The sequence below is a fragment of the Pinus tabuliformis genome, chromosome 2_2 (assembly GCF_031772625.1).
Source record: "Pinus tabuliformis cultivar Carrire ecotype Pingquan chromosome 2_2, CPIR1, whole genome shotgun sequence".
Classification (NCBI taxonomy): domain Eukaryota; kingdom Viridiplantae; phylum Streptophyta; class Pinopsida; order Pinales; family Pinaceae; genus Pinus; species Pinus tabuliformis.
The window spans coordinates 1,014,539,628-1,014,827,985 of record NC_142300.1 but is presented as its reverse complement, the minus strand read 5'-3'; the positions used below and the strand labels follow the sequence as shown (position 1 = coordinate 1,014,827,985).

General features: G+C 38.9%; 1 protein-coding gene across 2 annotated transcripts; it reads left to right on the top strand.

The window, feature by feature from the left end:
- Window positions 1-63,449: 63,449 nt before the first annotated feature.
- LOC149196814 (uncharacterized) lies at window positions 63,450-275,267 on the top strand. Of its 2 annotated transcripts, XM_089405657.1 has the most exons (17): window positions 63,476-63,604; window positions 63,984-64,132; window positions 68,368-68,747; window positions 68,876-69,004; window positions 69,120-69,327; window positions 71,110-71,256; window positions 77,522-77,596; window positions 97,063-97,134; window positions 112,084-112,155; window positions 141,427-141,498; window positions 148,610-148,681; window positions 151,593-151,664; window positions 173,030-173,101; window positions 211,227-211,370; window positions 245,693-245,764; window positions 274,079-274,225; window positions 274,633-275,267. In XM_089405657.1, exons 3-17 carry the CDS (start codon window positions 68,556-68,558, stop codon window positions 274,812-274,814), a joined length of 1,728 nt encoding a protein of 575 aa, XP_089261783.1. In that variant the 5' UTR covers window positions 63,476-63,604; window positions 63,984-64,132; window positions 68,368-68,555; the 3' UTR covers window positions 274,815-275,267. The 2 variants fall into 2 exon arrangements, with proteins under 2 accessions (XP_089261782.1, XP_089261783.1); XM_089405656.1 differs by lacking the exon at window positions 63,984-64,132 and having other exon boundaries at window positions 63,450-63,604.
- The last annotated feature ends 13,091 nt before the right edge of the window (window positions 275,268-288,358 follow it).

Genomic DNA, 288,358 nt, shown 5'->3' with positions numbered 1-288,358 from the left:
CCCTGTTTTTGGCTTCCTGCGTAGTTCCCTACTCAATTTATGCGCATACGCTAAGGAGTCCATTAGGAGCTGCGCATAAGTATGCACTATCTTACACTGTGACCTGCGTACATGACTTAACGCATGTAAAAATAAAAAATAAAGTCTAGAAGCATTTTTGGTAGCATTTATCCCAACCATCAAGCTTTGAATAGTTTCTTATTCAGTCTTGATCCCTCCTATCATGGAGCAACTCCCTCTCTTTGTGGAATCCCTATTCCACCATTAGTGGATTTCATCCCTTAGGTAATGGATCCCAAACTTCCCACGCTTTGCCTATAAAGCTAACACAGGCCTGAGGGTTAACGAAGATTGTTGGAAGTAGGCTTATGCTACAGGAATAAGGTTGGAAGGCTATTCATTCAAAGAGAGGGTTAGATATTGTGGGATGAGACTTGCAACATCAAGGCTACATGGTTGTAAGGGTATTCTCCATTTTATTAATATAAGGGAAATTGTCCTTTCTCAATTACATCTTTGTTGATACAATTTGTAGGACTCCTTGATCACCTACATAGATTGTGATTACATATTGACCAGTTTATGATACATAATTGGTAAATTAGCCCAGTTATCTCTTATGTTATATATTAGATGCTTTGATCTCGTGTTTGTTTATGTCAATGAAGATCTCCTTCAGGACATCATGGAGAAGCTATGGGGAGTGACGGAAGGACCTCTAAAGCATCAACAAGCAGATGGTCAAAAGCTTTGAAGTGGACTTCATTTATCATTTCATTTAAACGGTAAGTGGTCTCTATCGCAGTATATGTTTCAGTCAATCATAGCCTAGAGAAAGGTAGTAGTTCCTGGTTGTTTGTTACTATGTTTCTTCGAAGTCTAGTGAGATCGCTCTTGTCTGCAAGAGGGATAAGTCCACATAACACCAACTCTCTTCTGAGCTCCCTTAACCAAGTCCTACACCCACTTGGCTCAAATTCTCCTTATACTAGAAGTCTCTGACTGGTCCTCATCATCATCATCATCTTGTTGTTCAGCCCAACTGCCACCTAGCTTAGTCTAAAACTGATATATTGCATGAGGGTCCATCTTGAGAGCTCTATCCTACTCTCACTCAACCAACACATCTATACTCTGAGGAATCTCTGAAGGAGAAGATCTATTGACTAGTTTCTAGTGTGATTTATGCTCTAATACCATGTAGAAACTAATAGAAATTTGCTACTACTGATGAAATCGAACTGGAATCAAGAAATTACAAATTTCCTCTACTATTCTGCAGAATGGAAATCAAAATTTAGAAACACATGCAATGGCATGCAACCATCAAAAAGACAAGAACACAATGATTTATAGGGGAACCCAACTGGGAAAAGCCCCTTCATTGTTTTGCATTATTTCAGATGAAAAGAGCAACATTTACAATGTCTTGCTTCAATCTTGAAGCACACCCTGCACTGCAATCCTATTCTCCTGCTTCCTGACCTGCTCTGGCCAACACTTAGCCAATTCAAGCCTCAACCAACCTCCTATTTCCTTGCACAATCTGGAGGAATTAGCCCCTAAAAAATAGGAGAAATTCCCTATTTCCTTGTGCAATAGCTTGAGGAATTGATCACCTTCTCAATGAAAAAGCATTGTACACTCAACAATATACAAATATAAATACAAACATGCCTTTTCCTCCACCTCAACTAGGCAATTCGAATTCCATGCATGACTGTGTCTATTTTTAGTTGATTGACTAGTTAACTGAGAGATCAGTGAGTTAACAACAGTCTTAACTACTCAACTAACCTTCAACTGACTCAACTAATGACTAGAGCTCAATTAACTGAGTTCAACTAACAATAACTCAACTAGATTGCTAAATCTTAGAAATCAATACATGCACAACTCTACTCTTAGCCTACAAACTCGAATTTACTCATCTAACTAGGAGACAAGACCATGTCACTCTAGCTAACTAAAATCCAAGTCATCTTGTTGATGTGGAAAATCAAATTACTCAATTTGACTAAGGCACAAGTCAAAATTAAGCCTTTTCTTGCTACATTTCTAACATTTTGGGCCAAAATACTATGTGTTATTATTGATCTCAATGTTGTTATATTTTGTTGTGAAAATTTGTTTAAAGTTGAGCATATTTGATGTGTTTATGTTCTTAGCTAAGGCATAGACCAGACTTAGGGTGCATGCAAATTCCAACAGAATGTGGATACTCTATTTTCCCTAAGCTTGGGGGTTTTATTATTATGGGACTTGGCATCTCCACCTAGGTCAAAAGATGTTCAACAAAGCAGATTATTTACTGAAAAATTTCAGTACAAGTCTTTGCATTTATGTCCCTCTTTGCCTCTATATCATTTGGTTGTTGGTGTAGTTTGGGGTATTATGGATTTCTAGTTTGGGGAAAGTGTTGTGGGAGTATAATTTTACAGTCTTCTGCATCCCATGTATGCTTTCAAGGCATTATTCTTTGTTTGGTATCCGTGGGATTAATATTGTTGTCTCTTATGAGGTTGTGTGGTGTTACTATTGGATGGGCTTAGTATGTCGTTTCAGAGCGAGCGTAGTAGTCATGGGGTTGGGGGACGTGGCTAGCATAACAATCATGTACTAAGATGCAATCCCAGGAGGTAGTGACTCCATATCATTCAACAAACTTTCCAAGTACACAAGCGAATATTCAGTGGTTAGAGAGGCATATTTGTCAAGACAGGTAGGCCTTTTCAAATGCAGAACTTTTGGATGAGGTTGCTCACTAGCTTCCTGACCCTGGCCATACCAGGAGAAGGAGAAACCAATAAATGCATGGTATTACTCTCCACTAGTAGCTCAAGACTCTACAAGGGAGAGTCTTAAAAGAGAAGCATGAGGAAATGAATGATACCATTTCATTTCTAAACGACATTCAATGGAACCAATGGAAAATGCATGATTGTCTTGACAGACTGGAAGCTTGCTTAATTCATATGGAGAAACACATTTGATGTGAATTCAAACTTCTAGTGCCTCTCGGTATGAGCTCAAAAGACCCAACTCCTATGACATCTTCAAACTCTTGAGATGGTTATTTTCTTTAACTTGCTTTTGACTCTCTTTTTCGAATCTCTAATTGTATAGTGTCTTATGCATGGTTTCTACTCTCAGTTTTTAGTTTTTTTTAAGAACTTAATGTTATCATATACCAACTAACAAATTTGAGCATAGTAAGGCTAGTATATTTTTATGAAAAGGTTATAATGATGTAATCTATTCCTCGAAAAAAAAAATACCCCACCTACATATATATATATATTAAAAATGGATGATATAGGGTTTAAATTTGTGAATGGAGAAGCAAAGTTATTCTCTTTTAGTGTTTTGAAAATTTAAAGGGTCTCACGTTTAAATGCTATGGAATTACCTAGGTTAATTAGAATCATTTCAGGAAAGTAACCGAGCCCCAATACAAGATATAGCGTTTATGGGGTCTAAATTTGTTGATACCGAAAAACATGTTGACCTTTTTTTAATACAAAGCATAACTTATCAAATCCAAACATGTGTGAGAAGATATCATTAAAGAAAACAAAGCTTAATTTTAATTTGTGCCTTCCTTCTCATGTTGGGATGGTTCTTTTATCTCGCTTTGCTTTTGGTTTTTGAAGCTGGAAGAACATACTAAGCTTTGTATTGTTGTTATTCTTATAGATATATTTTTTTAAAATGTGAATTGTTTTTAAATTTAAAATACATAGTTTTAAAATTAATTAAAATAATAATAAACACGATAAGCTGATAATTGGAATTAAGTTATTGAAATAAAGAAATTGGAATTAAGTTATTTAAATAGAGAAAAAGTGTTTGTAGGGATGTATTTTAAAGATATAGATAAATGATATTAACAAATTAATATTAGAAAATATTTATATTTAATTTTTAATTAAAAAATAATCTTATAAAGTAAGCTAATTTTCTGGTAAATGAATTTTAAGTCATAAAACTTAATGTTGATGAAATTTGTCTAACAAATTTCAGTGTAAACCTAGTAAGATCTCATATTTGTACATGGTAGAATAATGTTTTTATAGGTTTTGTTTAAATTTAAATAAATGTTAAAAATTTAATCAAAATCGTAGATAGATGAGAATTTTAACTTTCTTATAATAATATTTTAACATATAGAAAAATGTTTGTTAGGGGATTAATAATTCCAAATCTTATAAATATAATGATGATGATAGTTAATATTCACTAAAATTGATATGGTTTATCAGATCTTAATAAGGTGTGTGATTACTAAGAATTTTTTAGCATTTTATTTTTATGCTTGAAAAGCATTAAGAGAAGCATTTCAAGATCACCATAGTTTTGTTGACTTAAAAGGTCAAGAAGGTTGGTAATGTGAAAAATGTTTTGAAAATTAGATCAAATGTGAATATAAGTTGGACAATTTGAGAGAACATGATTTTCATTTTCAACTTTCTTGATGTTGCAAAGGTGATATACACTTTCATCCCAAGGTATTTTGAGAATTGACCAATGCCCAATTTCACTATGAAGCTCAAGAGAATTTGTTCTTATTTTAGCAATGTTCATTTTCTTCTTAACATTAGTCACGACGAAAAAATAAATAAATAAATGTTTTTGAAATTGGGGTTAATCACCTCCTTATAATATCTTAGTTTCATATTTCCCTCTAACTCTTTATCACCCTACAATTTCTCCTTACATATTGAAGTAATAATATTTTTAATATTGTCCTTATTCTACAAAAAGATCTCTTCATTTATCTCCCAGTGGTCTATTGAAGACTGACATCCTTATGCCAACCCCAGTTGAGCTGAAGGTAAGAGTTGTGACTATAGTTGGAAACAATTTTAGGAAATTTCCTAGCTTCCATGTTGTTTAACTTCTTCTTATACATAAGATACCAAGTCATATCCATACTTTCAATGGGGGGAAGGATTGCTTCAATAAGGACGATAGGATAGGGAGTATTTCCTTTAATCTTGAGAATGTAGCATATAAAATGCTTTTGGACCTATTCTACCTTCCTCCATGACTCTCTAGAGATACTACAACCCCAAACCTCACATCCATATAAAATAACAGGAGTGATGAGAGTCTCAAAGTGGATTTTTTTAAATCGCATATCTAAAGATTTATTGACTTACAATTGTTTTGAATCCCATATTAAGCTTTCCATCTTCCATTTGCCCCTTTCTCAATGTTATAATTCCAAGTGAGCTTGTGATGGATATCAATTTCAAGATATTCTGTATGAAGAAACCTCCTCCAAATAGTTATTGTCATATATGAAGCTATCATATGTGATCTTTCTAGATTTAATTATCATGACTTCAGTTTTTCAGTGTCAACAAACTATACCCATCTCAGAGCATAAATCTTGGAGTATATTTAGTTGTTTGTCAATATCATAACTACTCCTTACTAAAAGAAAAATATTTTTAGCATAAAGGAGAAGAGTTATGACTACAATAGTAAGCGTGGGGTTAACACACCTCGCTTCTTCCAAACACTCTTCTAGCATGCCAAAAAGGGTAGGGGATAAGGGACACCCTTGCTTGACTTCGATATTGCATTTAATTCTTCTTACCAACCCTTAGTGGTCTTAAAATCGGCAATAATGTTCCCATGCAACCTTGTCACAACAACCCTCAACTTGAGAGTGTTATGAACATAATATGAGTAATAACTAATAAATAATTAACATATTGAAGAGACATGTCCTAAAGGGCATGACTATTCATGAAGGGGCACCTTACCTAGTATATAAGCAGGGCACTCATTTGTAACATATCATATCACTTGTACATTCAACATTCTTATCTAAATATATTACTTGTCCTGATATGGATACATACATATTCTATATCTTCTAAATATCTCACTGAGTATAAACCTTGTTTGTTACATTGGTATTAGAGTCATGTTGTTTGATCACCAGGCCTTTGGTTAGGCTTTAGCCACACTTTCAATATATTTTAAGAGTTTCTCCAGTATCGATGCCCGTGACAAAGCAAAGAAAAAAAAGCCTTTGTACATTAAAAAAAAAAAGGAAGGGTCACACACAGACACACACACACTGTTGCCAATTTTTATATATTAGAAAAAAATTAAAAGTTAAATTTTTTAATATATATATATATATATATATATATATATATATATAATTGATATAAAAACATATAAATAATTGATATAAAAACATTGTTCACCACCACTATCCATACAAATGTCATATGGATCTGTCGAGTCTGCAAAACCAACATAACCACCATTTTTGCCAACCTCGTAGCAATGATTGCTATCGACGACACTATAGACAATGTCTCCAATCTATCTACCACACATTCACACATGCATCAATTTTGTTGTACAATCCTCGAATTCTACCATATCAACAATCATCATTGTACAACGTTGTAACATAGTCATTGTATTGTGCACTAAATTCATGTTGTCAATACATTTACATATCCATATAGGGTTACAGTTATTGTACCACCATACCTACTATTTTGTATAGTTGTGCAGTGTCGTCCATATAGATTCTGACTACATGACATGTCTATACAATGAATTCTTTTTTTTTGTAAGTTTTTCCCTCTTCCTGCTATTCCCAAGAACCAAGGAAGAGGCACAAAGTCAACATAATAATTACAAAGAAACTCCCAATGGAGTAGGACAAAAGAAGCCCACAAATGAGCATCATGTTAATGAGACTTGAGCCTAGGTGGGGAGGTTATCGTTAAACCCTCCTAACCACCTGGGCTACATTCAATCGACAATATATATATATACAGTGAATTCAAACCCATACAGTTTGAAATTTAATATTTTTTGCTTTCAATTTCAAAAGTCGTCAACTAATAACCTTGAGCATAAGTTACCATTTTCATATTTGTACGCATAAAGGTCGAGAACCATACCCAAGAATTGTACATGTTCAATTTGCTCTAAGATTAACCCACACTTTAGTTATTATAAGTTAACCAAGGTAGAAAATATCAATAGGATTGGATAATTAAACCGACATCTAATTAAGTTGATATCAAGCCCAACAACAAAAAAATGCGGAGAATTATTTATACTAAGTTCCTTTTATTATTAAGAAGTAATTCAAAAAAATATTGGAAAAAAATGGGTCAAATAATTTTTATAAAACCTTTATATAGCCAAGAGGGTAATGTTTATTAAGTGATTATATATATATATATATATATATATATATATATATATATAGAGAGAGAGAGAGAGAGAGAGAGTAAAATATTAGTATTGTCATTAAAGTATTAATTAACGAAAGAGAAATGAACTTAAAAGTTTCATCTATATATATATATATATATATATATATATGTGTGTGTATGGAAAAGGAAAGAGAGAGCGAAAGGTTATAATGTACACAAGGGGTTTTAAAAGTGATACTTTCGTTTTCCGTGCAACACTGATATTAAAAGAGATGAGTTAAAGAATAAGCAAAACTTTGAATAATTAATTTCATAAATAAGTCCAAAATTTTGGACTAAGTGTCCATTTCGTGAAACATAATTTGAGTATCGAATGATCTTTAAAATTTGCAAAACATGTTGTCCAACATGTAGAAAATTATTTACTATGGAAGACTAGCAAGGTAACGCACAGAACCAAATAAAAATATTAAAGGAAGAACTCACATAATCTCAACATAAAAACTGGACAGTGGAAAAGAAATATAAAGATCTCGATGAACTCTTTTACCAAAAGTAAACATAAAAGGATGAGGAAAATTTTCATTTAAGGGACCATAGTCAAAAATTACTTGGAAAGGTTAAGAAGTCTAGGGATACAAAGAAAAAATAGGAACAAGAAAAGGTATGTCTCAAGAAGAAATTCAACAAGAATCTATTAGAGAAGAAAGAAGAAAATTTGCATTAAAAACCTTAATCAAAGGTTATTAGAACAAGTAAGAGGTTTAAAAAATGAGAAGCTTGAACGTTAAAATAAAATTAAATAAGAAGATGAAGAACTCTTATGTCTTAAAAATCATAATCAAAATATACTCATGCAAATAAAAAATCTTGAAGGTGATAATAAATCATTGAAGAACAAATTCAAAGAACTTATCACAAAACAAGCACTGAAGTCTTCATATGTAACAATCCAAGTTGAAGAAAAGGAACAAAAATTGATCCATATAATATCACAATTCAGAACGATCGTAATCCAATTGAAGTGAAGACGTACTTAGAAGTTGTAGTTCAAATGACAAAAATTTCAAGTAGAGATCCAATTGTTAACCAAGTGACTTTCGTACCTGAAGGAAATCAGCTACCTCGAGTAAATCAAGAAATACCATAAATAGGTGAAGGGGAGATCAAATCATAAGAACTCCTTATCGACATCCAAATCACAAAAGAAAAAAATCTCAACCAGCCTGTATATCCTTATCATTGAGACAAGAAACAAGTGACTTATTTTCCCAAGAAAATCAATGTCACCATAATCTAGTCTTATGATAACAATTCATCCCAAGTTTCCACTAATTGGAAGATTTCATCGAAGATTAATTTGGGATGGTTAGATCATTTTACAATATGATAATTTTGCACCACATTTAGAAGTTCATATCATCTTATATCAGTGAAGATGTTAGTTTCAAGAACTAAGAAATACTATAAGGCATTATGAGACATAAAAAGATATCAAGCATGGTTATCAATAAGCTTTGAAGACAAATCTTTTCTAAAGGGGAAGGCAATGTTATGAACATAATATAATTAATAACTAATTAGCAATATTGACGAGACATGTCCTAAAGCACATGACTATTCATGAAGGAGCACCTTGCGTAGTATATAAGTAGGGACCTCATTTGTAACATATCATATCACTCTTGCTTTCAACATTATTATATAAATATATTACTTGTCCTATTATGGATAAATACATATTCCAAATATTTTGAATATTCCTCTAGTATGACCCTTGTTCGTTACAAAGGAACCATTGATCACAACAAGAATGTTGAGACTCCTAAGGCTACCAACTTTAATTATCAATATGGGGTTCATACAAACTTAAGAATGATTGTGCTATATGCACAATAGGTCAAGTTATACTCATGCCACCTTCAAGAAATGGACCAGATCAAGGCATGCAAATACCACTCTTTCGCTCAAGGAAGGAAATTGCATGAAAATGGAGAGTTCTATTCTAATTGTAGGAATGGAAACATTACTCTACTTGTAGAAATGATTGTGTTATTGATCCCAATGTAAAGGCTAAGCCTAGTTGCGGGAATGTAAAGGCTGTGTTATTTGCATAAATGAAAAATAATAATATACTTGGAGAATGTAAACTCTATGTTATTTGCAAGAATGTGAACATTAGTCTAATTATAGAATGTATATATTTTCTTTGAACATGAAATTAACTTATGAAATAGTAGTGCTTCTAATTGAAACCCTAAAGGAGCATAAATTCAAGAAAACAAGCCTAATCTATTTGGCATTGATAAATCACCATTTTAATCACCGTGTTCAAAGAAACTTAGCTTTAGTGATAGAATCCATGTGCATTTCATAAGAGAATCATCATACTATTCAATCTGGAAATCCATCCTCAAACCCCATTTTCAAAATTTTGTTGTAGTGAAGAAAAGGCATGTCTAAAGTGGTCTTTGGTCCTCACCAATCATAGTTTTAGAGCTTAGGGGTCATTATTAAAGATTAAGAGACAAAAATCATGCTTTTTGAGTAAATCTGGTCAAATTTACATAGTGCTACATGATGCTACAAGATTGTTACATGATTGCCACAGGATGCTACAAGATTGCCATGTTTTACTACATGATTGGATCCATGACCATCCTAAGGGTGTAAAATTTGCTCTAAAGGTAGGAAAGCGTAGATGAAGGTATATGAAGATTGTATGAGACTTTTGTCAAGACTGGCACCTCATAGAGGCCCATCTTGAAAAAAAGCAAATACACACGGTGTCCTTCAATGACCCAGAAATATAGTTTTGGTGGCAAAGTTTTGAGGACAATGATATGAAGAGGAAGAGGTTAATGATGACAAATTAAATGTAGGATGAGTGTGCCAACCCTGCAAGCCTATGGTAGAACCTTCAAACTAAAAAAAAAATTCCCTTTTTTCACTTGAAAAGAATGCCAAACTAATGATCAAATTGCAGCAAAATGAACTAAACAAGAAAGGATGAGTTGAATTTTATGAAACCCGATAACAAGAAATAATGAGTTGAATTTTATTACATCAAAATCCAATCTATCTTGTAGTGTGCATCTAGCCTACATCCATGAAAGCTTAAATAAGAATGTGATTTAACTCCTAAATATGCAAAAATAGAGTATGTAAAAGAGCATTGATCTAAGGTCTAAGAATCTGCAAAGGAAAATAACCACATATTTTTGGCTTGCTATTGCATACTCTTCAACTACACTTCCCACAAGAGAGGCGGTAACCAGACTTGCAACAACATTTTTCGTGAATAAACTTATGTTAAGAGAGAAAGAAATGTTGCTACAAAAATTAATGCATAGATAAGATATACAAAGAGAGAGTAGAGCCTCTAGATTGGGCCCTAACCCAAGGAGTCTCGACCCACTAAAACGAACTCAAATGTGAGAGAATGGTAAAATTTTCATTGACATAACACAAAGTTTAAGTACATCATGCAAAGGAATTGAAAATAACAATCTCAATATCCTAGATCTTAGTAGCTCTTCCCTGTTCCAAAAATTCCAATCCTATTAAGCCCTTAGGCTTGTCTATTTATACAAATATGACTGAGGGGAAACCTCCTTGGAAAGAGGATTGATTCCCTCCAAAATATCAAAAAAAGTGGATCCAACTCCCTTATATCCTTGCAATTACTTGAGTGCATCAGTTGCTAGTAGACTTTGAGTTGTAGGTGAGTGATTTTAGGGATCAATTTGAGTTGGAGTAAATTAAGGGGACAAGCCTCTTGCATCTCCTCTAGTTGCCTCCAACGTGCCTCTGCATAGTAAATTCTCTCACAAATGCTCCTTTTCCTGCACATTAAACACATATTGCCACAAAGTATGACAAACATCCTTTAGTCTCCCTATTAATCACATTATAGCCGGAAAGATGTTAATTAATGTGAGAAAAGAGGTAATTGTAGGTTGGGGGATATAAAAATGGGCCTTATAATATACCTATTGATGGGGCCCATCATCACCCCCCTGTTGAAGGTGTTTCTCACCCTTTGGGCAACCGACTCACTGATTTGTAGCTCATGCATGGCCCCGGTGGCCTCTCTGACATCCCAAGGGACCTCAGATGGTGTGCCCTCTTGTGGACAGAATCCTACATTTTCCTCTATGGCCACCCACTCCCTTTGTTCCTCTGTCAGGTCTCTTCTCTCCTGTAAGCCTAATATCAAGGGAGGATTGATTTTTAGCCTTATCCAATTGATCTTCAACCTTTGAACAATTATTTTGTAGGATAGGGTTCTCTTTAGAGCATTCCTCAACCTTTCAGGGGAGTGATATTCCCTGATTCATAAACTATGGAGAAAATCATGCCATCTCCTTTGGCAAGCCTACAAAATATCGGTCCCCAACAACCTAAAATTATCTTCAAAATGGAGGACAACGTGTTCTTGTTTCTCCAGGTAACAAGCGGCTAATTTTGGATCTATAGAGATAATGTTATGGTTTCTTATGACAACCTTGGGACTTATTAACTCTGCTCTGATGTATAGGGGTTCACTTGCTTCCTTGGCCATAACTCTCTTCACTTCCATAGCCCTTGTTTATTCATGGACAAGCCAATAAGCGAGGCATATTAGTTGTGCATTTCCCAACCATGAATTGGGGTCCCAAAGATTCATGTCTTTAAGGATCATGTTATGCATATAGAATTCATACAATTTGGCCCTACCTTCAATGCTTACCTGTTGGTAGAAGTCAATGAACTTCCTATCATCCTGAAATGGGAGAGAGCCATATTATGTGAATGCCTTGATTTTAAATTGCAGCCATTGTTCTCTAAGGAAGATGGCATATGATTTGGATGATTGATTGCACTGGATGGCCTCCATGGAAAAGCTTGTCATAGTGGCAAGTTGTGCCTCCCTTTCTTGTAGTTTCTCTCTTAACCTCTGATTTTATGATTACAATTGCTCCCTCATGATTGATTCTTTTAATCTCAAGTCAATCATTTATTTACCCATTTGTTTCATTTTTTCCTCCATGAAGCCTACATCCTCCACTTTCTTCGTGTAACACCCTCCCCCCACATCTACCTAAGCAACCGACCAGTTGGGGTAAACAAGCGACGAGAGGCCACTATGATATGATTCGACCTTGTAAGTCACGTTAAGGAAGTGGAATCGACAGAAACACACCATACAAACATTCAACATCAAACTTAGGACCCTCAGGAACCAATTCAACCTTTTTTCCAACCGGTCCTTGGGTCCCACTGAGCTTTTGGACCACTTGAAAAATAGACACTCTCATGCTATGGGCATGCCAGCATCCAAGGACCTTTAGACGCTCTCACAGGCCTGCAAGCCAGCGTCCATGGACTCTTTTGCATATTGTTGTGGCGGCGCCCTTGAGATTTGAGCCACTTTTTTAGGCTCAAAGCGTAGGTCACTGCCCAAATTGAATGACATCTTCATAACAGTAAAATAACAAGGAAATGACAGTAAAAATGCAATCTCTTGAATGAGACCTTGACTAGAACCCTACTATCCATGACAAGAATTTCATCAAACATATCACAAACATGTAATCTACAGGTGTAAATAACATATTTGAGCATAAGGGTCTCATACTTAGTTGAGAATCACTAAGTAGCATTGATGCCTCAACACATCAACTGCCATTTTATCCATTAGGTCATAGATACATTTTCCCTTCATTTACAAGTAAAAACATGATGAGAGCCATAGATAGCGATTTTTATAAAACACATACATAACCAGCATAATAGCAGCAGAAATACCAATGAAATCACAGCCATATAAACCACATATAATCCAGTATAATACTCATAGAAATACAAGGAGAAATAACCTCATATTGATAAAGCAAAATCCAAACCCGGGATGGGACTTCCAGGTTCCACCTGACCATAGAATGGTTGAGCCAAATCTCTCTTCAGCCATTCGTGCCATATTCGAAGCATGAATGTGGGATCTCATAAAACACAACAATCCAAACTATCTAGGGCTTCCAGAGGCCAACCACCTCAACCCATCAAACAATGGTTCCACCTCACGGTCAGACATCACAACACCATCATCATATTGGTCTCTATACAAGCCTTCTAGGGCTCCAGAGCATTTATCCAACTAAGTCTCCAGGACTAGTAACTCAACCCACAACTTTTACCAGGCTCCAGAGCGTTTGTCCAACCAAGGCTCCAGGACTAGTAACTCAACCCACCAAGGGCTCCAGAGCGTTTTTCCAACCAAGGCTACGAGACTAGTAACTCAACCCAAGTTGTTACATGGCTCCATAGCGTTTGTCCAACCAAGGCTACCGGACTAATAATTCAACCCAAGCTAAGGAAACATAAGAACCAACCAAAAAAAACAATGAAAATAACCCACAATCTCCATGGCTATCCCAAAAATGGCAACGCTAGGAAATTCACTGTCAATCTTGGCCATCCTCCATGCCAATGACAGATCACAACCAACAAACCACATGCACACGCCATGCATGCTAAAACTGGTGAGGAAAACATACATTCAACTTGATACCTGCAAAAAAATCCCATTGTAGTTGATGATCCCGATGTCATCTTGCACTTTCCTGCTCTTCCTTTGCCTTCTTAATCCAAAATCAAAGTATGCCACACCCTCCAAGAGTGCTCCAAGAAAACTCTAAGTATCGAAGAGTATGAGGAAGAGAGAATAATGAGAGAGATCCAACACTGAACTAACAAAAGGTTACCAACTGATCCTCATAATCATTTTTATGAATGAGGCCTTTATTTTCTTCATTTTCCATTATTTTTCTTCATTTTCCTCCTCACATGAAACATGTGTCCTTTCACCTCAATTTTCTCCTAATTTCCATTATTTTCATAAATAAATGTGAAAAAATGCCATTTTTCCTTTCCAGAGCCTTAGCCATTGCCTTTGCCAATTTCCTTAGTCATTAATAACCAAATGACAACCCACACTAGGATGTATTACCCAACATTCACCTTGTAATAAGCGTCCCATCAACCATGGTTATTATTTTTGCCTTTATCACCAGGGTTATTACAGAACCCTCCCCCTTGGGGGAACACCATCCTCAGTGTTTGACAACACCTATAACCACAAAATTGATGTAAGAAAAACATATTGTCGATGGAGCTTTATAACATAGCTCGTTGAACTATTTATAATGGTCAACTTGTTGAGAATAAAACCAATATGAAAACATAATAGTATAACATCATAATGACATGACACCCATACTGCTTATTAGATATTTATAACATAACTCATGGCGGTATTTACATCCATATACACATGTACATATAGCAACATCATCAAAACATATACCAAGACATATACCGAAACACCACACCAAGACTGCTTTGCCTCAACTGGCAAACAAGGAAGGATACATAACCAGCACCTGATCTGCCATCTCCCATGTAGCTTCATCGGGCCCAAAGTGCTTCCATTGCAGTTTAACTTGATTGATTGCTCAGTTCCAGAGCATGAGCACCTTTTTCTGCAATATACACTAAGGCTCTAGCTGGAATTCTCCATCTGGTTCCACCTACAATACAAACCATTCAATCACATGATCAACATCTCCAACACACTTCTTAAGCAATGACACATGGAAAACATCATGGAATTTCATTGTCGGAGACAGTGAAGTTCGATAGGCTATTGGTCCAATCCTCTCAATGACACTATAAGGTCCACAAAACCGTGGTGCCAGCTTGGCACATGATCCAATCCATAAGGAGCTCTTCTTCGGTTTGATGCACAAGTACACTTGTTCCCAACCTGGAACTCCTTGAACAACCAGTTTCGATCTGCATATCTATTATGCCTATCTTGTGTTGCCTTTACATTCTTCTTGATTACCTGCATTTCCTGTTCCATGCCTGCCAACATGCCTAGTCCAATCAACACCATGTTAACTCGATCACTCAAATTGATAAGAGTATTGCAACTCCACCCATACAGTGCCTCAAATAGACTCATCCTCAAAGATTCCTGATATCCATTAATATAAGTGAACTCTACCAGTGGAAGATACTCCTCCCACTTTTCTTGATGATGGATCACATACATCCTCAACATGTCCTCCAAAATCCTGTTGACCCTCCCTATCTGTCCATCTGTCTACGAATGATAAGTTGTACTGCAGGCCAATGTTGTCCCCAAACCTATAAATAACTCCTTCCAAAACTTGTTTGTGAACTTTGCATCCTTTTCTGACATGATCTTCTTCAGAACACCATGCAGTATAACCACATCTCTGATGAATATTTGTGCTACATCGCTAGCTGATAATGTAGACTTCACTAGAATGAAGTGTGCAACCTTTGTCAACGTGTCAACAACAACCATGATGGAATCATGTTGTTAAGCATAGTAGAAGTGGTTATATGGCTTGAATATGCATCATTCCTTCCATTCATTCACCTTTTTCCAACATTTTATGTTGAGTTTGTATGTTCTCAAGCATCTCTGAGATACAACCTAGGAGAGTTTCTTGGGGTGATAACATTAATTGGCGTTGTTGTCGGGGAGAGGAGATTGAAGCTCAGCTTCCCTGGGAGAACGACACAGTTCTAGATTTTGATGATAGACAAGGTCTAGGCACATTTCTAGTTGTAATCATCTATCTGGCGACTCCATTGGAGGAAGACCATCCTTTGGCAACTCCACATTGAAGTTCTGGCTCAGTTTGTGAGGCATACTCAAAGAAATCCTTAGAAATCACCAGCTGAACCAGTGCCTGACCCTAAGAAGATCGTTAAGCAGAAGAAAATTTTGCAGAAAGGAGCATCAGGATCAGGTAAGCCTTAAAAGTCCCATGTATCTTTTCTAGTGAAAAATCACCTTCAGAGATTCATAAAGCTCCTGTTCATTCTTTTCCCTTTCGGATTTCAGTCCAAAGAAAGAAGCATCCATGTTGTCCATCATATTCCTCTGTCTTTGTCATTCTTTTCATTGATTCATACCACTCAGTCTACCAGTATCCTTTCATATAGCCCAGTCATGGCAGGTCATCAAGATCTTACAAAGATAGAAAGAATCATTGCCGCTAGGTATGGACCCTTGGTCTTTCCTGTCCCTTTGAATGCCATGCCTGCAGGAGATTATCAAGAATTTATGCCAAAGTTTACTGGTACGGAAGGAGTAACAGCTGAAGAGCACCTTGAGGCCTTTTATAGCTATGCTGATAATCTGGATATCAGTGAAGAGGATGTGTGGATGAGGGTTTTTTTCCAAAGCCTATATGGGGAAGCTAGAAAATGGTTCAGAGAATTACCCCCTAGGTCTATAGTAGATATTGAGGCCTTATATGATGTATTTTTAAAGCACCGGGGACATAATAAAGATCTGATCTATTATCATACTAAATTTGGGAACTTACAGAGAGAAGATGGTGAGCTGTTGTTTGATTTTAACAAGAGATTCAACCATATGTACAGCAGAATACCATGTGAAATAGAGCCTACCCCTACTTCTGTTATGATCACTTATGCTAATGCCTTCGATTCTTAGTTCTGCCTGCTGTTAAGAGAAAGAGGATGTGCTTCTTTGGCTGATATGCAAAATGCAGCCTTTGAAGTAGAAGCAAACATCGTTGTTGCAGAAAGACTCGAAGGTGATGCTGAAAGGAGAAGACATGGAGGTGAGTCCTCATCATCCTCTGATCCTAAGATAAATGAATTAGCCATGATGATAGAGTTATTAGCCTCTGAAGTTTCCAAACTAAAAGCTGAGCAGTATTTTGAGGAAGCAGGAGCTCCTTGTTCCTTTACTCTTTCAAAGCCAAATCCATATAGAGGAACACAGGAGCAGTTGCAGATTTTGCAGAGAAACAAAAATGCAAACGAAGATCAAAGGGTGAAGACCCTTTGTCAGAATATAGTCATGGAAGAAGAGCAGCCTGAAGAAGAGGAGGAGGTCCATGGTTTGGAAGATAAGGGCAGTGCCCCTTTCCTAACCAGAGCTGCATATGAAGAAGCATTATCCAAAGGCACTGCTCACTAGTTTGTTGTACCTGCAGAACAACAAGTTGATCAGCAGAAGCAGCTAGCAGCAGGTCCTACCATCCTCCAAGAATCTGAGCCCGAAACCAGCACATCTTCTAATGGCTATGCAGATCTGCAAATTATCCAACCTGTTTTTATCCCCAGTCCAGTGATCAATAAGGGAGAAGAAAGCTCCCCATCATCTTGTGTTTCTCTGTCTGCTCAAAAGGGGATCCCTCACAGTTGCCCACTAGGCACTGAGGCAGGCCATAACTCAATGCACAAGGCTAATACTGATCATCTCAGTCTTAATGTTCTTATGCCTGCCCAGGAGGCCTCCACACAACTTCAAGGGGCAGCTTGCCAGATGACAGAGGAAGAGGATGCACAGTTTTGGGATGACTCCTTGGATGTGGAATGTTCTAAAAAAGATGCAGGAGCAGATGATATCTGTGTATCCTCCACACAAGAATACATTGGTTTGTCATTCATATTAATTGTGCAGGCCACAGATGACAAAGACAAGTACACAGTAATCATGGTTATTCAGCAGGTGAACAAAGGCTCCCATGAAGAACATCCAAGGATGAGAATATACAGAAAGGGGATGAAATCTTATCCATATCTACCAAATAAGGTCAAATGCCCTAAACTCTTTGAGGTAGAGGATTAAATCAACCCAGTTTTGCTGATCTATGATGAACCGGTCCAGAGGAGGGGAAACAGTTTTGATGGCCCATCAGATGGCCAGTTTTTGAATATTTATGTTGTTTAAGGTTCTCAGGCCTTAATGATTGTAAGCATTTTCTTTACAAGTTTTAGCATAGACTTAATTAGACTCCATGCCCAATGGATACTAGGCAATGTTTTTAAGTTGGTTTTGTATGAAGGCATTGGTCTGCAGTTCTTGAGACCTCACAGGGAGGATCTCATCCCCAGAAGGAGCTAGTGTTAGCTCTGCTATATACATTGATCCTCGGAGGCTGAAGGCAAGCTAAATCCTCGGTTATGCTCAGGGAAAGACCTGTAATGGTTGTCCTCCTCTCCTATTCTTTCCCCTTGCCCTCCTATGATCTCTATTTCTCCTGCTTCTTGGTTTAAAAAACCCATAGTAGAGGGCCCTCGCTCTTAAGCCCGAACCCTCATATCACCGTAACCATGTGATCCTGCGCCTTCATCGCCATAGCCGCCGTTTAATCGCAGTCGTTGATCACACCCATCGCGTGATCTAACGGTCCCCGCCGCATTCAAAGAACCACCCACACGTTTATTTCCTCCACCGTCGATCGCATCCACCGTCAGATCCAATGGTGATCGCTCGTCCCTTACCACGTAACTTGCCCGCCTGTTTCCGCCGTCCGATCATTCACCAAAGCGATCAGACGGTAGTCGCTCCTCATTATCCTATGAATCGCCCGCACGTTAACCAACGGGGAAAGTGGTTTCCCGCCGGTCCCATCCACCACGCGTTGCAGTTCTACTGGATCGCAAGCCCATGTACGTTTACCACCTACCCTCCCGAAGCGATGCAGGGAATACCGCTTACCGCCATCGTACCATTCCCCCGCTCATTAACGTTAGCGCATCTCTTCCGTCCGATAGCCATCGAATCTGCCTGCCCGCGATCCGACGGCTCACGATTGTCTCTGCCCGTTTCCTCCCGATAGCTCCCGCCGAGAGATTTTTGCCGCCCATTCACACGATCCAACGGCTGATGTATAATCCCCAGCCTGCTCATGCATCCACCATGTTGTACTTGTGTCTTAGACCTGTATCATTTACCCGAAGGACGAAGCGATCAGCTACCTGTACCCGGCACAGTCACTCTTCAACCACCGCATTCAAGGGACAGTATGGCCGAGGAAGGAAAGTACAAACCTCGGGCAGATTTTAGCATTAGAGGGGCTGTCATCCCACCTCTGTGTTAGAATCTAGTATGTATCATTGAATGTGATATGCAGGTTTTTATTTTTAGTGCCAGAGAGCTGTCATCCTGTCTGTGCATTAGGAAATAGATTTGCAGACCTCTTTACTGGTTGCAACCGGCCATCACATGGTCTTATGCATCTGCTGGTGTGGTCAGTATTCTCCACATTCACTTAGTCCTCAAACTGTGAGTAATTGGTGGTCTAAAGCCTTGTAGTCTGGGGGTGTTCACCCATGTCTGGGGTTAAGCATAGTAAAAGTGGTTATCTGGCTTGAATATGCATCATTCCTTCCATTCATCCACCTTTTTCCAACATTTTATGTTGAGTTTGTAATGTTCCCGAGCATCTATGAGATACAACCTAGGAGAGTTTCTTGGGGTGATAACAGGTAGAACTCTTAAGCCGACATTACATTACAAAAAGTAAGGGCGGACAACCCTATGACTCAATTACAACTTCGCACTCCGCACCCACACTTCATGGAGTCTTTACATCGGACGTAGTCAAAACTTGGGCTTTAAGCCCCAAAACTTGCCTTGGGGGATCTCGCACCCAACAAGCCCCCAACACAAACATCGTGACTCGCCCTCAAGTCACTCTATCAGTGTGAATATCTTCGCGTGGAGACCTCCCAACTCTGCTTGGATTGCTGCGAGGTTGGAAACACATTGAGCGGCTGCCTGTTATATCTCCTAGACGCATTGTTCAGAGATCGCGGTATCTGAACTGCTTCCCTGTATCTACTCTTGCATCCCCTACATCTGCACGAGCTTGCCTTCAATTGATGCTATAATAATGAAGGCTTCATCAATCCATGGTTGGACGCATGCCTTCAACACCGCTTCTTTATGTCGCGTCGCGTCTACCTGCTCCTTAAGTGCCTTGGCATGTTGCTTCCGTGCAAGCCTCTGTGTAAGGGCCACCATCTGCGCAGTCTCTTTTATGTCGTCATATTGTTGACGCAGCTCATGTGCCTCTGTCTCGAAGCGCTGTATGTCAGGGTCCTCCTGTAGAGCGGTGAGAACCTCAAATGATTCTTCCACCATTTTGGTGCAGTCCCTCACTGCACTGCTGATCTCCTCTATGTCCATTGTGATGGCGTTGGTGCACTGTTTCCTTACCTCTGGAGGAGTTGAAGGCTATGCCTTCAACCGCAGCTCTGTTATCTGAAGGTTAAGCTCCAACTGAACCTTGGCCATCTCTTCTTGTGCCTCGCGCACTCTTGCTGCTAACCTCTGGATGCGCGCCTCTGTTGGTGCCTTCGCTGGGATGGCCAACTCAGGGACCATCTGACAGGCTTCTTCAAGTACCTGCACTATCTACCTGTTCTAGGACACGACCTCGTCACACTGTAAGCTCAACTGCTCCATGTTGATTCTTTGTTTGCTCAATACTTGCAGCGAACGACCCTCCTTGGCCCGTAGTTCTCCAGTCACTCCATTTTGCAGGACATAGAGTGTCTCCCAAGGGAGTGCAACCATGTTGATCCCTACTCCCTTCAATGCACTAACCGTAGGCATGTTAGCCTCGTTTTTTGTAACCAGTGCCCCCTCTGGCAGCACTATTGTGTTGGTCGTGCAAGCGCGCAACATTTCTTCAGCCGTAGTCGTTCCTACTGCGAGGCTGGTCGAGAGAGTACTAGCCTGAGGAGTGTGCATCTGCAACTCCTGAATCTGTCCCTGGGGGGCCCCCAACACAATCTGATTCTCCTCCGCCAACTGTTGGAGGGCCTCCATGGTGATGTCGTGCACCGTCTCCCCTATATCGTGTAGATCTCCCTCAGTGAGGGTGATTGGGTCAAAAGAAGTCTTAGACACTTTCGACTTCTTTCGTGGCCCCACCTCCTCTCTCAGGCACTGGCGCTTTAATTGTGTCGACATTATTTGTAGGTTTGCGCAACCCTCCTCTGTCTCTGTCTCCATTTCTTGTCCTTCCTTAGGCGAAGGTGATTTCTAGCCCTCACGCTCCTTCTTTGCTACCTTCTACGCTTCTGTTGTGACCATCTGTTGTTTTGCTGCTGCCTTCATAGTGTCCCGCGCCTCCTGCACCTTTGCTGTTGCAACCTCTTTTCGTCTCTTCTCTGCTAATTGCGCTACCCGCAGTTTTTCCTCCTCCTTCTTTTTCTATACAGCTGACTTGTCTACTTCCACCGTGGAGATGGATGGACGCCACTCCGGCGGCCACGCCTCAAGTACATCGAAGATAACATCATCCGTGTCCATGTATGGTAGTTCATTCCACTTCTTTGCGGAGTCCTTGCGCGCCCTGATGTAGACATGATGGAAGTCTGCCTTAAACTTCCCGAATCTTTGTAAGCTGTTATAGACAATGGGTGATAATCGTGGCTTACGGTTAATCCCCATTCTGATGTTCATATCCATGAACACCCAGAATATTTTATTGTCTCAGATCCTATGCGCGTCCTTAGTGGCCCACAACGAAGCGTACTTCGCGGCCTCCGAGAGATCCCTCGCAATTGTGGGGAACTGGTTGTCCTCAGGAAATTCCTCAGGCACCAGCACTATGGACAACAGAAGCCATGCATAGTGGAAGGTTTTCCCCTGTTCCTGTGCCTCGCGAAAATTCTCCAAGAACTCCTTGCACAAGTATTCAGACCAGTTAAATTGGACCCCCTCTGCGCACTGCTCGGCAAGTGCAACCACCGGCGCGGGCACCTCATCCGCATGACACTTCTGCATGACCTTACCCGCCAGTATCTGAGTCACAACTTTGACTGCCTTGTCATTGATACTGGAGATTGCGTAGCCCCTCTTTTTCTTCTCTAGCTTATATTTCATTTTCATGGCCTTCGCGATGGCCAAATCACTGCTTTTACCCTTCGAAATTTCTGTTGGGTCATCCCGTCAGGTAATTCGATGGATCTGGTGGTCTGTGATGGGGATGGGCTCCTCCAGCCACAAACACCCATCATGCACTAGGTAGAGCAGCTACCTGATGATGAAGATAGTCACTAGGGTGCGATGATAATGTGGCACCCAGAGCAGGTTCAACAACCCTGCCTTTTCGACGCCGCGCAACCACTTGCGTGGCTTCAACTCTACGACTCCCGCCACGGTGTTTTTCTTCAACTTCATGAGCTACGCGGTTGCCAAGTGAGGGAACTTCTCATGGTTGGTGAGATCCAAATCTTCAAACTCAGCACCCGTCCCAGGCAAGCCCCTTCAAAAATGATATCTTCGGGTAGTAGCAGAGTCTGCAAAGGGCTTTTACTGTCATCCAAGTCCTTGGGCACCTTTGCCTTCCCCTTCTGTGGAGGAACATATGCAGGCAGCCTGGTTGGAGGGTCTGCACCCTCGATTTCTTCCTCCATGTCTTCGTCCTCGTCCTCTTCTATCAGGATGTCCTCAAGGTCTTCCTCCTCCTCATCGGTTTCCAAATTAACTGCTTTCCCCTTTTCTTCCATTGTTAACTTAGTTTGCAGCGGGTTTGGAAGGGACACACTCACCGGAATCATGGGTAGCTTATCTTTCTTAGGTCTCGGCGTGCGCGGTGATTTAGGGATTTCTGCAACTATCTCAGTGCTTCCAGGGGCATCTTCTATTGTCATGGCCTACACGGCCTCTTCGGCAGTCATTTCTCTGATTTCCTTGGCTTCTTCAGATGATGCCATCTTGTTTTTCCTGAAATCGCTCAACTGCTCAGGAGGGCGCTCAAACAACACTCTCAACAGGTCTGGGTTTAGAAGTCTTTGGGTGCATGACAACTCAATTCTCAAATGACCAAGTATTGTTTGTGAGGCAACCCTTTGTAATTTATAACGCCTTTTGAATTCGAATTCGATCATTCCCCCCAAATCTGGTTCATTAATGCTCCCTTGGCGGTAGATTTTCCTAAATCTACACGATAAAGCTCACCTTAAATGCATGTTGCCCGCTCCATTTGGTCTCAAATCAAGTATAACATCATGAATAGTGATTATAATGGTTACTTTCCAACCAACCCATGCGACAATGCAGTTATCCTTGCGTTGTCGCAGTCCCTGTGACACTTTGCTCCTATGCGCAACCCTAACATCACGCAGCTCTCGGGCAGAGTAATTTATAGTCCCGCACCTCCTCTCAACTGCCTATAGCGCTAAGATTATGCTTCCCATGGCTAGTCAGGTGGTCACGCCACCTATATACGGCTTTACCCAATCATCATTTACTTCTTCTTAGAAAAGTTCGCCTTTTAACCTTACTACTTGCATTGCGCATTTTACCATTTGCATCGCACCACCATTTGTGATCCTTTTAGTAATACGCGGTCCAATCTGTTAGCGCTTGAAATTTCACCTAGGCTGAGATAAACAAATCTCAAGGCTACAACAAACCATTCAGCCTCGTAGCTAGCCCTACGAGGCAGGAGAAGGCTCTCTCCGGTCAAACTCGGTAGATCTTTCAATAGGATGAGCTGACCCAATTAGGAACACTAATATTAGGCTAGTAAACTGATAAGGAGGGTTGATTTAAAGTTTTTTGGGGTTTTTGGTGGCAATTGGAGGGAGTGCAATTCAGGGTGCGGGGATTGAGCTCAGTTTTTGCAGGTGGGTCTTTGGGGCAAGGTAGGAGTTTGTGCTGATGCCTTTAGCTGAGATGGATGATCAAGGAGGAAAGAAGAGAAGCTAAAGAGGGCAAGCAATGACTTTTAATCCTCTTTAGACAGTGGAAAACATAAACATTAAACAAATTTGAAAGTTGAGCATGACATGCATGAATTCACACTTTATCACTTCATTTGTTTAATTAGCAGCAGTAAAGAAAGGGATGGAACACATAAACACACTTACAATTACAATAAGAGAACACACCATCAACACAAGAGTCCACAAGAATCCCAATGATGTCTGCAAAACCCTGGTCTTCCTTTTCCTCAAATTGCAGAGATACAAGTAAAATATACAATAGGAGCTTCTCCCTCAAGAGTCCAACCATGAAAATGAGCAAGAGAAGGCATAATATAGATGATCTAACTCCTTTCCCCACCTCTAGGGGTCGAGCTCAGCTTCCTAGCAGCTGTTTCAACTAATTCTAAACTGAGCACTAGATAATAGGCAGTCAAAACAACTTGCCTCTAAAACTTAGGAAACCTATCCATGCATTAAATATTTACCATTTACATCAAAGAATCTTCTAGGAGTGATGAAGGAGAGTAAAAGTATCTAAGTGCCATGAAAATTACACAAAAATCCATCATTTACATGCCTCAAAAGTCAACCAAGATGAAAACAGTGTTTTGCTGGCCGAACTGGTCAAAACAGGCAAATTTCCCTGACAGGTCGCGCACATCACTCTGATAGGTCGCGCACATTCACAGCTCTGTTTGAGGGCCTTCCCGGTGTCCAAATCAGGTGCAAGTTAGCTCGTTGGAAAGGACTGCGAGTCTACTTTCCAACCCCACCGGAATTTTTGAATTTGGAGTTGATATGACCCCTCAAAAGTCATTTCTCCCAAGACAGCTTTCTGCAACTCAAAATAGGGGCAGAAAGTCAAAATTTGCATGTATTTTGAGCTTTTGGAAGCCCAAATCTCCATAAAATCTGAAACCCATCCATAGGCAAGTGTATTTTTGCATGAAAATTCCAAAAATGCAAAGTTTTCCCCGTTCTGAGTTGCCCCCATGTAGGGTCGCGCGCGGGGTGAGACCCGTCAAATGGCCAAAACCTGTAAAATTCCCAAAAATGCTTCAAAACTCTCAAAATTTCTTGGGTTTGCTACTAGGAGGATGCTAATGAGTATCATGGTGAATGAGAGAGGCCTCAGCCAAGATACGGAGCGGGTTGGTCTTCTTCTTCCTCTTGCGGGCCTTGGACAACCTCCTCTGGAATATCTTCATCTTTGCTTTGCAAACATGCATCCTTGCCCAGTAATGATTCTTCATGTTCCGTAGCAGTCTCTTGTCTTGGTTGGCCTTCTCCAACAGCCTCTCTAAGTGTGCATTCACACGGATAAGCATGGATTCCCTCTCCTTGGGCAGCAAGTCACCGGGCCTCCTACGGTTGATGACTCGGTCACTTCGAATCCTCCACAGCTCATCCAACTCTTTCTCATCCTCAAGTTGTTTGTTGCGCTGCTCAAGATAGTTTATTGTCCATTGGGCCATGTCGAGCTTCTGCTGTAACAAGCGGTTTTCCGCCTCTCTCTGTCGAATGATCTCATGCAAATCTGAAGTGGGGGAGCCAGCATCAAGATCAATGATGTCAACCTGTGTGTCACCGGCTCTCTCCTCCTCTGTCATGGGTTGTTTGCCCTCCCGTACTGCTGATGGAGAACGCGAGGCCCCTTCCACCTGGTGTGGAGATAACACTCGCTGACCTGTAGATGATGATGGCGAGACCCCTTCCACCTGATGTGGAGATAGTACTCGCCGAGCTGCTGCAAACAAGGCCCTTGGGCCTTTCTGATAAGTGAGCTGAGGTGAGGAAGCAACATGTCTCGGAACAGTGATCTCAGGCTGGTGTGACGGACCTCCCTCCTCATAAATGGAATCTGGCTCTGGCTCTGGCTGTGGTGGCACTGTAAAGAACTCATGAGAAATGAGGTCTGCCCATGGAATGCCCTGCTGACTCAACTGATGGGAAACAATGAGCTGGATGAGACCATGATGGCAAAAACTCCTATACTGCTGAGCTGGGGACCGCCTCTGAAACACGTACACCATCCTCTGAATGTCCTGGAAGAAGAAAATCGGGATGTTCATCATCTTCACTCGGGTAAAGTGCATCAACAGGCGAATGTGATAAGAGAAGACCTGTGAAAATCTCCCCTCACATGTGAAGTAATGCATGATAAGCCGCATGATCGGAGCATACTCCGCCCAGAGGAATCTGAAAGGAAAGGCCCCCGACAAGTGGCTCATGAATGTTGGCCTGACATATGGCTCAAAATAAACATAATCCAGCATTTTGCGCTTGGGCCACACCTCACCCACATTTGGTATCCCGGTAGCCTTTGAAATCACCTCCGGAGATAGCACAAAATTCACCCCTGCAAGAGTGACTTGCCCATCATGAAGGTGCAAAACAAATAAGCGGGCCAACTCCCTGTGGTGCTGAATCTGGGCAAGCCTCTCACAGAACTGAAAACATGACATATAACGGAAACAATTCACTGCCATAGGACAGGCCTGCAACTCTGCCAAAGAGGTGGGCTCCTCTCTTTTATGATGACCACCTTTGCCACCCCTACGAGGCCTCCGCTGTACCTCAACCTCTGTGGAAGAAGACCGGTCATCACCTTATTCATAGGTTTCAGTGGTTGACATGGTGCTTTTGAGCAAAGTGGAGAAAATAGATAAAGTAGACTGCTGCCCTTGCCTGCAAAAATGTTGAGTTGTATGTTGTTTTCAAGGGGCACAAAATCATGAAGGAAATGTTAGGGGAGGGGATTTTTCATAAGGAAAGGGAAACATATAAAAATAGGGAATTTCTAAGGGACAATTCACAAACTGTCAAACATACAATCTCATCTTAATCACCGGGAAATCATTTGCAAAGAAATGTTTTTATTAGGGAAACATGGATGATAATAACCAAGGGAAAGGATATACATGCTCAACAGGGGGTAAGGGACAGCATGTATAACAGGGGTATGGGGCAGCATAGATCACTAGCATCAACAACTTTCTCTTTGATTTTGTCTTTTGACTGTACATTATAAGGCATACTCTGTTTTTCAAGGGATTCATGTACATTTGATGCTAAGGGAAACAAGGGATTCTTTTACATTTGTCATAGGGGAAGGAGGGCTTTATTTACATTTTTGTCAAAAGGGGAAGAGGGATTTCATTGATAACTTCAAAAGGGAAAAGAGTTGTATTGAAACAAGGATATTAGGGGATAGAAGGGAAAAGGGAAAACAGGGTTTGGTTTTGGGAGACACAGCAACATTATTTTTGTAATGAATACTCAAAGCAATATGTCTTTTTGATAAATATACACAGCTGCATTGTCTTTGTTTTTGCTTTGAATATACACAGCAATATGTTCTCTGTTTTGTAATGACTATGCACAACCATATTGCCTTTCTCTTAGTTTTGTCATTTTGCCATCATATTGCCTTTTTCTTTTTGCACATCATTTTGTTTTTCTTGCATAGAAATTTGTTCTTTTGTTGTGTGTGTTTTTATATCACAATGGAGGGTATTAGGGCTTTGGGAATATGTTTAGGGAGGGATAGGGTTTGACATTTGGAGATGGGAAAATTTTAATTTCTTTGCAAATGACATATGGTAGAGATGTATAATGACAATTGTGAAATCAATGGGAAAAAATGGAGGGAATATAAATGGGAATAAAAACCTTGAAAAAACACCAACCCTAGCACTATGCCTACATGAACAAGCAATAACTAAAATCCATTTCTCTTTACATTCTTGGTAGCAAAAATATATATAAGCACAAGCCCAACATCCTTGATTCAAGCATCCAACACGTTAAAAGCCCTACCTCGATTGATTTGGCAAGCACGAGGGCGATTGAGCAAATTTTGAAGCGGTTTTGTGAGTGACAGGTTGACGGGTCGCGCACAGGCTTTGACAGGTCGCGCACGGGCTGACAGGTCGTGCCCGTTATGTTTTTGCACTGCAGAGAGGCGCCTGACAGGTCGCGCACCGCCCAACAGGCCGCGCACCTGAAAAACGACCAATTTCTCTGCACTTCGCCTTCGTTCGCCTCTTCGCCCTATCTCTTTGCCTTGCAAGCTCTTAGATGCACAATGAGGGTGTTTTAGATGGAATTTGACTCTTTATAGGCCCAATTTGAAAAAATTTACTTACCAAACCCACTTTCTAATGTTTTGTTTTAGCATTCACTTTTAACACTGATTTGAGTTTTCTTTGTCCTGAATTTGGCTCTTTGAGTGCTTTAACTCCGTTCTTTTTGCAGGTAGACCATCTGATGGACTTTGGCGAGAAGACCAGGGCTATTGCCGACATTTTGAAGAATTTTTGAAATTTCCTTATTTTTTTTGCAAAATTGACATGACCTTGGCTTTAAAAACAGGGTTTTTAAATCCAAGGTATAAATGAGCTGTACCTGATGAAAATATCAATGAAACATATTTACATACCTCCTTCTGGCTTGCTGGGGACTCATGGACTTTTGACTCATGACATTGCAAAGACTTTTGACCGAAACCCTAGACCTAAGACTTTGGACTTCAAGACAAAGCAAAACAAATGTGACACAAGCTCATTAACTGATATGACCTGATCCAGCAAAGCCGAGAAGGGAACAAGGACCAGCTCCTCCATCAGTTTTATGGCATGCCTAACGGAATGCAAAACTGACATTGATGAGACACCTACCTATGCATAATGCAAAGAGCTTTTGATCACCGATGGAGGGCATCATGACCGACACTAACATTGGCTCCAATGGGGATGGTAGCTCCTTGGAGGTGCCAAGAACCTTAGACATCTGGGAGAGCAGACCAGTGCTTTCAACCATTGGGCGATGGAGTCATTATTTCGGCAAACGACACAAGACTTTGACTCATTTATTGAATGAAAACTTGACTGAAAACTGACCGAAACTTAACTGAAGCTTGACTCAAACCGACTCGATGGCAAACTGAAATAACTTGAAAAAACTCACTCAACAGACCAAACACAAATGACTCATGACCGACTTAAAACATAACTTTACAAAGCTTATTGAAGGGCAGCAATCCATCAAGATTTGGAATCATGATGACAACCACCTGCATACTAATGAAATATGTACAATCATGTATAATGAGCTTTCCAATGTAACCAATCCAGTAGATGGCTACATACCAAATTTTTGCTCTCGCTTATCTCGAGCAGGCGAAACAATGAACCTGTAGGCAACTCAAAATAACCACTGAAACCAAAGCTTATGATAATGAACCAGGCAACATTGATCTTTTTTAATGCTTGCAGAAGAATTCCAAATGGATCTTGATAATCCTGAAGCACTACCTTGTTTGGAGATCCAGCTGCAAAAATATAAGTACTCGCTTCATTCTGATCTGAAAGAACAGTGGGTTGCTGATTGATAGGAAGGCATAGAGAAGTATAAGCTTCTGCCATATGAGTGTTGGCTGTAAATTCCTTGACCGTGAGAAATTTTGACATATTGTCTCTCTCAAGCTTATATTCCTCAATTTCATGGTCTAAGTCATTCTTAAACAGAAAACAATCCTCAAGATCATCAAACATGAAAGCCTCATCATCTTCATGAAAGAAAATATTATCCGTTTGCTGATCTATAAAACTAATTACAACACTGTCATCATTTTCAAAAGAGGAATAAGTTTCACCAACACTTTCGTGACCATGTGCACACTGCCGATTTGCTTTAGCTTGGGTTGTAGCATGACCTTTCAAAAGCTGATCTATCTCCTCTTCCGACAAAGGAGATAAGACTTTTTGTTTCCCTTTGCTCAAACAAGTCTTGTCTTCTTGAAATAACATTTCAAAACATGAAAAATCTGAATGACAGTCCTGATCTTCTGAAACTTGGAAACATTGTTGATCATCTTCATATGACATGGCAATCAAACTATCCAAATTATGATTGAAAGAAGAGTTTTCACTTACTTGAACAAAGATCTCATCTTGCTGTTCATGAGCTGGCTGAATTACCTCCTCATGCAGGCTCTGTTCTGATGGCATAAGGACATTTGGATCAAGAACTTTATCCATGATCTCAACAACAAAACTCTCCTTTTCAGGATTCGGCACAAGGTATGCTTGGTCATCACAATCTGAATTTTGATCTGAAATAGCTGAGTTGACTGCATTACATTCTAAAATTGAATCTTGGCTATCTTGCACGTTGTCTTCTTCTGTAGGCAGATCTGAAACAAGCTCTTCTCTTTCATCAATTACAGCCATATGGCCATCTTCAACCTGCTGATCTTGACAAGTATCCTCTAAGATTTCTATGTGCTGCTGAAATGGATTCTCATACAAAGCCTCCATGATCTCAACGTCCATAAAATTATCATCTTCATAAAACTTCTCAAGGCTTTCAATAAAACTATAGGCATGCTGGCAACAGTCTTGAACTAAATTTAATGATGGATAAGAGTCCTTATATCTTTCAATGAACATAGCATGAAAATCCTTTAAACAATAAATACAAGCAGGCGGCAAACCTTCATACCATGATTGGGCTTCACCTTCTAGAGTGGCCAAGAATATCTTCATCAAGCAATCTTCAGGAAAATCGACCTTGAATTTGCGAATATGCATGTGAAATCTAACCAGATGTAAAGCAGCATTCTTCTTACCATCAGCGTTAAATATAGGCAGATTCCTTGACCAATCTACCTTCGGAATTTTATTCGGAAAACCTGGAATGTGATCTCGGCTCAAGGGAGCATATCTTCTTGCAATCTGATCCATCTTGAGAAATCTCAAAGCTACTGATCTCTCTGCAGTGAAGTCACCATGAAGCACTGATTGCTGGATTCTTCAGTGAAAGGAGTCGCCAGTGAATGATTTCAGCCTTTCAAGTGTCTGATCATTGTTCACCATCAACAATCAGATCTGAACTTGATACATGTACTGGGGTAGAATGCAAATGAAGTGTTGTATTCACAAGCTCACGGAGATTGACTGAAGCAGCGTTTATCTACTAACGCTGATGTAAAACAAGAGCGTTTTCGAAGGCTACCTGGCATAACTTCAGGCTCCGTCTAAGACTTATGAAACAAACACATCAACCCACAAACAAGTTTGTTCTCCCCAGTATGGTCGCCAATATGTTAGCGCTTGAAATTTCACCTAGGCTGAGATAGACAAATCTCAAGGCTACATCAAACCATTCAGCCTCATAGCTAGCCCTACGAGGCAGGAGAAGGCTCTCTCCGGTCAAACTCGGTAGATCTTTCAATAGGATGAGCTGACCCAATTAGGAACACTAATATTAGGCTAGTAAACTGATAAGGAGGGCTGATTTAAAGTTTTTTGGGGTTTTTGGTGGCAATTGGAGGGAGTGCAATTCAGGGTGCGGGGATTGAGCTCAGTTTTTGCAGGTGGGTCTTTGGGGCAAGGTAGGAGTTTGTGCTGATGCCTTTAGCTGAGATGGATGATCAAGGAGGAAAGAAGAGAAGCTAAAGAGGGCAAACAATGACTTTGAATCCTCTTTAGACAGTGGAAAACATAAACATTAAACAAATTTGAAAGTTGAGCATGACATGCATGAATTCAAACTTTATCACTTCATTTGTTTAATTAGCAGCAGTAAAGAAAGGGATGGAACACATAAACACACTTACAATTACAATAAGAGAACACACCATCAACACAAGAGTCCACAAGAATCCCAATGATGTCTGCAAAACCCTGGTCTTCCTTTTCCTCAAATTGCAGCGATACAAGTAAAATATACAATAGGAGCTTCTCCCTCAAGAGTCCAACCATGAAAATGAGCAAGAGAAGGCATAATATAGATGATCTAACTCCTTTCCCCACCTCTAGGGGTCGAGCTCAGCTTCCTAGCAGCTGTTTCAACTAATTCTAAATTGAGCACTAGATAATAGGCAGTCAAAACAACTTGCCTCTAAAACTTAGGAAACCTATCCATGCATTAAATATTTACCATTTACATCAAAGAATCTTCTAGGAGTGATGAAGGAGAGTAAAAGTATCTAAGTGCCATGAAAATTACACAAAAATCCATCATTTACATGCCTCAAAAGTCAACCAAGATGAAAACAGTGTTTTGCTGGCCGAACTAGTCAAAACAGGCAAATTTCCCTGACAGGTCGCGCACATCACTCTGATAGGTCGCGCACATTCACAGCTCTGTTTGAGGGACTTCCTGGTGTCCAAATCAGGTGCAAGATATCTCGTTGGAAAGGACTGCGAGTCTACTTTCCAACCCCACCGGAAATTTTGAATTTGGAGTTGATTTGACCCCTCAAAAGTCATTTCTCCCAAGACAACTTTCTGCAACTCAAAATAGGGGCACAAAGTCAAAATTTGCATGTATTTTGAGCTTTTGGAAGCCCAAATCTCCATAAAATCTGAAACCCATCCATAGGCAAGTGTATTTTTGCATGAAAATTCCAAAAATGCAAAGTTTTCCCCGTTCTGAGTTGCCCCCATGTAGGGTCGCGCGCGGGGTGAGACCCGTCAAATGGCCAAAACCTGTAAAATTCCCAAAAATGCTTCAAAACTCTCAAAATTTCTTGGGTTTGCTGCTAGGAGGATGCTAATGAGTATCATGGTGAGTGAGAGAGGCCTCAGCCAAGATACGGAGTGGGTTGGTCTTCTTCTTCCTCTTGCGGGCCTCGGACAACCTCCTCTGGAATATCTTCATCTTTGCTTTGCAAACATGCATCCTCGCCCAGTAATGATTCTTCATGTTCCGTAGCAGTCCCTTGTCCTGGTTGGCCTTCTCCAACAGCCTCTCCAAGTGTGCATTCACACGGATAAGCATGGATTCCCTTTCCTTGGGCAGCAAGTCACCGGGCCTCCTACGGTTGATGACTCGGTCACTTCGAATCCTCCACAGCTCATCCAACTCTTTCTCATCCTAAAGTTGCTTGTTGCGCTGCTCAAGATAGTTTATTGTCCATTGGGCCATGTCGAGCTTCTGCTGTAACAAGCGGTTTTCCGCCTCTCTCTGTCGGATGATCTCATGCAAATCTGAAGTGGGGGAGCGAGCATCAAGATCAATGATGTCAACCTGTGTGTCACCGGCTCACTCCTCCTCTGCCATGGGCTGTTTGCCCTCCCGTACTGCTGATGGAGAACGCGAGGCCCCTTCCACCTGGTGTGGAGATAACACTCGCTGACCTGTAGATGATGATGGCGAGACCCCTTCCACCTGTTGTGGAGATAGTACTCGCCGAGCTGCTGCAAACAAGGCCCTCGGGCCTTTTTGATAAGTGAGCTGAGGTGAGGAAGCAACATGTCTCGGAACAGTGATCTCAGGCTGGTGTGACGGACCTCCCTCCTCATAAATGGCCTCTGGCTCTGGCTCTGGCTGTGGTGGCACTGTAAAGAACTCATGAGAAATGAAGTCTGCCCATAGAATGCCCTGCTGACTCAACTGATGGGAAACAATGAGCTGGATGAGACCATGATGGCACAAACTCCTATACTGCTGAGCTGGGGACCACCTCTGAAACACGGACACCATCCTCTGAATGTCCTGGAAGAAGAAAATCGGGATGTTCATCATCTTCACTCGGGTAAAGTGCATCAACAGGCGAATGTGATAAGAGAAGACCTGTGAAAATCTCCCCTCACATGTGAAGTAATGCATGATAAGCCGCATGATCGGAGCATAACCCCCCCGGAGGAATCTGAAAGGAAAGACCCCCGACAAGTGGCTCATGAATGCTGGCCTGACATATGGCTCAAAATAAACATAATCCAGCATTTTGCGCTTGGGCCACACCTCACCCACATTTGGTATCCCGGTAGCCTCTGAAATCACCTCCGGAGATAGCACAAAATTCACCCCTGCAAGAGTGACCTGCCCATCATGAAGGTGCAAAACAAATAAGCGGGCCAACTCCCTATGGTGTTGAATCTGGGCAAGCCTCTCACAGAACTGAAAACATGACATATAACGGAAACAATTCACTACCATAGGACAGGCCTGCAACTCTGCAAAAGAGGTGGGCTCCTCTCTTTTATGATGACCACCTTTGCCACCCCTACGAGGCCTCCGCTGTACCTCAACCTCTGTGGAAGAAGACCGGTCATCACCTTGCTCATAGGTTTCAGTGGTTGACATGGTGCTTTTGAGTAAAGTGGAGAAAATAGATAAAGTAGACTACTGCCCTTGCCTGCAAAAATGCTGAGTTGTATGCTGTTTTCAAGGGGAACAAAATCATGAAAGAAATGTTAGGGGAGGGGATTTTTCATAAGGAAAGGGAAACATATAAAAATAGGGAATTTCTAAGGGACAATTCACAAACTGTCAAACATACAATCTCATCTTAATCACCGGGAAATCATTTGCAAAGAAATGTTTTTATTAGGGAAACATGGATGATAATAATTAAGGGAAACGATATACATGCTCAACAGGGGGTAAGGGACAGCATGTATAACAGGGGTATGGGGCAGCATAGATCACTAGCATCAACAACTTGCTCTTTGATTTTGTCTTTTGACTGTACATTATAAGGCATACTCTGTTTTTCAAGGGATTCATGTACATTTGATGCTAAGGGAAACAAGGGATTCTTTTACATTTGTCATAGGGGAAGGAGGGCTTTATTTACATTTTTGTCAAAAGGGGAAAAGGGATTTCATTGACAACTTCAAAAGGGAAAAGAGTTGTATTGAAACAAGGATAGAAGGGGATAGAAGGGAAAAGGGAAAACAGGGTTTGGTTTTGGGAGACACAGTAACATTATTTTTGTAATGAATACTCAAAGCAATATGTCTTTTTGATAAATATACACAGCTGCATTGTCTTTGTTTTTGCTTTGAATATACACAGCAATATGTTCTCTGTTTTGTAATGACTATGCACAACCATATTGCCTTTCTCTTAGTTTTGTCATTTTGCCATCATATTGCCTTTTTCTTTTTGCACATCATTTTGTTTTTCTTGCATGGAAATTTGTTCTTTTGTTGTGTGTGTTTTTATATCACAATGGAGGGTATTAGGGTTTTGGGAATATGTTTAGGGAGGGATAGGGTTTGACATTTGGAGATGGGAAAATTTTAATTTCTTTGCAAATGACATATGATAGAGATGTATAATGACAATTGTGAAATCAATGGGAAAAAATGGAGGGAATATAAATGGGAATAAAAACCTTGAAAAAACACCAACCCTAGCACTATGCCTACATGAACAAGCAATAACTAAAATCCATTTCTCTTTACATTCTTGGTAGCAAAAATATATATAAGCACAAGCCCAACATCCTTGATTCAAGCATCCAACACGTTAAAAGACCCTACCTCGATTGATTTGGCAAGCACGAGGGCGATTGAGCAAATTTTGAAGCGGTTTTGTGAGTGACAGGTTGACGGGTCGCGCACAGGCTTTGACAGGTCGCGCACGGGCTGACAGGTCGCGCCCGTTATGTTTTTGCACTGCGGAGAGGCGCCTGACAGGTCGCGCACCGCCCAACAGGTCGCGCACAGTCCCTGACAGGTCGCGCACCTGAAAAACGACCAATTTCTCTGCACTTCGCCTTCGTTCGCCTCTTCGCCCTATCTCTTTGCCTTGCAAGCTCTTAGATGCACAATGAGGGTGTTTTAGAGGGAATTTGACTCTTTATAGGCCCAATTTGAAAAAATTTACTTACCAAACCCACTTTCTAATGTTTTGTTTTGGCATTCACTTTTAACACTGATTTGAGTTTTCTTTGTCCTGAATTTGGCTCTTTGAGTGCTTTAACTCCGTTCTTTTTGCAGGTAGACCATCTGATGGACTCTGGCGAGAAGACCAGGGCTATTGCCGACATTTTGAAGAATTTTTGAAATTTCCTTTTTTTTTTTGCAAAATTGACATGACCTTGGCTTTAAAAACAGGGTTTTTAAATCCAAGGTATAAATGAGCTGTACCTGATGAAAATATCAATGAAACATATTTACATACCTCCTTCTGGCTTGCTGGGGACTCATGGACTTTTGACTCATGACATTGCAAAGTCTTTTGACCGAAACCCTAGACCTAAGACTTTGGACTTCAAGACAAAGCAAAACAAATGTGACACAAGCTCATTAACTGATATGACCTGATCCAGCAAAGCCAAGAAGGGAACAAGGACCAGCTCCTCCATCAGTTTTATGGCATGCCTAACGGAATGCAAAACTGACATTGATGAGACACCTACCTATGCATAATGCAAAGAGCTTTTGATCACCGCTGGAGGGCATCATGACCGACACTAACATTGGCTCCAATGGGGATGGTAGCTCCTTGGAGGTGCCAAGAACCTAAGACATCTGGGAGAGCAGACCAGTGCTTTCAACCATTGGGCGATGGAGTCATTATTTCGGCAAACGACACAAGACTTTGACTCATTTATTGAATGAAAACTTGACTGAAAACTGACCGAAACTTAACTGAAGCTTGACTCAAACCGACTCGATGGCAAACGGAAATAACTTGAAAAAACTCACTCAACAGACCAAACACAAATGACTCCTGACCGACTTAAAACATAACTTTACAAAGCTTATTGAAGGGCAGCAATCCATCAAGATTTGGAATCATGATGACAACCACCTGCATACTAATGAAATATGTACAATCATGTATAATGAGCTTTCCAATGTAACCAATCCAGCAGATGGCTACATACCAAATTTCTGCTCTCGCTTATCTCGAGCAGGCGAAACAATGAACCTGTAGGCAACTCAAAATAACCACTGAAACCAAAGCTTATGATAATGAACCAGGCAACATTGATCTTTTTTAATGCTTGCAGAAGAATGCCAAATGGATCTTGATAATCCTAAAGCACTACCTTGTTTGGAGATCCAGCTGCAAAAATATAAGTACTCGCTTCATTCTGATCTGAAAGAACAGTGGGTTGTTGATTGATAGGAAGGCACAGAGAAGTATAAGCTTCTGCCACATGAGTGTTGGCTGTAAATTCCTTGACCGTGAGAAATTTTGACATATTGTCTCTCTCAAGCTTATATTCCTCAATTTCATGGTCTAAGTCATTCTTAAACAGAAAACAATCCTCAAGATCATCAAACATGACAGCCTCATCATCTTCATGAAAGAAAATATTATCTGTTTGCTGATCTATAAAACTAATTACAACACTGTCATCATTTTCAAAAGAGGAATAAGTTTCACCAACACTTTCGTGACCATGTGCACACTGCCGATTTGCTTTAGCTTGGGTTGTAGCATGACCTTTCAAAAGCTGATCTATCTCCTCTTCCGACAAAGGAGATAAGACTTTTTGTTTCCCTTTGCTCAAACAAGTCTTGTCTTCTTGAAATAACATTTCAAAACATGAAAAATCTGAATGACAGTCCTGATCTTCTGAAACTTGGAAACATTGTTGATCATCTTCATATGACATGGCAATCAAACTATCCAAATTATGATTGAAAGAAGAGTTTTCACTTACTTGAACAAAGATCTCATCTTGCTGTTCATGAGCTGGCTGAATTACCTCCTCATGCAGGCTCTGTTCTGATGGCATAAGGACATTTGGATCAAGAACTTTATCCATGATCTCAACAACAAAACTCTCCTTTTCAGGATTCGGCACAAGGTATGCTTGGTCATCTGAATTTTGATCTGAAATAGCTGAGTTGACTGCATTACATTCTAAAATTGAATCTTGGCTATCTTGCACGTTGTCTTCTTCTGTAGGCAGATCTGAAACAAGCTCTTCTCTTTCATTAATTACAGCCATATGGCCATCTTTAACCTGCTGATCTTGACAAGTATCCTCTAAGATTTCTATGTGCTGCTGAAATGGATTCTCATACAAAGCCTCCATGATCTCAACGTCCATAAAATTATCATCTTCATAAAACTTCTCAAGGCTTTCAATAAAACTATAGGCATGCTGGCAACAGTCTTGAACTAAATTTAATGATGGATAAGAGTCCTTATATCTTTCAATGAACATAGCATGAAAATCCTTTAAACAATAAATACAAGCAGGCGGCAAACCTTCATACCCTGATTGGGCTTCACCTTCTAGAGTGGCCAAGAATATCTTCATCAAGCAATCTTCAGGAAAATCGACTTTGAATTTGCGAATATGCATGTGAAATCTAACCAGATGTAAAGCAGCATCCTTCTTACCATCAGCGTTAAATATAGGCAGATTCCTTGACCAATCTACCTTCGGAATTTTATTCGGAAAACCTGGAATGTGATCTCGGCTCAAGGGAGCATATCTTCTTGCAATCTGATCCATCTTGAGAAATCTCAAAGCTACTGATCTCTCTGCAGTGAAGTCACCATGAAGCACTGATTGCTGGATTCTTCAGTGAAAGGAGTCGCCAGTGAATGATTTCAGCCTTTCAAGTGTCTGATCATTGTTCACCATCAACAATCAGATCTGAACTTGATACATGTACTGGGGTAGAATGCAAATGAAGTGTTGTATTCACAAGCTCACGGAGATTGACTGAAGCAGCGTTTATCTACTAACGCTGATGTAAAACAATAGCGTTTTCGAAGGCTACCTGGCATAACTTCAGGCTCCGTCTAAGACTTATGAAACAAACACATCAACCCACAAACAAGTTTGTTCTCCCCAGTATGGTCGCCAATATGTTAGCGCTTGAAATTTCACCTAGGCTTAGATAGACAAATCTCAAGGCTACATCAAACCATTCAGCCTCGTAGCTAGCCCTACGAGGCAGGAGAAGGCTCTCTCCGGTCAAACTCGGTAGATCTTTCAATAGGATGAGATGACCTAATTAGGAACACTGATATTAGGCTAGTAAACTGATAAGGAGGGTTGATTTAAAGTTTTTTGGGGTTTTTGGTGGCAATTGGAGGGAGTGCAATTCAGGGTGCGGGGATTGAGCTCAGTTTTTGCAGGTGGGTCTTTGGGGCAAGGTAGGAGTTTGTGCTGATGCCTTTAGCTGATATGGATGATCAAGGAGGAAATAAGAGAAGCTAAAGAGGGCAAACAATGACTTTGAATCCTCTTTAGACAGTGGAAAACATAAACATTAAACAAATTTGAAAGTTGAGCATGACATGCATGAATTCAAACTTTATCACTTCATTTGTTTAATTAGCAGCAGTAAAGAAAGGGATGGAACACATAAACACACTTACAATTACAATAAGAGAACACACCATCAACACAAGAGTCCACAAGAATCCCGATGATGTCTGCAAAACCCTGGTCTTCCTTTTCCTCAAATTGCAGAGATACAAGTAAAATATACAATAGGAGCTTCTCCCTTAAGAGTCCAACCATGAAAATGAGCAAGAGAAGGCATAATATAGATGATCTAACTCCTTTTCCCACCTCTAGGGGTCGAGCTCAGCTTCCTAGGAGCTGTTTCAACTAATTCTAAACTGAGCACTGGATAATAGGCAGTCAAAACAACTTGCCTCTAAAACTTAGGAAACCTATCCATGCATTAAATATTTACCATTTACATCAAAGAATCTTCTAGGAGTGATGAAGGAGAGTAAAAGTATCTAAGTGCCATGAAAATTACACAAAAATCCATCATTTACATGCCTCAAAAGTCAACCAAGATGAAAACAGTGTTTTGCTGGCCGAACTGGTCAAAACAGGCAAATTTCCCTGACAGGTCGCGCACATCACTCTGATAGGTCGCGCACATTCACAGCTCTGTTTGAGGGCCTTCCCAGTGTCCAAATCAGGTTCAAGATAGCTCGTTGGAAAGGTCTGCGAGTCTACTTTCCAACCTCACCGGAATTTTTGAATTTGGAGTTGATTTGACCCCTCAAAGGTCATTTCTCCCAAGACAGCTTTCTGCAACTCAAAATAGGTGCAGAAAGTCAAAATTTGCATGTATTTTGAGCTTTTGGAAGCCCAAATCTCCATAAAATCTGAAACCTATCCATAGGCAAGTGTATTTTTGCATGACAATTCCAAAAATGCAAAGTTTTCCCCGTTCTGAGTTGCCCCCATTTGGGGTGAGACCCGTCAAATGGCCAAAACCTGTAAAATTCCCAAAAATGCCAAAAATGCTTCAAAACTCTCAAAATTTCTTGGGTTTGCTGCTAGGAGGATGCTAATGAGTATCATGGTGAGTGAGAGAGGCCTCAGCCAAGATACGGAGCGGGTTGGTCTTCTTCTTCCTCTTGCGGGCCTCAGACAACCTCCTCTGGAATATCTTCATCTTTGCTTTGCAAACATGCATCCTCGCCCAGTAATGATTCTTCATGTTCTGTAGCAGTCTCTTGTCCTGGTTGGCCTTCTCCAATAGCCTCTCCAAGTGTGCATTCACACGGATAAGCATGGATTCCCTCTCCTTGGGCAGCAAGTCACCGGGCCTCCTACGGTTGATGACTCGGTCACTTCGAATCCTCCACAGCTCATCCAACTCTTTCTCATCCTCAAGTTGCTTGTTGCGCTGCTCAAGATAGTTTATTGTCCATTGGGCCATGTCGAGCTTCTGCTGTAACAAGCGGTTTTCCGCCTCTCTCTGTCGGATGATCTCATGTAAATCTGAAGTGGGGGAGCGAGCATCAAGATCAATGATGTCAACCTGTGTGTCACCGGCTCTCTCCTCCTCTGTCATGGGCTGTTTGCCCTCCCGTACTGCTGATGGAGAACGCGAGGCCCCTTCCACCTGGTGTGGAGATAACACTCGCTGACCTGTAGATGATGATGGCGAGACCCCTTCCACCTGCTGTGGAGATAGTACTCGCCGAGCTGCTGCAAACAAGGCCCTCGGGCCTTTCTGATAAGTGAGCTGAGGTGAGGAAGCAACATGTCTCGGAACAGTGATCTCAGGCTGGTGTGACGGACCTCCCTCCTCATAAATGGCCTCTGGCTCTGGCTCTGGCGGTGGTGGCACTGTAAAGAACTCATGAGAAATGAAGTCTGCCCATGGAATGCCCTGCTGACTCAACTGATGGGAAACAATGAGCTGGATGAGACCGTGATGTCACAAACTCCTATACTTCTGAGCTGGGGACTGCCTCTGAAACACGGACACCATCCTCTGAATGTCCTGGAAGAAGAAAATCGGGATGTTCATCATCTTCACTCGGGTAAAGTGCATCAACAGGCGAATGTGATAAGAGAAGAACTGTGAAAATCTCCCCTCACATGTGAAGTAATGCATGATAAGCCGCATGATCGGAGCATACTCCCCCCGGAGGAATCTGAAAGGAAAGACCCCCGACAAGTGGCTCATGAATGCTGGCCTGACATATGGCTCAAAATAAACATAATCCAGCATTTTGCGCTTGGGCCACACCTCACCCACATTTGGTATCCCGGTAGCCTCTGAAATCACCTCCGGAGATAGCACAAAATTCACCCCTGCAAGAGTGACCTGCCCATCATGAAGGTGCAAAACAAATAAGCGGGCCAACTCCCTGTGGTGCTGAATCTGGGCAAGCCTCTCACAGAACTGAAAACATGACATATAACGGAAACAATTCACTACCATAGGACAGGCCTGCAACTCTGCCAAAGAGGTGGGCTCCTCTCTTTTATGATGACCACCTTTGCCACCCCTACGAGGCCTCCACTGTACCTCAACCTCTGTGGAAGAAGACCGGTCATCACCTTGCTCATAGGTTTCAGTGGTTGACATGGTGCTTTTGAGCAAAGTGGAGAAAATAGATAAAGTAGACTGCTGCCCTTGCCTGCAAAAATGCTGAGTTGTATGCTGTTTTCAAGGGGAACAAAATCATGAAGGAAATGTTAGGGGAGGGGATTTTTCATAAGGAAAGGGAAACATATAAAAATAGGGAATTTCTAAGGGACAATTCACAAACTGTCAAACATACAATCTCATCTTAATCACCGGGAAATCATTTGCAAAGAAATGTTTTTATTAGGGAAACATGGATGATAATAACCAAGGGAAAGGATATACATGCTCAACAGGGGGTAAGGGACAGCATGTATAACAGGGGTATGGGGCAGCATAGATCACTAGCATCAACAACTTTCTCTTTGATTTTGTCTTTTGACTGTACATTATAAGGCATACTCTGTTTTTCAAGGGATTCATGTACATTTGATGCTAAGGGAAACAAGGGATTCTTTTACATTTGTCATAGGGGAAGGAGGGCTTTATTTACATTTTTGTCAAAAGGGGAAAAGGGATTTCATTGACAACTTCAAAAGGGAAAAGAGTTGTATTGAAACAAGGATATTAGGGGATAGAAGGGAAAAGGGAAAACAGGGTTTGGTTTTGGGAGACACAGCAACATTATTTTTGTAATGAATACTCAAAGCAATATGTCTTTTTGATAAATATACACAGCTGCATTGTCTTTGTTTTTGCTTTGAATATACACAGCAATATGTTCTCTGTTTTGTAATGACTATGCACAACCATATTGCCTTTCTCTTAGTTTTGTCATTTTGCCATCATATTGCCTTTTTCTTTTTGCACATCATTTTGTTTTTCTTGCATAGAAATTTGTTCTTTTGCTGTGTGTGTTTTTATATCACAATGGAGGGTATTAGGGTTTTGGGAATATGTTTAGGGAGGGATAGGGTTTGACATTTGGAGATGGGAAAATTTTAATTTCTTTGCAAATGACATATGATAGAGATGTATAATGACAATTGCGAAATCAATGGGAAAAAATGGAGGGAATATAAATGGGAATAAAAACCTTGAAAAAACACCAACCCTAGCACTATGCCTACATGAACAAGCAATAACTAAAATCCATTTCTCTTTACATTCTTGGTAGCAAAAATATATATAAGCACAAGCCCAACATCCTTGATTCAAGCATCCAACACGTTAAAAGACCCTACCTCGATTGATTTGGCAAGCACGAGGGCGATTGAGCAAATTTTGAAGTGGTTTTGTGAGTGACAGGTTGACGGGTCGCGCACAGGCTTTGACAGGTCGCGCACGGGCTGACAGGTCGCGCCCGTTATGTTTTTGCACTGCGGAGAGGCACCTGACAGGTCGCGCACCGCCCAACAGGTCGCGCACAGTCCCTGACAGGTCGCGCACCTGAAAAACAACCAATTTCTCTGCACTTCGCCTTCGTTCGCCTCTTCGCCCTATCTCTTTGCCTTGCAAGCTCTTAGATGCACAATGAGGGTGTTTTAGAGGGAATTTGACTCTTTATAGGCCCAATTTGAAAAAATTTACTTACCAAACCCACTTTCTAATGTTTTGTTTTGGCATTCACTTTTAACACTGATTTGAGTTTTCTTTGTCCTGAATTTGGCTCTTTGAGTGCTTTAACTCCGTTCTTTTTGCAGGTAGACCATCTGATGGACTCTGGTGAGAAGACCAGGGCTATTGCCGACATTTTGAAGAATTTTTGAAATTTCCTTATTTTTTTTGCAAAATTGACATGACCTTGGCTTTAAAAACAGGGTTTTTAAATCCAAGGTATAAATGAGTTGTACCTGATGAAAATATCAATGAAACATATTTACATACCTCCTTCTGGCTTGCTGGGGACTCATGGACTTTTGACTCATGACATTGCAAAGACTTTTGACCGAAACCCTAGACCTAAGACTTTGGACTTCAAGACAAAGCAAAACAAATGTGACACAAGCTCATTAACTGATATGACCTGATCCAGCAAAGCCAAGAAGGGAACAAGGACCAGCTCCTCCATCAGTTTTATGGCATGCCTAACGGAATGCAAAACTGACATTGATGAGACACCTACTTATGCATAATGCAAAGAGCTTTTGATCACCGATGGAGGGCATCATGACCGACACTAACACAATCCAAGGCATCAAACTGATCAACTCTCGATGGTAGTCTTCAAATTTATCAATGCAATCATGCGCATCCCATTTTATCACCACAGTGATTTTATCAAGAAAATCCCTTTTCATTCCTCCCTCCAGCTTCTTGACTTCTTCTTCCGCCATGGTACTTTTTTCCCTCAAACGAAATTTGCATTCAAGAGTTCTTGGAGCCTAAGATTACCCCATTGGATCTCTTCATCAAGTCCCAAGCGTTCTTCTTCTTCTAGTTGCGCGATCCCTTCTTTCAAGGCTCTGCAATCTGTTGTATCCGCGGGCGCTACTATGCGCGGGCTAGGCATGATATACTTCATCGGTATTCCAATGCTTGCTGCATAAACCAACCTAGAAGGCATCTGTCATGTCAATTTCTTGCACTTCGCCCGATAAGCCCATAAGACTGCTAGTATGCGCAGGTCCCAATCGCTTCATTGCACATTACATACCTTGTTTAGTGCTCCGCACACTTCGTGAAAGGATTCCGCATGGGAAACCGTCTGCAAATTCGTTCTTTCCACACTCTGTCATTCCATCTTGAGGAGCCGTTCACACATTTCCCCCCCAACACATGCTTATTTTCCATATTTCCCATCGCGAAGTTCATGTGCATCCACGCAGGTGGTTTACCATAGGTTTGTACCCATCTGGACAAATGCACATGCAGACCATCCTGGCCATTGTATCTAGCTGTCGGCCGCCCCATATGCTTCCCAAACCGTGTGTGTATCATCCTCCTACATGCGCGCTAGTCATCAATGTTTCCTTTGTGCGTACCCCACCACCTCGTGGGTGTAGCACGCAGTACCCAATTCAAGGCTTCGAATCATTGCTTCTCCAACACCTCCCTTTCAAATCTGTTCAGGAAAGCATCTACCTCTCCTAATCCATCGTAAGTAGGTAAATCTCTCGTTTCCGTTGATACACAGTGTAGCAATCTTGTCATCATATTACAATTTAACGTGGTTACCTCGTGTAACCTGTTCTGCCACCGCTCTATCTCCTCATCCAAATCTAAAGTACAGGAGCTTTCGCACTCCCATGAAATTCGTCCATTTACAGTGGGATTTACCCAATCTTGCTCTCGCATGGTTATCTTGTAGATGCAGTCCAAATCATCGTCACTTTCATAGTCATGCACTGGTTCAGTGTAGCATGATCCCTCAGCAGGGTCCAACGATATTACTATGTGCATAGATTTCTTTTCGAAAATCATCTTGCGCTTTTTCAAATTAATCACCCCATTCATGTCAGTGGCCCAATCAATTCCTAAGAGCGTGGGGTGAACCAAAAATGGATCCTGGATAAACCTCTAAGTCTAAAAGACTTCACATAAGAGGTAAAATGTGTCTAATGACACAAATCCTTTGTAAATCAAAGAAAAATGAAAGTCACATGCCGCTTTCAGAAATAGTTTCATTGCAAAGATCTCTTCATTCTGCATCCAATGCAACTTAAATGGGAAAAAAACGGACTTTAGATGGGAAGGCTATCATAAAATGAAGCTGCCCTTTTCAAAGGAAAAAGAGGCAAAAATCCCTTGACAATGGGTCCTAAAAACCCTCTAAGTCTTCCAAATCTCCCAAAAGGGAAAAACCACCGAAAAAGGGGAAGTCTTAAGGATATTAGATTACACTATCAGGCCTTAAAAACATGAAGAAAACCATGAAAACAAGGAGATAAGAGGCTTGAACAGTCGTTGCATAGGAGCCGTCGAATCTGGCCGATCAACGGTCCAGATTCGATCGGTAATCGCAATCGGCAGTGGCTATCAGAGGATATCAGAGCACAATCTATGGTTATTGCAATCGCGATCGACGATTGCAACGGAGCGATGTCGCAATCGGCGACCATAATGGAACGCTACACAGGCCCGGGGCATGAGCGATTTGCGATTGCGACAAGTCACATCGCAATATCGCATCGGCGCATTACAATGGAGCAGGGCCACATATATATGTATATATGCGATGCGATGGTCGGACCCGACGGCGATATGAACCGGGTTTTATATATTTTAAAATCCGCTGAAAGGCATTTTTAATGCATTTTCGTATATCTCGCTTATTAAGCGAAATACAAAGGGGAAACGTATGGAGCAGGCATTGCGACATGCGATAGCGACTCACAGGTGGACCTGATAGGAAAATAAAGCACATTTATGAAAATTTGAAGTCTGGGAACAGTGTTTCCTACGGATTTTTCCGTGTATTGCAGCGTTTTCTTGTGTTAACACAGAATGACTGTTTCTAGGGAATTTTAAGCGCCAGTGGTTCCTTCCGTTGTGGAATAGGTGGCATTCATCCCTGAGGGCGTTTATCAATGATTGCTTATGCTTAAAGAAGGGATTTGAGCAAACTGTGGCAGGAAGACAGAGCCCGAAAGGGAAAACCAACAGACAATGTTGATTTGGCTTTTCAGCCATGAATGTCAAAGACAGAAGGCGGTTGAGTTGTTGACGGTGGCCGATTTGTTGTTTGTTTTTGAATGATGAAAGTAGTAGTAACAGAGAATAGAGAGAGTAGAGAGAGAGAGAGTCGAAGTGCTACTACGTAGAGTAGCTGAGGGAGCCTTTAGGGTCACTTGAAGTTCAAGTGAAAAGCCAGAGAGTTGAAGGTTGCAGAAGGCAAAAAGGAGCTAGAGCGAAGAGCCAGAGAGCCAAAGAGCCAGAGTCAGAGCCAAGAGCCAGAACCAGAGCCAAAGAGCCAGAGTCAGAGCTAAGAGCCATAACCAAGAGTGAAAGAGGCAAAGCCAAAAGCCAGAGCCAAGAGCCAGAGCTTCAAGAGCCAGGGGATTAAATGGTGTCTGAACCCACTGTTTTTTTGTAAAACAGCAGGAGTTGGGCCAAGAGCTTGTAAAAAAGACTAATACCATAATCCCAGAGAGTCTGGTTGAATTAACTAGAGCTCACGAAGACGTAGCCCAAGAGTTGTGGGTGAACTCCAAATTAATATTGTTGTTCATGTGTTTGCTTTATTGCTGCATTGTCTCTGATGCTTTATTTACTGTTATGTATATTTGTATATCAGTTTGAGCACATCAACTCATAGCACAACAACAAAATTTAAGGCATAATCAGTCAAAAACAAATACAAGCATACACCCATATTTTCAAGCACATATTTAATTCTGCATTGGTTAATCATTAAGACTTGGGAATATTCAAGCTTTGGAAGTGGGAGAGGTTCTTGTAAGCTAGACAAGAAGCCTAAGAGCCCCATTTTCAGATCAGGTGGTATCAGAGCTTAAGATTGATTAACCACACCTTTAAGAAGGTTATATCAAAATGCTTGATTGACAGAGCAAAGATTGCTTGTCTAAAAGGTGTTTGGACATTCAAGGATTGATTGTCTAATTGATTGTATGCTTGTTTTGCAGATTGACTATTTTCTGAGTTTGCAAAGGTGAAGGGAAAGCTATTAATAGCTCAGTCCAAGAAGGACAAGAAGGAGAAGGGCTGAAGGCATTCTTCTATCCCAAAGGACCTCAAAGCAGTCCTTGAAGCACAAGAGGTTTGTTGCAAAAGGTTGCTTGAATAAAGCTCTTTGTTGTTCTTGTTTGAAGTTCTTTGTTCATTGGCATAATGACAACTTCTACAAGTGGGTCCTCAAATTCTACGTTCTTCACAAGATTCTTTGATGAAGACATGAAGCAAGAATTGTCCACCATGATGGATATGGTGAGAGAAATGCATGAGGATGGAAGGAAGAGCATCATGCTTAAAGAGCAATTGAATTCCATGAAGGAAGAGAAGCAGTTGCTTGCTGACAAATTGCAAGAAATGGAGAGGCAACTTCATATTGAAAATATGAACCTGAAAAGGATGCATGAGTTGGAAACACAACCCTTTGTTGCCCAAGAAGCCTTAGTCAAGTACCGACTTGAAGGAGAGGTAAGCCATTGTATTGGTTCTTTTGAAAAACATACTAAAGGCATAGGTTCCAAGCTAATGTCCAAGATGGGCTATGAAGGAAAAGGCTTGGGTAAGCATGCATGAGGTATTGTTGAACCAATAATGGTTGAGGAAAGGCCTAAGTATTTAGGTCTTGGTTATGGATAGTCTTATGGAGAGAATTCCAAAACTGCCATGAATGCCATTGAAACAATCCCAAGAAGGAGTTTCATCTCATGTCCTCTACCTCAGAAGTGTGAGGGTTGTATCCAAGAGGAATACAATAGCTTGAAACATCAATTGTAGGATGCAGGTGTTCAGAAGCACACACTTGAACCAGAGAGTTAGGGAGACTCTAACAGCCTTGAAGAGTTTGATGATGTTCCAAAGGGAGCCACTTTTTCATTTGCTTCACCCCCTCATGAAGGCAATAAAGGTGAAAGAGGCAGGTATAAATCTGGTTCTAAACATATTCCTTGATTTTGCAAAGCATGATAAATTTCCACATAAGTAGGGGGGAAGAGTTGCATGTTCCTTTTGTGGTTTGGATAACCATAATGTTTCTAGATGTTGGAAGAAAATGGCCACATATAGGAGCAGAAGAAGGAAAAGAAGCAAGAAGCCAAAAGTCCATTGGACAAGGCAAATCATGCTGCCAAGAGGATGCACATGCAGTGCACTTACAGCCATAAGCAAGGACATCTTGTTGCAGAATGTTGGACACTGAATTGAACAATGCTTCCACCAAAGTTGAAGAAAGTGGAAAGAGAAGATGGCATAAATGGAAGTGAAGATTCCATGAACGATGTGTCTCAAAATGATTCACATGATGATGTTGATGTGTAGACAAAGGTAGTACCTTTGAAAGGGATTGGTAAGAAACAATTAGAGTTCTTATCCAATTAAGATTGCATGTCTATTGATGCATCTACATTATATTTCATTACAGCTTCGAAAGTACAGTGTTCTTAAGTGAAAGTTGAAGGATGAAATGCATGCATGAGCATGAGATGCATGAACACAGGGATGTTGATGATTTCCTTGTTTTTGAACATGTATATGTAATTAACTTGCAGAGTTGATTTCTTTGACATGCATGTGATGCCATGTTGACTTGGGAGAAGTTAACTTGGTCTCCAAATGGAGATAATGGTGAAGTGTTTCATCTTTTGAAAAATAGTCCAAATGGTCTTTTCTACATGCTTGACTTAAGGGTCATTTGTTTTAAAGGCATGTTTTGTGGGCTTGTATCTAGTCCATCATTTGTATGCAGATGTAAGATAAGGAGGTGTTCACAAGATGTGAAATATGCTTCTTTTGTTGAAGCAGGAGTTTAGGCCATCCAGTTGTTGTCTGTATGCCTGTTGTTGTTAACAGTTGTTGTTGGCAGCTTGTTAAACAGGTACAAATGAAAGTTTTGTGGAGCAGATGTACTTCAAATTTTTTTGAGCCACCTTGGATCAATGATCAAGGCAAAGAAGCTCAAACCACCTTCTATGACCATTTTAGCAGAAGTTTTGCAGGGAGGCAAGGAGGAAGACAGTTCTTCTCAAGAAAACCAACCCATCCAAGAAGGGAAAGGGTCAGAAACTCTGGTTCAAGGGCACTATGCAAAGGCAAGTGTAGGGAGGCTGAAAGAAGAGAGTCAGTCACTCTCATTTACTGTTCAAATTAGTATATTAGTCTTTTGGAGACCAAAAGTTCTTTAGTGGGAAGGTGTGATCCAAAAATGGATCCTGGATAAACCTCTAAGTCTAAAAGACTTCACATAAGAGGTAAAAGGTGCCCAATGGCACAAATCCTTTGTAAATCAGAGGAAAATGAAAGTCGCAGGCTGCTTTCAGAAATAGTCTCATTGCAGAGATCCCTTCATTCTGAATCTAACACAACTTAAATGGGTGAAAACAGACTTCAGATGGGAAAGCTATCATAAAATGAAGCTGCCCTTTTTCAAAGGAAAAAGAGGCAAAAATCCCTTAACAATGGGTCCTAAAAAACCCTCTAAGTCTTCCAAATCTCACAAAAGGGAAAAGCCATCGAAAAAGGGGAAGTCTTAAGGATATTGGATTACACTATCGGGCCTTAAAAACAGGAAGAAAACCATGAAAACAAGGCTATTGGAGGCTTGAACAGTGGTTGCACAGGGGCCGTCGGATCTGGCCGATCAACGGTCCAGATCCAATTGGCAATCGCAATCGGCAGTGGCTATCATAGGATATCAGAGCACAATCTATGGTTATTTCGATCGCGATTGGCGATTGCAACGGAGCAATATCGCAATCAGCGACCATAATGAAGACCTACATAGGCCCAGGGCATGAGCGATTTTTGATTGCAACAAGTCGCATCGCAATATCGCATCGATGCATTACAATGGAGCGGGGCCACATATATATGTATATATGCGATGCGATGGCCGGACTCGATGGCGATATGAACAGGGTTTAATATATTTTAAAATCCACCGAAGGGCATTTTAATGCATTTTTGTATATCTCGCTTATTAAGCGAAATACAAAGGGTAAACCTATGGAGCGGATATTGCAACATGCGATAGCGACTCACAGGCGGACCCAATAGGAAAATAAATCACATTTATGAAAATTTGAAGTCTCGGAACAATGTTTCCTATGGATTTTTTCGTGTATTGCAGCGTTTTCCTGTGTTAACACAGAACGACTGTTTCTGGGGAATTTTAAGCGTCAGTGGTTCCTTCCGTTGTGGAATAGGTGGCATTCATCCCCAAGGGCATTTAGCAATGATTGATAACGCTCAAAGAAGGGATTCAAGCAAACTGTGGCAGGAAGACAGAGAGCCCGAAAGGGAAAACCAACAGACAGCGCCGATTTGGCTTTTAAGCCATGAATGTCAAAGACAGAGGGCTGCTGAGTTGTTGACAGTGGCCGAGTTGTTGTTTGTTGCTGGATGCTGAAAGTAGTAGTAGCAGAGAGCCGGGAGAGCAGAGAGAGAGAGCCGAAGAGCTACTGTGTAGAGCAGCTGAGGGAGCCTTTGGGGTCACTTGAAGTTCAAGTGAAAAGCTAGAGAGCTAAAGGTTGTAGAAGGCAAAAAGGAGCCAGAGCGAAGAGCTAGAGAACCAGAGTCAGAGTCAAAGAGCCAGAGTCAGAGCCAAGAGCCAAAACCAGAGCCAAAGAGCCAGAGTCAGAGCCAAGAGCCAGAACCAAGAGCCAAAGAACCAGAGCCAAAAGCCAGAGCCAAGAGCTAGAGCTTCAAGAGCTAGGGGATTAAATGGTGTCTGAACCCATTGTTTTTGTGTAAAATAGTAGGGGTTGGGGCCAAGAGCTTGTAAAAAAGACTAATACCATAATCCCAGAGAGCCTGGTTGAATTAACTAGAGCTCATAGAGACATAGTCCAAGAGTTGTGGGTGAACTCCAAATTAATATTGTTGTTCATGGGTCTGCTTTATTGATGCATTGTCTCTGCTGCTTTATTTACTGCTATGTATATTTGTATATCAGTTTAAGCACATCAACTCAAACATAACAACATAATTTAAGGCATACTCAGTCCAACAACAAATACAAGCATACACCCATATTTTCAAGCACATATTTAATTCCGCATTGGTTAATCATTAAGACTTGGGAATATTTAAGCTTTGGAAGTGGGAGAGGTTCTTGTAAGCTAGACAAGAAGCCTAAGAGCCCCGTTTTCAGATCACGGGGTAGGGATTGTTGTCATCAACAATCTCTATCACTTCGAAGTCTGCTAGCGCGCTCACTCCCTCAATATCCACAGTGATTCCCCGCAATCGCCCCAGGGGTATTATCTTCTGTTGGTTCGCCATGCACAGCTGAATATGAGACCACTGCAGTGTATGCCTCCCAATGTGCTTCCATGTCTGCTTCGGAAAAACGTTCGCGTCCGACCCTAAATCCAAAATTACTTGGTCCATCTCATATTCTCCAACATGCGCGGTTTACCTCATTTCTCTTCCAGTTATGTCTTGTGTTTTCCAATCTTTCGGACTACGCGCGGTTCTCCTTGTGCGGTCCCCGCACATCTGTTAATGAGTTCCTGTAATCCCTTTACAACCTTACTATCACGCAGTAGCTTCATGCACGTTTCCAGGAACATTATGAGCATCGATGGGTCCATTTCTGGCTCCAGTCTATCTTTGCTTCCTGAAGTGGAGGCATCAGCGAAGCTCTTCTTAGCTTCCACAAAGGTTTTTTCGAGTGCGCTCCAAATCAAACTCCGCTTCTTTCACCGGAGCTTTGTGAACCCAAGTACTTTCTTCGAGTTTTTTGCCTTTATCATCTCTCATCGTAATTCCACTTATGAGCACAATATTCACATTTGGATTGTCCTCGCGTGACTCAGAACTCATCATTTGCAGGTTCTGAGTCAGGGGAGGTTGTAGCGCGCCCTTGTCGTGTAGTCTAGCTATCAGCGTAGGACAATCCTCCATCTCATGATCAAACAAGGTAGAATACAGACATGATGGACGCGTTGGATTTGTACAATCGTGGGCATAATGTCCTGGCCCTCCGCAATCGTAGCATATTAGTTGTCCGCGACCTCTCCCAGGTCCTCCTCCACCTCGGCCTTGTCCGTGCCCCTCGAATCTGGTTCGCACCATTCCTGTGCCTTGGTCTAGGGGCCGCATTTTGGCCTGAACCCTGTAGGTGGGAGTTCTATCCATCAGTAGCTCATAACTTCTACATGTGCGCTCATCGTGTCCCACCGATCTACAGAAATTACAGAACAACTGTTGCGAGTTTTGCGTGTACTTTTGCAACAAATGGCAGTTGTTTGTAGCATGCTTTCCTCCTATTTGACAAATCGTGCACCATAGAGCAGGCGTCGTGCTCGGTCCTGCTTGTGCTTCCGGTCTTAATGGCATCGGTCCCCCTCTTGCAAGGTAATTCGCGAACACTGGGCAGTGGTCTTTATCATGACCCTGACCTTTGCATTTCACACACCACACCTCTTTGCATGCTTCTAGTCGGATTGTTCTATCCTGTTTAGACTTTGCATCTTGAGGCATAAGTTTTTCAACTACATGTGGATCTACTGAACTCCCAAGTTAGGATCCTGTATTAGGGTCTCATGCAGCCTCATGGCGATCTCTAAAGCCTCTACTTGAGTTGTTAACCTTTGTTGTGACAACACGTTTCTCAAATGCGGCGATAGTGATGCTACAAACCATTCGCGGTGTTGTCCATCCGTCAGAGTCATGTTAGCTTTGCGAATTGTGCACTTCAATCTCTGATCCATCTCTCAAGGAGTCTCGCCTGGTAGCATCGTGATCACTTTGAACCCAATGATCGACTACGCTTCTGACTTCGGCCTGCTAAACTCCTTAGTTAGTGCAACTTGGATAACCGCGATTCCCGCATTCAGATTATCATTTGAATGCTTGATGTACTAGGTCAGCGCGTGATCCTGCAGAGCGCTAACCAATGTCGCTTTCTTGATATTATCATCTGTAACTCCCTGTGCTTCCCATACGGCTTTTACAACAAACCAAAACTGGTTCGGATCTTCATTTGCTACTCCCTTGAACACAAGAAACTTTATCGAGCTTGCCATATTAAAACGCGGTGGTGGTGGAGGTGGTACAGGCGAAGATGGAGGTGATGATGGTGAAATTGGCAGTGGTGTGGGTGGATGTGGTATGTGTGGAATCCTCTGCCTTATCAAATGGATCGCACTTCATGTAGATACCTTCGCGACCTCTTCCTCGTCCCTTCGTGGAGGTGAAATCAAGCGGCTAGTCTCTAGTCCCGCACTTCCTTCGTTTCTGTAAATTCTCCCACTTCGCGTAGCCCTCAACATCAATATAGCTGCATAATCCTCTTTTCGCACAATAACATTTTAATCCAAGTGTTCAAAGACTTTACGTACTTACCGCAGTCCCTTGAGAAAGCATCGCTCTGCCTCGCTATATTTGACAGAAGTATCTACCGCGAACTCAGTAATGAATCCTCCTATAATCCAATCGATCTAGTGATCAATAGCGCACGTAATCTTATCCTTCGATGCTTCCAATCTGCGCACCAACTCTGGGGTCCACACAATAGGTCCGTCGAGCTTCCACCTTCCTTGGCTATCTGTTAGCTTCGCGATCCACTCGTATAGCTTAGTAGGGAAAGATGCAAAGAAAATTTTGTGGATCTTTGTGTACAGGTAGTAGTCTAACCACTCTTCCTTCGATAGTCACAGATTCCTGTTCTCCTGCGCTGCGAATTCGTGAATTTTCCTGTCCAACCACCCTTCAATCTCCTTCTTAGTTGGATTCCAGTGATGCGACATCAGACATCTCTATGCAGATTCTGGTCCCGGCAACGGAACCATTTGTTGGCTTGATGGGGCCTGACCCAGGTTCGGAGTTAATTAGCCAAACAAATCCCTGTACTACTAGCCCTTTCAGCAACAACCCGTGAAGCGCGGACTGAGGTCTCACCCAAAGCAGTATGGGGGGATGCTAGAACCAAGTTTCCGCACCCTTGAGATGTCTGAGGGGTCGGTTTAGTCCAACTGTGAATACCTTCGCGTAGGTCACTTCGCGCACTTTCCTGACCTGCGAGGCCTTCACGCTCTGTTATACTTGCCTTCGCACAACCCTAATCAAGGGCTGAGGTGATTTCACACTGCTAAGGCAATGATCTGCTCTCTTTCCCTAAGTTACACTGTGGATCTTACTTATCTTCTTATAACTGTTAGTTAACTTCACGTCAACAAATACTTATCTTATATTCGCTTATTCAACATATTCATATAAGTTCGCGCAACAAATAAACAGTAAACTTGTAATTCATACCCAATATACTTCAATGCATAAAACAAGGAAAAGACACATAGAATGATAAGAAACTTCTCTTTATTATTTTCTCCAATGGTTACAGACTTGACTCACCCTGCACACTCAGCTGCAGGGTTCTGCGCACTCAGTTGCACAGCCTTCTCCTACTCTACGACCCAAAGACACGACTTTACACTTCCACTCCGACTCAATGCTTCATCTTCTCTTAGATTCTTAAGTCTCATTAGTTGTCTCTACAACTTAGAGCCTCGCTCTATTTATACGATCCCATGGTCCGCGGACCATGGGTAGAACTCTCAAGCCGACATTACATTACAAAGGTAAGGGCGGGCAACCCCGTGAATCAATTACAACTTCGCGCTCCATGCCACACTTCGCGGAGTCTTTACATCGGATGCAGTCAATACTTGGGCTTTAAGCCCCAAAAATTGCCTTGGGGGATCCCGCACCCAACATGTATCGTAAATAAATAAAAATATAAATAAATTAGAGGTATGGTAAATAAATAAAACCTCTTTCTTTATTTACTCCACAAACCCCTTTATATTTATGAAAACTCAAAAAATAGGTTTTATTTAGGTGAAGCCTATGGGCCAAATACCATGGGTCAAATAATTATTAATACCATGCACCAAAAACCATATTTATAAAAGAGGTATGGTAAATAAATAAATATAAAAGATGTATAAAGAGGTATGGTAAATAAATATATAAGATTAGAAATCAACACCTAACTATATACCAAGCCTATAGGCCAAATACCATGGTAAATAAAAATTCAAATAAACCAGAGGTATGGTAAATAAATAAAACCTCTTTTTATATTTACTCCATAAACCTTTTATACTTACTAACACTCAATTTTTTATTTTTTATTTTATTTTTATTTAGGTGAAGCCTATGGGCCAAATACCATGGGCCAAATTATTATTAATACCATGCAAAAAAATATTATTAACCCTAATATTAATATTAAAAGATTATTTTTTCTGTATTCAAGCTTGTGTGATCCATAATGAATTAAGCAAAGTTGGAAACACGGGCCAAAAATTTCTCTTATGTGATTCCTACCGAAAGACTTTGCTTAAGATTATTATTATTATTATTATTAAATCTAATATTCATATTAATATATTATAATATTAATAACTTTGGATTAATACATATTACATTTATTATATATAATATATATTAATATACCATGATATATATTAACTTTAGATATATATGGGAGGGAAGAACAAAGACATAGAGTGATAGAGGTGGAGAGATAGGGGGGATGACAAGGGAGAGATGGAGATAAACTGAAGGAGAGGGGAGAGGAAGAATGAAGAGAGAGAGAGGGAGAGGAGTGAGAGAGGTAGAGAAGGGTAAGAGAGGGAGAGAGAGACACAAAGATGGAGGGGGGAGAGAGAGAGAAGGAGAGAGGGAGGGAGATTGAGAGGATTGGAGGGCAGAGAGAGAGAGAGAGATGGATGGGGGGGAGAGAGGAGGGTAGAAGAGAAAGGGACAGAGAACAAGGATGAGAGAGAGGACTTGCGAGAGAGGAGGAGAGAGCGAGGGATAAAGGGATGGAGTTGGAGGGGGAGAGAGGGAAGGAAGAAGAAAGACATAGAGAGTGAGAAGTGGAGAGAGGGAGTGACAAGGGAGAGATTGAGAGAGAGAGTCTATGTTTACGGGTGATATAAAGAGAAAAAGAAGAGATAGAGAGAAGGGGGAGAGAAGGAGAGAGGGAGGGATATAGTAACATAATTGGAGAGAGAGAGAGAGAGAGAAAGTGATTGATCCCAAATATCTTTTCCTTGTGATGCATTAAAGAATTACATAATAAGCTTGCATTTAACCATGAAATTACAAGTGCATAAAAGAAGAGGAAGAGAAGAATAGCAAGCCACACATAGGAGACACAGGATTGATATTGGAGTTCGTCCAGGAGGGACTACGTCTCCGGGCCCGACTTGAATTAGTGGGGAGGCCTTGTTTTCATTAGATGGAAAAATAATGAAAGTACATCAAAATCAACATGACGATCTTATACCTACAAAATTGAAGAAGCCCGAAAATTGCAGACCTCTGATGGAGAAATGAACAACGTCGTTGAATTCGTGGCATCGAGAATTGCTGAAACTATATAAATTTTGTCGAAAACTGACAAAATGAAAATCTGGCCCCCTGGAGAAATTGCTCAGATCATGGTTATGACGCTCTCTCTGCACTGCTCATGGTTCCACCACCTGCAAATCAACTTGCTTCGAACTGCGTGTCTTCTCCTTCTCCCTTGACGCACTGAGCAAATAGGTTTAATTATTACATTGTGGGCAGATTAACCAAGGGGTTAGTTTGGCGCAGTGGTAATAATAGTAAAGTTGTTAAGGAGGGGTCGGGGGATCAAATCCCGCCCCTCCCCATTTTACTACATAATAATTAATGCATATTTTATTTGGGGTCGGGTCCGCCGGTCTCGGTGGCCCGCTCCCCTCACTCCCCGCTTAGCGCCGTTATGTTTGGGTCGTGGCATGGTAATGTGGAGGGGCAGCAATGTTGACTGCCTGCCCCCCAACATTATTTAACATAGGTTGTTGTGGTGGGTACCGAGGGTGGGGTCATGGCCGCCCACCCATTAATGCAATTTCAGTGGGAAGGGGCCATCGGGGGTCATGGCCCATCGGCCCAATTTTTTTTGTTTATATATATAAATAGGCCGAGTTCGATGGAGGTGGCGGTGGTCATGGCCCGCCACCTATATATATATATATTTTGTTATGTATATAAACAAATAGCCATTTTTGAAAATTCGCAAAATGACCGAAGGAGACAATTTAACCAGGCCACAAATTCCCCGGAATCTGACCTAGGTTGGCCGAAATCTAGTGGCCGGGTTCTATCCAAAATGCTGCTTCCTTAAGCTTGCCTAGTCACCCAAGTCAACCTGAACTTTGACTTTTCCTAACTTTCGCATACGGACTCGGTTTGACAAACCATTCGCACCAACGCAAACACAACGATGAGATCTTCAATGTGAACCCAGTTCGAGCACAATCTAAACACTTTGATTTTTGACCCTTCCTGAGTCCTCTTAGACTTCTTCATGTGTCTAAAGCCACCTAGATCAATCCTCTCCACTGAGGAGCTTTTGGACTCCAAAATCATTTACACTTAGTACATTGTTTGTGTCCTTTTCTATCCACACTTTCAATCACCTGCACGCGAAACATGTACATTATTTGCAATCATGCACACCACACATGACTTAACAACCCTTCCTTGCCAAGAGTTTACAGTACACACTCCTTGGCCAAGGATTACATAAAAAATAATCAATACCTCAACTACTAATAAGGAAAGGCCAAAATATCATCGTTGCATTTTGATGCACGATGGTGACGACCTTCTGCTTCCCCTTTCTGTAATTTCTTTTAGGTCTCCGCTCAGGGTGCAACTTCCAACAATTTTCTTTGTCATGCCCCTCTTTCTCACAATGTATACAAGAGGGCTTTGCTCCCCTTCTCTTGGCTACTGCAGTTCTCTTTGGGTGGTCATCTCATCCATGTATTCCCCTGTTTTCCAGATGGCCTTTACACTAGCCGAGTCAATGGTAGTAGGTTCAAACAATAATAATGAATGTCTACTATAACTATGTCATGATCCAATATACTTAGTTACTACTTCAGGTGAGTCAAGTGCAATGCCCAAATTAAGTGCTTGTTTCCTAAACTCCTCGGTAAAGCTCTGAACATCCTGACCTCTACCTTGCCTTAAGTATTTCCAATCCATTAAGGCTTGTTGCTTATAACCCAAGGGATAAAATTGTTCTTTTAATGCAACAATGAAACTAGGCCATGAGGAAAGAAGATTACCCACACTCTTACTGCTTTACAATTTGCTCTCCCACCAGACGAGAGCGGTGCCACTCAACCGAAGAGAGGCCAACTAAATCTTTGCCTCGTCCTCTTCGATTTGTTGAATCCTGCAATAGATCTCAATTTGCCTAATCCATTTATTAAGCTTTTCTGCATTACTTTCACCGTTATACATGGGCAGATCAAATTTGACATCTAATTTAAAGAAAGGTTTCTTAGATGCACCCCTTGAATTTCTATGATGATGGTGATGAGAGGAAGAAGAGCTTTTAGTCGTGGAAGGAGAAGGAGGGGGGTCTTCTCCACCATTTCCATGCACTGAACATTGTTCTTCTGCTTTTTTTCCCTTCTGCTTTCTCCAGCCTTGAAAGCAACTGACTGACATTTTCTGCCATTGTATAGAAGGTTTTGCGGAAATTGAGCTCCTCTTCATAACGAGCCTCTTCATCTGCCATGCTCCTCCTTCGATGTGCACGCCCCGCTTCGGGATCAAAAGACTTTAGTTTCCCTTCGCCTCTTCGGAGCCTGTTTCTTGTTAGCATACAAACATGCAATTCACATCTACAAGGACCAGCTCTGATACCACTTGATCCCAAAAATCTTTTCCTTGTGATGCATTAAAGAATTACATATTAAGCTTGCATTTAACCATGAAATTACAAGTGCATAAAAGAAGAAGAAGAGAAGAATAGCAAGCCACCCATAGGAGACACAGGATTGATATCGGAGTTCGTCCAGGAGGGACTACGTCTCTGGGCCCTGCTCGAATTAGTGGGGAGGCCCTGTTTTCATTAGATGCAAAAATAATGAAAGCACATCAAAATAACCATGATGATCTTATACCTCCAAAATTGAAGAAGCCCGAAAATTGCAGACCTCTGATGGAGAAATAGACAACACTATTGAATTCGTGGCATCGAGAAATGTTGAAACCATATAAAATTTGTTGAAAACTGACAAAATGAAAATTTGCTTCCCGGGAGAAATTGCTCGGATCATGGTTTCGCCCCTCTTTCTACATTGCTCATGGTTCTGCCACTTGCAAATCAACTTGCCTCGAACTGCATGTCCGCTCATTCTCCCCCGACACACTGAGAAAATAGGTTTAATTATTACATTGTGGGCGGATTAACCAAGGGGTTAGTTTGGCGCAATGGTAATAATAGTAAAGTTGTTGAGGAGTGGTCGGGGGATCAAATCCCTCCCCTCCCCATTTTACTACATAATAATTAATGCATATTTTATTTGGGGGCGGGTCCGCCGTCTCGGTGGCCTGCTCCCCTCACTCCTTGCTCAACGTCGTTATGTTTGGGTCATGGCATGGTAATGTGGAGGGGGGGGGGGTTGACTGCCTGCCCCCTAACACTATTTAACATAGGTTGTTGCGGTGGGTACCGAGGGTGGCGGGGTCATGGCTGCCCACCCATTAATGCGATTTCAGTGGGAAGGGGCCGATGGGGGTCATGGCCTGTCGGTCCAATCTTTTTTTATTTATATATATAAATAGGTCGGGTTCGATGGAGGTGGCGGGGGTCATGGCTCGCCACCTAAATATATATATATATATAGATATATATATATATATTATGTATATAAAAAAATAGTCATTTTTGAAAATTCGCAAAATAACCAAAGGAGACAATTTAACCGGACACAAATTTGCTCGGAATTTGGCCCAGGTTGGCTGGAATCCGGTGGTCGGGTTCTGTCCAAAATGCTACTTCCTTAAGCCTGCCCAGTCACCCAAGTCAACCCTGAACTTTGACTTCTCCTAACTTTCGCATACAGACTTGGTTTGACGAACCGTTTACACCACCTCAATCACGATGACGAGATATTCAACATGAACCTGGTTTGAGCACAATCCAAACACTTTGATTTTTGACCCTTCTTGAGTCCTCTTGGACTTCTACATGTGTTTGGAGCCACCTGGATCAGTGATGGGGGAAGAGAGAGGGAGGTTGGAGAAAAAGGTAGAGAGAGGAAGAACGGGAGACAAATACTTGAGAGAGAGGAGTAGAGTGATGGGGGAAGAGAGAGGAGTAGAGGGCAGAGAGAGAGAGAGAGAGAGAGAGAGAGAGAGAGAGAGAGAGAGAGATGGGGGAAGAAAGAGGGAGGTAGGAGAGAAAGGGGGAGAGAGGAAGCACGAGAGAGCGGACATGAGAGAGAGGAGGCAAGAGGGAGGGATAGGGAGATGGAGTTGGAGGGGGAGAGAGGGAGGGAAGAAGAAATACATAGAGAGTGAGAAGTGGAGAGAGAGATCGAGTGACAAGGGAGAGTTGGAGAGAGAGTGTGTATGTTTGGGGGTGAGATAAAGAGACAAAGAAGGAGAGAGGATAGAGGGAGGGATATAGTAACAGAGTTGGAGGGTGTGGAGAGAGAGAGAGAAAGAGAGAGGGAGGGAGAGAGAGAGAGGGAGGTTAGATGAAAGAAATAGAGAGAGGTGGAGACAGAGAGAGGGAGTGATAAGGAAGATGGAGAGAGAGGGAGAGAGAACAATAGGAGGGAAGAGAGATAGAAGCAGGGAAGAGGGAGAGAAGAGGAAGAGAGAGAAAGAGGGGGAGAGGAGGGATAAATAGATAGATTGAAGAATGAGAGTGTATGTTTTGGGCGTGACATAGAGAGAAAAAGGGGGATAGAGATATAGATGGAAAGTGAAGAGAGGGAAGAAGAGAGAGATGGAGCGAGGGAGGGACGGACAGAGAGATTGATAGATATGGAGTGAGAGAGCATGCATGTTTAGAGGGTTGAGATAGAGAGACAAAGAAGGAGAGATGGAGGGAGATATAGATATAGATGGAGGGGGCAGAGAGGGAAGAATATTTGTTGCACTAGATGCATTGGTTTCAGTGTAGATGGTGATTTCTAATCCTATTTGATTGCTTTTGCTAGATGCATTGATTTTAATGTAGATGTTGATTTCTAATGATATTTGATTGCTTGCACTAGATGCATTGATTTCGAAGTAGATGATTTCTAATCCTATTTGATTGCTTGCATTAAAAGCATTGATTTCATTATAGATGGTGATTTCTAATCCTATTTGATTGTTTGCACTAGACGCATTGATTTCAGTGTGGATGTTGGTTTATAATCCTATTTGCTTACTTGCACTAGATGCATTGATTTCAGTGTTAAAGTTAATTTTTGATTTGAGGTAATTGGATGTATGATGGTACATTAATTTTAAAGTGATTGGATTAACATTGTGCATTGTTTTCAGTGTAAGTACATAAAAAATTGACAATGTACATTGATTTTTGTGTTATAGTAATTCAACTTATTAATATTGAATAGAAAGAGAGATAATGTATGATGTTTTTAAATGTTTTACGATTTAACGCATCCTTTCCATATAATCGATATGAAAAGATGACAATTGATATGAAAAGATGACAAAAGTAACATGGGTGACAATAAGAATAGTAGAAGAAAATAGTTTGAGATTAATCACAATGAAGACTATTTGTACTTTACTATATTCTTATTATTCACATTTTCTATCATTTAACACTAGTACATTGTCACTTTACATTCAAATTTTTTATTTCATCATTAAAGTTATTAACAATATTTATCATCTCAACACTAAGCAAATTTAAAATTAAAATTACCAAATTAATCTTAAACATATTTAGCATATTTAAAATGATTACGTTAATATTAGATGAATTTACATATTATTGATAAAATTAATCATATGTTCATTAGATTTTCTTTGGGCACAAGATTGAAACTAGCCTAGATCCATCTTAAATCTGGATCTATAAAGCGCCCAGAGGGATTAAATCTCTCGAAGTGCTCAAGTTTTGCACTAAAAAAAGAGGTTTGTACCTTGAGAGATTTGATCCCTCTCAGCCCTTGATAGCTCCATAGTTAAGATGGATCTAGGCTAGTTTTAATACAATTTGAATTAAATAACTTTAAAGAAATTAGTTTGGAAAATCAAATTATTAATTGATTATCCTATTTTTTAACTTAAAAAAATGCTAAGTTGTTAATTAATTTCTTATTTGACCAAATTATTGATTTATTATCTTGCTTCTTAATTTAGAAAAATATACCAAATTATTATTAACTCATTATCCTATTTCCTAAATAAACTGTTCAAATTCATAAGAAATTAATTACTAATAAATAATAATAATAACAAAAATGATTACATAAATGGCCGTATTTTTCAGGAGTCAAATGCTCCAATTGATTCTGTGCTGGTCTCCATATCGGCTCAGACTGCTTCAGATTGATATGTTCTTTTCTCTCTATATGGTTCTGCTTATTCCTATGTGTTTCTCTACACTCTGTTTTATTTTTGGATGGCCATTGTGATTATGGTTATGATGGTTTTGTTTTCTGGTATGGTCTGAGACCTCTTTTCATCAGTATCTGTCTTATTATAGGCGCAGAGGCAGTCCCTCTTTTGTCATCAGGAATGTTTTTTGGCTGGCTTAATACGCCTTTATATGTTTCAGCTCATTATATTTCCTTAATATAATATACATGTTGATTTTTCTCTCTGAAAAAAAAATAACAAAAATGATTACATAAAAATAACTTAAGTATTAGATAATATTAAATGATTACATAATATTAAATGCTTTATATTTACAATTTTAAAATGACTCATTTTAGATTTATAATGAACAATATAATTTATCTAATAAATAACTAAACCTTAAAATATTTAAAACATAATTAGCTTTATCATCCAATATATTATAATGATATCGCTATATAAATAAATGTATAAAACATTCTCTCTCACTAAATTTATAAAACATTCTTTCTCTTTTTATATTTAAATTTTTTCGATTGCTTCTTATCATTTATGGATGGTTTTGCTTACCAACTTTAATATCTAGGGAATCAAGAGCATCAAACCTTTACTTCTCGAAAAATCAATGAAACCCTTGACTACGCAAAGATCAAAAGAGTCAAACCATTAATTATCCAGTTTCAAGAAAATAAAAAATAAAAACCATTTACTATCCCAGTTTCAAGAAAAATAAAAGCTTTCCCCTTTACCTCATAAACATTTAAACTAACCCTAAAACTAAAATGCAGAGAAAATAAAAACTCAAGTCATAACTAAGCAACTAACGTAATTAAGGAAATATTCGTGAGATATGTATTACTTTTACGGTAGGGAGACGGCCTTTAAACTTGACATTGCCTTTGTCACTTAAGTTGAAACCAAAGAGACGAGGACAACTGGTTACTGACCGAAAGTAAACCTGGGAAAACAGAGGGTTGTCACTATGAGGTGCCTTATCCGTTTGTACTAACCCATTGCCCACGCAACCTCAATCGTGTACCGGGGCCCACAGGCGGGGCCTGGGTTATTGGCCGCGTCCGATGTGGCAACCATGCTGACTGTGCAAGGCAGTGTAGTTGCGAGTCGGTGCGAAGCGACTTGGCACCGTATCTCCCGCTGAGGCTCAGGTGCGGTAACCGAACTTCCCCGTCCGGTTCGGCTGGGAGAATGAATACCTTTAGCTCTGCCATTCAGCTATTTTGGCTTACGGCTAAACAGAGGAGCAGAAGGAGAGGAGAGCGAGCAAACGACGAGCCTGCACAGGTCGTTCTTTTCACTTTCCGATCATAAGATTACTCTGTGTTCGTGTTTGTCAGCGTATCCCTTTAAACCCTCGCCTTTCAATTCATGTCATATCAGTTTATTGAGGGTTATAACTATGACCATTTTGCCTGGCGAGTCCTCGGCCATTCTTTATAGGAGCATTTATTGAAATCCCGAGCATTAAAGGCTTGATTATTGAGTCTTCAATTTTTGATCAGCTCTGTTAAAGTAGTTTTAACTGCCTCCTTAAAGTCAAGGCATTTCGAGGAATCTTTCGAATGATCATCGATTTCTTGCCTTCTTTTCGTTTGCAAATGTCGAGATATTTGTTTATGCGACCTAATTACACGAAATTTATGGATATATTTGTGTTTTTCAGGCCGAGAAATGTATATTTCAGGTGTTTGTGTAAACACTGTTAAAGTCTTGCGGTTGTTCTTTGGAATTGGATGGATACTGAGTTATAGCTCATAATATTATGGAGAACGGGTGGAAACAGTCGTTATTAGATGGCAAATGTTAATTAAGGTGTTTTTGTAAATACTGTTGAATTCTTGCAGTTTTTATTTCTTTTCTTTCTGGAATTGGATTGATGCTAATTTATGGCCTATAATTTTACGAAAACTGGCGGAAAAAGTCATTCCGTAGACGGACAAATATAAATTTAAGCTTTCCTTCAAGTCGTCATTGAGTTCTTGCGTGCTTAAGCTTTAGAATTGGTTGCATACTTCTTTATACATTGCAGTAACCTGAGAAACGCGCATAAAATGAACTATAAGTAGTTATCTTTAGATCGATAGATATATAGCGGAACTGGGCGAAACTATTTTTAATTTTTGCCTTTTTTTATGTTATAAAGGGCCGATTCTTAATAATCTTTTCCGGTCGGAGTAATTTACGGCGTCACGCTCTGCAAATATTCTCTCTTTTAAGGAATCCGTCTTCTTGTTCACGCATACCTTTTGAATCCTCTTGATTCTAACAGCAGCATCAATTTCATGCAATTTCCTTTCAAAGTTGTTGTATGCAACGCAACATTATTTTATATTTTTAGACGCGTGAATGTACATTAGAAGTGGACAAAGCTTAGACTGTTGCTAAACCTTTCGTTGTTTTATGTCACGATTGATTTTAGTTTTGGTTTCGGTTAAGAGGAGAAATTTTTTGGCGCACGCTTGGCAAATTCCTGTGAATTTAGGTGAAATCTGTCTTTTCTCTGTAGGTAGTATGCTCTATCCTTTTTCCTCTAATTTGATGAAAATTTACGTCATATGTACGCTTGTTAATCGGATAGGTCAGTTCAGTTGACCTCGTAGACGTTTTTATAATATCTGTCAATCTTTCTCTCTCTCATACACACAGACAACATATAAGCATGTTTGCTATGAGTTATTTCCTGTCTGAGGTTAATGATCAGTGTCTTCAATAAGTTTTTTCAATAGAAGAAAGTTTAGGTGATGTGCTTCTCAAATTCTCTAGAACTAAAGTTCTTCAGTTTTCTCTGTAATTTGATTAAATTCTATCATTGTTGCGATATTTATTGGTTGTATATCCTTTTTTACCAATGCTGAGGTTTTAATGCAACATAGATATTCAGAGTGCTAAATAGATAGCAGAAGTGGGCAAAGATAGGTTTTTGTTTTCGATAATTTATCTGTTTGTTGTTTTAGGTTGTGCTTGGAATTCTTTATCAAGTTTTGTTTGATAATTCAATAAAATTGTGATTATATGATTGGGAATATTCTGTAATTTGGATGAAGTTCAGTTTATCTCTTAAGGATTTTTTATCCTTCCTCTGTCTTATTTTTTAAGTTGTTTTGAGGAGCAAACTCCTAGGAGGAATGGCAATAAGCTTGCTGTTACCCTCAGGATTGAAAGTTTTTGCATTCAAGAACATTGGAGTTAGAATACAAAGTTCAAACTTTGGTGGAAATAAAACCCTACCCAGAGACAATGTTTCAGGTGTGGCTCAAAGGTGTTAAGACAGTTTGCATACTAACAGGAAGCCTTAGAGTTTGACAGGACAATACTAAGAAAAGTCTTGCACTGTAAGCCAAAAAGCAAGGGTAACATATATTTTATAAGCACATGAACTTCCCTTGGGTGAGGTCTTCCTGGAAAATACCTCCATTGCCAGGTTCCTTGGTATACGTACTTCCATTATTTCCATCAGAATTCGCCTTTAATGCTTTATTGAATGAATGACTCATTCTATCAGAATTCGCCTTTAATGCTTTATTGAATGAATGACTCATTCTAGCTCATCTTGCCTACTTACGATAACATTTTGGTGCTCAACCTGCCTCCTTATGATGATGTCTTGACTCTTTTTGCGCATCCTGCCTCCTTCTGATGATGTCTCGACTCTTATTGCACATCCCGCCTCTTCAAAATAGTCTCCAGAAGGATGTTTATTCGTCCAGCGGCTCCAATTTAATGACAAGAATGTCTCTGGGTTGGGGACTTCCCATCCTCAAACTTCAATAGTTCCGGCACACCTGAGCTGCAGTCTGCATATTTCTGTGCAAATTCTGTACCCACGAATTAAACTTTAATGAATTGGGCTTGTGGGATTTCAACAGAGTTCATAAAGGATTTATAGCTACGTTGATTTGGAAGAATTGATGTAATCTTCAGATTCCAGAATACCTTTTAATTCTAACACAGTCACGCTGGGCCATTTTTTATGTCTCTGTTCATTTGGGCAGAATGCTTCACTTTTTAAAGGTTCCGTGATTTCATGTAGGCATACCTGTACATCATGGATACTTGAAATCTTAAAATATGAGTTATTAATACCTATTAAACAGTATCTAGTTGTACCAGATCAGCCTAATTTGCTGTGGTACAACATGAACTACAGGGACCCTAATGCCAATCACCAATTCTTTCACAAGCTGGTGTAAGTGTAACAATAACATCACAGATAAATGGCAACATAATTTGCTGTTTTTTTACATACATGATTCATTGCGCCAAGAGGTGCTCTACAACTCAGTATGGGGAGATGTTGTAGTGTCTGTAAATGAGTGTAAACATTTAAATGTCAGCCCTCCCAGCATGGGGGAGATGTTGTAGTGTCCATAAATGAGTGAAAACATTTAAATGTCGACCTTCACAGTATGAGAGAAATGTTTTAGTGTCTGTAAATGAGTGTAAACATTAAATGTTGGCTCCATATGGGAGAGATGTTGTAGTGTCAGTAAAATGAAGCATTAGATAAAAAAATAACAATAATAAAACATAATGTCAGATAAACTAAAAGAAAATAATAATAAAAAGTAAAAAGTGAAAGAAATAATAAGTGGGTTCAATGCAATTTGTTATATTGCAATTTTCAAATTTTGTTTCTATTAATAAAATTACAAACAATCTTTTCAAGGAACAAATCATAATATAAATATCACATTAAAATAAATTTAAATAATAATGATTCATATTCGTAACCCTTATATTTCGTAATATATCATTAATAAACATATGAAAATTTAATAATTTTAATTGATAAACACATTTAAAAATATAATATTTCAAATATGAAATATATCTAATAAATAGTAGATATAAATTATTGACCGTATAAATTAAAATAATGATTCATATTCGTAATGTATATTTCAGAACTTTATATTTAAATTTAATTAATAAACATATAAAAATTCAATATTTACAATTAACTTTTTTTCTAAGTTATATATCTTTCTTTCAATATATATCATCAATGGCATATCACATTACCAAATTAAATTAAAAATACTATAAACATTCAAAGAAAAACACAACATATATATGTAACTATATGTATTATCAAGGTTTTAATAAAATTTAACCTAAGAATATTTCTATATATAGAGATGTGAAATTTATATAAATATAAATAGTATTATTGAAAACCAAGATAGGGATCTACCAAGTGTAAAGACAAATCAAACCTTTTGAAGTGCAAACCTTTCCTCAAGTTTTGCACTGAAAAGGTTTGCATCTTTGAGAGAATTGATCCCTCAGGGAGCTTGGTAGATCCAGAGTTAAGATAGATCTATGCTGGTATAAATTACAAGGAAGCTCAAGTTCCATGGCCCATGTAAATGATGATTCATTTTGTACATGATGATAGATAGAGTTTTGACTATTGTCCACTTAGTGATACCAAAATATGGATAGTATAACCCAAGTAGATCTATCAACACTGTGAATTGCAGACTTAAGAAAAGAAAAGTCTGAGTTCAATTACTTCAGTAGACTTCAGACTTCATCTGTCATTCTGTTAAGAGAACACATGCCCCTGGGAACGTTGGCGAGGGGAATAAGAACATTGCTGCATTACCAACTGACATAGTGTGCCTTTTTCTTGTTGTAAAGCAACTGGAAATTAGGGAGATGTATATTTCCTTAAGTGATTGTACTGTGTCTAATAATACATAGTACATTAGCCTAAAGCACAGGTCATAAGGATGAAGTGTAAATTTCAAGTAGACATTACAATTAATATTAACCAAAGTCTGTTCAAACTTCAAACAAAATCTGTCTAGAGAATCATGCGTTGTAACCAAACAGTACCAGTTCATTGAGGTTAATTGCTGTTCCATCAACGAGGCAACTGCTACACAACTGGGGCAAATTTCATGTGGCTTTTGGTTGATGGCATCATTGTCATTTTGTGTTTTACTATGCATACTAAATTCGTAGAGCCAATTAAATATTTTCTGAATATTTATAGCATTAAATGAATGAAAAATAATATTGTGGTTTAAAGTTTGGCTCAGGTATGTGAGCAGCAATGTTACATCTTGGTGGACAATGGCTGCAGCCAACCTAAAATACCAATGTTATTGCAAGGTTAGCTTGATAACACACCCTTGCATGAAAGGCAGAGACTTGGATATATGGTAGCATTTCTAGGGGGTCTATAAAAGGAAAAAAACACTTTCGAGAGAATATTCACTTAGACTTGATGGGTGGAGCTTGTTCAAGAAAAAGAGATCAACAAGACAGTGCAGAAGACCTCCAGCGAGGTGGTTCAGGGAGGTCTAGTAGAAGTATCAGCCTTAGATGGCCAATAAGTCCGCGTATAGCAGTGGACATTGGCAAAGGAGATGGGAAAGCTCCTTCTCTTCTAGAGCTGTCCATTCGAAAAATCTGTGAGGTACTATTCTTCTCTATTAAACTGGTCAATTTCATTTATTGAAAGGAGACTTGCTAAGCTCTAAGTTAAGATTTGTGCCTAAGATGATGGTTTGGAGTCTTTGACTAGTGTATTGTATGTCAATGCAGAATATTGGCAGATATGACTCTCTTAATATGCTTCCTAGAGATCTGAGTCAGCAGATTTTTAATGAGTTGGTTCGTACTCAAGTTCTCACAAGAACTTCACTCCACGCATTTCAAGACTGTAATCTTCAGGTAATCCCTTGATTTAAGAGTTACCTAACTGAGAATGACTACTTAAAATTTCTGCACAAGGAATGTACACTGTGAAAGAAAATAAACATTTGTGTTTGTTCTGATTTTTGGGTAGGATGTTTTTCTGGGAGAATACCCTGGTGTGGAAGATAGTTGGCTTGAAATTCTTGCAACGCAGGGACCGTCCCTCCTGGCAGTTGATATTTCTAGTTCAGACGTGACAGATTCAGGGCTTTCACTATTGCAAAATTGTCTAAATTTGCAGCATCTGAATTTTAACTATTGTCAACGTATTTCTGATGCTGGACTAGAATATCTCACAGGTAATTCTCACATTTTTCATTTCTTTTTGACATGACTCTATGATCCAAAGTAGCTCTGTCTGTAAGCTCAATATCTTGAAAATTTTATATTTTGTCAGAGGAAACAGTTTCTACATGATTATAATATTCATGATGGACCTTGTTATCAAAACTTTATTGATTATAGTTCCATGGTTTCATGTTGCATGTTTACTCCATTTTATTTTCATTTTCCAACTTCTTCAATGATTGTACTGGTGATGTTGGGTTATTAACAGCTGTGGTACATTTGGTGCTTTCCTTTTGTTTCCTTTTTTAATAAAATTTAACAGTTAACTGGTGTCTTGTAAATTTGAATGTTTCTGCTTATGGTAGACAGGGGTATTTAACTTGCAGTGGCCAAATTGGAAAGCATTTTCTGAAGCACCTATATTGTAATGGTGAATTTGCATTGCCCTCTAAACCGGTCCTCTATTTAGCATATTTGACTGGTTGACTCAATTGTATTAGAGACAATATTAAAAGATTGTCCATATGTGTTGCTGGAACATCTTTTACTCTGATTATTCAGAGTACAAGCTCATTGTTTATTAACATCACTGCTATGTTTTGATGGTTCTCTATTGTTTAAAAAATTAATTTAATGCATGCCTTTTAGAACCTAGATTCCAATCTTGCCAAGGTTTCCTTTGGAGTTAAGGTCTCTAGAACATATGCTTTTTGATGTTTCATGTCATCTTTAAGGCCACCCAGTCAGAGCCTCATTTTCAGGACATCAATCGTTAATTATTGAGCCTAAGTCTTCCTTTGTACCATTGTATTGACGTGATGTAAACGTTCTGTAACTGTAAACCTTTTCCTTTGTAATATGTTAATATTCATTATGGTTTCATATGACTCCCAGACAAAGGTTCATGCCTCCCTAACTAAGAATCCTGTAGGCCTCATTATTTGAATTCTAGAGCAGGCAATATCAGGGAGCACATTTTTCATCTTTACACAAGGAAGATTGCAATCACTGGCAACATTTGCCCCTGTATTTAACTTGCAGTGGCCAAATTGGAAAGCATTTTCTGAAGCACCTATATTGTAATGGTGAATTTGCATTGCCCTCTAAACCGACCCTCTATTTAGCATATTTGACTGGTTGACTCAATTGTATTGGAGACAATATTAAAAGATTGTCCATATGTGTTGCTGGAACATCTTTTACTCTGATTATTCAGAGTACAAGCTTATTGTTTTTTAACATCACTGCTATGTTTTGATGGTTCTCTATTGTTTAAAAAATTAATTTAATGCATGCCTTTTAGAACCTAAATTCCAATCTTGCCAAGGTTTCCTTTGGAGTTAAGGTCTCTAGAACATATGCTTTTTGATGTTTCATGTCATCTTTAAGGCCACCCAGTCAGAGCCCCATTTTCAGGACATCAATTGTTAATTATTGAGCCTAAGCCTTCCTTTGTACCATTATATTGACGTGATGTAAACATTTTGTAACTGTAAACCTTTTCCTTTGTCATATGTTAATATTCATTATGATTTCATATGACTCCCAGACAAAGGTTCATGCCTCCCTAACTAAGAATCCTGTAGGCCTCATTATTTGAATTCTAGAGCAGGCAATATCAGGGAGCACATGTTTCATCTTTACACAAGGAAGATTGCAATCACTGGCAACATTTGGTAGTTTCATTTTAAACCTTCTTTCGTTTGAGTAGGCTGTTTCGTTAATTGTTAAGTGCCAATATATATATATATATATCTCTTTTTTTCTCTAATATATTATCTTCTGCTTCTCAGGACTTACAAACTTGACTTCACTTAGTTTTAAAAAGAGCAATGCAATAACTGCATCAGGCTTGCGTGCCTTAGCTGGTCTTGTGAACTTGACAAGTCTGGATCTGGAGATGTGCTCAGGGATTCATGGTGGATTGGTGCATCTAAAAGGTGAGTTGAATTGTGGGAAATAGGTGGCCTTGTGGATGGGGTTGTACAGTGATAAGGTTGGATTTGGTGGTTTAAATGCATTTATCTGATCTTGTCTTGCTTGTACATTTGTGTTGTTAATTTCCAACTTTTCTGAACTGGTTGGGCTATTGATTCAAAAGACTTGAGAATCTCTGAACCTTAAAGTCACTTTCCCGTTTCCTGACAATATCATCTAACTTGTTATCGATTTCTGCCTCATTGCCTGTCACTTCTCATTATTTAGAGCCTTGCTGTTAAGGTCTTCAAATTGTTTATTATGTTGCTATATATAAATGCAAGTCAATTGACTCTGTTTTATGGTAATCTATTACTTTCAGTGAATGGATCCCTTTGTTTCACAAATAGATGCCTGCAAAGGGTGACATAAGAATTAAATGGTTCATAAGTGTTTTATCAACATTTCTGTTACATTGTCAGATTGATTGTCTTCTATCTTTTGTAAGCTACACATAAATGCTGCAGAGCTAAGTCAAATGACACAGGGAAACATGGGTATGGACCGACATGGGACACATAGAACACTAAGAAAATTTTAAATATGTCTGCATTATTCACACACGAGGATGCATTTGACATATTGGGAGTCGGGACTTATCTGCACACAGTTTTTGATATTTTTTGGAACTTGTAAAACATTTTTTGGTGACCCATATATCAGTCATGCCAGGACACATGTTTTTTGTTTGTTGATGTGACACATGCCCCATTAGTGTCTGACATGTGAACAGCAATTTTCAAAGTGTCAGACATACAGGGCTGGGAGGGTGTGTCCTGTTTCATGGCTTCTGAGGATTCTATCACATGTCTCCATGGTATTGCATTCAATGCATGGTAAAGTTCAGACATATGTCTAGTTGCTAACACAAAGGTTGTGAGTTTTGAACAGTTAGTCCAAAGGCATCATTCATAGACAACAGGGAAGAGGGATTTAAGCTACATAAACAAAACAATCATTGTGTTATCTTATAAATTTTAAGGAGCTTGGCCATCTAAAAAGGCTTTAAGAATTTGGATTACCTGGAACTGGGATGCTATGGGAGATTATCTAAATTTCTATGTATGTGGTTATTTCATTGCACTTTTCTCAACACAGCAGACAGTTAAAATCTTCCTGAGGAGGCCCCTAGTTCTTTGATAGGTCCATCCTGTGTATTATTTAACAGAAAAATGTATTCAATCCAGCAGAGGAATCCCCTTAAAATGCCATATTTGCCATAGATATAGATATCTAATGAGTTCCCAAAAGCAAAATGCTTGTGGCAGAGAATGCAATCCCTGACGCTTCCTCCATATCCTCAATGAGGAAAGAGCACAAAAGCTGCCCTCATCATAAGAAACATAGTTTTTGGACCATGAGGAGATGTAGGCTATTTTGGCCCTCAGTGATTCCCTTAAAGTGTTTTGGCACACTCTTCATTCTAAGAAACCCAATCCTCTCTCTGATATTGATCTATAAGCAGTTTTCATAATATCGCTTCATGTTACGATCTAAGTTGCACGATACGGGGAAATGTGATATATATATATATATATATATATAATATGCGCAATCATAAAATGTACATGATATATTATTACATTATGATTAAATTGTTTTGTTTCAGCCATGTTTGGATCCAAGTCCTTGACGGGGGGGGGTGGTGTGGGGAGGCTTGACCCCCCCACTAGTGCCATTGGGGGGGTCAAGGGGAAGCGCCCCTGAAGCGAAAATTAGATGAAAAATTGCCTTGTAAAATATTGTAATTTCGTAGTCAATCTAGGTCGTTCATTACCCCAAAATGAGGCGAGAGTCTTTTTATAACTTGTGAGAGACATCTAGAAACATCCACACAATATTTTAATAGCCTAATAAAATATTAAAAATGAAAAAAGAAAAAAAAAAACAGAAAAATGCTTCTTTTGGCAGAAATGCGGCCATATGACCTTGAACGTGTTTCAGGCCGTAGTGGGTCACGTTTCAGCCTCAAGAAACGTGCCAGTACAGCCTCAAACATGTTTCAAGGCCGTACCACACGTGTTTCAGCGTTTCCGTATCGTTTCTTTGAGGAAACGACCCCCTGCCCAGCGTTTCCTGCTACACAGGTTACGATGCTCTGGGCTAACCCTCCACTTACATCCGCTCTCTCCCACCGTCTTTTCTTGTGTACTGATATCAATAGAGTGGTGAGGACCCTCAGCTCCAGCAAAGCAAGTGACGAGGAAGGTTTCCAAGATGAATTCTGGAAACATGATATTCATTCCCGTTTTATATATTGCTGATACTTTTAACCATGTTGTTTACTCGGGTTTTCCTTTTTTTGTGTTATCAAAGTATTACCCACCCTATTCTGAAGTTAATGGGATCATGATAAGAAACGTGACACCATTGAATAGTGGGGAAGAAGGAAATTAGTTGTAACGTGTTATAGATGTGGTAAGAATTGGATTCGAGGTCATAGATGTAGATTCAATGACTTGTATTATTGCAAAATTATAGATAGGAGTAGGTAGAGGTTTCCATTGAAAAAGACATTAGAATTTGACAAGAATGAAAACTGACCAAAGATTTCACCAACAACAATCATCTGCACTAGGGAGACTTGTAAGGAAGAAGAGTCAGGGGTCTATAATGAATTTTATGTCATAAAGAAGAAGTGCAACCATCTATAGTAAGATATATTCCATCTGATCTAAGGAACAAAGGTAATAGCTTGAACATCAGGGACCAAAAACCTACAATATCACTTGTAGCAATTATGGGATGAATGATCCAAGGACCCTAAAATTCAAGGGAAGCATAAAGAATAAGAATATCACAATCTTAGCAGATGTTGGGAGTACACAATTTCATGGCTATCAATCTTGCAAACAACTAAACCTTTTCGTATGCCTTGTAGGATTTCATTATTACAGTTGCTGATGGTCAAAATGTCAAGGTATTAGGAAGGTGCCATAAAGTTTTAACTTTTTGTATATATACAAAATTTGGAACTATAATCTACAGGTTGGATGCGGTGTTAGTAAATGGTCGCTGCAAGTGGGCACGTATGCCCCAAATGTCCAGGAACAATTTATAGAATTCCTGGCAAGAGTAGAGCTACAAGTTATATGGGTCACAAAGCCTACATCTTAAGGTACGGGCAATACAGTCAATGGAAAGGGAAGGATCAAAGAAAACCCACCTTTGAATCAAGGTAATTGGAGCTGATGTTGTAATTATAATCATGACTCATGAGGACTTAGTGTTAAGAGATGAGTTAAAACAACTCACAACTTTCCCACTTCCACGATAGACAACTCTCACAAGTATTCAAATCAAATCCACTAGGGAAACATAGAATCCTCCGAGATTGCTTTTAGAACAAAGCACTTCTAAAGGGGAAGGCTTGTTATAAACATAGAGGAATAGATAATATTATAATATACAAATAATGTGAAAATAAAAACAGATAAAAGATAAGAAATAATATAATAAATAAATACTAAAAGGCACACCTTTTCATTTAAAAGGCACAAAAGTCCCTTCTAGTTGTATTTATTCGTGAGCTACACAGATGTAAAAGTCACCATTCATTATTTATATTTCTTGGTGTATCCAAGTGAAAACTTCAAGTCAAATTGAGTTTCCGCTACATGGTTACATCCATTACCACACCCACTAGGCAAAGTTTGCTATTCATCTCCTCTCAAGGTCCATAGAATTTGTCAAGATGAGCTTGAACTCTATTCTATCCCTGCTTGTATAGGTCGAGATGAACCAACCTCAATAGTCGAGACCTCTCTATCTCCGATTAGAATAAAAATTCTGTAAAACTGCCTTGCACTGGCACTAGGCCTATTTCTCTGACCACTGATACCAAGTATATTTCTCCAAACTATTGATCACTGATCCTCAAACACAATTCCGATCCTTGTCCCACTCCAGCATATTAATTTCCTTGCTGATAATCCAATTTGTAGCCTGAAGAGAGGAGGCCATACAATCCCTTTAAACATTGAGATTGGGGGCATAAATTGCACAAAAACCGAGGATCTCATCTTGGATTAGCAGTGACCAATGCACATCTATTCTCAAGATCTGACCCAGAAGCAATCACAGAACTCTGCAAGGAAGAAGAAAGGGTGATTACTAATCCTCGATTCTTTTAACAATGATTGAAGCCTGAAAGGACCATTCCAATAGTAGTTCATCTGATTCCATAGTTCAAATCTGGTTGACTTCGCCTCTTGTAGGAAAGACCACATATGACTGGAACTGTTGCAACACATTCCTGAAAAATTGTTTGTGACTGGGAATCGTCATCCCTTGTACATTCCAAGATAGTAGGGAGAGCTTCATTCCAAAAGAAGATGAATTCCTAAATTACTATAGCGGCTGACCATCTCAAAACCTTTAGGCATCTGACTATCTGATGACTGAATCATCACATCCTTATAGGATTTCGTTTGGTGCCATGGACTCAGAGCACTAGCTGGTTTGTTCATATGAGTTGGAGAGGAAAATATTTTATGCTTGTGAATTAACTTGCTAACATTGTTCAATCTCCATACTACTGGGCCCTTGATGTACAACAATACCCAAACTGTTAGGACCACAACCTCGGGGCATACCCTTGCATTGTCACCAAGGAACTACTAGGAACCAATGGGTGAACCACCTGACCAAAAAGGTTGGGAAACAATAACACTAGCAAAGGATGAAGTTTGAACCACCTACACTTGCACTTGACCCACCATGGCTTCCACTTGGGCCACATAGTCATGGTGGATCAAATATTAATAAGTCCCGATATTTATTACCTTTTGTTATCAGACCATAATAGAATAAACTATAAATATGTATATATACTTACATTTTGATTTCCAACCACCATGCCACCCACCCCTGAACTTGTGCCACCATCCAAGGAACCGCTTCCTTAAGTGCCCAATGTTATGAGAATTGGACCAGTTTTGGGAACTGGAAAACCACAGATTTGTTCTAGGGCTGAAACTGTCTGGTTGAAGGATTCAAATTTGAAATGGTCAGTTTTGTATTGAATCGGCCATAAATGCCAAATCAATTGGTTTTGTATAGAACTGTACACAGCTGGCGGTGGGAGATCACGTAAAACTCAAAGTAAAAAAATAATAAAAATAAAAAGACGAAACACACGATCTAACCCTAGGCACCCCCTAATGTTATTTAAAGAGGTTCCCACTCTCCATTTCACTCACACATTTTAGTTTAGTACAACCTTAGATTGAGGTGCAACCAATTGTTGGACAAGACCTTGAATGATGCAGCATAGTTTTGGATGATATTGATCCCTCGTCATTGTGGGTTGTGAAGACTCAACCAGCAGCATTTGACAATAAAGATCTATCTTTGATGGACTTGGACCCACTTCCATAGCCAGAGGATCTAAAAATTGTTGTTGAATGTTAAGCAATGCATTTTGATGTTGTTATACCATTCGTTTGATGCTACAGATTTGTTTGATATAAATCAATTGTTCCCTTCCTTAATGTTTGATATCAATTCTAGTTCTATTATTGTCACAAGTGCCTTAAGGTTAAAAAAACTTCTGTGATACCATTTGATATTACATGCTTTGATTGTTTTAACTATTACTGTATTTTTATGTATTATTCCATTCAAACTTTTGATAGGTTGGCATGTGTGTCCAGTTGCCCTCAAAGATCTAATATTATTTAAAGAGGTTGGCATGTTTATTTAAAGAGGTTCCCACTCTCCATTTCACTCACACATTTTAGTTTAGTACAACCTTAGATTGAGGTGCAACCAATTGTTGGACAAGACCTTGAATGATGCAGCATAGTTTTGGATGATATTGATCCCTCCTCAGAGTGGGTTGTGAAGAATCAACCAGCAGCATTTGACAATAAAGATCTATCTTGGATGGACTTAGACCCACTTCCATAGCCAGAGGATCTAAAAATTGTTGTTGAATGTTAAATAATGCATTTTGATGTCGTTATACCATTCATTTGATGCTACAGATTTGTTTGATATAAATCAATTGTTCCCATCCTTAATGTTTGATATCAATTCTAGTTCTATTATTGTCACAAAGTGCCTTAAGGTTAAAAAAACTTCTATGATACCATTTGATATTACATGCTTTGATTGTTTTAACTATTACTGTATTTTTATGTATTATTCCATTCAAACTTTTGATAGGTTGGCATGTGTATCCAGTTGCCTTCAAAGATCTAATATTGCTTATTATGTTTTTCACAGGGCTTACAAAATTAGAAGCATTGAACATTGGATGGTGCAATTGTATAAAGAACTCAGATATCAAGCCTCTGGCTGGTATGTTTGAGTACCATGTTGGGGAAGTATCATGTTAAACTAGAATCTATTTGCCTGCAATTTGATTGTATGGTACTTGCTTATACATAGTGTAATATTATAAGTTGACACTTGCGTTAATGAATAAACAAGATATGTTTTATAGAAGTTAAATAAGTTGTCGCAGCAAGGAGATGGAAGGGTTAGTCCCATCCAATTCCACTATGTTTAGAAGTGTATTTATAGGTTGAAGATATTGCTGTTTTCAATTATTCTTGGACATATGAATTCTAATGCATCAATTGTGGCCTCTAGTTACAATCTAGGCAGGGATTTTTTTCCCCTACCTCTTTGCTTATGATGTTTGAGAATTCAAGGGCAATTTTTATACTATTATTTCGGTCCTGAACAATGTTAGAAGAGATTAACTAGACTTATAGTTGGGGAGTCTTGCAAAATTATCTTGAGTGTGTTTTAGAGGGTTACCTACTCGAGTATATTCACCTTAAAGACAGTTGCTTCTAAACTAATACCCTTTTGGCACAATTGGTATGTTGGGAGTAATTAGGTACTATAAAACAGTTTGTTCTTTCATGATAATGTTATCATATTTATGTGTGGTTTATCTCAGAAAAATTCACAACTTATGCTATTACAAATCACATGTGCTTTTTGTCTGTTGAATTATTTAAATTTTCATTTGGACTATGTTTGGTGTTAAATTTAAGTGGTCCATTATGTAGGCAACTATGCTCATATGTGCCAAATAACTTTCCTACAATGGTGCTTCATATTGGATGCCATCCAATGTGGAAATTGATATACTTGTTCCTAGCTTCATATGTTATTGCTATTCCCTTTGGTTGTTGCAAAATAATATGAGGAAAAGATCCTCCTCTTGTGTATGAACCTTTGTTCTTGACATTCTCTTAGGCATGGCAATTCAGAAAAGCATCAACTATGCTTCAGATGACAATCGATAGGGTGCCAATATGGCTGAAATGTGGATGGCGAAGAATCTGGTTCTGACTGAACAGGTGTACATGTAGTCTTTGTGACTGAATTAGACTTAGTAGTCAAAGAATCAATAGAAGATGAAGTCTCTGTTGAGAAAAAAGGTACCAAGGATGTGTTTCCTAGTGCTTTTGTCTTTTGGCCGAGGAAAACATATGAGAACACCTTTTAGTAAGTGACTTTATGAGTTATTAAAGTCATGTGACTTAAAGTCACTTTATGAGGTACTTTAGTACTATGTACTTTATATTATCAAGTCACTTTATGTTTTTAAGTTGACTTTATGAGAAAAAGGTACAAGGTACAAAAACAACATTTAGTAAGTGACTTTGAGTTATTAAAGTCATGTGACTTAAAGTCACTTTATGAGGTACTTTAGTACTATGTACTTTATATTATTAAGTCACTTTATGTTTTTAAGTTGATTTTATGAGAAAAAGGTACAAGGTACAAAAACAACATTAAAATGACTAGGGAGTTCATTAATGAAGGGGGAGACATAAAAAGGGGGTCAATGGGAGGTTAGATCTCCACCCTTGATCAAGGAGAGCTGAGATTTAATCCGAGTCTTTGATCATAGGGTTAGGGCTTCTCTCAACATAATGAGACTAAAAAGGGAAAATGGCATAGAGAGTTCTCATTCTTAATGAGCATTTGTTGGAGAAGAGAGGAGAAGAGGAGGAGAGTTTGCTGAAAGAAGAGACCATTTTGCAGCAGGAGAAGAGACCCTACAGTAAGCTGATTTCCTACGCTGGGAGTGGTGCGCAGATCAAGGAGAGACTGCAATTATCCCAGCTCGAATTCCAAGGTAGTATAGGCTCAATTTTTTGAGAAGATCAGCAACACATAAAGTCGAGGAGGAGGCTGCATTAATAGTAGGTCAATTGTTTTTCAAGGCTGAGAGGGCTGTCTGACAGGTATGAGTTTCTAGCTAAGTTACCAGGTTCAGATTCGGATTCGGATTTGGATACGGATCAAGATCAGTGAGATTATTCAAAATCCAAGATCAAAGCCTTAGGGAACCACTTGTGCTCTGGTACCCAAATTTTAACACTTTCTCTTACCGAGGAAAGTGTTCCTCAACACTCCCATCTTGTTTTTGAAGTAGACATGCATGCCCCGCGGTAAGGCTTTGGTGAAAATGTCTGCTACTTGCTCATTTGTGGAAATGTACTCAAGCTTGACAGCTCCCTTTTGGACATAGTCTCTAATGAAGTGAAACTTGATCTCAATATGCTTTGACCTGTCATGAAAAACTGGATTATCCATGAGTTTTATGCAACTCTGATTATCACAGTAAATTACTGAAGGTCTCAATGCTTGACCAAATAGACCAAACAACATCTTGCAAAGCCATATGGCCTCACAACTAGCCAAACTAGTAGCCATATACTCTGCCTCAGCTGAGCTCAATGCAACTGACTGTTGTTTTCCGCTGATCCATGACACAATTGCCGAACCCAACCCAAAACAACACTCGAAAGCCCTCTTCCTATTTGAAGCACAACCTGCCCAATCTGAATCTGTGTACCTTGCCAGTCTCTCTCCATCACCCTGTCTATAATCCAGACCAAAATCCACAGTCCCCTGCAAGTAATGAAAAATGTGTTTTGCAGCCACCCAATGCACTCTCCTGGGCCATCACCCTGTCTATAATCCAGACCAAAATCCACAGTCCCCTACAAGTAATGAAGAATGTGTTTTGCAGCCACCCAATGCACTCTCCTGGGCTCACAACTCATTCATAGTGTTATCTACAAAACATATATCTGGTCGAGTGTTGACCAAATACATCAAACAACCAATCAACTGTCTATATAGAGTAGGATCCACCAACTCGGAATCAGAAGCGTGAAGCTTCTTCTAGTTAGTGATCATAGGTGTAGACATGGGTTTGCAGTCCTCCATGTGAAATTTGCTAAGAATATCCACAATGTACTTCCCTTGTCCCAGGAAGAAATGCCTGTCCTTCTGCCACACCTCCAATCCCAGAAAATAATGCATCAATCCGATATCCGTCATCTCAAACTCTGAAGCAAGATCTCTCTTGCAACCCTCAATGAGTCTCTCTACACCAGTGATGATCAAGTCATCAACATACAACACCAAAATGAGAGGCTGCTCACCCACCACAATGAAGTATAGGTTCGGATCAGCCTCACTCTTTGTGAAACCCAACTGCTGCAAGTATGTATCAATCCTAGAGTACCAAGCTCTAGGAGCTTGCTTCAAGCCATAGAGTGCCTTTTTCAATCTGCATACATGGGACTCCTTCCCATGCACCTCAAAGCCTTGCGGTTGCTCAGTATAAACTTCCTCCTGAATGAAGCCATTGAGAAATGCGGTCTTCACATCCATTTGGTGGATCTTCCAACCCATCTCTGCTGCAATCGACACAATGGAGGAATAGATGTATACCGAGCTATGGGAGCGGAGGTCTCCTCATAGTCAACTCCCTCTATCTGTGAGAACCCTCTCGCCACAAATTGAGCCTTGAACTTCTCGATGCCACCATTTGTAGCATGCTTTATCTTGTAGAGCCATCTAGAAGTAACAACTGATTTACCTTCAGGCCTTGGCACTACCTCCCAAACATTGTTCTTCATAATAGAAGAATACTCCTCCGTCATGGCCTCTCCAGACCTGCTCGCTCGTTGCCTCCTCATAACTAGAAGGCTTGGAGTCAACAATGCTTGTTACCAATGCCATGTAACTATAGAACCGCTCAGGTGGTTTACTCTCTCTAACCTGTCTCTTTGGCCCAGCAACTGATGTGGCCTTGCGCAAGGTATCTTGAAGCCACTTGGGCTTCCTCTTCCCTGAGCATACTTCTCCCAATGGAGTGAAAGAATCCTTATCATCATCAGAAGCTTGAATTCCTGAAGGCCTACCAATTGACCTCATGCTTGAATCTGTGCCTGTAGAAGCTGAAGTACCGTGCGAACTGTCCATTAGTGGACTATGCTGTGAATTGCTCTGCGGACTGCCTTGAGAACCACCCACCTGACTCTGAGAGCCACTGCTCACTAATGGACTTGACACTGTAATCAATGTACCCCCTGATCCCTGACCACTGGATCCCTGTGACTGACTCATCTACTCTCGAGGGTTTGGTGACTTTGGATACTCTAACTCCCATGACCTCCTGAAAGCTCTCTCCTCCTCGAACTTCACATCTTGCCTGACAACCACTTTCCTCTGCGCAGGAATATAAATCCAATAAGCTTTCGAGGTCTCGCTATAACCCACAAAGATGCCCTTGTCTGCAGTGGGCTCTAGCTTGGTCCTGTTCTCTTTGGGGACAGGAACATTTTAGGCACCCAAAGATACGAAAGTGCCCAACATCAAGCTTCTTCCCAGAAAAAGCCTCCTCTGGAGTCACATTCCCCAAGGCACGATGTGGACTCCCGTTCTGCAAGTACACAGCAGTGTCGCAGGCCTCTGCCCACAAAAATAAAGGTAACCCTTGATCATGAAGCATTGCTTTGGCAGCCCCTACAATGGATCTGTTCTTCCTCTTTGCAACCCCATTTTGCTGGGGCTTATAAGGAACTGTGACCTCCCTTCTAATGCCTGCCTCAACACAAAAATCAACAAAGTCATCAAGGGTATACTCCCCTCCATTGTCCGACTTGAGGACCTTGATCTTCCTACCTATCTGGGTCTCCACAAGAGCTTTGAAATCCTGAAACCGCTTGAATACCTCACTCTTGGTCTTCAAGAAATAAAGCCAGGTCTTCTTGGAGTGCTCATCAATGAATAAAACATAGTACTCATAGCCGCTCAAGGATACATGAGACATCCGACCACTCACATTGGTATGAATCAAGTCAAGGATCCCGGTTGCTCTGCTGTCACTGCTGGGAAAAGGGGATCTGGCAAACTTCCCCATAGCGCATCCTTTGCATACATCAAGGTGATCAAAACTGAAATCTAGCACACTAGTGGTGATCTCCCGCAATGTACTCAAGGCCCCATGATACATGTGCCCCCATCCTGTGGTGCTAAATCTCACACAACTTTGAACTTTTAGAACTGCTGTCGGTCCTGTCTCGGGTGCTGCTACTCAATGCCATCAGGGTCTGGAATGAGAACTTGTACACCTTGGCATGGCGCACACCAATAGCTGAAGAAGCTGAAGTTCCCCTAGGATATATAAGCACTTGCCCTCTGCTGAACAACACATCATACCCTCTATCCTCATGTGCTGAGACGGATATCAGGGTCTTTTCATTCCAGGCACATATAAAACATCTGACACTTTCAAGGGAGGTTTGGGTCCCCTATCAAATGTTATTGTCCCCACACATCGATTGCTCTAACAATGCTGTCATCACCAATTACTACCTCCATATCAATGTCACCCTCTGAAAGCTCTGAGAAGTACTCTTTGACTCCTGTCATGTGGCAGGAAGCGCCACCGTCAACATACCACATGCTAGAAGATGCTCTGCTAGTAGGGGGGAATGCACACTCCCTCTAAACCTGTATGGCAGGTGATCCTGCACTAATGGCCTCACAAGCTATGAATCCAAAGTCCCGATCAAAGCTCTCTGAGAAGCTCTCTATCTCTGCAGAAGCTGCCATGGGTTTGTCTTTCCCTTTCTTATTCTTCTTCTCCGGACACACAACAACATAGTGTCCCAACTTTTGACAATTCCAACATTTGACTTTGGAATAGTCCTTTTCCTTGTTCTGCTGCTTGCCTTTACCTTTCCCTTTGCCTCCACTGTTGGAGGCTTGCTTCTTTGCTCTGCCCTTATTGCCTCTTGCTAATAATGCCAAATTGTCATCCTCCTCCACCCGTTTGGCTGCCCCAAGATGGTTCTTTTTGATCTCATTCTGAATGCAATCATCACACAACCTCTCCCAATCGGGAAGGTTTTCCCGTGCAACAGTGCCATCCACAACACAAATTTAGAGATTTCACAACTGCTGAAATTGCAGAAATAAAACACAGCAAAATTATGACAGCCACACACAGAAAATAACACAGTGATTTTTGGTCAATGTGACCCTAGAAAAACCCCCTACAACTCTTAGGGAAAACCAGTTTGAGTGCTCTTCTTTATTTTTGTAAATGCTTTTACAGAGAAACTGAAATACATAGTAAAAATTCTAGCAACCACAAATTACAACTTATCTCGAAAATCGTGCTTGAACTCCGCCTTGAAAATTGTGCCAATCAGCAAATAGCCAAAACAGAAAATTTTCCAGCAATAAAACAACATTAAATGCTGTGCGGCTTGCCTCAAAAAATATGCCCAGAACTTGCTGTACGGATTGCCTCGAAAAATATGCCCAGAACTTGCTGTACGGATTGCCTCGAAAAATATGCCCAGAACTTGCTATACGGATTGTACGGATTTCAACAATACGATTGCCTTGAAATTTGTGCGCAAATATGCTTTCGAAATTCTTGCCCTTGCTGCTGCCCCTCTTCTTTGATTTCTGTGCTGTCCTTCCTCTATATTTGTGCCTTTCTACTGCAGTACGATTTTGCCTTGGGATGCGTGCCCTGTTGCCCAGATTTACTGAAATGTCTTCTTGCTGCTCTCCTTCATTTCTTCACTGCACAGATATTTTCTCGTTGCTCTCTCTTCTCTTTCTCTCAAATGCTTATGAAAGAATGAATTGATATTTTCTTCCTCTCTTCTTCTTTTATTCTCTAAATGACCTTTTGGGTTACCTTAAGATCTAATGGCTGAGATTCATTTAGATCTAGGGATTAGAATAAATGTGCATTTAATTCTCACTTTCTATTTTTAACTCACCCACTTAAGTAAAGACCCACTTAGCCTTTTATTTCCATAGTCACTTTTTCACTTTCTAATTCTTCATTGACTTTAATAAAGTCACCTTTAAATTAGAATGTAACTTTACCACTTATAAAGTCACTTTTAAATTAGAATGTGACTTTACCACTTGTAAAGTCACTTTTAAATTAAATTGACTTTACCACTTATAAAATCACTTTAGGAGAAAAGTAAAAAATAAATTTGGACACTTTTCCCTAGGCCAAAGATCAAAGCCTTAGGGAACCACTTGTCCTCTGGTACCCAAATTTTAACACCAACTTTGCAAAACCTCAATATATGGCCCGGAACATTGAATGATTGGTTATGAACATTTGGATTTTTTTTGCTGCTACATATATTTTATTAATCCATTCAATTTCACCAATCTTGGCAAGCATAAGGTTCAATGAATGTACTGCACATGGAGTCCAAAAGATGTGATCATATTGACCCTCCACAATTAAACTTGCAACGCTACAAACTTGTGCGTTGTCTGTAATGACTTGGACGACATTATTTGGCCAAACACTTTCTATTGCATCAATAAGAATTGTGGATATGTGTCAGGCCAAGCAGTAACTCCTCAAGGCAAAAATGATTTGTATGTATTATTCCATTAGGTAGGTCTTCATTATATACATGAGGGAGAGACTATTTAGTTCATCTCCTGATGACTGTTCATATTACTTATTTATCTATTTACATATATTCACCCAATCACAAGGATTAGGTGTCAACATTCCCCCCCTTAATCTGAAGGGATGTTGGTGAGTCCAAGCATCATTCTGAATCGTTCAAGCTTTCCTCTTCCAAGCGCTTTAGTGAAGATGTCTGCAATTTGCTCATTTGTGGAACAATGATGGAGATGGATTGTTTTGGCCTCAACATGATGTCGAATCAGATGATATTTAGTATTGATGTGCTTTATTCGATCATGGAACTTTGGGTTCTTGGCCAACTTTATTGCAGAGGTATTGTCAATCATGAGTGGAGTTGATTGTACTTGTTTTACTTGCAAATCTTCAAGAATTTTCCTGAGCCACACAATTTCTTTTGTTGCTTCAGCTGTTGCCACGTATTTTGTTTCTATTGTGGAATCTGCTGGAACTGATTGTTTGCATGATCCCCAGGAGACAGCGCTTGATCCAAGACTCATAGCATATCTTGAAGTAGATACCCCAGTTTCTTTGTCTCCATCGAAGTCTGAATCCGAGTATCCAATCAAGTTGAAGTCGTCCACCTGTGTATACTTGATTCCAAAGTCTTGAGTTCCCTTCAAGTACCTTAGAACTCTTTTTGCAGCAGACCAATGTCCCTCACAAGGCTTTTGCATAACCCTGGAGAGGATTCCAACAACAAACGAAATGTCTAGTCTGGTAGTAGTTAGGTAGTTGAGACTTTCTACAAGATGTCTATACTTTGTTGCATCCTCAAATTCTTTTCCTTCAATAGATGTGAGCTTTAAGTTTTGTTCCATTGGAGTAGTAAGAGGATTGCACTCTGTCATGTCAAACCTGTTCAACAGATCTCCAATGTATTTCTTTTGAAAAAGAAATATGGACTTCGGATGTTGGGTTACTTCAATGCCAAGATAGTAATGAACATAGCCCAAATCAGTCATTTCAAAACTTTTCCCCAATTCCTTCTTGATGGATGCAATGTAGCTTTCATTGTTCCCTGTCATCAAAAGATCATCTACATATACCACAAGATATACAACTGTTTTGCCAACTTTCTTGACAAATAAAGTTGCATCATCAAGATCATAATGTTTGAAATTGAGTTTCAGAAGATGCTCAGTTAGTTTTTCATATCAGGCTCACGGTGCTTGTTTGAGGCCATACAAGGACTTCACCAGTTTGCATACTTTATGTTCATGTCCTTTCACAGCAAATCCTTCAGGCTGGGACATAAAAACATTCTCTTTTAGATCTCCATTTAAGAAAGCAGTTTTTAGATCCATTTGATAGACTTTCCCACTGTTCTGAGCTGCTAGGGCAAAGAGTGTCCAAATGGTAGCCCATTTTGCTGTGGGGGCATAAGTCTCCTCATAATCGACCCCTTCCTTTTGTGCAAAACCTTTTGCCACAAGCCTAACTTTGTGCTTGTCAAGTGAGCCATCAGCTTTATACTTGTTCTTGTAGACCCACTCGCAGCCAATTGGTTTGGTTCCTAATGGAGGATCAACTAGCTTCCAAGTGCCGTTCTTTATGAGGGCATCATACTCCTTTTGCATTGCTTCTTTCCATTCGTCATGAGAAGCAACTTCTTTGAAGGAAGTTGGTTCAAAATCTGTAGACAAGTTCAATTCACAATCATAAGAAACATCCATATCAACAGGTGAATTAGAGTCATACATAACCTCCATTTTGCCGGTTTGAATTTCTAGTTCCTGTCTTTCCAACCTCATCAGGATGAACACTTTCAAGTGTCTTTGTCAGCCACTTTGGGGGACCTTTCTCAGATGGTCTAGGCCGTTCCGTTGATTGAGTTGGTACTGAATCAAGATTGAGTCTCCTAATTCTATCAATCACGTCACTTAAAGCATCATCCGTTGTTGGAGTTTCATGCGGGGGAGTGTTCTTCAAAAGAAGATTCCACATGTTGATCTAGTATAGGAATCCCCCCTTCAAGGTATGGAATCTGATTATCAAATTCTTGAAATGATTTTGCTTTTGCGAATCTATCGAAGCGATCAAGTGCTCAACAACATTGTCAATTTTGGATGATTCAAGAAAAATTACATCTCTAGATACAACAAACTTTTTATTTACTTCATCATAGAGACGGTATGCTTTGGAGGTGTTTGAATACCCCAGAAAGATACACTTACGACTTTTAGCACCAAGTTTGTTTCTATGTACCTTTGGTATCAAGGCATAACAGGTGGAACCAAAGACCCTGAGATGCTTTACCGAAGGAACATGTCCATACCACATTTCATATGGAGTCTTGTTTCTTATAGCATTAGATGGACATCTATTCTTTATATATGTAGCACATAGAACAACATTAGCCCAAAACATTATCTTTACATTTTTGAAGAAGAGCATGGATCGTACCATATTTAAGATTGTCCTATTTATTCTTTCAGCTACACCATTCTGTTGGGGATTATAAGGCACAATTGTTTGATTTTTGATCCCATGTTGGCAAAGATAGTTTTCAAATTCATTTGATGTGTATTCTTTTCCATTATCAGTGCGCATAGACCCAATATGAGATTGTGCATCATTTTCAGTCCATTTATGAAAATTCTTGAATGTTTGAAAAGCATCAGATTTGTTCTTCAATAAATAAACCCAACACATTCTGGTGTAGTCATCAACAAATGTCATGATATATTTATTTCCATTTGTAGAAGGAACAGGCATTGGACCACATAAATCTGAATGAATGAGTTCAAGTTTTCTATGTGCTCTTGAATGTGAATCATGAAAACACGGTTTGCTATGCTTTCCTAGAATGCAAGCATCACATCGCTTAAGTTTTCTAGAAATTGTAGGCAAACCAGCAACACCATTTTTCTTCAACAAGCGGAGACTGTCATAGTTCAAATGTCCAAATCTAGCGTGCCACAATAAACTTGATGGAAGTGTACCTTCTTCATGATGAGAATTGTATGAGAAATGTTGTGCATGAGCAGAGGTTCCTTGTAGCTTGAGAAGCCTTTCTTCTTCTATTCCCCTCATGACAAGTGAGTGGTCAGATGCTTTTCTTACCTCAAGCTTGCCATCAAACATATGAATGGAGTGACCTTGCTGGCGGATGTGGACCAAGGACATCAAGTTTCTCTTGAGTTGTGGGAGATATAGAACATGATGCAGAAGAAAGTCTGGAAGACCAGGCAGTTTAAGCTTGATTGTCCCAAGCCCTGATGGCTTGATTTTTGATTGGTCTGCAAAGTATACTGCTCCATCAACATTGTCCGTGAAATCTTCAAAAAAATCCTTTCTGAGTCATGTGGCAGGTTGCTCCTGAATCAAGAACCAATCATTTTTCCAAGAAGCAAGTGAAGCATTAAATAAATCTTCATTTACTCCAATGTTACATTGTGCCACAAGTTACAACATAATGAGCGGATTCAGGTGCTTTACCTTTGTCTGTATCATCAGTTTTACCTTTCTGTTGGTTTCTTTTTTGCTCAATTTTGTCCCATGGTAGCTTGCATGTAGAGGCATCATGTGATCCATTTCTTTTGTAGCGAATGCAGTGCAAATCTGCCTTTTCTCCTTGAGAATGTCGTCGCCCCTGCCTTTGAAATATCTCTCTTCCTCTTCGACCACCTCTTCCTCTTGAAGAATCTTGAGTAGGATGCTTTTCTTTGTGAGCAAGGCACACAACCTCTTCAGAAGATTCAGGGGCTGTCTTCTTTCCAAAAGCTTTTTCTCTTTCAGCAAACTTTTTCACAAGAGAGTCAAAGGTGATATCTTTGAGATTTCCATTTGCTTGCAATGACTCAAGATAATTGGAGTAAGTAGGATAAAGTGCCTTGAGAAAAGCGATAAGAGGAATATCCAATTCAAGCTTTAGTGGATTTGATATCATGCATTATAGACTTTACTTCAGATGCAAGAGCAAGAGGATCATTATTTTGTAGTTCAAGAGTGAAGAGTTTAATCATGAGTTGAACAACTTCAAGTGCAGAATGTGAGTCATAGAGTTCTCTCAGTTTTTGTAAGGCTTCAAAGGCAGTTGAATATGACGAAATATGGCGACTCACCTCTTCATTTATAGATGCTGCGATTAATGCATAAGCTTTGTTGTTCTTGTTTTCCCAAATGATGAGCTCTTTTTCTGAGGTAGGCTGTACTGGTTCATTGTCTCCGTCTCCGACACACACTCCTTTCCACAACTCATTGAAAATGAGGGTGTGTTTTATCATCGGGACCATTCAGGATAGTTTTCCTTGCCAGTGAGAACTATTCCCACCATGGATATGATTGAATGCATTCTGTAAAAAAAAACTTCTGCTGATAGAAAAATACTTCTGCCAACATATAGTAAAATTGTACTTCTGGTGGTATTTTTTTTTTTAACATTTCAAGAGGGCATTCTCTCCATGTACTGTCTTTGTCTTTAATGAAAATATAAAACATAGATCAGCTATGCATTCTGCAACGTTCTTGAGTTGTTTTACACGAAAGGAAAACAAAACTATCTGAATTTGGTCTTCACCAATCTAATCTCAACGTGTATATTATAAAACTTCAATATAATTCCATATAGCATTTCCCATTAGCAAGCAAATGGGTTCTAATCTAATGTTGGCATATACTTTGAAAGCTTTTGGAATTATCAAACCTCACAATTCTTCATAACTTTATGTTGGAGACCGCAATTTCACTCTGCCCACAATTTCACTCTGCGATATCTTTGACAATCTGAGCAGAATCAATCGTTTTCCGATGGAATACTTGCTCCCTCGGTGACATGGAGATGGGAACCCACATGGGTTCCTTGCTGCATTATAATCTCAACTCTGCCAATTCTTTTATTGGCAACGCTATACACGACCTCAACACTGTCGTTCTGTTGATTCTCTGGGCACCAACATTGCGGTAACGAGGAGAAATCAGCTTCGGTTTCTTCTTCTGCAATCTCCTACTCCTCTTTCAACAGTGGTAGAAACACGATTCTCTGAGTTAACCTCGTAACATTGGCAACAAATTTATTCTTTTCCATGGGGGCTGAGGGGATTTGGGCGGTGGAAGAAGCACACAGCCAAGGAAATAGCAGCAAAAGTTGATGCAGCAACTACAAGCAGAGGGGGAGGAAAGGCGGGTTTAGTTGATCATCTCGGTGTTGAGAAAGGTGGCTATGCCAAGTATGAATGCCCTCATTGTAAAACGACTGCCCCTGATATCAAAACAATGGAAATTCACCATGAGGCAAAGCACCCGAAAATTCCCTACAAGGAAAGTAAAATAATTAACAAACATGCCACATTTGCTTCCGACCCAAACAAGCCTCGTCCTGGTGTTCGTGGTAGTTTAAAGACGTGAATGTATTCAATAAAATATAATGAGGAGAGCAGAGGACTGTAGTCGGACATAAAATCCTGAAGATATGAGCAGAGATATGGAGCAAACAGCGTATGGAAAAACAGTGCATAGGGATTGAGCAGCATATGGAAAAACAAGATGCAAAGGAATGCTTCCGATGTTGTAGCAGAGGAATGTTGCAGCAGAGGAACATGGCAGCAACGTTCAAGCCACTATGCAACGTTTATGGACAGTGGTTTTGAATGGAGAGACAATGCTTTGAATGGACAACTCTTTTGAATGGAGAGCAGAGGAGCAGAATAGGGAGTTACAAAGGGCATAAAAGCTAAAAAAAGGAGTTGACTCTGATACCATGTCAGGCCAGGCAGTAACTCCTCAAGGCAAAAATGATTCGTACATATTATTCCATTAGGTAGGTCTTCATTATATACATGAGGGAGAGACTGTTCATATTACTTATTTATCTATTTACATATATTCACCCATTCACAAGGATTAGGTATCAACAATATGAAAGATTCATCTTTCTCTATTCCACTGCGATCAACAACCTTAAAAAACATTGCCTCTTGGGGGCATATTGCAATAACATTAACTAATGGGTGGTTTCTTTGGTCTCACCATCCATTAGAAATGATGGACACCTTTGTTTCTGCCCATGTATTCCAGATTGACTGTGCTGTCTATCCACGGATTGCCTCCCTGATGCCAACAAAGTAGTGCAGACCTTTTCATATCAAGGGCTCTTGTACCGTTTTGGAACTTCATTAACCACCTTAATCATTTGTTGCCAATAAGTGGAACACATCAAATTGAATGCTAGCCCATTTGCAAAGATGCAACGAGCTACATGTGCATCCGCTATGTCTCTGCCCTGATTATTGAAAGATGCTTTAAGAGGGCCTAGAGTGGGCCTTTTATTAGTTGTGGCAACAAGCCTAGATGGCAATGGAGGCCTAGTTATAGAGCTTTGTGCAGGGTGTTTTCCCTTAGCAAGCTTCCTATCAGCAGTATCATGCAAATATGCATAGAATTTAATTTTTGTAAGACTCAAACCTTGGCCAAGTTTGCCATTTGCATCTTTTGGCCCGGTGCATACTTGCACCCCTGTGTTAGTTTGTCCAGTGAGTTGGGCCTTCACTCTGGTATATGCATTGTTTTTGATATCTTGACATTCATTGCACTTCCATTTATATGAACCACCTCTAGGATTCTTTTCAATAATATTGAATAATAATGGAGATTTTGCGTCCTGTTTTAATGTTTTCCCTTTCACTCTGTTGTGATGGTTCCATTTCCATAGTGTGTGACTGCATATATGAGAAAATCCAAAATTCAAACTATTATGAATAGACAAAATTAAAAATTAAAATACATAAAAATTAAAAATTTAAGTACATAAAATTAAAAAATTTAAAATATTAAGAAACATTTAATTAATTAAGTTATAAAAATTTAAACATATTATAATATAAATGATTTCTCAGGAGGCTTATATTATAATAAGTTATAACTTGTTGTATTTCTCGGGAGGCTCTAGAGTCTACTGTGAATACATTCAACGCTGAATATTATAATACTGTATTATAAATAATTATAATTTACATTATTCATCATTCTTATTATTTCTGATTACTGAGAAATAATTTTAAATAATTATAATTTATTATATTTAAACATATAATTATAATACAAGAAATAATGTGTAATTTAAACATTTTTTTTTTTTTTTTTTTCTTGTTAAGACTAACCTAAGTACCCACGGGGGATTTGAACCAGTGACCTATCGCAAGGAGTGCCTTAACAAGGCACCCATTCACCGTCAATCCAAAGTCCCGTGGGCATAATTTAAACATTAAACATTGTTATTATAGTTTAAATTTTAAACATATAATATACGAAACAATTATAATACTACATTATATTTTATAATATGCTATGCCCTGTAATTACAATACTCTGTCTTTGCTTTGTTGGTCAACACAGCATGCAACACAAAACAATGACAAACCATAAGGGTAGTACATGACACAACAGTGACACACCGTAAGGGTAAGGTAAGGGAGGCAGGACAGAGAGGTAAGGTAGGCAGGCAGGTGGGTGGATAAGCAAGGTTCGAGCTCGACATTTTCTTAACACACCCATTCACGGAGCTCTCTGCTCCGTCCAACGGATAAAGGCATGACGCACAACACAATGACACACCGTAAGCCTTAAGGGTAAGGTAAGGTTAGCAGGCAATACAGGTAAGGTAGGCAGGCGGGATATGTAAGGTAGATAGGCAGGCAGATAGGCAAGGTAGGTAGGTAGGCAGGCGGGATATGTAAGGTAGATAGGCAGGCAGACAGGCAAGGTAGGTAGGTAGGCAGGCGGGTGTAGACCTCCATGGGCAACAATGTCGTTCCTACAGATGCGATTTAAAAAAGCCCAGATTTCCTAAAGTGTCGTTCCAGTTTACTTATTATGTAAGAATAGCCATCCTGCGTTTACTTATCAAGTAAACTTTTCTCCAGGATGCAGGATAAGTTTTTCTTTTCCTTTTGATATCTCTTCCTACTGTGTCGTTCCTAAAGCCCATATTTAAAAAAAATTGCTATAAAAACTGTCGAGGAATTCCAAACGAGAGTAAGGTCGGTCTGTTGTTGTTTGCAATTGAGCAGGTTCGACTGACAAACTCATAGAATAAGACAAACAAGGACCACTTCATCGAATTAACCACCAAAAAACCTAAACCTGAAATCTGCATTGAAATTAAATTGAAATCCGGTGTTTGTCAACACAAGATCTGTTTCCTAAATACAAAATCTGTTTCCTCAACATGGGATCCGTTTCCAACAATTACTGATCCGCCACGTCGCCGTTTCAAGGACGAATCAAGGTGGATCCGGATCCGGATTCAGATCGAATTTGTGGATCCTGGACCCCCAGGTGCCGGATTTGGTAATTTAGGTTTTTAGGCAGATATTGCTGAAGTGGCAGTAGTTCAATTAGAATACTGTCGGACTGATAGCACAAATTTCTAGGCTGTTCCATCATGATTTTTTAGGAGGGACAACAACTTGAAATTTAAGGAACAACAACTTGAATTTTGAGGAGGAAATTTAAGGAACAACAACTTGAATTTTCCACCCTCAAAGTGGGTCTAAAAAATATTTAGTCGATGATGTCTAATTATGAGTAATCATTCACCTAAAAGATTCCTAGACAACGCTTTTTACATCTAAAATATTACATAGACATCCCATATAGAAGGGGATAATTTCAATTATAACATGACCTCTAGACTCAACCAAGTTCTGCGATACAAGACAAATGATCTAATATGACAATATACATACATTGGATAACACGAGGACTCACCCAAGACCTTACCATCGAACCCCACTTGAGCTTTGGGGTGTGTGTGGGAGAAAAACTCTGCCAATTATAAGGGTTCAGAAACACTAACAATTGGCAGAGGGTAACAAACTCCTTAGATTGAAACTCTTTGCTAATAATCAGAGGCTTACTTAGATGTTTTTACATGGCTTCATAGTCATACTAGAACCATTTTTACAATAAAGGTCCAAAGGGCAGCAAAATTCAGAATTACAATGATAGATTGGAAGCTGCATGATGATGATGACTTTGATTTTTTTTCGTCTGCTGATATGTACTCTGAATCTTGGGGTAGTTGACACACATGTGGTCAACATGAAAAACTCTTGTAGTCTTGAAATTCCTGTAACTAATTCCAATAATCAAAGCTACCTGCTCCGTCTTAAGAAACTCTCCAAGTTGATTTCATCATTTCGGATAGATATTCATGTCATTTTAAACTTAACAGACCTTCTAGGAGCCAAGGTCTTGGGTCGGCTTTTAGGTCGGACCTCTTTAGTGAATTTCGTCCTACTTTATGTACATCGGATTGACTTCGAGCAACCTTCCTTGACTCCTTAACTCATCTTATGCTTTAGAACAATAATCTTGCCTTCAAATGATTAATAAGTTATGCTAGACAAGACATTCAATCTAAGGTGTCTTAATTCAATTCCATAGAGAGGAGGAGAAAGCTCGGACCTATTGAGCAACATCTCACACTTACATAACAATACAAATATAGAGAGATCAAATACATACCTTAGAAAGTTTAGATGAGGAGAGATAGGATGCCTTTTCTAACTCCTCATATATTACGTGACACACAGTATAAGGTCCTTGAAGATCCATACTCCTTCCACAAGGATAGGAAAGCCCCAAATCCGCATAGTTTCCTCAGTGCACCTTAGAGAAGTTCACACAACAAAGTATAGTGCCACATACAAGCCCGAACCAATTATTAGAGGACTTGACTTAGGTTCGGATCACAATAGGTATCATATTGATCACAGAGCTTGGATAACAGTCTCAGACTTCAGGCAAGGGATGGACCCGAGGTGACCTCGGTACTTGGCCTAATCAGATATCTGAAATAGCTTAAGTCGGACCAATATATATACCTCGGATGGAAGGCTCAAACTTCCTCTAGGATTCGGCCTAGATCAATGGTTCTTGGACCTTGTACAATACCCAAGAGACTCAACAAAGGGGCAGACTTCTCAGAACTTCAGACTTCGGATATACTAAAGAAGCACAAAACTTTCACTACGAAGATCTCTTCACTTGATTAGACTTTGACTTCTTTATACACCTTCACATGAGGGGAGCCACAGATCTTGCAAAAAATGCTACAGATCTTGGCTAATACAATTTGGATGCCATAAAAACTTGCTCTGACCTCTATCCCAGATATGATTATAAGCTCACATTGCTTTCATAGTGGATTGTGAGCCAATGAATGCATCAACCTTGGAGATAGTGCGAATCGCAGAGATGAATAGATAGAGACTTGATCCACAAACTTTAGCCCAGAGACATTCGGCCTTTCTAAGAAATGGATTTCAACTGCTCTTTGATCATCCTGTGCTCTGATTCCATGTTGATTTTTCTAGGGCACAAGTTAGAATAAATTTTCATCATCAGGATAACTACTTTCAATTATCAATTAGCATTATTTCCACAATAGCATTCATTTATCATTAAGCACTTATATAGAAGAAAATATCAACCATTAAACATGAAAAAGTAGTTGAAAATAACCTTGAAACCACCATGAGACCAGAGACAGAAATTAGGCTTGATGCCAGCACAAGACCCACAAGGGGAAAATCTTGAAATTTTTCCTTATGAACAAGAGAGAATTCAATTCATCAATACATGCAGAAATAGGATGAAGATAATAGCCAAACCAATATCCAAGAACCAGATGAAATCCCAGACCAACCTCCTGAAATTTCAGCCCTACTTTTCTCCTGTAATTTGCTGGATCAGAGATAGACAAGACAAATTCGATATACCAAATGGAGGAAAGCTCTCCTTTATATATACTTTGAGGGGGGTCGAATGGGTGCCTCTTAGGGGCCCAGCTGACCTTAACAAATAGGAGGCTGACTTGAATTTTTAGGAGGCAAAAATTTAATTTTGAATTTTTCTTTTTCCTTCACATGAAAATACTGTCCATGGCTACTATATTTCCAACATTCCTGACAGACAAAATGTGAGGTGGATGGGTATATCAAGATGCAATTTGTCATTTCATATCTCCCCCTCCTATATATCCCAGGCAATCAAGTCCCCTTGTCTTTTTATATACATCATATTACAACCTTGGTTTTATGCTGTTTATTTTAGGAAAGCGAAAAATAAAGGTATACATACTTTTGCATCTCGAATCGGTATTTGAGATATGGACACTGTTCTTTCTGGAATCTGATACCTCTTCTTGTGTGCTTCTGTGCAACTACACAAACTAGTGTTAGTTATGCTCTCGAGACTGTTATCTTTGGCTCTGAACTAATCACACTCCTAGAATTGTCGATATTGGCTCTGAATTACCAGTTATGCTCTCAATATTGTTACAATAGGCTCTTCAATCTGCCAGAGTGATAACTGTAGGTTCTGAATGCTAATTATGCTGATATGCTCCCAAGATTGTTACCAAGGGCTCTAAATTTTAACTTTTCAGAATGATTACCACGGACTTTAAATTTTAACTTCCCAGAATGATTACTATGCAATATGAGCTTCAAGTTACCAAAAGCATTACCGTGTGCTGTAATTTATGTTGAAAATCTAAGTAGCAGAATTTCATGATCTCTGGGCATTCATGTTTCTGTATACTCAGGAGAGGTAGTTTGAACTTTGCATGGTATATTTAAAAAAAAACATATATGAAGCTTTTATTTATCAAGAAAAGGAATCTTGGAAGGGAGATGCTAGCAAATGTTGTCGCAATAACAGTATCTGTGGGATGATTAGTGGGCCAAAGCTTAGTGGTGGAATGAGTTTACAGTTCCATTTCTTGATCTGTTATTCATTTAGAAGAACAATAACAACATCAATGGGATGATCACTGGGAAAAGCAAAGTTGTGGAATAAGTTTAAAGTTCCATTGCTGATCTGTTGAAAAAGAGTTTCTTATGATCTGTTTAAATGATTTTGTGCAAATGATTGACATGTATTGGAAGTTTTGTGTGGAGTTAGTACAATACCATCAAATTTGTAGTTGTCTTTTGGATCGAGTCTTGTTTGTTCTCTTTTGTGCTTCATACATATTTGCTGTATGTGATTCTTTGTTTATCTTGTGGTCCAGGGCTTACAAACTTGAAGGAGCTGCAAATTTCTCGAAGTAAAGTCACTGATTCAGGCATTGCTTTTTTGAAAGGTGAGGTCACACGTATGCACATTTTGATTTTTTGACCCTTTTTAAATTCCATTTGAGCAGGGTATCAGTTTTAGTCTAACTTTCCTAAATGAAATGGTTTAAAATTTATGTGCTCTTTCATTCTTATATTCGTGGATACTGTTTGAATATTCTATTAGATGATTTCTGTTCATTTCTTATATTTGCATGAGTTTTTTAAAATGAGATAGTTGAATTTGTAAATGTTAAATTTTGAATGATTTATTTTTTGGAGAAATAATATCCCCGATTCTCCCTTGAGTGAAGGATGAGGATGCACATTTCGCAGATTTCTCTCCTCTTTGCTGGGGTTTAGAATGGAGGGCAGTATTCACCACCATCTGCAATAGCTTGCTAGTAACCCTGCAAGGCTTGGTGGGAATGGATCTTGTGACATCCCTAGGCATTATACCTCAGTGGAAGTGGCTGGACCTGATGTTTTAAAAATGGACCGAATTGGAACCAGAACAGGCTTGGTTGACTCTAATTTAAGACAAACTGGCCCTTGAACCAGTTTGGTAATTGAACCTGTCGGTTTGTTATGGAACCAGTCAAATTGGGCAGTTCAGCTGGTTACAATCTGGAATTTGAAACAACTGTCCAGTTCAGTATGGAATCAATCAGATCAGCCAGTTCAACTGGTTCCATTCTAAACCAAATTGGGTCCACCCATGGCAAAAAATGGATAAAAACAAAAAAAAGCCAGAAAAAAACATAATCCCTTCCCCAAACCCTTGAACAGTTTTACGTAAGGACACCCTTACATTTAGCTATAGGCATAGTACATGATATATACGAGTGAGCTTCATGTAGTGGGTGTCTTAATAGTTTGGATTTACATTGATTATATAACTTTGTATATTTTTTTATCAAAATTTTCATATTATATGTAGGTTTTGGTAAACCAGTTCCGAAACCAGTTAGGACCTGTTTCCAATACTGGTCCCCAGTTGGACCTTCGGCCGGTTTTGGTTTTTAAACATGGGTTGAACCAACTAAGCTAAACCTTGGGACTATACCGAATACTCTATGTTGTCGCACAGAATGTCTAGGCACCGCGACAACGGCTTAGATCGGGGGCTGTCACCCTGATCCCCAATCTCTCCGTTTAAGCTGTCTCCCTACATCAGGCTAAGGGGGGTAGACCCTATGGAAAAATGGAATGAAGAAGAACTAGTTCGAGAGACACAGTGAAGCGATTAAGTACTTGATTAAGATTTAGCAAGACTTATAGGATTTGATTAGATTTTAAACGATTGATACCAGTGCCTTAAGGAGTCAACGATCTTGCTAGGGAAATGAAGACCAAGTAATCGATTAGCAATTGCTGCTTAGATGAATGACTATCTTATATGAAATGCAGACCCTAAAACTAATGTGAGATACAAGAATCTTGGTTAATTTTAGTTAAATGCCTATTTAAGTTTTAACCCTTCGATCTTTTCTATATTGAGCCTGATTTCGTAGTATTTGGTAGAAAGAAGATAAGGTGAAGCACAATAAGGTGTGATTAACGATACCTCTCCTGAAAACCTAACATACCCATTGCCTCCGACGCTGTAGAAAGCTGTGGTTTTGACGACTGCAAGGTCACTGTTTTAAGTACCATTAAAAGTAGGCTACTCAAGCAAAGATGGATGGATATCTATCTCTCTATCGACCAAGTTTATGCTTGGAAGTAAATTTCATTTATGCAAAACTAACTTATATGCAAATGCACCAGATGATGAGAAGATAAGATGAATTTAGATTCAAAGATAAAAAGATTCTTATGTCGCAGAAACTTCCAATACTCAAATGAAATGTTCGCTTTATTAAATGAAGACTCAAAATTAAACCCTTGAAGATATTACAATTAGAACACAAGCTTATTTCAAATCTTTTTGGTACAATTATAGCTCAAAGATAACAAAAACGTCTTTGCAATTAATATCAAGCAAATACTGCTTAGATGAATGACTATCTTATATGAAATGCAGACCCTAAAACTAATGCGAGATACAAGAATCTTGGTTAATTTTAGTTAAATGCCTAAGTTTTAACCCTTCGATCTTTTCTATATTGAGCCTGATTTCGTAGTAATTGGCAGAAAGAAGATAAGGTGAAGCACAATAAGGTGTGATTAACGATACCTCTCCTGAAAATCTAACATACCCGGTGCCTCCGGTGCTGCAGAGAGCTGTGGTTCTGACGACTGCAAGGTCACTGTTTTAAGTACCATTAAAAGCAGACTACTCAAGCAAAGATGGATGGATATCTATCTCTCTATCGACCAAGCTTATGCCTGGAAGTAAATTTTATTTATGCAAAACTAACTTATATGCAAATGCACCAGATGATGAGAAGATAAGATAAAGTTAGATTCAAGGATGAAAAGATGCTTATGTCGCAGAAACTTCCAATACCCAAATGAAATGTTCGCTTTATTAAATGAAGACTCAAAAGTAAACCCTTGAAGATATTACAATTAGAACACAAGCTTATTTCAAATCTTTTTGGTACAATTATAGCTCAAAGAGAACAAAAACTTCTTTGCAATTAATATCAATAAATGCTCAAAAAATACTCAGTTTATGAAACAAAGGATATGCATTTTATCACATTTCCATGACAGAGTACTAAATTATCAGAAATTAATTTTTAGGACAGCAGTAAAAAACTTTATGACAACAACAATATGACAATGAAAACAATAAGCTATCAATGATATCTTTATGCAAAAAATTTACTGAAATTTTTCCAAAACTTGCCCACATGAATTATAAAATTTTTTCAGCCTGTTATGATGTGATTTCCGGAATTATATCATATTTGATATACTTATTACAGCCAGCAATTAAAACATGAAATAAGCCTAATGATGAATGCCCAACTCAAGAAATTAATTCCTTAATGTATTAGACAACTTAGGAACTGATTTTAGGCTAACCCACATGAAATTTTGCCACTGTTATATTTCAGACTTTAGAAACAAAATTATTTAGAGATAACAGTCACCCAAAATGTAGATCTAGGCCAAATTTTTGATACACATCAAACATAAATGACTTATTAATGTATTTAACAAGTTTTTTAGTTAATTTCAAACCACTTAGATGTGCTTTTCACCATTATTAGAAAGGTATATGATTGTTTTAGAAAACAGTGAGGAAAAATATGGTTTAGAGATCAAACCCTTAGGCCTTAGGGCTTGAAGATCACCTGCCCAATTTGCCAAAAAAAAATTCAATACCTGAAACACAAATTTTTGCAAAAACCCACCAATGATTAGCTCTAGAAAATAAAATATTCAAATCAGAAATGGAGCAAGGGAATCTAGGGTCAATGAGAGCTAGCACTAGGCCCAATAGAACTAGTGTTGGGCTAGGAGAAGGCAAATCTCGGCTTAGGAGCCCCAAAACTTAAAACCCTTGTTCTGAAAAAAATATTTTGCTTCAAATCTTCAGATTTATTGTAAAATCTTTAATGACTGGCCTTGTAAAAAGATTTGGGATAAGATATTGCCCTCTAGGGCCTAAATCTGTCTCAAAACTCCCAGATCTGCTTGAAAAATATCAGTTCTGAAGATTTACTTCGTTGATTTCTCAAATTTATTCTTGCAAATAATCTTTGAGCCCAGATCTTGCCTTCTAGGGTCTAGATCTAGCTCAGATTTTAAGATTTTCTTGGCTGATTTCTCAAATCTATTTCTGCATAAGTGAAAAGAGAAAAACCCAATACCTAATATGTACAAAAATAGAGAAAATCTCAAAATACCCAAGTGTTAAAATTCAAAATTATGTTACAAAATTTCAAATCTACACAAGTAAATAACAGATCTATACAAATAATTTACAGATCTATCAGATCTAAGGAGTATGAGTCTAACTCCAGTCCCAGATCTGATAATTTGAAGCTCTTAATAGCCAGATTTACCAAAATTTCCACAAAATATTTAAAAGATTTTGAAATTTTAGAGAGGTACTAGCTCAAAAACACCCTGCAGAAAAAAGATTATCGTTAGATAAATCCTGAGGCTTATATGAAGTAGGCTCTTCAGAAAATATGTGTTGAGAGTTGCCTGGTCCAACCGAGAACTATCCTCAAACACTCAATGAGAACATGAGAGATCTTCTGCAAACACTATATCAATTGTCAAATCAAGTAGAGAAATAGAATAACAATAAAATTCTGAAGAAATAGAGATATCTGCTACTTCAATCAAAATTAAAAATGTTACCCTAGATCCAACAAACTGAATAAGATATCTGTATTCAAATTATTCTAAGAGAGCTATTGGTTGATAGTTTTCACATAATATTAAGCAAAAATTAAAACAATGTTACCATAAATTCATAAAGAGAAACACTACAACACATTGAAACCCCAAAGACTTTTGCATTAATTCAAAAAAGTATACAAGAGAGTTTGAAGCTTAGTACACGATCCAGAGATCGGATGATTTGACTGACAAACAACCTCCTATTTAAAGATAAATCCTCCAACGGCTAGTTCGAGTGATCCTCGTCATAGCGATCTCGATCGTTGATGATGATCAAAATTTCTTTTATTCTCATCCGTCGAAATTTTAAATTATTGAGGAAATTCGAATTTTTCAATTTAATGTATTTTAATTAATTCAAAAATTTTCCTCAAAACTTTGACTTTGACTTAACCCTAGGGACCAAAAGCTTAAAATTTAGCAAAATAATTAATTTACCTTAGTTCCTGGACCTCTCTTAAAATTTAATTTTTAAGGACCAAAGAATTTTGTCTTCGGAGAATTTAAATTTACCTAAGACTTAGAATTAATTAAATTTCTAGCTTAGGATTTTAATTAATTTTGGCCAGAAAATTTAATTAATTAAACTATGAGGGGATAAATTATTTTTTTAACTCTCAAGACATTTTACATCATAATTTTTACATTTTTTATATCTCAAGGGAGAAAACCCATTTGCAAAAGACCCTCACTGACTACTCAGTTCTGCGACACAAATATAATCTAGCAGATCAAACAATCTGTAATAAAATAACCTAACCAAATAGTTAGGATTATTTCCAAATCACTTTTACATAGACTCGATCTTCACACTGGGACTCCCCGAAGATCCCAGTGACAAAATCCATTCCGGCTTTGGGGTAAGGCTGAAGGAAAACTCTGCCGAACATTCGAGAATGGATCGGTGAGACAAAAGACTTCCCGAAATGTAGATCGTCACCAGAAAAGTAGGTTTACCTAGGTGATTACATACATGACACGGATCTGTTGAGATTATTTACATTATACACATATAGACTGGGTTTACATTATAAGATGATGATCAAGTTGATGATGATCGCTGGACGACACGAACACATTGATCAGGCACTATCCTTTTTGCGAAAAAAAGGGGGTGCACTGCTATGGGTCGTTGACACGTAGTGGTCAACACTCCGTATGCCGTGTCACCAGTTATATTATATCTTCTGCTTTGTTGACTATATCTAACCCCCTTTATATTTTATCCCATTTTCAAGAAGAATATAATGGGTACATTTGATATTTATATGTATTGATATTTTGTTTAATCTTTACAAATTACAATTGATGTGTTTGGTGGAGCATTGTTTCATTAGAGTGATTTGGAAAAATGTCGATTCCATGATATATTGTGTTTTGTCCTGTTTCATGTGTTTAGATTGTTATAGAAACAAGACTTGATGACAACTGATACTTGCATATATCTGCAGGTTCTAGTGTTCTTGTGAGTAGGACCAAATAAGGGTGGGGTTGTGGTAGTGTTAGCACTATTTTTTACATCCTGTGAATTGATATAAACTTTAAATTTCAGCAGTAACGATTAGTGAACATATAGGAAAATCTGCCCCGAGTGTTACCAACAAATCTTCCTCTATGTTTGGGTTGGTTCGTGTCAACCTCAGATGGGTGTAATACTCCAATCTAGCTTTTGCAGTAATCCTCAAAATTAAAATATTGAACAAACACTTTACAAATAGGATATGGAAAAATGTCGATTCCATGATATATTGTGTTTTGTCCTGTTTCCTGTGTTTAGATTGTTATAGAAACAAGACTTGATGACAAATGATACTTGCATATATCTGCAGGTTTTAGTGTTCTTGTGAGTAGGACCAAATAAGGGTGGGGTTGTGGTAGTGTTAGCACTATTTTTTACATCCTGTGAATTGATATAAACTTTAAATTTCAGCAGTAACGATTAGTGAACATATAGGAAAATCTGCCCCGAGTGTTACCAACAAATCTTCCTCTATGTTTGGGTTGGTTCGTGTCAACCTCAGATGGGTGTAATACTCCAATCTAGATTTTGCAGTAATCCTCAAAATTAAAATATTGAACAAACACTTTACAAATAGGATATGGCTAGTGAATTTTTGCTAATTATTAAGGCAAGGACATTTTTTCAAACATATTGCATATAATTTAATGAAAAAATCTCGTTGGACAACAAGCACAAGATACAGATAGATATGGATTGCTTGAGGGCAAGTAATCTTGGGCAGGGAAGATTTGTAATGTCCCCATTTTTATTTTCCTTTATAATACAGCGACGATGGATTTCCAGGGCACGGGATGGCGAGGTCACAGGAGCAAAGACTACGTCATGAGGAGTTTTGGAGGAGTTTTGAAGAATTATTATGGGAATCCGATGGCATTCGCTTGGCATTTTCCATCATCCTTACACCTTTCCTTCTGTTCCGTTGCATTCTGACAACTTTCGAAAAACAGGGCTATATGGACTCCGATGGCATTTTCCATCATCCAAACGAATTTCCTTTTGTTCTGTTGCATTCAGACAACTTTTGAAAAACAGGGTTATTATTGGGCTTGACTTCATTAATTACGCTTGAGGTGGCATTCCGGGAGGAATATTGATGAAACCACCTTTGTGTAACAACTTGTTGGAACCAGAACGAGAAGATCTACTTGATGGGATGATGAGAAGAGACTTCTAGTCGCTAGATAAAGCATGGTGAGCGATTTACCATTTTCCCAAATTAAAATTGACTTTAATTAGTTAATTAAATAAAAGGAGGGGAAAATAATTAATTGAGGGAAAAAGGCCAAAAGTGACTTATATAAAATAAAATAAAATTAAAGTCACTTAGATGGAGTCAAAAAAGGGAGCTTCTAGAATAATATTAAAATAATCAAAATAAGATACCTCTATAGGCTTGGAGATCTCTCTATGGAGTTTTTAAAAGGAGGAGGAGATCATTTGAGGACATCTTGTGGTTGAACTTCTTTCTTGTGGATAGATTTGGAGAACCAGGAGTTGCCAGATTTAGTAGTAGCCCTAGGACAAAAACCCTTGGGTGATTCAATGAGAGTGGGCGAGTACCCATCTCTCCCCTTGGTGAATTCATGCAACATTGAAGCAGATTTTTGAGGCCAACTTTTTGATCTCAGCTATATTAGTTGTATCAACATGTAAACCCTAGTTTATCTATTATAATAAAAGCTGAGATTATTTCTGTTCATCGTGTTATTGAATTGCAGTACTCTATTTTGTTATATTTTACATGGCAATGTTCTGTTAAATGAATGGAAATTGATATGTGGAGAATTAACCGAATATTTCATTTTGGGATATTACAAAAATTGCTATTAAAAGCCCAAGTATTGCTGTTTGCAAGCTTTAGAAATTAAAATTTACAAGAGAAAATTATTTTTTGGTAAAAGAAATTCTTTTGGGTATAAAATAATTACATGAGATAGTAAATCTGATTGACACTTAGAAAATTTAGATATCCGAGTAAGGACCATACACATTCAGAACATAAATCTCTTTTCCCATATCTAAGGAGAAAAGAGAGACCCGTAGGCTCGTGGGCGAGGCCTAGGAGTTAGTAATGGTATAGGAGCTCATCTGCTAATGAGTTCTGCTCCCGTCAGAGCTCCCGATAGCATCAAGATAATTGAAATGCCATCCATTCATTGATTTAGAGAGTTCCTAAGTTACTTTCTTTCTATTAGTCATAATTTCTTGAAGTGGGATGATAGAGGGTTTTAAGGTCGTTATTAGCCTCTTAATGGCCAATTTCTTTCAGGGATTGTTCGACCCTTGGCATTTAAGGGCTAGAAATATCATTTTAAACTTTCACAGGGGGCATTTGCTCTTGTTGAGAAATCTAGGGGCAACTAGAATAGGTGATTTCTCTTACTTTGATAACTGCTTGTGATGTATTCTTACTTAACTTAATTAACTTCTTCTTTCTCTTGATTATATTTAGTGTTCTTTTCTTCAAACAACTACCAAACCATAAAGAACAATAAGACAAGAGGACACAAGATGTAGGCGATCGACCAGGGCCAAAACTTCTCCACTTGAGAGAAAAAACCACAAGAATTCTTCTCTTCTTATAGAACTTCAATTGACGAATTCCAAGACCTATGACCCTTGACCAAGACCCTCCAAGACCAAGTCAAACCTTTCTTTGATGTGCTTCCAACAACTTTTGCAAATTCAAACTCCAACAACTTCTTTTGCAATTTCGACCCTCCAACAAAAACTTCTGCAACTTTGACCCTCCGGCAGATTCTTCTACAACTTCGACCTCCCAACAGATTCTTCTGTAACTTCGACCTCCAATAGTTTCTTCTGCAGAAACCCTAGTTCACACGAGTGCCTAGAGGATGGATGAGTTTGTTTCCTCTCGTTTTTGGTTGACTTGACTTCTCTTCCTTGATACTTCGGCTTGCAAAGGATGTTAGTTTTTGGTAGCATCGGATGTGCTCTAGCCATGAAAATTGGTGGAGAGGCCAAGGCACATGAGTTCTAAAGAATCCAGAAATTGTTTGGTGAAATTCCACTTGGATTGTATTTTATTAAAATAATTAATATTTTTAATGAGGTTCCTAAGTCTAAACTTAGGAAAATTAAAATATTAATGGGTATTAATCAAAATATGGGTGAGAATGTTCTAGAAAGGGGATCAAGTCAAGTTTTAATCTTAGCCTTTTATTAGAGACTTAATCTTGACCATTGAAGTCTCAACGAGAAAAATATAAGAACGAGGCTTGGGGTTCATTCAAACACACACGGAGAGAACGAATTGATCTAGAGTTCGATTTCTGGGGCTAAGAAGATGAGGAATTCGAACTGAGTGATCATTCTGCAGTAGAGGGGCAGGGATAGTTCAGGAATACTGGACAGAGAGGTGAAGAGACACTAGTGGAGGCAGCACAACATCTAGAGGGACTGATGCTGGGCCAGTCTGGGCCCACACAGTCTTGACGTGGAGCCAAAAGGGCCAGCGCAGAGATAACTGGGCTTAACTAATTCTGTTGCCGGATCAGCTGGAATTTGCCGGGGGAAGTGAGGTAATGTCACTCAGTTTTCCGCCATTATATTTTTCTTTGTCACTGGATTGCTCGGAGGGCAACCAACTTTGTATTCAGAACTATTGCTTAATAATATAAAACCCTCAGAGCTGCTGCACCAGTTTTTTCGCATTGGGTTTTTCTGGGGACTATTTTGTCCAAAAATAACGGTGTCCTATGTATCTGCAGAAGTAATTTACTTCAGTATTTTTCAGAAAATAACTTGATAATGCATATTAAAATCAAGTAGGAGAAGTAAATTCAGTTTTGCTACAATAGGGGTTCCTTGAGTGTAGGAATTTTCCTATGGTATCAGAGCATTGATTTTGAAACAGGAAGAGCAGATCCATCGTTGAGCAGAGAGGCCAATAATTGCATTTGGTAGCAATTTGAATCCCCTTGAAGGGATTGCGCAGTCCTTGCCGGGAAAGCAGAGATTTCGAGGAAATCTCTATCTAAGAGAGTTGACAGAGAGGTACGATTTTCGATTCGTGAGCTTGCAGAGGTAGAGGGAGTGACGTAGAGCCTCAGTGCAGTGCTTGAAGGGCGCAGTTCTGCCAGGGCAGAAATTCGTCGGAAAAGAGCGAAATCACATAGAAGGGCAATTTTCTCCTCAAAGGACTTTTCTCGCCAAAAAGTTCGAATTTTTCACTTGCCGGGCAACAGAGCAGTGCTGAGCAGTGATTAGAGGTGTCAGTTTGACAGTTTGGGTGAGATGGCATCACATGGGCTCAGAGATCAGGATAGGTTGGAAGGAGCTTCCAACTATGTCATATGGAAGACCAAAATCTTAGCTATTCTGGAGGAGTACGATCTCGAAGCTTACGTCAAGAGTGTTGTGGTTGTTCCCGCGGACAATGATAAGAAGAAGAAGTACAAGGTCGAGCAGGGAAAGGCGAAGAGGTTCATACTCGATGGAGTTCGAGATCATGTGGTCTCACATTTGTGGGGCAAAGATATAACCCGATAAATGTGGGAAGCTTTGTCTTCACTATATGAAGGTTCTTTCAAACAATGAAAGATGTACTTAGAACAAAAGTTGCAGCGGACATTGATGCAGAAGGGAGAAGGGGTTAACTCCTATCTTCAACGTCTTCAGGACACTAGAGACCAACTTGCTGCAGTGGGGTCTACTCCTTAGTCTACTGCGATGGTAAGGACGACCCTGAATGGAGTCTCGGATGAATGGCAAGTCTTCGTCCAAAGTATATTGGGCAGAGAAAGACTATCTTCATGGGAGGAGATGTGGGCAGCCCTTCAACATGAAGAATTAAAGAGAGATCTAGTTAAGGTCAACCTTAATGGCAGCGGTGGGAGTGGCACGAAGACCAAGGAGGAGGAGGAGAACGCAACTCTAGCATCAAAGGGATAGCAGAAGCATAAGCGGAAGAATGACATTTCGAAGGTGAAATGTTTTAGATGTAGCGAGATGGGTCACTTTGCATCCCAGTGTCCTTTGAAGCAAAAGGATAAGGATGAGAAACATGATCCTAAGGCTACTCCAGCAAAAATTGACGAAGATGAATTTGCCGTGAGTGCTCGTGCATCTCCAAGAGGGAAATGTGGTGATATAGAAATGTAGTCGGGAGGACTACATGTGGGCAGGATGCTTGAGGGACCCACCTCTTGGATCAATTCCTTGCTACAGGAGCCCGAGATTTAGCAGTAGCGAGGTGGGCTTAGTGTCAGATGATGCAGTGGGTTGGTTGGAGAGGCAGATGCAGTAGCTTGATACCAGGGACTGATCAACGCAGTGCAGAAGTCAGCAACAATGCCGAAGATTCAAAGGGTCAGAGACTAGTAGCATTGAGATTCCAACATTCACATGGTATTATGCTGAACACAATTAGTTCAGAAATTTGGGATGCTTTTCCATTGCTGAGCAACATGAATTGGAAAATGACGTAGTGCAGAGCTAGCAATGGCAGTGTTAGCAACAAATGCAAAGGTAGCTGTAGTACAGATGCAACAGTGGCAGTGGTAGTGTCATGGGCAGCGGTACAATAGTAGCAACAACATAGTGTTGGTCGCAGCAATATTGCGGAAAGGAGATGCTTTAGAGACAGAGCAACATGCAATTGGAATTGTTGCTAGAGCACTTTCCTCACAAAGAGGGAGTGCTAGTTTTTGGTAGCATCGAATGTGCTCTAGCCATGAAAATTGGTGGAGAGGCTAAGCCACATGAGTTCTAAAGAACCTAGAAATCGTTTGGTGAAATTCCACCCAGATTGTTATTTATTAAAATAATTAATATTTTTAATGAGGTTCCTAAGTCTAAACTTAGGAAAATTAAAATATTAATGGGTATTAATCAAAATATGGGTGAGAATGTTCTAGAAAGGGGATCAAGTCAAGTTTTAATCTTAGCCTTTGATTAGAGACTTAATCTCGATCGTTGAAGTCTCAACGAGCAAAGTATAAGAAGGAGGCTTGGGGTTCATTCAAACACACACGACAAGAATGAATTGATCTAGAGTTCGATTTTTGGGGCTACGAAGATGAGGAATTCGAACTAAGTGATCATTCTGCAGTAGAGGGGCAAGGATAGTTCGGGAATATTGGTCAAAGAGGTGGAGAGACACTAGTGGAGGCAGTGCAACATCTAGAGGGACTGATGCTGGGCCAGTCTGGGCCCACGTAGTCTTGACGTAGAGCCAGCAGGGCCAGCGCAGAAGTGAGGTTGCCCTCATGTAGAAATCCAGAATTGCCAGAACAACCAAGAGAGGTTGACGCAGAAGCTCTAGGAGGCAGAAGAGACAGCACAGGGCTGACGCAGAGCCTGTAAGGCTAACGAAGGGCCTCTGTAGGGTCATTGTAGAGATAGCCGGGGTTAGCCAGTTCTGCTGTTGGATCAGCTAGAATCTGCTGGGTGAAGTGAGGTAATCTCACTCAGTTTTCTGACATTATATTTTTCTCTGTCACTGGATTGCCGGGAGGGCAACCAACTTTGTATTCAGAACCACTGCTTAATAATATAAAACCCTCAGTGCTGCTGCACCAGTTTTCCCGCATTGGGTTTTTCTGGGGACTGGTTTGTCCAAAAATAACGGTGTCCTATGTATCTTGTTCTTTGCTCAGTTTCTTGTTTCATGTAATCAAATTAAATTGGTGTAGGTTGCAAAAGTAATTTACTTCAGTATTTTTCAGAAAATAACTTGATAACGTATAGTAAAATCAAGTAGGAGAAGTAAATTTAGTTTTGTTGCAGTAGGGGCTCCTTGAGTGCAGAAATTTTCACAAGGAGACCTTTCTTGACCCAAAACTCGGCCCTTGATGATGATTGTAATTCGGTACTTGTTGCTGTAGAAAGATGCCCTAATCCACTTTGCACATGTGAGAAATGTAGTTCAAAAACAATCCCCAAAACTCGACTTTCTTTTCTCCTTCTTGCCTTTCTCTTCTTCGCACTCTTTTCTCTTTCTTGATCGAACTTGAGTGAAGTGAGTGAGTGATACAAGTGAGGTCAAAGTCTCCCTTATATATAGGTCTTCCACTAGGTTGAATTACTCCTTTTAGGCTGACTTGTCCATTTGAGCAGGGCGATTTGATCTTTGCATCATGATGAGGTCTTTTGACTCAACTTTAACTCAAATAAATTTTCTTTACAATATGTAACATGCCCCAATGGGTCTTCAATACATGACAATAACTCAATTGACCTGTAGACTAAATAACAAGCCCTAAAAGCACTCAATGGGTGCTTAACCTACAAATAAGTTTCCCTTGAGCATGAAACCCATACCTAAAGAACATCAATAATGATTTTATTTTTCTCTTTGCATTAAATACATAAAATCATGATTACATGTCATTATAAGACCGAAACTAGTTACATATTTCAACAGCTCTAAGGGTCCCTATCAAAGAGAACTGTTTCCCATTTTGGATCTCAGAGGATGCTTGTTTTTGTGACATGGACATGTAGGAATTCCTACTTATAAAACTTTCTTTCCCTTTTGTTGCCCATTTACAGTGTTATTCCCCAAGTAACTCCGGCCCTTCTATGTTTTTTTTGCATAAGTAACTAAGCCATTTGCAATGGGTTTAATTGAACTATGGTCAATAACTTCGAGTTACAAATTAAGTAATGACATTAATGAAATAGAAAGAGAAGAAATAAGATAAGATACTTGTACAAGTCTAACTATTTATATATATAGACAATCTTAAATGATGACAGGAGAGTATGTAATCTGCTTGACTCTAGAAAGGGGTCCACATACTCATGATAGGGCTCCTGCATGTGTCTTTTTAACTTTTGCATGTCACTTTTTACTTATCAACAGCAATCAGAAAATTAGGCATATGGCTGTTTGAGGAAACCATCAGTACAAACTCGCTATATGTCAATGACTTAATTAAACAAGTGCATAGTGTCTCAACATAACCAACATAACCATAACTTTTTTTTTCCTTAATTGAATTTTACAATAAACAAGTACAAATTTTGTGCCCTGTATCTATTCCTTGCAGTTTATATATTTGAGCATCCTGTTCAATTACAAATTCCAAGCTACGTCCACAACAAATTAAGAAGGCCAAATGTAGAGGCATGATATGGAGTTGTAGACACATTAGACATGCAATCCATAGGAAGCTCAAGAACAATAAAATGTGACACCGATGGTGGTATTCAGTGGTTCTGAGTCTTGCAATTTCTATTGTCTTCTCCATACTTTTGTCTTCTGTTGCTTTGTTGGCATTGTATTTTTATCTTTTGCTATGTTTATATGAAAGCTGTTTCTATTGTAACTTGCAAGTTTCAAAATAGGCACACATTCTTGAAAAAACAGTGGGACTTATAGAGAAGGAATTCTATTTCCTTGTTCACTTATTTGACCTCTAAACCTCAAATGCTTATTCTATACTTTAAAATATGCCATTCATATGATCTTCAAATTATTTGTTTGTGCTCAGCACATGGAATATGATCAGTGTCGGGCAAACTACTCTTTGGCTATTGTCTTGGACAGGGCTTTTCTAAAGGATTTAAATTTTTTTCTACATATAGTATTGTAGTCAACTATTTTGGTTTTTAGAATTCATACTTATAGAATGTAGACAAATATTCAATAAAAAACATGTAATTTACTATTAAAATTGGTAAATTTTTGGCGAATATCATCCATTTTATCATATATATGTAAAAAATATGCGAATTTTTAACCAAATTGGCAAATATTTTTTTTCGGAAAATGTCTGAAAAATAGCCCATTTGCGAAATTTCTCCCCTAAAATTTTCCATAGTCTTGAATCCCCAAACCCCAAAACTGTAATGTTGTGCCTTTTTGTGCATCCCAGCTTAGTTCATGACATTGCCAGGCATAATAAGCTTCCTTTATTCAAGCAACACATATTTTAGTCCTTCAATATATGTAGTTTACCTGTATTAACCTTTAGAATCCTTTAAACTGGATAATTGAAATGTTTGGGCATCTTGGTTCCTTTATCGGGTTAAGTGGACCTCTATAGAACTATATTTCGTCTTTATCCAATTTCCACATTGTAGATCTATTTTTTGAGAAACTTCAACATTTGAATTGACGTTTTCCTGATTAGTCTTTTTGTTGTGAACAAGGAAAATGATTGTTTCTTTTATAAAGCAGGCCTGAAAAAACTTTCTTTACTCAACATGGATGGCTGTCCGGTGACTGTGGCATGCATGGATACAATTTCAGGTACCTTTCTTGTTTGATTATCACATTTTATAATTTTTAATATTGTTGTAAGCTAGATGATACTTCATATCTTTTCCTCAGCACATTAGAGGTTGTTAGATTCAGTATGCTGTGTTATGAAGTAAAATGAATTACTGGAAGTTAAAGGCCTGTATTCCTGACTTTGAAATGAAGCTAGATTATTTGAATTCCTATCCTTAATATTAGGCTACAACTTGATCCTTGTTGCCCAAAATGAGTGTTGACTCACAATGTTGCTGACATTGGCAAGGGGCTGGAAAAACAAAAAATTATAAAAATAAAAAATGTCGGTATAAATCGATAAAATTAAAAAAATACAAAAATATTCATTTTTTTGAACATCTAAAGCAACAACAACATCAAATAAATGCATTGCCACATAAATACGAAAACAGAACTAAGATATAAGATGTCTAGTTTTACATCACACATCAACATCAAATTATGTCTTGAATCCTGAGTCCTGACTCAACCTCAAAACATTAACAAAAAAATTAAAAATATAATAAATGCATTTCATCATCATGAGTCATCTACAATGAAATTAGATCCGTAAACTGGTGACTTCGTCTGCCCCTTTTACGAGCAAAAGTAATGTCTTTTCCTCTAGAGGAAGAAGGCCTTGGGGATCGTGTTGGACTCTGATGTCCCTTAGAAGAAGTAGGAGGTAGGCTTTGGCATCCTCTTAGGAGGTAGACTTTGGCATCCTCTCCTGGTGGCCATGCTATTTCTAAGAGCAATGTTGGAAATATTGAGAGGGATAGAATCAGTTTTTCACTTCAATCAGTGAATTATTAAATTTTCAGAGCATTAACATCAAATCAAAACATAGATCAACAACACATCACAAGAACAGTACACAATAAATTTTAGGTGGAACCCTTCCAGGGAAAAAACCACCGAATGTTTTTTTAATAATTTATGAGTACAATATTCCTCAGCTCCAACTAAAAGGGATGCTCCAACTTCCAGTACTCTAGAAAAGCATTCTATTTATCAGGAAGCTCCAACTCCTGAGAGTATGCTTCAACACCCTGATTTACGAGCTCCAACTGGAAGGACACTCCAACCCTCTGGTTCTATCAACTCCAACTGAACGGATGCTTCGACACCCTGCAAGCTCCAACTTTTCCTAACACGACACTGCCACCTTATATATGAAAATTGAGAAATAATTTTGGGCACCCGTACCAGGGATAAGGACCCACTTACAATAATTTTCAGTCAAATAACCCTTACTGCTGCTTCTGTTGATGTATGTCAGAATCAGGTTCAGAACTTCTTCTTGAAGATCTTCCTACTAATCGTTTACACAATTCTTGCCTCAACACAAAAACTGAACAATCTACAAAATTTTCATAACTCAGTTAAGTTAGCTGATGTGAAGTGTGCCCTTTTCGCTGAAGGCTTTTGTTAAGTGTCCTTCCTTTGGAGATGCCCTTTATCAGCCCTTCTGTCAAGATTGTTCCTCCAATTTGCCTTCCAAACAAAGATCTGAAGCTGCCTTTGACTTGAATAGTACTGTAAGAATACCTTCTCTTTGAGTAGCCCTTCAACTGTGATCTGTTGGTAGCCTTGTCTCTTTTGATATGCGATTTCCACAGTCAACTCAGTGGGAGGTCAGAATTCACTTCAGATTATGCTCAAAAAAACATCAGCCCAGAACTTGAAATGTCCTCCAAAATACCAAAATGAACCTCAGATAGAAGTCTGCTAAAGTTAGCAAGTGTATGCTTCAGAAAGCCACAAAGAACTGTATTGGAGGAAGCCTATTTAGGCCATAGGTCAAGTGCCACAGAGGTTTGCTTTGGAGGGCCAAGAAAGGAAGCCCTAGATTGGTGCAAATTATCCTTCACAAATATTCAAGAATGCCACAGAAGTAGACCTTAGAATACCTTGGATTTGCCTTAATTTGATGCAAAGAATTTCAGAATTTGTGTCCTTAATCTGCCTCAGAAACGGATGGGCATCTCAAAGGAGGACTGACTAGGGCATATCAAAGGCAATAAAAAATATCAAAAACATTTTTTAATTTTAATGTCATCTTTAATCCCAAATCTGACCAATCATTATGCTCCCATTAGTATTTCAATCGGGGTCCATAACCACACATCCGGGTCTTCAAACTTTGACAAGACATATTTCCTCAACTGTGAGGAGTCATGTGGTGTGCCACCTATCATTGGAATCAGCGCGACGCCCTGTGTTATGAATAAATATATAGGAAATAATGTAAATGATAATAATTAATAATGATTAGTTAATTACTAATTAGGTTGAAGAGTTTTGTCTGAATGAGACACGACTCTCCATGAAGAGGTAGTATATAAGTAGACCTCTCACTCTTATTTGTATTATCATTCTCATTCATACATTTAATAATATTTGTATCCTCATGGATATCTTTATTTTCCAAGTCTTCTAGAATATTTAACTTGAAGAACGAACTTTGTTCGCTTCATTTGGTATTAGAGCAGTCGATCCTTTGGCCGCTCCACTGCTGCACGGAGCCGTGTTCTCCGATCCAGGTCTATGACCATCAAATTCGTCAACCTTGTTGCCGTTGTGACTGAAGCATTCACTACACAAATTGGAGTTTCTCCATCATCGCCAATAGACCCTTGGCCATACAAGAAAAGAAAAGAAAAGAAAAATATTAAATTCAAAAAAAAATTATAAAAAAAGGAACTAAAAAAAAATACAGGAAAAGATTACATAAAAAAACTATATATATATATATATATATATATATATATAACTGCAAAAAAGAAGTAGAAATGAGTCAAAATATATATATAAAATAAAATAAAAACAACTGCGGCTCACCTTCATATCTACGGCTGCTCCGAACTGCACAACACAACTAAACGACCACTGCCACCAAAGTCTCGCTCGAGCAACCACAACCTTGCCACATGTAAACCCATGTATGCAACCTATAGCCGGTTGGACCACCGCCGAAGGTCACCTGCTAGCCGGTTGGACCACCGCCGAAGGTCACCTGCTAGCCGCAGCCACACCCTGCCATTTTCTCCATCATCCGCTGCACAACAACCACACTGCCGTCGTTGTTGCTGTTTGAATACACACGCACACAAGTGATAGCCGTCGCCACCGCCTGGGTTTGCTGCTCGGGTTAGTCGCCCCTTCGTCTGCAACATTTTACTGGCCATTGATCCACATCATTGGAAACCCTTTGCCCTGCAGTGATCTCTTACACCCATCACATTAATCCTCTGCTTACAGTCTGCTGCCTAAGCCATCGTCTACCACACACAATCCCTCCCCTTCGTCCCCTCTGCCGTCATCGAAGCCTCTGCAGACGCCGCCAAGCAGCACTGTTGCCACCGACGACCCCCACGAACAACGCCATAGTCGCTGTTGAGAATCCACACTGTTGCATATAGCCACAACCTCTCTGAAAGACAGTCATTGCCGCAAGTTTTGTGTGTCGTTGTCCTTACCCATCGTTACAACTGTGTACCAGTCCTCCTGTTCCCAATTCACAATCATCATTGTTCCAACAAATCGTCGCTCTCGTTGACTACCATTGTGGCGTCCTAGCCGCATTCGCTGCTGCTACTGACATTCCGCACCATAGTCATCTGTCGACAAAGCCCTGCCACATCCTCCACCGCCAAGCCATTACCCACTGATTATGCCACGACCATCTCCTATTGTCCAATTCGACCAATGGTAGACATTTCCACCGTTAGTTGCGATCCATCGGTCCACCATAGTGTAATCCATATAAGTTATTTTAGTTTGGACTCTGCACATAATTTAATTTTCCTTAGGGAAACAAGTCGCTGTGAGAAAAAGGGCATGACCCTACATATTATGAGGTGTGACTTAAAAAAAGTATATTAATAATAAAAAAATCAAAATAGAAATAAAAAAATAAAAATAAAATCAAAATAAAAGGGTGATTTATAAAAAGAAGAAAAAAAATAGAAAAAAAATTATAATTGAAGTTCCCTTTAAAAAGGTAAAGGATTCTCAAGGATTCATTACCGAGGTTTGAAGGAGTAATAGAATTTTAAAGGTTATAGCCATAAAAAAATAAAATAAAAAATGGCATCTAATTCAGAACTCAAGGAAGGGAGATTTTTAGGTGCCTCACATTGCGCTGCGCCAGTGCTATTCAGAGTTAAAGGTATTCTTGCAGGAAATGATGTTATTATTTGTATCTCTCCCACTAAAGGGAAAAATTATATAAACTCTAACCTTGCTAACCAATTGGTGATTCCGGAGTCAAATATAATTGAGAGTTTAGATTGCTTTGGTAGAAAATAGTATGATGTAACCGAATTACAATTAAACATTGGCAATTATACTTTTATATCACAATTCTCTGTTCAATCTCTATGGAATGATCTAGGTGACGTTGTTTTGGGCTCACCCTGGATGGAAACTCTATGGTCCTTTATTCTAAATACAAAAAAGAATTTTTTGGCATTTTCCCACAAAAAGAAAAAAAAATAATGCTACAAGATGTTACTTTGAAGCCAGTTTCAGTGACGTTAGAAGACATTCAAGAAATCTCAAAAGTAATTCTTCAAGAAAGTAAAAAAACGATACAAAATATGCAAAAGGAAGTTGACAAAATCACTACTGACAAGAATGAGGAAGTTTCTTGACTTAGAGACCATAGTGAAAAATTACTAACGCAAATTAAGAAGCTTAAGAAGGAACTCAAGAAGCACCTATCCGAACAAGAGGAGAATTTAATTTTAAAGAAACTTAATAAAAAATTATTAGAACAAATCAGAAATTTAAAGGATGATGAAGGCTACTAAGAATAAAATCAATAATCCAGCAAGCGAAGAAGTTTTATGTCTAAGGAATCATAACCAAAACCTCCTTACACAAATAAAGAAGCTTAAATGTGATAAAGCGTCACTTAAAGACAAGTTAGAGCAACTTACTCGAGAAGTATCGAAGTCTCCAGACGTAACAGTCCAGGTTGAAGATAAAGGAATTAATACCGAACCAGTCAATAGCAAAACTCAAGAAGAGGATCAATTAGTGGAAGGAAAAACACATTCACATTTTACAATCCAGATGATGAAAATTTCAAACGAAGATTATGTACCTAACTCAAAAATTATAGTACCAGTAGGAAATCAAAAAATTTCCACACTTAATAAGGGAAAGTCAAACCAAAAAGGTTCCCTATCGACATCTGAATCATGAGAGTAGATAACCATGCTACGTATCGGGACCATTCAAAAAATAAACAACAAACTGATGTTCCAGAGAATAGTGATGTAACCTCAATCCAGTCCTAGGATGACAATTCGTTGCAAAATACTAGTGATTAGAATATTCCACAGAAGATTAATCTAGGATGGTCTGACCCCTTCTCAGTGCGACAGTTTTTTTTGTCACTTAGAAGATCATATCAACTTGTATCGATGAAGATGACTGTTCCGAGATGAGAAGACATTCGAAACCAAAAAAGAGATCAAGCCTTTTTCATCGACAAGCTTTGAGGACAAAGCTTTTTGAGGAGGAAGGCAATGTTATGAATAAATATATAGGAAATAATGTAAATGATAATAATTAATAATGATTAGTTAATTAGTAATTAGGTTGAAGAGTGTTAATTTTAGGTATGTTCTATGCTTAGAGCAATTTATTTCAATTTTCATAGTTAGCTTAATATCTTTTCCAGATTAGCAATCACATCAGAATTAAAGTAGACCACAGATAGAACATAAACATAAATCGCAGAAGACAAGCCAAGACAAGAGGACACATGATGTGGTGCTAGCCAGGGACAAACCCCAATGTGGGGAAACCCTTGATCAATTCTTCTTTTATGTTCTTCAATAGTTCAGCAAAGAGAGAGAGATAATACATTTACAACAGAAGTCAACACTTTTACTTTTCTAGATAAGGGCAGAGATCATCTCTAGAAAGATGATACATGAGATTAGTTGAAGACATGCTGCTTCAACTGATTCTCCAAGGTGACTCCTTCACTTCTCATTGTGCTGCATTCCGTCATCATGCTGCACCCATCATCACAATGCTGGACCTCATGACTGCTGCACTTTATGCTGCACTGCTATCCCATGTGCCATGGTTGAACCATGTTGTCATGCTGCATGTCTCATGTGCTTGCAGCACCATGCTTGCCACTGTTATCCATGCTTTCCATGCTTGTTGTTGTACCATGCTTGCTGCTGTACCATGTGCCTTCTGCCATGTCACAGCTGCTGTCTCACTTTGCCTTGCCATACCTTGCAGTTGTCCCATATGTCTTGGCATACCTGGCTGTTGTCCATGTGTCTTAGCAGCACCATGTCACCTTGCTGTCCTATGCATGTTAGCATCACTATGTCCTTGTTTTCCCATGCATGTTAGCAGCAATATGTCACCTTGCTGTCCCACGCATGTTAGCAGCACTATGTCTTTTGCTGTCCTATTAGTACTGCTGTCTCAACATAGTTGCTATCCCAACATAGTTACTATACCTTGCTGCTGTCCTCTGTGACTTTGCAGCACTATGTAGCCTGCTGTCCATGCATCTTGCCAGCACCATGTAGCCCAGCTGTGTATTTATTTTGCTGCACTAGCTTGCAGCACCATGTAACCTTGTTGCCATGTGTTGTTTCACCACGCTGCACTACTACACTGCGTCACTGGATAGGGCATCACCCTACAACTCTTATCTTCCATACAAATCAACAAGGCAACGCTGTAAAGACTGCGGTTCTCCAAGGGGATAACCCTCCATACATACACTATTTCTTTAGGCCTTGTTTGACTACGGTTAAGGCCATGCTGTCCCTTCAGCTCCTTCATATTGCGGCTAAGGTCATGCTGTCCCTTCAGCCCCTTTACATTGCTTAGGGCAGCCTCCACACTGTTCCTTTGACCCCTTATATTGCGGCCATGACTCCGCTGTCCACATAGCTGTTCCTCGGCCTAATCTGCCCAGCATTATGCACTTGGAACAACCCTTACTTACCACGCTGTCACCTACAACAAACCCTCACTACGGCCCATAAACTTGACTATGTTAGGGCTGAATTAGATTAGCGTTTAGAGTTGGATTAGACCAACATTTAGGGTTGGATTAGACCAGCATTTAGGGCACCCTTTAGTCTGCGTCTAGGGCTGCCTTCCATCTGCGTCTAAGGCAACCTCTTTTCCTCCAACGTTTAGGACTTCCACTCCTAGATTTTTCTTCCACTAAAACCCAAGACAAGTGGAGAGAGAAATCAAGATAGAAGTGTGTGTGAGAAATGACTCTCAAGTCATCTCCTTTTATACTAAAACGTTGAGCACATGTGGGGTTTATTTGGTTGCTGGCCGACCTTGACGAATTGTCCCATAACACAAATAAATTCATATATCCATAAATACATATTGGAATCGGATTATCTTTAGATCAATCCTACACCTCTCGATGAGAGGGATCCAAAAAAAATATCAGCTACCATAAATAAGATGATCCACATGGAGTTTGGCCCTTACCAATTTTAACAAAGAGTCATGTCTAAATGAGACATGACTCTCCATGAATAGGGACTTTGATATCCGATAGTATATAAGCAGACTTGTCACTCTCATTTGTATAATCATTCTCATTCATACATTTAAGATATTATATTTGTATCCTCATGGATATCTTTATATTTCAAGTCTTCTGGAGTATTAATTTGAAGAACGAACTTTGTTCACTTCAGCCTGTTGAAAATTTGAAATCAAAAAGATCGATTTTTTGTTTATCAATTGATGCTTCTTATGGAGAGATCTGAGCTCAATATATACTAGAGGGAGGGGGCTTCTAGAGGGGCTGAATAGCCCATAAAATCTTGAGGCCGACTTGATAATTTCAAATTTGAATTTTCAAAATGGAGCCAATACTTAACCACCATTTGAGGCTGACTTAAAAAGCATTTTCTTTGCTTAAAGGAGGACTGACTAGGGCAGCTCAAAGGCAATAAAAAATATCAAAAACATTTCTTAATTTTAATGTTTTTTCTAATCCCAAATCTGACCAATCATTATGCTGCCATTAGTATTTCAATCGGGGACCATAACCACACATCCGGGTCTTCAAACTTTGACAAGACATATCTCCTCAACTGTGAGGGATCATGTGGCGTGCCACCTATCATTGGAATCAGCCCGACGAGGACAATCAAATGCTGATGGTCTTGCTTGCAAAAACACTGATCTTCCTTGTCATTTTCTTCATCAAGAGTGGGGCTTCGTCTGGCTGTTGCTTGGGTTGACATCAATGACAACGAGTTCCAACAAACAACTTGTTCTATTTGACATATCCCTCTCCTCTACCTCTCTCTCCCCTGTTAAGCCAACGGTGAAGTGAACTGTGAAAATATGCATGCTGGCTCGAAAACAGACATCTAACTATCCCACAACTTGTTGCATATCTCTGTGTGCACGAGCCCATAAACCAATCTAGAGATGTGCCTTTACTTGCATGAGAGAGTCTCAACTATGTCCAAGTGATGCTCTACCCTAGTTTAGCAAATCCACATTAATAATAGATAAGGCAATTGAAAGTAACAAGAAGGATATGCTTCCCCATTGCCTTGATTAGGATCCTGACTGGAGATGTATTTATGTCTAAGTCAGACTCAGGCATGAAGAGAACTAATCTCCATTCCACACTGTCGATGACTCAACTAATTGAAAAGTTGGGTAAGGCTGTCCTTGGATATTTGCTATCCTCGCATGCCAGTCAACTGTCAACAAAAATTAGAAAAGCAATTCCTTCAATATTCATGCACTCATAAATGCTGTACACTCTATGCATGATCTTATTGGAAGATGACTTAGCAGTGATTCCAAATATTCCCCAAAGGCATGTTCCTTAAATTGCTGATGGGTTAGGTGCAGAAAAATGCCTAAAATAGAACGTTAACTGCTGCCAAAGATAAACATAAACTCTGCTCCAAGCCAGGTCATAACCCCTCCATAAATGTGCTATGTGTGTGAACCTGCAATAAAATCGGCCTCTCTAAATTTAACACTTCAATGACATTTCTATCATTTTCTAGCTTCCAAGTTAAAGGATGCATAGGTTCATGGTTCCAGTGTTTAACTGTCTTCTGCCATTTGTATATTATCATATATGAATACCCACCAAATTCAAGTGAGAGTGGGTTTATGAATACTTGGTATGATTGATATAAAGAAGAGTGGGTTTATGAATCACCCACTGTAGTGTCCTAGGGTGATTTTTTTCCATAGGGTTCCACAGTAAGCATTTTCATTGTATGCATGAATAACAGATTTCCACAGCAAGCTGATTATTTAATCAAAACCACAATAGAACTAGGACTGACTGCCCAAAAACAGTAAATGTATTTAATCCCAAATTCCACCAGGTTGTTCAATACTTAACAGCATCTACGGTACTAACTAATTGGTACACTCAGTCTTACAATTTTCTCTCAGCTACTGTGGTTTGGCTACCTGTTGCCTCTGCTGCATTCTGCTTGAATATGTCTCTGCTAGGATCCAACAGCTATGTGGATGTGGCTTGCAAACTCTAAATAATTTCCTGCTACAATCCCATGCCCAATTCGGTCCTTGTGCTCTATGAACAAGAGCAGAGTGCTGCTGTTACAGCTCAGTTCCCCCAGAGAGCTGCTGACAAGTCCATCCTTTGCGATCTTGCTGATTGTCGCTGCATCAGCCTGTGTCCCCTGTAGCCAGACTCTGGCCCACCTGTGATCTGCGGCCCTGCGGTCTGCAGTCTGCGGGCTGTAGTCTCAAAACCACTATAAAACCGAACTGGATAATTTGCTCTTTGTGCCTGGAACTGCCCTCAACAAGCCTCAATTTGTGCCTTCGTTGTCCTCAGATTTGTCCTCCAAGCAAGCCGCAGGTCTTACTGTTCTCAACAAGCCTCAGACCCAATCTTCCAACTGAACAGAGAATGTCTCAATGTGCCAAAATCAGACCAGAACTGCTCTGGGAATTATGCTGTGCCAGAACAAGGAAAATAGGTGTCTAGGTAGGGTGGGATCAGCTCCAATGAAACTAGACAAAATAAATAGATAGGGTGGGATCACCTCCACCGAAGCTAATCAAGAAGGGGTCTAAAACCCTTAGAGCCTCGGCTCAAGAAAACAGAGATATATGATCCAAATCGATGATTCAAATGATTCCAACTTCCCTTTATATATAGATTTTTTCTTGGGGTTTACTATCATGTGAGTCCTCGGTTGCAAGTGCAACCCTCATGTTATGAATAAAATATAAATATAATAATAATAAGGAATAGTTAATTAAATAGTAATTAGTTAATCAAGAGGCATGTCCCTAAGCACATGACCATTCATTAAAGGGTACCTGCCTAGATATATAATGCAGACCTTCATTTGTAACTCAATCATTTCACTTGTATTCAAATATTTTTCTATAATATATATTGTCCTATCATGGATGTTTATATATTTCAGATCTTCTGAAGTAGTTTGCTGCGTATACAAACTTTGTTCGTTACATTGGTATCAGAGCTATTCGATCCTCTAGCCACTCATCCGTTGCACAAAGCTAGTTTGATTCGACCTTTGAACATCAAACTTTCGTCAACATTGTTGTCGTTGAGATTGAAGCGTTTCGCTACACAAGTTTTGGAGTTTCTCCACTCTATCGTTAAGACCTTGGCCAATTAAAAAAAAGAACTAAAAAATTATTATATTAAAAAAAAGGAAAAATAAAAGAGAATTAAAAAAATATAGAAAAAGGGTCTATATATATATATAAAGGAAAAAAATATTATTTAAATTAAAAAAGATTTAAAAAATTAGAAAAAAATATAAAAAAATTATTATAAAAAAGTCAAATATATATATATATATATATATATATAATTGTGAGATAAAAAAAAGGGAACAGTCAGTCAAAACATAAAAATAAAAAGGGTTTATATAAAAAAACAAAAGATAAAATTAAAAAGACTTGGAATATGTAGATCTCCATTGAGATACCAGAATATATATTAAATGTATGAATGAGAACGATGATACAATTGAGAGTGAGGGTCCTGTATATATAGCCAAGTAAATACCCTTTCACGAACGGTCATGTCTGTAGAGACATGCCTCTTCTCTATTAATTATTAGTTAATTAATCATTGTTTATGTCTATTATTATTTATATTATTTTTACTATATATATAGTTTATACCATAGTTTTAAAAACCGTTCCGGTCTGACCGGTTACCGGCCTAACCGGCCGGTTGGGAGGCTCACCGGTCAGAACCGGTGAAAAAACCCGGTTAGAAGCCTCATTTGCCCAGAAAATAGACCTAACCGGTAAAAACCGGCCGGTTTAGGTCAAAACCGGCCGGTTTATTGCTAACCGGCCGGTTCTGTCCTAAACCGGCCGGTTTATGGACAAGTCAATCAAGATAGTCAATGCTGGTCAGAAATGTGGGGCCAACTTGTCTTCTACGAGGCTGACTTGGCCAAAGTCATAAATATTAAGTTTCTCCATTAATTTGCTAACGAAATTCTGACCGAAGCTGCCAATCTTCAACAAGATTGACAGTTCTATGATCTGACTGATCATATTCTTGTGAAATCAACCTCTTGATACATGTCTTTTATTCCAAGCCTTGAAATTTTTTAAGAATGATGCCAAAGCAAAATCTTTGATATTGATTAAGGTCACTGTGGGTAAATCAAGCCATGATGCATACCTTTCATTTGCAGACTTATAATTTTGTTAGACTCATTTATGGCTGTGAGTTATGAGATGCTGAGCTACCCATCATTGTAATGTCTTTTGCATGGAGATCTTAGAGTCCTTCAAACTATGAAATGATTTGTATTTCAAAAAAGCACAAAATAAATCTCAAAGAGAAATGAGGTACTTGACAGTGCAATTCAAAATCTGTTTGTAAACTTCACGACGGGCCTTCTTTAATATGTTTTGGACTTTGATTTCTGGCTTTGTTTCAATGATCTTTTTGTAGGTCTGCATTCTCATGACTAATTCATTACTTCTTTCCTGTATAATAAATTCTTGTCATGCATCTTCGCTTTGTGATTGAACCTTTTATTCCACAGGTTGCTGGCGTCAGTCCATCAACAAGGTGTCATCAATATGTTTTAAATATCTTGATCAAGTTCTGATAGAAAATATCTGCAACAAGGCCTAGATTAGGCCCTTTTAGGAGAGTTCAGATTACACAACAATATTACAGAGATCTGGCTTTGAACTTCTTTCACGACTCAGTCTCAAACACATAGGTAACTCAGACCTTACTCTGACTTGTGCTGAGGCATCCTCAGACTCTGAACCAGATGATGTCTATGTAGCTCCTGATGATGATCCTGTGTCTAGTAGTGGTGATGGACTTGATGATTGATCATGTGTACACTGTAGACTTGTAGTAGGCCAATGGCCTCATAGCTTGCAGCATTGTTTTTGGACTTTATAGGCCATTTAGAGCCTCATTTCTTATGTATTTTGCTATTTTGTCGATGATATGTATTGCACTCGGTGCCATTTTGATATATTCACCTTTGCATGGTATATAAATGAGCAAACTTTGCATATTTTGTCTCTATTGGCTTGGAATCATGGTTTTACATCTTAAAAATAGTTTTGTTTCATTAAAAATTAATTATTTAATGTATTTTTTAAAAACCGGTTCGTTTAGACCAAACCAGTCCCGGTTAGACCGGTTCCGGTCGGTAAACCGGTTAGCTAGGTGGACCGGTTCGGTCACCGGTTCCGGTTTTAAAAACACTGGTTTATACATAACATTGCCTTCCTCTTCAAAAAGCTTTGTCTTCAAAGTTTGCTGATGAAAAGGCTTGATCTCTTTTTATGTTTTGAATGTTTTCTCGTCTCAACACTGTTATCTTCGTTGATACAAGTTGATATGATCCTTGGAGTAATATATAAAATTGTTGCATAGAGAAAGGATCTGACCATCCTAAATTAATATTTTGTGGAATCTTTCGATTATTAGAAACTTGTGATGAATCGTTATCATTGCACTGTTTGTGCACACTTTAATATCCTTTTGAACATAAGTTTGTTGTCTTTGTTTTGAGAGATACAATTATGAAAACTGATTAGAATGTCTGCTTTTGTGATTCATATGTAGATAAAGAGTTTGTCTTTCCCTTATCATATGTGTGGCAAGATTGAGACTTTCTTCAAGTTCTGATGTTGTCGAGTTGGTTACAAAATCCTCACTTGGGTTTTTCATTGTTTGAATCACAACTTTTGAGCACGTACTTACTGCAGTTGGGTTTGGATTTGTTTGAATTGTGAGATTAATGGGATCTGTGTTTGTTTCCTTTTCTTCGACTCGGATTGTTACATCTAAAGACTTTGATATTCCTTTTGTGAGTAATTCTTCTAACTTGTTTTTTAATGATTGCTTATCAGGCTTAAGTTTCTTAATTTGAGTGAGTAGACTTTGATTATGGTTTCTCAAACATAAGAGTTCTTTGGTTTCTGATTTATCGACCTTATTTTCAATTTCTTGACTTTTAAGCTTCTCATCTTTTAGATCTCTGATATGTTCCAATAACCTTTGGTTCAGGTCTTTTAAGCGCAAATTTTCTTCTTCCTTCTTTGATAGGATCTCGAGAAGCTTATTGCTCTGATACCAATGTAACGACCAAAAGTCGTATACGCAGCGGAAATCTTTAAAATACTTCAAAGACTTAAATGTTCATTATAAGACATGTAACTGTATATTGAATTGATATAAGATATGAGATGATTGAGTTGCAAATGAGGGTCTACTTTATATACCTACGCAGGTACCCTTTCATGAATGGTCATGTCCTTAGAGATATGCCTCTTGATTAACTAATTACTTTTCAATTAACTATTCCTTATTATTATTATATTTATATTTTATTCATAACATTGTCTTCCTCTTCATAAAACTTTGTCCTTAAAGCTTATTGTTGACAAGATGTATCATCTGTTTCTTTTTATTTTAATCTTTTCACATCTTTCAGAACACTTCGAAATCTTGGAGTTGTCATCTTCGTTGATACAAGATGATAGTATCTTTTAAGAGAGAAACAAAATTGTGGCACTAAGAAGGGATCTGACCATCCTATATCAATATTTTGTGGAATCTTGCGGTCATTGAAAACTTGAGATGGATTTTTTTCACAAGATTGAATTATGGTGACATCGACGTTCTTAGGAACATAAGTCACTTGTTTCTGGTTGAGATTTCTACTTTTATAATTTGGATGGTGATAAGGAGTTCTTGTGATTTGATCTCTCAATTTGTTTGTGGTAATTTCGTGGTTTATTGAAGGAATCTATTTTTTTTCAGGTATAAAAGTCGCTTGATTAATTGTGAAATCTTCACTTGAAATTTCCATTGCTTGAACTGCAACTTCTAAGTACATCTTCGCTTCAACTGGTTTATCCTCTTCTTGAATTGTGATATTGACTAGATCAGTATTCGTCCCCTTATCTTCAACTTGGACTATTATGACTAGAGACTTGGATACTTCTTTCATGATTAATTCTAATTTGTTTTTCAATGATTTCTGATCATCCTTAAGTTTCTTAATTTGAGTGAGTAGGCTTTGATTATGGTTTTTTAGACGTAAGAGTTCTTTGGTTTCTGATTCATCAACCTTATTTTCAATGTTTTGATTTTTAAACATTCATCTCTTAGATCTCCGATTTGTTCTAATAACCTTTGATTCAGGGCTTTTAAGCACAAATTTTCTTCTTCGTTCTCTGACGGAATTTCTTCATGACACATTCTTTTTATTCTTCCAATTTTTTCTTTCTTTCCTTAGACTTTTTGACCTTCGCAAGTAATTTTTGGCAATGGTCACTTAGACGCAAAATTTTCTCGTCCTTTTTTATTAATTTTTGTTCTAGTTTTGCTAGTTTTTCCTCTCGTTCTGTCATTTGCATTAGTACATCATCTTGACATTCTTATGCATTAAATAATTTTCCACATGTTGAACAACATAATTCGCAATTTTTATGAATCCAAAAATATTCAATGTATGTTAGACAAAACAGATGTTTAGTCCAAAATAATGATTGTTGTGTGGAACTCATCTTGACTTCCTTCATCATTTTCGAATTGGACTCCATTTGTTCATCGAATATTAATTATTTTGTGTTCGTTAAAGAACTTAAGGTTTGTAAATAACCCCCTTTTTTTCTTAATTTGTATTATTGCATTTTTTTTAACTAAATATATTCTTTTTAACTAATTTTTATTTATAATTTTTTTTCCAATTTTTTTTGAATCTTTTTTCCCTTTATATATATTATTTTCTTTTTTTTTGTTTTTTTCTTTCTTCTATTTTTAAAAAATAGATATAATCTCTTTTTTTTAACCTTTAATATGTTTTTTTTTGACTTTTTTATTTTATTTTTATTTTATTTTTTATTTTCTTTAAATGGCCAAAGGCCCGGCGATAAATGGAGAATCTCCCACTATATAGCGAAATGCTTCGATTACGACCACAATCAAGTTGATTGCCAAAGGTCAGGATCAACCAACGTGATTCTGATACCAAATGGAACGAACAAAGTTCGTTCTTCACGTTAAATAGTCCGAAAGACTTGGAATATATAGATCTCCATTGAGATACAAGAATATATATTAAATGTATGAATGAGAATGATGATACAATTGAGAGTGAGGGTCCGGTATATATAGCCAGGTAAATACCCTTTCACGAATGGTCATGTTTGTAGAGACATGCCTCTTCCCTACTAATTATTAGTTAATTAATCATTGTTTATGTCTATTATTATTTATATTATTTTTACTATATATATATATATTATATGCATAACACCCCACCGTGGTTGAGACCTCACTACCACCACTCACGCAGATTCTTCTGCTAACAACAGCTAGAAAACGTTTGAGCAGTCCCCTGCAACGCTAGCTCTATGTGCTGACCGTACTAACTGTCCCGTCACCGCCACTATGCAACATGCATCCGATAAAACCATTCAACCATTCACGGAAACAATCGCGTGTTCCACAAGACCCTGTTCAACCGCCCTTCAAGCCGCCGTTGCCTCTGATATGAACTTCCATTACCACCGCAGGGAACCCAAACTGCTACCGTGTATCTGCCATTGTTGTACATTGCTCTTGTTCCTCCTGTTGTATCCACCACACACTACAACCATTGTAGGAGCCTACCCTACTGCACGCAACAACTGTCGAAGCCAACGTTGCATACTCGCCACTCTCCAATTTACCGTCATCCTCTTTCGCGCAGGTACCTCCCAAATTACCGCAACCCATCTGTCTGTAACCCAACGATTCACCTGCTCCGCTAATATGACATCCCTGCTACTACGTCACCCAGTTGAAAGCCGCTCGAGTTACTGTTAGAATAGCTATCACGCCTTCTGTTGCAGACCACCCTCATTGTTGAACCACTATTGTTGAAACCGTGCCCTTGCAAATCTGTTCCATTGGCCACAGTATTTGTACAGTCACAGGTCGCATTTAAAAAAACAAAAGAAAAACACGTGGACAAGAAAATAGAAGGCAAACATTGGTATTTCCAAAGTTGTGACCCATAATAAAAAAATTGTGACTTTCCATCATTAGTGAATTCAATTAATTCAAGGTTGGGTGCATTGTTTTGGAGGGTTAATCTGTTCAAAAGATTATATTATCAAAGCATATTAATTAGAAAAGGTTAATAAAGGGCAATTTTTTTTAAAGAGAGGAATATTATATAAAGGTGATACATATTTATTAGTACTAAAGGAATATTAAAGAGGAGTACTTAATTTTTTTTAAAATTCGGGAGCTTAATATTAAATACCAAAGTTTGGAAGTTTATTATTAAAAAAGGGGGGTTATATTAAAACAAATTATTAGAACTGTTATAAAAGTGATTTGAGAAAGGAATTCAAGAAAAGAATAGAAGATGAGTTCCGCACAACAATCATTATTTCGGACTAAATGTCTGTTTTGTATAACATATATTGAATATCCACGGATTCATACAAATTGCAAATTATGTTGTCCAACATGTGGAAAATTATTTATTGCGGAAGAATGTCAAGATGATGTATTGATGCAAATGACAGAACGAGAGGAAAAACTTGCAAAACTAGAACAAAATAAATAGAAAAGGACGAGGAAAATTTGCCTCTAAGGGACCACAACCAAAAATTATTTGCGAAGGTCAAGAAGTCTAAGGAAAGAAAGAAAAAATTAGAAAAAGAAAAAGAATGTGTTGAGAAGAAATTCAATGAAATTCTATTAGAAAAGGAAAAAGAAAATTTACATTTAAAGAATTTTAATAAAAATTTATTAGACCAAATCAAAAGTTTAAAAGATGAAGAGAATGATATTAGGGCTAAAGTCAACAATTCAGAAAACGAAGAACTTTCACGTCGAAAGAATCATAATCAAAATCTTTTTACGCAAATAAAGAAGCTTCAAAGTGACAAAAAGTCGCTAAAGACAAGTTAGAACTACTTACTCAAGAAGAAGTATCAAAATTACCAGTCACAACAGTCCAAGTTGAAGATACGGGAATGAAAAATAATCTAGTCAATATCACAATTCAAGAAGAGGATAAACCAGTTGAAGCGAAGATGTACTTAGAAGTTGCAGTTCAAGCAATGGAAATTTCAAGTGAAGATTTCACAATTAATCAAGCGACTTTTGTACCTGAAAGAACTCATCGCCATCCAAATTATAAAAGCAGATATCTCAACCAGAAACAAGTGACTTATGTTCCCAAGAACGTGGATGTTGTTTATTTGGGGTAACATTAGATGTGCTTTAGGCCTCAACTTTTGCAGGGAGGCTTGGGCACATGTATTCCAAAGAACCCATAAAGCGTTTTGGGAAATTCCACCCAGAAACAATTTTATTAAAATAATTAATATTTTTTAATGGGACCCTAAGTCTAAACTTAGGAAATTAAAAATATTAATGGGTATTAATCTAAATGTTGGTGTAACTTCTAGAAGGAGACAAAGATCAAGCCAAAATGATCTGAGCCTTTGATTAGGAGTTAATATAGGTCGTTGGTTGTCCAACAAAAAGATATAAGAGGGGGCTTGAGGGTCATCTGGAAAACACACCGAGAGATCAAGAGATCGAATTTTTGAAGTGAAAAGTTCTCAGGAGGAAATTTTGATCGAGGAGATTTCTTGCAGTTGAGGGGCAGGGATAGCATCTAGAGAGGAGAGATTTTCTCAGCTGGAGAATCATCAACAGAGAGGTAGAGAGTGATCTAGTAGCCTAGATGCAGGTCCACGAAGGGCCACATAGAGGCAGCGCAAAGGGTGAGAGAGAGTCCGAGATTTTACTAAGGAGAGCCAGTTTCAGAAGCCGGGGGCCGTGGTGTGAGATCGAGAGTCTAAGAGCAAAGACTCTAGGTAGCAAATCGATCAACAGACTAGGTGACGCAGAGCCTAGAGAGGTTGACGCAGAGACTGCACGAGGACTGCGCAGAGCATCATAGGGCGTGCTAGAGGCATTTCGTTCAGTATCCGGATCAGCTATGATTTTCTCAGTGACTGTGTGAGGTAATCTCACAAATCTCTCTGCCAATATTTATCTCTGTAATTGAATAACCCGAAAGGTATTCAGAGATGTATTCAGATTTTGCTACTGCTTAATAATAATAAACCCTCAAAGTTGCTGCACTTGTTTTACTGCATTGAGTTTTTCCGAGGACATTTGTCCAAAAATAACGATGTCTATTGTGTTGTATTTTCTTTCTTGCTCAGTCTCTTGTTTTCGCATAATATTTAATTAAGTGAAGGCTGCAATGTATGTATTACGATATTTGCTGTAGGAAACTGCAAGTAATTTGTTTAAAGGAATTTAACAAATAGGAGTAATATCATTAGTTGCTGCAGTAGGGGTTCCTGTTGAGGAATTTTCACATGGTATCAGAGGTGCAGGTGAAGAAAGAAGAGTAGAGCTGGTAGATCCAGCGCTGAGCAAAAGGGCGAGTTCGAAAAAGCTGCATGAGGTAGCAGTTAGAAATCCCAGAGGGTTGACGTAGTTCTTAGCTGGAGGGCAGATTTTCGAGGCAGTCTCTCTCCGAGTAAGTTGACAAAGAGGAGAATTCCCGGTTCGAATTTTTGCCGGGGCAGAGGGAGCAACGCTGAAGCCTCAATGTGAGAGAGTTGGTGACGCAGATTTTTCAACAGGCAGATTGCAGTGCTGAAAAACATCAGAAGAGAGAACAGAAGCACCTTGAGGGAACTTTTCCTCAGCAGAATTCCCACCGAGAAGTTTGTTTTCTCATTGGCTGAGCAACAACAGTGAGAAGCAAAGGGGAGTTTCGACATTTTTTGGTAGAAATGGCAACTAGTGGCTTGAGGGATCAGGATAGGTTGGACGGAGCATCCAACTATATGTCATCTGGAAGGCTAGGATGTCATTCCTTCTAGATGAGCATGCCCTCAAGACATACGTTGACAATGTGGTGGCTGAACTAGTAGATGGAGATCCATTGAAGAAGTACAAATCTGAGATGGCGAAGGCCAAGAGGATGATCCTGGATGGAGTCAAGGATCACGTGGTATGTCACGTTGCTAGCAGAGGGACTGCTAAAGAGATGTGGGATGCCTTGGCCACGTTATATCAGGTATCTTCTGAGCAATGAAAGATGTACTTAGAGCAGAAGATGAGATCTGCTCAAATGAGAAGGAAGAGCGTGTGGTTCCTCACAAAGCTGAAGAAAATCCATGATAAGTTGTTTGCTATGGGGCATACACCTTAGGATTCAGAGTTGGTTAGACTGGCCCTCAATTCTATCTCAGATGAGTGGCAAGTCTTTGTTTAGAGTATCCTGGGCAGAGCAACATTGCCTAATTGGGATGAGATGTGGGCAACTCTCAAGCAAGAGGAGATAAGGAGAGACTTAGTCAAGGTCAAACTTGATGGAAGCAGTAATAGCAATGGGTCAAAGCCCATGGAGGAGGAGGATAATGCAACCCTTGCATCGAAGGGACAACAGCGGCAACGAAGACGTAAGAAGGACGTTTCGAAGATCAAGTGTTTCAGGTGTGGTGTGATGGGTCACTACGCTACTCAGTGTCCTCTCAAGAAAAAGGACAAGGATGAGAAACACGATTCGAAGAGGAGGAGGTCGCCATGACGGCCAAGATAACTCCAGGAGGGAGGTGGGATGACTTGGAACTGTAGTTCGAAAGAGCTACAGATGGGTAGGATCTTTGAGGAGTCCACCTCTTGGATCAATACCTTGCTACGGGAGCCCAGATCCGAAGTAGCAGGATGGACTAGTGTCGGATGGTGCCAAGGAGTGTCGGGGAGACAGTTGCAGTGGTTAGGAGCGCCAAAGTTTGAGCAACTTAGAGCAGAGTTGGCAACAGTGCAGAGGTCAGCAACAACGTAGTAGATTCAGAGGGTAAATGTAGAGACTAGCAGCAATCAGGCTCCAACATTCACGTGGTATCATAATAAGCACAATTAGTTCAATAATTTTCGATGTTTTTCTATTGCTGTTGACAAGAGTTTGCAGTGCACTAGCAGTTGGCAGTGGCAGTGCTAGCAATAGCACAGATGCAACAATTGAGAGGGAGCTATAGTATGGATGCAGTGTTGGCAGTGGCAATGTCAGCAATAGTACAGTTACAACAAAATCGCAGTGGTTGGTGGACAACATGCTAGACATTAGCAACGCAGTAGTTGGTGGACAACATGTTAGACATCAACAACGCAGAGGTGATGCTTCAAAGTCAGAGCAGTATGCAATAACAATATATTGCTAGAGCACATTTCTCGCGAAGAGTGAGTGTTGATTTGCTGTAGCATCAAATGTGCTCTAGGCCTCAAATTTTCCAAGGAGGCTTGAGCACATGTATTGCAAAGAACCCAGAAAGCGATTTGGGAAATTCCACCCAGAAATGATTTTGTTAAAATAATTAATATATTTTAATGGGACCGTAAGTCTAAACTTAGGAAATTAAAAATATTAGTGGGTATTAATATAATTGTGGGTGTAACTTATAGAAGAAGAGGAAGATCAGGCCAAAATGATCTGAGCCAAGATTAGGAGTTAATATAGGTCGTTGGTTGCGCAACAGAAAGATATAAGAAGGGGCTTGAGGGTCATTTGGAAAACACAGCGAGAGATCAAGAGATCGGATTTTTGAATTGAGAAGTTCTCGGGAGGAAATTTCGATTGAGGAGATTTCTTGCAGTTGAGGGGCAGGGATAACATCCGGAGAGAGAGATTTTCTCAGCCGGAGAATCATCAACAGAGAGAGGCAGAGAGTGCTCCAGTAGCCCAGACGCAGAGGCTGACGCGGGGCCACGCAGAGGCAACACAAAGGGTGAGAGAGAGTTTGAGGTTTTGTGGAGGAAAGTCAGTTTCAGAAGCCGGGAGTTGGGGTGTGAGATCGGGAGGTTGAGAGCAGAGACTTTGGGCAGCAACTCGATCAACAGACTGGGTGACGCAGAGCCTAGAGAGGTTGACGCAGAGATTGCATGAGGACTGCACAGAGCAGCGTAGGGTCTGCCAGAGGCATTTCATTCAGTATCCGGATCAGTCGAGATTTTCTCAGTGATTGTGTGAGGTAATCTCACAAATCTTTCTGCCAATATTTCTCTCTATAATTGAATAACCAAAGAGGTATTCAGATTTTGCTATTCTTAATAATAATAAACCCTTAGAGTTGCTGCACCGATTTTCCTGCATTGGGTTTTTTCGTGGACATTTGTCCAAAAATAACGGTGTCTATTGTGTTGTATTTTCTTTCTTGTTCAGTTTCTTGTTTCTGCATAATATTTAATTAAGTGAAAGCTGCAATGTATGTATTACGATATTTGCCATAGGAAACTGCAAGTAATTTGTTTAAAGGAATTTAACAAATAGGAGTAATATCATTAGTTGCTACAGTAGGGATTCTTGTTGAGGAATTTTCACAAATGTCACCATAATTCAATCTTCTGATAAAAATCCATCTCAAGTTTTCAGTAACCACAAGATTCCATTGAAGATTGATTTAGGATGGTCAGATCGCTTCTCCAAGAATTCGAAGAGTTCTGAATGATTCAAAAAGATTAAAAGAAACAAATGATGCGCCTTGTCAACAATAAGCTTTGAGGATAAAGTTTTTGGAAGGGGAAGGGAATGTTATGAATTAAATATAAATATAATAATAATAAAGAGTAGTTAATTAAATAGTAATTAGTTAATTAAGAGACATGTCCCTAAGGACATGACCATTCATGAAAGGGTACCTGCGTAGGTATATAAAGCAAACCCTCATTTGTAATTCAGTCTCACTTGTGTTCAAATATTCTTCTATAATATATTATTGTTCTATCATGGATTTTTATATATTTCAGATCTTTTGATGTAGTTTGCTACGTATACGAACTTTGTTCATTACACCCCAATTTGGGCTTTTTGCTCTAGCCGACCCAAAATTTTCCCAATGTTGCCCCAAACATTGGATAATTGGGTTTTCTCCCTTTATCAAGACTATAGCCTATGGGGTTGGATAGGCTACTTCGTCCTTCCATAGGCAATTAATCCATAGGGGACATTACAGTCCCCCCTTCCCGACATTGCTTGTCCTCAAGCAATGGCATCTGGGTGCTGCATAATTTCCCTTCTTCTCTTGGAAACAAAATGACAGTATTGCTGGTGGGCGATATCATCGTACTATAGTTGCTGCTTCCTCTCACTAGATCACAGGGAAAAAAATTACAGCTGTGTGCTGCTACTGAAGTTTCAGACAAAGTTCTTCCTCCTGGCACAGAAACAACCTTCAATGGATTGAGTAATAAGTTGTAGGGAGTCGATCCTCTTTTTGGTGGCAATAAGCTCACACTAGTTTCCATCGGCTGCCTATGCTTTGCTACTGTCTCCACATTATTTGTAGGTGACTTGTTTTTATTTTTTAAGACAGTCTTCTAGGCATGGCTAGTTATTGAATAGCTTCATCCTTGTGTAAGTGAAAGACCCTTCAACCTGGGAGGGATCAAAGAAAATACAACTCCATTCAACCTTGCAATCACCTGACCAATGTAATAGTGATTGGGCGGCTTGCAATGCAATCATGACACCTTTACAACTTTGAAATAGATTGAAAAACACTTCTAGCACTTCCCTTGTTATGAATTCTGTTATCCCAAGATGTTTTGCAGCACAAAGGACTGCAACAATATTGTAGGTATTAAGTGAGACAAAGATTTCATAACAAAATTGGGTACTTAGCTTAATTGCATGAGGTCCTTGTGGAAATTTAAGAGGTTCAACTTGATAATCCTGTGCTATAGCAGCCTGTGTACCAAGCTTTCTAGGCAATGACTTTTACACAGAATAGGAATTTTGTGCTGATAAAACTTTACATTAATGACAATTTTTGTTTCCATATGCCTTTTTTCATGCTTCTGACAGTGCTTCTTACTGCCGATATGTCTTCTGCCCCTTCTTTTATAAGATTGCCACTAAATTTCAGAGAATTTGTTGCTGCGATCAGATTTTATTTTGGGTCTTTACCATCAGTCTTTGACATGTTTTTGCAAACTGTCTGCTCCATATTTGTGCAATCCCTGATTTGAGGGTGAGGCTCCAACGTGCCGTCTGTTGTTCTGTCATGTGTAAGCCTAATGAACTTTTCCTTTAGTGTAGATTTGGGAACAAATAATATTTGATCTCCATAGAGGATGATCTCATCTTCTACCTTGTACCTATCATCATGGATGAGTCTGTCCAACAATTTGCAGGCAAACTTATTTTTGGAGTACTCCAATAAGAGATGGGCTCTCCAATCTCTCAAGAATGTGCATATGTCATGTTCAACATTCTCTTTGCATCTCGACTCATAAGGTGGTAAGCTGCCACTTGATGATTTGGGCCTTATGCTCCTACAGGCTGCCATGCAAACTATTTCACCCTGCTTGGATATGACCTTCATTTGCTTGGCTGTTACAATTCGGGGGGCCACCATTGGTCATGCCTCTAAGTACTACTTTGTTTCCATTTGGATCTCGGAATTCCATTTCCATTGCTTGGTAGTTCATTACAAATCTTCCTAGCGAGTACAACCATTGTACTCCCAACACCATATTAGTATCCACCAATTCTATCACACAAAAATCATCAATAAGTGTATACTTACCTAATGTTACACTCAAATGTGGAACTACCTATGTGCATGTCATATTAAACCCATCAACTACCTTTACTTCAAAACCTTAAATTCCTAGGCAGGGATGCCTCTCCTTACCACCACGACTGCATGAATGAAGTTGTATGTTGCTCCACCATAAATCAGTGCTATGATTTGTTGTCCTTGTATGACACCCATGATTTTGAAGGTGTGATACTTAGGGACTCCTTAGAGAGTGGAGATATTTCAACTCCTGGATGAGGCTTCTTGTATTCCTTAGCTTCGTCTAGGGATGGTACTTCTTTGGAGATGCTAGGTCACCTACTCGGTGCCAATATTATATCATTTTCACTGTCATTATCAGGCAATACTTCGATGTAGTGAATTTTTCCCTTTCCCAAACATCGATGATGAAACAAAGCTTCTTTCTTCTAAGCTCACTTTGAGTTTTTTCATCCAACCGTTCCTTCTTAGTTTTGTCCTTCAAAGATGTCTTCTTGCCCCTATCTTTTGGAGAGATTTGCGGTGTGGGTGGATGTTATGAATACAAATATATATAAAATAATACAAATAATGTAAAACAATATTGATAATAGATAATGATTAATCATTAACTAGTTAATGAAAAGGTATGTCCTTAAGGACATAACCATTGTAGGTGCCTAGGGTATATAAGCAGACCCTCACCCTCATTGTAATCATCTTGCCTTTTATATAATATTCAATATACAATTATTCTTCCTACAATGGATGTCTTTGTCTTCGAAGTATTCGGAAGATTATTGCATACATGAACCTTGTTCGTTACATTGGTATCAGAGCCATGTTGGCAGATCATGGCCTTTGGCCATCAACTCTTCATCAACTTTGTTGTCGTGCTATTGAAGTGTTTTGCTACACATTGTTGGAGGTTCTCCAATTTACCCATTAGGCCTTTGGCCATTTAAAAAAAATAAAAAATACAAAAAAGAAGTTATTAAAAAAAGAAAGAGAATATTAAAAGCAAATATTAAAAAAAGAAAGAAATATTTATACAAAAAAATATTAAAAAAAATAAATAATAAAAAAGATAAATAAATTAAAAACAAAAATAAATTGAAAGTCGTTATAAATAAAAATAAATTGAAAGTCATTATAACAAAAAAACAATACATATATCGGAAAGAAAAAAAGAAATGACCAGCGACCACTGTTCGACTCACTCATGGCCATTGCTTGACTGCACCGGCAATCGTTTTGATTGCACCCCTAGCACGACATCATTGCTAGACTGCACCCCCCTCTGGCACGTTGCTCATACAGTGGCTCATACCCCTGCACAGTCACAATTGCATCTATCGCCGCTCACACTGACCAACCGATTGCTCTTTCACTCTCCAGTCGCCATTCCACCCATGTCCCCTAGTTCGAGCCAATATACTAGTTTTAACACCCATGTTCTGGAATTATTTCCGCTACCCCCTCATTTGATTTTGCTGCCGCCGGCTTTGAATCCCTATGCATACCCATTGTGGCTAGCTTTCCTCCCCTTGAACCACTTCTCACAACCAAATTTGTTCTGCATGCTTCGTTCCATTGTATGCAGCCACTGCACGCGCTGCCGACTTCCATTATTGTCCGACCGTATCTAAACTTGCATCGTATTCCACAACCACAACTGTATTCTATTTCCGCCGCCACACATCTCCACTCAAACACTGTATCCACACCCGACCTATCCATTGCGTCCGTACGCCCCTCCATATTAATCTTCCACCTTTAATGGACAAATTAATATATCTTATTTTCAATTGTATAATACAAACGAAGGAAGGATTTTTGTTAAAGGAAAATTATTAAAAGCATATAAATAGAGATAAAAGTATAATTATTAACTATTGATATTTATATGTAAATCAAAGTTTTATATATATATATATATATATATAGAAAAGGGTTAAATAAATTATAACAAAGTTATTCGAAAAAGTCAAAAAATTAAATTATTATATTTTTAAGTGGGTCTCTCACACAGAACGAAATTATTGATGAAGCAAATGGAATCCAATTCAGAAATGCAGGAAGGACGATTTTCCTATAAGGGTATTTTAATCACACATCACGAATTAATTACATTAAGAGGGACTATCCAAGGGGAAAAAATAATATCGCTATTAGTACAAGCAATGACGAAAATTACATAAATATTAATCTGGGGAATCGACTATTAATTTCAGATGCCAATGTAGGTGAAACAACAGATTTTTTTGGAAAAAAATATGAAATTAATGATTTACAAATAACAATAGATCATTATGAGTACATATCCCAATTTTGTGTTGTAAAAATGTATGACATAGAGGTTGACATAATTCTTGGTCAACCTTGGTTTAGAGAATTGGGTGCATTCATCATGTTAAACATAGATTTTTTTTTTTTTTGATGTTTTCTTATAAGGGAAAGATGATCACATTTCGAGACATGACAACGAAGTCAAAATAGATAATGTCATCATCAAAAGACTTTAAAGATATTACGAAATTAATACCTCAAAAGAATCAAAACACAATACAAGAGAAGCAAAAAGAGCTTGAGGAGGTGATATCCAATAAAAACAAAGATAATTCTTGTTTAAAAGATCATATCCAGAAACTACTTAAACAAGTCAAAAAGTGTAAAACTAAGAAGCACAAGTTAGAACAAGAATTTTTTTTTGACAAGAAATTCAACGAAAGTCTATCAGAGAAAGAAGAAAATTTATGCTTGAAGGACCTTGGCAAAAACTTATTAGAACAAATCAAGTGTTTAAAAGACGAGAAGCTTGAATGCCAAAATAAAGTTGACTCGGAATATGAAAAACTCTTACATTTCAAAAATCATTATCAAAGTCTACTCACTCAAATTAAGAAACTTAAAAAAGATAAGAAATCATTGAACAACAAATTAGAAGAATTTAACACAAAGGAAGTGTCGAAATCTTCAATCCAAGTTCAAGAAAAAGATACGAATTCCGACCCAGTCAATATCACAATTCAAGAAGAAGAGAAACCTATAGAAGTTAAAGCCAATTTAGATATTGCAGTTCAAACAATGGAAATTCCAAGTGATGATTCAGTAACCAACTCAACAACAACATGACCTAAAGTAAATGATGAAATTACTACACACATGATAAGAGGAAATCCAACGAACATAAGTAGACAACTAAGTCAGCCTATATATTTGAATCATTCAGAGTGAAAACAACAGATTTATGTTCCAAGGAATACTAAAGTTTACAAAATCCAGTTCTATGATAACAATTCATTACAAAATTCCGCAGAAGGTTAATCTAAGATGGTCCGATCCATTCTCAGTGCGACAATTTTATCTATCACTCAGAGCATCATATCGTTTTGTATCAATGGAGATGAAAGTTCAGAGATGAGAAGATATTTGAAATGGGAAAAGAGATCAAGCCTTTTATCAGTAAGCTTTGAGGACAAAGCTTTTTGAAGAGGAAGGCAATGTTATGAATAAAAATATATATAAAATAATACAAATAATGTAAAACAATAATGATAATAGATAATGATTAATTAATAATTAGTTAATGAAAACGTTGGTAAAGAGGTGCCTGCCTCTAGGGTATATAAGCAGGCCCTCATCCTCATTGTAATCTTCTCATATATATGCAGGCCCTGCCAATGCCTTTTAGGAATCTACAAAATGCTACCCACTGCAGAGAAAATGAAGAAAGAGTGCTGGATTTGGGGTTTCAGACCCTAGGGAGACCTCAGGAAAACCTAGAAAAGAGGCACTGATCTCGAAGGAGGATATATACCACATGAGAACCCTTAAAAGAAGGCACTGTCCCAAAACTTTGGCCCAGCTGCAAGAAATGTGAAATCCTTTCTCTGCAGTCACCAAACAGCAGTGATGCCACAACAGAGAGGCCTTAATGCAGCTGTTGAAAAATGATTGGAATAAAACAGGTGGTAAGCCCTCAAAGTGGGTGCTGTAGACTGGTATACAAGATGTCCAAAAGATGCATAAAACAGGGTCAAACAAAGAACCTTTCTCTAGCCAATAACATCACCATAAAAAGCAGTGCAGACACTCCTTTAAGTTAGGCAATCTTCCACTGCAATAACTTATCACCCATGTAAACAGCTGAGGAAAATACCCCAACCATCAGTGAAATGAGTGATGGACGTTCACATCTGCTTTGATAACACGTTGAGATTCATTGAGACTCTATGTATCAAATTGAACCAACTGGCAAACTCTAATTCCTGCAATAAACAAGAAGAAATATAGCACTAGAATTGTCCATCATGAAACCCTAAGAACAGTGCCCTAGAGCTGATCCAACTGCTAGAGAAGAAAATGCAACTCAAGAACAATAGAGCAAACACTTGGTATGGCGCACACAGTCTAAAGAATAAATCAGTTGTATATTAGAGTGATTTTGCAAATATTTTGAGTTTGTGTTTAATTTTATACATCACCCAAGAAGTAGGGTGCCTTCCCCAAGAGGGGTGATGGGTCCACATAATGACTAGGTTGGTCCTAACCACCTAGGTATTTATTAAATGTGTGTTGACTTAGGACTGCATCTACTTAAAGCTGAACTTTCTAAACACAGTTAAACACAAAAACAAAGTGATCTTGGCCATGGCTGTATGTGAAGATTTCATCATTTCAACACTCCCTGGATTGGGTAATTTCCTATATTGGGTAGTTGGAAAGAAAAATAAATAAATTATATTAATGTCCATCAATGACCATGTCTGCCTTTCACAATGCAGTGTTTTTTTTAATTTTTGAACTAGGAGGACTTGAGGTGCCCATGTCAAAGTAATATTGGTTTACTTAGGTAGTCAGTTTAGAAGATATTAGGTATACATCTTGCATTGCTAATATCATCTGCAATGCTGCAAAATCTTTGAGAAAACATTTAGAAGAATGTAACAACATTATTATGTTTTTGCTATTCTCCTGGATATAATTTTGAGTGTCATTGACCTACCTTTGTCATTCATGCACATTAATATAATTCACTTGTTTCAAAAGTTTTCTTGTAAATTCTCATTGTGTCAGAAAATGTATTCTTTTTTCCTCCAAAAAGTAATGCGTACCTTAGCATAAAGGTGATTGATTCGTTATTTTGGCTGCTGCAAGCAGGTCTTGTTGCTTTGACATATCTCAACATAAAGTCATGCTGTATAACTGATGCTGGATGCCAAAAGCTTGAAGGTAAATGTTAAAAGAGGTTTAATTCAGTTGGCAGATGCATTTTCATATATTTAAGAGTTATTTGTACAGTTTACCTTTGTATTCCAATTTCTTATCGAAGGCAGTCTATATTTTTGCATAGCTGCAGTTCTGAGAGATAGTGCATACCTTTCATTGTGTCAGTAAAATATTGCAGAATTCTAAACTGACCTTTTGTTATATAAAAAATAAGTATTTTTTAAACGATTTAGTTAATTAGGGCACAGGGCATGATCAAAGATCATGCCCATTCACCAAGAGGCACGTAGGGCTGTATTTAAGCCCGGGCCTCTCATCATGTAAATCATCCATTCAAATTCATTATTAATAAAATATATATTTTTATGACTATTGCTGGTTTGTCTGCTGCATGTGGTATCAGAGCCAATCGCTCTTTGGCTAACCTGCTACATGGTTCAGGATCTTCCACCACCGCTTATTTCTCTGTAACCCATGCCATCTGTGATCTTCTTGTCACTGGCCGTTCTCCCCACCGTTCATCTGTCGTGCTCCAACCCCGGTGTTGTCCTGTGTTACCCAACCGTCCTCTGCGTCGTGCCACTCCGTTCTTTGGCGCTGTTCCGACCTGCTGGGTGTTTCTGCTGTCTACCTCTGCTGTTTACCCGCGACTTACGGTGACACCAACCATTGACCACCGCCGTTTCATGTCAACCGTACATTATTCCGGCTGTCCCTGCATCCACGACCGCTTGTATCCCCCATGCACTTCACCCTTCCCTCCACATATGACTGCCTGCCTTATCCATTTTCTGCATCCCTCTTCTTCCAAATTTCCGCCGGTTCCAATTACATTTATATATTGAGACCAATATATAAACATTAGATTATATAGTCAACCATATAGCAAGGATTAGTTAATTATATAATTTCTTATTGTATAATTAATTAATATTGAACTATTATTTAATTTTTTTTTATTTAAATATATATATATATATATATATATATATATATATATATATTTTTATTATTTAAAAAAATAATTAGTTCAAATTAAGGAAGAAAGCTTAAACTGGTGGACAAATGTACACCCCTACAAACCCGTTCAATGTTGTCAATGACAATAACAAAAAATTAGCCGATCTCGAGAGTAAGGTTACCGAACATTCCGACGATATCAAGAAGCTTCATGATACGACAAATCAGATAGAAAAATAGCTCGGGCAGAACCATATTGAATCCAAAATGAATCATATTCAGATAATGACAATATTGACAGTTATTTGTGACCGGGTGAAGATTACACCCAAACAAATATTCCAGAATGATGAAGGTAATCAAGAACACAATTCAACAGATTCAACAAATTCAACAGATTCTCATGTAAAAATCGAGTCTCGAAAAAAATCATCGACACGCCATCAAGAAAATAGTAACGTGAATTTTCAAAATAAGCACCTTTGGAATCCATTCACCAATCAATACCCTTTTTTCACACCGCCGGTAGCGACGTATCAACGAAGAGCAAAAATCAAGCTACCCAAGCTCGACGATAACGAAAAATGTAGCGTGGCTTAATAAAGCAGAAGAATATTTCGAGATTTACGATATTGACAATGATGACGAAAAGATTAGGCACGCTTCCATGAAAATGGAAGACGAAGCATATAATTGGTATATGTGGTGGAAGAAGACGACACTCGTTATCAGTTGGAGAAAATTTAAGGATGTGTTCTTTAAAAGATTCCAAGGTGTCAAGGAAGAAGAGTTCTTTTCAACACTCATCAGATTGCGACAAAAAGGAGATGTGGATGAATACACTCGAGAATGGGAGACCTTAGCAACACGAGTACCTGGGTTATTAGAATCTCGTATAATCCAATCGTACATCTCTGGACTTAAAACCCATCTATGAGTAGAACTTGAGCTTCATGACATTACGTCGATAGAAGTAGCAAGACAAAAAGAAAAAGCCATTGAAAAGGAATTTGAAAAGATACCGTGGTCAAAACCGGAAAAAGTATATTCAAGACGAAGATTTCCCCAATCTGCGAATATGGATAATACAAATATGTTCCACCACATCTTCGTGAAGGAGAAAAATCTAACGTGGAAATGCAAAGGATGAAAGAGGGCAAGTGCAAACGCTGTGGTGAAAAGTGGGACCCTAAACATAGGTGTGCTAAATGAAAAGAGACAAAGAACCTATATAACTATGAAGCAACTAATGATTCAAACAGTGATGAATCAGACATAGAAGGAATAGAAGATGCCCCAGAATTCTCTCCAGAACTAGATGACGAAAGCATTCCACAAGTGTCATTATCAGCTATGACATGAATATCACAACCCTAGACGTTAAAACTAAAAGGACATATCAAGAAGAACAATGTAATGGTTCTCATCGACACTGGTAGCACCGAATTTTTTAGACTCAACCATGGCAAAGAGACTCAACATTTTCACATTTCCCATGCCCAACAGGAAGGTGATGCTAGCCGACGGCAAGAAGAATGAAAAGGTAGGGAAATGCCATAAGGTCAAATTGCAGATTCAAGACTTTAATTTAGAATCTTTGTTCTATATTGTACCATTAGGATGAGTAGATGTGGTCTTAGGTATCCAATGGATACAAACCCTAGGCACTTACTCTGCCAACCATCAAAAGCAGTTTATAAGCTTTAAATGGGAAGGGCAGAGGTACAAGTTATACGGATTCCAAGCACCAAAAAATCAAATCATGTCGTCATCCCAAATGATGAAAATGATTCGAAAAGGAGCACCAGCCTATGTAGTACAATGTCACCAATTAGAAATGTTATCTGCAAAAGTGATCAACGAAGAGTCACCAGAAGTATAAGAGCTAATTCAGAAGCACAAAAAGGTATTCCAAGACTTGCCCATGAAAATGCCGCCTAACAAGGAAATCAAGCATACAATAGAAGTCAAAGCAGGATCAGACCTCGTCAACATCAAACTGTATCGATATCCGCATCACCAAAAGACTGAAATTGAGAGATTAATCCAAGACCTTTTAAAATGTGGGATCATCTCAAAAAGTAAGAGTCCTTATGCTTCTCCAGTTGTATTGGTAAGGAGGAAGGATGGATCATTCAGGCAATGCATTGATTATAGAGGATTAAACAAAATAACGATTAAAAACAAATTCCCAATTCCCTTCATCGATGAAATGTTGGATGAACTACATGGCGCAAAATACTTCTCAAAATTGGATTTAATGTCAGGCTATTACCAAATCAGAATCAGGTTGGAAGACATACCAAAAACTGCATTCCAAACACACGAAGGTCACTACGAATTTAAAGTAATGCCCTTTGCATTAACCAATGCACCAACAACGTTCCAAGCCACTATGAACGAATTATTTCATCCATATCTTAGGAAGTTTGTATTTGTATTCTTTGATGATATTTTAAATTACAGTAAAACTTGGAAGGAGCACCTGCAACATCTGGATAAATTTCTCACACTATTGGAAGAGCTTCAGTTCTACACCAAGAAATCCAAATGCACCTTTGGGAAGGAAGAAGTAGAATATCTCAGGCACATGATATCCCATGAAGGAGTAAAAGTGGACCCTAATAAAATCAAGGCTATAAAGGAATGAACCAAACCAATTAATATATCCAAACTAAGAGGGCTCTTAGGATTGACGGGATATTACCGAAGATTTATTAAAAACTATGCACATATAACTGCACCTCTAACAAACCTTTTAAAGAAGAATTCATTTCAATGGAATGAGGAAGCAAGAAGGTGTTTTGAAGAATTGAAGGAAGCTATGTCTAATGCCTCGGTATTGGCAACTTCAGATTTCTCTAAACCATTTATCATTGAGTGTGATGCTTCCGGGTTCGGTATAGGTGCAGTGTTAATGCAAGAGGGGCATCCAATAGCTTTTGAAAGCAGGAAGCTCAATAAATGGGAACGTCTTCAATCCACATACAACAAGGAAATGCTCGCTATTATACACGCACTAGCCAAGTGGAGACAATATCTTTTGGGAAGTAAGCTCTCCATTCAAACAAACCATAACAGTGTCTAGTACCTCCTCCAACAAAAAACACTTTCCGAAGAACAACAAAAATGGATTGAAAAAATTGCCGCCTTTGACATGGAGATATTACATAAAAAGGGAAAAGACAATGTAGTAGCAGATGCCCTGTCTAGGAAGGACGAAAAACCAACATTACTTGCAGTCTCGGTTGTTGTTCCTAAATGGCTTAATGAGATTCGAAGTGAGTATGCCAAGGATTCAGAAATAACCACGATAATCAATAACCTTCTAGACAACTCAAAATTTGAATGGAAGAACGATATTCTATGGTACAAAGGAAGAATCTATCTGAATTCAAACTCCAAGTTTAAATCCAAGATACTCAAGGAGTCACACGATTTACTGTCATCTGAACATGTAGGATTCTTTAAAATTTACTACAATGCACGTCAATCATTCTCTTTTGGAAAGGGATGAGTCGCGATATTCAGAAATATGTAGTAGAATGTGATAAATGTCAAAGAAATAAAAGTGAAAATATTATGACACCTGGATTACTTCACCCCTTAAACATTTTGAATAAAAAATGGGAAGAAATATCAATGGACTTTATTGAGGGGTTACCTGTATCCGATGGCAAGGATAAGAATTTCGTAGTAGTCGACAGACTCACCAAATATGCTCACTTTATTGCAATGAAGAAATTAGACTCAGCTAAACAAACCGCTGAGATATTTTGCAAGAATATTTATAAATTACATGGTTTTCCGAAAGTCATTGTGAGTGATAGAGATGCCAAATTTAAGGGTTGTTTCTGGAAGGAATTGTTCAACCATATAGGGACCTACCTAAATATGAGTTCCGCTTACCACCCTTAAACAGATGGACAAATGGAGGTTGTCATTAAATGTTTTGAAGCCTACCTATGTTGTTACGCCATAGAAAAACAAAATAAGTGGGTTCAATGGTTTCATCTCACTGAATGGTGGTATAATTCTCCTTACCATACGTCAGCAAAAATGGCTCCATTCCAAGCTTTGTATGGGTACGAACCTCTGAAATGGAAGGATCTAGCTACCGTCTAGACAAATCTACCAACTGTTAAAAACCAACTAGAAGAAACCCAGAAAATCATCCAAACCCTAAAAGAAAATTTAAATAATGCAAGAAACCGTATGAAGCAACAAGCTGACCGAAATAGAACCGAGAGAGAATTTGAAGTTGGAGAATGGGTATTTGTCAAGCTCCAACAATACAAACAATTGTCTTTGAAATGAAAAGGAAAAAATAAATTGGCACCAAAGTTCTATGGACTATACTAGATCAACAAAAAGATCAACCAAGTTGCATATAGTTTAAGCCTTCCGGATAAAAGTCGTGTTCACAACGTCTTCCATGTATCATGCCTTAAAAGGGCACTTGGTGACCATCAATCAACACAAACAATGCTTCCATCTTTAGATGATGAAGGGAGGGTCATTTTAGAGCTAGAAGGTATCATATCCACCAGGGAAAAGAAGCTCCGATCATGAGTAATCAAAGAGTACTTGATCAAGTGGAAGGGCTTACCAGAAGAAGAAGCTTCTTGGGAAACTGAAGCGTTTCGTCAACAACATCCTGTTGTTACGTATGCTTTGAGGACAAAACATCTTTTTGGGAGGAAGGCAGTGTTATATAAAAATTAAGTATTTTGTAAACGATTTAGTTAATTGGGGCACAAGGCATGATCAAAGATCATGCCCATTCACCAAGAGGCACGTAGGGCTGTATTTAAGCCCAGGCCTCTTGTCCTATAAATCATCCATTCAAATTCATTATTAATAAAATATATATTTTTATGACTACTGCTGGTTTGTCTACCGCACCTTTTCATTAACATTATGAATCAAGACTAGTGGTTCATAATCACATTCTATTTTCTGATTTTAATAGACTCATTTTTTAATAATATCCCTTTGCATTGGTTTTACTGCCATGTGTTCACTGTTATCTTTATTGAGCACTTATAAGGAGTTCACCATAACCATGCACGTGGCTGTTTCTTATGTTATTTTTGATTGCTATCCTAGAAGTTCTATTCATTTCATATCAGTGTTGCAAACATCGTGAAAAACTCACGATAACATCACCAGTTTGTGATTTTTTCCATTCGCCGATTTTATTGGTTGAAAACATCACCAATTTTTAAGTACGAAAAAATTGAGATATAAAATCATAAACCTTGTTATTAAATCAGGGTAAAGTCGCAATAAAATCGTATCAATTCAAAGAATTGCCTGAAGTCAAATTTTATTTTATTTTATTTTTATTATATATATATATATATATATATATATATCCATTTTTTTTAAATTTTGCCAATGTTTGCCGATTTTTACTAATATATTCCCAAATTTGATGCTTTTTATAATTAATTAATTAATTTATTTGAAGGGCCCTCGCCGATTTTATCCTGATGCTGATTTCAGCAGCATTGTTTCATAATGTTCAAATGGTCAGAATTTATAAGCTTCAAGTATATGATTAATTGTTAGCAGGTTTCTTTGATGGGATAATGGAGGTCCTCTTCAAGTACAGGCTTCTGTCCAGAGTTTATATGTATTCTTTGCTTTTCATATCTCAAGTCCCTTTAAAATATTTGTAAAACCTGATAGTTTCCTTATATATATATATATATTATTATATATATATAGATACTATATAGTGCAAGTCCGGGAAAAAGATAAAAAGGCTGAAAGGGCTAAATTCAATTGTAATTGCATTACCTGTTTGCCATTATTAATGGTGACATTTAAATATTAGAATGATGTTAATGAATATCATAATGAATATCCTTTCTTTTGTAAAGGTTATAAAACTGATGTGTAAAGTCTATCTTGATTCTTATAAGGGTTAAATTAGAAATCTACATAAATGATAAATCTGTCACTGAAAGCAAGGATGATGAACTTTTCATAATGACATGATATTTCATTTAGTCCCGTTCTTCCAGTTCTTCATTGCATTTTTTTTCTATCTATATTATCACTATTGTGTTCAATTTAGTGGTTTCTGTTATCTCTTCACTCTTTAGGCATGAAGCAGAATTTAACGCCAGTGTTGATGTTTTTGCAGGACTTTGGAATTTAAAGACTCTGAACATGGCCTATAACAATATTACACATGCTGGCCTAGTACATCTTAAAGGTTCTTTTATATCTCTCACATTCATTCACATGGGATGCAAATTTGCACAAGTATTCCACAAAACGTTGCATTTTCATAGTCAATATTTGTGTCACATAGGACAGGACTGATGTCGTAGTTGACTTAATAGAGTTTTTCAGTCATCTGTGTTTCTGATCCACTCACATCATTGTAAACGAACAATGGTATTGGATTTTATGGCCGTGTGGATGCCAGATGTATTCTGTTTGATTAAACCAGTGTGGTAGACTCTGCTTCATATTGTAAGTTTAAAGGAGGACCTGGTGCTGAACACCTGATCAGTGATGCCTTGCGCAGCTGTGGTGCTGTTCCAGTTACAACTGTTCTAGTTACAACACTCTCTCTTGTGTTGCCTGTCAGATAGGATGAGACATGCTCCTCAATGGCATTGGTTTGAATTTTTTTTTTTTTTTGTTATATATATTTTTTCGGTGCTCTGAGGTGAGCAGAGGTGCTCAATGGAACATAAAGATAAGCAACATGTAAGGTACAACGAGTTATAAATTGTTTGATGCATCTCCAGAGAAACATGTATCTAAAGCTATGTAAAACTATAAGCAACATTCGAAAGTAGAATGGAAAACAGCAAAGATGACTAAACTATAGGACCACAATAAGAGGAGTGAAAATACGAGGTGTATTAATTTTGAGATTTACCTTGTCAGTATGATGAACGTACTTGTGCTCGTGGATTATGTTTTCTCAATTTTTCTCATCTAGTGTTGGTAGGTATATGCTAAAAGACCAAAAGTGATGAGGGTATATCTTTGAACATTTATGGTATCTATTTGCTATGGTGCATGAAACAATGAAATGGGTAACTTTTCTGAAACTAGGTTTTGGAAGCAGCTCCGGGAATTTTCAGGAAACAGTGAAACATGATAATTAAAAATATGTAAATGGTTGTATAATTAAAAATTATAAATTTCTCAGGAAAAACTAATTAAAAATTATAAAAGCATTTGAAAACACAGGGTGAAAGTACTGAACAGTACAGATTTCAATATTCATGTATTCCATCTTTCAAACACAAGGGAAGTTGGAACAATATGAGTATGAAATTCAAAATTCGAATTAATATATTAGATGAGTCATTATTGGAATATAGCATAGATGTTAAAACGGGTCCTATTCCATATAATAGAAGAAGACTATATCGATCAAGGTCATCAGGTTCACATCATCAGATATTTGGTACCCAGTATTCTAATAGCTTTGACATTGAGATGTTCCTTGAAATGATGCAGAACCTGAGGATGATGCTACAACAATACTAGTGCCTTCCACAACCTGGTGAGTTGTGGAAGTTCTTTGATTTTGGTAGTATTCAATAGGCTGTTTATAGACCTTAAGATCATTATTTGGTAGATTTTGACAGCAATATTAACAACCATCATGATGGATGGTAGTTATACACTATTACCTTTAACCTATAGTCAGATAAGTTTAGGCATACGTCAGACATGTTGCACTGCATGACATGATGTGAGAAGATATGTAATTGGGAGGGCTTTCAATCAGTGATAGAATAGACTATGTGAAAGGTTAAAGCAAAATAGTCTTTTATTTTGTATTGTATATATACCAATTGAAGAAATGGAGTTGTGAAGATGGATAATCCTTAGTGTGTCTTCTCATTTACACAGTAGTCAATAATTTAATTTATATAATTGATTTCAATAGTTTTATAATTTATTACATGATAACACATGACCTTACTTTTATGGAGTAAAGGCTGTAATGAGGTGAGGTGAACTATGAAAGGAAGCCAAGTTGGGTTAGATTTCCTTTTCTGTATTTGGAGTGAAATCCATAAGATCAAAGTGCCAAGCTAGATCTTTGTGGGTCACACCAGGAGAGAGAAAACAAGATGAAATAAAAATAACAGGTGGAGTGATGGTACCCACGTATCGTCAGTCCAAATTAGATGGGTTCATATAACCAGTTGGGACTAAAGATTTTGTCTTATTTGTGGGATAAATCACATGTACATTATACCTGGAGGATGGTTTATACTGCGAGTTAATTGATAAGGGTGGAAAGCTTGTTGACCGATAAATATTTGTGTTTCCAAATTTATCTGTATTTTTCCCTTTCTATTTTCCAATCTTCACTTTATTTTCCCAAGTTAGAGTCCAGATTGGTCTTCATTCCTGGCTTGTGGTAGGTGCTGTAAATGTCTTGGAAGTCCTTAAGTTTTAGCGAAGCCAATTTAAGCTTCTGTCAAGTTAATTACATTCTGTGGATGGACTATTTAATGCTGACAAAATACTAAGGCATACCATCAAACATTCCTTTTGTGAAGTGCTTAATGGGTTTCAGAACCTTATGTATTCAGTCTACCTGTAATATGCATGTCATGAATGCGAAATTAACTGCTGCCAACATTTTACTTTCTATTTAATTTTAATCTCTTTCCCATCTTTTATTTCTTTATAAACATTCATGCCACCTTGACTATCGTGCATTCATTGTAATGCCATTTATGAATAGTATGTCAGCATCTTTTTGTTTTCACTACTTCTAAAGGTTGGAGTGACTTGATTGCTGCCCATTTCTAGTCTTTGTGAAGGGCTCCTTTCAATGCATGTAGTATAAAACAGAAGTAATTGGAACTCTATGGACTAATTGGAGTTTGTAGTTATGCCTGTCACAGATTTGTTTAGAGGTCCTTTGCAACAATAGATTGTACAAGTACTGCCATTGATTAATGGTGGGAGTGTAGACATATATTAAGGATCAAAATCATATATTTTGAGGCCAAATACTGTTATGAATTGTAATTATGATTGTTTGATGCCTGATTCTCGGAAATATAAATGCTTCTTGAAATAATAAGTTATTGGAAATATGAATGCTTCTTGAAATAATAAGTTATTGCTACTTTCAGGCTTGACAAACTTGGAGAACTTAAATTTGGATTCCTGTAGAGTTGGAGACGAGGGAATGGAATGTTTGAGAGGTGTTTTTCTCAATCCCAATGCTAATTTTTTCATTCAAATTCATTTGTTTTGTTCAGATCCTCAGTTTTTATAGTTTGACATTCTTTTCATGTTAATTTACCTAGTTTGCTAAACTGGGTTTTTTCTTTTCCTTTTAAGTGCAGAAAGTATTCATCTTTAAGTTAATTATATTGTTGACATATTTGGAAGTCGGTACCAAGAAATTTTTTCTTGAAATTTCATTTAGTATCCATGGGTTTGTGTTTGCTGGTTTTCTTGTTTGCATACTGTTCTTGCATTCAAGAGAGAATCATTTTACAGTTCTTGAAAAAATTTAAAAACTAGCAAGTAGAAAAATGTGCACATAAGGTGTTGCTACTTTATGTCCATGCATAAATGATTTTTGTTGGTAATTTTTAACATCTGATTCACGAGAATTGCAATTCTTATTTGCAGGCTGAAAATTATATGTAAGAACATGCAGAATTATTGATAATTAAAACTCACATGGTGTTTGACAGATATTTTGCCACTGTTACTGCATAATGTAGCACCTTAGTGCAAAGCCTCATTAAGTAATCTAGATTGAGAGCAACAATGGGATTAGCCACCACTGTCACCTTAGTAACTATTCCTTTGCTATTATGTGGCCAGATACAATCCCCACAAGGGAGGCTTCCACAGTGATATTAGGAAATAAATAACCCAAGTAGATTACGCTAAATCAGTGTTGATAAAATCGTCGATTTGTTGGCGATGTGCCAAAAAATCGTGATTTTTTTTCTTTTTCGGCCAGCTGTTTTTTTGGCCCAATTCTTTTATCTTGATTTTTTCTGGTTTTCGCTGATTGTTTTTCCGATTTTGAAAAAATGAATATATTTAAATATTTTGTATTTTTGAATGTTTGCCACGGTTTTCCAATTTTTTCGCCAATGTTTTCTAGAAGATGTTTTCTGGATCCTAGCCAATTTTTTGCCAATGCTGTTTTTTCAACACCAGGCTAAATGCACCCTAATGGTTCTACTACAAGATTATCCTAAGCATAGATATTCAAAAATTAGGGTTTTGGGTGATTTAAAGTATAATTTTTAGATAACAAGTTCAAAGGACCCTATGACTAAATATAGAAGACTTGGTAAGTCCTAAGAAGGCTCAAGTACACTCCCAAACCAATGCAATCTAAAAATTACACTTTGCTGTTTCAAACTATGGTTTTATTCATAAGGGCTATTTATAATGCAACATTGTGACAATATACAAATGTTTATAACAACGATAACAAAACAGACCAAAATATATAACATACAAGTGAAAAATAAGGGCTATTCGATGAGTGAACCATGAAATAAATTACAAAAATTTTCAACTGCTGAAAATACATAAAACAACAAATAAAACCATAGATGTTAGCCCTAATTAATGGATGAAAAATATATGTAAAATAATATTTCCACTTTTCCAAGTTATTGCATGCAAAAAGTCTAGCCCTAGGACAATTAGGTCAAAGGTAAATAAAGTTGAAAATGCATATTTTGTTATAACCTAACCCTAATTTACCCTAGATAACATAAGAAAATTTTATGGTTTTATTTTATAGATTGCCGTGAGAATAGACTAGTGCCTTCCTCAATCAAAGGCTAATGGGGTCTAAGGCTCAATTCTATGGAAGAAGATTGATCAAAGCAATTTCAAGGAGAGAGAGGAAGCACACTTAGGTTCCTCAAGAGAAACTAAATGAAAAATCTTGTCAAGAAGATGTTAGAGCCACAAAATATTCAGCGATACTTTGGTGAAAATTTCATTAAAACCCTGATTTTACAACAAGTACAAAATCGAGGAAGATACAATAAAATAATACAAAATCATCATAGAATCACCATTCATCATCCAAGAGAGAGCCCCTTTCAATCAAAATAACATCCCTACGACAAATTACTCCTTTGATGCTCCATAGTGCACAAGGGAGACTAAGCTAGCTAGTGCACACTACTCTCCAAGTGCTTGTGACAATGATCCTTGTTGAAGAAAGTGTAACTAGGTTTGGTATTTACAAATGTAATTTTGAACTTTGTACTTGTCAAGAAAAATAAATATTCTTTTTTTAAATTATAAGAATTGAGTTTCTTGCTCATTCCATAGGTCTAGGAAAGTCAAAGAGTCAAAGACGTGTAAAGAGCTCTATTTGAGCATATATGCAATGTATACAAATCTATAAAATGGTGTCTAACAACCTTCTAGTAATGACAAGCACGATCCTCTTCACGTCGGTTAGCAAATGAATTAAATAGAAGTCATGTCGGCTTGGAAAAGGAGACAAAACGGTTCACTTGGTCAAGTCGGCTTAATATGGAGACATAACCACTATATATACCCAGCTAGGGTCACCGCAAAAGAGCAGAACAAAAACTCGCATTTCTCTGAGATAATTCGGTTGGGTACAGGTCTGCAATCCGCATTACAGGAGGGCACAAATTCAGACTTCTTTGCAACTTCGGGTGAGGACAGAGACTCGCATTATTTGTGACTTTTGGATGGTTACAGGATGGGTACAGGTTTGAGATCCTTGCAGTTCGGATGGCAAAACAGTGAGACAATTTCGGATAGATGCCACAAAGATATAGTCTCAGGTGCAATAAAGAAGGTCTCGGGTCTCTGTCTCGGCATATAGTCATGATCTCGGTATACCTTATGAATAGTCCTCATAGTGACACACACTGTCTCAACATACATACTGTCTTGACATAATACTCTATCAACATACTTAACATAGTCATGTTGTTCGCATAATAGTCTTGATCATAATCCTATCAAAGACTAGATCATGATGAAGATCTCAAAGCATTACATGAACCAAGGTCATGATGAAGAACGGTATGATGACCTTGTTGATATGGTGAAGATCTCTATGAAGATGCAGCAGTAATGAAGATCTCAGCAGTGTAGTGATGATGATCTTAGCAATGACAAAGAAGAGGATTGGTGTCTTGGTCTTGGAGTGGCTTAGTAAGTCAAGGGTCATGGTCTTGGTATTTGTTAATTGGAATCTCTATAAGAAGAATTTTGTGCGGGTTTTCCTCTCCAAGAGGGAGAGGTTTTGGCCTTGGCAGAAACCCAACATTTTGTGTTCTTGTCTCTTTGTTATGGTAGCTATTTAATGAATTAAAGAAGACACACTAACATTAAAGAATATGCTAATAAGCTAAATGTTAAATATCTCACAAATAGTTATCATGCTAAAAAGAATCTCATTAACTCCATGTCCTAGATTCTTCAACATGGCATCAGAGCTATGGTTACAGTCAAAGGAAGGGAAAAAAGGAGACATTTCAAGGATCAAGTTTCTAGCAGGGCATCGAAGCAAGCTGAAGGACATCAAGATCTGCATTAAAGAAACAAACCTTGATCTTGATCAAACCTAGCAATCTACATGAACAATCTACATCAGCAAGGGATTTTGTTTATGTAATCAAGGAGACAGTATACAACAACAAGAACTTGTGTCTCCACAATCATCATCAAAAGGCCACCAAGACCCTCATTAAGATGTTTACAAAACAAGATAGCTCGAAGGATTTCAAAATGAAGATCGCATCACTTGGAGAAAGCTGAAACCCTAGCAGCAATCCTGATCTACAAAAGAAGGCAAATCATATTGAAGAAGAAAAAGCATTGTCATCATCTTCAAGGTTATAAAAGCAAGGATCATTTCCTTGTCCTAGAAGACAATCATCGAAGGAAAGCAGCAAAGCATCCTCATCAAAAGGAGCAACCTTTCCCATTCTTTCCATCAAAGAGAAGATCATCCAAGAGGAAAACTCCAATACATCTTCTCCAACAAGCATCAAAGTGATCAAGTAGAAGAGTTCATCTTCACTTGTCAAGTAAGTATCTTTCATTTTTATAATCAAGTTTGGTTAATTGACTTCATGATTGCAAGGAGATCTATGGGTTGGATAGGTCATCAAAAGTCCTTGCATGAAATTAGGAGGATTGTCATAATCCTCATAGATAAAAGAAGTAAGTGAACATATCAAGAAAGAAGTCTCCTTTGAATTCATGGGAAGAAACTCTTAAGGTCCTCTCACCCCTACGTAGCAAAAAAGGAGACATAAGAGAGATATATGAAATGCAGTGAAGAAGGTCATATCAGTTAGACCTGGTTGAACGTGTCAAAGAATGAAGGAATATCTTCATGAGATCTCAATTGAGAGATCTGGGAAATATGATAAGAAGACAATCATCATTGTTCTAATTGATAAGCAAGACAACAAATGTTCATAAATAAGAAGGTTGCCTCATTCAACAATCTGTGATCTCTATGCTAAATAGAGAAAGACAATTTGAAGGCAAAAATGTTGAAGGTTAAAGGACTCAAACATTTGCAGAAAGGAAAGGAAAGTTTCGTCCTCAAGCAAGACAAAACAGTGCGATGGAAAGATTGTGAAAAGAAAGCTCATATTGCCGGAAAGATGGAGGAAGTTGAAGAAAAGGGCCAAGGAAAGAGGGAGCAATAGATCTCCACTATGATTAGATGGCCTCCCCCACAAAAGGGTCATATAATAAGCTCCTAAATTTCTAGTTATGACCATGATATTAAGATGCATCGTGGCATCATGGAAACATTAAAAACAAGAGCCCATGACAACACCTTGGGAATCATGAAGGACTAAATCCATGGCAGTTAAACATGAAGGATATAACTCTTGGGAACCTCATTGGACATTGAAGGAAAGGAAGGAGTCATCCAGGACAGGTCTCATCATACATCAAGTCAAAAAGGAAACATCTGCTAGATGGGGATATGCAAGATCCTCAAGATTCTCTGATGGAATCCTTATCGGAGGATTCACTAATCTAGAGAGGAAGCAAGTGTTTCATCAAGAACTCCAACTCATGGAATTCATGGATGATGTTATGACGACATAAGAAAAGAAGCAGATCAAGGGGTTGAAGACACTTCAATCAAGGAAGTTGCTAGAAGAAGCCTAGATGACTTAATGGTAAAATGAGGTATGTATGCTTATGTTTAAATTTTATAATATCGGTGAAAATATCGGCAAATATCAGCAAGCATAAAAAATAATTTTTTCAAAATTTTAAACATAGCCGATATTTTCAAAATGTCACGATATTTTGCCAATATTTTGAAAATATTGCGATATTTTCGAATATCGCCGATATATCGTTGATATTATCAACAATGTTTTATAATGTCATGTTGTATGGTTGCAGGTAATATTGATCATTACATCTATCTTAAGAAGCATGATCAAGGGAAAATGTTCTCCTCCTCTGAAAGGATGCAGAAAGGCATAAGTCACACTAATCAACATAATATGTTCTCATATGAAGTATGAGGTGGTTGACTATGATTACAAAACTTTGATTAGAAACCCTTGAGAATGTAATGTGTGAGGAAGGGAGAAATCGTGAAATATGCAACCATGATGAAGGCAATCAACTTCCAAAAAACCAAGAAGACTTGAGTAAGAAATCTATCAGAAAGATATGAAGACTCTGATGAAAGTCTAGAAAAGATAGAGACCCTTGACAATGCATATCTTTGGGAAATGTGTCAACAAGTATGCAGGATATTGATACCTACTAAAAAGGTGTCATGTTAAAAAGCCATCTCGAAAGGTACGATTTGATTTAATGCTATGTTTTGATTTCTTAAATAATCTGGGTGAAGTTCATGCAGGGTTACTAGAACAAGATTTGTAAGTGCAAGTACAACCAACATTCATGCGATGGATGGAAACTCCTGAAAGAAGCATGAAGAGAAAGAAGTAGCCATATGAAGAAGGTTCCAGATATGTACCAAGAAGGCCACTTTCCATGAAGAGAGGAATGACATGATAGAATAAGAAAGAAACTGATCGATGGCCGTTGCCCTACAAGGAAGAAGCTTCACTGAATTTCATGACATCATGGAAAGAAGTTGATCAAGTAACTGAAGGACCCACGAAAAAAGAAGTTGTTGATGAAAGGAGAATCCCTAATTAAGAGGGAGCTTGTATTGAGTCACCCCTGATTAAAAAGGAGTGATAGATGTGTTTTTCCATTTCATGTGTTATGCACTAGACTAGGACTAACAACCGTAAGTCTTGTTGAAGAATCTGGGGCAGTTGGCATTAGATAGATTCTTCTATACTTGATAATAATTTGTGAAATGCTTTTACAATTTATCTTATCTTGATCTTCTTCTTATTACGAATGTGTGTGTTTACTTCATCAAACTGATACCATAACAAAGAGACAAGAACGTAAGAAGTTGGCATTCTGCCAGGGCCAAAACCTCTCCCTCTTGGAGAGGAAAACCTGCACATAATTCTTCTTATAGAGATTCTATTTGACAAATACCAAGACCATGATCCTTGACCTACTAGGCCACTCCAAGACCAAGACACCAATCCTCTTCTTTGTCATTGTTGAGATCATCTTTATTGCTGCACCATCGAGGCAATCACTACTGCATCATGTCATTACTGCTGCAACATCTTTGCTGTCCCTTCACCGAAGTCTTCATCAACTAGATCTTCCATGTTGAGATATGTATTGGAGAGCTGCCTTTTGATCCACCGAGATCATGACTGTCTTATCGTAGCCTTTACCGAGATCATGACCATGTTAGGATCATGACTGCACCTTGACTGAGAATGTAACTATGTTCATCATGATTGCACTGCAATCTTTACCGAGATCTTACTTGTCATGGCTATGCCGAGAATATATATCATTGTGGTATTACTGAGTTTCTTATCCGAAATTGTGAGAGTATGTGAGTGTGTACAACAATCATCCTTATCTGAAAAACCAGAGGGATCCTTCTCCTAACCGAAACACTGTCTTGCACCTTTATCCGAGATTTTTGTAACCCTGAACTTGACCGAGATTTCAGAGAGGAGTGCAATCATCACCGAGACTGTACCTTCCTGCACCTTCGAAGTTTCAGAAGAATTCAAAATTCTGTCTTCTCCTTTTCTGCGCAGACCTTGATTGGGTATACATAGTGGTTTGCCCATGTATTTGAGCCAATTTGTCCACCGAAGATATGTGTCTTGATATGTGAGTCGACTTGCTGTTAATATTCATTTTGAGGCCGACTTAGCTATTCTCTTCATCATTTTGCTTGCAGTCTTCTTCGGTGGAGGATGGTGCTTGTCTTTAAGGGCTACTTGACACTAGGTTGACTGTTCATTACATAAATGCTCAAGCAAAGCTCCTCAATATAATTTTGACTCTTTGACTTTCCTACACCTATAGAATGAGCAAGAAACTCATTCATATAATTTATAAAAATAATAATTCTTTTTCTTGATAAGTACAAAGATCAAAATTAAATTGTCAAATACCGAACTTAGTTACCCTTTTCTTCAAAAAGTCCTAGTGAAGGCCATGAATGGAAATGTAGACACATGAGAGACACAACATTCTTGTCTTCACCTAGGAAGACAGAATGGAGAATTGGGTAATCATCTGGCATCCGATGCTCTTTGAGGATATGGGGGGCATCCAAGACAAGAGTAGGCAAGATGATCGATATTCTTTGAGGGCTGGGAACCCAAGATAAGGATATTGTTAAAATTGGCAACTAGGGCCAAACTCCACATGGGTCATCTTATTTATGACAATTGATATTTTTCTTGGATTCCTCTCTTCGAGAGGTGTAGGGTTGATCTAAAGATCATCCCATTTTGATGTGTACAAATGAAGTTATGAATTTATTTTGATTATGGACAAATTGTCAAGGTCGGCTAGCAAACTCATGTAGGCTCAAAAGCCCAATAGTTACGTCTATTCATCCTCAACGTTACCCTATAAATACATGATACTTCATCCTCATTTAGTCATCACTCATTTTCACACATCTCCCTCTCCTCATCTGATTGGGAATGGATTTCTGGGCAGCTTCTCTCTCCACACGTGCGAAGGAAAGGACAATCATTTTTTGTTTCAGTGTTGACCAGGTTTGACCGAATTTCCAAAAGGCTGATTTGGGCTGCGTTGCCCCATTTTAGTGCGATTTTGTGTGGAGGAATTCTGTCATAGCAGGCTGTTGATATGGGCACAAGAACTGAGGCAATATGACTTCTGTTTTGACCAGCGTTGATTGTACTAGGGCTGGTCGTAGGGTTGACTGTTGTTGACTAGTTTTGACTGGACGTTTTCACACTGTTTTGGGTTGATTAGATTGCTGTTGGAGGCCGAAGTTGACTGGGTTTGACTGAGTTGAATTGAGGAAGAAATTTGTCATGTTGACCAACATTGACTTTTCTGGTTAGGGCTCTTTTGTTGATGTCATAAATTATCAGAATTTGTAAATTGTACTCTCTCTCTGTTGAACTATTAAAGACTAAAAGAAGATTTGATCAATGGTTTCCCCACATTGGGGTTTGTCCTTGGTTGGTGCCACATCTTTTGTCTTCTTGCCTTGACTTGTCTTCTGCTGTTTATGTTTACGTTCTATCAACATTTTACTTACATGTTTATGTGATTGTTAAACTGAAATTGATATTGGGATCATAAAGAAATTGAAGTAAAATTGTTCTAAAGCATAGAACATACCATTATTGTCTAAAATTAACATGGTATCAGAGCCGAGGTGAAAACAAAGCCTAAGCAAGAGTGAAAGAGCAATCACCAAAGACAGTTGGGCATGGACAAAAGACTCAATGGGTTCCTCATCCTACTTCCTGGTTGAAGACAAGCTCCATGATAAATCTGACTATCATGGATGGAAGATGTCTCTTGATTTGACCTTGGAAGAGAAGGAAGTGATGGATTATGTGCAGGGTAAAACCCCGGAGCCTCCTTCAAATGCACTGGTTGCTGCAAAGACCAAATATAATAAGGCTGAAGTCAAAGCGAAGAAGATTATCAGGGATTATATTGACAAGCATCTGGTGGCCTATACCTTCGAATTGAAGACCTCCAAGGAGATGTACGACAGGTTGGTCGGCATGTTCATGGTTAGTAATGCTAATCAAATTCTCTTTCTCAAGAATAAGTTGAAGGATATTAAGAAGGGAAAGGACGAGGACATTCAATCCTATTTCTTAAGGATTACAGAGATCAAGAATGATCTACTCTCGATTGGAGAAGTCATTCCTGACAGGGAACTTACTCTCACCACCCTTGTTGGACTCCCACCTGGGTGGTATGTATTTAGAATCACTATACTCAATAATGATTGAATTCAAGGGTTTGAAGAATTGATGTCGAGATGCATTCAAGAAGAAACAAGAATGGTGGAGCAAGAAATGCCTTCTAATAGAAGCAACCCCATTGTGTTCTCCGCTCATGCCGAGAGGAAGAACAATGCAGGTTCAAAGAAGCAAAGTCAAGGAAGACTAGGATTCAAAAAATGGAAGGAAGGGAAGATGCTTTGTTTGTAACAAGTTTGGCCACTATGCAAGGGAGTGTCCTAATAGAAGGGATACACCTTGAGATGATGCCTATCATAACAACTCCAGGGGCAACTTCAACAACAACGATCAAAGGATGGCATGTCCAATGGCAAAGGAAAAAGGAATGCAGGACATCAAGGAAATGGTCGACCCTCCAAGAAATCAAGGAACTCCAGGTATGATGAATCCAATGTTGTTAACAATAAGCAAAATGAGTACTATCTTATATCGTCCCTCTCCACTGCCTCTCCTCTAGACACTTTGGGAAATTGGCTGATTGATAGTGGTGCCTCAAGGCACCATCGGATACAAGGAAGCCCTCTCTAATCTGATAGAAAAGGAGACAAACATGGAGATCATTATTGGAGACGATGCCACCTATCTCGTGAAGGGAGTAGGGAGTGTTGCCCTTAAATTGAATCAAGGTAACACTATTCATTTGCAAGAAGTACTATATGTACCCGATCTCAAGAAGAACCTGGTGTCCATTTCAGCAATGGAAGATAAAGGATTCAAGGTGGCTTTTATCAATGGAAAGGTACGTGTTTGGAAAAGAAATTTCAAGGATGCTTTTACTATTGGGTTCAAGGTTGACACTTTGTATCAAGTTGGAGGAAGTCCATTGGGAGCCATGTCTTGCGACCTCTCGACAATTTGAACTATGGCACCGGAGGTTCCCCCATCTTCATTATAAGGCCCTACTTGATGTGGGACAGATGGTGACAGGTATGCCCGAGTTCAAAGTAGAGCATGAAGGTGTATGTCCGGGATGTGCTGAAGGAAAACTTACAAGGGGACCATTCCCCTCAAGTAATAGCAAGACCACAGACATATTGCAATCGATCCACTCCAACATATCTGGTATGATGCCCGTAAACTCCTTGGGAGGATACTTATATTACCTCACCTTTGTGGATGATTATTTTTGCAAGACCTGGATCTACTTCTTAAAGAAGAAGGATGAAGTGTTCACCTGGTTTCGACATTTCAAAGCCTTGATCGAAAACCAAGTCGAGAAGAAAATCAAGATATTGAGGACTGATAATGGGATCAAGTATGAATCTAATGAATTCCAATATAAGTCATGATGTCACCTTCGACGAAGGTATGGCCCTTAGGAAGATCAACAACCTTCCTATCCTAAGGAAGGACAAAGAAGCTAACACAGGAAATTAGGGTGAAAAAGAGGATGAAATGCTGCTTGATGTTAATGAACCTATGGATCCTATTGATCCACTACCTCCTTACCCTTCTTCTTCCAAAAGGAGACCCTCATGGCTTAGGGAGACTCTCGAAGATGCTGAGAGGCACATTGCACCAAGGGGGACTTTCTGTGAAAGCAAGAAGCTGAACAAATATCAAGGATTTTTGACCGCCATGAGCACTATCATTTAAAATGAGCCTTCATCATTCGAAGAAGCCGTGAAGCAACACGTATGGAAGGATGCTATGAATGAAGAATACGAGTCAAGTATGAAGAATGATGTCTGGGATGTGGTCCCTAGACCCCAGGACAAATCGGTTGTCACTTCTAAGTGGCTCTTCAAAATCAAGCATGGAGCTGATGGAAGTGCAAAAAAGTTCAAGGCTCGCTTTGTTGCTTGAGGCTTCTCTCAAAAGGAAGGTGTAGATTATGATGGGATATTTGCACCTGTTGCCCGATACACCACCATCCGCTCGATCATAGCCCTTGCTGCCTCGCCAGGTTGGAACCTACATCAAGTGGATGTCAAGACTGCCTTCTTGCATGGTTCAATCAAAGAGGAAGTCTATGTGGAACAACCCGAGGGCTTTGAAGTTCATGATCGAGAATCTCATGTATGCAAGTTGAAGAAATCTCTCTATGGATTGAAGCAAGTACGCTGGGCTTGGTATGAGAGGATCGATAGCTATCTGATGAAGCAGCTGGGATTCACTAGAAGTGAAGCCAATTCGAACCTTTACTTTAAGGTTGATAATGATAAACCTCTCATTCTGGTACTTAATGTGGATGGCCTCTCTCTGACAGGTGCAGACCCTCTCATTCACAAATGTAAGAGGGAGTTCGCTTCTGAATTTGAGATGAAGGACCTAGAACCGATGCACTACTTCCTAGGGTTGGAGGTTTGGCAAAAGCTAGGTGAAATTTTCCTCTCTCAAGGAAAATATGTTGCGAAGATATTGGAAAGATTTGGGATGGTAGACTGCAATCTTGTGACTACTCTGATGGAACTTAATTTTAAGAAGTTATGTGGTAGTGCTGCTGGACCTGAATTGTGAAATGCTTCTGAGTATCGTCAACTCATAGGAGTAGTGATGTTCTTGGTGAACTCCCATCCTGACATTTGTTTTACAGTTAACACACTGAGCCAATACATGGTTCAGCCTCATCATATATATTTGATTGCCACCAAGAATCTTTTGAGATATCTTCGGTGCACAATCACTCATGGACTGAGATACACTGCTGGAAATGTGAGGCTGCATGGTTATTTTGATGCTGATTGGGCTGGCAGTGTGGTGGATTGCAAGAGCACTTATGGATGTTGTTTTTCTTTGGGTTCTGCTTCGATATCCTGGATGAGCAGGAAGCAGAAATCGGTTTCCTTGAGCACTGCCGAGGCTGAATACATAATTGCTAGTATGGCCTCCTGTGAAGCTGTCTGGTTGAGGAAGCTCTTCAGTGAACTGTTTGGACATGTGTTGGATACCACCGTGATCCTTTGTGACAACCAGAGTGGGATCCGATTATCAGAGAATCCCGTGTTTCATGATCGCTCCAAGCATATAGATATCAGGTACCACTTTATTCGGTATATGGTACAACGAGGAACAATAAGGCTCCATCACATTGGGATTGATGAGCAAATCACCGATATTTTGACAAAGCCCCCGGTGAAGGTCAAATTCTTGGCCTTCTAAGAACAACTTAGAGTCGTGGAGAGACCCTCTTATGAGGGTCCTGTATGAGATGGACATTGAGCTCTGGGAGCTCCAGGGGGGCTTGGGGTACTTCTTGGAGCAGTGAGCAACCATAGGGTGAGTGGTTCAGCCTTCCCCTAGTGGTTTGCTATGTACAGGGTGAGTTGTTCATTATTCCCCTGTGATATCCCTTGGCGACATGTGAGCAGGATGAGTGGTTCATCCTTCTCCTGCCGAGACATCCTACCCATGCAGTCTGGGACTCATGGGAAGTACCTCTCCTCTGGCCAATGAGTAGGGAAATGAGGATAGGGACCATAGTACTACCGATGGACGCATTGTGTACTACCGTAGTCCCTATGCTAGGATGTCTCATATTGATCTAGGATCAATGGGAACTGACTTCGGGTCAGTAAGAGTGCTTTGAGACACTCTCTTTTGTTTGGAACTGACTTCGGCTCAGTAAGAGCGGTGTGAGACACTCTCTTTTGATTAGAACTGACTTCGGGTCAGTAAGAGTGGTATTAGACACTCTCTTTTGATTGGGACTGACTTCGGGTCAGTAGAGAATAATATGATACATTCTCGATCACTTCTTCTTCTTCATAGTTCAGCAAAGCAGTGCATGGATGGCAGAGATAGTACAAATTGACAGATGGAGCTCTCCCTAGTTGAGAGGGAGTGTTAAAATTGGCAACTAGGGCCAAACTCCACATGGGTCATCTTATTTATGACAACTGATATTTTTCTTGGATTCCTCTCTCCGAGAGGTGTAGGATTGATCTAAATATCATCCCATTTTGACATGTACAATTGAAGTTATAAATTTATTTTCATTATGGACAAATTGCAGTGTTCCACGGGGACTCGCCCCCACCCCTACGGGTCTAGTTTCCTCGCTCCCCCGCGCTCCGGGGACTTGGGGACGAGTAGGGGACGTTTCCCCACGCTCCCAAAATGGAGGAAACTCGGGGGGACGTGCCAGGGAAACGTTTCCCTTCCCTGAGGGGACGTTTCCCCACGCTCCCAAAAAATGGCCTTGCTTATAGTTTATGATTTAATAGACCAAAAGTGGTACAAAGCTACTCATGTTCTGTATGGGGATAACGTCTTGTGCTGTCTTTTGGTTTCAACAAGCGTTATTTTAGAGGGTCAGTATCATGGAAATTTGCTGGACCATATAGCACGTACATGAATTTTCCCTTTTAAAACTTCTCCTTTTTTTCTCAAGTGATGGCTGGATTACAGTGGGGAGATAACTGGAGTGACAAGCAAAGAATATGAGACATTCAGTTTGTGTTTTTAATTTGCATGACATTTGACATACAAAATATGGAAGCAGCACCTATGTCATGTGGGAAATAATTGGGTGGACTATAGACTAACATGCGTTTACTGCAAGCATGACAAAATACTATGGGCAACAAGAAATCTCAGGAACTGTCGTTATATATGAATTTATACAGTTACAAAATTTACACAGAGCACAGTGGCTTAGTTTGAATTCTCAGGGCTGAAAATTATTTTCACCCCTCAAATACACTGCTAGTTTGAAGTTTGAAACTTTGAACTGCATGGCATTGCTCTAATAAGGTAGACAAATTATCCATGCCATCGTTGGTCACCCAAGTTGGTTCGTAGATGGTCATCCTGCAGTCAATGTCATTTGATAGTAAACTGTCAGAAACTCTTTCATGTGATCTTCTCATCTCTCCTGGAACTAAAACTCTTCTTTCAGCATATGGTGTACTGTCTATATTATATATAATATAACAAACTTTCTAGCTGTTGGATCCAATACAGCTGGACAACCCATTGTAGTTGCCCCTTCTACTGCCAATGCAGTGTTCCTGATCTGTTCATTTACCTTTTCACAGAATTCAGTGGCTACCTTATCAATCTGAAGCTCTCCCTCTGTCTGACCAAAATCTAAATTAGAATTTGACCAAGCTGAATTAGAATTTTAAATTTATTATTTTATATGATATTATAAATTTGGATAATGTCAAATGATATTCATATCAATGATCATGCTTTGCAGCTTTTCAATTCAAACCAAATTGTCATAGTGGACTCAATTAATAAATTATATTTTATATTTATAAATTTTTAAGACCCTGATGCTCCCCCACGTTTCCTAAAAAATGGTAGGGAGCTTTTGCATAGGCCGCTCCCGCGCCCCCTCGCTCCCTCGCCCCCTCGCTCCCTCGCCCCCTCGTCCCGGAACCTTGGTGGAACATTGACAAATTGTCAAGGTTGGCCAACAAACTCATGTAGGCTCAAAAGCCCAACAGTCATGTCTATTCATCCTCAATGTTAGCCTATAAATACATGATGCCTCATCCTCATTTGGACATCACTCATCTTCACACATCTCTCTCTCCTCATCTGATTGGGTACAGATTTCTGGGCAGCTTCTCTCTCCACACGTGCGAAGGAAAGGACAATCATTTTCTATTTCAGCGTTGACCAGGTTTGACCGAATTTCTAGAAGGCTGTTTTGGGTTGCGTTGACCAAGCGTTGACCTGTTTTAGTGTGATTTTGGGTGGAGGAATTATGTCCTGGTAGGCTGCAGATCTAGGCATAAGAACCGAGGCAATCTGACCTCTTTTTTGACTAGTGTTGACTGTACTAGGGCTGGCCGTAGGGTTGACTTTTGTTGACCAATTTTGACTGGACTTTTTTGGACTGTTTTGGGCTGATTAGACTCGCTGTTGGAGGCTGAAGTTGACTGGGTTTGATCGAGCTGAATTGAGGAAGAAAATCGGCCTTGTTGACCAGCGTTGACTTTTCTGGTTAGGGCTCTTTTGCTGTTGTCATAAATTATCAGAATTTGTAAATTGTACTATCTCTCTCTGCTGAACTATTGAAGACTAAAAGAAGATTTGATTAAGGGTTTCCCCACATTGGGGTTTGTCCCTGGCTGGTGCCACATCTTGTGTCCTCTTGTCTTGGCTTGTCTTCTACTATTTATCTTTATGTTCTATCAACATTTTACTTACATGTTTATGTGATTGCTAAACTAAAATTGATATTGGGCTCATAAAGAAATTGAAGTAAAATTGCTCTAAAGCATAGAACATACCATTGTTGTCTAAAATTAATAGATAGTCCTAGAAGGTCATACTTAGTGAACACCCGGGTGGGTATGTACCTTGAGAGACAATGTTGAATGTGTCTATCGTCATTGGTCTTACCAACATTGTGCTCTGATCTAATGAGAGATAGAGCTGTCAGTCAAGGCCTTGCTGTGGAAACAATGTTGGTTACTATGATGCTATATAGATGGGTTACCAATCCGATTCTTCTTATGAGAAATTCTTTAGATTGAGAATGACCAAGTACCATTATAAATACCTCCCTAGTTAAGAGGGAGTGTTGAAGAAAGTGTAACTAGGTTCGGTATTTACAAATGTAATTTTGATCTTTGTACTTGTCAAGAAAAATAAATATTATTTTTGTAAATTATAAGAATGAGTTTCTTGCTCATTCCATAGGTCTAAGAAAGTCAAAGAGTCAAAGACATGTGTAAAGAGATCTTCTTGAGCATATATGTAATGTATACAAGTCTATAAAATGGTGTCTAACAACCCTCCAGTAATGACAAGGACAATCCTCTTCACGTCGGCCATCAAATGAATTAAATAGAAGTCATGTCGGCTTGCAAAAGGAGACACAACAGTTCACTTGGTCAAGTCGGCTTAATATGGAGACATAACCACTATATATACCTAGCTAGGGTCATCGCAAAAGAGAAGAACATAAACTCGCATTTCTCTGAGATAATTCAGTGGGGTACAGGTCTGCAATCCGCGTTACAGGAGAGCACAAATTCGGACTTCTCTGCAACTTCAGGTGAGGATAGAGACTCCCATTCTCTGTGACTTTTGGATGGTTACAGGATGGGTACAGGTTTGAGATCCTTGCAGTTTGGATGGAAAAACAATGAGACAATTTCAAATAGATGTCACAGAGATACAGTCTCAGGTGCAATAAAGAAAGTTGGTCTCTGTCTCGACATATAGTCATGATCTCAATATGCCTTATGAATAGTCCTCACAGTGACACACACTGTCTCATCATACATACTGTCTCGACATAATACTCTATCAACATACTTAACATAGTCGTGTTCTTGGCATAATAGTCTTGATCTAAATCCTACTGAAGACTAGATCATGATGAAGATCTCAGAGCATTACATGAACCAAGGTCATGATGAAGATCTCAGAGCATTACATGAACCAAGGTCATGATGAAGAATGGTATGATGACCTCGTTGATATGGTGAAGATCTCTATGAAGATGCAACAGGATGTTCTCAGTGATGGCAACAGTAATGAAGATCTTAGCAGTGTAGTGATGATGATCTCAACAATGACATAGAAGAGGATTGGTGTCTTGGTCTTGGAGTGGCTTAGTAAGTCAAGGGTCATGGTATTGGTATTCGTCAATTGGAATCTCTATAAGAAGAATTTTGTGCTGGTTTTCCTCCTCAAGAGGGAGAGGTTTTGGCCCTGGCAGAAAGCCAACATTTTGTGTTCTTGTCTCTTTGTTATGGTAGCTATTTGATGAATTAAAGAAGACACACTAACATTCATGCATATGCTAATAAGCTAAATGTTAAATATCTCACAAATAGTTATCATGCTAAGAAGAATCTCATTAACTCCATGCCCTAGATTCTTCAACAATCCTAAGGTAAATCAACCTTCCTTTATTTATACAAGGGAAACCAAGTCAATTTTACCTTAAATTAGGCTAAAAGCCGTAAAGATAATATAAAATGTGATTACGAGGTGGATAGGTTGCAAGCTTAACGCAATGATAAAGCATAAAAGCAAGCCTCTTTTAACCCACATGTGTGAGCTAAAATGCCTCCAATGGTGATGCCATTCTCCAAAAGGTGGCTCTTTCGTTAGAGAAATCAGAGTGTTCCGGGGTTTCAGTGTGTGGTCAGGTAGTTCCAGGTGAGTTTTCACACAACGATAGTTCCAGGGACAACGAGCGGTATCGGACAACGAACGGTAGGGACAACGAGGGAGACTACAAGTTCCATGCAAATTTTCAGACAACGATAGTTTAAGGGAGGCAATGACAATTCCAAGTAGCGTTCTGGGGTTTCAAGGAACGGTCAGGAAGTATTTTAGGCAATGTTCCCAGAGTTCCAGACAATGGTCAAGCACAACATTCAACTCGAGGTTTGTAAAGAACAGGTCTGACCCACATCTTTCTCTTTCTCAGATTATTTGCTCTGTACATTGCTTTTGTTTCAAAGCAGCAAACAAAAACCTGAACCTTCCAAAATTGGGTCCCTTAAACCTTTTGTAAACGAAAAATAACTTGTTAAGATAACCTCGCATGGAGATAGGGGGCCCAATGCAGAGAAAATGCATGGTTTGGTGGAAACCAAGTTCTCGGGAAACATAGAGTTAGGGAAAAGTACTTCAAACAAGTGGGAAGTAGCGGATGGTTTCCAAATGCAATTACTAGGTTCAGTATTAAGGAGACTTTTGGAGGAAGGCTGGTACACACATTGGAATCACACTCTCCAAGTCTTGGGAGGAGTTAGGCAGTCCTACTCCAGCATTGCTGCAGAGAATATAAGTGGGACTTGGAATCCCTTTCTACCGGGGTTTTCTCAAGCTAATGCATTTGGCATAAATGAGAGGTTGATTTTTGTGAATGCAAAGCAATACAAGGGGATTTTATGGCACAGACAGGCCAAAAAGTTGAGTGTCACAGAGATCTTACCAAAAACAACTAAAAACAATACAATTGTCACTTGCAAAATGCATTTGTTAGTAGAAGCACAGGCAGATCAAGGTGTGGTTAGTGGCAAAAATAAAGAGGTTTTATCGAAAGTAGAGGACCCAATAATGTCATAATAAAGCACATGCAAATGGAAGAATCCCCAGGTCAAATGAGGTTGACCTGGGGACTTACCAACGTGCAAAGGAGGTCGAATTCTAGATTTCAGGCCAAAGAGAATTGTTATGATCATTCAACTTAGGGCTTTGAATATCTAATTTATTTAAGGCATATTGCTCGGTAAAATCAGTAAAAGCACTAAGTGTGGAAGAGCAAGCAAATTGGCCTTTTTGGCTTTGGAAAAATTAGCAAAATTTCTATTTAGACAAGGAAATCAAAATAACTTATCTTTTTTGATGAAATTAGCAAGAACACTCCAATTTAGGATTTTCTTTGATTGGCAATGATAGTAAGGTGGATTGTGTTTTTTGGAAAGCCAAAAAATGGAAAAAATGGCAAGTACACCTAGCAAGGGAGTTAGGGTTTAGGCAATTCAATTTAAGGTTTTAGCCCAAAACAAGTTAAGAACCTCATACCAATTGGAATCCTCCAACCAACCACCACGTGTCATACTGAGAAAACACATCCTCCTGCTCAATATTATACTTGACTCATTGTTCTTCACTCACCAAAATCCTAGGACCATTGCACACTTGAACTGTGACATCACACTGTTCACCTGCTTTAAATATAACTGCTAATTATAGACATGCCCAAAATAGCAGTCTAACTCCTAAAATGTAGGAATAGCACTAAAGGCTGAAAATGAAGATGAGAATTGTGATGCTGCCAAATATCACACTTCTGAAAAAAGATTTTTCTAAAATAGCAATGTTTCATATGCCAATGAAAGCAGTCTCATTCAGTATTGCAAACATCGGCATTGGGATAAAATCGGCAAGTGTCAGGAAAACCAAAAGATCATAAAAATTGGGAAAATATCAGTAAAAATTGGCAAACATTGGCAAACTTAAAAAAATACAAAAGTTAAAAAAGTAAAAAAAAAGTCTAAAAAAAAAAAATCACTTGAATGATGATTTTTTCATTCAAATCATGATTTTTCTCCCTTGAAAAAATCACTGATTTTTTGGCCAATAAAATCGACCACGCCCAAAAAAATTCGGCCAGGCCCAAAAATCGGAATTCTGCGATAAATTGGGATGTTTGCAATACTGGTCTCATTAGACATGCTTTTCTACGAGGAACCCAAATATATACTCAGAAACAATATGCAAGCTAAAAGTATTAGTGTCACAAAACTGCTTTCATGTCGCTTGAAACAGGCTCATTGGCATCATTAGCCTGTGAGGACCAAGAATATGAAAAAAATTCTGACACAAGGGCCTGGGAACTCGGGATCCACTAAAAAAACAAACTGCTAGAAATAATAGTTTCTTCGAGTCTGGTGAAACTTTAAAGTTCCTATGGGATTTTTGCCCCTCCGGGTTCTAATCTTAACTATGTTTTTCAACAAAACATAAAGGGCTATATGTCATAAAAGCAGTGTACATTCATTCATTCATTCATGTAACATTTGGTATTCTTTCATATAATGTACTAATGATATAAAGGATATTCGGCTGCCATGTGTACTTCAGCAAACTATTATAAATTAGGATTGGTTGTCCAATGAACAGCAGGCCTATGCAACAACCAATTCACCAATACAATTCCAACTGTGATATCAATATTCAATATTCCGACTGTAGCCCACCAAAAACAATTACCACTAGCACTATCTAATCCGCAGCTTACTCTAACCTTATTTTGGACCAAATCTGTTCAGATATTGTCCAGGCTGCTTCTGGACCTTGTAGCCCTTTGTTGACTTAGTATGCCCGCAGTCCGGGTTGCTATTCTGATTTCTGTCATGGGTGACTTAACACTGGCTCTGTGTTGACTCCTGCTGCCCTGCAGGGTGATCAACAGCCGACCTTGTCAACTGTTATCTGGCCCGTTCTCCCCTTCATCCCACTTTAGTTGCCAACAGAAATTATACTTCGGCCCTACGGCCCTGTCCTGCGGCACTGCGGACCCTGTCCCTGCGATCCTCAGCCCTGTGGTCTGCAGCCTCCTGACAGAAACCTCAAATGCCTCGCTGCTACTGAATCCACTCACTGTGCCTCAGAACCCTTGACGTCTGCTTCAGGCAAATTCAGTAGGTTTTCCCAGCAGGGTTTTCCCACTAATCTGTCCGCAGAAGATTATCCCCTGTGCCTGACAGATAAACCAGATGAGCGATTTCCCTTTGAAAGATTATGCCGGACGAATGAGAAGAAGAAAAAGGCTGACTGGGGTAGAAAGTTTCACCACCGAAATCATAGAGATTAGCTAGGGGGGGATCACCTCCACCGAAACTAGACAAAGGAAAAAGGGGTTGTAAAACCCTCAGAGCCTCAGATCAAAGAAAAAAATAATTCAATTCAAGTCGATGAAGATAAAATGATTCCATCTCTCCTTTATTTATAGATTCCTCGTGGGGTTTTTCTTCCTTAATCTAATGCAAGGGGTTGCAAGTGTGGCCCCCAATTTGGGCTTTTTGCACCAGCCACCCCAAATTTACTCAATGTTGCCTCAAAACATTTGGATAATGGGTTCCCCCTTTATGAAAGACTATAGCCCACGGGGTTGGGTAGGCTATTTCGTCCTCCCTTGGGCAACTAATCCATCAGGGACATTAGATACACTGACTCTGTAGCTAGCTCTGATCACTGTGAAGAAACGGATGGATCTGTAATGGGACCAGCATAATCTAGCTAGATCTTAACCCTACAGTTGTGCAGGCAATTTGGGGTTAGCAGGTGTGTTATTGACAAAATATGAGTTTCGAAAATCATAAATGTATAGAAACCTCTTATAATAGATATAGAAAGTTAAAAGAGCCAACAGGATATGGAATGCACACTAGGACAGTATTATTATTTAAGTGAAAAAATGATTGTCCTTCTTGTCATTATTAGCTATAACTTTATAACAGATGATGAGACACAATACATTTGTTTTCAATGAAAAAGTTAATGTGTTTACTGGCCTGTTTAATGTAATCTTTCTGTAAATGTCGGTGAATAGTGTATTATCTAAATATTTACTGCAGTTTCATAACATCTACTTAGGATAAGATCTTTGTGTACATTGCTTTTCATTGTTAAAAGTGATGAATTATCTAATAAAAACATACTTGCCCTTTCAGTCTTTTCTTTTTGCACTGACACAGACTAGAGGGTATCCAAATTGTCATCTAAAAGACCGTACTTGAATTCAGGGCTTACTTCTCTGAAGAACTTGGATTTGTCAGACTCTGAAGTAGGCAGCAATGGACTCCAGCATTTGGCAGGTCTCTCTTCTTGTATATGTTTCTTTCTCCTTTGTTCTATGGTCACTAGGATTCTCTTTTTTAGCATGTATTTCCAAATGCCTCCTGGTGAGTTACAACAACTAAAAGTGTACACTCATTTGGATCGATGTGTTAGTCTGTGATATTGCTGTGATATTGCATGTGTTAAATTTGTCATCCAGTTCATGTATTTTGAAGCTCCTGGTGATTCCAATGCGTTTGGTATAACCTTATATATAAGATTCACTCAGATGTGTACACACCTCTTTTTAAGGCTTCTGTAAAAAGTTCAATTGCTGTTGCAGGATCTTGTGTCTTTGATTGTCAAAAAAATTTGTTGTCTCAGAAACGGCAAGGAAGTTATTCTAATGAATTTTCTGGGTGTGAGATCTTGAGTCCTGTTAATGTATTCATTTTACAATACAGGAATGCAGATTTTGTTCTTTCTGTGTCTCATAATTCACAGTATTAGTTTTTAGGATGGAATTTTTTTGTCAAGTTATTGATGAACTCGCATTGGAAGTTATATGCTTCAACGTCTCATTGGAGTTTTTATCTTTTGAGGGAAGATTCTCAGTCTTGTTGATTAACTAATGCAAATTGAAAGCATGGAAGCATAATTGCCTTTGGATACAATAATTCGCTGGTTGATGATTTTGAAATTGAAATTTTCTTGTACAACTGCTTCCTTGGACTTGTGACAACATGAGTGAAACATTCTGCTCCATATGGGGACACATTGCTTCATTGAAGTGACGTGAGAATCCAGAATCCTGTATCCAAGAAAACAAAAGTCCATCAAATAGATATCCACTCATAATCAAAATCATCATGCATATATAGAATATCTGTTGGAATAGAAAAATCTACTCTTAACATATAACTAAATGATACTATACAAAGATGCCCAATGATATCAGACATCATCCCTCTGTATACTGAGCATCTGCCAACTTTCTGGCAAGTCCATGGTTTGCTTCTCTGACGTGCCATGCCGAATCTTGAGGATTCTAGGACGAATCTTGAGGATTCTAGGATTTTGCCTTATCCGTATATCAAACTGCTCTCAACCATCAGATGCATCAAACCTCTTCTTTCTTCTTTTCCATCTTTTACTTTTGTTTCTGGCAGGCTGTGATGCTAATAATAGGACCAATATAGATTTTCTGTCTTGATCTTGAAAATGCATGGTTGAAAGATCTAAAGAATTTGAAGTATGCCCAATCTTATTTTGAATAATCTCTGTCAAAGGTGACACATAAGCTTGATCTTTCTCAATTTCTTTTTCAACCATGGCACTTCTAGTGAACTTGTCTCAATGGGGCAACTGACCTCTTTGCAATGAGATGAGAATCACTCTGGCGGACTGGGAGATTTATGATCTTAAATCTTAGACTTTTGTGATCCATATTGCAAATAATGGGAGGCTCAGGATTTGTCGAAAGTTCTTTGTTTCTTTCATCATCTGATCATCATCTGATCCATGTTGATAGTCATGCTCCTGTGATCTTTCCATCTTTTGTATCTTACTGTAAAGAGTGATCTATTCAATTTTCATGGCATTCATTTGATTAGAATGCTCAACCCTCATAGCACTGATTTCCTTGGCATGGTTTTCTTCCATGGTCAACAACTTATTCTGAAGACATATCTGACCAACTTCCATATCATTTATCACTTTGACATGATTTTCCTCCATAGTGATCAAATGGTCTTGCATGGTGGTCATCTGATTAGAATGATTAATTTCCATGATTTTCAGTTCCTCAACATGTTGTTCTTCTATGGCTAATAACCTGTTTTGAAGACCGACTTCCTTGTCCTGCATAGAGCTCATTTCTTTCTTATGATTTTCCTCCATGCTATCCATCATGTTCTGAAGGGTGATTGTCTGAGTAACTTCCATTGCTTGTAACCTGTTTTCCATGGCACTCATCTCCTTAGCATGATCGGTAACTAATTTTGCTTGATTAAGTTCCATGCTCTGAATTACTTGCGTTTGATTCTTTATTACTTGCGTGTATTCAGTTCTCATGATGGACATCTGATTAGAATGATTAACTTCTATGGCTTTAATCATTTGAACTAACTTTTTGCTTGATTAAGTTCCATGCTTTGAATTACTTGCATTTGATTCTTTATTACTTGCGTGTATTCAGTTCTCATGATGGACATCTGATTAGAATGATTAACTTCTATGGCTTTAATCATTTGAACTAACTTTTTGCTTGATTAAGTTCCATGCTCTGAATTACTTGCATTTGATTCTTTATTACTTGCGTGTATTCAGTTCTCATGATGGACATCTGATTAGAATGATTAAATTCTATGGCTTTAATCATTTGAGCTAACTCCTCGATACGATGCTTATCACTTTCCTTTTCATCATCAAAATGATTAATTTGGTTACTAGTCTCTGCCTTTCCACTATCGAGGATTCTTCTTGCAATAGCACAAGTAGATTCATCATGAAAACTTTCACAAGGTCTGTAATATGGCCAAGATTGATCATTATTGTTCTGCAGCTCATTCTTTTGAGACTTTTCCATATTAATCAACGATTCTTCATAGCAGTGACTTGATTTCTATGCTCAACTTGCATACTTTTAACGATTTGTATTAATTCTTTAACCTGATTAATTGTCTTTTCCTCAACTTCTCTCTCTGGAAGGTCATGAGGATAACCTTGAATGTTAGTAAAATGACAAGGGGCGAACAAGTCATCCATGATGACTTGCTTAAGGGAAAAATAAGCTAATGGATGTCAGAGAGAGAGATCCTTGTTCAAGAAAAACAAGAGATCCACAAGAAGCGAGCTTCTAGCAGAAATTCTTGCAAGAAATGAAAGAAGTGGAGTCACCACTTGAACATGAATCTAACTCCAAAGTCCAAAAGGCAAAAACTGAAAAGTTAGTAAAGAATCAGGAAGGGAGAAACAAGTGGATGTCAGGGAGGGCTTCATGTCCGAGAAAATGAATGCTCACTAGAATGTAATTTGTTCAACCAAGTTTTAAGAGCGAGGTTGATGAAGCTACCAAGATTTCTTCTAGTGTAAGCTTTTGTGAATGGATGAATAAGTGGAGTTGCCACCCAAAGAAGAAACTAAACCGAACGTCCAGGTGCTAAAGGTGCAGATAGAAAAATGATGAGAAGATTAGTGAAGGAAAGATAAAAGGATGATAAGATTGGAAAGGATGACAATGGTGCCAAAAATGTGGCGTTGCCGAAGAAGATGAAGAATGAGAATGATGATATGATGAGAAGATGTCGTGAGAACCAAGGAAAAAAAACTCTATCCCCGTCAACGATGCCAAAAAATGTTGTCGATCAGATTGTACAGTCACAGTGCGACAACAACTCAAGTCGGGGGCTGTCACTCTGATCTTCGACCTCTCCGTTCTCGCTGTCTCCCAACCATAGGCTATGGGCGGTAGCCCCTATGTAATGAGAGAATGTAAGACCCGTTGGCAACCAACAAGTCTAAGAGACATGATTGAAGGGCCTAGCCACTTGGTTGATTTTAACAAGTTTTAAGGATTAGATTAGATTAATATATGAGACTAGTGCCTTACGGAGTCAACTACTTGCTTTGGATCAATTAAGTACCAAATCATTGGATGAACAATCACTTCGTAATGAACACTATCCTATATGAAATGCAAATCCTACAAACTAGTTGAAATGCAAGATCTTGGTTTATTTTAATTAAATGCGTAGCTAAGTAAATCCCTTGATCTTTAGCTATTTTGAGGCTAGTCTCAAAGGTAAGTGGCAAAGAGAAGTCAAGGTGAAGCAAGCAAAGACTTCGTTAATGATACCTCTCTTTGAAATCTAACGTGCTTGATGCCTCTGGCGCTGCAGAGACCGTGGCTTTGACGACTGCAAGGTCATCATTATAACCACTAGGGAGGGTCTATCCTTCTCAAGCTACAAGTTGAAGAGTGTTCATATCTTTCTATCAACCAAGCTTATGCTTGGAGGTAAGTTGATTAATGCAAATCTAGGCCTAGAATGTAGTGCAACATAATTGAGTGATCTTAAGTTAAGATTGTTTATGACTCTAAGTACTTAGTTACAATTAATCTTATGACAAAGAGTACTTAATTAGTGAATGAAAAGACAATCTTATACACAAGACAAAGTGCTCAATATCACAAATTCCCACAAGATACAAGAGATAACCAAGAGATACTTGCTCAAGTAAATATGATAAATGCTCACCAATATGTCAAAGATAAAATTGTCATTCACAATAGATTTTAATAATGATAGTGATGGCAAGTAAAAGAGACAAGAGCACTTGTTACCAAGAACAATTGACCAAGGTTCTTATTAACACTTAAATGAGATACAGCAAGAATCAAGAGATTGCTCAAAATTTAGATGCTCCTTGGGCACAATTATCAATTAACCAATTATCACAATGCCAATTAGATGTGTAGCAATTCAGTGTGATTATGAGAGCAATAAATGCCAATATCCAACACTTTGAGCAAGGTTAACAAATCAATTAGATTTCAGGCTTAATTCGAGTGAGCTTATTAAGTGAAACTTTTGAAGCTTATGAAACTCATAGAAGACAACAATTTGTTAGTGTTCTTATTATGAAACAACAAAACAACTTGGCTAATTATCAATCTCTTTAGCAACTTAATTGACAATGTTAAGTTTTAACAATCCTTTTCACAATAGAACATAAATCCATTCAAGAAACCTTATGTGATTTGTGTTCCAATTTACATGAGCAAAATGAAATTTTATAACAGCAGTGAGTAAATTCCAATTAAAGTACTTTAGGATGCTATAGATGCAATGGTTATGACTACAAAATGCAAATGAGGAAAATTACTTTAGCAACCACAAGACTCTTAATGATATTAAGCTCCTTCAGATGCCAACTTACTGTTATATTCAGACCTTGATGCACTTCAAAATGGTATGACAGTCATCCAAACATGTGAATTTTGCTCAATAATGAATGCCTAACTTATGCACATGAATTAGCACTATGTATTAGGTAACTTATTAAGTGATTTTAGAGCACCCAAATAAGATTTTATCACTGTTAATGCAATGTTCAGAATCCAGATGGCTGTAAGTGAAACAGTGAGGAAGTGAGGGTTAGATGGTGCAAAACAATAAGCCCTTTGGCCTAGAAGATGGATGGAGATCTTGCCCAAATTTTCTCTAATGAAGTGAGCACTTGCAACCACCAATGTTAGCTTGAAAAATTGCTGCAAGCACCAAGTATTAGCTCAAAATCAAATGATACTCCAAGTCTCCAATGAATGACTGAATGATGCAACAAAGGCTAGAGGAAGGCTAGGAGAGGGGACGCTAAGCCCAGAAAGGCTAGTGGCTAAGGCAGTGAAGCCCTATTAGGCCTATGCTAGGGCTAGAAGAGACCCTTAGGGCCTGCGGCTAGAAGACAAGCCTCTTAGAGGCCTGCCGTAAGGGAGAAAGAGGCAACTGAGGTAGGCTTGCGGCAGGGGCAAGGCTGAGATGGAGGAGAGGAAGGCCGAGATAGGCCTGTGACAAGGGCAAGGCAACCCTAAAGGGCTTGCGACAGAGGGTTAGAGAGAGGCCGGGGGCCCTAAAGGCATCCCCAAGCCCATGGCAAGGGAAAAGGAGGCAGGCCAAGGGAAGAAGAGGCCTGCAGCCTTAAAAGGCTGACGACAGGGGGGATAAGGGCCACGAGAAGGCCTTAGCAACCCTTAGGGCTTGACGACAAGGCCTTAGAGGCCTATTCAGGCCTACGACTGGCCAAGGAAAGGGGAAGAAGGTCTGTGACTAGGGCTAGGAGGGCCACACAAATTTTTTGGAACCCGGAAACAAAATTCTTCCATAAAATTCTTGCGAAAATGTTGAATGTTGGGCCCGCAAATTCAATGGAGACTAGATCTTACCCTCAAGGGCCTAGATCTAGCTCAAAACCTCAACAAAATCTTCTTGATTAGCTTGAATCTCACCCAATGTTGAGAACATTGCGATCAAGACTAAATCGACAAGGGGAAAAAATTGGTAAAAATCGGGAAAAATTCGGCAAATACAAAAATATTCATTTTTTTCAATTATTTTAATATCTAAAGCATCTACAACATAAAATAAATGCATTGACACATAAATATGATAAAGGAACTAATATATAAGATGTGTAATATCATTTCTAGTGCTACATCACACATAACAATGAATCATGTCCTGAATAGTAAGTCCCGAGTCCCAACTTAGCCTCAAAATATCAACCAAAAATATAATAATGTATCTCACAAGGTTACTTGAGAGCGGGAGCGGGAGCGAGAGTGACATTTTCAGAAGCTCCTGGTTTGGGAGCAATTCCGGGAGCGTTTTTTATATATATAAATTATATATATATATATATATTTTATATTTTGATGCATATATGTTAACAAAAGAATGTAGAATGATGAATTAGATATAAAAAACATAGATTGAACCATATAACAACAATCATCTAGAAGTTATAATCTTCATCAACCACGTCCACAAGTTAGTAACATAGTAACATACAACATATTGAGTCTCATGATTCATCATTCTTAAAGTTTCAAGCTTTCAAAATTCAATATATAACATTTATCATCATTGATTACCAAAGTTGTACTTGTAAGCTAAGTGTAACCATTACAACAAATAATATCTAACATGAAATGAAATGCTATAAAATAAAATGAAATGAAACAACTTTTAACTTTCACGAAGCATCATATTCATAATTCATTACTAACGAGTTATAATTGCCAACTTCAAACTTCGAACTTAAATTGTCATATATTGTTTACAAAAAATATCATAATAAGTATGAAAGAATCAATAGTTATAAAAACTACTAGAAACTAGAAAAGACAAGTAAATCTATTATCTCTTGCTAATGCTTGGGCCTCTTGCTGGCACGAGAAATGTCTAATTTTCTAGTCTTGTTGGAAATTCAGGATTTGTCATTAATATCACCCTCTAAACATTAATATCCGTAGGTATCTTTGTCATTACCTCTAGATTTGTATAGGGATCTTTGTCTTTAATATCACCCTCTAAGCATTAACATAAGATAGAAAAAGCATAGCATGTCAAGTCAAGATTTTGTTTGAGTGATGCGTACATTTTTAGAAGGGTCATGATAGAGTGTAGAAATTTCTGTTTTCCCGCCCCGGTTTTCAGTTTCTCCTTATTTCTACCATATAGTTAAATGCCCTTTCCCATAACCATACATTTAACAAGCTGGAAAAAAATAAATTTGCTGAAAACACAAATTCTGGAAATTTTACAGAATGCTGGAAATTGCAGAAATAAAAATCAGCAGTAATAAACAGCCATTAAAACACATTTAAACACTGAGATTTTTGGTCAATGTGACCCTGGAAAAACCCCCTACAACTTTTGGGGAAAACCAGTTTGAAAGCTCTTCTTTATTTCTGAAAATGCCTTTTTCACAGTGAGAAATATTCAGCAAAAAAATCAACAAGCAAATTTACAACTTATCTATTTTCCCATGCCTCACAGCAAACTAGAAATTACAGCAAACAGGGCAACAATAAATGCTGTACGGCCTCCTCGATTTTCGTGCCCACTTTCAGCATTAAATGTTGCTGTACGGCCAACATTAAATGCGTTGTACGGCCCTCGTTTTGCGTGCAGAAAAATCAGCAAACTGCTCCTCGATTTTTGTGCAAACCACTCCTCGAAAATCGTGCCAAAATCTGCCTTTCACTGTGTGCTGAACCAGCTGTACGAATCTGCTCAACTATTGCCTTGGAATGTGTGCCAAGCTGTTGTCTCCTTCTCCTCCCTGCTCAGAAATCTCTTTTGCTCTCATTCTCCCAATCTGCTCATGAAAGAATGAATGACCTTTTCCTCCTTTAATCTAACCCCAAGTGACTTTTGGGTGATCCCTAAATCCAATGGCTGAAATAGATTGAGATCTAAGGCTGAGATTAAATGCTCATTTAAATCTCACTTTTTATTTTTTAATTCACCCCACTTTAATAAAGACCCACTTAGTCATTTATTTCCAAAGTCACTTTTCCTTTCTAGTTTTTCATTGACTTTATAAAAGTCACTTTAAAATTAGACTTAGTAACTTTATCACTTAAAGTCACTTTTAAATTAGATTTAACTTTATAAAAAAAATTACAAAGTCACTTTAGGAGAAAAATTAAATTCTTTTGGACACTTTTCCCTAGGCCAAAGATCAAAGCCTAAGGGAACCACCTGTCCACCGGTACCAAATTTCAACATAGAGGAGTTCGACAACCAATGTCACTAACATCAAGGTACATAGAGGGATTGGTGCTCATGATTAAATACGAGTTCCCCTACCCTAATACATGACAACATCTAATGGAAACAATGCAATCTTCCCAATCCTGAAATCTTGAAATACTCAAAAGTCTGCTGGATTTTGAATGAAATATAAAATTCTACTTTCTCCATATGAAATCCAATGAGGTCGGAACCACTCTCAAACATCCTAAATCACTTTAGGAGAAAAATTAAATTCTTTTGGACACTTTTCCCTAGGCCAAAGATCAAAGCCTAAGGGAACCACCTGTCCTCCGGTACCAAATTTCAACATAGAGGAGTTCGACAACCAATGTCACTAATATCAAGGTACATAGAGGGATTGGTGCTCTTGATTAAATACGAGTTCCCCTACCCTAATACATGACAACATCCAATGGAAACAATGCAATCTCCCCAATCCTGAAATCCTGAAATACTCATAAGTCTGCTGGATTTTGAATGAAATATAAAATTCTACTTTCTCCATATGAAATCCAATGAGGTCGGAACCACTCTCAAACATCCTGAGTCATTTCATGGTAATGTTAAAAATTGAAGTAAAAGGATGAAAATGAAGATTAAGGATTTAACATTACCATGATTCACATATCAATACTAGGGCCATAGGCTTGATCATTAGGCTGCCCCACTCAAAACTTATTTGTTTCTTTGAAACAAAATTGCGTTTGGAATATTATTGCACAATTTTTTTGCAAAAAACATTAAACGCTCCCGAAAAATTAGGAGCGTTTTTTTTTGCTGGGAGCGCGCTCTTGAGTCGCTCCCGCCTGGAGCACGAATTGGGAGCGGGATCATTTTGGGGGGGGGGGGCACTCCCCCGCAACCCTGGTATCTCATATTATGATTCATAATGTCATATACAATGAAATGAGCCAAATAACTAATACTACCGATTTCCTTTGCCTCCCTTGCAAGAAAATGCAATAACTTTCCCTTTAGATGTAGATGGCGGTGGAGTTGGCAGTGGACTCTGCGGTGCTCTAGAAGCTGAAGAACTAGGAGCTATAGGAAGTAAAAGGATGAAAATGAAGATCAAGGAGAATGTCACTTTAACTTTAAGAATTTAACATTACCATGATTCACATATCAATACTAGGGCCATAGGCTTGATCATTAGGCTGCCCCACTCAAAACTTATTTGTTTCTTTGAAACAAAATTGCGTTTGGAATATTATTGCACAATTTTTTTGCAAAAAACACTAAACGCTCCCGAAAAATTAGGAGCGTTTTTTTTGCTGGGAGCGCGCTCCTGAGTCGCTCCCGCCTGGAGCACGAATTGGGAGCGGGATCATTTGGGGGGGGGGGCACTCCCCCGCAACCCTGGTATCTCATATCATGAGTCATAATGTCATATACAATGAAATGAGCCAAATAAATAATACTACCGATTTCCTTTGCCTCCCTTGTGAGAAAATGCAATAGCTTTCCCTTTAGATGTAGATGGCGGTGGAGTTGGTAGTGGACTCTGCGGTGCTCTAGAAGCTGAAAAACTAGGAGCTATAGGAGGTAGACCATGTCCTCTACTAGTGACAGGGGTAGCCTGGTTAGGTTGTCGCCTCCTCCTCCTCTACCCCCTCCACTACCTCCTACTCTAACCAATCAGCGACCGACTCCATGAGAAGTCTCTCAGACTCAACCCTCCGTGCAGCAGTGGTGTCAATCCCATCCAATGAGATGGCCTCCGCATAAGGTGTCCGTTCAAGTTGCCTCACCCATAACCGAAGATTATAGTAGACGTAGACCATGTCATTAAGTCGCTGGGACTCCAACCTGTACAAGGGTCATAAATTAATAAATTATAAATAATAAAATAATAATTAAAAAAATATTATTCAATGAATTAAAAAAATTAATTGAAAATTTGGAATATTTTAAGTTTTAACCTGTTGTGCTTCTTGGTGTGTATTTTTTCAAATACACTTTAGTTGTGCTCGCATCTTGAGGAGCTACACGTTTGGCTGATCAATCGAATGGAAAGCCTTAGTAGATTGGGTACTCTGCGACCATAGCTTCTCCACCATGTATCTACAACAAATAAGATAAACATAAGAAAAAAAATGAAATTTGAAAGTTGAAGCAAAGTATGAAGTTATGAACTTGAAGAGACAATGAAATTTGAAACAAACTAAAACATACCTGGCATTTTAGTCTTCCTATCAACCACAACCATGTCAAAGCTAAATGTGCCACCTGCCATTCTGTATATCTCCATTTCTTTGGAGATTTCTACACATTTTGCTAGAGATGGCACCATCCTTTGAACACAAGTGAAGAATCCATCCATGACCTCAACATCAAATAAGAAACCACAGGAGTAAGCAAATGCGGGGTTCAGGTAGATCCCTGCAGCATGAATGGGACGATGGAGTGTATTGTTCCATCGCTCATCAATCACTTCCCATAGGAGGAGTTGTTTCTGAAACCCCTCATCCCCCTTATCGTCATAGTAGGTTTGAATGGATTCTTTGGCCCTATCCATGGTCTCATACGAGTAGCCCATTGTGGGCTTGTCTCCATCAACTAATCGAAGAACCTTTACCAAAGGTTCATTAATGATGCGCACCTCCTGCACTCTTGCTCAAAAGCTTTCCTCGTATAAAACTAATTTGCATATGGCCTCTCCCTCTGGTTTGTGGCTAAATGCCAAAGCACGCCACTCATCTGAAAGAAACATTCTCTTCACATCCCATATAGAATTCAAGAGGGATTGAAGAGATATGAAAATGGTGGCAAACCGTGTAATGGCAGGGTGCACCAACTCCTTGTTGTTGGTGAATGTTCTCATCAAATGAAGCACTAATGCATGATTATATATAAATTTTGTAATGCTTTTTGATGAGTCATCAATATCCTTGACAAAAGGAATTTTTCCTATGTTCTCCAATATCAAATCAATGCAGTGTGCACCACAAGGTGTCCAAAATAAGGTAGGATGCCTCTCCATAAGCATCTTGTCAGCAACAACATAATTTGCAACATTGTTCGTTATGACTTGGACAACATGTTCTGGACCCACCTCTAGAATGAATACATCCAACAAATGACATAATAACCATGCATCTTTAATATGTGCAGATGCATGAACAAATTTCATAAACATTGTCCCTTTGGGACAATTAACCAAGAAGTTTATAAGGCTTCTCCCTTTTGATCGGTCCAACCATTTGACTTCACAGTGCATCCTGTGTGTGTGCATGATGCCCTAAACTCCTCCAATCTCTTGGTGTAGTCAACCTTTTCATTTTGAAGAATGCGCCCTCTAAAGTCATCATAAGAAGGGACTTTGTCCGTGGGCCAACAACTGTAATAACATTGGTTGTGGGTTTGGAAAAATGGATTGTTCCTTGCAATGCTACAAGGAATATCACTCCAAAGAAGAAACTTGCTCAACAACTTGTCAACTTTTTATTTCTCCATTTTTTTAATAATTGAATAGATAGATGGTTGTGAACTAGGTGTGGTTCTAGGAACAAAATATGATGAGGCAACTACAGGATTGGTTGTAGATATTGATGCTAAAGTAGAACCAGTACCAATCTCATGTTCACCTCCCAATCCTGACACTCTACTCCTAGTTCCTGCTAGTTGACTCTTCATAGCTGCCTTGGTCAATTTGGTTTTCTCTATTTCTTCCAATGATCTGAGGGCGCTTCGGATGATTTCTAGATTTGTATTTGTGCAAGGCCCTACCTCATGACCAAGCTTTTGTGCAAGGTGATACTTTAATCTGTATACCTCACCTGTCATATGATGCCCACATAACTTGCAAGTCACGTTTGATCTGTCAAACCCTCCATCAGGTTCACCAAATTCCCCCAGAGGGTACAATTTCCTTGGCATGTTTGTAACTTTTTGTTGAACTCTTGAGTTTTAATGTAATATGAAGTTTGAAGTTTGAAGACGAACTTAGGGCGCAAGAAGAATTGCAAGTTAAAAAAATAAAATTAAAATTTACATACAACACATTGAATTTTTGACAAAAAAAACTTCAACTCAATGCAACAATAATGGAAAAAATACACATTCAAATCCAAACAAAAATTATGGAAAAAAACTAGGGCACAAGAAAAAAATTAAACTTATAAATCTAACAATCAAGTTTTTGCATTTTTGACCAAAATAAACCCCTTCCACTCTATGTAACAAAAATGAAAAAAAAAACACAATCAAATCCTATAAAAAATCATTGAAAATAAATGGGTGAAAGAAACCCAAGGAAAAACAAGAAAGAAAAAGGGCCAAATTTGATACCCATACCTGAAAACCATGCTTTGTTGAAGAAACTTGGTCCAAACTTGAATTTTTCTTGCTTGGGATGCTAAATTCTTTCACTTTTCTCCTCTTTTGCCTTTGTAGATGACTTCTCCTCCTCCTTAGCTCTCACTCTTGCCCTCTGTTTGAAAAAAATGACAAAAAAAACCTCAAAATTGCAATTAAAAGTCGGTGTTTCCGCTACCCGCAAATTTTACCGATCCAATCGCGACTTTTTGAAAAAAAAATCGCCAAAAATCGGTGATTATATTGGCGTGGTGAAAAAATCACGATTTAATCGTGATGCTCGCAACACTGATCTCACCTGCACAAATGAAAATAAAAATTTCCTCAAAATCCCAATATATACAAAATTCAAAAATAAAACCCCAATTGTTGCAAAACAAGGGTTACAAAATATTTTACAAAAAAATATTTTACAAAATTATGTAAAGTCACATAAATTTTCTGGAGCCCAAACAAGGTTGGCCCGTGCCCATAGTCTGTGAACTTGGAGCCCAAGGGCTAGTGTACTTGCAAATCTCTGTAATATTTCTTCTAGTAAACTTGTTAGACATATGGTGAATCAGAGCACCTAAGATAGACCCAAAATCTACCAATAGAATGTTCTTATCAACGACAAATGAAATAACAAGCTTATATAAAAATTTAGCACAATAGAGGATCAACACATAAGTAGCACATACCATAGATCGATGAGACAAGGACGCCATGAACTGAACCCTGAAGTCTTTTACTATGATATCAAACATTTCGAACAGATCAATGGATCAATGCCAATATTACAAATTTACATATCAAGAACCAGAGTCATCATTGTTACTTGAGAAGCAAAATGGCTTCTAATCTCCAAGTGGAAAATAACGGCTAGTTGGCTAATCCTTGTTAAAATAATCTTAATTGTTGATAAATATTTGATCATCTTTTAATCTCTGCCGTCGAAAATATTTAATTTTGATGAATTTTCGAATTTCTCTCAAAAACTATTTTTTATTAATCCAAAAATAAATTTCTTGGATTAATTTTCTCAAAATTTTGACTTGGCCTTAACCAACAAGGTCCAAGGGCTCAATTTTGCTTAAAATATCCATTTTTGCCTTGGTGGGGGACTTCCAAAAATCTATCTCTTTTTGAACCACGAATTTTTTTGTCATTTTCCACTTGGAGAAATTAATTTATCTAAAAATAATTTTTTGACTCTAAATTAATTAATTTTTTGGCCTGAGATTTAATTTTATTTTTGCCAGAAAAATTAATTAATTGACACAAAACGAGATTAATTATTTTTCTCCACCCTCAAATACCTTAGCCATGGTGTCTGATTACGAGGGACCATGGACTAAAATATTTTTTTTACATTAAGTATTACAAATTCAACCCTTAAAGGGGGATACCCATTCATTATAGACCCTCAAAATAGTTACCCAATTTTGTGACACAATATGTTCTAGTAGACCAAGAGATCTGTAATAAAATAACTTAGCCAAATAGCTTAAATTATTCCCAAACCATTTTTACAAACACTCGATATAACACTAGGACTCACCTAAGATCTTGTCAATAATTTCCACCTTAGCTTTGAGGTTTAAGTTGGAGGAAAAACTGTGCCAATTATTCATGTTTAGAAACACACATAATGCAGTGAGTTTAAAAAACCTCCTAGGATGAAATTCGTTGCCAAAATTAGAGGCTTACCTAGGTAGATACAAACTTAAACAGTCATACCTACATCATCTACATTACAACTCGCATAATTTGGGTTTACAATGATACAATAATTTGTTGGTTGATGATTTTGAACTTTGAATATTTTTTGTACAACTGCGTCCTTGGTCTTGTGACAAAATGAGTGCAACAGGAGACATCATGAAGGAAAAGGACAATCTTGGTTATCAAGTAAGCATCATATTATTACTTCATGTCTGAATCTACAGGTCACATGGGTTCTTTCTGCAAGGAGAGCAATAAGCTTGTTGGAGCATCGAATTTCCTAGCATGGAAGAAAATGAATGACTTCGTGTAATTGAACATGAAGTAATGGAATATATTATTGGAGAAATTATCGAAACTAGCAAGGACAAGACTCAAGATCTAACGAAATACAAGAATGGAGAAGTAAGGGCACATAGGGTCATAGTTGAATCCATTAAGGATATTTTTGTTCCATTTGTTTCAGATTTGAAAACTTCTAAGGCTATGTGTGACAAGCTAGTGAACTTGTACTCTGTGAGTACATCGAGACAAGAGATGTCTTTGCGGAATAAATTATATAAAATGAAGAAGTCAAAGGATGAGGATATGGCATCCTTTCTTATGAAGATCTCTCAATTAAGAGACCACTTACAGGGGATGGGAGAGAAATTCTGATTCGGAAATGACCATCTTTGTAGTAAATGCGTTGCCACCAGATGGAGTAGCTTTGCAACAAGCATATATTGTAAGAAAGATTCAAATCCCTTTGATGAGTTGTGGGCTCAATGCATTCTGGAAGAATCTAGAATCAAGGTAAAATATGACATTGGATCAGATGAACAGTCTAAAGCCTTTCTAGCCAGAGTCAAGAAGCCGAAGAAAGGAAAGTTTGGAAAGTCCAAGAAGAAAGATATGTCCAAAGTTCAATGCTTTAAGTCCAATGAGTTTGCACACTTTAAGAGGGACTGTCCAAGCCAACAAAAGAACAAGAGAAACGAGAGAAGTGAAGCTCATGTAGCTGAGGCTGTGGGAGAACCTGAGAAGAAGCCAATGAAAGAAGATGTGAAGGATCTTTATTAAAGAAGGCACTTTGATTGTCACGTTCTGTAGGAAGATTAATCTTTCCCTTTAGGATAGTATGTATTGTTGTCTTGATTTTGCATAACATCATAGAGAGAAATATGTGATAATGGCATATGTAGAGTTTACTTGGTTAAGTTGCTTTGTAGAAATCATCTAGTCTTTAAAGATAGACAAATAGACCATTTTGCATATTGTTCATCCTAGCATTATCTAACATTATGTTAGAGGCAATCATCTTGCTTAGGTGGATCATCATGATCCTAGAAGAACCATCATTTTGGAAGTTTCTTGGAAGAAGCATTATGACAAGGTTAGTATACTTTCCATATAGTATGGAAACAATACTTTGAAAGGGGATGAAGGAATGCAATGGGTTAGGTTGCAAGTTCATTATGAGACATATAGCTAGATGTTGGCATAAGAAGCATAGGAATGCATATTGAAAGTGTTTATTGGATAAGATTCATATATACAAAATCTTGTAACATGCTTTGTAAATGATGTTTAAAAGGAAGAATTTGACTTACTCAAGGATAAATTAAAGAATTAAGACTTTCTCTAGACTATGTAAAATAATGATTAACATTCAGTATAATCTTTGGAAGAAAAGTTCTAACTTGGTAATCAATTTAGATCCTTGGGCACTCTGATGCATGAAGGAAGTTTTGTATGGAGATAGACCATGAGGATGTTGATACTTGGACGAGAAGGTCATCATGATAAGGTAAGTTTGATTTTAATTATTATTGGTTATCTGGTTAACATATCATTTTGCTACCTAGAAAAATGTTGCAGGAATACATGATGACAGTTGAGGCAAGTTCAACTGTATGGATGGAATGTATGAAGAATGTTGAGGGAAGCTCAATATCTGATACCTAGCAACTGTGAAGTCAAGATATGCTCATCTTGGGATTGAAAGGTAGCAGTGCAAGAAGATAACCTAAAGGTCAACAAGGGAGGTCACTTTCATGCAAAAGCTATGATCAACTTGAAGTTTGGAAAGGCTCAATATAATGCCTTCATCTATGATGACAAGATGAAAGTGATAAGCAAGAGAAATGACCTGGATCTTGTCACAAGATTGAAGAGTAAAGATGGTTCCATGATACCTCAGAAGGAAGCAAGCTTGATATAAGAAATGCAAAGGAAAGGAGGAGGAAGGTAGCTAGGAAGTACAAGTGGCTGATAGTCTTTTGAAGACAAGCTATAAGGCTTGTGGTGTTGACTTCCCAGTTTGAAAAGAGGTCAAGAATCTCCTCTGGTTTTAAGAGGAAGCAAAGGAGTCTCCTTGAATAGGAGCAAGGATCTATTTCCTAAACAATAGGAGAATAGGGATGTCCTCTCTATTGAGAGGGAATGATGTTGGACATCACATGATCATTCTCTCCAGGTAAGAACTGGTAAAGGTCGTAAAGAGAGAATGGTAAAGGATTGGTTATGCATCTATGGTTTCCTTGAGGATAAGGAATCCAAGAACAGAAAGGTACCGACACTCTTCGAGGATGAGACAAGAATCCAAGATAAGAGTGGTCGAAGAGGATCGATATTCTTTGCGGACTCAGGAATGGACATCCAAGATAAGAATAGTCCTAAAAGGACGTACCTTGTAAACATCTAGATGGGGTATGTTCCTTGTAGAGGTAGTGCGGTATCACACATGAAGCCTCTCATCATAATGCTCTTGAATAAAGTAGAGCTTGTCTAGCTGGGCCTCAAAGATAGTGCTGGTCATAATGATGATGTTTACAATTGACTTATCAATACAACTCTTCTTATGAGAACTCTTCAGTTTGAGATTTCATACTAGTTATACAATTATGAATATCTCCCTAGTTATGAGGGAGTGTTAAAAATATAAGTAGTTTCAGTGTTCATAATTCTTGTTGTACTCATTTCAATATGTATCCTATGTAACAAACAAAAGAAGAAAATAAAAAGTTATTATTTAAAAGCATGGGTTTCATGCTTATTATTGATGGTCTTCTAGGTAAAAGCATGTTTTTCATGCTTTTAGGGTTTTAGGTCTTAGGATTTATTATCATGAGTCAAAAGAGTCAACATCATGTTTTTAAGACACTTTCGAGCATACTTTAATTGGAAAAATAATTATTTTTAAGTCTAGAAAGTTCTGGAAACTCCAAAAGTACTTTTTGGCCATGGTAGCTACAAGTCGGCCTTAAGGAGGGAATTCAACCCATTGGGAAGGCTATATAAAGGAACAATTTGACCTCATTTGGCACTCACTCACCAAGTAGTTCTATCTCAAGGAAAAAAATTGATCTATAGTTGGGAATGAAGAAGACAAGAAGAGCAAAGGTCTAAGAGAAGAAGAAGACCTTTTTCTTGGGCTATTTCTCTCTGACATGTGCGAAAGTCAAGGTTTTATAAAGCTACAAAGGAGGCCGAATTTGCAGTAGGATGAAGTGCAATTTCGTGTTGCTGGAAAGAGGAATACTCTATCTTGACTTCACTGACCTTAGGAAGAGCTGTCTTGCTCAAGGAAGGTCTCTAGAGGAAGTTGAGTTAGGGTTTTTGCAGCAACTACAAGGCCGAAGTTGCAGGTTGAAGTTGGGAGGTCGAAGTTGCAGTTTGAAGCTGGTTAGTGCTAGATCAAGGAAGGACTTGTTGGAAGGGTTGACTTGGTACTTAGGGGAGGACTTGGTCAAGGGTTTGGGTCTTTGTTGTTTCATTTGAAGCAGATTCTATATGAAGAGAAGAGTTTTCCGGGTTTTCCCCTTGGAGGGATTTTTCCCTAGCTGAGGGCCTCATTTCTTTGTCCTCTGTTGCTACTATTTTTTTTCTTGATATTTGTTTGATGTAAAGATCTAAATAAAAGAACACAAGAAGACTAAGTTCACAAGTAAATATTAAGGTTAAGGAAAATTGGAATTAATAAGCTGCCACATTGCATTTTCCAACACTCAGTAATAGACACCTTTAATGGCTAGCTTGACTTTTACAACAACTATTTCACCTTTGACTCTTCCATGCATAGTAGTTCAAAATTGCAGCTCTCTCTTGCTTCAATGCCCTTGCTTACCTGGCCAAGCTTTCCATTGAAATAAGTACTATTTGCCACATCATGCCCTATCATATGCTATATCAACTCCAAAATTCCACAATATTGCCACATAGGTTTGGTTAAACCCGATAAATTATAGTCAAATTGAGGATCTCTAACACCCTTGAGGAAGTGCAAAAAGCAATACGCGGGTTTTGTTTCTCTCATAGAGTACACCACTTTGGATGCAATGCATGCCCAAAACATTTTGGAATCCTGCACCACTTGTTTGACTAGCTTTGACCAATAATATCTTCAGAATGCCTTCACCAAATGAAAAAATTCCATGTGGCATGTCATTCTCTCACCAAGCTTTGCAATTTGAGAGCTTGTTGACTATTTGACCTGTTGTCACACAATCTATTAGGGGTCCTAAAGGGGGTACCAAAGGAACAACTACTAGACCAAATGAAAACAATGGGACAAAGACCCATTGTCTCCTCATTCAATGTCCCCTACTCTTTATGAACTTTCATTGATGGGAGGAGTCCCAGTATGAAGGAAATCACTAGAATAATGGGATCAATGATTAGGTATGGTGTGATTTCCAAAGCCCATTCAAAGGAGAGGCTCAGATAATGGCTTGATTGCTTCAAAAGCAAGATAAGGGCTCTCCAAGAAAGGCTTATGAGGAAGAGGCCTAGAGCTAGGAGAAAGGGATATTCAATGCAAGGGATATACCTAGATCAAGGCTTCCTAGAAGAATAAAAGACCTCTTTTAAGGTTGTGTGAGATGGTGACCATACAAATATTTGGGACCAAAAGAGAGACCTAGGGAATCCAAGCAAAGCCCAAGGTTTGTAAAATAAAAGACAATGAGATATCTAGGTCAAGCAAGGATGATAGGGGCCAAAGAATGATTAACTTCCAACGAGTTTTCAAGAGCAAATGGCCCTAGGAATGCTGCTAACCAAGAAAGCCTAAGGGCCTAAATGATGTTGGTGCTAGGGCTCGAGTTTACTCCAAATCTATCCATGAGATTCACTTCAAATTTTGAGGGCACTTAGAGGAGACTCCAACGCAGTAGCATGCCAACTCGCTCTTGAAGTTTACCACCCTATTGCATTTTGCACTAGGCCCTAGGAGACCCTCTAGGGTTAGGGTAGAAGAATTAAAGAGAGGAAAAAGAGAAGTATTTTAGGGTTGATCAACAAGGATAAGGATTAGTGCCTGCCTATTGGGAGAAATGGAGTCAAGATGAACCATAAGATGGTAATCCATTCTTAGAGAAGACCTAGAAGAAATTTCGCTACCCTAGATGCAACAACAACAAAACAACTTCTAGAATTTTATAGTTCCATGACAAGATTGTTGAGTTTCAAGGGTATAATTTAGTCAATCCTCTAGGAACATTCATTCATTCTTCATCTAATGAGTAACACATGCAAAATTGCAATGATTTTAAGTGGTTCAAGCATTTTACATTAATTATGGTGCATTTAGTCATCATAAGAACAATTTCCATGCATTAGAATTCCATCAAAATAGAAACGTAGCATTGTATAACACTTACAAGATAAAGAAGAGTATATCCATCCACAATATTGCCAAAAAGAAGCTCCAAGATAGCCAACGAATTTATCCAAACATCATAATTCATCAAGAGACATCCAAATTTTGTCCTCGACTGCAGGTCCAAATTCTCTTTACAAGAGAGATCCCAATCCAATTGATTATGATTTAGAAATGAGGCTTGCCTTTATTTATATGAGCCTCATGGGGTTAGATTTAGCCTAATTAGCCTAATAAGCCCCTAGAAACAACTTTAATGTGCAATATAACAATCCAATTGGTGACAAGCCCACCTAATAGCTCAAAAGTACTCAAAAAGTGTTCCTAATGAGGCTGAAATGATAGAATAATGGTGCAAGAGGGTTGTTGGAAGGCCTAGATAAGTCTTCCATGTGCCAAGATGAAGAGGAGGGCTCTCATAATGATGACCAAGGGGTTGGCCCCTTGGTTTCCAAGCAAAACATCTGTGGTGCTCCCAAGTGGCTATGGGGCACAATGAATGGTCTCATGGGTCTCCAACTAGATCAAACATATCGATACTCCATCAATGAGGGCTAGAATGATGATACAAGCCCTCCCATGTCTCCCTAGGTGAGACAAAACCCCATTTAGGCCTTGGATCAATTGCCAAGTGTCTGGTGCAAGTATGTGGCTGGTTGGGCAATGTGGTCCAAGTGCATCATCATCTCTGTATAACTAGGGCAGGAGTAAGCATAATGTGGCGTTGAAAAATCCCATGGCATGGTAATCAATGCTTTGCAGTGGAGGAGGCTCATGGCTCTCAATGCTCACCCTACAAGTGCCATCATGACCCTCTAGAGGGCTTGGATCCCGTATAGGGAGATCAAGCCCAAGGCGAAGACTCACTTGCAATCCTGTATAAGGTCTAATGCCTCTCCTCACCTTCTAGTACAACAATTCATTAGTGCAATTGAGTAAATAGGCTTGCAAATGGGGGCAAAAGTGGACACTTCATAGTGGCATGCCCTTCTAAGTGGGCTTTAGAATGTACATGTGTCCCCAAGCTCAAGAGGGAGGTTAATAATGGACCCTATTAGGTGGTTTCAACCTCTAAGGGAGTGATAGGCCCATGGTACATCCGTCAAATGGCAGTGTCATGTGAAATAATGGTGGAACTGAGTGGGATAGGAGGGGAAGGCTCCAAGCCACATGCCATGGTACAAGGGCAGCTATAATGAGGGAAGCCCACACATGGGTGTATAGATGTAGGAGGGAGCAATCATGGTACATGAGTTACCCCGAACTTTGTCTTTCCACCCTGATTCATATGCGTTTTGCCTTTTATTGATTTTTCTTTCTTTTAACTGGTCGAGGCTCCATAGAATGAGAGCATGATGTGTATGATATAATAGTGATTGCCCCCGTATGGTTCGACAGTTCATTGCCGACCAGGGGTTGGAACTTGGGACATGTTGTCACTCAAATTTTACAGGCACGATGGGACAACGACTCAAGGCGGGTGTTGAAGGAGGGGGCCGAGGCCTCCAAGAGGCTAGACTCCTCCTCTAGAGAGGGGGCGAGGCTTTTCTAGGCCCACGGCTAGGGCTGGACGACTAGGCCTTAGGGCCTAAAAAATTTCCGAGACCCTGCAAACAATAATTCCTCCATAAAATCACTACAAAAAAGCTGGACGCTGGGCTTGGAGGATGAATGAAGGCCAGATCTTGCCTTCCTAGGCCTAGATTTGCCTCAAAACCCCAACAAAATCTTTCTTTGGTCAATTTGAAGCACATCTTCACAAATGAATCAAAAAATCCCAAAACCCCAAATATATACAAAATATAAAAACCTCAAAAATAATAAAACCCCAATTGCTGCAAAACAAATGAGTTAGGAATATTTTACAAATTATTTACAAATATACACTTTTTGCAAATTTAAAATTTTGGAGAAATATTTTTTGAGTAATAACAATGGATGAATTTATTTTTCGGAAAATTTGAATATTAGCCAAAAACCTGGCTCCAAAATTAAAATACCATATAGAAATCTTAGAGCCTAAACACAGTCGGCTCTTCCCCACAGCCTGTGAACTTGGAGCCCAAGGGATAATGTACCTACAAATCTCTATAAATTTGTTCATGTAGAATTGTCAGATCGTATCGTGAATTAGATCACCTAAGATAACAAAAAAAATATTTATCGATAGAATGCTCTTATCACCAACAAATGAAATAACAATTCATAAAAATATTTAACAGAATATAGGAAAGCATATAACTAGCACATACCACAGATCAATGGAAGAAAAACACCATGAAATGAACCCCAGAGTATTTCTATTATGATACAAAATTGTTCCCAACAGAGAAATGGCTCAATACTAGCGTTGCAAAATTTTACATCATCTAAAAATATCCAATAGAAGCAAAATGACTTTTATTTATAGAGAAATCCCTCCAAGTGGAAAATAGCGGCTAGTTGGCTTGATCCCTGTCAAAATAATCTCGACAGTTGAAAATAGCTTAATCATCTTTTAATCTCCACCGTCAAATTTTTAATTTTGAGGAAAATTCGAAATTTTCCTAAAACCTGTTGAAAATTTGGGCAGGGCAACATTATTTTAAATTCTCTCACATGATTACTAGTGTAACTATTATTGTTGTCCTTTATTATTTATCAAATAGAAATCAAAACAATAAGAACAATGACACAATGATTAGGCTTCAAGCCAGGGCTAAAACTCCTCCTCTTGAGGTGAAAACCCACAACTCTCTTCTTATAGATTCTTCACTAGATGAGTAAACTGACCTTGACAAATATACTTGACCAGAACTGTCTCCTAGACCAAGACACAATCCTCCTCATGTTCTTCTCTTTATCACTTTGTTGCATTGAGTAGCTGATTCAGGTGGATGTTGGTGGCCACCCACCTATCCCATTTAGACCCCCACAACTGTCCCTTTCAGTTTTTCAGTTTCCTAAATTGTAGCACAGTTTACTATTTTAGCAATTTTTCGGGTCCTGAACTTTCGGAGCCGTTTTGAGGCCTTAAACGATGTTTTTTGGGAAATGTGCTTGGATAGATCTTTCTAACGAGCTCTTATACGCGTTAAACAGAGATCGTATGCCAAAGTTACGACCCTGGGAAATTGTTGTACCAATTTACCCAAATGGGGCCCACAATTTGGCGTTTCATCTTCTAGGGTTAGGTTCTGGGATGTGAATGGTTTTACATTGTTTCTTAATAATAAATAGGCCTTCGAGCCTCATCGTAACACAATTCAGAGCATGTAGCCACCACATCTCTTCTTAGAGATAAGCTACCATCGCCCTAGCTGTTTATTTCCATTTTCTGTTTGTAAGCAAATCTCAGTATTTTGCATTAATGAAATGAAGTATTATTTCCGCTGCATCTTTGTGTTTATGGTTATCTATGTAATTTGTTGCGTTCCTGTTTAAATCCGGATGAGTGGGATTAGAGCGGTCTGCTTTTTCTCTGTTTTTCTTTGCATGTCCCCAATGAGGTCAGGATATAAGGAGTTAGGGCTTGAACTGGTCGAACCTTTGCAAGACCAGCCTCGAAAATCCTGACGACCTCCCATGGCGGATGAGAAGAAAGACGAGGGGGCAGGAGATCCTATCAAAATCTTGCTCGAAGAAGCCCTTGAGTGACAAAGGAACGTGATGATGGACAACTTTGCCCAGATCCTTCAGCGGCTACGCAGAGGCGACGCATCGGCTTCCAACAGCTGCTCTGGAAACGCCACACCATTTAAGGTACAAGTTAATTTTGAAATCCCCATCTTCGAGGGTCAAATAGACGCAGATGTCGTAGATAAATGGTTAAATCTGTCAGATGGGTATTTTTCTGTTCATGAATTTTCGAGTTGAGAAAAGATTGTTTTCGCTCTTCTCAAAGCAGCCCCCCATGTCTAGGACTGGTGGGAAACCTATTGCGAGCAGAAGAATGAAAGTACGGGCTCACTATTTTCAGCCGCACCCACTTGGGATTCATTTCGGGATGCCATCAAGGAGCAGTACTACCCTGTCAAAAGCTATGAGGACAAATACATAAAGTGGACCACGCTGCGGCAGGGAAGGGACCAAGATGTGCTAGAGTTCACAAACATTTTTCATACCCTTCGCACATAGTTGGGTATCAAGGACTCTGAGCTGCATTTGGTACTCAAATACCGCGGTTGCCTACACAGATACATCCAGGAAGAGATGGAGTTCCTGAACATCTCCTCGCCCGGCACGGTGTACTAATATGCTGTCAAAATCGAGCAAAAGTTCAAATAGAAGAAGCAAGACTTTGGATCTGCAAATCCGAAGCCCAAAGGACAAAGCCAAAGTGGGGTGACCCAAGATAACCCGTCGAAGCCGCAAGAAAAGAACAACACCACGAAGCTGAAGAAGGACATAGGAAAGTGGTCAGTTCCACAAGAGTCCCACTCATAACACAAGTGAGTGTCGGACCAAGCAGTCACTGGTGGCCGAGTTGAAGGCTTCCAAATCAGATGCATGTTCCGACCCTGAGCTAGAACCCGACAAGGGGAATGACAAAGGGAAACAGATCATTGATGCGGAGCCCAGCGCTACTGTTGCCATCGCCAAGATCCAGAAGAATGAACCTGAAAATTCAGAGGAGGGGGAACGCTTTTTCCACTCACAGATGTGGGTGAAGGGTTCGCCGCTGCAATTCATTGTCGACAGTGGCAGCCAAAAGAACCTTATTTCAGCAGAGGTCGTGAAGCGGTTGGGTCTACTGACTACACCACACCCGCAGCCGTACAGTATCGGGTGGCTTCATGAAGGACGAGATCTCAAAGTTCGCCAGCAGTGCCGCCTTCCCTATAGCATCAAGCCCTTCACAGACGAGGTATTGTGTGATGTTACACCTCTGGATGTTTGTGATGTGCTATTAGGCCAACCATACTTATGGAGGCGACATGCTGTGTATGAGTCAAGGCCTCGCACTGTCATCATTTCTTTGGGTGATTCATTATACAGGATACTGGAGGTAGCCCCACATACCGCCACCTCTTTGATCACTGCTAAGAAAGGCAGCAAGCTCATCTCCCAGACTAGGAAATTCATCTGTCTGGTTCGCTCCCAAAGTAAGGGGAAGATTGTTGCCACATCCATGACCCCCGCAAAGGGTTCCTCCATGCAGCAGCAATAGCAAAGGAATACGGTCATGACAGAACACAGGAACAACTTCTCCTCACCCACAGGGGTACCACACAAGCTTCAGGTGGGCAACAAAGTTTGGTTGCATCTGCAGAAAGAACGCCTTACAAGAGCCCATCAAAAGCTCCGACCATGTCGACATGGTCCTTACACCATTACTAAGGCTGTGGGAAATAATGCTTTGGAGCACAACATTCCTCCATTCCTTCGCCTGCACCAAGTATTCAATGTGTACTGCCCTTGACCATGCTTCCCACCATTATTGGACACATCCAAGATTGCAGAACAACTCACCAGGGACCAAGTTCAGCAGATGGAGGAACTCAACGCAATGGGGGCCATTGCTTCCTAAGGGGGAAGGAATGATCCAGGTGGATGTTGGTGGCCACCCACCTATCCCATTTGGGCCCCCACAACTGTCTCTTTCAGTTTGCTAAATTGTAGCACAGTTTACTATTTTTAGTAGTTTTTCGGGTCCTGAACTTCCAGAGCCATTTTGAGGCCCTAAACGATGTTTTTTTGGGAAATCTGGGGGCAACATAGGTTCCTTCCCAAAGTTGTAGTGCTCGAATAGATCTTTATAACGAGCTATTATACGTGTCAAACGAAGATCGTATGCCAAAGTTATGACCTCAGGAAATTGAGGTACCAATTTACCCAAACGGGGCCCACAATTTGGCGTTTCATCTTATAGGGTTAGATTTTGGGATGTGAAGGGTTTTGCATTGTTTCTCAACAATAAATAGGCCTTCGAGCCTCATTGTAACACAATTCAGAGGTATGTAGCCACCACATCTCTTCTCAGAGATAAGCTACCATCGCCCTAACTGTTTATTTCCATTTTCTGTTTGTAAGCAAATCTCAGTATTTTGCATTAATGAAATGAAGTATTATTTCCACTACATCTTTGTGTTTATGGTTATCTCTGTAATTTGTTGCATTCCTGTTTAAATCCGGATCAACAACACTGACCTTGACATCACACTGACCTTGTCTTCAAGTAGCACTAGCACTGAACAATCTTCTCCTTACTGTCACTGTGATGTATGCTAAAGATGGATCTAAATTCCCACAGAAGTCTCCATCCAAAACTCTGTCTCCAGCTTCTTGTCACCCATCCAAAGTTCTGTCTCCAACTTATCATTTATCCGAAGTTCTGTCTCTAGTTTATCATTTATCTGAAGTTCTGTCTCCAGCGTCTTATCAATTATTCGAAGTTTTGTCTCACACCCAAACTATCCTTCTATTATCCGAAGTCAGAGAGATCTGAAAACTGTTTCTGTGGAATGATCTGAGCTGGCTATATATAGTGGTTAGGCTCCATATTAGGCCGACATGAATAAGTGAACCGACATGTCTCCATAATCAAGCCGACATGTCACTTATATATATATTTATATTGGAGCCGACATGAAGCTTCTTTCTGCATATGTTGAGCCCAGCGTAGGATGACTGTGCTTGTTTATCTCGGAGGACTTTTACAAGTGTAACAACAGTTCCTATATATGACTTTGAATTATACATTTATGACAAGATGACAAATCGCTAAAGACATCAAGATGAAGTTTTTGACCTATAATAAAACTCCTTGCTCATGAAACCCATGATGCAAGTATTACAAAATATATTTTATTATTTTGTCTTCTTCATTTCATAAATTCATAATTACAAGTCGTTATGAAGACCGAGCCTAGTTACACTTTTCAACAACACTCCCTCTTAACTAGGGAGGTATTCATAATGGTACCTGGTCGCACTCAATCACTTTGAAGAGATCTCATAAGAAGAGTCGGATTGGTAATCCCATCTGTTATAGCATCATATCACTCAACATTGTCATAGTGCAAGGCCTTGACTAACAACTCCATCTCTTCACAAGACCATGAGCTACAATGCTGGTGAGACCAATGATTTATAGACACCTTCATCATTGTCTCTCAAGGTACATACCCACCTAGGTGTTCACTGAGTATGACCTTCTAGGACCATTCTTATCTTGGGTTCCCAGCCCTCAAAGAATATCGGTCCTCTTGCCTACTCTTATCTTGGATGCCCTACACATCCTCAAAGAGTATCAGATGCCAGATGATTACCCAATCCTCCATTCCTTCTTCTCAGGTGAAGACAAGAATGATGTGTCTATGATGTGTCTACATTTCCATTCATGGCCTTCATCTAGACTTACAGATGTTAGTCTTGGTCTTGTGCATGACACATGAAATAGAAAAACACAATTGCCACTCCTTTGTAATTAGGGGTGATCTAATTCAAACTCCCTCTTGATCAGGGACATGTAAGAGCTCCCTCTTAGCTAGGGACTCTTCTATTTATCAGTAACTTCTTCTTCGTGGGTCCTTTAGTTGTTTGATCAGCTTGATGTCATGAAATTTAGTTGAGCTTCTTCCTTGTAGGGCATTAACCATCCATCGCTTTCCTTCTTGGTTCGTTATGTCATTCCTTTCTTCATGGAAAGTGACCTTCCTGATACATATCTTGGAACCTTTGTCATATGGCTACTTCTTCCTCATCATGTTTCATTCAGGAATTTTCATCCACCACATGAATGCTAGTTGTACTTGTACTTACAACTCTTGTGCCAGTAGCCCTGCATTGTCAAGGCCCAAGGGTCTTCATCTTTTTCAGACTTTCATCAGAGTCTTCATATCTTTCCAGGAGATTTCCTTGTCAAATCTTCTTGGTCTTTTGGATGTTGATCACCTTCATCATGGTTGCATATCTCACGATCTCCTTCTTCCTTACACATTCCATTTCCAGGAGCTTTCAATCAGAGTTTCTTAGTCAACTACCTCATACTTCATATGAGGACATATTATGTTGATTTCATCTAGTGTGACTTATGCCTTCCTGCATTCTTTCAGAGGAGAAGATCCTTTTTCTCTTATGCTTCTCAAGATAGAAGTAATGATCCATGTTACCTGCAACCATATGACATGACATTATAATATTAAATACAAGCATACATACCGCATTTTGCCTTTAGGCCATCTAGGCTTCTTCCAACAACTTCCTTGATTTAAAAGATCTTCAATCCCTTGATCTGCTTCATGTCATCACATCATCCCATGAATTCCATAAGTTGGAATTCCTGATGAAACACTTGCTCTGTCTCTACATTAGTGAACTCTTCGGTGAGGATTCCATTAGAGAACCTTGAGGATCTTGTATATCCACATCTGGCAGATGTATGATGAGCCTTGTCCTAGATGACATCTTTCTTTCCTTCAATGTTCAATTAGATTCTCAGGAGCTATATCCTTAATGTTTGACTGCCATGGATTTTGCCCCTTTTGTCCTTCATGTTTCCCATGGTGATGTCACGAGCTCTTGCTTCCAATGCTTCCATGATGCCATGATGCATCTTATTATCATTGTCATTTCTTATAACACAAGATTTAGGAGCTTATGCTAGGACCTAAGTTGCAGGAAACGTGGGCAGGGGGTCCGTTTCCCCAGGGGAAACGAAACGAAACTCGTTTCCCCGTACCGTACGGCCTGGAAACGCGTTTCCGGCCGTACGGCCACGTTTCCCGAAACGGAAACGTGGCCGTACGGCCGGAAACACGTTTCCAGGCCGTAAGTGCCACGTTTCCCCAAAAAAAACACTTGTTTTTTTTTTTTTTTTTTTAATTTGTTTTTAAATTTTTTTAGGGTTTCCAGGTAGTTCTAGAAACCTATTCTAAAGTTATAAAAGAGCAGCTTGATTCATTCTCTCATCAACATCATTCATGCTTTATGATTGCACATATATATAATAATAATTTTTAAATATTTTTAATATATATATATATATTATTATATATATTCGTGTTTCCCCGTTTCCAAAATTTGGGGAGGTCGCGTTTCGTTTCGCTTCCCGTTTTGGAAACTCGTTTCCGTTTCCCCGTTTCGTGCAACTTAGGCTAGGACTCTTTTGTGAGGGATACTGTCTTACTTATAGGAGAGATTTGATACTCCCTCTTTTCTTGTCCCTTTTAGCTTCCTCCATCTTTCAGTGATATGAGCTTCCAAAATCTTTCTATAGTATTGAATTTTAACTATACTTATTTTTGTCTTTGCTTGAGGACCATCCTTGCCTTTCCTTTCTGCAAATGTCTTCAACACTTTTTCCCTCAGCTTGTCTTTTTCTATCTAGCATAGAGATCGCAAGTTGAATGAGGTAACTTTCTTGTCTATGGACATTTGTTACTTTGCTTATCAGTTAGTGTATTTAGAAAACGATGATGATTTATCTTCTTATTATCTCTCCCAAATCTCCAATTGAGATCTCATGAAGATATCCCTTCATTCTTTGATACTTCAATTTTGTGTAGATCAGATCTAAGTGGTATGACCTTCTTTTTCTACATTCTTCAGAGAATATATCTTTTTATGTCTTCTCTCATACTACATAAGGATGAGAAGACCTTTCACTGATTTCATAAGAATCCTATGAGTCCCTTGATACTTTTACATGCATTCAAACAATGCTTGATCTTCAAAGACTTTTCCATAGATATCACTGACTTCTCTTTCGAGGATTATACCTATCCTTCTTTCTTATGCAAGGAATTTTGATGACTCCTTGCAAACACAAAGTCATTTAAACCAAGGATTGATTATAAACATGAAAGATACTTACTTGGCACGTGAAGAGGAGATCTTCACATTGATACTTCCTTGAATGAGATCCTTGCTTGAGCTGCCTAGCATGACACAATTGAAATCCTTTTATAAGACTTCCTTTGAGACCTTGCACGGTCTAGCATCAAGCACCATAGCATAATTATGGCATTACCGAAACTGCTTCAGACTATATGTTATTGAGATCACTTGAGCCTTGAGATACTTTGACTCCTCATACATTTGATTTATATGACACTGATCATCTCTTGGTACTGTCATATAGGTCAAACCAATCACTTTTTGAGATTAATTGCAATAAAGTAGCAACGACAAGGTGAATGATGAGATTACTCTTGACACTGAGCAATATCGTGTGGCACATTACTATGACATTCTGTGGTATTGATATTGTCGTTGTTCCAAACTTACTGTGCAAATGGCACCTATACAGCGAAGCACTTTCCCTGTAGTACCACTGAAAGTTTATCCATCTTCTTGTCTGAGGTTCTGGGATCTTTCTTGAAAGGATCCAAGACTAATGTCATTGCTATACTAAATATTTATCCAATCTGTGGTTAGTATTCGAACTGAAGCCAACATGTAGACCATCCAAATGCAACATCTATATTTGTAAAGGTATGCTGAGGATTGTGTATTACTGAACCGAGACCAAGGATGGTATCCTAGTATAGAGAGGGTCTGAACCTTGACTGGTTCTGTAATGAATACTTGACTGTAATCCATCCGAATTAGAGGTAACACGGAGATATATTATTGAAACAACCCTAAGGTGATTTCAATCCTTCACCCAAGAATAGCCAACCCATAATTGTCAATTTGTCACTAAGATGCCCTTAACTGTAACCATAGCTCTAATACCTGTTGAGAATTTGGGTAGGGCAGACACTTTTAAATTCTCTCACATGATTACTACTTGTGTAACTATTATTGTTGTCCTTTATTATTTATGTGTAGTACATCAAATAGCAATCAACACAATAAGAACAATGACACAATTATTAGGCTTCAAGCCAGGGCTAAAACCCCTCTTGAGGGGAAAACCCGCAACTCTCTTCTTATAGATTCTGCACTAGATGAGTACACTGACCTTGGAAAATATACTTGACCAGAACTATCTCCTAGACCAAGACACAATCGTCCTCCTCATGTTCTTCTCTTTATCACTTTGCTGCATTGAGTAGCACTGACCTTGACATCATGCTGACCTTGTCTTCAAGTAGCACTAGCACCGAACAATCTTCTCCTTAATGTCACTGTGATGTATACTAAAGAGGGATCCGAATTCCCACAGAAGTCTCCATCCAAAACTCTATCTCTAGCTTCTTGTCACCCATCTGAAGTTCTGTCTCCAACTTATCATTTCTCTGAAGTTTTTTCTCTATTAGAATATTTCTATTTAGTATTTAATGCTCATTCTATTGGCTGTTTCTATTTTTATTCTTTTAGCAGTTTCTTAGATGAAACTGATTGTTCCCATATTCTACATAGAAACCTGATGTTTCTATTATTGTAAATATCTCTGTATTATCATTGAGCTGTTGGCTCATTTCTAATCAATTGATTCGATATTCTTTTACATGCGTGTTTCGCACTGTTTTATTCTCTAGCTTCTTATCAATTATCCGAAGTTCTGTCTCACACCCAAACTATCCTTCTATTATCCGAAGGTCTGTCTCACACCCAAACGATCCTTCTATTATCCGAAGTTAGAGAGTGATCTGAAAAAATGTTTCTGTGGAATGATCCGAGCTGGCTATATATAGTGGTTAGGCTCTATATTACGTCGACATGAATAAGTGAACCGACATGTCTCCATAATCAAGCCGACATGTCACTTATATATATATTTATATTGGAGCCGACATGAAGCTTCTTTCTGCACACGTTGAGGCCAGCATAAGATGACTGCGCTTGTCTATCTTGGAGGACTTTTACAAGTGTAACAACACTTCCTATATATGACTCTGAACTATACATTTATGACAAGATGACAAATCCCTAAAGACATCAAGAAGAAGTCTTCGACCTATAATAAAACTCCTTGCTCATGAAACCCATGATGCAAGTATTACAAAATATATTTTATTATTTTTGTCTTCTTCATTTCATAAATTCATAATTACATGTTGTTATGAAGACCGAGCCTAGTTACACTTTTCAATAACAAAACCAACTTTAATTAATCCAAAAATTATTATTTTGGATTAATTTCCTCAAAAAAATTGACTTGACTTAAACACCTTGGTGGGGGACCTCCAAACATTGACTTTCCTTTGAACCATAGATTTTCCACTTGGATAAAAAATAATTTCTCTATAATTATTTTAGACCGAAAATTAATTAATTTTTTGGCGTAGGATTTTTATTTATTTTAGCCAAAAAAATTAATTAATTGACAATAGAGGGGATTAATATTTTTTCCACACCTCAATATTTTAGCCATGACGTCTAAGTATAAGGGACCATGCACTAAAATATTTTTTACATCAGATATTACAATTAATTCAACCCTTAGAGGGGGAATATACATTTACATATAGACCCTCATGACTTTACCCAATTCTGTGACACAATATGATCTAGTATAGACCAAGTGGTTTATAATAATATAATTTAGTGAAATGTGCTTAAATTATTCCCAAACACACTTTTAAAAAGACTCGATATAACACTAAGACTCACCTAAGACCTTGTTAATGAATTCCACTATAGCTTTGTGTTTAAGTTGGAAGAAAAACTTTGCCAATTATTCGTGTTTAGAAACACACATAATCAAGGGAGGTCAAAAAACTTCCTAGGATGAAATTCGTCGCCAAAATTAGAGCTTTACCTAGGTGTTGTTACATAATTAAACAGTCATACTAGCGTCATTTACAATATAACTTTGTAGAAATTGGGTTTACAATGATAACACAATGTTGGCAGATGACTTTGAACTTTGAAAAAATTCCTTCGCATCTTTGTACTCTGCTTTCTTGGATTGTTGATAAAGTGTGGTCAATAGGACAATCATGGGTTCCTTAATGATGCAGGGGGGCTCACCTAGGGGTCCTAGAAACTAGGGTGATGACCATAATGACAAGGGGTAGAGCTCATGTTGGAATGCCCGACAAAGTTATATGACCCAATCTTATCTCGACATATGACCCAATGTTATTACATTTTATGGTACATTTCCTGTTGTAAGTGGCCAGATTATGCTTTTAACTTTTCTTTTTCGCTGCATTGACCTTTTGGGCATTGTTCCAGGCCTGACCTAGAGTGTGGCCAAGGGGAGGGGAAGCTAACTCCTTGTGGACCCAAGGACAAATGTGGACCCAGATGGGAAAAGAGTGAAAATGAGGTTATAATGAGTGGAGAGGAGTGATGTATGTGGTGTCAGGAATAGGGTTGCGGGGGAGCGCTCCCCCTCTCGAACCCGCTCCCAAAGCATGCTCTAGGCGGGAGCACATCGGGAGCGACCCCGGGAGCGCGCTCCTAAAATTCGCTCCTTGTAGGAGGGAATTTTGGAAGCGCGCCCCCTAAATTTTTTTTTTGCTCCCTGCCAATTTAAAAGTGACATTCTCCTTTATCTTTTCATTTTCATCCTTTTACTTAAATTTTTAACATTACCATGAAATGACTCAGGATGTTTGAGAGTGGTTCTGACCTGTTTGGATTTCATATGGATAAAGTAGAATTTTTAGATTTCACTCAAACTCTAGCAGACTTATCATTTTTTTAGGATTTCAGGTTGGGTGGATTGCAACGTTTCCATTGGAGCATCAATCCCTCTATACGGGGGAGACTCCCAATAATCAAGAGCACCTAGGGTACTAAGGTGTGGAACTTGTTTGTATTTAATCAGGAGCACCAAGGCCGTTCGACTATGCAGGAGGAGATTCCCAATAAGGCATGAGACAAAAAATTAGAAATTTCTTGTGGCAAGAGGGTCAAGCAGTAGATAATAGATTTACTTGTCTTTTCTAGTCTCTATTACTTTTTATAACTATTTACTCTTTCATATTTATTATGGTATTTTTTGTAAACAATATATCAATATGACAATTTAAGTTTGAGGTTGGCACTTATAACTCATTGGTAATGAATTATGAATATGATGCTTCGTGAAAGTTGAAAGTTGAAACATTTCATTTCATGTTAGATATTTTTGTTATCATTTCATTACTTAGTAATGGTAATGATTACAAGTACAAGTTACAAATTTTGTGATCAATGATGATAAATGTTATATATTGAATTATGAAAGGTTGAAACTTTAAGATTGATGAATCATGAGACTCGATATGTTGTATGTTATTAACTTGTGGATGTGGTTGATGAAGATTATAACTTTTAGATGGTTGATGTTTTATGGTTCAATCCATGTTTTTATGCTTTTTATATCTATTTCATCATTCTACATGCTTTTGTTGACATATATGCATCAAAATATATATTATGTAAAAATTCGCTCCCGAACTGGGAGCCTTTGAAAATGTCGCTCCTAGCTCTCACTTTCGCTCCCGCTCCCGCTCCCAAGTAACCTTGGTCGGGAAGCGGGACCACACAACCAACCAAAGTCATGGTTTCCCATGTATTGCCACTCCTAAAGCTAATAGCCAATAGAAGAGATCCCATAGGACTAGGATACAAGAACCACCAAGTTGGGACAAGGGAACAAGAGTACAGACCAAGCCCATTCTTTTCACTGAATCTCCCCACTAATTCATGTCCAAAAATGTCCAAGGAATGCAAGCAAAAATATCCAATTACATAATGAAAATCCATACCTTCGGGGTTGGAAGCCCACCTTTAAACATACGATCATAATAGATGGGTGAGGGTACATAATCACTGGCTCAAGGGGCAGAGAATGCTGGCCATGGAGCTATCTGGTGGCTGCAAGGGGCTGTTGGGTGTCGGATGAAGACAACTCTAGGAGAAAAATACTCCTATAGGGGTCACTCACTGGTGGTGGGTAACATGAGCTCTAGGCCCACTTTATTTGGGAAATGTGAACTACCTTGATAGGTGTGAAATGTCGTTGATTGTGAGACTGCCATGTTTGAGAGACATCTAAGGGATACTACATCAAAGTCAATGTCACCTAATAGACTCACTAGACTCATAGCATGTGATAAGACATATGTGCCTTCAATGTGGCTGGACTGGCCCTCACAGTGGTGATCATCGCTGCAAAACAAGGATCCTCTAAACCATGAGTCCTCATATAGGCCCATTAATGGTCCATTCCTATCTAGGATGAAAGGAACCAGAGATGAACTCAAAGGGATTAGCCATGGTCCGACCCAAACAAACTGCCACAACATACCACAAGGTCTAGGATGGCTACATGGTCTAACACGGAGGTTACATGGCTTTTGACTTGTGAACTTGGGTTTACAACGGTGCAAAAAATGTTGGAAGAATGTATAGGTACCCCTGCTAGCATAAGCGGTCACAGGTCCATTAATGATTGTAGTATACCAAACAAAAGTTCAAATATAAAATATCATCTTTGCCTAAATCCCAAAATTTGTTGCACAAGTATAAACTCAATGGTCATTTCAAAACATTGAAATGCGTATTCAACTCGTTGTCAAAGGTATACCAGGAATCATATTCAAATAAGTCCTAATCAAATATTAAACGATATAGTTTTTCAAGAAATGAAATTAGGATGGGCAGACCTTTTCAGTGTTCACAATGTGGCAACCCTGTTCAGCACTACAAAGATTGCACTGTTTAGTTTTGTCAACCATGACAACATCAAGGATGGAGGATCGAGTAAAAGCATTACAGGCAAGAGCCAAGACATAGCTTTTTGCTTTGAGGACAAAGCATCTTGAAGGGGGAGGCAGTATAGGAGACATAAATGCACCAACTAATAATAATAACTGAAGGTCACATGCGTAAAAGGCATGTCTATTCCAGTATCTGACCATTCAATGCATACTTATACCCTAAGTATTCGGATCTGGATCCGGATCCAGAGGCGGATACGGATCCAGATCCGTCAGATTTTTTAAAAGCCAGGATCCGTATACGGCGGGGAAACGACATGTATATTATATAATATGGAAAAGGCTACAGTATTCATGGTTACTGGTCTAACCTCTGTTGATACAATCTGAATATCTCAGCATGCAGCTACATCATTATGTGTAGACAAAATTGGCCATCTAAAATTAACTTGTATGTGGTATGTAATAGGGGCAACTTCCACCCTCACAAGATACTTCTAGGCCTTGAGCCACTAATATGTTTCCTTACTTTCAAAGAAGATAAACATTAGCAATTATAATTTGTAAAGATACAAAATTTTAAATATATAATTATATTTTATGTGATATTTAATAATAAATATATACTTTCAATATATGATATAATAAACTAATATATTTGATTTAATAGATATATATAAATTTTAATATTTCTATTTATAGTGCAATATATAAATTATAATATAAATATAGAACTTAATTCTAAATTATAATTTTTTTAAAATCTAAGTTTGAATCTTATATATATAATTTTAATTTAGAAATTAAAATATAAATATAAAACTTAACTTTAAAATACCAAATTTTAAAATTTAATTAATATATATGAGCTTACAATATTATAACTTTTAATTTGTATAATATATCTGTATTATTATTATTATTATATGTTATAAATTACATAGTTGTTAATATTAATAAGTTATAAGCTGAGTTCATTAATATATGAGCTTACGATATTATAAATTTAATTTTTTATAGTATTATCTCTATTATTATTATTATTATTATATGTTATAAATTATATAGTTATTAATCTTAATAAGTTACTAGTTGAGCTCCGACATCTGAACGTGAATAATCTCTAGAACATTAATAAATTTTCCGTAAGTGTCTCCAAATGTCCCCATGTTCCAATGAATGGTTAGCCCTTGGTTTCCGATACCATAATATTTCTAACATCACTGATATGTTCCATTGGTGACGGGATGACCCAGAGAGGGTGCCTGCCATGGTGGCTACAAGCAACCCACCGAATGCATTTTGCTAGCCAGGTATTAAGCTAAGTATTATTTGGGAAATAACCTCTTCCGTGAGCAAATAGACCTGAAGCTAGGTATTTATTCAGCGAATATTAATAGTGTGTTAATTCAACAAATATTAATAGAGTATTAATTCAGCGAATATGAACTTCTCCCGTTAACAGACTATTAATTCAACAAATATTAATAGAGTATTAATTCAGCAAATATGAACTTCTCCTGTGACCAAAGGGACCCAAAGTTATGAATTAATTCTACGAATATTAACAGAATTAATTCAGTGAATATAGGTATTTTTGTGTTGTAAAAATCCCAAATTGCAGGAACACAGTTTGACTTTGAATTTCGGGGTGCACATTATCGTGAGGAAAACATTTTCATATGGGTCCCTAGGCGGATCCAAGCGAATCCGGATCCGGATCCGGATCAGATCCGGGGATCCGCGAATCCATCCCCCATGGCTGACGGATCCGGTAACATAGCAAGTTATACCCAATATTGCATGCTATTGTAATGATCAACAATCAACCATATTTATGTTCAGTGACTTTACCCTATATGGATTTCTCGTTATCATCCTATTTATTTTTTATATTCCATATTCAAAATATGTATTTGAATACTGTGTTATTTACATGTGTGCGTACATATTTGAATTTTTAGGATTTTTACAAGTATTTGTTTAATAATTGGTGATAATCTTCTTTCATGCTACAGGAAGCTTGTAAGGTCTATCAAAGTGCTCTATCAAAGTGCTTCTACCCATTGTACTACATAGACATGTATTTGAAATGACAACAGCTTGAATAACTATGAATGGCAATGAAGAAGTACATGAATACGCCCTTGACAAAGTAGAAATATGAATATATGATTGTGTGCTTCACCTAATATGACATTGGAGTAGGATGATGTTGAACCATATGAAGTGTAGGCAGGGAACCAAGAACTAACTACAGGAGTCGATGGAAAAATACCTTAGCTTATCCTTTATCCATTCATGGACTATTTTGATGGTGCTGTGTGTGCCATTCTAGGATTCCATCTTTGTGACCAAACTGGACCTTTTTCATCCTCTGCTCCAATTTGGATTAATAGAAGGAGATTTCATCCTTGGTCCTTAAAATATGATGCATTATAGTCAAGATTTGAATGTAGTGTGTTCTTACTTGCCATTATACAGTGTCAAGATAAAGCTTTTTTATTTTTAATGAAATAGTCAATGGAATATTCTAGATACACTGAAATAGTTTGTATTTTATAAATCTGTTTTCCTTGCAGCGATATTCTCCCAAAAATATCACATGGAAAAGTAGAAGTGGAATTTTGATGCAATATTTATGGCTGTGCAGGGTTACGGAATTTGGAAAGTTTGAACCTTTCATTCACCCAAGTAACTGATATTGGCTTGCGAAAGCTATCTGGATTGACAGCGCTTAAATCTCTGAATCTGGATACACGACAAGTTACAGACGGTGGATTGTCTGCTCTTACAAGTAAGCATTGTATGTTTGTTGAAAGGATGCCTTTCAAGAGTTGATGGTAGAATGGTAATAAAATAAAATCAGTAAAGTTTTGGGAAAGTATGTTAGCATCATTTATTGGCCAATCATTTTCATAGGCAAATGACTACTTTATAATTTTGCCCAAAGAATGACTTGAAACTTATATACCCTCATTAACAGAGGCTTTATATTAAACTTGATTCTCATACTTTAACTGCCAGAAGGAAATGCTAATTAATAATATTCAAAAGAATGATTAGAAACATCTGCATCTTTGTCAAGAAAGATTTTTACTAGATTGATTCTCACACTAAGTACAAGTATGCACAACAATTTGTGTAACTGGGTTATATCTCTGAAAGAGTGTACTGAAGTAACTAATAAACAATGTTGCAAACTTTCTGTTGGCAGATATATCACCAAGGGCCTTGAAAACAACTTATCAAAAACATTAGGGAAAATCTCAGAAAACCTAAAAAATAACCAAAATATTCCTTTTTTTTTCAAATTTTAAAATATCTATAGCAACAATAACATCAATAGACACATTACCACTTACATATGCAAAGAAAATCGATATATAAGATGTATAACATGTCTAGCAATACATAACACATCAATATCAAATTGTATCTTGAGACTCAACTCTTAAGCCTCAGAAATCATTGAAAAATATTATAAATGTATATCATTACTAGGAGTCATCTATAATGAAATCAGATAAGTAAACGAAAGATTCCCTTTACCCCTTTTATGGGCTATGATAATGGCTTTTCCTCTAGATGAAGAAGCCCCTAGAGTTGTTGTTGGACTCTGATGTGTTCTAAAAGAAGGATGAGAAGCTAGAGTTTAGCATCCTCTCGAAGGAGAAGAATCTAGAGTCTCACCTCCATTGCTAGTGGTATTGCTATGTCCAATTTGTGGTGTCTATGATTGGGTTTGTATTTATGAGGGTGGTAGTGAACTCTTGGTGTCAATAGCCACCTCCTATAAAAGAATTTTCCCTGGAGCACCCCCCTCTTTTATCACACTCTCAACATCACCTCCTCCTATGCCTCTTCCTATAACCAATCAAGGTTTGAGTTCATGACAGGGCTTTTGATGTCCACCTTGCATGCAATAGTGGTGTCAATTCCATGCAATGAAATGACCCCCATGCTAAGTGATTTCTAAAGTTGCCTCACTTGGAATTAGAGATTATAGTAAATGTAGATCATATCATTAAGGTGCTAAGATTCCAACTTGTATGAGGGTCATGGATTATAAATTATAATACATAATTTAGAGGTTGATGGAACATGGGTGTACCCCAAATTTTTTGACAAAGGACCACGCCATTTGTAAGCCTAAATGTTTGCAATCTTTTGACCCTGTAGGCCATGTGGGATGAAGTGTAATAGTGTATCCTAGCTTCCCCTGGTGAGAAAATCATGATCAATCTTCTTAGTTTTATCTTCATGGTGCTTGGTTTTATAACTTTCCTAATTGCCTCCTAGTGGGTGGTAACTCCATGCCTTCATGGACATTCTGATGTCTTGGGTTGATATTCGGGCATCATGGAGATGGATCTATTAGGACATGTTACCCACCCAAAGTGGGTGACTCCATGGAAGAATTTTTTCTTCCATCATCTCTTCTAGCTGACAGCCAAAAACCCCTGACAGCCGCTAGTAGCCAATGATGATGTGTCGTTCTTATCTCTGTCACCTGCATCAGTGATATGTTTCCTTGCACATTTGGCAAAAGCACATGTTGGAAGGTGGGCTTCTAATCAAAAGGTACTTTATTCATTTTGCAATCGAGTGCTTATACTTGTTTGTGTTTGGGCATTTGACATGGATTATGGGGTAACTTGGAGGAAAGAATGGTCATGGCCGTGATCTTGTTCTCTCACCTTAAATGGGGGGTTAATTTTCAACCCTTGTCTAGGGGGACCTCCCTTAATGGCCCAACAGGTATAGGAGGGGCACTACTTGGGAAGCTATGATTAATATAGCATAGCCTCATCTCTCCCTATTCCATACTTGCCACTTTCCATTTTACATTACAAGCCCCTTTTCCATCTCCATTATCCGGGTTCAACTGACCACTGGTTCATTGGGATTTGGCACCCACACATCCTCATGCCTATGTGGGGCTCGAAAATTTTCCTTGGGAGGTTGATGCAGGTAAAAGAAACAGAAAGAGCATATGATAGCCACAAGCAAAACAAAAAGAAAATCAAAATGCAAAAGATGGTCGGGACATAAAAATTTACACTTGGGCACAAAAGCCAAGCATGAGCCCTATTGTCGCACAGAATGTATAGGCACTGCAACAACGGCTCAGATCGGGGGCTGTCACCCTGATCCCCAATCTCTCCGTTTAAGTTGTCTCCCTACAGTAGGCTAAGGGGGGTAGACCCTATGGAAAAATGGAATGAAGAAGAACTAGTTGGGAACCAACCAGTTCGGGAGACACAGTGAGGTGATCAAGTACTTGATTAAGATTTAGCAAGACTTAGGATTTGATTAGATTTTAAACGATTAATACCAGTGCCTTATGGAGTCAACGATCTTGCTAGGGAAATGAAGACCAAGTAATCGATTAACAACTGTTGCTTAGATGAATGACTATCTTATATGAAATGCAGACCCTAAAACTAATGTGAGATGCAAGAATCTTGGTTAATTTTAGTTAAATGCCTATTTAAGTTTTAACCCTTCGATCCTTTTTATATTGAGCCTGATTTCGTAGTAATTGGCAGAAAGAAGATAAGGTGAAGCACACTAAGGTGTGATTAACGATACCTCTCCTGAAAATCTAACATACTCAGTGCCTTCGGCGCTGTAGAGAGCCGTGGCTCTGACGACTGTAAGGTCACCATTTTAAGTATTATTAAAAGCAGGCTACTCAAGTAAAGATGGATGGATACCTATCTCTCTATCAACCAAGCTTATGCTTGGAAGTAAATTTTATTTATGCAAAACTAACTTATATGCAAATGCACTAGATGATGAGAAGATGAGATGAAGTTAGATTCAAGGATGAAAAGATGCTTATGTCGCAGAAACTTCCAATACCCAAATGAAATGTTCGCTTTATTAAATGAAGACTCAAAATTAAATCCTTGAAGATGTTACAATTAGAACACAAGCTTATTTCAAATCTTTCTGATACAGTTATAGCTCAAAGAGAACAAATATTTCTTTGCAATTAATATCAACAGATGCTCAAACAATACTCAGTTTATGAAACAAAGGATATGCATTTTATCACAATTCCATGACAGAGTACTTAATTTTCAGAAATTAATTTTTAGGACAGCAGTAAGAAAAACTTTATGACAACTGCAATATGACAATGAAAATAGGTAGCTATCAATGATATTTTTATGCCAAAAATTTACCGAAAATTTCCAAACTTGCCCACATGAATTATCAAATTTTTTTAGCCTGTAATGATGTGATTTCCGAAATTATATCAGATCTGATATACTTATTACAGCCAACATTTAAAAAATGAAATAAGCCTAATGATGAATGCCCAACTCAAGAAATTAATTCCTTAATGTATTAGACACATAGGAACTGATTTTAGGCTAACCCACATGAAATTTTTTCACTGTTATATTTCAGACTTCAGAAACAGAATTATTCAGAGATAATAGTTACCCAAAATGTAGATCTAGGCCAAATTCTTGATACACATCAAACATAAATGACTTGTTAATGTATTTAACAATTTTTTAGTTAATTTCAAACCACTTAGATGTGTTTTTCACCACTATTAAAAAGGTATATGACTGTTGTAGCAAACAATGAGGAAAACGATGGTTTAGAGGTCAAACCCTTAGGCCCTAGGCCTTGAAGATCATTTGCCCAAGTTGGCAAAAAAATTTCAATACCTGAAACACAAATTTTTACCAAATTTTTGGCAAAAACCCACCAATGATTAGCTTTATAAAATCAAATATTCAAATCAGAAATGGAGCAATGGGAATCTAAGGCCAATGAGAGCTAGCACTAGGCCCAATAGAACTAGCATTGGGCTAGGAGAAAGCAGATCTGGGCTTAGGAGCCCCAAAACTTGAAACCCTTGTTCTGGAAAAATTATTTTGCTTCAGATCTTCAGATTTATTGCAAAATCTTTAATGCCTGGCCTTGTAAAAAGATTTGGGATAAGATATTGCCCTCTAGGTCCTAGATCTATCTCAAAACCCCCAGATCTGCTTGAAAAATTTCAGATATGAAGATTTACTTGGCTGATTTCTCAGATCTATTTCTGCAAACAATCTTTGAGCCCAGATCTTGCCATTTAGGGTTTAGATCTAGCTCAGATCTGAAGATTTACTTGGTTGATTTCTCAGATCTATTCCTGCAAACAATCTTTGAGCCCAGATCTTGCCCTCTAGGGTCTAGATTTAGCTCAGATTTGAAGATTTTCTTGACTAATTTCTCAGATCTATTTCTGCACAAGTGAAAAGAGAAAAACCCAATACCCAATATGTACAAAAATAGAGAAAATCCCAAAAAATCCAAGTGTTAAAATTCAAAATTATGTTACAAAATTTCAGATCTACACAAGTAAATTTACAGATCTATACAAATAATTTACAGATCTATCAGATTTGAGGAGTATGAGTCCAACTCCGCTCCCAGATATGATAATCTAAGGCTCTTAATAGCCAGATCTATCAAAATTTCTACAAAATATTTAAAAGATTTTGAAATTTTAGAGAGTTGCTAGCCCAAAAACACCCTGCAGGAAAAAAGATTATCGTTAAATAAATCCTGAGGCTTATATGAAGTAGGCTCTTCAGAAAATATGTGTTGAGAGTTGGTTGGTTCAACCGAGAACTATCCCCAAATGCTCAATGAGAAACTGAGGGATCTTCTGCAAACATTAGATCAACCATCAAATCAAGTAGAAAAATAGAACAATAATAAAATTCTGAAGAAATAGAGATACCTGCTACTTCAATCAAAATTAAAAATGTTACCCTAGATCCAACAAACTGAATAAGGTACATGTATTCAGATTATTCTAAGAGAGCTATTGATTGATAGTTTTCACATAATATTAAGCAGAAATTAAAACAATGTTACGATAAATTCATGAAGAGGAACACTACAGCACGTTGAAACCGTAAAGACTTTTGCATTAATTCCAAAAGTACACAAGAGAGCTTGAGAGCTTAGTACACGATCCAGAGATCGGATGATTTGACTGAAAAATGACTTCCTATTTAAAGATTAATCCTCCAACGGCTAGTTCGAGTGATCCTCATCAAAGCAATCTCCACTGTTGATGAGGATGAAAATTTCTTTTAGTCTCATCCGTCGAAATTTTAAATTATTGAAGAAATGCGATTTTTTCAATTAAATGCATTTTAATTAATTCAAAAATTAAATTTTTGAATTCATTTCTTCAAAATTTTAACTTTGACTTAACCCCAAGGATCAAATGCTTAAAATTTAGCAAAATAATCAATTTACCTTAGTCCCTGGACCTCTTAAAATTTAATTTTTAAGGACCAACGAATTTTGCCTTCGGAGAATTTAAATTTACCTAGGACCTAGAATTAATTAAATTTCTGGCTTAGGATTTTAATTAATTTTGGCCAGTAAATTTGATTAGTTAACCTATGAGGGGATAAATGATTTTTCTAACCTTCAAGACACTTTACATCATGATTTTTACGTTTTTACATCTCAAGAGGGAAGACCCATTTGCAAAAGACCCCATAAACTATCCAGTTCTGTGACACAAAATATAGTCTAGCAGATCAAGCAATTTGTAATAAAATAACCTAACCAAATAGTTAGGATTTTTCCCAAATCACTTTTACATAGACTCGATCTAGAGCACTAGGACTCCCTTAAAATTCCAGTGACAAAATCCATTTCGGCTTTGGGGTAAGGCTGAAGGAAAACTGTGCCGACCATTCGAGAATGGATCGGTGAGACAAAAAACCTCCCGGAATGTAGATCGTCACTAGAAAAGTAGGTTTACTTAGGTAATTAGATACACGACATGGATCTGATGAGATTACTTACATTATACACATGCATACTAGGTTTACATTATAAGATGATGATCAAGTTGATGATGATAGCTGGACGGCATGAATACATAGATCATGCACTATCCCTTTTACGAAAAAAGGGGGTGTACTGCGATGGGTCGTTGACACGCAGTGGTCAACAAGCCCTACCTCACTCATATGGCCATCACCTGGTTCTTAGGCCAATGTTGCCCTATCTCATAAAAGACAAGGAACCCTTGCATGTCCCAACCCCTGATGGGCGATGAACTGCCCCATCCTTAAGGGCGCAATGAATGCTTTACATCATACAAAACAAGCTCTAACCCTTTGCGCTATGAGTAGTAATACAAAGAAAAATCAAGAAAAAGTAGAAGACATAAGGGGTGGAAAAAAAGAGGCCAGGTTGGTAACTCATGCATCCATGATTTCTCCCTCCTAACATCTATACACTTAGGATGAGGTACTCCATTATAGTGTGAAAATTTCCAAATACGAAATTCTATTGCAACAATTGATTTATTTCACCTACTTATTTCTCACAATAAGTTATTTACGAAATCCCTTCAGTAAACATTAAAATAAATTCCACTACAGTTATCACATTAATGCATAGAGAAAATAACAGTGATACAAGCACAATGATCCATGTGGATATTGGTGGCCACCCGCCAATTCCACTTGGACCCCCACCATTGCTTCTTTCAGTTTTTTAGTTTCTTTAATTGTAGCACAATTTACTATTTTTAGTAGTTTTTTCGGGTCCTAAACTTCGGCGCTGTTTTGAGGCCCTAAACGACGTTTTTTTGGAAATCTACCGCCAGCGATTTTCTGTCTAAAATTGTTTTTCCGTCGTAGTCCTCGGAGAGATCTTTCCAACGGGTTATCATGCGCGTCAAACAGAGATAATATGACCAAGTCACGACCCCGGGAAGTTGGTTTTCCAACTCACCCCAACGGGGCCCATAAATTCTTGGTGTTACATCTCCTCGGGTTAGGGTTTTGGTTGTTTAGGGTTTGCTCTTATTGTTCAATAATAAAAAGGCCCTTGAGCCTCATTGTAAGGCAGTTCAGAGGCATGTAGCCGCCACATCTCTTCTCAGAGATAAGCTACCATCGCCCTAGCTAGTTTATTTCCATTTCTGTTTGTAAGCATATTTCAGTATTTTACATTAATGAAATGAAGTATTATTTCCATTGCATTTCTGTGTTTATGGTTATCTCTGTGATTTGTTGCGTTCCTGTTTAAATCCGGATTAGTGGTATCAGAGCGGTCTGTTTTTTCTTTGTTTTTCTTTGCATGTTGCCAATGAGGTCGGGATATAAGGAGTTAGGGCTTGAACTGGTCGAACCTGTGCAAGACCAGCCTCGCAAATCCTGATAGCCTCCCATGGCGGATGAAAAGAAAGACGAGGGGGCAGGAGATCCTATCAAATCTTGCTCTAAGAAGCTCTCGAGTGACAAAAGAATGCGATGATGGACAACTTTGCCCAGATCCTTCAGCGGCTACCCAGGGGCGACGCATCGGCTTCCAACAGCTACTCTGGAAATGCCACACCGTTTAAGGTACAAGTTAATTTTGAAATCCCCATATTTGAGGGTCAAATAGATGCAGATGCCGTAGATAAATGGTTAAATCTGCTAGAGGGTTATTTTTCTGTTCATGATTTTTCCAGTCGGGAAAAGATTATTTTCGCTCTTCTCAAAGCAGCCCCCCACGTCAAGGACTGGTGGGAAACCTATTGCGAACAGAAGGATGAAAGTACGGGCTCACTATTTTCAGTCGCACCCACTTGGAATTCATTCCGAGATGCCATCAAGGAGCAGTACTACCCTGTCAAAAGCTATGAGGACAAATACATAAAGTGGACCACGCTGCGGCAGGGAAGGGACCAAGATGTGCCAGAGTTCACAAACATTTTTCATACCCTTCGCACATAGTTGGGTATCAAAGATTCTGAGCTGCATCTGGTACTCAAATACTGCGGCTGCCTACACAGATACATCTAGGAAGAGATGGAGTTCTTGAACATCTCCTCGCTTGGCACGACGTACCGATACGCTGTCAAATCGAGCAGAAGTTCAAACAAAAGAAGCGAGACTTTGGATCTGCGAATCTGAAGACCAAAGGACAAAGCCAAGGCGGGGTGACCCAAGACAACCCGTCGAAGCCACAAGAAAAGAACAACACCACGAAGTCAAAGGAGGACACAAGAAAGTGGTGTGAGTTCCATAAGAGCCCCACTCACAACACAAGTGAGTGTCGGACCAAGCAGTCGCTGGTGGCCGAGTTGAAGGCTTCAGAATTAGATGCATGTTCCGACCTTAAGTCAGAACCAAGGGGAATGGCAAAGGGAAGCAGATCATTGATGCGGAGCCCAGCGTCACTGTTGCCACCACCAAGATCCAGAAGAATGAGCCTGAAGATCCAGAGGAGGGGGAGCGACTTTTCCACTCACAAATGTGGGTGAAGGGTTTGCCGCTGCAATTCATTGTTGACAATGGGAGCCAAAAGGACCTCATTTCAGCAAAGGTCGTGAAGCGGTTGGGCCTACCGACTACACCACACCCGCAGCTGTACAGTATCGGGTGGCTTCACCAAGGACGAGATCTCCGAGTTCGCCAGCAGTGCCGCCTGCCCTACAGCATCAAACCCTTCACAGACAAGGTATTGTGTGATGTTACACCTCCGGATGCTTGTGATGTATTATTAGGCTAGCCATACTTGTGGAGGTGACATGCTGTGTATGAGTCAAGGCCTCGCGTTGTCATTATTTCTTTGTGTAATTCATTATACAGGATACCAGAGGTAGCCCCACCTACCGTCACCTCTTTGATCACTGCTAATAGAGGCAGCAAGCTCATCTCCCAGACTAGGAAATTCATTTTCTGTCTGGTTCACTCCCAAAGTAAGGGGAAGATCGTCACCACATCCATGACCCCCTTGAAGGGTTCTTCCACGCAGCAACAACAAAAGAGGGATATGGTCATGAAAGAACACAGGAACAACTTTTGCTCACCCACAGGGGTACCACACAAGTTTCAGGTGGGCAACAAAGTCTGGTCGCCTAAGCAGAAAGAAGACCTTACTAGAACCCATCAGAAGCTCAAACCACTCCGACATGGTCCTTACACCATTACCAAGGCTGTGGGAAACAATACTTTGGAGCACAACATTCCTCCATTCCTTCGCTTGCACCGAGTGTTCAATATGGAATGCCCTCGACCATGCTTCCCACCATTACTGGACACATCAGAGATTGCAGAACATCAGAGATTGCAGAACAGCTCACCAGGGACCAAGTTTAACAGATGGAGGAACTCAACGTAATAGGGACCATTGCTTCTTAAGGGGGGAGGAATGATCTAGTTGGATATTGGTGGCCACCCGCCAATTCCACTTGGACCCCCACCATTGCTTCTTTCAGTTTTTCAGTTTCCTTAATTGTAGCGCAGTTTACTATTTTTAGTAGTTTTTCGGGTCCTAAAGTTCCAAAGCTGTTTTGAGGCCCTAAACAACATTTTTTTGGAAATCTACTGCCAGCAATTTTCGGTCTAAAATCGTCTTTTCTGTCATAGTCCTCGGAGAGATCTTTCCAACGGGTTATCATGCGCGTTAAACAGAGATAATATGACCAAGTCACAACCCTGGGAAGTTGGTTGTCCAACTCACCCCAAGGGGACCCATAAACTCTTGGTGTTACATTTCCTCGGGTTAGGGTTTTGGTTGTTTAGGGTTTGCTCTTATTGTTGAATAATAAAAAGGCCCTTGAGCCTCATTGTAAGGTAGTTCAGAGGTATGTAGCCGCCACATCTCTTCTCAGAGATAAGCTACCATCGCCCTAGCTGGTTTATTTCAATTGTTGTTTGTAAGCATATTTCAGTATTTTACATTAATGAAATGAAGTATTATTTCCGTTGCATCTCTTTGTTTATGGTTATCTCTGTGATTTGTTGCATTCTTGTTTAAATCCGGATCACACAAGAACAATGACATCAACATAGTGGTTTTTGGACAGTTGTCCCTGGAAAAATCCAATGTGGGAAAACCGGTGCAGGAGATGAGGGTTTTATTAATCTTCAGCGATAATCGCTTTACAAGGAATGATTTTATAGTGAAACTGAGATACTACCAAGAGAAAACACCTGAGGCATAGTTCATCTCTCTCCTGGAAAAATTTTGACACCCTAGAGACCCTTCTCCTACCTCTGCGTCACTTTGCACTCCTCTGCATCTCTCTGTGTGCCTCTGTGTCAGCCTGCGTGAGGACTGCATCTCCTAGATTGCATCTTCCCTTTGCATTGTCTCTCGATAACCTTGTGTCACCTCCTCCTCAGTCACTGACTGCTACTGCTCCCCTCCTCTTCCTCCATCGTGCTACTCTCCCTCTAAAATCAATCTCCTTCTCTTTAAGAATCGATTTTCCTTGGGATACTCAGTATCTGCTAGTGTGTCTCCAAATGATCCTCAAGTCTTCTTTTAAACTTTTCCTGTCGATGAATCAACAACCAAGATTAAGTCTCTAATCAACGGCTAAGATTAAAACAGACTTGATCCGCTTCTCTTAGAAGCTTCTCACCCTTATCTTTATTAATGGCCATTAATATTTTTATTTTCCTAAGTTTAGACTTAGGAACCCATTAAATATATTCATTATTTTAATAAATCTTCATCGGGGTGGAAATTCTCCAAACGATTTCTGGGTGTTGGAGATCTCATGTGTCTGAGCCTCTACACCAAATTCAAGGCTAGAGCACATCTGATGCTACCCAAAATCAACACTCCCTCTTAGCGAGGAATGTGCTCTAGCATTGCTTGCCAATAGAAGCACCACACTGATCCATGGCATCGGTCCTCTGCCCCTCATCTATTGCGTTGCTGCAACCTGTACTGTTGCCCATGACACTGCAATTGTCACTGCTACATTTGTACTGCAGCTCCCTCTGAATATGCTACATCATGCTGCCCATAGCACTGCCACTGCTAACTGCTGCACTGCAACTCTCGATACTATCCGTTTCTACTACTGAAATGGATTCTTCACCATCCCCATCTTCTCCCTGAAATAAAGAAACTTTGTTCTTCCTAGAGCCTTGGTGAGGATGTCAGCCACCTGTTGGAGTGTACCTCAACTGTATTGCCCCTCGTTGGACACAGTCTCTAACAAAGTGACACCTAATATCATTGTGTTTCGATCGATCATGAAATATTCGATTCTCAGAGAGCTTGATGCAACTCTGATTATCACACAAAATCCTGGTCACTTCCATCCTTCTCCTAAATAGATTCACAAGCAATTTCCTAAGCCATATGGCTTCGCACGAAGCTGTGTTAGCTACCATATATTGTGCTTCAGCTGAGCTCAGAGCCATGAATTTTTGTTTTCTACTACACCTGGAGGTCATTCCTGATCCAATGTTGAAACAATACACAGTGGTACTTTTTGGATCTACTAATTTCCAGCCCAATCTGCATCAGTGAACCCACTCAGTCTGATGTCATTGCCTTGGGTGTACAATAGTCCAGGCTCGACTGTTCCTTGTATATACCTGAGAACATGTTTGGCTGTTGCTTAGTGCGCCCTCTTGGGTTCCACCATGAACTGACTGAGGGTGTTGACAACATAACAAATGTCTGGCCTGGTATTGACCAGATACATCAGGGACCCTATAAGCTGCCTATACAAGGTGGGATCAATGTTTTTATCTTCTGATGCATCAATCTTCTTCTAGTTGGTGATCATTGGAGTAGCCATAAGTCCACAATCCCACATTCTGAATCTTTTCAAAATCTCTGTAGCATATCTCCCTTGTCCAAAGAAGATGTCACCCTTCTGCTGCCAAACTTCCAATCCTAGGAAATAATGCATCTGTCCCAAATCGTTCATGTCGAATTCTGTGGCTAGGTTCTCCTTGCAGTCTTTGATGAGCCTGGATGACCCTGTTAGGAAATATCATCCACATATAACACAAGGATAAGAGGCTCATTCTCTGCGACAAGATAATAGAGATTAGGATCTGCGTCATTCTTGACGAATCCCATCTTCTGCAAGTAGCCATCAATTCGACTGTACCATGCTCTAGGTACCTGTTTAAGCCTATACAAGGCTTTCTTCAACTTGCATACATGAGATTCCTTCTCTTGTGTCTCAAAACCCTCATGTTGTTCAATGTACACTTCTTCTTCTATCATCCCGTTCAAGAACGTCGTCTTAACATCCATCTGGTGAATCTCCCGCCCCATCTATGTTGCAAGGGATATCACGGTTCTGATAGAAGTATACTTGGTTACTGGGGCGAAGGTTTCTTCGTAGTCTATAAAACCTGGCTTTGTATTTCTCCACGCTGCCGTCTGTAGCATATTTGACTTTGTAGATCCATCTCGAGCCTACCGTTGACCTGTCCTGAGGCCTAGGTACAACTTCTTAGACATTATTGACCATTATAGAACTGTATTCCTCCACCATATCATCTACCCATACTTGAGCTACAAAGGCCTGGTATCTGTCTTGCTGTCTTCGCTCCCTTTTATCATTCCTGGGTGCACCAATGAAGTCCTCTGCATCCTGTAGAATCTGTCGGAGTTCCTGGCATGTTCTTCCACTGGTAGTGGGTACATCTATCATCTCCTTTTTTCTTCCTGGCTCGTTCTTCCACTAGTAGTGGGTACATCTATCATCTCCTCCTCTTCTTGAGATTCTAACTGTTCTGAAACTTTGCCTCTAGGAGAATTGCTGGTACTGGTTTCTACTGGTCGAAGTGGTTGAAAGAGATTATCAGTTTGAAAAAGGAAAACGAGGAACTTAAGAAGAAACCACTAGTTGGTGACCAAGACCAAACAAGGAAGGTAGTTGACCTTGTCAAGCTTCAAGTACAAGAAAGGGATAAAGAGCTTGCCAAGCTTAAGAAGGAATTTCATCAAAGAAAAAGAACGCATCATGAAGAAGTCATATCCATGACAAATCAATTGGATAAGCAAGGAAACAGGAAGATACCTTGTCAAGCCACCTTGAACAAAGGCACAAAAACGTGAACAAACTTGACGCAGAGATTGGTCAATACAAGGAAGAGGTCTCCTCCCTTAGATCTCAACTAGAAGAAGCAAGGAAACAAGCACAAGGAGCTAAGAAGGTGATGGAAGCTTTGACATTCATAGAAGGACAAGTTGATGAAGCAAAAAAGGAGAGAAACACCATGATGTGCCAACTAGAAGAAAAGGATGATGACATCACCAAGTTAAAATCAGAAATCACTTCTCTTAAGGCCCAATCGTGTGAAGCAACCAAGATCAAGGAAGAAATGGAGAGCAGTCTAGCAAAAGAAAATGAAGAAATTTTCAAAATGAAGTCAGATATCATCTCCCTTAAAATAGAAGCAAATGAAGCAATACGTATCAAGGAAGAGTTGGAGAAACAACTTGCTAAGAAGAATAATGATTGCGAAAGATTGGAAGAAGAGATTGTCTCCCTCAGGAAAAAGGTAGAAGGGATGGACAAATTTTTGAAGAGCTCCCAAGCCTTGGATGACATGCTCAACCATCAAAGATCCCCATTTGATAAATCAGGTCTTGGCTATGAAGGAGAATCCTCAAGCAAGAATGATAATGCTTCAAACAACAAGGATGTGAGGAAGCCAGAAAGAAATATTGATGCTCCCAGTTCCAGCAAAGGCAAGGATAAGAGTCAAGGCAACAATGAAGGAAGTCCTGTTCCAAGAAGAAATGTAGATGATGTCAAGGATGCAAGAAGCAATGGTTATAATCAAAGGATCTCAAGGCAGAAAGACTTTAGAAGTACATCAAGGAAACCTTCTTCTCCTAGGTACCAAAGTATATTTCTTGGTTATTGCTATTCTTGTACAAACTTTGGACACATGGCAAAAGATTGTAGGGCATATCACAAAGATAGACATTATGGTCCCCGACAATCTCCGAGAAGCAATTTTGCAGAAAGAAATCATGAATTATTATTCATGAACAACATAGAATGCTTCAAGTGTCATAACATTGGTCATATGGCACGTGATTGTAACGTGACTTGCGCTCCTACACAAGCTAGAACCATGCTAGAGAAGAAAGTTACACAAGTATGGAGAAGAAAGCAAATACAATCCGAAAATCTTCTGAACTCTCCAGCCAACAACACATGCTGTTGACTTGATGAAGATATCCTTGATATTCCGAGTGTTTGATGATGGGAATATGCGAAAAAGAGACCATGCAAACAGTTAGGGGGAGCTTATGATTCTTGATCATTATAGTAGAAGCTATCCGTGAAAGGGTCCTTATGAAATCCTTGATGAGCTATATTAACAATCATTCTTTGATAGATCATTTCTTAGGAACACTCCATTGAAGAACATGATCTCTTATCTATCCAATGGATTGTTGTTGATGATGTTTTTTTTCTACTTGATTACTAAATAGAAATTGGAGCAGCAGAGAAGGCCATCTAATGCTAAAGAAATGGGGCAAAGAACTATGTTGCTATTATTATAGAAGTTGAATGTCTCGACTCAAGGATATGATAACAGGTAAATTATGGACAGAAATAGAGGCAACCTTCAAACAAACAAATACATTTGGAAATGAAGCTTGAAGCAAGAGCAGTTGTCAATCAGTAGAAAGAATTTAAAAGACAGTCACAAATAGGATATCAAAATCTGCTAGTGGAGATAACTTGCAGAAACTTTTACTAGAACACAAGGAAAAATGGTTCATCAAAAGGATTATAGAAAGAAGAATGTTGTGCAGTCGAATATAGCTCAGTGACTTAAGGAGAAGCACAGAGATACATAGGAACTCGGATTTGAAGAAAGATAGCGAGAAAGACAATTTCAGTGGCATTTTCTCTTGATTCAGACTATGAAGGCCTCTTAATTCTAACTGTGGAAACAACAGAATATGGTGTAGAAGCATAAAAAACTTGGACTTGGACATTTGGTGTATGACTATTTGGAATCTGTTTGGAAGCATTGAAGTGGAGCATCTTTAAGCATTGTTGAAGCCATGCTGAAGAAGTTTTGAGACATGAAGAAGGGATAATGTGCTAGCTGATGATTTGGCAACAATCTTTCTATCTTGAGCAAAATGAAAAGCACCATGATAGGGGGAGTAACATACCCATGAAGTTCTACTATGCATGTAGAAGAGAAGCAACTTGACAGGGGGAGCAGTTTGATAGGGGGAGTCCTTGTGCACTCCTTTGCCATTGATGGCAAAGGGGGAGAGAAGAAGAATATTGCCATCAACGAAAAAGGGGGAGATTGTTGATCTAGATTGTCATTGATGTCAATATGGCAATATTCTGGGATACGAAATGATGATATGAAGCCAAGGAGAAGCAGAGCAAATCCGTGAAGTAATACGAGCAAGAAGCCAAGGAGGAGAGCCATTAGGGACGCCATTGGAAGTCAAAATCAGAGCAAGAGAAGCATATTAGAGCAAGAGAAACATATCGAAGCAAGAGTAACCATCGGAAATCACAGAGAAGCCAGAGGAAAGCCAAAGAGTCAAAGAAGAGCTATCGGAAGCGTTCTTTGGAAGCAAGTTATTGGAAGTCACAGGAGTTAACAGTGTTATCGGAGGAATTATATCGACGGCTTTATCAGCGACTTTATTATGTGATACCACTCGAATTCCTTGATGCGATATGTATTACGGACCCGGTGGTTCCATTGCAATACGCCCTATTGTTATATCGCATATGCCGTATCGGAACCTTCGCAAGTTATGAAGGCCTGTTACATTCAAAAAACGTCGATTGCGATATCGTTGCTGACCCGCGGCACCATTATAATACACCTTAATGTAATATCGCATCCGCCTCGTCAAAAGTCATGTACCGCAAGTCTTAAAAGGAATGTCATGTCAAATCCGCCGATTGCGATATGTAATACGAAGCCAAAACAATTTATGGTAACAACTCTATTGAAATATCGCATCCGCTACATCGCGAGATTTAAAGCCTTGTCATGGTCAAACCGCTGATTGCAGTAGAATTATGGACCCGACGGGCCGCCGATTGCGATAGAGGTGTGGACCCGACGATTTATCAAAATGAGTTTGATATAATATCGCATCTGCTCCGTTGGTAGTAGGGGATCGGATATGTTATGTGCAGACCTCCAAAGTTGCGATTGCGGGAGTTTCATAAAGTTGTGATTGTGATCAAAGCAGTGACGTGGCATGTGGGGACCGCCAGACATCTATTATAATGTGGGTATAGCCTCTCCTATGTGGTTTCCGTGAATAAACAAGTCTATGATATAATTGGATGAAAGGACCTCTGATATATATTTTAATATACAAGTCGGCCTCCCTTCCAATAAACGTGTCTTTCGGTCATTGGTGAAACTCGTATAAAAACGAGTTAAAACGCTTCACTTCAAGTGTGGATCTCGGGCATCGATTACAGAGTAGAAGAAAAAGTTCACAACTCGTGAACTTGAAGGAACAGAGGAAGCCGAAGGTCGAGCAGGAAAGAAGGAACCCGAAGGTCGATCGAAGGAGAAATACACAGGAACATTAAATAGAGTTGAAGAACAAAGAAAGCCGAGACTGACTGTGCATAGGATCATTCATACAGCTCGGACTTGTGTTTGACAGTGATTCAGATGACAGTTCAAAAGATTATCTAAGTATGAATAGGGTTGTTTTTAAGTGAATGCACAATATAAAGCCACGACAGTCATTTCTCTGAAGCAGTCACTCCTGAAGCAGTAACCGCAATAGTGAGAACAAAGGCTCGAAACAGAGAATTATTTGGTGCAGACTTTTGAGGCTTAGTGCAGCTTATTGAAGACACATTGTTGAGAAGCCCTAGTTGTCCTTAGAGTTAATCTTGGAGACCATGATGCATTAATCATCATGAAGTGACCTTGGAGAAAGTGGTTGGGTAAATATGAAGAATAATGGCGACACTTTCATGGTAAGACAAGGTTTCCATTGTTAAAGTAATGTGGAGACTAAGTGAAGGCATTGTTGAAGAAGATTTTGGGAGCTGTGAATTGCTATAAAACATATCTAGACAAAGTATAGCATTGGGTTGGAGCCCAGAGGGTTGGTGCCTTGAAGGTCGGAGCCTCAAACAAACAAGGTAGGTGCCTTGAAGGATAGGGTTGGAGCCTTAGAGGATTGATGTCCTTAAAGAACCAGGTCGGAGCTTGTACCAAAGAAGGGTTGGTGCCCTAGGGGTTGGAGCCTCTAAATGCAAGGTCGGTGTCTTGAGAAGATAGGGTCGGTTCCTTAGAGGTTGGAGCCTCACAAAAGACCAAGTTGGTGTTTGACAACAAGTTGGAGCCTCATCAAGGGTTGGAGCCCTATATATTGTACTTGATTCATTATAAAGATTATATTAATAAAAGCATTTATTCCTTTTGCTTATTTTGTGTTCTAAATATAATTTATTTAACTAGTAAAAGTAACAATTGAAAAGAAATACGGATACACCCCCCTCTCAATGTTTCTGACACAGGGGGTAGAGATATTATTAGGCCTGCCATCACTAGATTTGCAACTCATTTTTTGACATTGCAGTCTAAGCTTTCCCAACATAGAAACTTGCAAAAGATGTTTTCCAGTGATGAATGGAATCAAAGCCAGCGGTCTAACAAACAGGATGGCAAAGATTTGAAAAAGAAAGTTATTGAAAAAATATTTTGGAAAAAGGCAAGAGAGATTGTGAAGGTTGCTGAGCCATTGGTTAAGGTGTTGCAGTTGGTGGATGGGAAAAGATTGGTTATGGGCTTCATTTATGAGGCTATGGATCAATCAAAGGAGAAAATAAAGAGGACAGACAAGGATAGAATGGCTAAGTATGGGCCCATTTGGGCAAATCATTGATGAAAGATGGAAGAATCAACTCCATCGCCCTATACATGCAACTGGGTATTTTTTGAACCTAAGGTATCATTATAAAGCTCTGGAGGCAGGAGCTTTGGGTGGGGAGGTTAGAGATGGATTGATTAAGTGCATTAATCGCATGATCCCATTGGAGAGTGATCAGATGGAGATACACCAACAGGTCACTTGTTTTAGCAAAGCCATAGGTACCTTTGGCAAGAACCTAGCAAAGATTGCAAGGGAAGCAGATAAGTGAGGTAAACAAAAATTTCAATTTTCAAATTCTCATTATGTTAAATTGTTTATAATTTGAAAGTTGATTGTTGGATATAATTTGTTGAACTAACTCCTTACACTACTATGCTTTTTGCAGCACAATGGTGGGAGGCTTTTGGTAGCCATTATCCTCAATTGCAGAAGTTTGCAATTTGTATTTTGAGTCAAACGTGGGTGTGAGCACAATTGGTCTGTATTTAAGAGGATTCACACGAAGAATATAAACTGTTTAGATAAAAAATGGTTAAATGATCTAATCTATGTCCAATACAACCTCCGACTCAAACGCAACCAATTGCTGAATAAAAGACCTGATTCAGATCCCATTGTGTTGGAAGATATTGATCCAACATCAGATTGGGTAGTGGAGAGTCATCCAACAGAGTTTGATTCTGATGAGGATCTTGATTTGGATTTACAGATGGAGGCATCACTTGAACATAATGTTCAGTTGAATGCAGATCCACTTGTACCAACCTCAGGCTCAACCCCAAGTCCTCTAGTTGCAGGGGCTTCCTCTACTCAGCCACGACGAAAGCACATATATCGTCTATCTCAGCGTGAAACTGCTGCACAACTTGCTAGTGCTACCATTTCTACAGTTGCAGTTGGAGATGATGATTAGGAGGAGCCATGGGTTTCCCTGTTTGACTCTAATTCAAAGTCTGAGCCAGATAATGTTGGCTTCTCTAGCAGTAGCTAGTAGACTAGTGACTAGTGATGTTTTACAATTTACTTTTGTTGTAGAGGCCATTTAGAGCCTCCTTGGTTATGTGTTTTTTGTTTTGATCTCTATATCATGTATGTATTAGACAGTGCACTGGGTGCCATTTTGATATAATGGATATATTCATGAGCCTAATTTGATCATATGCTGTCTTCTCTCTATATTCTAAAGCTTTGTGTTTGGAAACATGAATGAAAATCTTTAAAATCATGTTTTTTTTATAAAAAATAAATATTTAATGTATTTTTTGCAATGACCGAGTCATTGAAATCAAACCGGTCGAGTCGATACCGAGTCGGAGTCAGAGTCGGAGCCGACCCTCGATCGTTTCCGAACCGGAGTCAGAGTTTTAAAACACTGCCTAAAACATGTTGACCCAAGCATGAAACCCATGCTTTAATAATTCATAATAATAATAATAATAATAATAATAATATTTTCTTCATTCTTTTGATAAGTACATTTCATTGTGACTCAAATACATTTATGAAGACCGAACTTAGTTACATATTTCAACACTCCCTCTTAACAAACGAGGTATTCACAAGTACAAGTACAAGGAAGATCTCAGAACACATGAACCATCAAGAATTTAGGCACTGCAATGCCATGGACTAGATTCTTGTCCAGGGCAATCTATCCAGGTGGGACTAAGATGGAATAAAGCTTTCAGCCTCTCTAGGTACCATCAGGTTTACTTACTAACCATCAACCCAGGGATCTAGGTGCGTATCTGAAGTCAGAGCTCCATGACCAATGCCACCCTCCCTACTTTGGGAACTAGACATCAACAAACAGTGCCGACCAAATGTCCTCCCAGACAATGTGTCTTACACACAAAGCCTCAACTTTCCTGATTATTACAATCGGTAACAAATCCTTCCCGATCAAACAGATTGGTAACAACAAATCTCTCCCAATCAAAATGTTTGATAACACTAAGCATGTAAAACATGTTATCAACCCTCTGAGATATTTATCTGTATAAACACAACCCCAATTAGTAACAAACTTTCAAATGTAAATAAATAAACACAAACCTCTGGGGTCTTCCAGACAATTGATGTTGCTTCTCAATTTATCACAGTAGGACTTTCAAATGAATATTGACAGAAGATTCTTCAATCATACATTTTCTTTTCCTACTTTACATGCAACAACATATTCTACATAGATTTGACTTTTCTCATTTCAGCAGCCCTTCAAAATACATTCTCCACTTTTCTTCTTTCAAGGTGTCTATCATGACTATGGTATGATCTCCCTCTCAATTATCCAAGCTCCCTCTTAACTTTGGGAGATTTCTTTCATTCAAGCTCCCTCTTAACTTGGAGGGCTCAACTTCTTTTCTACGACATCGAAGAATCTTTTATGGCTTTCATCCTTCTTTATCAACGTTATCATGTCCATCATCGTTCACATCATGCTTATTATATCAATTTTACTTTACGAACATCTTCATCATCTTGAAGATTATGTACCTGCACAACCTATATAGCAAGTATAACCAATTCTATAGAGGCATGAAGTTAACCATATCAAAATCATGGAAGCATTCAACTTTAGACATTAAATACTCAAACTTAGTTACAAACAAGAGACACATATTCTTCAACTTCTTGCTAGGGTTTTTGTCATAAACCCTAGACTATATCATCAAGACTTTGAGCATTTCATAACAACCTTCATTACATCTAGGGTTTCAATGTTTCTTCCAGAGGTATGTCATACCTTACTACATCATATTGCAAACCCTAGAAGCAATTCAAACAAACATAGATTTACAACGTATCTAACAACTTTAGAATTCATATGTTAGACTTCCTACTAAGATTTAGTGTGAAACCCTAGACTTCATACATGAGCTTTTAGAAACCAATCACAACTCAAATTCAAAGTAACAACATGACTAGCTTCCACTAGGGTTTGTTGTAAACCCTAGATTTTACTAAATCTCAACAACCACAATACAATTTCAGATTTTATCAACTTTTTATAAATCCTAGAATATCACACTGTCATCATATATCAGAGATTTTAACTTCCACTTAGGTTTAGTTACAAAACCCTAGACTTTACAAAAACTATCATCCTAGAGAATCAAACTTTGACTAGGGCTTAATTCCAAACCCTAGGACTCATGACCATCAATAATTAGGTCAACTCATACATCTAGGATTTCATCATCATGCACAATCATATCATAACATGAGTTAGTCAAACCCAAAGACACATTAATAAAAGTTAGACATATAACAAACTTGATCAGTCTAGGCTTGGATCAGACAAACACACATATACCAAGGATTTCATTTCTAGGACATTATAAGGGTCTTGCTTATACAACCTACCAAACCCTAATGATCTAGGGTTTCAATACAAAACATAGCAAACCCAAAATTAACAAGACTTCCCCAAAGACACAAATATCAATAAAAGTTAGACATATAACAAACTTGATCAGTCTAGGCTTGGATCGGACAAACAAACATATACCAAGGATTTCATTTCTAGGACATTATAAGGGTCTTGCTTATACAACCTACCAAACCCTAATGATCTAGGGTTTCAATACAAAACATAGCAAACCCAAAATTACCAATACTTAAAGGGTTTAGGATTTCAAACATTACCATTCAACCCTAACAAGCTAGGGTTTTCATAACCATACCAAAACCCCAAACATGACATCATTAAACATTTTCTTTTTACTTCAACAATAACCCAAAGTAGTTTAGGGTCACACATAACCATCAACATACCTTTAAGTTAGGGTTTTCACAAAGAACCTTTCTGGGTGTTGACACCTAATCATCAGAATTGGGTGAATGTAATGTAAATAAATAATAAAGAATATGAATAGTCATCGAGAGATGAAGTGAACAGTCTCTCCCTCATGTATATAATAAAGACCAACCTGAAGGAATAAAATGAATTGATTTGGTGGAGTTACTACCTGGTCTGACATGGTATCAGAGCAGGTCCTATTTTTAGCATTCCTGCCTTTGTAACTCCATTTTCTGCCTATTTTCCTGTTCTACCCATATTTCAGAACTGACACCCCTGACCTGGTATTTTCTCTGGGCTCTCTGCCTTGAACGCTGAACGCTGTATGGTGCCTCCACGCAGGAATACACATTGAATGTGTTATTCATTTGAACGCTGCTCCAGGTTTATTTGAACGCTGCTCCATTATTATGTATGCGCTGTCCATATTCATTTAAACATTTACGCTGCTCCATTTACATTTACTGCTCCGTATTGCATTTACGCTGCTCCATTTACATTTACACTGCTCCATTTACATTTATTTATCGTTGCCCATACATACATTTATACTTTTTATACAAGAGCCAAGTTTAACGCTGCTACACTTGAGCTCCTGCCATCAAAGTCTGTTGAACGCTGAACGTTGTATGGTATATACCTCTGTTGGAGCGTTGTATTACGTTGATACCTTTTGATAAACAATTTTTTGTGTATTACCTTAACGCTGCTCCTTGGTCCATGCTGAATTCTTCCATTGTATTTTTGCTGTGCTGCCTCATGTTAAACCTCAGTTGAATGCGCTGTCTAGTGGAGCGTTGTCCCATACTTATTTGAACGCTGAAACTCTGCGGGTTTTTTTGTACTCTCTGCATTGGGTTTTTGTCGTTGGAGTTGATCCTCGATACGTTTCAAATGAGTATTGACTGGAATATTGACATAAAGGATATGCTTGCTGGCGAATTTTATGTGAGAATAGCTGAGAGGGAAGTTGTTGGTATTTGCGCTGTACATTGAATGTACACTCTCCGATGTGTTAATGGAGTGATCTTGTTTAATGCTGCCATATATGTGCTATTTAATGCTGCCATATTCTATATTTTAACGCTGTCCAGATGAATGCGAATTGACATTTGAATTTGTTGTCCCATCATATCAGATGTATATTTTTTCCCATTAGGAGTAAAATTTTGCAGCATAAGTTTTTGTTACAAAATGCATTCAATCATATCCATTGTGGGAGTAGTTCTCATTGGCAAGGAGAACTATCCTGAGTGGTCCCGGATGATAAAACACACCCTCATTTTCAATGAGTTGTGGAAAGGAGTGTGCATTGGAGACGAAGACAAACAGCCAGAACAGCCTACCTCAGACAAAGAGCTTGCCATTTGGGAAAATAAGAACAACAAAGCCTATGTATTAATTGAAACATCTGTAAGTGAAGAGGTGAGTTGCCATATTATGCCATTTTCAACTGCTTTCGAAGCCTTACAAAAGTTGAAAGAACTCTATGACTCACATTCTGCACTTGAAGTTGTTCAACTCATGATTAAACTCTTCACTCTTGAATTGCAAAATAATGATCCTCTTACTCTTGCATCTGAAGTAAAGTCTATAATGCATGATATCCAAGCCACTAAAATTGATTTGGATATTCCTCTTATCGCTTTTATCAAGGCACTTTATCCTACTTACTCCAATTATCTTGAGTCATTGCAAGCAAATGGAAATCTTAAAGACATTACCTTTGACTCTCTTGTGAAAAATTTGTTGAAAGAGAGAAAGCTTTTGGAAAGAAGACAACCCCTGAATCTTCTGAAGAGGCTGTGTGCCTTGCTCATAAAGAAAAGCATCTTTCTCAAGATTCTTCCAGAGGAAGAGGTTGTCAAAGAGGAAGAGGAAGATATTTCAGAGGCAGGGGGCAGACACTCTCAAGGAGAAAAGGCAGATTTGCACTGCATACGCTGCAAAAGAAATGGATCACATGATGCCTCTACATGCAAGTTACCTTGGGACAAAATTGAGTAGCAAAGAAATCAACCCAAAGGTAAAATTGATGATACAGACAAAGGTAAAGCACCTGAATCCGCTCACTATGTTGTGGCACAATGTAATATTGGAGTAAATGAAGATTTATTTAATGCTTCACTTGCTTCTTGGAAAAATGTTTGGTTGCTTGATTCAAGAGTAACTTGCCACATGTCTCATAGAAAAGATTTTTTTGAAGAATTTACTGACAATGTTGATGGAGCAGTATACTTTGCAGACCAATCAAAAATCAAGCCATCAGGGCTTGGCACAATCAGGCTTAAATTGCTTGGTCTTCCAGACTTTCTTCTACATCATGTTTTATATCTCCCACAGCTGAAGAGAAACTTGTTGTCTTTGGTCCACATCCGCCAGCAAGGTCACTCCATTCATATGTTTGATGGCAAGCTTGAGGTGAGAAAAGCATCTGACTACTCACTTGTCATGAGGGGAATAGAAGAAGAAAGGCTTCTCACGCTGCAAGGTACCTCTGCTCGTGCACAACATTTCTCATACAATTCTCATTATGAAGAAGGTACACTTCCATCAAGTTTATTATGGCATGCTAGATTTGGACATTTGAACTATGACAACCTCCGCTTGTTGAAGAAAAATGGTGTCGCTGGTTTGCCTACAATTCCTAGGAAATTTAAGCAATGTGATGCTTGCATTCTAGGAAAGCATAGCAAACAGCCTTTTCATGATTCACATTCAAGAGCACATAGAAAACTTGAACTCATTCATTCAGATTTATGTGGTCCAATGCCTGTTCCTTCTGCAAATGGAAATAAATATATCATGACATTTATTGATGACTACACCAGAATGTGTTGGGTTTATTTATTGAAGAACAAATCTGATGCTTTTCAAACATTCAAGAACTTTCATAAATGGATTGAAAATGATGCACAATCTCATATTGGGTCTATTCACACTGATAATGGAAAAGAATACACATCAAATGAATTTGAAAACTATCTGCGCCAACATGGGATCAAACATCAAACAACTGTGCCTTATAATCCCCAACAGAATGGTGGAGCTGAAAGAATGAATAGGACAATCTTAAATATGGTACGCTGCATGCTCTTCTTCAAAAATGTAAAAATAATGTTTTGGGTTGATACTGTTCTATGTGCTGCATATATAAAGAATAGATGTCCATCTAATGCTATTAGAAACAAGACTCCATATGAAATGTGGTATGGGCATGTTCCTTCGATAAAGCATTTCAGGGTCTTTGGTTCCACCTGTTATGCATTGATACCAAAGGTACATAGAAACAAACTTGGTGCAAGAAGTTGTAAGTGTATCTTTCTGGGGTATTCAAACACCTCCAAAGCATACTGTCTCTATGATGAAGTCAGTAAAAAGTTTGTTGTATCTAGAGATGTAATTTTTCTTGAATCATCCAAAACTGACAATGTTGTTGAGCGGCAACTTGATCGCTTGGATAGATTCGCAAATGCAAAATCATTTCAAGAATTTGATAATCAGATTCCACATTTTGAAGGGGGGATTCCAACAACGGATGATGCTTTAAGTGATGTGATGGATAGAATTGGGAGACTTAATCTTGATTCAGTCCCAACTCAATCAACGGAGTAGCCTGGACCATCTGAGAAAGGTCCCCCAAAGTGGCTGATAAAGACACTTGAAAGTGTTCATCTTGATGAAGTTGGAAAGACAGGAACTAGAAATTCAAACCGGCAAAGTGGAGGTGATGTAGATGACTCTAATTCACCTGTTGATATGGATGTTTCTTATGATTGTGAATTGAATTTGTCTACAGATTTTGAACCAACTTCATTCAAAGAAGCTGCTTCTCATGATGAATGGAAAGGAGCGATGCAAAAGGAGTATGATGCCCTCATAAAGAATGGCACTTGGAAGCTGGTTGATCCTCCATTAGGAACCAAACCAATTGGCTGCAAGTGGGTCTACAAGAACAAGTATAAAGTTGATGGCTCACTTGACAAGCGCAAAGCCAGGCTTATGGCAAAAGGTTTTGCACAGAGGGAAGGGGTCGATTATGAGGATACTTTTGCCCCCACAGCAAAATGGGCTACCATCCGGACAGTCTTTTCCCTAATAGCTTAGAACAGTTGGAAAGTCCATAAAATGGATGTAAAAACCGCTTTCTTGAATGGAGATTTAAAAGAGAATGTTTTTATGTTCCAGCCTGAAGGATTTGCTGTGAAAGGACATGAACATAAAGTATGCAAACTTGTGAAATCCTTGTATGGCCTCAAACAAGCACCGCGACCCTGGTATGAAAAACTAACTGAGCATTTTCTGAAATTCAATTTCAAACATTATGATCTTAATGATGCAACTTTATTTATCAAGAAAGTTGGTAAAACAGTGGTATATCTTGTGGTATATGTAGATGATCTTTTGATCACAGGGAACAATGAAAGCTACATTGCATCCATAAAGAAGGAATTGGGGAAAAGTTTTGAAATGACTGATTTGTGCTATGTTCATTACTATCTTGGTATTGAAGTAACTCAACATCCAAAGTCCATATTTCTTTCTCAAAAGAAGTACATTGGACATCTGTTGAACAGGTTTAGCATGACAGAATGCAATCCTCTCACTACTCCAATGGAACAAAACTTAAAGCTCACATCTATTGAAGGAAAAGAATTTGAGGATGCAACAAAGTATAGACAGCTTGTAGGAAGTCTCAACTACCTAACTACTACCAAACCAGACATTTCGTTTGCTATTGGAATCCTCTCCAGGTTTATGCCAAAGCCTTGTGAGGGACATTAGTCTGCTGCAAAAAAAGTTCTAAGGTACTTGAAGGGAACTCAAGACCTTGAAATCAAATATACACAGGTGGACGACTTCGACTTGATTGGATACTCTAATTCAGACTTCGATGGAGACAAAGAAATTGGGGTATCTACTTCAGGATATGCTATGAGTCTTGGATCAGGAGCTGTCTCCTGAAGATCACGCAAACAATCAGTTCCAACAGATTCCACAACAGAAGCAGAATACGTGGCAACAGCTAAGGCAACAAAAAAAATTGTGTGGCTCAGGAAAATTCTTGAAGTTTGCAGGTAAAAGTAAAACAAGTACAATCAACCCCACTCATGATTGACAATACCCCTGCAATAAAGTTGGCCAAGAACTCAAAGTTCCATGATCGAACGAAGCACATCAATACTAAATATCATCTGATTCGACATCATGTTGAGGCCAAAACAATCCATCTCCGTCATTGTTCCACTAATGAGAAAATTGCAGACATCTTCACCAAAGCGCTTGGAAGAGAAAAGCTTTAACGATTCAGAATGATGCTTGGACTCACCAACATCCCTTCAGATTAAGGGGGGGAATGTTGACACCTAATCATCAGGATTGGGTGAATGTAATGTAAATAAATAATAAAGAATATGAATAGTCATCGGGGGATAAGTGAACAGTCTCTCCCTCATGTATATAATAAAGACCAACCTAAAGGAATAAAATGAATTGATTTGGTCGAGTTACTACCTGGCCTGAAACTGGGGTTCCACAAGAGTAATCAAAGATATGAGGAGGGCAAATTTATCTAATGATGAATCACCTAATCAAGAATCTTAAGATACAAGAAAGCTAGACACAGTGATGTTAGTAATAGTTTATCAAGAATGAATACTATGAAGAGAGCAAAAACTTGTAGTTCAAAACATACCTCTTGTTTCTTAACAAACCTTGTAATTCTAATGCTTTGTCTTGTGAGACCTTCTTCCTGGAGTCTTCAACAAGTTTTTCGTAAACAAGGAAAATATGAGTAGAAATGTGATTAGTATTTAATGCAAACAAAACTAGATAAGGAAAACTGAACACGAAAAAGGTAATAAGATACTTATCTTTGGAGGTTGGTGAGGGTTCCCTACAACCTTGAGGGGTACCGATAACCTTAAGAACAAATAAAAATGTTTTTCCAAAATATGTTAAACCTACAAACACTAAAAATCAAAATGAAATAACTAAAGCTTAGATCCAAGGACTTAGTAGTGTAGGTCCCTTAAATCCAGTTCTTCAGGCTTATTCTTCTTTGAAGATCCTTCTTCAACAACATTGGCTTGGTCTTTGCTTCTTTTCTTGTTCTTTGGATTGTTAGGACAATCACTTCTATAGTGACCCATTTTGTGGCATTGGTAGCATTCTATCTTGGACATATCGACCTTCCTTCTTGGCCCTCTTGACTTCTTGGAATTTCCTTTCTTGTGAGAAGCAGAGTATGCATTTGAAACCTTTTCCTCTTCACTGTTTTTTTTTTTATCGTTGAAACTACACTAATTCTATTATTTACAGTAACAACAGCGAACAATTACATCCAGGATTACAAGTCGCCAGAGGCCTGGGGTGGCACCCTGGATCATAGAGCTTCATTAAGACAATTACCCGCGCAGGGGCCTTCTCCTTGTAACTAAGCACCCACGCAGAGGCAGAGGAGCTTTGGAAACCAAACAAAGCAAAAAAGACTTTCCCACGCAGGGGCAAAAGAGAGAACTATAAGAAATTCATCAGAGTCCCACGCAGGGGACGGGACACGAACTGAACGGCAGAATTGTCAAACCAAACAAAACGATTCACGCCATACATTAAGCAATGGCAATAGGGAAAACAACATACAAAAAAACCTGAGTTCGAGCTGAGAACTGGAGTTTGGCTGAGCCAGCAACTATTCATCTGAGTCTTCCTCCGAATCTTCCGGATAGATCCAGTATTCGCCTTCGGGTGGGGGTCCCCAGTCATACTTGGCTTTACCCTTCGCGGATGCTGGTTGAGAGGCTGGTGGAACAGCTCCTGGCTCTGATTGTGCCCCTGCTTTCTCCTCAGCAGCCTTGGAACTCTCTGCGGGATGAGTTGGGGCACTGGGTTGCTCCCCTCCTGCATGATGCATTGGGGCACTGGGTTGCTCCCCCCCTTCTTCTTTCGCTTCTTCCATGAATAATACTGAAACATGAGCTTGAATGCTTGAATTACCTTGGGCATTTCTGAAAGAGAAAATCGCTGAGCCAAACGCCGGCAGCGGAGCAGCTCCTGGTTCCTGTGGCCCGGCTTCCATGAATTGCTGCGTCTGGATGGGGTTGGCTTCCTCCACCCTGTGGCACAGACAGCGGCAGCAATTTGAAGACGGGTTGACAGGGGGGCGTGAGGTTCCGCCTCGTCCTGTGCCGCGGCGACTGAAGGGCCTCTGTCTTGGCGGCATGATATCCAAGCTGCCTGCAATTCCTGTAGCTGCCCTTCCACCGTTTTCGAGAGCCAGAAGGTGTCTTCGTGCTCGCTCTCTGAGCTTTGACACACAGAGTCCCACCTCCACAATTCGAACAGAGAAACATTCCCAAACCTCTCCAGTCTTATGCCGCAGTGGTTGGCATTGGTTCTGGTGAGCCATAACTCGCCTCTGCCACAGCGTATGGTGCTCATCTGTATCCATAAATGGCCGTCCCTTCGGTCTATTGCTCTCACGCTTGCCAACCAGGGCGGCGTAGAGCATTTAAGGTTATGTTTGTGCTTGAGCCCGCCCATGTAAACCATGTGGCGTACTATCCTCCCCTGGCGTGGCACCCGCATCCGGGTCTTTTCCTCTTCACTGTTGGATACTAATGAGATTCTCATTTCTTCTTGGGTGCAAGCATTCCATAATTTCTCAAAGGTAGGAGCTTCTTTCTAGTTGTTGAGACTTGAAGCAAAAGAACTCCAAGTAGGTGGCAATCCCAATAATGTAGTGATTACTAGCTCCTTTTACGGTACAATCTCATCTATGGCTTGAAGTTCATCTCTAATTCTAGATATCCTCACAAAGAAGGAAGCCACAGTATCATCCTTTGTCATTTTTGTAGTCCTTTACTCATTCTTCAAACTTGCTACTTGACCAATGTTTTTGATAGTGAATAATTTTGACAATGCTTCATACATTGCTTGAGCATGGTCTATTTTGCAAATGTATGGGACAAGATTGTCCTTTATGCTTTCTACCATCAGTGTCATGGCCAATATCTCTGACTCTCTATACTTCACCTTGTCTGCATCACTGGATTCTTTGTTAGGTTTCTTCACCTTTCCTTTGACCAAATCCAAGACCCTGTACTTTTCAAGAATGAGGTCAATTCTCTTCTTCCAAGATCTGTAGTTTAATGCTCCTTCCAATTTGTTCTCACTCTTTATTGTGTTAGACATTGTCCTTGAAGATAGTGAGCTTCTTCTCTTATAAGAGCTCCTTATATGATCTTTTGATCAATCCTTTAGATTTCTTTCAGTAGATACTCAAAACTTCCTTTTTTCTCCTTCACCTTAGCTCTGATATGATGTTAGAAAATTAGAAAGGTAGAAAGATTTTCTTGTATAGATAATTACTTGTGATTCTTTTATCTTTATGTTCTTATTTTTTCTTGTAGTTCATCAAGCAATTACCAAAACACTAACACAAGGACAACAGATGTAGGCGTATCACCAAGGAAAAACCCCTATCTAGGGGAAAACCCATTCAACAATTCTTCCTTCAATAGTTTCTCGAGATGATCCAAGACTCTTTGACCTAGACAAAGATTTCCTCCACACCAAGTCAACCCTCAATCCTTCTTGCAGATGATAACCCTTCAAAAGCAACTTCGACCTAGCAGCATCAACATGCAGTAGCAGCGTCGACCCAGTAGCAACGGTAGCAACAACTTCGACTAGACTAAGAAAACTTCGATCTCCCTTGATACACCTCAGAAGTGAGAGAGAGTTGGCCCAAAATTTTGATCTTGGTGTCTTCTATCTTCCTCCAAAAACTCGCACTCCTTTCCAACTCTCCTTCCAACCCTTTTCCAACTTCGCACTTCCCAGCTTCCAGCTTCAGATATCGAACTGTGTGTGAGAGTGAATTCCTCCAAATGAATTCGAACTGGCTTGTATATATAGCCTTCCAGTGAGGTCTAATTACCCTTCTTAAGGCTGACTTGGTGTGGAGGAGACTAAATTCATTTTTGACTCAAAAATAATTCTTTTTACATGATTCAAAAGCCCAATAAGGGTCTCTTTTAATGGACAATGACTCTAATGACTCAAAATAAATGCAGAAGTCCTCAATGTGGACTTTGACCTAAAACATGATGACCCAAGCATGAAACCCATGCTTTAATAAGTCATAATAATAATAATAATAATATTTTCTTCATTCTTTCGATAAGTACATTTCATTGTGACTCTAAATACATTTATGAAGACCGAACTTAGTTACATATTTCAACAATGGTAGCAACAACAATAGCAACAATTTTGACTTGACAAGAAAGACACTGATCTCCTAGATGAATCCACACGAGAGAGAGAGAGATAGCCTAAAATTTCGATTCTCTCTTTTCCTTCTTCTTTCCCCAACTTCACACTCCTTTTAGCCTCCTTTCCTACTTTGCACTTTTCCAACTCTTTCTTCTGGATATCGAACTTGTGTGAGAGAGAGTGAATGCACCAAATGATTTTGATCTCCTTGTATATATAGGCTTGAGGTGAGGTCGAATTGCCATGTTTGAGGCCGACTTGGTGTGGAGGTGTCCAATACCTAATTTGACTCGATAAAAAATCTTTTCACACGATTCAAAAGCCCAAGAAGGGTCTCTTTAAATGGATAATGAATCTAATGGCTCGGAATAAATCCTAGAAGTCCTCAATGGGGACTTTGAGCTAAAACATGATGACCCAAGCATGAAACCCATGCTTCAATAAGTCATCGTAATAATAATAAAATTCTTTTTCATAAGTACATTACATAATGACTCAACTACATTTATGAAGACTGAACGTAGTTACATTCTTCAACACATTATCTCCATAAATGCCTTAATAAGTCATCAAATTGCAACAATAAGTGGTATAAAATTCTTTGGTAACCTAGTTACTGTCTTTAGGGCTATACGAAGTCACTGGGGAACTCCTTGATTAAGTAAAAGAACTACAAAGGTTGAAAGCTCATTGATTGCATTCTCCCAATAGGCTAGGCATTGATCCTATCCTTGGTGATCACCTAAACGAATATGTTCTTCACGTCCTCCTCTCTTTTTCTAAGCCCTAACCCTATTGTCTCCTACAAAATCATACGAATCCATTGCAACCATCCATTTGTTGAGCGAGTTGGGGAGCAATTGTGCCAGGGTGTCCTTGAGGCCCTCAAAAATTTCGAACGAATTCCCATGGCTAGATTTGGAATTATCCCAAGCCCTAGCTCCAACTCTTTTCTTCGCCCTAGGTTTGATTGGTTAGTGGCTTCATCAAAGATCATTATATCGAAAACTCAAGTCAAATTTAATTCCTTTGATCCTTTTCTATTCCCTCCCTTGGTCAAGACTCTTTGTTTGAAGTTTCCTTTGTTCCTTTGAACTTGTTTGGGTCCTCTTGGGCTTCTTGGTGGTCCCACACCCTTATCACTTCCAATTTCAAAAGGATCTTCTTAGAAACCCTATTCTATTAGGATTCTTAGGTTTAGGGCATCTTATATCAAGAAATGTCCCTAATCCCTAGGTCTAGGACTCTCTTCAAGCCTTTCTTGGAGAGCCATACACCTTGTTTCTTGAGCAAGTAAGTCTTATCATCTGAGTCTCCCCTATGAATGGGCTCTTAAAATCACTCATTCTCCCTCATTGATATACTATTCATAGTGATTTCCCTTATACCGCATCTCCTTCCATCGGTGAAATTCCATAAAGAGCAAGGGACATTGACTGATGTGGCAGTGGGTCTTTGTCCCATTGTTGCCACTTGGTCTAGCAGTTGCCCCTTTGGAACCTCTCCTAGGACCCCTACTAGATTGAGCGACAACAAGCTACATTCTCATAGTTGAAATACTTATCCATGGCATTGATCCAATTGATCAACTCTTCAACATTTAAGTTGTTTTCATACATAGGCACTTCCAATCTTGGTTTGGTGCTCAATCTTGCAATTATCTTGATCATTCTTTCTTCTTGAGTTTCTTCTTCAGCGTCAGCTTCGTCTTCTTCTTCTGAGGACTCTTCTCGAATGTTGATGTTGCCGGTGTCGACGCTTCTCCTTTGTGCTGTCTCTGTTTCATCCAATTTTGTTCATATGCTTCTTAATTCAAGTAATATTGGTTTGCAGCTGCTCTTCCTTGGCCTGTTCTCTCCTTTGGCTCCTCGGGCTCTATGTGCCATCTTTTGAATGATTTATCTTGCAAATATTTAGCTCCTTATATATATATATATACATATATTAGTTTTTTATTTTTTATTTTAATTACAGCTTTTTTCTTTTTATAAAAGGGATAAAAAATAATATAATCCCTTTTTACAAAAACCTAAATATAAGAAATAACTGTTGCTTTTACACTCTCATATGCCGACTTTTGAAAAAATTTCACATAAATCGTTCCGTTAAATCCTTGCATTAAAATAATGTGCATTGTGAAGTAGGAATAGTCCTCTTTTATCTCTTTATAAATTGAAATGGGAAACTTGTGAGTCATAAAAAGGTTTAGTTTCGTTGATCTCCACTACACGTTAATATTCACCTTTCAACGATGACAAAGAAAAATCTAACTGTTCTGCTCTTATACCAAAAATTGATGGCAATAAAGGAATTAAAACACAACTAAGACCAAACTCACATATTACAAATTTACACACAAACAAACATTTATTTAATTATGAAGCTTGGGACCTTCCTTCCTTGCTCCAACATATGCATTACATCCCTATTTATTCTGGAGGAAGAAAAGATCTCAGTAATTTAAGAAATAATCCCTCTCCTCTAAACTTGTAGGAAGTTTAGAGGATTTTTTTTTTGAGAATTTTACATAATCTAGGATTTCTAGAACTTTTATTTAGGAATATAATTTAGGATTTCTAGAACTTCTCTCTCTCTATATATAAAATGGAAAGATGCTCCTGCATCATCCTAGCTACCCTGGAGTTTGAGTTTTGGACTTTCTGTTTGGTTTATTTAAAATGTTCAGGAGGCTTAATATTCTGAAATCACAGTTATAGTTCCTCTAATATATAGCTTGTAATGGAAGGCTATTTAATGAAGTAATGTAGTTGATCAGCAGGACAGAAGATAACTACTGCACCTGAATTTTTTCATTAGTTTTCATATTATAATATAGGTACTCTTTTTTTCTTGAACAAAATGGACATTATACATTCTCTGTAAGATTTCTCTTGAACGTTTTATGATTGGTGTATGTGAGGCTGTCGTTAAAATGTGGTATTTTGTTGGAGTCTTGGAATTCATATATTAAACATTTTTTATTTCTTGGTCACCCATACAAGGAAAGAGGTTACTCTTTTTAGTCGTTATCTGCCATGGCCTTTTCATCAGCAATTTATTTTTAAATTCGGATTTAAATAGATTGATCAGCAGTTTCTAATAAATCATTTCTGAGAAGTATATTTAGCATACCCAGTTATATGCTTAAGAGTGTTTCTTTCAAAGGCATCTGTTGGTGTTAGTTTCAATATTTTAGACATTTACCAATCTCAAGTGGTCAGCTTCCTTTGCATATGCCTGGCCTGAAACACTTAAATTTATTTTGTGATTTATGCAACAAATAATAGTTTCTCAAATAGAATGGATATCCATGGACGTTTTTGAGACCTAAGTTGGTGGTTATACTAAATTTCAGTGATGCCCGTGTTGTTTTGCAGGTCTGACTGGCTTGACACATCTGGATCTTTTTGGAGCCCGTATTACAGATTATGGCACAAACTGTTTAAGATGTTAGTTCAAAATATTGTCAACCCCACTTCTAAGACCCTCTTATTTTTTTGTGCATCTTTTTCTGTGTTTGTGCAAATGTCTCCCTATTTACTTCAGTTTTGCTTCGAAATAAAAACAGGCAGTGATATGGATGCTGGCAGTGATTTATAATAATCCTGTGGGTTTCTTGGATCACCATGGTAACAGGGGGAGGGAAAGATGGGGGATGTTGCTGTTCAAATATGCACATTTCACATCAAATGTGTACATAGATTTATCTTACGAAAGGAACATGCTAAATAAAATGTTTAACAAACGTTGTATTGTTTCCACTAACATGTTTATCTACTCTGGAAATACATAATATCTGGATTCTGAACCATATATTTCTTGATTAGATAACCATACCAAAATATGCTTCTCATGGACTGGAGACCTTAATGATCAATCTATCAGTAGAGTTTACTGAATTTCTATCAGGAAAGCCATGCAAGTACATATACCATAAATGGAAGCCACGATATAATAAGAGAAGAAGCTATACTTGATTCATACTTGAATAGTGGATTTTGATACATATATGAGCATAGTCTCTCATTACCAGCATCCCAGATATAGTGCAACTGAGATGTAGATGAAAATATCGTTTATAATACAGTGCAAAGGGGCAGTTAACATGATTAGTCTTCAGCACAAGGAAGAGAAGGGTATGATCAAACTTTTCCATGTTAAGATTTATTTCAGGAAGAACAAGGTGGCTGCACTTTTCGATTCTGGTTCACAAGCTAACTTCATAATATAGTACCTGGTAAGCAATCTTGGATTGAAAGTCTATGTTTATCCTCATCCGTACATAAGTTGCAGGAAACAAAACCCCAAACCGCTTGATGTTTTTGAGCCAGAAATGCATTAAATTTCAGAAACACATTTCAAAACAGTCAGAATGTATCAAAATGCTTTGGGGGAGTTTTGGGATTTTGAAATGCATAACCGAAACACAGACCAACATTTCTGTCAGATTTTGGCCAGAAAGACCTGCAGTTTGGCCCAAACAAGTTGTGTTTTGTGCCCGCAAAAGCTTTGAAAAGCTGTGGGGGATCTGTTATCCACCAAAATGGGTAACCCCATAGGAGAACCTTTCTCCTACATTTGACGGCTAGTCGGAAAGCCAGCTAGCCAACAGCCCCTGCTACTATTTGATGATGATATGCTCTGTGCCTCCACTCTTTGCATAAGCCATGTGTCTCTCACCATCCGACATTTCCACTTGGATGAAGGTGGGCTGCTATTCAAAAGGTACTTAGATAATTTTGCAATTGGGTGCTTATAGCTTTATACTTGTTTGATTTGGGCATTTAGCATGGAGAATAGGGTGATCGGAAAGATTAACAGATCTTGACTGTAATTTTGTTCTCTCACCTTACCAGGGGCGTTAATCTTTAGCCCTAGTCTAGTGGGACCTCCGTTGAGGCCTCAGGGTTATAACTTATAGGAGGGGCACTACTTGGAAAGCCATGATTGAAATAGCATGTTCATTGCCCTCATACCATACTTGTCGCTTTCCATTACACATTACAAGCCCCAAATATCACATCTATTGTTCAAGTTCAATTTGTCATTGGTTCTTCGAGATTGGGCATCCATATGTTCACATTCCTTGAGTAGGGCTGAAAAACTATTGCTCTGGAGGTTGATCTAGCTAAAAGAATGAAAAAGCATATCATGGACACAATGAAAGAAATGTTGATTTTTGTGTAGCATCGGGAGGTGCTCTCGCATGCCAAGAGGCCTCCTAAGTCAGCCTAGAAAAATTATGGAAATTAAAATAAAATTTCTATTTTTGGGCTTCATGTAGGCTTCAAATTGTCAAGTTGGGCCCCATGAAGGGGTGCGACCTGCTAGATTTTGGGTAGCTTGGAAGGTATTTCCGAGAAGGGAAAACCCCCCAAAAAGAAGTTTGTTTGGAAATTTACCCAAAAGAGGGGCTTTGGACCCAAGATGTGGGTTTAGGACGGAAAGAGATAATTATTTATTTTATGGGTCAAAGAGGCTAAAACCCTAGAACTAGAGGGTTTCCTAAGTGACCCAAGGAAAAGTATAAAAGGAGCCTAAGAAGAGGCTCATGTCATATCGTGTGCAAGAGGGATGTGAACTCTCTTCTGCTAAGAGAGCCCTAGGAGGGCCAAGTTCTCCTCATGAAGGCCAAGATCATTCCTAGAGAAAGGCCACATGCCCTAAAGAATGTGAAGAGGTAATGAGAGCAACCGAAGTCTGCTAAGACAAGGTCGAGGAGGTTGGAAACCTAACCAAGGTGTGTTATGAGTATTGAAGGGCCAAAGCCCTAGTTTTCTTGTTGTAGGTAGACGGCAAGGTTTCTAAGGCAGCTGGAAAGGGGCTGAGGCCCCTTAGAACTATACGTAGAAGGGAGAGAAGGGTTGCATGCTGGTAGGTTGACCACAGACTCGTGGAAGGTAGATTTGGGAGGCCCAAGGCAAATATTAATAGGTTGTTGTGGGTTAGAAAAGGCTGCATGGTGGTGAGGAGGTCTAGTATGGTGGCTGGCCAAACATTGCTAGATTAGGTGAGCCATGTTTCAAATCTAAAGGGCCGAGGGTCAGCTAGAGTAAGCCAACGGTCATATCTAATGCTAAAGCTGTAGCAGAGGTCAATCTCAAGTATTCAATGGTTGTAAGATTGATCTAAGAGACTGTGGCTCTGATATGGACAAGGGTAAGCCTGTGTTCTCTCAAAGGGTTGCTAGATTGCCTAGTTTGTGTTGAAATATTTAACTAGGTTCTATCTTCATAATGACATATGTAATCATGATTTTATGTATTTGATGTAAAGATAAGAATAAAATTATTATTGTTATTCTTGAGGCATGGATTTCATGCTCAAGGTTATTTGATTTATACGTCAAGCACCCATTGAGTGCTTCTAGGGCTTGTCATTGAGTCTACAAGTGATAAGAGTCATTGTTATGGATGGAAGATCCTTTTGGGCATGTTACATATTGTAAAGAAAAAATTATTTGAGTCAAGATAGAGTCAAAGACCCTCGAAGACCTTGTCATAATGCTCCAAGACAAGTTAGTATTTTCAAGTGTCAAGTTGGCCTACAAGCTAGGACAAGAAGCCTATATATAAGAGGCTATTCGACCACTTTTGAAGGCATCCATAAAGCACACACAAGTTCAATAAAGAGAAGATAAGAAGACCCAAATCCAATGAAGAAGAAGAAGATTCAAAGAAGAAAGAATCTAAGTTTTTGAATGTATTTGGGTTGAAGGTTTCACACGTGTGAATAGAAAATTAGGGCATCCGTCTAGTTGCAGCAAGACCGAATTACAATCCCTACATGAAGTTAAGTTTTGGGGTAATTTCACTCTAGTATACAAGTCAAATTATTGAAGAAGGAACTGTTGCCCAAGTGAAGGAGAAAAGAGACCATTTCTACCATATTCCTGTCACATGTGCGAGTTAGGGTTGCTGCAAGAGGGTTGAGAATCACAGTAAAAAAGTTCAAGTCTGAAATTAAAGTCAAAGAGGAAGCAAGCAACTGTTGGAAGGTCAGTTTGATTGAAGTTGACTTTGTGGAAGAAAAGGCTCATCAAGAAGATGTTGGACTTGGTCTTGGAGGGGTTTTGGTCAAGGGTCAAGGTCTTGGAATTCGTCATTTGAAGTTCTATAAGAAGAGAATAGTTCTTGTGGGTTTTCCTCTAAAAAAGAGAGGTTTTGGCCATGGATGATTGCCTATATCTTGTGTCCTCTTGTCTCATTGTTCTTTATTATTTGGTAGCTGTTTGATGATAAGAACTCTAATTATAATAAAGTAAAAGAAGAAGCTGATCAATTTAAGTAAAAACACATCACAAGCAGTTATCAAAGTAAGAGAAATCACTTAATCTAGCTGCCCTAGATTTCTCAACATGGTATTAGAGATTAGGTGACAAGACAAGGGAAGGTAGCTTGTAGAAGGACCATCAAAAGAAGTATCAAGAAAGGTCAAGACATCAAAGAGGACATCGAACTGTCAAGAAGGATACATAAGAGCCGAGCACAAGGAAATCGTCAAGAAGGACTAACCCACTCCGTATCTTGAAGGAAGAAACTAAGGAGTATCAAAGAAGACCTCAAAACCCTAGCTCATTCAAAGAAGGGTTCTACACTTGAAGCATTCTTGGGAAGCTCACAATCATCATCACAAGGAAAATAAGACCTCAAGGACCCTACCTCCACTCAAATAAGGACTACACATTGAAGCATCTTGAAGTCTCTACATCCAAGGGAATTTCCATCATCAACATCAAGGAAATCAAAGTGATCTCCCTCTCATTGAAGAAAGGATCACCTTTCAAAGCATACTTGAAGGAAGACATCTTCTATTATTAACATCATCAAGTTGAAGATATCATCATTAAAGGAGCATCTTCACTTGACAAGTAAGTATCCTTATATCTATGTCTGAATCTATTATCAAAATGACTTCATTCTGCAAGGAGAGCAACAAACTGGTTGGGTCATCAAATTTCCTTGCATGGAAGAAGAGGATAGATTTGATCCTCATAGAAAATGAAGTTATTGGGCATGTTAAGGGTTCAATTGCCAAACCATCACAAGAAGAAGCTCAAGCTTTATCAAAATATATGAAAGGAGAAATAAGGGCTCAAAGAATCCTTATAGAATCAATCAAGGATTCCCTCATCCCTTATGTAGCAAAGTTGGAGAATTCAAAAGAAATCTATGATAAGTTGGTAGAATTGTTCTCTGTAAGCACTGCAGGAGAAGTTATATCTTTGAGAACCGAACTATACAAGATGAAGGTATCAAAGGAAGAAGGGATAACCTCATATCTTATGAGAGTGTCACAAATAAGAGACCAACTACAGGAGTTGGGGGAAATAATGTCCAACAAAGAAATGACCACCGTGGTGCTCATTGCACTACCTGATGAATGGGGCAACTTTGTATCAAGTATCTGTCGAAAGAAGGAAGCCACCCCATTCAGGGAACTCTGTCATTATGCAAGATTGAAGAAACTAGGTTGAAAGCAAAGAGCGATGTTGGGTCAAATGAGCAGGTTCAAGCGTTTGCTACCATGGCCAAGAGAAAAGGAAAATTTGGAAAGTTTGGTCCTAAGAAAAAACAAGAAGACCGATATGTCAAAGATCCAATGATATGGATGTTAGGAATATGGGCATTTCAAGAGAGATTGTCCTAAACTCTAGAAGGACGAGAAGAAAAGAAAAGAAGGGAATGAAGCCCATATCACCAAAGAAGTAGAAGAACCTGATGAGAAGAAATCCAAGAAGGGATAGATCTTCACTATTAAAATCTCCAAGGTACATAGCAAGGAGAATTAGGAGGTGAAAAAACCTCTACGATGATTGTTAGGATAAGAAGCATTGTAAGTATGATAGGGTGCATCATATTAGAAGCATTCAATTGAAGTAGAAAAGAGCTCATGACATCATTATAGAAGTTTGAAAGGATAGCTGAAGTAGAAGTCTACATGGTTGTAGCAGCCATTATGATGGAAAGGAAGTAGCTCATGGTATCCTCATTGAAAGCATAAGTCGTATTATATATGGTTGGAAGAAAGTCATCTAGCATGATAAAGGATATCATCATACATCATCATCATTAGGAAGGAGCATTTGCATGATGAGGATAATCAAGATCCTCCATTGGAATCTTCATTAGAAGATTCACCTCTACTTGGAAGAAGCAAATGTCTCGTTGATAATCCACCTTGTGTGGGATCCATTGTTTAGAAGGATGATCGTGTGGTGACAAAGGAGTGCAACATGTCAAGAGGATTGTAGTACTTTCAAGCAAGGAAAAGAAGTCGTTGATGGAAGTCTAGATGACCAAAAGGAGAAAAGAGGTATGTATGTATTTGATAGATTAAGTCATGTCATCATATAGTTGCAGATAACGTGGTTGAATTCTCTTTCTCATGGAGCATGATTGAAAAAGAATGATCTCTTCCTTTAGAAAGATGCATGAAGGCATATACCTTGAACTAGTTCACATATTGATAAGATGAATTCAACATAATATGTCCTCATATGGATTATGAGGTGGTTGACAAGATGAAGGAACTATGTATAGAAGTTCCTAAGGAGCAATATGTGAAGAAAGGAAGGAGAGTTCGTGGAAGATGCGACTAAAGTCACATACGATAATATAAGTGATCAACATCAATAACTAGAAGAATTAACTATGACATCTCCATAGAGAACGTATGATGACCTTTGATAAAGTCTGTGAAGGAAGAAAACCCTTGACATTGAAAGTCTTGGAGATGTGTTTACAAATGTGCAGGATGTTGATGTTGCAAGACACAGATGTCATGATGAAAGGCCATCATAAAAGGTAACTTTGATTTAATGTTCTTTTTTTTTTATTTTTTAACAACATCTGGTTGGGTTGAAACAGGGCGACCTGAAGAGAGTTGTAGATGTCACTTACAACTAGTACTGATGAGAATGGATGGATGATCCTGAAAGAAACATGAGTTAGAAGAGGTAGTCATGTGAAGAAAAGTCAGATGTGGAGTAGAAGGTCACTTTCCGATGCAAAGAAGGATGACATGACAATTGATTCAACACTATGGTTCATTGAAAAGAAAGTGATGGATGGCCGATGCCCTACAAAGAAAATCTAAAAGATGAAGGCTCCATAATGAAGAAGATGAAATTCATGACATCGAAAGAAGGAGCCTTACAAGTAGTTGACAATACCATGATCTCCACCAAAGAGCAGATCGTTGATGTTGGTAAGAAGTTCCTAGGTAAGAGGGAGCTTGGACAAGTTCCTGGGTAAGAGGGAGCTTGGGTGTATTCCTTGTATAGGAATGAGCATATTCCCCAGTTGAAAGGGAGAGATAGACACACCATTCTTGTCTTTATATTGTGAAGAAAGAATGGAGGATTGGGTAAGCATCTGAGATTGATTCCAATACTCTTTGGGGATGTGGTAGTGCATCCAATAGGTAAGAGTAGTTGAAGAGGAAATTCCTTGAGGACGTGTTATTCCAAGATAGGAATTGTCCTAAAAGGACATACCCTGTGAACCCCTAGGTGGGGTATGTGCCTTGAGAGACAGACAATGATGATGGTGTCTATCAGTCATTGGTCTTGCCAACATTGTGCTTTGACCTTGTGGAGAGATAGAGCAGTTAGTCAAGGTCAAGAGGGAGTTGACACACGCTTAGGAGATAAGTACCTTCTTGATCGTTTCTATTATTGTTTTATTATGAGTCTTTTGTCTCTGTTTATCTTGTTTAGCTGTGTTTGTTCTTCCATAACCTCTTATTGAGGATTGCAGGCACATAATGAATACTGCTAGGGCTGTGGCATTGGCAACAGATGAAGAGAGATGGAAGAACAAAGTGACTAGAAGACTCGTGATTGGATGAGCCTTGGACTCTAAGGGGGCAGACAAGATCAACCAAATTGAAGCATGTTTTAATGTATGTGATTTCCATGACGAAGATGGCTAGAAGTTTTTAAGAATAATGCTAATCTGAATGTGTTGAAAAATGAGCCTGTGGCTTTTTCTGCTATGTATTGATGATATGTTTCTGACAAGGACTGAAGTCCTCTTTGTTCAGTGTAAGACAAAGTTGATTGGCGAATTGTAAGATCGAAAGTATGGCACAAGCTCGATGAAATATTTGATGAGGTTATGGCTTAATGGACCGTGAGTCCATGGATATTTGTTTAAAGAACTTTTTTTAAAGAAGTTGCGAGTCTTTGTTGATTTGAAGAATCCATCTGATTGGCTCATTGAACCACCTGATGCGTGAAATTGCTGACTCTATCTAAACTAGATGTATTTCGAGTGTTGTATTAGTCTGAATGACATGGGATGGTTGATCCAGGTGGATATTGGTGGCCACCTGCCTATTCAACTTGGACCCCCAACACTGTCTCTTTCAGTTTTTCGGTTTCCTTAATTGTAGCACAGTTTACTATTTTTGGTAGTTTTTTCGGGTCCTGAACTTCTGGAGCTGTTTTGAGGCCCTAAACGACGTTTTTAGGGAAAACGGAGAGACTGAAAACATTCCACACTGGCTTGCCTATTTGTTTTCAACCTTCTCTTCAAGATCTTTGAAACGAGGTATTATGATAGCCATTTGTGATCTTATGCCAAAAATATGACCCCAGGAAGTTGATGTACCAATTTACCCAAACGGGGCTCACGGTTTTGGCGCTTCATCTCCTAGGGTTAGGTTTTTGGATGTTTAGGGTTTTCCATTGTTTCTCAATAATAAATAGGCCTTTGAGCCTCATTGTAACACAATTCAGAGGCATTTAGCCGCCACATCTATCCTCAAAGATAAGCTAACATCGCCCGAGCTATCTTATTTCCATTCTTTTTGTAAGCATCGTTCAGTATTTTTCCATTAATGAAATGAAGTGTTTTTCTGCCACATCTTTGTGTTTATGATTGTATTTGTAAGTGAAGTAACAAACTTCAATGGCAAACAGAAATATGTATATATAAATATTTTATTAATAATTGAATATTGAATTGATGATTACATTTTAAAGAGAGGCCCGGTTATATAGAACCTTAGGTTCCTCTTGGTGAAAGGGCATGATCTTTGGTCATGCCCTTTTGCCTGAATACTACAGCTAATCTAATTTTACATAATCCTAACTAATTTTTACATAACATTGCCTTCCTCTCCAAAGAATGCTTTGTCCTCAAAGCATATGTAACGACGAATGTTGTTGACAAAATGATTCATTCTCCCAAGAAGCTTCTTCTTCGGGTATGTCCTTCCACTTGATCAGATATTCCTTGATAGTACGATGTTGAAGCTTCCTTTCTCTAGTAGATAAAATACATTCTGGTTCTAGAATGACTCGTCCCTCATCATCTAGGGATGGAAGCGTTATTTGTGCTGATTGATTGTTGCCTAGTGCCCTTTTAAGTTTTACTGTAAATTGGAATATTGTCAAAGAATACTAATACAAATTTCCTAAGATGTGGACGAAATAATTCGTTCATGGTTGCTTGAAACGTTGCTAGTGCATTGGTTAATCCAAACGGCATTACTTTAAATTCATAGTGACCTTCATGTGTTCGGAATGCTGTTTTTGGTATGTCCTCTAATCTGATTCTAATTTGATAGTAGCCTGATCTTAAGTCCAATTTTGAGAAATACTTTGTGCCATGTAGCTCATCCAACATTTCGTCGATAAAGGGGATTGGGAACTTGTTTTTGATTGTTATTTTGTTTAATCCTCTATAATCAATGCATAGCCTGAATGAACCATCTTTCTTCCTTACCAATACCACTGGAGCAGCGTAAGGACTTTTACTTTTCGAGATGATCCCACACTTTAAGAGGTCTTGGATTAATCTCTCAATTTCTGTTTTTTGGTGATGTGGATATCGGTATGGCTTGATGTTGACAGGGTCTGATCCTGCCTTGACTTCTATTGTATGCTCAATTTCCCTATTAGGCGACATCTTCATAGGTAGGTCTTGAAATACTTTTTCATGCTTCCGAATTAGATCTTGTATCTCTGGTGACTCTTCATTGGTCATATTTGCAGATAACATTTCTAATTGGTGACATTGTACTACATAAGCAGGTGCTCCTTTTCGAATCATCTTCATCATCTGAGATGATGATACAATTTGATTTTCTGGTGCTTGGAATCCATGTAATTTGTACTTCTGACCTCCCCATTTGAATTTTATAAATTGTACTTGGTGGTTGGCGGCATAAGTACCCAACGTTCATAGCCATTGGATACCTAAAACTACATCTACTCCTAACGGTACCGTGAAAAACGGAAACTCTAAACTAAAGTCTTGAATCTGCAATTTAACATTATGGCATTTCCCCACCTTTTCAATCTTCTTACCGTCAACTACCATCACCTTCATGTTTAGTAAGGGAAATGAAAAAATATTTTGTCACTTTGCCACGGTTGCATCTAAAAAATTGTGTGCGCTACCAGAGTCAATGAGAACCATCACGTTGTTCTTCTTTATGTGTCCTTTTAACTTTAAAGTCTGAGGTTGTGATATACCTGTCATAGCTGATAATGACACTTGCGGAATACTTCCGTCATCTAATTCTGGTGAGAATTTTGGGGCATCTTTTGTTTCTTCTATGTCAGAATCTTCACTATTTGAATCATTGGTTGCTTCACAATTATATAGGTTCTTTGGTTCTTTTCCTTTAGCACACCTATGTTTGGGGTCCCACTTCTCACCACAGCGCTTGCATTTACCCTCTTTTATCCTTTGCGTTTCCACATTAGATTTTTCATCTTCACGACGATGTGGTGGAACATATCTTGTATTGTTTGCGTCCGCATACTGGGGTATTCTTCGTCTTGAATATGTTTTTTCAGATTTTGACCAAAATATTTGTTCTAATTTCTTTTCCGCTATTTTTGTTTTTCGTCTTGCTATTTCTATTGATGAAATGTCATGCATCTCAAGTTCTACTTGTAAATGGGTTTTGAGTCCCGAGACGTATAATTGAATTAGACGAGATTCTGATAACCCAAGTACTCGTGTTACTAAGGTCTCCCATTCTTGAGTGTATTCGTCCACACTTCGTTTTTGTCGTAATTTGATGAGTTTTGAAAAGAACTCTTCTTCCTTTACACCTTGGAATCTTTTAAAGAATGCATCCTTAAATTTTCTCCAGCTAATGACGTGTGTTGTTTTTTTCCACCACATATGCCAATTATATGCTTCCCCTTCCATTTTCATGGATGCGTGCCTGAGCTTTTCGTCATCGTCATTGATGTCATATATCTCAAAGCATTCTTTTGCTTTATTTGTCCACGCAACATTGTTTTTTCCGTTTCCATCGAATTTAGGCATCTCGACTTTTGCCCTTCACTGGTATGTTGCTAATGGTTGAGCGAAAAAGGGGTGTTGATTGGTAAAGGTATCCCAGAGTTGCTTGTTTGTAAGAGTCGTGTTACTCACTTCTTGGTGGGGTGTCGTTGATTTTTTTGGGAATTTAACTTTTTCATGAGAGTCTATTGACTTTGTTGAATCTGATGAGATGTGCTCTTGATTCTCTTCATTTTCTTGTAGTAGTTGTGCGGGTGTACAATTCATCTTTTTACACGGAAGTTTCAGCAATGTTAAGGACTCTCTGAGGTCTACTTCTGTTTGGACATGTTGATTTTCCATCTTTATTTCTATTTGATTTGTTGTATCTTGAAGATTTTTGATATTGTCAACCTGCCCCTCAAGCTTGATCTGGAATTCATCTAATCTTTTATTGACCTCGTCGTGGTTGTTATTTATCTTATGCTCTGCGTCCAACAATTTTTTTTGGAAATCAGCGATTGTCATTGACATTGAGCGAGTATGTGGAGGCGTGTATTTATCTGCCAGCTTAATTTTTTTTTTCTCTTTCTTTCTTAATTAATTAATTAAATTAACCTTATATATATATATATAAAAATTAACGTTATATATATATTTCACGTTATAAATATATATTTTACGTTATACATAAATAAATGTTATATATATTTGAATATATATTGGACGATATATATATCTAACGTTATAATTATATATGTAACGTTATAAATGTATTATATATTTTTAACCCGGACAATCACGTCTATTCTTTTGGCTATTCATAAAAACTTATCATTTTTTTTTAACTGATTGCTATATGTGATAATCGAGCCAAGCGAGCGAGGGACGAGTCATGTTGTTAGGGTGGAGAGGTGTGCCTGTTGTGGATAAATTAGCATTCACCAGGGACACGACGGCTGCAAAAAAAAAAAGACGACTGGCGGAAATGCTGAAGCGTGTGGCGGACGGTTAAGACTGGACAACGGATTGCAGTGGACAGGGGTAGGGACACAATGGCTGCAAAAAAAAATCACTGGCAGAACGCTGGAGCGCGTGGCGGACGGGTAAGACTGGACAACGGATTGCAGTGGACGTGGGTTTTAACGTATGCGCAGGAGCAGTGTGGGGCATGAGTGAATGCGGGGGACAAGGAAATTGATGTACAATGAATCAGGAAGACGAGTGAGCATAGTATGATAGGCACAGTGAGTTGTGCAGCTGTCTGCCAAGAAAAGAACCGCTCTGATACCAGATGAAGTAACAAATTTCAATGGCAAACAGAAATATGTATATATAAATATTTTATTAATAATTGAATACTGAATTGATGATTACATTTTTAGAGAGAGGCCCGGTTATATACAACCTTAGGTGCCTCTTGGTGAAAGGGCATGATCTTTGGTCATGCCCTTTTGCCTAAATATTACAACTAATCTAATTTTACATAATCCTAACTAATTTTTACATAACAGTAAGTTGTTGCATTCCTGTTTAAGTTCAGATCAGTGGTATCAGAGCAATCTGCTCTTTCTATGTTTTTCTTTGCATGTCCCCAATGAGGTCAGGGTATAAGGAATTAGGGCTCGATCTAGTTGAACCATTGCAGGATCGGCCTCGCAAAACCCGATGACCTCCCATGGCAGAAGAAAAGAAAGACGAGGGGGTAGGAGATCCTTTCATCAGCCTCGCAAAACCCGATGACCTCCCATGGCAGAAGAAAAGAAAGACGAGGGGGCAGGAGATCCTTTCAAAATGTTGCTCGAAGAAGCTCTCGAGCGACAGAGGGACGCGATGATGGACAACTTTGCCCAGATCCTTCGACGGCTACCCACAGGCAATGCATTTTCATCTAGTAGCCACTCTAGAGGCGCCACTCCTTTTAAGGTACAAGTTAACTTCGATATTCCCATATTCAAAGCCCTGATAGATGCAGATGTCGTAGATAAATGGTTCAATCTATCGGAAGGATATTTTTCAGTTCATAACTTTTCCAATCGGGAAAAGATTACGTTTGCACTTCTCAAAGCCGCCCCATACGTCAAAGACTGGTGAACAAAAGGACGAGAGTGAACCCTCGTTGTTTTAGCTACACCCACTTGGAATTCTTTCTGAGACGCCATCAAGGAACAGTATTACCCTGTTGGGAGCTATGAAGATAAATACATAAAGTGGACCATGCTACGGGAGGAAAGGGACCAAGATGTGCCGGAGTTCACAAATACTTTCCATACCCTTCGCACGAAGCTGGGTATGGACACTGAGCGGCATTTGGTTCTCAAGTACCGTGTCTGTCTACACAAGTACATCCAGGACGAGATGGAGTTTCTAGACATTTCCTCGCTCGGCACGGCGTATCGGTACGCTGTAAAGATTGAGCAGAAGTTTAAACAAAAGAAGCAGGACTTTGGAGCTGCGAATTTAAAGCAAGGAAATGGCGCCCCAAAGCACAGAATAAGGGACCAAGCCAAGGCGGGGCTACCCAGGACAACCCGCCGAAGCCGCAAGCAAAGAACAACACCACAAAGACAGAAGGACACGGGAAAACGGTGTGAGTTCCATAAGAGCTCCACTCACAATACAAGTGAGTGTCGAGCCAAGCAGTCATTGGTGGCCAAGCTGAAGGCTTCCGAATCAAATGCAGGTTCCGACTCTGAATCAGAACCTGATAAGGGGAGTGACAAAGGGAAGCAGATCATTGATGCGGAGCCCAGTGCCACTATGGCCACCACAAAGATCTAGAAAATTGAGCCTGAAGATCCAGGGGAGGGGGAATGCCTCTTCCACTCGCAGATGTGGGTGAAGGGTTCTCCGCTTTAGTTCATTGTCGACAGCAGGAGCCAAATGAATCTCATTTCAGTAGAAGTCGTGAAACGGCTGGGCCTAAAGATTACAACACATCCACAACCGTACACCATTGGGTGGCCTCACCAAGGACGAGATCTTCGTGTCAGCCAACAGTGTCGCCTTCCCTATAGCATCAAGCCCTTCACGGATGAGGTATTGTGTGACGTTGCTCCTCTTGAAGTTGCTGATGTATTGTTAGTACAACCATACTTGTGGAAACGACATGTTGTATATGAGTCTAGACCTCGCTCTGCTATTATTACTTTGGCTAATAAGTTGTACAGGATACCGGAGGTAGCCCCGCCTACCGTCATTTCTTTGATCACTGCAAAGAAATGTAGTAAGATCATTTCTCAGACATGGAAATTCATTTACCTTATGATTCGCCCCCAAGGCAAGAAGAAGGTTTTGGCCACAGCTTCTAGGCAGGGCTCCTTTGCACAATAGCAACAGATGGACAAGGTCGTGGAGGAGCATAGGGACATTTTCGCCTCACCCACAAGGATACCTCTGCACTGTCAGGTCAAGCACTCCATCAATCTGACCCCGGGTGCGCCGCTGCCCAATGGACCGTTCTATCGACGCTTTGTTCTAGAGAACGATGAGATCAAGAGGCAGATTCAGGAACTACTGCAAAAAGGGCATATCAGGCCAAGCTCATCACCCTGTGGGAGCCTGATTGTATTGGTACAGAAGAAGGATGGGACCTAGAGACTTTGTATTGACTATCGGGCACTGAACAAGTTCACTGTTCGGAATAGTTACCCACTCTTGTGGTTTGATGACCTTTTGGACCAGCTCAAGCAAGCCAAATATTTCAACAAGATTGACTTGAAGTTAGGTTATCACCAGGTGCCTATCGAACCCTCCGATGTGTGGAAGACTGCCTTCAAATCCAAGGAGGGCCTTTTCGAATGGTTGGTCATGCCGTTCGGATTGACGAATGTCCCTACAACCTTCATGAGACTGATGAACGACATCTTGCGGCCCTTCACCAATGCATTCGTGGTGGTGTATCTAGATGACATCTTGATCTTCAGCCAGAGTTGGGAAGAACACCTCCACCATATTCGGCAAGTCCTTCAAACCCTTCGACAACACAAGCTGTGTGCTAACTTGGAGAAATGCACCTTTGGCCTGACCCAGGTTCAATATTTGGGGTACATCATTGATGAGGAGGGTGTACATGTGGACCCATCCAAGATACAAGTCATTCAAGATTGGCCAGCCCCAACCACTCTAACAGAGCTCCACAGCTTCTTGCCAATTTCTACCACAGGTTCGTGTTGGGGTTCTCTCATATCGCTTGGCCTTTAAGTCAAGTCACCAAGGGCGGAGCAAAAGAAAAGTTCTTTTGGTCGAAAACCCAACAACGAGCGTTCTCCGAGTTGAAGAATCGCCTTTGTTCTGCACCAGTGCTCACATTACCAGACCTGCAACAACCATTTGAGATTGAGACAAATGCCTCTGACTATGCTATTGGGGCATTTCTTACTCAACATGGGTATCCAGTGGCTTACCACAATGAGACACTTTCAGACACAGTCCGAAAGTACCCCACTTACAACAAAGAAATGTATTCCATTGTGCAGGCCTGTCGTCAATGGAAGCATTACATTCTGGGGAAGGACACTGTCATCCACACAGACCATCGACTTGTACAGTTCATACAGACATAAGGGAAGTTGTAGAACGATCACCATCAGAAATGGTCCACCTATCTGCAACAGTTCTGTTTGAACATTAAGTATAAGAAGGGCAACACCAATAATGTCACTGATTGCCTTAGCAGACCACCAGTCATGGCGCTGATCACTGTGCTTGACTCCTGTGGGCACGAGACATCGGGGTGGCCACATGTTTACAAGAGCGATTCAGAATTCGACAACATATACCAGATACTCTTGGAAGGGAAGAAAGTTCCAAACTTTTACCTTCAAGATGCACTGTTATGCCACTTGGGACACATATGTGTTCCTTCAAGTGAGTGTGCCAAGATGATTTGGGAGGTGCACTACAGTGTTGAAATTTCTAATTTTACTCAGTTAGAAACCCTCCATGCACTTTATTTGATTTATTCCTACCTACTTGTTCTTTTCCTTAACAAGTTATTTACGATGTAAATATTGAAAATAAACACTAGTGCATGCTCAACATATTACAGATCAGCAACTAAAAGAAATAGAAACAAAAACGCCATATGACACCATTATTTTTGGACTAATGTCCCCGGAAAAACCCAATGTGGGAAAACCGGTGCAGCTATTTGAGGGTTTTCTTATTAACCAATATCAAAGTACAATCTGGGTGCCGAAACTGGCCTACCCAATAGAGAATTTCCTTGGCAGTAATACCTCTTAGTTTCTGACAAATCTATTGGCTGAAACCCCGGATAATCCTTCCGGCAGCTACTTAGCACCAATCTGCCCCAGAAACCCTAGCGTCAACTTCTCTCTGGACTGCGTCAGCCCCTCTCGGCCTCACGTTGGCTCTACATCACCCCGGATGGGTCTGCAACAGCCCTAGGAGGCCCTGCATCACCCCGGATGGGTCTGCGACAGCCCTAGGAGGCCCTGCGACAGCCCTAGGAGGCCTTGCGTCACCCCATGTGGGTTTGCGACAACCTTGGGAGGCCCTGCGTCAGCCCTTTGGCCTTCTGCGTCAGTCACGCTAGCCTCTTTGAGGCTCTGTGCAGCTCCTGGCTGGCTCTATGTCACTCTCCTTGGTTACTGCGCTGCTCTCCGGACACTATCTCTGCCTCTCTGTCTCTCTGTACTCAAATTCCCCTTAGCTGCATCTCCCAATCACTAATTCTATCTCTCTTAGCAAACCCCGCTTTAGAGAATAGAATGACTGATCACTCTGGTGTGTTCTCCAAGTGACCCTCAAGCCTCCTCTTATACTTTTCCTGTTGACATATCAACGGCTGAGATTAAGTCCCTAATCAACGGCTAAGATTAGATTTGGCTTGATCCATGTCTTTTGGACCATTCTAACACAGATTCATATTAATACACATTAATATTTTATTTTCCCTAAGTTTAGACTTTTAGGGACTCCATTAAAAATATTAATTATTTTAATATCTCCTGATCTGTCTAGAATCTGCCCAAACCCTTTCTGGGTATTGGAGATCTCATGTGCCCCAACCTCTCCACCAAATTTCTTGGCTAGAGCACATTCGATGCTACCCCAAATCAACATACAGTCGAGTTGTTAGACATTTTGGAGTAGAGAAAACAATGGTGGTATCGCAGAAGTATTTTTATTGGCCGAAACTTCGTGAGGATGTTGGGAAGTACATTAGATCTTGCACCGCCTGTGCCATTGCAAATCAACCATCAAGAAGCAAGGCCTGTATGCTCCTCTACCTACTCCTATCCGGCCTTGGGAATCTGTCTCCATGGATTATATGTCAGGCCTTCCTTGTGCTAAGCATGTCAATGATTACGTATTCGTGGTCGTCGACAGATTCTCTAAGATGGCCATCATGGCGGCCTGCAAGAAGAACACCTCAGCAGAGGCCACTACTAAGCTCTTCTTTGAGTGAGTGTGGGTACACTTTGGGATCCCACAGTCCATTATCTCAGATCGGGACAGCAGATTCCTGAGTGCATTTTGGTCAAGTCTTTGGTTGATGTTGGATACAAAACTCACTAAGTCCACGACTTTCCATCCCCAAACTGATGGCCAAACAGAGGTTGTCAACAGGATGATCGTACACATTTTGCGCATGTACAACTCGAAGCATCCACGCACATGGGATGAAAGTCTCCCCTATGTTCAACACAGCTACAACAGAGCTCTCCACAGCTCAACAAGCCACAACCCCTTTCAGGTAGGGCTGGGATTTCAGCCATTATGCCCCATTGATGTGGCCATACCATTTACAGCCACTCAGGTAGATTCGGCTCATGTGCAATCCGACGCTAAAAGGGATAACAACTTCATTGAGCGCATTCAACACATCCGCTAACAGGTCCATGATATATTGAATAGATCCAATGCTAAGTACAAGCAGCGCCATGATCAACATCGAGTGCCGCACAAGTTCCAGGTGGGCAACAAAGTTTGGCTTCATTTGCAGAAAGAGCGCCTTGCTGGGCCCCACCACAAGCTTCGCTCACTCCAATATGGGCCATACACCATCACCAAAGCCGTCGATGACAATGCCTTCGAGCTCAACATCCCACCGTTCCTTGGTCTGCACCTAGTGTTCAATGTATATTACCTTTGACCATACTTCCCACCATTGTTGGACACATCTGACATTGCAAAACATGTTGAAATTTGGTACCAGAGGACAGGTGGTTCCCTTAGGCTTTGATCTTTGGCCTAGGGAAAAGTGTCCAAAAGAATTTAATTTTTCTCCTAAAGTAACTTTATAATTTTTATAAAGTTAAATCTAATTTAAAAGTGACTTTAAGTGATAAAGTTAGTAAGTCTAATTTTAAAGTGACTTTTATAAAGTCAATGAAAAATTAGAAAGGAAAAGTGACTTTGGAAATAAATGACTAAGTGGGTCTTTATTAAAGTGGGGTGAATTAAAAAATAAAAAGTGAGATTTAAATGAGCATTTAATCTCAGCCTTAGATCTCAATCTATTTCAGCCATTGGATTTAGGGATCACCCAAAAGTTATTTGGATCACCCAAAAGTCACTTGGGGTTAGATTAAAGGAGGAAAAGGTCATTCATTCTTTCATGAGCAGATTGGGAGAAGGAGAGCAAGAGAGCAAGAGAGATTTCTGAGCAGGGAGGAGAAGGAGACAACAGCTTGGCACACATTCCAAGGCAGCAGTTGAGCAGATTTGTACAGCTGGTTCAGCACACAGTGAAAGGCAGATTTTGGCATGATTTTCGAGGAGTGGTTTGCACAAAAATCGAGGAGCAGTTTGCTGATTTTTTTGCACGCAAAAAGAGGGCAGCGCATTTATTGCAGTCCGTATAGCGCATTTAATGCTGGCAGTACAGCAGCATTTAATGCTGAAAGTGGGCACAAAAATCGAGGAGGCCGTACAACATTTATTGCTGTCCTGTTTGCTGTAATTTCCAGTTTGCTGTGAGGCATGGGAAAAGAGATAAGTTGTAAATTTGCTTGCTGATTTTTTTTGCTGAATATTTCTCACTGTGAAAAAGGCATTTTCAGAAATAAAGAAGAGCTCTCGAACTGGTTTTCCCCAAGAGTTGTAGGGGGTTTTTCCAGGGTCAAGTTGACCAAAAATCTCAGTGTTTAAATGTGTTTTAATGGTTGTTTATTACTGCTGATTTTTATTTCTGCAATTTCCAGCATTCTGTAAAATTTCCAGAATTTGTGTTTTCAGCAAATTTATTTTTTCCAGCTTGTTAAATGTATGGTTATGGGAAAGGGCATTTAACTATATGGAGAAATAAGGAGAAACTGAAAACCGGGGTGGGAAAACAGAAATTTCTACAAAATAGCTCACACCAACAGAGCTAAACCCAGACTGCATGGAACAAGCCACCACTGATTAGATCATGGACACAGAGATCAAGAGCACTCGCCAACAGAATATCCAACTATATCGGGTTGTTAAAGCTGGCCAACTCCTTCACCAAGGCAAGTGGCTCACCTGGGACCAAGTTTAATAGAAGTTTCCCCATCTCATGGGGGCATTCAACGCAATGGGGACCATTGCTTCCTAAGGGGGGAGGAGTGATCCAGGTGGATATTGGTGACCTGCCTATTCCACTTGGACCCCCAACACTGTCTCGTTTAGTTTTTCGGTTTCCTTAATTATAGCACAGTTTACTATTTTTGGCAGTTTTTCGGGTCCTGAACTTCTGGAACTGTTTTGAGTCTCTAAACGACGTTTTTATGGAAAATGGAGAGACTGAAAACATCCCAAACCGGCTTGGCCATTTGTTTTTAGCCTTTTCTTCGAGATCTTCGAAACGAGGTATTATGATAGCCAAACAGAGATCGTATGCCAAAGTTATGACCCCGAGAAGTTGATGTACCAATTTACCCAAACGGGGCCCACAGTTTTGGCGCTTCATCTCCTAGGGTTAGGTTTTTGGATGTTTAGGGTTTTCCATTGTTTCTCAATAATAAATAGGCCTTTGAGCCTCATTGTAACACAGTTCAAAGGCATGTAGCTGCCACATCTCTCCTCAGAGATAAGCTAACATCGCCCGAGCTATCTTATTTCCATTATGTTTGTAAGCATAGTTCAGTATTTTTCCATTAATGAAATGAAGTGTTTTTCTAACTCATCTCTGTGTTTATGATTGTATCTGTAAGTTGTTGCGTTCTTGTTTAAGTTCAGATCAATGGTCATGCTAAATGTAGCACGATTGAAGTTGGAAATGTAGTTAACTTGTGAAACTAGTTGCTGATGTTTGCTTCTATAAGAACCACTTATTGTCTATTGGATTCGACCATGGTTGCTAATGTTTGCTTTTGTGAGAAGCCTCTTATTGTTTGATGGATTCGACTATGGCACACTTTTCTGCTGATAAGCAAGGTGTTGATATTTGCTTATGTGAAAAGCCTCTATTTATCCATTGGATTGTTTTCTTTTATGAGAAGCCTCAGCTAAGGCTAAATGAATAGCTGGATGTTGTTGTCTGCTAGAATGCTTGATAAAGTGTTAAAGTCGACCATGGCTACTTTTTTGCTATTGAGCTGGTTGTTGATGATTATGTGATTGGGACGTGGGTGTTACAGACTGGAAGGGCACATCTGGGTGTTGCTTTAGCCGTGACTTCCTGGATGAACAAGAAGTAGAGATTTGTATAGCCGAGATAGAGTATATTGCAGCTAGTATGGCTAGTTGTGAGGCAGTGTCATTGTGGAAGCTCCTTGCATCACTGTTTGATTATGTGCTAGATATGACCGGGGATCAAACAATTCCCATTGAGATACGACATAGGAGGTATGATCATCTACATTATAAGGTCATCCCTACTCTAGGTAACATTCATTGATGAGCATTCTAGAAAGACATGGCTCTACCTTCTCAAGACAAAAGATGAAATATTTGAGAAGTTCAAGGAGTTTAGGGATGAAGTAGAAACCCTAACCGTAAGAAAGATAAAAACTTTGTGGTTTGACAATGGTGGGGAATACACTTCTAAGGAATCAATTGTATATTGTAAGGAAGCAGATATTAAGGGGGAACTCATTGTTCCCTTTTATCACGAACAAAATGGATTGGCCGAAAGGAAGAATAGGTCAATTGTCGAAGGCATTCGAACTATGCTCCTTGGTCAAGATCTACCAAAGTTCTTATGGGGAGAAGCAACGATGACAACTATATACATTCAAAATAGAAGTGCTCATAAGAGTCTTGATAATACTACATCCAAAGAAGTATTCATAGGAAAGAAGTCGAGTATGGATCACCTCCGAATCTTTGGAAGTCCAACATATATTCATGTTCCAAAAGACATTTGCCATGGAAGAGGACCTCTCAAGACAAGTTTTATCAAAGAACAAAGGTATGCTTTAAACATTGATTTTTTTTGTTTATTCATTTGAAAATCTATTACTAACATTGTTCTGTCTAGTTATATTGAATCATAATGATTCTTGTCTTGGGCAATTCATCTCTTGATAAATCTGCCCACCCCACCCATATTCTTAACTGATTTTGTAGAACCCTAGACAAGTTTTGGAAAACTCTAACCGAAGGGTGTGCTAATGTGAATCTCCGAAACCTTAAATTGCTTTAGGGATATTGTGAAATGTTATTTGAAGATTGATGATGTCATGTTTGGGATTTTGGTATGATCAGGAAAACCTAACTTGTTATGGTTGAATGATAAGGTCTAACCTTTGACATTTTGGTATGATTAGGAAAACCTAACTTGTTATGGTTGAATGATAAGGTCTAACCTTTGACATTTTGGTATGATCAGGAAAACCTAACTTGTTATGGTTGAATGATAAGGTCTAACCTTTGACATTTTGGTATGATCAGGAAAACCTAACTTGTTATGGTTGAATGATAAGGTCTAAAATCTCGAACCTTTGACATTTTGGTAATGTTGGGTTTGCTATGTTTCTATATTGAAACCCTCGCTCATTAGGGTTTGGTGGAATGTGTAACCAAGACCCTTATATTGTCGTAGAAATGATTTCCTTGGTATGTGTGTGTTTATCTGATCAAACCCTAGTGTAATCAAGATTGTTGTGTATCTAACTCTTTTTTATCAATGTGAAGTTGGGTTTGACTAACACATGATATGAAATGCCTTTGCATGATGATGAATCCCTAGGAATATATAGATATGTCCTTTTGGTCAAATCCCTAGATTGGTCTAGGTCAGATGTATCAATGTTGTCAGAGATATGATATGCTTATATATTATTATGAATTCCTAGATATGTGTGTTGACCTAGTTCTTGATGGTCATAAGTCTTAGGATTTAGTGGAAGTCCTTGTCTGCGATTTTAGGATGATGACATTCGAAAACCTAGGTTTGCAGTTAAATCCTAGTAGCAGTTACATTGTCTAGTATGTGTGATATAACAATTAGAGATCTATTTATTTAATGATTGTTGAGATAAAATGGAATTCTAGGGTTTTGGAGGTGAACCTTGGTCGAAGTAAAATCGCTGATGCATGACGACAATATGATAATTTGAGATTTGTGAAATTTGAGTTTTGGTTGGATTTGATGGTTGATTGGAAATCTAGGGTTTGCAACTAACCCTAATGGATTTTGGTCATGTTAATGACTAAGCTGTGATTGACTTTGATTGATTCTTTTGTATGAAATCTAGGATTTGTATGAAACCCTAGTGAGAAGTCTAACATATGAATTTTGAAAGGTTGTTGGATTCTTTATATTTGTTTGAATTGTTTCTAGAGTTTGCTATATGTTAAAGTAAGGTATGTCATACCTTTGGAAGAAACACTGAAACCCTAGATGCAATGAAAGTTGGTTTGAAGTAGTGTAGGGTTTATGACAAAGTCCCTAGTAAGATGTTGAAGAGTATATGTCTCTTGCTTGTAATTAAGTTTGGGTATCTGTATCTGATATAGCTAAAATGCTTCCGTTATTCTAATATGACTAACTTCATGCTTCTATAGATTTGGTTGTACTTGCTAAGTTGTGCAGGTACACAATCTTCAACTTGGTGAAGATGCTCGATGTGACAAGCATGATGAGGATGATAATAACTCTGATGAAATGGTTGGAAGCCATGAAAGATTCTCTGATGACGAAAAGAAGAAGCTGATCTCCCAGAGGAAGCCTGCATAGAAGAGATCTCCCTAAGATTAAGAGGGAGTCTGGATGAAGAGGTGCTTCCTGGTTGAGAGGGAGGGCATAGCTTGGTGTTAATTGAAAAATGAATTTCAGAGGATATGTTGCTACATGAGAAGTAGGAAAGGAAAGTATATAATTGAAGAATCTCCAGTCAAAGATTTGGTTGATAGTCCTACTGAGTTGGGGAGAAACATCTAGAACGACCCCAGAGGTTTGTATTTGATTATGTACATGTGAACGTATATAATTGATTGGGGTTGTGTTTGTACAGGTAAATCTCTCGAAGGTTTTTGATAGGATGTTGGTTATCGATCAATTTGATTGGGAGATATTTGAGGCTTTGTGAGTGAAGCATTGCTTGGGAAGACATCTGGTGGGCACTTTGTGTTGATGTCTGGGTCCCGAAGTTGGAAGGGTAGTGTTGGTTATCGAGCTCTGTTTTGGATACACATCTGGATGTTTGGGTTGGTGGTTAGCAAGTAATCCTGATGGTATCTAGAGGGGCTAAAAGCTTGAGTCCATCTTATTCCCACTTGGATAGATTCCCCTAGTCAGGAATTTAGTCCATGGCGTTGTGGTGCCTAAATTTTTGAAAGACCAATGGATAGATTGCCCTGGTCAGGAATCTAGTCAGTGGCATTGCAGTGCCTAAATTGTTGGGAGACCAGTGGATCAATCTAGTCCATAGCATTCCAGTGTCCAAAGCTCTCCATGGCTCATATAGTTTGAGATCTTCCATTGTATTTGTACATTATAATACCTCCCTAGTTCAGAGGGAGTGTTGGAAAATGTAACTATGTTTTGTCTTCATTAATGTACTTGAGTCATTATGTAATGTACTTGTCAAAAGAATAAAGAAAAGAATAATCATTATTATCATTGTGACTTATTAAAGCATGGGTTTCATGCTTGGGTCACCTTGTTTTAGGTCAAAGTCCCCATTAAGGACTTCTAAGATTTATTCTGAGTCAATAGAGTCATTTTACTTTTAGAGAGACCCTTCTAGGGCTTTTAAATCATGTAAAAAGGTTAAGTATTGGGTCAAATATGATTTATGTATCCTCCACACCATGTTGGCCTAGAAGAAGATCAAGTCAGCCTAAGGACCCTATTCGACCTCACATGGAGCCTATAAATACAAGGTCATCAAATTCATTTGTAGCATCATTCTCTCACACAAGTTCGATATCTCTTGTAGTTGGGAAAAGGTGCGAAGTCTGTTGCCTGGAAGTCGAAGTGAATGCGAGTTTGTAGAAGTCTAAGGAGAAAGGAAAAATCGAAATTTTGGTGCCTTTCTCTCTCTTTGTTTCATGCTCTGGATTGGGAGATCGAAGTCTCTTAAGTTTCGTTGTTGCCAAAAGTTGTCGCCTAGTCAAAGTTGCTGGAAGGGGTCGAAGATCTAGGAGGCTGACTTGGTGTGGAGGGAAAGCTTGGTCTTGGTCTAGGGTGAAGAGTCTCAAAGAATACTATTGAAAGGAAGAATTATCTTGACTGGGTTTTCTCCTCGAAGGGGGTTTTTCCCTGGCATAGTGCCTATATCTTGTGCCTCTTGTTTTGTGATCTTCATACACACATAATATGGTAATTGCTTGATGAAAGATGAGATAATAAAGAAGTAAAAGAAAAGCCAACACAGTCACAAGTAATTATCAAGAAAGGAGAATCAAACCCTAATATAATTGCTTTGATGTTCCAACATATTATTCAATGTGTTGTCATTTCAGATCTATAAGATTTGATCCATCATCACTCTCCTGGGTGCATACTTATTTCAGACCAAACAATTCATCAATAACCCATATTATGCACACACAAAACACTTTGATCTCTATCTCCTTATATAACTTAGGCCTTAGCCAATACCATGGGTCATACCTTTAGTTATGCCGGTGGTATTCTTTGATGGGATCAAACATCCATTGCTGCGCTCATTACTATGGGCCAATACCATGGTAAAGACCACTGGTATTTAGAATACCATGGTGCGGAAACTGTACGCAACTTTTCTTCACCATACCTGCGTATGTACGTGACTTTGCTTCACAGAACTCGCGTATACTTCCTCAAGCTTCATCTTTATCATTCCTCTGTCTCTGAACTGATATTCGTTTGTCCAATCTTTTTGTCACATTTGTACTGGCCTGAATACTAATCCTGCTATCAGAATGTTGACATCTTTATTAAGTAGGTTTCCATCAAGGACAACACATTTGTCATAATGCCAAAAATTTCCTCCCTATGTGCTTTTTTCTTCTTGCCCTGCGTAGATCTACAATTGCAACCCTTGTTGCAAATCCTCTACGCCTAGATCTACTCTTCGAAGCAACTGATTTGCTCACTAGAATTGCTTTCGGGCTACCACATTGCTTGTAAACTCTGCTCTGAGGCTATTCACACTTTTCCTTCAAATTGGATTTGGAAATCAAATTTCTTGTCTTTGCAATTTGTACCCCTTGCTTGACACCTCTACAACTGCAACCCTTGTTGCAAATCTTCTGTGTCCAGGTCTACTCCGCAAATCAACTAATCTGCTCACCGGAACTGCTTTCAGGAAACCACATTGCCTGTAAACTCTTCTTTGAGGCTATTCACATTTTTCCTCTGAATTTTCTCTGTAAATCAAATTTCCTGCCTTTGCAATTTGCACCCCTGGCTTGGCCTGTGCAGATTTGAACTCTGTGCTTCAGATCTGTTAGGCCAGGAGAGTAATTCCACGAATGATTTGTGTGTTTTTGCATTAAGAGAAAACATGGATATATACAAGGAGAGGGAGACTATTGGGATTCATCTTCCAATGTCTCTTCATCTTCCAACGTCCTCTTTTTATTTATTTACGATATTTACATGATTTTTCCTAATCCCAAAGATTAGGTGTCAACAAGATCTCCCTCTGGAATTGTGCAATTTGTCGATCTTTTGCCTCTAAGCCTCTGATCTAATCAACAACGCTCTGATACCATGTGAAATTTCCTTAAATTGCAACAACTAGAGTTTATTATTCTAACTGATTAGCAATTTATTTGTTTTGTGACAAATAACGAACAAATCACATTGCAATTCTTCACAATAAAAAATATGCTGCTGAAGTAAAATCAGGAATTGAAAAATAGATGCACACACATAAAGTTGACACAATTATTTTGGACTAAAAAGTCCCCGGAAAACCCCGAAGGGAAAACCGGTGTAGCAGATGAGGATTTATTTTATTATTTTGCAGCAAATATTGAGTACAATAATCTGGATGCCCAACTGGAAATCCTCTGACAAATATGTGGCCAAAATAATCTGGAGATCTCAGATCTCCTCTATTGAATACCTCGGCCTCCTTTCACCTGCTTGAACCCCACACTGGCTACTCCCACTGCAGCCTGGAACTCACACTGCTGGCCCTGGGTAACTCGCGCTGCCTGGAAATTGGCTCCAAGTGAGCCGCCCTACCTCCATCTGTCACTAGAAGCCACTGGCAACTCCTCCCAGAAATAGATGCGGCCTCTAACTGTTGATCTGTGTCTCTTCTGGCAACTTGCACTAGGGTTTCTGGCTATTCGCACTGGCTTCTGCAGCCCTCTTTGCAGATAATCTGACTTGCTTTCTCCTGCTAATTTGGCACTGGAGAAACACTGGAAATCTCTCCAGAATCCTGCTTTCTGATTTTCTGTTGCTCCCTCTCTCTGATGCTCTCCCTCTGGCTCGAACTGCACGCTCACTGAAGCTGTGAACTGGGTAGCTCGATATCTGCAGAGCCATATTCAATCTTTCCTTATCCCTAATGCCCCATCCACCCTGTTCCTCATTCCGAGCTAACAAATCTAGTCAAACCAAATGAATTTTCTTGTCCTTACATGTACCTGCCCACAGAAATTTTGCAAAAATTGCATCTATCCTTCTGATGATTTCTTTTGGCAGGTTGAAGAGGTCCACACTGATTTGATCATTACCAGTGTGCTGCCCAGAGACAGCTATTTATTTTCCCATATAGTCAATTTTTTTTCAAACTTTCTCAGCAACCAGTCCCAGTCCTGATTCCCATATTTGTTTGGTTTCAGTACAAAACCCAAATATCTAAATCCTCCTGACAGCTTTATCTTCTTTACCCCAAATACCTCAGCTATATCTCCAATGCCACCTCCTCTGTCGTCATATCTGTGATCAATTCTGATTTCCCTTTATTCATAATAAGACCTGATGCTTCCCCGAAATTAATCAGAATTTGATGGAAAGCCCTCCATTCTTTGATGTTGGCCTCTCCTAAAATAGAAGGTTATCGATGAACATGAGATATGGGTAATTCTAGGAAACCTTGTCACTCTGTAGCCCACAATATTACCCTCCAATCTCGCTTCTCTGATCCCTCTGCTAAAGCCATCTATAACCAAAAGAAATAGGAGCGGAGACAAAACACATCCTTGGTGAAGGCCTTGAATAATCCTTAAAAAATCAGAAGGAAGCCCATTGATAATGACCACCATATTTGCAGATGAAATACAAGCCATGATCCAGTCTATCAATCTGCGACCAAAACCTATCTTATACAAAATCATCTTTAGGAATTCCCAATCTACACAATCATAAGCTTTAGTCAGATCGATCCTTAAAAGTTATGGATCCATCTGACGAGATTTGATAGAGTGAATGCATTCTTGAGTAATGGCCACAGTGTCTGGAATCAATCTGTTTTCTAAGAAGCCAAATTGTTCCTGCGTTATGTAAATGGCCAACACCACCTTGATTCTGTTTGATATAATTCTGTACACCGCTTTATATACAGAATTGCATAGCGAGATCGGCCTAAAATCCCTGAATCTCAATTGTCAATATACCAATTAATTTATCAGAACTTTGGATCTATGTATCTTGATGTGATTTTGCTTATTTACATTCCTGCATGCAATACAAATTACGAAACTTGAATATCTATTGTCTAATAGTTCACATTTTCAATGTTATGCATGAATTTATGTGATTTTAAGAATTAATTGTGAATATTTCAAATACTTTTTTTTTCGTTTTCCAATGCAACTATGCTTTTGGTCAGAGTCCTAGGCGACTCCATGACTGAGGACTGATTGTGTCCAATCCATTTTTTAGCCTGATTACTTTGATTATAACCAGGCCCCCTCAGATGGGGCCTGGTGGATGTTTTTTTATTGCATTATACATTATCAACTGGCTCTCTCTAGCATTACTGGTAAAATAAAAGAAAAATAAAAGTAAAAAGTAAAACCAGTAGAATCTGTCAGTGGCTGATTTCCCAATTCACTTGCATGATCTTTTATACATTTGCAACTATATGGCTGCACTTAGAAATTGTTTTCAACTACTTGTCCCTGATTTGAATTTTAAAATCTGGATTATATTTCTTATGAATTCATCCTTTATTCACTGCTCAGACTTCAAGAAGCTCCAGTCATTGGAGCTATGTGGTGGAAGTATTACAGATGCAGGAGTCAAGAATATCAAAGACCTCACTTTGATGACATCATTAAATTTATCACAAAACTCCCATCTCACCGATGGTGCTTTAGAATTTGTCTCAGGTATCTCTCTTTCTTCTCCTTATTTTCATTATTGTGACCAACATTTTCATTCATTAACAAATCAAGGAATTTACTGTTCCTATTTTAAGAGTACATGTTCATGTTTTAAGGTCCGGGGATCAGATTTCATAATAACTGTTAATTATCATGATTCTAAAAGTAGATAATCGAGTGGTCAATTTGTTATTATGTTCCTTGGAATACCAGAATGTATTGCACATCGTTTTATACCCATCAATTCCAATACTGAATTTGGAATGTCTATAGTAATTTTTTTTTAACTTGGAATCTAAAGTAAAGTGCAATTCCTATCAAGTTCTAATATTCATTCCATTTTTCTCCATGTCCTTTCTTCATAGCTGATTTTTAATTCTCTCAATTATGTTTTTTGTAACTGTTTCATACAGGAATGACTGCCCTTGTCTCGTTGAACGTTTCAAATACTCGTGTAACAAATACAGGTCTACAGCATCTCAGGCCATTGAAAAATTTGACCTCTTTATCTTTGCAAGCCTGCAAGGTTACTTGGCCTGAGATTAAGAAGTTGCAAGCAACTCTTCCGAATCTGGCTGGTGTTCGTCTTGATTAAATTTAGTCTTCCAAAGATGAAAGCAATATTTCGTTTTAAGGAAGCTTCTATTGAAAACAAAGTTGATAGACTATACTAATCTGAGTGTGTAAATAAGCTAAGACTTGAAGTTTTAAAATGTGTATGTATAGCTGGTCCATGCACTTATATCTGCAAAACTTGAAATGGCATTGTACATAGTGACCAAAACTTTCCTATCGCCACTGTTTACTTTGCATAGATAGAATATCTATCATGTACATAATCCAACTCTGTAAAATTTGTATAGCTCATGTTTCATCTCCATCTGCAATTGGCATACCCTTACTTAAACTATCAACTCTAGGTTTGGGGTTAGACATATGATGAATTGCAAGGAATTGTTGATATTCTGAACCTTGCATTTTTTGTCGTATTGTAAAGTTCTATATATGAACCGTTCTATATATGTAAAGTTATGGCATTCAATGCGAACCTTTGTTATGATGTCATTTTGAAAGTGAATGTGCAATACCTGCTCTTCTTTTACTCTCTGTATTTAATTTTAGCAAGTGGTTGAATTCTATTTTATGGACAGTATCTTGTTAGTAAATAACCTACTCATTGAACTTTAAATTCTACTTCTGGTTTGAACATAATATTTTTATAGAGAGCATAATATAATTTTGTGCTTCTGAACTAGCGGAGGAAGCTTAGTTGAGGCTAGGAAATTGAGATTCCCTCTATATTTGGAGGTCAAACTTGTAGGATGCATCTACGAGTTTTCACAAATTCATCCATCAATGCATTTGGACATTTTTCAAGCGTATGAATAGTCTTAGGAATTTTGGGAGAATGTGTTTCAAGCATACTGTTAGATCATTTACATTGTTTCTCTAGCTCTCGTTTGTTGAGCAAATAGTGTGAACCAGAAGAACAATGTAAACGGGTTGTTATTAGGTAGTTACATGCTTCCAACCAACACATATGTTAGGGTACTTGTTTTTAGCAATTCATTTGTTATTGCTGCATTGTATTTGGGTTTTTACTATCATAATATTGGTGCAGCTGGATGCGTATTTGTATTTCATAGTCAATGTAGGAATTTCAGAAGATACACTACTGTCTCAATGGTAGAACGTGTGGTTGATAAGCGTTTTGTTCTTTGTGAAGGCTTCTAGGGACATGGATAGGTAGTTTAATGTGCTCCTTAACACTTGACCTAGAGATCTGGATCATGCAAGGCACATTCATATGTTGAGCTTCTCTTGTTTGTTTTAAGTGGGATTTGCAACTAAACTTAACCTTCCGGGGCGGATGGCATGACTTATTAGCATAGTTTTAAAAACCGGTCTGGTTGAATCAGAAATTGGTCAAACTGGCCGATCAGATGCTTGAGCTTGCTAACCAGAGCAATAAACCCGATTCGTTGGCCAGGTAGGACTGGTTAAACCGGTCCTAATCTGCCAGGTCCATAAAAAACTGGCCCCCTTGGACTCTAGCATTCACTGGTTTTGAATTTTTGAAGCAAAAGACTTGTTGTTGGTGAAATGTATAGCAAGTCTAAATTTTCCACTCAAGACTCTGGATTAATTCCCAAGGGACAAATTTGATTGATAACAAATAGCTTAGTGAGAAAGACATTGTTATGGCGTTCCATTTTACAAGCTTATTCCATTTTACAAGCTTACTTACTGCTAAAGAGGAGCATGCATTTAGTATATACTATATACTAATAAATAGGAAACCAAGACCACTCAATGAAACAACAATATGTGCAACCCTCGTCAAAATGTTACACATACTCTTGATTATTAGAAATGACGATGGTTATGCATATCATATTGTTGCAACGACTGGATTATTTACAGATAAATAGGCAAGTTGTGTCTATAGAAGGGGAAACATTAATTATGGCAATAGGTTACCCTTTACCCCCATTATTTGTACTCCACAAGACGAAAAGTTAGACCAAATTCTGGGAATTTTTCTATCAGTTGGTTTTTATTCTTTCAACCTGAACTGTTACAATCTACTAGTTATACTGTTTATGTTTGATGTGTCTATGCATGTTCTAAGTTCTAACAAATATGTCTCGCAATCAAAAAACTCACCAACACTTGCCAAAACATGGCAAGTCAAGTCGGCTTAACCTAGTGTTGGTTGAGTTGACCATCCTCACCAAGGCTCACTAGTTGTGTAGCACTCACTAAGTATAGAGAAACTCGATGAGTTATTGAAGTGAAAACTTCTTGATAAACAGAAATATATATATAAATATTTTATTAACAAATGAATTGACAGATGATGATGTTTACAATGGGGGTTCCTGGCTTATATACCGCCATGGGTTCCCTTTGGGAAAAGGGGATGATCTTATGGTCGTGCCCTTTTGTCTAATTAAACTTAAAATTAAATACTAAACCTAAAATTAAATGCTAACTAATTTTTTACATAACATTGCCTTCCTCTCGAAAGAATGCTTTGTCCTCAAAGCATAAGTAACGACGGATGTTGTTGACAAAATGTTTTATTCTCACAAGAAGCGTCTTCTTCGAATAAGTCCTTCCACTTGATCAGATATTCCAAGATGATCAAAGTCCCACACTTTGAAAGGTCTTGGATTATTGAATTTAGGCTTCTGTGATCCATATCAAGTTGAGAGAAGATTCTTTGGCGAAAATCACATTAGGATTCTTTTGTCGACGCGTTTCGAACCAACTAGTGTGGTTCATCGTCAAGACAAGTTGAATGAACAGATCTCGCTTTCCAAATTAATCTTTCAATTTCTGTTTTTTGGTGATGTGGATATCGGTATGGCTTGATGTTGACAAGGTCTGATCCTACCTTGACTTCTATTGTATGCTCAATTTCCCTATTAGGCGGCGTCTTCATAGGTAGGTCTTGGAATACTTTTTCATGCTTCCGAATTAGATCTTGTATCTCTGGTGACTCTTTACTGGTCATATTTGCAAATAACATTTCTAATTGGTGACATTGTACTACAGAAGCGGGTGCTCCTTTTTGAATCATCTTCATCATCTGAATCACGGTGCTTGGAATCTGTGTAATTTGTACTTTTGACCTCCTCATTTGAATTTTATAAATTGTACTTGGTGGTTGGTGGCATAAGTACCTAAAGTTCGTAGCCATTGGATACTTAAGACTACATCTACTCCTCCTAACGTAACCGTGAAGAACGGAGACTCTAAATTAAAGTCTTGAATCTGCAATTTGACCTTATGACATTTCCCCACCTTTTCAATCTTCTTACCGTTATCACTTTCATGTTTGGTAAGGGAAATGAAAAAATATTGAGTCTCTTTGCCACGGTTGCATATAAAAAATTGTGTGCTACCAGACTCTATGAGAACCACTACGTTGTTCTTCTTTATGTGTCCTTTTAACTTTAAGGTCTGAGATTGTGATATACCTTTCATAACTGATAATGACATTTGCGGAATACTTCCATCATCTAATTCTGGTGAGAATTTTGGGGCATCTTCTATTTCTTCTATGTCAGAATCTTCATTGTTTGAATCTTTGGTTGCTTCACAATTATATAGGTTCTTTGGTTCTTTTCGTTTAGCACATCTATGTTTAGGGTCCCACTTCTCACCACAACGTTTGCATTTACCTTTTTTTATCCTTTGCATTTCCACATTAGATTTTTCATCTTCACGACGATGTGGTGGAACATATCTCGTATTATTTGAGTCCACATGCTGGGGTATTCTTCGTCTTGAATATGTTTTTTCCGCTTTTGACCAAAATATTGGTTCGAATTTCTTTTCGGTTGTTTTTGCTTTTTGTCTTGCTACTTCTATTGATGTAATGTCATGCATCTCAAGTTCTACTTGTAAATGGGTTTTGAATCCCAAGACGTATGATTGAATTAGACGAGACTCTGATAACCCACGTACTCGTGTTACTAAGGTCTCCCATTCTTGAGTGTATTCGTCCACCCTTCTTTTTTGTCGTAATTTGATGAGTTTTGAAAAGAACTCTTCTTCCTTTACACCTTGGAATCTTCTAAAGAATGCATCCTTAAATTTTCTCCAACTAATGACGTGTGTTGTCTTTTTCCGCCACATATACCAATTATATGCTTCCCCTTACATTTTCATGGATGCGTGCCTGAGCTTTTCGTCATCATCATTGATGTCATATATCTCAAAGTATTCTTCTGCTTTATTTATCCATGCAACATTGCTTTTTTCGTTTTTGTTGAAATTAGGCATCTCGACTTTTGCCCTTCGCTGGTATGTCACTAATGGTTGAGCAAAAATGGGGTGTTGATTGGTAAAGGTATCCTAGAGTTGCTTGTTTGTAAGAGTCGCGTTACTCACTTCTTGGTGGGGTGTCACTGATTTTTTTGGGGATTCAGCGTTTTCATGAGAGTCTGTTGACTTTGTTGAATCTGATGAGTTGTGCTCTTAATTCTCTTCATTTTCTTGTAGTAGTTGTGCGGGCTTGCAATTCGTCTTTTTACACAGAAGTTTCAGCAATGTTAAGGACTCTCTGAGATCTACCTCTGTTTGGACACGGTTATTTTCCATCTTTATTTCTATTCCATCTGTCGTATCTTGAAGTTTTTTGATATTGTCAGCTTGCCCCTTAAGCTTGATCTCGAAATCATCTAATCTTTTATTGATCTCGTCGTGGTTGTTATTTATCTTATGCTCCGCGTCCACCAATTTTTTTTGAAAATCCGCCATTGTCATTGTCGACATTGAGCGAGTTTGTGGGGGCGTGTATTTCTCTGCCAGCTTAAATTTTTAGTTTATATATATATATATATATATATATATATATATATAATTATCCTAAAAGTTACTTTAATATTTTTAATCCTCTTTAAAGTATAATTCAAGTTTTATTCTCTAAAATGGATTTTAGTTTTTATACTTTCCGTTAACCTTTTTAATATGGCCTTGTGTTTACTTCTTATCTTACCAATAACAAAATGTTGTGTATAACCTTAATTTAAATTTAAGGCGTATAAATTCTTCTCTCTAATGGACATGTTGCGCCTTCTAACTACCATCGCGTCTTTTCTTTATCACGAATGGTGCAATTGAATTGAATTGATGTATCATTGTGGAAGGCAGCAGTGATAATTTGACCAACTCTCGTCTATCACGACAAAATCTCTGCCAGATATTTTTAGTTAATTTTGTTGTGGCAGCATGGTCATATGTAGGATTGTACAGCTATGAGGACGTATCAAATCAGTGTTGTACAGACACTCAACGGTTTTCTATTTCTTCAATGGATCAATCATACGGCTGTAACGATGTTTGTGAATACTGATGGAGTAATTAGCCCAAATATGTATGACAAATGTGGACTTTATTTTGAAATGGGAATATAGCGGAAGAGGCCGAGGATGGGGCGGAGGATGTCGGTTGGGACGGGGTGTGTAGAACACTGTGGACGGGAGTCTTAGCTTATCCGCTGAGGATTTGTATGGCGGAAAGTGCGTGAGGTGGAAGAACAGATGCAGGGATCACGATGGCGGAGTCGAGGGCGGTAGACAAGGCAGACGGTGTGCGGAGAGGGCGGACAGGGTGTCAGTTGTGAATATGGCAACGGACAGAATAGTGATACGTACAGTGACAGCAGTGGATGGATGCGTGAACCAGCGCAAGCAAGAAGATTCGACCGCTCTGATACCAATGAAGTGAAAACTTCTTGATAATATATATATATATATATATATATATATATATATATCTTAATTATTAATAAATGAATTGCCAGATGATGATGTTTACAATGGGGGTTCTTGGCTTATATACTGCCATGGGCACCCTTTGGGGAAATGGCATGATCTTATGGTCGTGCCCTTTCATCTAATTAAACCTAAAATTAAATACTAACTAATTTTTTACATAACAGTTATTATCAAAAAATCAAGTTAATATGGAATCTTCTAGTTCCGCTAGGCCTAGCGCTTTTGCTTTTGATTTTGCTAGTGCTAGTACTGTCACTGAGGCCGAAAAGGAGTTTGAGGAGTGCTCAGACTTTGAGTGAAATGATGTTTATTTTCTCCCGGTGATGATCCCACGTGTGGCCTAATAGCTTGAGTTGTAGCACTATTTTTGGAGTCTAGAGGCCATTTAGAGCCTTATTACTTATGTATTTTGTTGATGATATGTAGTGCACTTGGTGCCATTTTGATATATGCACCCTTACGTGGTATATAGATGAGCAAACTTTGCATATTATGTCTCTAATGGATTAAAATTATGGTTTATAGTCTTAAAAATATTCCTTCCATTAAATAAAAATATTTAATGTATTTTTTTCAATTCTGGTTTAATCCGGTTTGATTTGGCTCTGGTTCGAATCTCGATTAAATAGGTGGCTGCTTCAAAACCTGGTTCCGTTTTTTAAAACTATGCTTATTGGAGATCAAATGTAGATCTAACTTTCTATTCATTCATGGGATTTGGGAGGGTCATGATTGGGTTATAACTTTGGACCCCCCTTATTTGTGTATGGATGGCTACCTCTTAGGCACAAGTTGAAGTTATCCTTGATGTGGAAATTTGAGCACCTACCAATGCGCATCTTCTCAGACTAGGGACTGCAATAATTTATAGTGGTTATCATTATTATTCTAGTTAGTGCCTCCATGGTTACCCAACATATGGAACAAGATTAGCGGAAATTTTATATAGCAAGAAGCAAGAAAAATAGACTAGGGTTTGCAATAATTAATAGTGGTTATCATTATTATTCTAAATAGTGCCTCCATGGTTACCCAAAACATATGGAACAAGATTATTGGAAATTTTATATAGCAAGAAGCAAGAAAAAACCATCATAGAATGAATTAGTTCAACGAGCAATTTTGCCTGTCGAGGTGATTGAGGAGTTCATGCTGGATCTACTTGTATGTTTAATATCAAAGTAAAGTGGAAAAAGGAGAACAATTTGCAAATTGAATTAGCACCCTCAACCTTGTTTCAGTTTGTTGTCGACTTTAATTATCTAAGTAGTTTGTTGGGAGCTTTAATTATGAGTAGCTCACAAAAAGGATAGTATGGAAAAGGCTAATGATAATAGATGACTTTACCACTCTGGATGGTTTGCACACTTGAGGCCATCAATATGAGAATGTGAGAATGCCATGGGGAAAGTTAAGCTAGTTATTAATCTAAATTTTGAAGAAAGAATATAATGGAAACAATTCAATGCGTATTGTTGATCTAAAATAGATCAAATGTAAAGTCTACTTTTAATATGGATAAGAAGATAAAGTTGGCTAAGTTCATGGAGGTTAGTCCCAATTGAGTAATGAATGAGAAAACATGGATGAGAAATTGTATTGCAAGAGCCAAGGGAAAGTGTAAATGAGAATGGATTGTTCCAAGGCCAAGTGAAAAACAAATAGGTAAATTGTTTTTTCAATTTTGCTCTTTTCAATTTTGGGTTTCGATGCAATCTAATTTCTGCAATGTCAGTTAATGAGATTGGTTTTGAAACATATAATCATTTACAACCATGTCCATTGAGCTTCTCACAAAAGAATTTTGCTATGAGAATCAAAAGGTGGTGTAAAGTTAAGTTTGTCATTAATTGTAGTAGTGTTGATGAAGTGGAATGTTTTCAAGCACCACTTGATGTGTGTGGTGTAACCTATGGGGTATAGAAGCACCATTTTAATGGGAAAAAAAGTATCATTTGGTCAAAGGTGGTAGGATATACCTCATCAAGGCACACAAAGGAAAAATTAAAGAGGTTTTGATTATAAACTTAATTTGCAACAATGAAAAGAAGAGTCTCTTCAAACAAGATGTGGAATTGAACTTGGAGAAGGGGTTGGATGTTATATGCTTCTACTTTCTTCATAACTACGTTTTCATGGGACACAAAAGCCTCCCCATTGGGGAGGTGTGATAAAAAATGGATCAAATGCTTAATCTAATCTAGCTCTGAAATGCATAAGAATATAGTTTGTTAAATGTCCCATGAAATCCTCTCCAATGGAAAGGTGTGATCCAAAATGGACTAAGTGCCCAGTTTATTTTTGAAATGGATAAGAAGAAAAAAGTTGGTCAAGTAAAAGGATGGGTAAAAAAGAGAACTAAGTTTGGTTGTTTGAAGGCCATCAATCTAAGGAATTGAATAAGTATGTGCATGTGCAATAAAAAGGTAAAAGTACATGGATGGGTAAGAAAGAGGACTAAGTTTGTTGGTTCAAGGACCAACCACTTGAGCAATTGGGTAAGGATGTAGATGTGCTATAAAAAGGTCCACACTTGTTGATTTGAAGTGCTAGGTCAAATAACCAACTTGAAAAAAATTAGCAAAAGTACATGGATGGGTAAAAAAGAGGATTAAGTTTGTTGGTTCAAAGGCTAGCAATATAAGGAATTTGTTGAATTATGGTATGTTCTATGCTTAGAGCAATTTACTTCTTTTCTTCTTATTAGCCACTAATTAGCAATCACATATACATTAAGTAAAGTGCAGATAGAACATTAAATGATCGACAGAAAAACAAGCTAAGACAAGAGACACAAGATATGGTGGCTAGCTAGGGACAAACCCTAATGCGGGGAAACCCTTTGATCAAATCTTCTTTTATCTTCAATAGTTCAACATAGAGAAATAGTACAAGATCAGAATTTTGTAATTTTATATCAACGGCAGCGAACCCTAGATCAGCAAAGTCAAACTTAGTCAAACGAGATTGAAATTGACCTCCAATATGCTTGGTCAATTTCCCGGTCAACTAGTCCTTGAACAACCTGAAGAAACAGCCCATAAACAGCGCAAAAAACATAGTCAAACTGTTGTTGACTGAAGTCAACCTGCTGCCCCAAACTAGGGTAGTCAATGCTGGTCAAACCAAAGGTCATATTGCCTCGGTTTGCATGCCAAAATTTGTGGCTTGCCTAGGAGAGGCAGCGACACCAAAACCGCACTCTTCTAAGGTCAACAATTGATCAACGCTAGTCAAAGAGACTTTCAGCAGCTTCTGTGTCCTTTCTTCATCCTCCTCCTTCCCACGTGTGAGTTGCTCCTTGTGTAACCCAAAGCTAAGGAGAGAGAGAGAGGAATGAGTGAGATGAGATGAGTTGATAATGAATCAACCTCACTTGTACTTATATGATTTGTTGGGCATGTGTGCCACAGATTTAGCTGCTGGCCAACCTTGACAATTTGTCAAGGAAATACAAATAAATCCATATCTCCATAAACACTTGTCGAAATCAGATGATATTTAGATCAATCTTACACCTCTCGGCAAGAGGAGTCTAGGAAAAATATTAGCTTCCATAAATAAGATGACCCACATGGAGTTTGGCCCTAGTTGCCAATTTTAACACTCCCTCTCAACTAGGGAGAACTCCATCTGCTAATTTGTCTGACCGTCAGTACTGTCCCAGCCATCAAATGCATTGTCTTGCACTGATGACTTTGCTTTGCTCTACTGAACTATGAAGAAGAAGAAATGATAGAGGATGTATCATACCATCCTCCACTCACTCGAAGTCAGTCTCAGAGTGTGTCATACCACTCACTGATCCCAGATCAATGTAAGTCATCCTAGCATAGGGATACGGTAGATACAACGATGCATCCATCGATAGTACTACTAATGGTCCCTAACCCCATTTCCCTACTTATTGATCAGATGAGAGGTACTTCCCATGAGTCCCAGACTACATGGGTAGGATGTCTCGATAGGAAAACTAATCATCTTGTCCATAGGAGAACGAATCATCATGTCCAACAGTGGCCACAGGAGAACTAATCATCCTGTCCCACAGTCGCCACGGGAAAACTAATCATCCTACCCCACAGTCGCCACGGGAGAACTAATCATCCTGTCCCATAGTCGCCACAGGGTGTCACAGGGGAAGGTTAAATCTTTCACCTTGTACATAGTGCACCACCAGGGGATGGTGAGTCGCCCTGTGGTCGCATGTCGCTCCAAGAAGTACGCCGACCCCCCTGGAGCTCCCAGAGCTCAATATATGCATCATACACGACCCTCATAAGAGGGTCTCTCAACGACACCTAGTCGTTCTTGGAAAGTCAAGAATTTGACCTTTCGTAGGGGCTTCATCAAAATGTCGATGACCTATTCATCTGTACCGATATGTTGGAGCCTTATTGCTCCCCGTTGTACCATATCCTAGATATAGTGGTACCTGATATCGATGTGCTTGGAGCGATCATGAAATACGGGATTCTCTGATAAACAAATCCCACTCTGGTTGTCACACAGGATCACGGTAGTATCCAATGTGAATCCAAACAACTCACTGAAGAGCTTCCGCAACCACACTGCCTCACAAGAGGCCATACTAGCAGCAATGTATTCTGCCTCAGCGATGCTCAAAGCCACTGACTTCTGCTTCCTGCTCATCCAGGATATCGACGCAGATCCCAAAGAGAAACAGCACCCGGAAGTGCTCTTTCGGTCCCCCATATTTCCTACCCAATCAGCATCGGTATATCCATGTAGTCTCACATCTCCGACAGTGTATCTCAAACCATGTGTGATTGTGCCACGAAGATATCTCAACAGATTCTTGGCACCAATCCAATGTGTGGGGTTAGGCTCAACCATATTTTGACTCAACGTGTTGACTGCAAAACATATATCCGGACGGGAGTTCACCAAGAACATCAATGCTCCGATGCGTTGACGACTCGATAGCGTTTTGTAAAACAGGTCCGGCAGCACTACCACTTAGCTTCTTGAAGTCAAGCTCCATCGGGGTAGTCACTATTGATTTGGGGTAGCATCGGATTTGCTCTAGCCACGAAATTTGATGGAGAGGTTAGGGCACATGAGATCTCAAATACCCAGAAAGGGTTTGAGCAGATTCTAAACAGTGCAGGAGATATTAAAATAATTAATATTTTGAATGGATTCACTAAGTCTAAACTTAGGGAAAATAAAATATTAATGTGTATTAATATGAAACTATGTTAGAATGGTCCAAAAGACATGGATCAAGCCAGATCTAATCTTAGCCGTTGATTAGGGACTTAATCTCGGCCGTTAATATGTCAACCGAAAAATTATAAGAGGAGGCTTGAGGGACACTTGGAGAGTATACCATAGTGATCAATGATTATATTCTCTAGAGTGGGGTTTGCTAAGAGAGATAGAATTAGTGATCGAGAGTTTCAGCTAAGGGGCATTAAGAATAGAGAGACAGAGATAGTGTCGGAAGAGCAGCAAGTAGCCAAAGAGAGTGACACAGTAGCCAACAGGGCTCACGCAAGGCCACGCAGAGGCAGCCGAGAGCTGCGCAGAGCCTCAGAGAGGCCAACATTGTTGACGCAGAAGTCCAGAAGGCTGACACAGGGCCTCCTAAAGCTGACGCAGTTCCATTCAGGGTGACGTAGGGCCAGCACTGGGCAGAGAGGGGCTGATGCAGTCCAGAAAGGGCAGACGCTGGGGTTTCTAGGGCAGATTGGAGCTGAGGAGCTACCGGAAGGATTATCTGGGGTTTCAGCCAGGAGATTTGTCTCAAACTGAGAGGTATTACTGCCAAGGAAATTCTCTGTTGGGTAGGCCAGTTTCGGCACCCAAATTTTACTATGATATTGCTTGATAAGAAAACTCTCAGATAGCTGCACCGATTTTCCCACATTGAGTTTTTCCGGGGACATTGGTCCAAAAATAATGGTGTCATATGGTGTGATTGTATCTGTTTCTTTCAGTTGTTGATCTGTAATATGTTGAGCATGCACTAGTGTTTATTTTCAGTATTTACATTGTAAATAACTTGTTAAGTAACATAACAAGTAGGTAGGAATAAATCAAATAAAGTGCATGGAGGGTTTCTAACTAAGTAGACCTAGAAAATTCAACATGGTATCAGAGCGTGATTGCAGATCACAAGAGCACTGAGGACATCAGCTGAGCAGAGCAATAACAGCAGAAAACAACTGTCTCGAGGTGACAGTAGTTGTTTCTAGCAGAGCAGCAACAAGGGAAGGATGACGCAGTCCCTGCGTCATCAAGGGTGAGCCGGGAAGAGGCAGCGTAGAAGCTAAGGAAGGCAAAGGAAGCCTCACGCAGAGCCACACAGAAGCTGGGAGGGCTGATGCAGTTGGCTGAGGAGGCTGGGTTGCTGGTGTCGGGATTGCGGAGAGCCTAGGAGCTCTCACCTTCAGGTTGCTGGAGTTTAGAAGGTTGTGGGAATATTGTAGAGTGGAGCTGGTGAGGTATTGTAGAATAGCATCATGGCACTACTGTAGTCATAACAGTACCTGACAAAGCAAGGCCAAGAGGAGGGAGTTGTTGCCGAGGGTTTCTAATCGAAGAACCCAGATCAATGGTGCGGTTGCACATGGCGATTAGAGTAGGGGGCATTTCGACAGTGGCAGAAGGATTTCCAGGAGGGAAATCAGGACTCAGAGGGAGTCCAGAAGAGAACTTCCAGACGGGAAGTAGAGACTTGGAGGAGTCAAACAAAGAACTTCCAGGAGGGAAGTAGAAGAGTATCATGGCACTACATGGAGTAAGAGACCAGGGTAGACTAAACGGAGCGTCGAACTTTGCAGTCTAGAAGGCCAGAATCTTATCCGTACTTGACAGAAATCGTGTCAGGAACTTTGCCTTGAAGGTAATTGCTATCCCAGTTAACCCCAATGATAACAACAAGTACGAGGAGGCAATGGCGAGGGCCAAGAGCATGATCCTTGACAGGGTCAAGGATCATGTAGTACCACACATTGCCGAGAAGGAAACAACATATGAGATGTGGGAGGCTCTCAAGAAATTGTACCAGTGTACTTCTGTGCAGAGAAGAATGCTACTTGAGAATCAATTGAGGTCATATCAGATGAAGAAGGGAGAACCAATTGACACCTTCCTCGGAGGATTGAATGAGATCCGACATCAGTTCACTGTTATAGAAGCCACGCCGGATCAGGAGTTGATGATGGGGACAACCCTTAATGTTGTTTCAGAAGACTGGGACATATTTATCCAGTGTATATTGGGCAGAGGGACTCTCCCACCTTGGGACAAGATGTGTGTGGCTCTTCGCCAAGAAGAAATCAGAGGGCAGTCGAAGACGGGTAGCAACAGCAAGGGGATCAAAGTCAAGCAGGAGGAGGAAGATGTTGCCCTAGCATCTAAGGGAAGGCAGGAAAAGTGGAAGAAGAAGGATCTCTCCAAGATCAAGTGCTTCCACTGTGGAGAGCTAGGTCTTTATGTGACCTAATGTCTAAGGAAGAAGAGTAAGGGAGAGTCTTCCGAGACTAAGGCAGCACCAGCAAGGGCAAAGAAGGAAGTTTTGACAGACAATGACTGTGCCATGAGTGCACACGCACCACTTGAGCGAAAGTGGGGAGACATCGAGTTGTAGTCAGGAGGACTATAGACGATGAGGGGCAGGATCCTCGAGGTACCCAACCTCTTGAATTAGACCTTGCTACGGGAGCCCCGAAGAGGAGTAGCAGGACTCGCTGAGTCAGGTAGAGACGAATGTGGATGGAGCGGAAGAGAGAGCTACAATGCAGGAGTCTCAAGACAACGTGAGGCTAGCAGGCTGCAGTGGTGCGAGAGGCACAGGAGTGTTGCACCAGTGCAGAATGGC

Excerpts from the sequence above, each read along its gene's own strand:
- LOC149196814 (XM_089405656.1), top strand. The coding sequence starts at position 68,556 with ATGGGTGGAGCTTGTTCAAGAAAAAGAGATCAACAAGACAGTGCAGAA. Across the intron at positions 68,748-68,875 it reads CCATTCGAAAAATCTGTGAG|AATATTGGCAGATATGACTC; the intron begins GTACTATTCTTC and ends ATGTCAATGCAG. Across the intron at positions 173,102-211,226 it reads TGGACTCCAGCATTTGGCAG|GGTTACGGAATTTGGAAAGT; the intron begins GTCTCTCTTCTT and ends ATGGCTGTGCAG.